The 288,358-nt window shown below is 40.9% G+C and overlaps 6 protein-coding genes and 1 long non-coding RNA gene across 30 annotated transcripts in view; 4 read left to right on the top strand and 3 right to left on the bottom strand.

Annotated features, from left to right (window-relative positions):
- BAHCC1 (BAH domain and coiled-coil containing 1) overlaps window positions 1-88,240 on the top strand; it is a 129,837-nt gene extending 41,597 nt beyond the window's left edge. For 8 of the 11 annotated variants that reach the window (XM_058166665.1, XM_058166664.1, XM_058166662.1 and 5 more), the window contains 26 exons: window positions 39,031-39,210; window positions 43,049-43,171; window positions 43,585-45,267; window positions 46,541-46,646; window positions 47,180-47,388; window positions 49,014-49,172; window positions 49,313-49,533; window positions 50,963-51,278; window positions 52,667-53,350; window positions 58,102-58,301; window positions 60,244-60,380; window positions 60,685-60,810; window positions 71,848-71,962; window positions 72,593-72,857; window positions 74,123-74,314; window positions 74,823-75,130; window positions 75,398-75,499; window positions 76,008-76,140; window positions 76,521-76,635; window positions 77,628-77,703; window positions 79,515-79,623; window positions 79,762-79,881; window positions 80,797-80,970; window positions 83,191-84,272; window positions 85,803-86,039; window positions 87,366-88,240. In XM_058166665.1, the coding sequence (XP_058022648.1) occupies window positions 39,031-39,210; window positions 43,049-43,171; window positions 43,585-45,267; window positions 46,541-46,646; window positions 47,180-47,388; window positions 49,014-49,172; window positions 49,313-49,533; window positions 50,963-51,278; window positions 52,667-53,350; window positions 58,102-58,301; window positions 60,244-60,380; window positions 60,685-60,810; window positions 71,848-71,962; window positions 72,593-72,857; window positions 74,123-74,314; window positions 74,823-75,130; window positions 75,398-75,499; window positions 76,008-76,140; window positions 76,521-76,635; window positions 77,628-77,703; window positions 79,515-79,623; window positions 79,762-79,881; window positions 80,797-80,970; window positions 83,191-84,272; window positions 85,803-86,039; window positions 87,366-87,572 (7,379 nt within the window). In that variant the 3' untranslated portion in view covers window positions 87,573-88,240. Of the gene's footprint in view, window positions 1-13,902; window positions 13,922-39,030; window positions 39,211-43,048; window positions 43,172-43,584; window positions 45,268-46,540; window positions 46,647-47,179; window positions 47,389-49,013; window positions 49,173-49,312; window positions 49,534-50,962; window positions 51,279-52,666; window positions 53,351-58,101; window positions 58,302-60,243; window positions 60,381-60,684; window positions 60,811-71,847; window positions 71,963-72,592; window positions 72,858-74,122; window positions 74,315-74,822; window positions 75,131-75,397; window positions 75,500-76,007; window positions 76,141-76,520; window positions 76,636-77,627; window positions 77,704-79,514; window positions 79,624-79,761; window positions 79,882-80,796; window positions 80,971-83,190; window positions 84,273-85,802; window positions 86,040-87,365 lie in introns of those variants that run through there. The other 3 variants (XM_058166669.1, XM_058166659.1, XM_058166668.1) reach the window with 3 other exon arrangements.
- A 19,631-nt stretch (window positions 88,241-107,871) lies between these two features.
- SLC38A10 (solute carrier family 38 member 10) lies at window positions 107,872-202,853 on the top strand. 9 transcript variants are annotated; one of them, XM_058166216.1, is made up of 16 exons: window positions 107,872-108,204; window positions 119,454-119,571; window positions 126,212-126,257; window positions 131,121-131,214; window positions 133,368-133,511; window positions 135,875-135,999; window positions 141,407-141,509; window positions 143,712-143,894; window positions 144,996-145,107; window positions 146,910-147,016; window positions 178,081-178,231; window positions 194,148-194,315; window positions 194,524-194,817; window positions 195,858-195,959; window positions 198,772-198,948; window positions 199,461-202,853. In XM_058166216.1, exons 1-16 carry the CDS (start codon window positions 108,100-108,102, stop codon window positions 200,558-200,560), a joined length of 3,129 nt encoding a protein of 1,042 aa, XP_058022199.1. In that variant the 5' UTR covers window positions 107,872-108,099; the 3' UTR covers window positions 200,561-202,853. The 9 variants fall into 9 exon arrangements, with proteins under 9 accessions (XP_058022199.1, XP_058022198.1, XP_058022200.1 ...); XM_058166215.1 differs by having other exon boundaries at window positions 194,524-194,940; XM_058166217.1 differs by lacking the exon at window positions 107,872-108,204 and adding an exon at window positions 108,210-108,342 and having other exon boundaries at window positions 194,524-194,940.
- A 116-nt stretch (window positions 202,854-202,969) lies between these two features.
- NDUFAF8 (NADH:ubiquinone oxidoreductase complex assembly factor 8) lies at window positions 202,970-209,983 on the bottom strand. Its single transcript, XM_058166229.1, has 3 exons — window positions 209,720-209,983; window positions 206,415-206,525; window positions 202,970-204,495 (listed from the first exon to the last, which is right to left on the bottom strand). The coding sequence occupies exons 1-3, from the start codon at window positions 209,798-209,800 to the stop codon at window positions 204,472-204,474; spliced, it is 216 nt and encodes a 71-aa protein (XP_058022212.1). The 5' UTR covers window positions 209,801-209,983; the 3' UTR covers window positions 202,970-204,471.
- A 114-nt stretch (window positions 209,984-210,097) lies between these two features.
- TEPSIN (TEPSIN adaptor related protein complex 4 accessory protein) lies at window positions 210,098-223,607 on the top strand. Of its 3 annotated transcripts, none has more exons than XM_058166224.1 (13): window positions 210,098-210,238; window positions 211,465-211,537; window positions 211,898-211,989; window positions 212,129-212,222; window positions 213,353-213,420; window positions 213,534-213,612; window positions 215,190-215,255; window positions 216,074-216,277; window positions 217,648-217,819; window positions 218,525-218,638; window positions 219,838-219,916; window positions 220,986-221,120; window positions 222,626-223,607. In XM_058166224.1, the coding sequence occupies exons 1-13, from the start codon at window positions 210,194-210,196 to the stop codon at window positions 223,154-223,156; spliced, it is 1,752 nt and encodes a 583-aa protein (XP_058022207.1). In that variant the 5' UTR covers window positions 210,098-210,193; the 3' UTR covers window positions 223,157-223,607. The 3 variants fall into 3 exon arrangements, with proteins under 3 accessions (XP_058022207.1, XP_058022208.1, XP_058022209.1); XM_058166225.1 differs by lacking the exon at window positions 210,098-210,238 and adding an exon at window positions 210,302-210,369; XM_058166226.1 differs by lacking the exons at window positions 210,098-210,238; window positions 212,129-212,222 and having other exon boundaries at window positions 211,468-211,537.
- An 8,920-nt stretch (window positions 223,608-232,527) lies between these two features.
- CEP131 (centrosomal protein 131) lies at window positions 232,528-265,761 on the top strand. Of its 4 annotated transcripts, none has more exons than XM_058170053.1 (27): window positions 232,528-232,896; window positions 235,364-235,560; window positions 242,153-242,247; window positions 242,562-242,676; window positions 243,676-243,779; window positions 245,017-245,130; window positions 245,547-245,708; window positions 246,188-246,305; window positions 246,514-246,639; window positions 246,798-246,966; window positions 247,435-247,535; window positions 247,778-247,972; window positions 248,392-248,583; window positions 248,972-249,109; window positions 249,442-249,567; window positions 249,896-250,012; window positions 250,692-250,721; window positions 253,822-253,924; window positions 254,495-254,696; window positions 255,490-255,597; window positions 256,104-256,221; window positions 257,445-257,519; window positions 259,465-259,607; window positions 260,573-260,750; window positions 261,133-261,329; window positions 262,182-262,242; window positions 265,415-265,761. In XM_058170053.1, exons 2-27 carry the CDS (start codon window positions 235,381-235,383, stop codon window positions 265,487-265,489), a joined length of 3,342 nt encoding a protein of 1,113 aa, XP_058026036.1. In that variant the 5' UTR covers window positions 232,528-232,896; window positions 235,364-235,380; the 3' UTR covers window positions 265,490-265,761. The 4 variants fall into 4 exon arrangements, with proteins under 4 accessions (XP_058026036.1, XP_058026035.1, XP_058026038.1 ...); XM_058170052.1 differs by having other exon boundaries at window positions 242,559-242,676; XM_058170055.1 differs by lacking the exon at window positions 250,692-250,721 and having other exon boundaries at window positions 232,529-232,896.
- Window positions 265,762-272,726: 6,965 nt separating this feature from the next.
- On the bottom strand, window positions 272,727-284,641 carry PVALEF (parvalbumin like EF-hand containing). Its single transcript, XM_058172633.1, has 5 exons — window positions 284,454-284,641; window positions 277,983-278,092; window positions 277,130-277,265; window positions 274,687-274,802; window positions 272,727-273,023 (listed from the first exon to the last, which is right to left on the bottom strand). Exons 2-5 carry the CDS (start codon window positions 278,086-278,088, stop codon window positions 272,977-272,979), a joined length of 405 nt encoding a protein of 134 aa, XP_058028616.1. The 5' UTR covers window positions 278,089-278,092; window positions 284,454-284,641; the 3' UTR covers window positions 272,727-272,976.
- A 200-nt stretch (window positions 284,642-284,841) lies between these two features.
- The window catches only part of LOC131191993 (uncharacterized), a 22,926-nt gene continuing 19,409 nt past the window's right edge, over window positions 284,842-288,358 (bottom strand). Inside the window, exons 2-3 of the long non-coding RNA XR_009153621.1 lie at window positions 286,761-286,977; window positions 284,842-284,973 (exon numbers count right to left, since the gene is read on the bottom strand). This is a non-coding gene — a long non-coding RNA (uncharacterized LOC131191993). The remainder of the gene's footprint in view (window positions 284,974-286,760; window positions 286,978-288,358) is intronic.

Genomic DNA, 288,358 nt, shown 5'->3' with positions numbered 1-288,358 from the left:
GTTTTTCAATAGAAAAAACAACTATGGTTAGATTATGTAGCACTTTATAGCCCTTATTAAAAAACATTACGTTAGATTGGGTGGCTCCTGTTTTCAACTCTTTAAAGGAGCTGTGTCTTAAAGGGGGTGTGCATAAGCGCACCAGCGTGCCTACCGTCCCTGTCCTACTGTTCCCAATTATATGTAATCATTCTATGTGTTTATGGCTATGTTTTGCCAATTTATATCCTTTTTTTGTGCCAAAAATTTTTCATGTGTTCATGTCTGTGTTTACTCTGTTACTTGTTTTCCTGTATTTGTTGACAATAAATAAATAAACCTGAGATCATGTGGCTGCCCTTCATAAATGATTTGTGATCCTAAGAAAAGACATAGCAGCTTTAAAGAGTTTGTGCCTCCATATGCTCCAAATAATATTTTGGAATCAAATCTGAAGTATTGCAGAGTTCTAACATCTTTCCTATAATTTAGGAAAATTCATATAATTGAATTATAGAGCAGATTATTTCTCTATACCCAAATATTGTAAGATTTTGAAAATAACGCTAGATAACATCATTGCGTGATGGCCAAGCTACTTAATCTTCTTATGGACACCACTCAAGATTACAGCTTCACCTCTCAGCCGGAGCACTAGTCATCCATTTAGCTGAAACAGGAACATGATTCATCACAAAATAGACTTAGTCTGATGACAGTCCCGCATATTAATTCATTGATGGTAGTCTTGCTTCTCGGATTGTTTAAGTTGAAGGTTCTCATGTTGGAAGCCTATACCAATTTTAAATTGTACATACCATATTGATTTTATAGGCAGATCTTTTGACTTACTGAACTGAAACAGGTTTTAAAAACTCCAAAAATATGTATGAAGTGATAGAGTCGTGTGTGTGTCTGTGTGTACTATCCAACTTCCTTTGTTGTTTCATGTTATCATGAGCATTGAGAAGGTACAGCATTTGGGGGGGGGGAAACAATTATCTAATTTAGCTTATCGCTACACAAATTCTGTACAGAATAGTAATTTCTGCCCTATTGGAGTTTACAATGTACTTTAGGTTTTTAGCTCTTGCCATGGATTGGATACATCCTCTGCATTTTTTCTTTTTCTCTCCCGCTCCCTCATTCCCTCTCCTTCTCTGTCAAAAGGCGACAGATTGCAAGTGGCACTTATAACGTACAGTCTAGGTTGTGATTACCCATTGGATAACATTTTAATTGTGCTTCTGGCATTCTGTCAAGCAAATTTGAACTGCATTTCAATATTACAGCATTTATTTAGAGCCATAACAATATGGATTAAACTTAAATTATAATACAGGGAGAATTCTGTTGAATTTATTTCCTATTTGCTGGATGTTTAAAAAAGGAGGTCCTAACAGGAAACAGAACAAAAACAAAGCAAACAAAAAAAAATCCCTTATTTAGCCCTGCATAAAAGACACTTGGGATTGAAGTGGAGGAATAAGTTTCATTTCTTTTTTTTAAAAAAAATGGGGGTAGAACTTCTGATAATGAAGGCGAAAGAAGATCAAAAATAAAATTTTAAAATCCATATAACTTTCCTGGGCTGTATTGTGGAAATGCACAAGGCAATACAAGTCACTAGCCATGTTACACAGTGGCTGTTTTCAGTTTACAAAGGCATTAAACCTCGGTTCACAGAGTGAATTTTGCATCTAAGCAAAGCAAACAGTTTTGAATATCTTTAGTAAACACAGAAACATGCACAGAAAAATAACATTTCAGCAAGAATAAGCCCGAAGCAATGCCTATAATGGTCACAGCTATAAAATACGTTATTGCAGGTTAAACGTTATTGGGCCTATAGCCATTTTCCTCTACTTTACACATCTCTTCGCACCACTTGGGCATCCTCCCCCATTTTCTTGAAAAAGACTGAGGGACTTTCCAGCATAATTTGGCAGCAGCCTTGGGGGAGAAGAGAGCAAGGGGAAGTCCAGCTTATAGCAAGCAGAAATCTTGCTTAATATTGAGTGTAGTTCCTGATTTCAGCAACATTGAGGGGAAAACGCAATGTTGGTATCTTGCAGCAGTGGTAGGGAAAGTTCAGAATAGTTAATTAGATCTCCAGTTACTGCATATTTGAAAGGAAATATCATGAGACGTTACCCAAGCTGGTGTTTTGTCTTTGGCTGCCTTCGCCTGAGAGTTTAGGAGTGGCACCAGGAGAACGTGTCTGCATTTCCTTCTGTTCCAAAGGTTCTCTGGGAGTTTATTTTCAGAAGAGAGGTATTGGCTGAGCCCTGTGCTCCTTGCTGGCTAGCAGCCAGTTAGACCCATGTAATTATAGTGAAAATCAAAATAATCCTCGGAGGTCTAAATCTATCTAGACAACCAAATGTCTAATAGAAACTATTCCCTCCTGAAGTTGATATAGCTCTCTTTAGAGATGAGAACTGGCAAGGGAAGGGACTGTAGTCATGCCATGTATTATCTGAAGAAGGAACTAGAACCTGACTGGGAGTAGGAGCAGGCCAAAGGTCTCAGCAATGGGTCACCAACATGATAAAGATTCCACATGGTCCTTACTTGTAGCAGGCCATTAATTAAAGAAGCTGCTAAGCAAGTCCCTCTCTGAGGATGCATCCATGGGGATAAGAGTCCTTGCAGGAAAGATCTTGAGAGCAGCTTGGAACTGATCCCTCTTTTGCAGCTGAAGTGCTAGGCCAAGTGGCCAACTGGAAAAATAACAGCATTGGAAGATATCTTTGAGGTCTTCTAGTACAACCTCCTCCTCAAATGGGAGACCCTATACCCATGATGGCAAACCTATGGCACATGTGCCCGAAGTGGCACACAGAGCCATGTCACCTTGCACATGCGGCGTCGGCTATTCCTCTTCTGGTTTCTGGCGTGCATGCGCACTCGAATCAGCTGGCCTTTTTGCATGTGGCAGTGCTGGAAACTAGAAGAACTGGTCTTCCGTTTTCCTGCGGGACCATGAACGCTGGCCAGTTGAATGTTGCGTGCACATGCGCACCAGAAACCCAGAAGAGTAGCTGGCTCAAACCGGAAGTTCTGTAGTTGAAACTGGAAGTTCATTTTCGGGCGGGCGCATTTTTGGACCATCCACGTGATACATGTTAAGGAAGAGGAGAAGGTGGAACACTTGTTTTTCTTCAGCTGATGAAAGGTTGGAGAAAGAGATCTGGAGGGTTGAGGAACATGGAGGGAATCTGGGAGAATGAACTGAGGAATTGGAGAGGATTGAGGATACCTGTAGGCCAAGTCACAGTGGGATTGAACAAACCAGACAAGTTATAGATAAGGCTGGAAAAGCTACAAAGCAGCTAGAGGAAAGACCAAAGGGGAGCTAGAAGGAGCAGGCAATTGGAGAAGCTAATGAGCAGCATCTGGGGAGCAGTCTGTGGATGGGGGTGGATAGACAAAGGGGGTTATGTTTACATAGTGGTTGAATGGGGTGCACTGTCCTGTGACCAAGAAGATGGGAGTAGTTAATGTGTCTGGGAGAGATAACGTGTTTTGGAATAATTCAAGAAATGAAGAAAGGATGGGTAAGTAGTTTGTGTGGGATTTTAGAGCAGTTATTTTTTTCTGTTTCAAGGAAATATTTGGGATAATGTTAACATATGTTACTAAAAAGGAATTGGTTTGTCATTCTGCAACCTTAGTGGTTTCCTGATGGGCTACATTTATATTAGTCTTTCAAATTTTGTCATGAAGTTTCTGTTTGAATACATGATTGTAAATTATGCCAGCCAGTTCGTGAGTTTCCCCCTTCTATGGTAGCCATTTTCGCCCCTAAACTTTTCCCCAAATCTTGTAGCACTCTTAAGCTACAACAGGTCGGACAATCCCATCCTATTCCACGTTTGAGTCTTATGCTTGGCATTTTGAAAAATGTTCCCAGTCTTGGCCAATATGGGAAGAGGTTACAGCTCTGATCAGATGTACCTATATTGCCTACCAAAGGTCCCTGTTTCAACCTGTCACTTCCATTTTAAAGGATCAGGTGTCAGAGAATGGGTACAATCTCTGCTTGAAAAGAACACTAGCCAGAACAGATAGGACTGGGCAGGGTAGCAAAATATGTTTCAACCAAATGTAAGACAATCATTTGTACAGGTAGCCCTTGACTTATAGCCAGTGACTGTTTGAAGTTACAGTAGCACTGAAAAAAATGGCTGATGACTGTTCCTCGCATTTACGACCGTTGCAGCATCTGGTCATATGATCAAAATTCGGGTGCTTGATAACTGGCATGTAATTATGGCAGCTACAGTATTCTGGGGTCATGTGATCACCATTTCCCAGCTGGTTTCTGACAAGCAAGCCAATGGGGGGAAGCTTGACTTGCTTAACGAATGTGATTCACTTAGCAAGTGCAGTGATTGGCTGAACAACAGCGGCAAAAAAAAAAGATTCTAAAATCAGGCACAACTCACTGAACAACTGCTTTTATTTAGCAACAGAATTTCTGGTTCCAACTGTAATCCTAAACCAAGGATAACCTGGTTATAGATTTGTGTGTTATAATCATTTTAATAATCCTACGTTACATTCCAGCATCATGTCGCATTTTAATCTAGTGTGATAAAAACTTTTTACAGGATGTTGTATAGATAGGCCCCTCACAAATGGAAAAGATACTTTCACTAGCAGCATCTCATTTTCACAATACACTCCCTGGAAAGATTTTGTGGCACCACCATCATGAAGTTTTTTTTTTTCAATTAGGGCGTTTGTGTTTTCAGTCTGGGGGGAAAAAAGGCTTTCTGTGCTATTTAAAGTTCTCTAAGACAATAGATTTCACTTTGATTTTCTTCTGCAAGTTGTTTTAAAACAGGATATCATATGCTTGGATATTTTGTGAAAAAAACTTTGGCTATTGATAGTACAGAAATGTAGTAAATAAATATTGGTAACCACAATTTTGATGAGGTATTGCAACATCATGACATCTCAGTTAGAACCCATGATCTTTCCATAGAACTCAAATAGTCACGCAATTAACCAATAATGAGGTTTAGCAATATAGATAATTTCATGCCTCTGAATATATTTTGATTAAGATCTTGGAAAATGGCTTAGAACAAGTTTGGATTTTTCTTGGGAATATATTCTCTCTTTTTTTTAATAAACGCAAGCAGCTGCCTCAGTTACATTGTTGTATATCTACTTGAGCAAACATAGACAAATGGGAAATAATGTGGGTTTTTCCTCATCTAAGACCCTTTCAACTTGGCGCCCTTTTAGGTACATTGGAATCAGTCCTCCATCTCCAAGCAACATATGACCTTGTTGGATGCAGCAGGAGGACACCTGGTGAGAGGAAGTCTGATCTGATACTTGCCTTTCCTAACCAAGTCTCCTCCAGATGTACTGAGACTGCAAGCCCAACACATTTAGGAAGCTGACAGTTAGCCATTTTTTTAAAGGCTTCCTTTTCTTTTGAATTTTTTACACATAGATTTCAAAGTGTTTGAAGATACAATTAACAGAAGATAATCAAGAATTCAGAGTAGCAGACTTGACTTACAACCACAATTGGGCTCAGAATTTCAGTCACTAATTGATACAGTTGTTAAACAATAGCATTTAGGTTACACCACTCCCTGGTTGGTTTACAGAGTCAGCGTATTGGCCCCAACAATCTGGGTCCTCATTTTACTGACCTTGGAAGAATGGAAGGCTGAGTCAACCTTGAGCTGGTCAAACTCGAACTCCAGGCTGTGGGCAGAGTTAGCCTGCAATACTGCATTCTAAACACTGTGCCAGTAGTTAAGCAAGTCATCACATGACTGGACCTGATTTTATGAGAATGTTTATCATGATCATTATGCAAATCCAGGTTCCCTAATTGATTTCGCTTCTTGGAAGCCAGCTGGGAAGGCCACAAATATGACCATGTGACTGCAAGACGCTATAACTGTCAGAAATGCTAGCTGGTTGCCAAGCACCTGAATTGCAATCACGTGATTGGAGTTGTAGTGGTACGATGGTCATAGCTTTGGGGACAGGTCACAAGATATTTTTTTCCCCAAGGCTGTTGTAACCTGGAATCATTAAAGGAATGGTTGTAAATCGAGGATTACTTTTAATCTCACACCCTTTGCTGTTCCACACTAACAGGTGATGATATGTTATGAACACATGTGAGGACAACCATTTTTAGTTACAGCATTTTCAAATTTGAACTGTGGTAAGTGCTGCATAAGGATGACGGTTAAACGTGAACAGAAGAACAGATAAATACATAAATAAACTTTGCAGTGAAATAAATCTATATATGAATTAGAGCTGCAAGAAGAGCTGTTGTGTCTTGCCCGCTCTCACAGCAGCCGGGGCCTTCTTATCTGCTCCCGAACACAGAGGAATGTATGCCTCCCGGCCCCAGTCCTGGCTCCATGCCCAGACAAGCTGAAGAGGAGGGGGCACCTCCCGGTCCCAGCCCTGGCTCCATGCCCAAGCAGGCTGCAGAGGAGGGAGCACCCCCCAGCCCCAGCCCTGGCTCCATGCCCAGGCAAACGGAGCAGCTAGACCCCTCCCCCTCCTCCACAGCATGTGAGCCTGAGGAAAGTTTATTTCCAACAGCTGCTGATTGGAGTGACCCTCGCATCAGAAGACTGGATAGGCGGAGGCAACAGAAGGAAGGGAGGGGCAGGCCTTAATGAGTGCTGAGTCATGGAGCCACACCCCATGGCCTATATAAAGGATCTGCTTTCTGGCAGTCTCTGAGTCAGGCAAAGTCGAACTTATCTTGCTGAAGTCACTTTCTGGTTTCCTGCCTGCTCTGAGGACTTTGCTAGGACTTTGGGCAGAGCTGCAGAGGCAAGCCTGATTCGGATTTCCCTGACCCGGCCGTCAGCGGAGGAGTGGGACACGACAAGAGCTATTTCACTTTGTCCCCCTTGTTGTCAATCTTTTTATTAGCCAGCACAACAGTATTTGGTTTTACCACTGGATTGAAATTAATCATTTTTAAGTCATGTAATGGATTATATATCCTAGGAAATTTATCTTCTCCCTCCCTCAGGCCTAGGAGAGATTTTCCTTGTTTGGATGCTCAAGGTTTCCCCACCCCTCCCCAGTCATTGGAAGACAGACCCTCATGGCAGGGCAGCCACACCCAACTCTCCTTGGCCGTTCTTCCTTCCACCATCAGGCATCCCAGTCTCCCAGCCCATCTTCTCTTGTCAAGGGTCACCCTCTCATTCTTCCTCTCTGGAAAGTCCGGTACCACCATGAGCTTGGAAAAAGATAGGTTGTTGATTGACATGGGAGCCTCAACTGATTGACCAAGACCTTCTGTTGTGGAGACCTCTTGAGTCAAGCCAAGGCAAGCTGCCATGTCTTTTCTATTCTGGACTACCTGTATAACTAGGTGACCTCTATACCTGGGCTGCATCCTCAGTGCCTATGAAGTACAATACTTGCAAGCTGCAAGAAACTTGATTTGGTTTTGAGTTTGAGAGACCAGCTCTATGACAAGAAGCAATTATTTACAAACCATATGTTAAATCTACCATTAAAATTTTTACAAAGATGTACCGGAAATTAGAAAGGAACGTGACACGTACCTGCGTGAGACCAAATCCCCCATATAGACAAGGAGATTTGTTCAACATGCCTCTTTTCACAGCTCCTAGAGGCACTTAAGTTATATCTTGTGATGGATTGCCTGTGAACGTGCTTTGGAAGTCTGCCAACTAAAAAAGGAAAAGAAACCAAGTATTGGTTTACTCAGATGAATAAGTAAACAATCAATTCATGAGTTATGATTTGCCCTAGTCCCTATTATACGTACCTTTGTTCACACGCCCAAATTTGCTCTTGTAGAAAGTAGGAATACTTTCTGGTGTACAGTGTTCATTATTTCTGAATACTGATGGCCAGCCAGAAGAAAACCAGTTTCCCTTTGTATATCAAAGCTTATTTTATCTTACTGGGTTGGGTGGTGTTGAATTAAAATTTTTGAAAGAGATTTTATTCGCTTCCTCCACATTTGTGTTTTTCTCTTTTTCTAATTTGATCCCCGGAATCTATTGTAAAAGTATTTATTAGATTGCAGTTTACTTTCTAGTTGCCAGCTGTTTTTGCTATCTCATTCTCTCTTGCATTGATATCCTGGCTCCATGTTTGTTCCTCTCTTGGTCTCCCTTCCCCCTATTTCTTCTAAAAAAAATTTTTATTATTATTATCACTGTAATCATTGTTGTCATTATTATTTTGCTATAAATTAGGAAGCATAATCAATATTTGTAGAGGCCAAGTGAGATTTCTTCTATTTGCATAAAGTGATGAAGTGGATGTTTCTCTGATATTTCAGCGTGTCAAAGGGCTTTATGAGACAGGATGATTGATTAAGCAAGACAGGGTAAGATTACATTAGTAAAGGCGTTGCTTAAAAGGAAATTCTTTAGAAGATCCTATGAATTGGGGGAGGTATGGAGGGGAAGGCGGGGAGAGTTCCTAGCCTGTCTTGCAATGCGAGTTGGGTGCTAATTTGTAACTGTTGGATTTTCCATTCCTATTACTGCACCTGCTAAACTGTTTGCAAAGGGAGCTGGCAGATTGCTGGTGTCGCTGCAGGCCATTTCACACTTTTAGGGCCAAAACTTTAGAGAGATTTTCTCAATAAAATATAGTGTTATCCTCTGAGAAAGCTGTGGAAATGAACTGCTTTCCCTAACATTGGTACTGTTCCCACCCCCTTCCCCACCCCCACCCCAGTAATTATGGTTTTCTTTTAAAAAAAAAAATATTCCAAAATAATCTACCAAGTGATACATCTCTAGTAGTTTTAACAAGTCAATTGAGCTACTGGCATTTTCATTCATTTCCGTTTTTTCTCCTCTCTCTCTTTTTTTTCTCTAGTCTAGGTTTCCACGCATGCTTTCAATAACAAAACAGCCGTTGGGACTTTCATAGTATGTGGATTGGAAAGACAGTACTAGTAGTCTTTGACTTACAACCATTCTTTTAGTGACCGTTCGAAGTTACAACGGCACTGAAAAAAAGAACGACTTACGACTGCTTTTCACGTGACCATTGCAGCTTTCCCATGATCACATGATCAAAATTCAGACATTTGTACCACTGGCATGAAGTTATGATGGTTGCGGTGTCCCCAGGGTCAAGGGATCACCTTTTGTGACCTTCTGACAAACAAACTAAATAGGAAAAGCCGGATTCACTTACTAACTGTGTTACTAACTTAACAAGTGCAATGATTCGCTTAACCACTGTACCAAGAAAGGTTGCAGTTGTCCTGCTTAGCAACAGAAATTTTGGGCTCAATTGTTGTAAGTCAAGGACTATCTGTACTTCCAACATAGATGTAGAGATTGACTCAACATAGCGCAGTATTAGGCTTTACACTTGTTAGTTCCATCCTTGTGGCCTCCATTCCTTCTGTTGCATTCCTATCACTTGGTTCCCCAAGTTTGCACTTATTGAAGAGTTATCTTGTATAGCCAGAAGGATGTCTGTCCTATTTCAAGGGACATCTATTGTAGTTTAAAACTATCTGAAAGGCACATGAGGATTTAGCGAAGTAAAACTTTTGATTGGTAAGATTTGGATTCCAATCCATGAAGCTATGGATTGACCTGTTTCTAAGTCAGCCTCAGTTTTTCTCTCTGTAAAATTGAAACAGGAATATCTCTGATGCAAGCTAATTATATGGATGGCTGGATTTAGGAATTAAATTTGTAATTTCAAACATGTGGTGCGGGTGTTTAGATAAAAATACAGTACTTTGCTTTGTAACACAGAAACAGTTGCGTTCACAGAGTTAACCTTTTCAACAAAGCTCACAACCAAAGTATATTTAATGTGATTTTACAGATGGGAAATTGAGTCCCAGGGAATAGGAATCATATGTCAAATTCATTTTTAAAAGCACATGTCTTCTGCAACTTTATAAAGCAAATACTTTGATATACTTGTCACCATATATATGATTTGGGGAAATTTTTTGTATCCATTTGGGATAGGTTGACCCTTTCTGACTAGAAACGTATTTTTCCCTTCTCAGTCATGGGATGATTCAGCAGACTAATTATAACATTAAAAAGTATCACAATCCATACAGACTTTTAGTCTTAAGGGATAAAGAAACGTATAGCAGAAGGATGGTCTAAAGCAGAAATGAGGTCTCGGAGTCCCATAGTAATCTCATAATGCAGGTTGTTCGTGTGAGCCAGTGCTATTGATTATTTCAGCTCCCCAAATTCTGAAATAATAATTTTAAAATATTTATTTATGATGCATAAGGCCACCAGGCAGTAGACCAGGGGTGGGTAACTATGGCAACTTTATAACCTGTGGACTTCAACTCCCAGAATTCCTGAGCCAGCATGGCTCCACAGGTCGTAAAGTTGCCATAGTCACCACCCTTGCTTCAGAGAGTAAACGGCAGTAAAATCTGAGTATAGAAATAGTTTATCAGAGAGAAAAAAAGCATAGAAGAGAACAACCCAAAACCAATCTCTCCTATTTGCTTTCTCTAAAGAGCCCTCTGCTCATTCTAACCCAAGGCTTGGGGAAAAGCCAGCTTTCCAAGCCTTGCTGGAAGGAGAACAGAATAAGGGAAGTATGCATCTCTAGGGAGGAATACTTTTCCAGAGGGAAAGCAGATAAAAAGTCACACTTTGGGGGGTGGTCACCCTAAAAGGGCTGCTAAGTGACTAGCTGTAGATGCAGCAAAAAAGGGGGAAATGTTCCATCGTTTTTATCTTCATAATGAAGTCCCTAATATGAGGTTTTATACCAATTTTGTTGCCATCAAAAGAGTAAAAGAATTGAAATGAAAACGAGCTGCTCACGTAACAAGAAGAACTGAGATGGCAGGTAGACTAAGGCAGTCATAGAATGGATTCCACTGGATAAAAAGCATCCACAAAAGAGATTTTAATACAAGATGGAGTGATCCACCAGCAAATATTGCGGGCCCAACTGGCCAAGAAAAGCTCAAGACCATACTGGTAGGAAACATGCAGAAAAGGCCTTCATGATGCAGTGGATAGGCAATGGCTAGGATGATGATGATGATGATGATGATGATGATGATGATGATACCACCACCACAAACTTTTACATCAATATTTATTTTCCGCCTAAAAGGCTCTATACCAGGGGTATCAAACTCGATTTCATTGAGGGCCGCATCAGGGTTGTGTTTGATCTTAGGGGGCCAGGATGGAGGAGCCAGGGTGGCTGTGGCCAGCTCGATGTGACGCCTGTCGGGGGCGCCTATGGTGGCCCGAGCGCTCTGCCAGTGAAAACAGGCTCACAAGCTCTGTTTTCGGCTGCCATGGCCTCCTGCAACCCTCTGCCAGTGAAAACAGAGCTCGGAGGGGGCATGCAGAGCCCTCGTGAACTCTGTTTTTGGCTGGGACAGCCTCCTGCAACTGTCTACCAAGTGAAAACGGAGCTCCATTTTCACTGGCAGAGGCACCACAGGCCAGGCCTTTGCTGTTTCCAGGGCGACCCCACGGGCCAGATCTAAGTACCCTGCGGGCCAGATCTGGCTCCTGGGCCTTGAGCTTGACACCCCTGCTCTAGACATTTATTTTGTCATTTCATCACCCAAAGCAAGTTGGAGAAACAAGGCAGCTTCTGGGATCAAAGGAGAGAGATTGCATAGGACCAATCACAGCCTTGTTACCTGCCCATTCTCGGTGGAGATTAAGGGCTCAGTCAGACTGCACACCCACATTCTCAGGAAGAAACTGCAAGCTTCCTCTGGAATCCAATACCTGTCTCCACTTACTGATCATGTCACACTTGCCTGAGATTTTAACCAGATCTAATGTGTGACCTTTAGTATGTGTTGGACCCCAAATTACTTGGATCAAGATTTTCACAGTGGCCATGAATTCACACATAATTTGAATGGAAAAAGGAATTCAAATCTGTGGTTTCTGTGTTATTTTCAGAGTCTCCAAAACTTTCTGGGAGCCAAACCTGATATTTTATCATGAATGCATTAGGCATAGCTCCTGTTTTGTTTTCACTTACTGCAACAACAGCATGTTATGTCTTCTTCTGTAATACTGCCTATCAATGGATCTTTTTAATTCATTTCCTTCATTCTGATCAGTTTCTTTGTTAAACAGATCAAACAAATATAGGTTGCATTCATGAGAGCAAAAGTCTCCCTTCCAATGTTACTTACCCTATAAAGTTAATGTATAGAGTCTATACAGAATGGTATATGTCATTACCTGGCTAACTGGTGGCTAGTTAAGAAACTTGGGCACGGTTTTGCTAAGAAACATCAAGAACTCTTGGCTTGTAAATAGGCCTAGATTTGTAGACCAATCCTGAAAAAAAACTTTTTAAGAGAATATTACTTCCAATATATTCAGCTACCAAGAGTCCTACATTGCTTTGCAAGATACCAAATTAAGTGACATGGACCTAGATGTCCAAAGAAAGAGAACTCACCTTTCTTGGAATAAGATTCTAGTGATCTAGATAGATGCAAATTTAGTTCGCCTTTTCTTGGTTCTAAGTAAGTTTGGGGTTTTTTAATTGCTGAGCTATATATTGGCTACCACAATAAAGTTGCCTTCAGAATGTACCTATGCCAATTATGGTTCCTGCTTTTGGCACCGGTTGACATTAACCTTGCTGACTGCATCTCTGATGCCGAGCATTGTAAAATTTAGCAAACTGTAATGAATAATAGAGAGATACCATTATTGTTTCACCATCTCAGTCCGTAATGATTACTACCAATGCAACTATAACAGACTGCCAAGTTCATTGCCAATCCCTTTGGATTTGGGATGTGTGGGTGTATTACTGAGTTGGTTGTTCACATCAATGAGCTTTTGCTTCTAGGTATATTTAAGGCACTTTGGGCATTCAAGAATTTCCTACTATATTGAATATACTATCAGAAAATATTATGCTTAGAGGGTAAGCCAATAATCATGATAGTGTGAGATCGACTCCTTTGTTAAATCAGAGGAAGTATTTTTGGAATTGGTGTGCTGTGTGGACAACTCCTTTGGTGGTAAATCAATTTGCTGGGAAAGGCAATCTGCTGGAAACTACTCTTTTTAAATGGTCAATAATCACGGGTTTGCTAATGAATTCACTATTGTAATACAACCAGTTCAAAATACTATTGTAAGATACCACAAAATCTGTCATAGTAATACACATTTCTGTGCATCCTTTGATAGTAGAAAATATTGCCTTTTCCAAAACAGGTAAATCACTTATTTCTGGCAGCTGTTCCTTGACATCTGGAATAAATCTGCTTATATACATGAATGTATATTTGAAAAAGATAGCAACCACATTATTTTTATTTATTAAATTTATTTTCCCCCATTTTGCTAGAAGGCCATAAGATAACATGACCACAGCATGTGGAGGTTGCTTGAGCTTTGTCAAACAATTCCATGAGTGGTTCATATCTTTTGTAAATGAAGTGTTCTGGTTATGAATGCCTTCATGGCCAGCAATAGCTGATTGAGCAGCAAGTACTGCAGCAAAAATGGCTCTGGGTTCAAGCCAAGGGATGTGTTCCTCTTCTGTTAGGCATGCCTGCTCCTTCATATTTCCATTTCGTCCTCCTGACCAAGATGCGATGAAGCTCCAGAAGGACGATATGAATGGCATTCTGGTAACATACCTTGCCAAAAATATTTTCCTTATTTCTTTTATACAAAGCAAATCTCCTTTAGTGGTTCTGAACTTCTTGTTCTCTGTACTAAGGTTTGGATCCCTCATCCAGACCTCCTCTGGAGAGCCACGGTATTACCTTGAAGAAACTATGTGGCAGCAATTAGAAAAACATGTTTCAGGTCTGGCAAAAGAAGAAAACATTAGAAGGAAACTCAAACTATCTCTGACTTAACTCCTGGGAGTATAGGAGGAAGAGAAAAGAAAACATACTCAGTCTTTCAAGATAAAGGTAAAGGTTTTCCTCTGTCCAGTTGTATCCAAATCAAAGGGGTGGTGCTCATTTCCATTTCTTAATCAAGGGAGCCAGCTTTGTCCAAAGACGTTTCTGTGGTCATGTGGCCAGCATGACTATATGCCAAAGGTTTGGTTTCAATATGGGCAAATAAGTGCTAGATGGAAAGAAGATCAAAAAATTGGTATAATGCAAAGGGAGGAAAATTTAATAAAGCAAATTAGAAATCAGACCCAGGAGCATATAAAGAGATTGTATAATGTGTTGCTTGAAATAGATTCGGAAAAGGATTTGGTAAAGGATTGTATGATAAAATGGGCACAGAATATTCAGGAACCAATAATGTTGGAAACATGGGAGAAAATCTGGGTTAGAAATGTTAAGTTTACACAAGCACAGAATTTAAGGGAAAATTTTTATAAGATGTTTTATAGATGGCACTTAGATCCCAAAAAATTATCATGTATGTATCCTAATATCCAAGCGAAATGTTGGAGGTGTGATTGTGATGATGCTACATATTTTCATATTTGGTGGACTTGCAAGAAAATTAAGGTCTTTTGGATAAGAATTTGGTGGATTATTCAAAATGTACTGAAGAAGAAGATAAAGTTCCTGCCACAATTTTTCCTTTTGGGAATTATAACGGATTGTACAGGGATTGAGACTAAATTGATTTTGAACTTAATAACAGCAGCAAGACTGTTGATTGGACAATACTGGAAGAAAGAAGAGATACCTACAATAGAAGAATGGATATTGAAAGTTATTAATTTGGCTGAGATGGCTAAAATCTCACCGTGTTAAAAGACAATACAGGAAAGATATTTAATTGAATGGAAAAATGGATTGATTATCTACAAAACAGATATCAGATTAAGAAATATCAGATTGCCTTTGAATAATTAGAAAGTTATTTTATGTAATGGGGAGGGGGTTGGGAGACGAAAAGCTTTGGATGTGGTTATTTGGATTGGAAGGGAAAATTTTATTCTATGTTTGGTTTATGTATAACTTTACCTTGTGATTGACCCGGGAAGCCGGGGGGGGTGGGGGAGGGAGGGGGGTGTTTTGTTTTGTTTTGTTTTTGTTTTTGGGAGGGAGGGGGAAAAAAGGGGGAAAAATGTTTTTGTTTTTTTAAAACTCTTTCAATAAAAAAAAAAAAAGACTATATGCCAAAGGTACCACAATGCCTTCTTACCTAAGTGGTACCTATTTATCTACTTGCATTTGCATGCTTTCAAACGGCTAGGTGGGCGTGAGCTGAGGCTAGTAACGGGAGCTCGCCCCGTCGCATGGTGCTTGGATCTCAAACCCGGGCTGTCAGCTTTCCAATTGATAACTCAGCGTCTTTAACTGCTGAGCCACTGCGCCCCCGCTTTCAGGATAACCTCTATCAATGTAAGTTCAGTTCCAGTTATTCTCTTTCCTGACCTTGCCTGTCTTGAAGGCTGATACTTGCAGACTTTAAAATTCCTGTGTGGATGATTCACTCCTAGACCATCTCCATCTTCAATACTGTAGACAATGCTTTGTTGCAGAAGGGGAAACTTTCTATGAGAAAGACATTTGCAACCAAATGGTGTTGCTTCCTCACTTTTGCTGAATGGGAGTATTTTGATTTTATAATTTTCAATACTTACTGCATTCATTTTTTTCTCTCTCATGATGCTTACTTCATAACGTTGCCACAATAAGTTTTTTTCCTAGAGAGGAATCTTACATTTTGACTCATTGCTGAAGCGTTTTATGAAAGGTTTGTTCCACCTGTACCCACTTCTCTCCACTCCTAGTCTGACCTGAAATGTATTGTTGGATTTATCAATGCTTATCTCTCAACATTTTGAATCTAATGGCCACTTATCTTAACTACTTGCTCTCTTGAAAGACGTCCTTCTTCTTTGCAGTGACTTCATCTCAATAGAAAAATTCATTATAGCTCACTCTGAACCTCCTTACTTTGCTTTCTATAAGGGTAGATTGGTATTATGGACAGGCATCTCTTTTCTTCCCAAAGAACATTTCATATTTTAGTCTTACTTGGAATATTCTTCTTTATGTTTTCTTCTTTGACACCACAATATCCCTCAAATACTCACTGCATATTCTATATGTCTAGTGGAAGGTGGCTTTCAGTTTGAGGCAATAGGCTATGTCCCCGTATATTTAGAAACTACAGTACATAAAGGATTGGCCCAGTTTATAGCTTCTCTCCAGGTGGGTCCTGGCTGCTATTCATTTTTGTTATGACTTGGTGAAGGACTTGCTCCCTATCCCATTAAGGTGCATTCTATTATAAGTCAGTTGTCTTCTGATGCTTTCAAAGTTCCGGAGCTGCATTTGTTTATTTCTTTCTTTAACAATACTTACAATCTGCCCTAATTCTGAAGGACTCTGGGCAGAGTTCAGTAAAAACAAAAAGCAAACAAGCAGATAAAAAAAGAAAAAGAAAAACAGCATAAGAATAAAACCTAAGGCAGATGCTATCCTTGAGCTCTCCCTTGCTCAAGCCAAGTCACAGCCATTTGCATGGTTAAAATGCCTGGAGGTTGGACAGACAGCTGGATCTGTCTCTCTCTTAGCTGTTCCTGGAAGGCTGTAGTTGCTATTTTGTGCCTTCTGATGTCTCGTAGAGGTGGCAGATGTTCTGGTCTGCCCTTCATTGAAATTTAATCTCCCGGGCCTCTTAAGATGCCCATGTCTTGGCCTTTTGAACATCTTGCTGCTCACAATGAATTCGTGCTCTGGTCTCCTCAATTTTGCCAGTGTTTGGGATTCTGGTCCCTTTGCAAGCATGTGGGCTAACTTTCTGTCGCATCTGACTCCTTGGTGGAGTTCAGTTTATGTCCTTTGTGGTGCTCGGTCTCTACTATCCCTTGCCACATATAGTCCTGCCCAGCTGTTGCCACTCTGCTGAATTATTCCAATCTTTCTTCTTGCTATTTTCTGTCTTCTTATCCCGATGCTATCACATTTTGCATGGTAACTGGGCTCTTTTAAATAGCTAACTCTCTCAGAATTGTAAGGAGACAGGGAAAAGAGGGATGGGGCATCCCAGTTGCTGTGCATCCTTCTAGGAGAAAAGGATAGAGCAGAGCAGAGCACAGTAGAGTAGAGTAACAGAGTTGGTTGGAAGGGACCTTGGAGATCTTCTAGTCCAACCCCCTACTCAGGCAGGAAACACTATACCATTTTAGACAAATGGTTATCCAATCTCTTCTTAAAAACTTCCAGTGTTGGAGCATTCACAGCTTCTGGAGGCAAGTTATTCCACTGATTTAATTGTTCTAACTGTCAGGTTAGGAGAAAGGTTTTTGTAAGTCTATTTAAAACAATAGGCTTACAAAAAACAACCTTTCTCCATTAAAAATTATAAAGTTGAAATTAAATTTCTCCTCATTAGAAAGCATGAAGAAGCAACCCGAACCCCAATGGCCTTGCACACCTTTTTTAAAAAATTTTTTAGAATTCTGTAATTTCCAAGAGGTTAAAATAGGCCTTGAGAGGTTGAACACCTCTGAAATCTAGAACAATTTGCGAAGAAGGCCCCTTAACTCTCTTTCCAACCTAAAAAGAAAAACTCAGAAAATTCTTGCTTTGGCCCCTTTGTACAGGTAGTCCTCGGCTTACAACAGTTCATTTAGTGACCAATTGAAGTTATAGGCACTGAAAAAAGTGACTTACAACTGTTTTTCAAACTTACACCCTTTGCAGCATTCCCAAGGTTACATCATCAAAATTCAGATGCTTGGTAACTGACTTTATTTATGACAGTTGCAGTGTCCAGGGATCATGTGATCCCCTTTTGCGACCTTCTGACAAGCAAAGTCAATGGGGAAGCCAGATTCACTTAACAACAGTAATACCAATTTTAACAATTGTAGTGATTCACTTAATTGTGCCAAGAAAGGTCATAAAATGGGGCAAAATTCACTTAACAAATGTCCCTCACTTAGCAACAGAAATTTTGGACTCAATTGTGGTTGTAAATCAAGGACTACCTATGTTGTCACCTGTCTACACTGAGCCTCCATCCTCAAAAGCCTTCCCATTCGTGCTGCAGAGGCAGGTTTCAGAGTAAAAAAAAACTGATCAGGCTCGCACACTTTGTTAAACCTTGTTGTGAGCTTTGCTACTCACTTTTGCCTGTGCAAGGCCACAGTTAACAGTATTGCAAAGTTGAAGAATAGTTGTGATATATAGATTAAAAATAATGATTAAATGTAAAGTAGTATATTTATTTCATGCTCAAACTAACCTCAATGAAATAATTCATTTTATTTGGGGCGATGGGCCGCAAGGGATGTTGCACAAATTCGTTTGCTATTTTAAAGTGCTGCGCTACTGCAAAGTTTGAGAAACCCTGGTGTCAGCTGCCCCAAGTCAGAAAGTGGCTTACCCAGAAAACTTCATGAAGAAGCTAGGATCTGAAACTATCTCTTTCCCAAGCCCTAAAAATGATCTAGATTCCTGCAAATGTGTTTTATTTTCCAGGAAACCTTTCAGAGCCTTGGCATCTGCTACCACAGCCTAACATTAAATGATGAGATTTTTTCCCCCCAGAGCTCACCCTGTTCTAAGCAATTCCAGAAGACGCCATCCATTTGATTAAAGAAGTGTTGCGTCTAAAACAAAACCTCTGCACCCAAAGCAACAAACTTTTACCCAAATAGCAACTTCCTGTATAAGGCAGCGAGTATCTTATTGCTGGCTTCAGTCTTGCATCCATTATGAAATTAGGGAGAGTTTTTAAGACAGACTCTAGCCAAGTGCTCAAGTGTTCTACAGGGGCTCCCTTGGCCCACTTCATAGTGAGTTTGCATAATGTTCTTTCTGCCTTTTGGCCTCCTTGGTCACCTCTTCCCCACTGTTACATTACCCATGCAGTTCCCCTGCACACAATTACTCACCAAGGGAACATTTTGCTTAAGAGGGAGGAACCTGCTTTAGGGATTGCTAGACTGTTCAGAACTAGTTTTCTGGCTGTCTCAACAAGAAAATGAATGGCTGGAAATTTGGGAAAAGCTGGAACCACAGTCTGGTGGACATTACCCTAGAGGTGTGATTTTATGTAGATATTGATACTCCATTTTGCAATTTCCTGAGGAAAAAATCCTTATTTACCTGTTTAAAGAAACAGGAAGTTGAGAGGAAGGAGGAGGAGAAGGGGAAGGAGAAGGAGGAGAAGAAGAAGAAGAAGAAGAAGAAGAAGAAGAAGAAGAAGAAGAAAGAAGAAGAAGAAGAAGAAGAAGAAGAAGAAGAAGAAGAAGAAGAAGAAGAAGAAGAAGAAGAAGAAGAAGAAGAAGAAGGAAATGCAGTCACTCTGACCTGTCTTCTCCAGTGTGGGGGTGTCCAGTTAATGATAGACCCAATGGGCAGAATTTATCCAGCTGTTGTTGTAGGTAGAAATTCAACCCTTAACTGTTTTTACCACATTTGCATTTCCATACTATCTGCTACGATTTTAAACTTCAGTTGTTGAAGAGAGAAGAACCCCTTCCCCCCCCCCCCCAGAGCTCACCCTGTTCTAAGCAATTCCAGAAGACCCAAATAGCAACTTCCTGAAAGGGAGGCAATCAGTATGCATGTATTCTGATTACCTTCGTGTCTCGCATAGTCATGTGAACTCTTGTGTTTGATATTTTAAGAAACTCTGAGCAATCCTGAACATACTTCCTTGAAAACAAACTCCTTTGTGTGTAATGTGGCAGAGGCTCAGGAAAGTGCCATCGGATTAGCAGCCTTATCTATCTTCTTAAATCAAATTCTAGCTTTGGCAATTGCTGCAAATACTGTAGCTAATGGGCTCTGTCTGGTGAAGTTGCGAAAAAACAAAGGAATTACTGGAGTTAGTCAGCAAGTGCCAAAGCTTTAAAGTTTGAGCTAAGTTTAAATTCCAAACTTTTAAAGTCTGAGTATCTTTTTCCTAAATTGTAAGGTTGGGGGGATGGCACATTTCAATAAACTGTGATTTGCTTAGTGAACAAAACCACTTCATCGCAAACAAGCAAATAAAATTTTCACCCGTATTATGAAGAGGGAGCCCCTTTTGTTTGTCATTCTCTTTATCTTGCTGACCAACTGTTTGTCATTTCAGTTCTTTTCTCTCCCCCCTCTCCTGTGCCCGCATTGCTGCCTTGAGCCTCTTGTTGAATAGTTTTCATATCCTTTGAAAAGGGGAACTCTAGAAGAAGAATTTTGATGGATCAGTGAATGTATTCGGATTGATTATATTATTCACATTGGGGAATTTGAATATTCGTATTGGGTAATTTTGAACTGACTTCAGAGCGCAAGTCATTCTGACCCAGAGCAGGAGTTGCCAAGACGGGTACTAGAAAAGCAGTGGTGTAAATCCTGATCCCAGTGCCAATCCAGAACCTTCCCTTTGCTAAAATTGGCTTGTGATGTTATTATAAGACCAGATACTCCTATGTTATGGAAGAAACTGATGGATTTGGCTCAGCCTGTCACACTTCTTTTGTATCCCTTAATGTGGCTGGGAGGAATTTTGAAATATACACATCAAAATTCCACACTAACCTGGATACAGTCTGAAAAGACCCAGTGAGAGTTTATATCCAATTACAATTAATTACCTGTAATTCGGGCCAGTTTGAGGCTATTTTTCTCTTAGGCTTGCCAGTGTCAGCTATTAAGCTGGGCATTGATTATAGACCTTGCTTAAGACATCCTCTCAGAGGAGATTCACAGGCTGGGGAGGGAGGAAACAGGAGTTCTGCATCTGACAAAAGCCCAAAGCCAGAGAAGAAAAGGTGGCATAATTGGACAGTTAGTGTTTATATTGTATTCAAGTATTTTCTCACAGTGCCTGGTATATAAAAACAGAAGGGTCTCATTGGAAAGCAATTGGGAGAGCAGGTTGGTGCCTGGGGAATCTTTATGGCTTGTTTGTTTTGGAAAGGTAGAAACTTCTCACATGCCTTTGAAGGCAGGAAATTGGCTGCACAATCCAACGCTGGGCACATAGCACAGCTGGCTGGTGATGTATCTGCAGAGAGTTTGGGCATCCTAATGCTGAGCTATGCCAAGGATACATAATGTAAGCTGGATGGCTTTTAACAAGACTCGTTTGCCAAGAGATGAAGCTTAGAACCATGCCCTACTTCTGAGGTAGTAGTTCCCAAGTCATGCTATTGTGGAAAATCAACCAGTTTGTTCCTGTCTGTTGTTCCTACCTGGTAGTAGGAGGTGTTTTTACTTCTTGTGTGAGCCCGCACCATATTACCATTAACGCTTACCAGTTGAAACTGGTAACTTTCCATAAAATACTGGTGATCCACTATTTTGTCCCTAGCCTTCATTTAGCAACAGTTGGTCTTCAATGAATTCATAGATTAATTTTCCAGTGCCTTGGGATCACTTATTTAATTATGCAGCTAATATAAGAACTTGACAGAGGGCATCAGTCCTTTGAGCCCAAAGTCAGGAATTCTTTATATGGAGCATAGAAAAGAGCAATTTAAATGTATATAAAGCAGATAATGCCTTGGTATTGCAAGTCTGGATAATCACACCCAAATGTGTGTCAGAACCTTGAATTAAAAATGCTAAAGTTGTGAGTTTTAAACACCATAATTAACTTTTTTTCCTTTTTCCTTTTTTGTTTGTATATTAAATGTTTAGGGCAAATGCTGTATTTATTTTTAGACAGTTTTCTGTGAAGGCAAAGTATTCCTCTTGGAGAAAAATGTTTTAAATTAATGCCTAAGTTCTCAAATCTCACAACCATCCATGAATCTCTCTTTCAAGAGAACTATTTCATGGGTTTGACTACTAACTAGCCTGAATTTTACTAGCTTTTCTCCACCATCATAATCGAAACTGTATGAAACAAATAAAAAACATTTGTCATGTGATCCTTTACGTGGTTTCTAGCAGTAAGTCATAGTTTAGTCCACCATGGTGTATTGAACTGAGCACAGTTGGCTGGGTTTACATAATATACTAAGCCATAAAGTATGGTTTATTAACCATGGAGGTTGGGTTCACAAACATAGCTTAACGTGATTGGTGAACCAAAGTCTAAAGCATTGTGCTGTTGATGGTATTCTAATTTTCCAGTGTATATATGCAAATTAAAGAAATACTCAGAGGTACTTTGATGCTGGTTGCCTTTAGAAAAGGAAAAGAATTATACTTCGTATATACTCAAAGCACTTAGGCACTAACCATTCTTAAGATACATTTTTCTGATATATAAAAGTTAATATTTGAAGCATGCAGTTGGCTTCAAACTAGCCTCTGTGCTTGCTTGGAAATACAGGGCTGTTTCTCAGGCCTCTTCCTTCCTTAAAATTTCCTCCAAAAAGAATAATTTAATAACTGTAACACTAGAGCCAAGTTCTGCCTTCATTACACCCACAAGCCCAGTGCTACATAGCCATTCCCTGACTCATTATGGCAGATCTTAGGGGCCAAAGAGTTTGCTCTGAAAGAGAGAAAAAGTAGTCCCCTTTCACGTAGGCCCTCATTAAGCAAGCCTGGAGACACACATGCACTAGTAATTCATTAAAGACCCCTGTGGCAAGTTATTCCTTATTCTGAGCCACCCTTCTCCAAAGAAGCAGGGAGAAAATACTTTCAGTGTACAAAAGGCTGTGGATCTTCTCTAATGATACATGGTCTGCATTTGATGGTTAGCTGTGAATGGGTCAGTTTGTCTGTCCCCTTCATTGTGTAAAATTGGAGCAATCCAATAGGAGATGAAAAAAATATCTACTCATTTCACAATAGCAAATACATCACAATTCTCGGCCTTCCTCTGAGAACTGTTGAAATATACTTACAATTTATATATTTACAAGAGGTGAGATGTATTTAGCCTTCAGGGTTCTGGCTTCTCATATGTAACTTGTTCAGTCTTCAGCTCTATACCTCTGTTGTTTAGCAACATTATTTAAATGTAGTCCCCCCCGTTTTATTGTTCATACTATATATAAATTCTATATTGGTATAATTTATAATTGGCTGCACGTCCATGGGTTCATGGACAGGCTTTTAGATGGAGTTTGCTCATTGTGAGGACACACACGAGATACGCAAGGACACATAATTTCTTTGAGGGAAAAATGTGCACTAAATATGATTGTGAGCCGCCTAGAGTTATCTCTGGGGAGATGGGTGGCATATAAATTTAAATACTTAAATGCATTAAATACCAAATGGTGAAGAGCCAGATAGGCCAGAGCCTAGCTCCCGAATTTTTTTTTCAAGAAAAAATTATGAAATAATTGTGTATTTGAAAAAGTAGAATATGTTTTTAATCTCTCAGCACAGAAGTCATGGGAAATGTTTCCATTGTTCACAGACTGTTAGAAATAAAATATTAAATTTAAGGGGCGGGAAAGATATTGATTAACTTAATATATTGAAATATATATTAGGAATCCATGGCAACTCCTCTTCTCTCTCAGTTGGTAGAAAATCCCAACCCAGAAATTCTGGTCAGGATTGCAACAGATTGACCATATGGCTAGGATAAGTTCTCAGTCTGAAGTTTGACCATTGAAGGACCTAGTTGGTTGTTTTTATTTCAGTCTAGTCAGTCTTGAATGGAGTAATAAGGTTTTGGAGGCAGTGGGAAAAGATGGTGAGGAAAAATCATTGGCATAAATAAGCTATCACTGAATGAACTCTGGGTGGACAAAAACAACAACAACAAGCAGCTGTCATGCAGCAGAAAACCAGCAACCTGAGACAAAATGGCCACATAGGCTAGTTATCAGTTGCTGGAAGGGAGAGGATGGACCAGGGGTAATAGCCAAATGGAGCTGGGGGCAACACTAGATTTAAAGTAAACATTTCAGATAATCTATTCTCAAGGACTCTGAAGCTTCAAAATATGGATAGAAGATGTATCTGCAATGTGCTGCGAGTCAGTGGATGACTACGATATCTATTCTTGGCCTTGAGAAGTGGTGGTAGCCTCGTCTGGGAACAAGCAGAAAGGGTGGATTTGCCATGAATCTCCAAATATAGGGTAAGAAGGAGTCTTCGCTATTGAACCCAGGAGTGAAGAATCTTTTTGAGCCTGTTCTAGATCTTGCATCTTTTCCCAGCAAAGCTGTGTAGGGCTAGGCTTATCTCTTAAGAATTTAGCTTCCTTCTCCAGCCACTAACACCAGATGAGGAGCTGCAAAGGTCTGCCCTCTTCTCCCAAGACTTGGGTTGGGTGAGATCTCTCTTACCCAGCTATGCCAATTACGCCTTGCAAAACTTCTGATCTGTATCCTGGACTATGCTACTATGGATTCCAACCACTTCTCTTTTCTTCCAATATTGGACCATGAATCCATCAATGGAATGGGAAAAGCCCAAGCAGCTTCGGGGATTGATTCTTATCAGTGGGATGCATAACAGTGGCCCCAAGGCTGGAGGCAATTATTAATTGCCCTTTTTGTCATCATGATTGCTGAAAATGTTTCTTGTTATTTTGTGATGGTGACAGATGAAAAGTAGAATGTAAAAATGAACAATTTGTCCCCTCTCCTTTACAGTATATTCATCTTGGCTCTGTTCACACATTGCAGTGACTTCTCTCCCCCCTCCCTGACCTGCATCGCACCCACACCTATCTTCTGAGGTTGTGGAATTCAGAGCATGCAGGGACACGCATGTTGCACCTGTCTGCAACCCTTTAAACAAAACATGGCTATTCCTGGGGTTGCATAACAGCTGCAGAGAGGCAGCCACAAGAGCTTAAGAAGTTACAGACAAGTGCCACACGAGCACCTCCTTTGCACTCCAAAGTCTCCTTTTGCCTTCATATCCAATATCTTCCTTCTTTTATTCAGTTTTGAGATTTCAGCTTCTTTTCAGGTCCCAGCTGGTTTGGAATGCAAACTTCATGGAGTTTTGCCAAATCTATCACATTGAACCTGCAGATCCACTGTGATGTCTCAAGCCAGTGTAAACGTTTTGAATCGTCCTTTAAGATTTGCTTAGCACTTTTGAATGTGAATGAAGCTATGGAACCTTTGTTGTTTGTAGCCATTCCATTTTGCATTTTGGTGAACAAATAAACAAATTGTTCCTCCTAGTGTTTAATTAGTTTAGAGACACATGAGTTGGGTATGTGTACATGGAAATACGAAATAACAGATGAAAACGTGTAATGTAAAATAGGAAGATTATAATAATAAAAGTCTTACAATTCCCCCCCCCTCCCTTTATAGCAATAGCACTTAGACTTATATACCACTTCACAGTGCTTTACAGCCCTCTCTAAGCAATTTACAGAGTCAGCATATTGCCCCCAACAATCTGGGTCCTCATTTTACCAACCTCGGAAGACTAAATCAACATTAAGCCTGGTGAGATTCGATCTGCCAAACTGCTGGCAGTCAGTGATCAGCAGAAGTAACCTGCAGTATTGCACTTTAACCACTGCGCCACTGCAGCTCTTTTATAGTATGTTCTTCCTGGTTTTGTTTACATATTGCAGTGTCTCTCTCCTCCACCCACTATCTCTCGGCCCAACCCATCTCACAGGGTTGTTGTGGGAAAAATAGGAGGAGAGAGTACTATGTATGTTGATTGCCTTGAGTTACTTATAAAGTTATAAAGGTGGGATGTCTGAAATCAGCAGTTGAGTTTAATAACTGTTTTGATCCATACAATATTGACAGAGCAGAATTTCTTGTTCCTTTTCTGCCCAAGTTGTTCTTTTGTCACTCAAAGGTTGGACCAATGAAAAGTGTACATCACCTATTTTGTATTTCCATTTCGTAATACTTATTGCCGCGTGTTGTCAAACTAGAGCTTTTCTAGGCTACCTAGGCAGGAACAGGATTAAATATTCTTGAAAAGAATCCAGAAATCATTCTGCTTCCTCCATACACAGTAACTCACTCCAGATACCGTGAGTCACAGATGTCTGAGCAGGAGACTGGTTTTCTACTACTTGTTTTTGTGCTCTAAATTAAAAAAAACCCCACAACAGATCATGGATAGGTTGGTGTCCAGAAAAATAAGCTGTGCAGCCTGATGGGTCTGGAGAACAATGGTAGAGATTGTTTACTGTGGTAACAGCAATCAAGGCCAGCTCTGTGGAGAATATGTGGCCTACGTTGCTTCAGCTGATGATCTTGGGACTGATTTAGTTGCCTTGGTAAAATGGAATAAATGGGGCCAACCTGGATTTAACCCCTTGTTCACTAATTGCAGTGGTGGTATCACTTCTGAAACCCCATTAGGGCTGCCAAATATGAGTTTCAAACTAAACAGGACCCTGGAACAACAATATCTGCAATTGTAAACATCCTGGAGTTTGGGTGTGTGTGTGTGTGTGTGTGTGTGTGTGTAAATGGGGTAAAGAATTATGGGGATGTAAAGGTAAAGGTTCCCTCGCACATACGTTGCTAGTCGTTGCTGACTCTAGGGGGTGGTGCTCATCTCCGTTTCAAAGCCGAAGAGCCAGCGCTGTCCGAAGACGTCTCCATGGTCATGTGACCAGCATGACTCAACGCCAAAGGCGCATAGAACGCTGTTACCTTCCCACCAAAGGTGGTCCCTATTTTTTCTACTTGCATTTTTACATGCTTTCGAAACTGCTAGGTTGGCAGAAGCTGGGACAAGTAACGGGAGCTCACCCTGTTACACGGCAGCACTAGGGATTCGAACCGCTGAGCTGCCGACCTTTTGATCGACAAGCTCAACATCCTAGCCCCTGAGCCCCCATCCCCTTAGATGGGGATGTAGTACCTTTAAAATAGCCTATGGCCAATTAAAGAGCTTTCTCTGAATATTGATGCAAATGAATCTCTGCCCTTTCACACACAATGGATAAGTTGTTTGATGAAAGGAGTGTTGAATCTCAGAATCAGGGCTTTGTAGTGTCACTTTGTCACCCAAAGCTACAGACGGTTTTTATACTCACCTACTTGGGGGGGAAATCATCTTTTAACATTTCCATATTTTCCACACCCGGGATGTACCAGCTCAAGAAGAAGGAGTTGTGTGGTTTTGGACTGGAAGAATACTTCAGCCTCATGTCTTGGGGGGGGGAAACAGAAAGTCCATCTTAACTTTGGGATTCACGGAAGGTTTTAAATGGAAAACAGCCAGAGAATAAAATCTAGGACTAGAAATAAGTCCGGCTAGTATCCCATCTGGAGCTGGTTGCTTTAGTTTAACTATAATTGACTAGAGGCTCTGCTGATTCACAATGGGAAATTGTTAGGTGTGGTTAGCCTAACGCATGCATTGCAAACCAGGGAAGCAGGCCAGACATAGGCCTTGGTTAGCTGGGTAACCAGGGCTTTTACAAACACAAAATGTATCTGGGAGCAAGCTCTCTTCCTTGACCTCTAGCTACAAAGTGTAGCTCGTTGTCTGAACCAGCTTCTGCTTGGGAGAGGGTGTTCTGTTCTTTTGCTTAGTTGAATTTGACAGATCACTACTTTTAAGAGAAACACTCCCTGTTAGTATTTAATCCACAAAGCTGCTCCCAGCTTGACCATTGGACAGATACTGGCACTTGGTTCTATTCGATTTACTGTACATCTCCCCACCCCCACCCCGTATTTGCAAACCTCCAGGGTGAAAAGACTTTCTACAATTTATGGTTAGTAAAACCTGTCTCTCCTACAACAGAAATCAATCTTGTATCTTTGTGAATTTAATTAAATCTTGGGTGGGGTATCTTTCTCTCATCGAAAGAAAGGAAAGTGCTTTTTTTGCTTCTGGTGTATATAGAAACTGTCTACATGCAGGTCAGACTCCGGGACTCACATTAAAATCTTTTCAGGTCCTTTTGAAAGAAAATTTGAATTTCCTCTCCCAAAGCTGAGCTAGGTTCCGTGTTTAGTGTTATTCAGGCACCTTTTTTGGCAGCACACCTTGTTCGCATCACGCAGCGTGAAATGCTCAGTGTTGCCTTGCCATGAAGAGTAGTAGTACAATTAAACCAAGTTGAAAAGGAGGAGGGTGGTAACCTTGGGAATCTGAGGCAGTGGTCATGCACCCTGCTAAGGAATCGCGAGATTTGTTTGTTTGTAATTTAGCAGCCATTGTGGTTTATTAAACATTAGTTTATAGCTTAGTGTAACTTTCTCCAGCTTGTTGCTCAGCTGCAATTCCCTGATTTCCTCAGCCAAATTGAGAAAGGCTGGCTTAGTGCAATGTGACTTATTCAACTCTTCGTGACTTAATGCTGAGGGTGAACCCATCTTGAAAGTTGGTTTTGGCTATATTATTGATGGCTGCACCTCTTGATGAATTTTTTGTTTTTCCTTTTGTTTTGCCATCTGCTTTGATTTTGAGTAAGTAACCTTTGTAATAACCACGGCTACTTCTTAGCTTGGGGATCTGTCTGCAATATCAGGATTCAAAAGTACAAAATATCAAGTAAAAAAATAAAGCATGCCATTGATTTATGGGACCTAGTGAAAGTTTTGCTACACAGTAGTCCTTGTTTAGCAGCTGTCGTACAGTAATAGTTCTCAGTTAAAACCAATCCTACAAACTTTGTGGATCTGTAAAGCAAAGGAAAGCTGAAGTAACAGTATAAGCACAGTTTATCTTAGTGAACGCTTCACTTATCACCCAAGTTGCTGTACCTAATTGTGGTTGCTAAATGAGGAATACCTGTAAACATACATTTGTCAAATTATAATCATAATAGTTGTAACTATAGAGGTCAAGCTACATACTACTTTAATAAGATACCCATTGTCATTTTCCCCTCAAAATTATGTACAGTACATTGGATTTTATCCATATTGTGCAGTGTAGGGAGATATTAATTTTCCTCTTACAATTGCAGCCCCAGCAATTTAGTATGTCAAAAAGTGGTCTGTTCAATGCAAACTGCATTGTTCAATGCAAACTGCACGCACACATCTTAAATTGGGATTACAACATATTCTGGAGCAAAACATTCCCTAAGGTTCTGTTACACTTACAAGGTTGGTGGGGAGGGGAAATAGGCAAAAATTGTGACTTTCCAATCGGTGCTAAGCAATTCCCAGGAGAACCAGCAATGTGGGATAAGGCTGGGAGTTTTAACAGTATGAGGGTTCTTCATCCTTGCTTTGAAATAATGTGTAGTTTGACCCTAGAATTGGAGTTGGGTTTTTGCAAACCAGCTGGAGCCCTTCTACTTCTCAGCTTGGACACTGAATACTGTGCATCAAAGAGGAGAAAAATGCACCAAGGTGGACAGAATGTTGCACACAATTGCACCTCCTTCTATGAGGCTATTGGTTTAAATATTCTGCTGTCCTTGAGACAGCTGCTGCAGCCTCTATGCACTGACATTATGGAAGAGATTATAGTAATTCTTGCCCGGTGGGAAAAGAAGGAAATAGATATTTCTTCTTTTTTAAGGTGGAAATTCCCGTTTTCTGCTACTCGTTGAAGGAACAGGAAAACAGTGCAACTCACTTTTTCCACAGGCTCTGCTGTATGGCATTGCTCCCAGTCCTAATGGTTTGCTTGCTAAGAATTTGGGGGCTTGGTTTGCTACTATGAGGATTTCATTAGGCCAAGATTATTAATTTTCCTGCCTTCCAAAGACCAGAGATGAGTGAAACCTCCTGTAGAGAGGAACCCGCAGAGATCTGTTTCCCGGAACCCACAAGAGAGTTTTGAAGCAATGGGAAGCCATGGGAAATGGTTGCTCTCTCAGCCTTTCTTGTATAGTTAAAGGCATGTTTCTTTCGTAGACATCCTTCTCTCTGCCTGTGTTATCCACAGCTTGTAATAAATCCATTACATAAAGCACAGTGAATTTAGTAGGACTAAACCTAAACTCTACAGTATGTGATACAGGCAAACTTTACAGGCAAAGATTGCAATGTATAATGTCCTCATTGTTAACCGACTGGTGCTTCTCTTCTTAAAGTACTGAATCCCAGAACAGTTTGGAATGCAAACAATTAGCAATTCACACTCGATGTAGAAAAAAATGGGACATTTGTACTTGAGACTCAGTAAGCTACCCGAACCAGATATTTTCTCTCTTTTGAAACTTTGAAATGTATATATATATTAATGGAGAGGGTTCTCCATTCACACCATCACCACTTATACATGGTGGTACCATTAGGAGCATAGAATCTCCAGTAGAGGCTTTACATGTGCCTCTTTACGTGTCCTCCTTCATAGATCTTTCTTAGCGATGAATGGATTCAAGGCATCGTCTTCATTTATAGTACTTTTGTGTTCTGGTGTTGCTGCTTCTCTTATCAGCCTCACCCTTCCTATTCCCCCTCTTGAGACAGTGGAGTTTTGAAAACTTGGAGTTTCAAATACAAAAAATAATGCAAAGGGTTCTTCTGCATGGCCCACTAACCACCCACGAGAGACAAGTTCTCTATAGTTTTCTTTGTAACATTTCAGAAGTGGTTTGCCATTGTCGCCTTCCTTAGGACTGAGAGAAAGTGACTGGTATAAAGTCCCCCAGCTGGTTTTGTACCTAAGGCATGACTAGAACTCCCAGTCTCTTGGTTTCTATTGATGCCTTAACCCAGTGGTTCTCAACCTGTGGGTCGCGACCCCGTTGGGGATCGAATGACGATTTGCCAGAGGTCGCCTAAAACCATCGGAAATATGGGAAGTATACTTGTGAGTCGAAGAATCGCGCTCCAATGGTTGACTCCACAAGCCAGCTGCAGGCTCTTCAAATCACTAGCCAAATTCGGCTTCAGGTGTGATGAATTAAAAAAGAGAGAAATCTTTGCTCTGATGTCTCCCTCTCAAGCCAGCTGCAATCACTCCCAATCGCTAGCCTAATCTGGCTTCAGGCGCGATAAACTTAATAGGGGAGGAGTCTCCGCTTTAATGCCCCCATCCTCAAGGCAATCACAAGCAGTTCAGATCGCTAGCCAATATGGCTTCAGGCACAATAAATTCAAAACAAAAATAATTTTATGGTTGGGGTCGCCACATCGTGGGGAATTGTATTAAAGGGGTCGCAGCACTATAAAGGTTGAGAACCACTGCCTTAACCACTACACCAAGATAGCTCTCATCTGCTGCAGATTACTGTTACTAAAGGGAGTTGTTTTTTACTCTACTACTACATATAATATGGATAGGACTGGGACTAAGTTAATAATAATAATAATAATAATAATTTAATTTGTATACCGCCCTTCTCCCGGAGGACTCAGGGCGGTGAACAGGCAGATAAAATAAAGACAATACATTCAATAAAAACAATATTATAAAAAACTTATTCCAATAGCCTAAATTTAAAATACAATACAAAATATAAAATAAACCCCAATAAAATCCATATTTAAAACCCTATTAAGCCAGTCCTGCTCGAAAGAATAGATATGTTTTAAGCTCGCGGCGAAAAGTCCGGAGGTCTGGAAGTTGTCGAAGTCCTGGGGGAAGCTCATTCCAGAGGGTAGGTGCCCCCACAGAGAAGGCTCTCCCCCTGCGGGTCGCCAGCCTGCATTGCCTGGCTGACGGCACCCTGAGGAGGCCCTCTCTATGAGAGCGTACCGGTCGGTGGGAGGCATGTGGTAACAGAAGGCGGTCCCAAAGATATCCCGGTCCTATGCCATGGAGCGCTTTAAAGGTGGTAACCAACACCTTGAAGTGCCCTCGGAAAACCACAGGTAGCCAGTGCAGCCTGCGCAGGATCGGTGTTATATACATTAAGTTGTAATGGCGCAGTGGTTAGAATGCAGTATTGCATGCTAACTCTGCATTCCATTGCCAGGAGTTTGATCCTGACCAGCTCAAGATTGACTCAGCCTTCCATCCTTCTGAGATCAGTAAAATCAAATCCCAGATTGTTAGGGACAACATGCTGACCCTGGTAACCACTTAGAAAAGGCTCTAAAACACTATAAAGTGGTATATAAATCTAAGTGCTATTGCTATTGCTAGGACTATTATTCTGCTTCATTACTAAGGCCCAACTTGGATCCTAAGAGTGGTCAGCATTTTTTATGCCAACAGACTTTCCCGCTCAAACTGAATTGTTGTTATGAATACTCAAACGTATCAGGGGGATGGAGTTACCCAAATCTGGATTTCAGTTTATGAGTGTGAGAGGCTCAGCCCTAAGAAGGATGCAGTTTGAGAAGGGAGTGGGAAGTTGGCTAGGGGCTGATCAGCTGCAGAGTCAGGGGAGCAGGAGCTGCCAGCATTTTGTGACTCACAGGCTGGGAAACGCTGGCAAGCGTGAGAGAGACGAGCTACGGGGCTCTGTTCTCAGGGAGATGCAAGCCAAAAGGCTGCACTTGGGCTTCTCAAATAGACTTGGTCTGGAAACGGCAACTGTTCCCCTCCTTCCTATTTATCCCGTCTCCTTGGCAGATTAGCGTGAAAGGGCAACTGTTCTGCCCCAAGATGGCATCAGGATTTGTGAGGCCTAATGCAAGGGGAAGGATTATTTTCAGCAACACAGCCTGGCCTGCAAGTATTATCAGTATGCCACACAGCTGGAAGAGGTGAGGGGGGGGGGGAGGAGAACAGCACAGAAAGAGTAACTGCTGCAGCTGTCTGAAGCAGCACCGGCCAGTTAGAGAAAAACCTGTGGGCTGTGTGGAATGTTGTGTGGTCCGAGACTGGGGAGCCGAGTGGGTGGGCAAGCTCTGATTGCATGACAGCCAATTACCTGATTGGACATTACGACTGCAAACCGAGCTGATTTCTGAAGAGGAGGATGCAAAAAATATTCTCTGTATCCAGAGGATGGGGGAAGGCTTTTGATCTGCTGTTTGTTACATCATTACTCTAGATGTCAGGTAGACTGTAAGGAAAGAAGATTTCGACTCTGCTGACCTTGAACCTGCAATCTGGCTGTAGTTCCATAAACTGGCATTTTTCCCTAAATCATATATAAAAGCATGTCTCCCTCTGTATATGTTTTCTGGTGTTGGCCTTCAGGTGGAATAAGTCTGGTGCTGTGGATTTTAATTTATAGCATTTTTTTTTTAGCTATGTTCCTACGCTAGATGTTCAACTTGGAATAGCTGTCCTTTGTTCACTCCTGTTTTACAGGGTGTCTTCCTGAAGTTATAATCAAATCAAATCTGTTCTTCCATCTCTGGAAACTGCAGAAACCAACTTTTGTTTGGAAAAAAACCCACAAAGCTATAATATATCCACAGATAAAAACTTCCTTAGTGATATTTCTCTATCGTTTTAAGAGCCAGGGTTTTGACAGTACACTAAGATATCCCTATCCCCTGTATGACATACTTTCATTATTACATTTCTACGGACGGCATTTTATCTGCTTGACTTTCTAAAATATATTTTTGGTTTTGAGAGTTTGATTTTTTTTAATTCATATCTGTACCAAAGAAAGTCGGAAGTCAATCTATTTTCCTTTTTGCACCTCTTCCCCCTCTCTTGATCTTTCTTTATTTTTCAAATCTTTTTTTCTTGTCTGTTTATATTTTGACCTTGTGTTTTTGAAAATCAATAGTTTTTATATAACTTTATTGATTTTTCTAAAAAAAAAATACAAAGTTAAAAGATAAACAGATAGACATAGAAAATTAGAAAAAGACTCAGGAAACAATAAAAATGCAGAGAAGGAAATAGAAGAGAAAAAAAAGAGAAGGAATGACTTCTGACTTTCTTTGATACAGCTACAAATATAAGAATACATCAGACTTACTGCAAAGTTAATGTATGTCTGCATTATTTCAAATAAACCTAGGTAATGCTAATCATTTCTCCATGAAGATCTAGTCAACCTTCTGGGCACCCACCAGAATCGTGTCATTAGTATAACACTGGTCATGGATGTTTCTGTATCCAGTTTTAAAACTGCTCATTTTCATCCCATCCTATGATCCTTAATATGTCTCACACACATAAGCTTCATAAATAAGGGGAGAGCATAGAGCCTTGAATCACCTCTTTGCCAACCTGGAACAGGTTGTTTCGTGACTTTCTATGGATTTCTCACCTGTGTATAGTTTGCATACAAGGACAACGAGGAGCTCGGAGTTTCCCTGAAATATTACACAGCTTCTCATGATGACACAATCAAAGGCTTTTCTATAAAACAACGAGGCACATGTTGACTTCTTTTTGGTATTCTTTGGTTTTTCTCAGTTGCCGATCGTGCATTAGCAGCGATGTCTTGTGTTCCTAAGCTTTTTCCAAAGCCAGCTGAAACATCTGGCATCTCCCTTTCCATGGAGGACTCTCTAATCTCTGTTGGATGATCCCAAGTATTATTTTGTTAGTGTGTGAAATTAAGGACATTGTAACCTAGTTTGCTATCCAGCTCCCTTTCCTTTCTTTAGTAATGGTATGGAGATTGACCTCTTCCAGACAGTTGGCCATTTCATGGTTTGTCAAATTTGCTGCCATAGTTTGCTTAGAACTTTACTGATTCTTCTTGTAGCTTACCATATTTCTATAGGTATTCTGTTAATTCCTGTAGCCTTCTGACTCAGGAAAGACTAGTTAAAGGGCCGATTTAACTTTATCTTCTACCGTAGTACTCGAGCTACTTGTAAGTAGAGAACATCTTCTAAGTATCATGGATATTGACATCTCTGCTGTATGGAATTTCAATGTATTCCTTTCATCTTCGTTTCATCTTCTTGGAATTAGTTACTATATGTCCTGGCATCTTTTAGCATGCCAATAGGAGGCTGAAACCTCCTTCTGAGTTCAGAGGAATCCTGGAAGATCTTCCTTCTTTTTTCCATGTCTGTTTCCCTCTTTAGTGTTTTTTCAGATGTTGTTGTAATACTGCTTTTTGTCTTTCCTAATAGCTTTCTGAAATTTTTCATTGAGTTCCTTCCCTTTGGCTTCCTTGCTGCCCAATATAAATGCCTGTTTGCTTTAGTTGGGCAGCTGGGATGACCTTCATGCCTTGGGTGACCTTCTTGGGAGCACATACACTCCCAGAATTCAATACTCATCCTATCCAGCAGCACATAAATCCCGGCCATGATGAAACACCACAGCAGGACTTGGTGGAGAGGGATGGATGTGTTTCAGTAAAGAATGTGTATAGTATGTACGAAATAAATAGGGAAAGAGGTAGTCCTCAACTTAGAGTCATCTAACCATTGGCCCTCGGAAGGGATGATTTATAGCTTGTAAAGCATTTCTGACCATTGCAAAATGTTACACTCTCCCTTTCTTCAGTCATAAGACTATACTGGATGCTTGGCTACCAGCTCACATTTACGATTAATTACAGCATCCTGCAGTTGCATGACCATTGCTTTGTGATGTTTGGTTTTTTTTTACTAGTTTCAAAACAACAACAACAACAACAACCACCCATTTATAGGAATGGATTCAGACTTACAATCACAGGATTCATTTAATGACCTTTATAAAAACCATCATAAAATCTGGTCCAGTCATGTGGGTGCCTCAACTTAAGACTTTCATGACTTACAACTGAAATTCACTCCTAGCTGTGGCTGTAAATCGAAGACCATCTGTGTATAAAACAAAGGAGAGAGAAAGAGAGTCTATTTTCCAAGATTAGCTTGAAGAGGGAAGATACTACTACATGTGTTGTCTGCTAGGAAGGGAAATTTAAAACCTTCTTCTTTTTTCTCTCTTGCATACTCATGTACATCTTCTGCCTTCCAACAAGTTGAATAAGATGTGCCCACTAATCTTAAGGAATCGTTGCCATGCTTAAGCCATATTCTTAAATGGAATGCAGCACAAAATTCCACATAATGCCACTTGGAAGAAACAAATTCATAAATTTTCAAAGATTGGGAGGTTGTGTTTGGCACTTAAAAGACTGGTTCCTTTCCTGTACCATTAAAACTCTACTCATTAATTATTTCATTATTTTGGCCCAATTTTGCAAGGGCATGGTGGGGGAAGTTCTGAGGTTTGTTTTGCCCTAGACCACCCAGTAGCTAATAGCTGAGGTGGGATTGGAACCAGCATGTACTGCAGGTGCAGTTACGTTGCTTTTGTTTGCGCAGTACTGTGCAGGGGTTTGCAAGGAAGCCACACCCGTTATCTCAGTGGCTATTGGACCACTTGAGAAATAAGAGCCTATGTATAGACAACATATCTGGAAGAAACTGCACTCTCTGTATGTATGTGAGAGAGAGAATACTACGTTTCAAGGGGGCAAACTAGATTTGGGAATGTATGGCGGATTGAATTTCATGGGATGGGATATAGAGGGGTCAACTGTGTCCTAGACCTAGAGCAATTCTTCCTCTAAGCCAGGGAAGCAGATGTACAAGTCATGATATATTCTCTGCAGCCATTGGGTTGACCTGGACAAACCTGTGCCGGGGAGGGAGGGACGTTTGGAGACAGCAAACCTTGGCTGGTGAGGGTGGCAGTTAATAGGTTTTTGTTTTTTTTTGAGGTTACCTATTTTGACTCAACCAAAATATAATTGTTATATAAAACAGGGGTCTCCAACCTTGGCAACTTTAAGACTTGTGGACTTCAACTCCTAGAGTTCCTCACCCAGCAGAGCTGGCTGAGCAATACTGGGAGTTGAAGTCCACAAGTCTTAAAGTTGCCAAGGTTGGAGACCCCTGGTATAAAGTATACATTAAAAAAATTATTTATAAAAAAGCAAGCTAAACAGGAATAACAGTTTAATATTGTGTTTTAATCAATTTCATCTCTGATTCATTAATTGGAAATGGAAAACTTTTTAAAAAATCACAGATTACTGATCTACTGCAATGCTGGCTTCAGCCTAGCTCCCAAAGGGCAAAGCCCCCCTCCTTTGTTTCCCCTTTTCTTTTCCCATTGCTGGCTCAATCCGTCTTTGGGCCTGGAAGTTTGCAAAAGCTCTGCAGATTTCCGCAGACCTGGGGGAGAAGCTTCTTCTCTTCACTATCCCCTGCCTTTTTTTCCTCTCTCTCTCTCTCTCTCTTCTTTTTTCCTCTCTCTCTTCATACGTGGAGCCCTCCAGATTTGACTTGACCACTTCATAGCAGTGGTGAAATCCAATTTGTTTTACTACCGGTTCTGTGGGCGTGGCTTGGTGGGTGTGGCAGGGGAAAGATACTGCAAAATCCCCATTCCCACCCCGCTCTGGGGCCGGCCAGGAGGTGGTATTTTTGCTGGTTCTCCGAACAGCTCAAAATTTCTGCTACTGGTTCTCCAGAACCTGCTGGATTTCACCCCTGCTTCATAGTGTCCAGAAAGGGACTTTCCTAGCTAATGCCTAAGTTCCCATCTCCATCCCAGCTGCGGGGAGTGTCCTTGGCCATGCTGTGTAAACCACATCCCCATACTCATCACTGAGGCATCCCAGTGGGATTAGCTAGGGAGCGTGGGCTGGCTTAAAGTGAGAACTTCCTGCTTCTTAGTTGGATGCTTTATGAAACACTCACCCACGTCAAATACCTAGGGATCATGACTAAAAATCCAGGCCCATTACCCATAGATGGTATAGGGCTTTTTTAGCAGCCTCTATAAGATCCCTCACATAATCACAAGGGGTAGTGTTTCACACACACACACACACACACACACACACACACACACACACACCTTTTTAGCAGGGTCACACATTTTTAACAACGTTGTGACAAATAGAAATTTGAGGGTACTCCCATCATGCAAAAAAAAAACAACCACTGCTTGTGCTGTTGCTGAAGTCATAGAAACCATATCAAAATTAAGACATACCCATTCACACTTAATGCATATTTTGGTATTTGTGTGTCTGGACAGTTTTTAACCTACTAGGCACATTAGAAGTGATGAAAACATAGAAGAATTGGGGAAGGTTTTCCCTCCAACAGTTGTTATATTGTACATGGCAGATATTACAGGTATTAATTGATACTGGAGACCCAGATGACATCTGTAAATTATGGATATTTCTTAGTTTGTGTTTGTTCTGATAATCACAAACTGAACTAAAAACCTTTCATAGTCAGTCTACTTGCATGGGTAAAGTAATACAGGTGTATATCACATCACCTGCACTCTTCCACGAACTGCATTCACTTCCCCAATCTCACATGAATTCAGTGTTCCCACATTATGTTACTTCCAGAAGAATAAATGTCTTTGCACAGCAATAGTGTTGCAATCTTCACTGTCTTTCAGAACTAATTGTCAGGTGTCTCATTAATATGTCAAAAAGATAGCTTTTATTGTGGAAGTGGGTTAGGATACGTAAGTAATTGAAACAATAACTATGGAATCAGGCAAGGAAGACCCTTTGTCTGTAAGTGAAGAGTTTCAGTGATTCAAAATATTGAAGGATGGGACCCTCTCCCACCCCTCCTTTTTTCCGAGGCATGTACGTGAAGTTGAATTTGTTAGCGTAGCTTTTGCGTTTTTTTGCATTTAAGTTTATGCTGCACTTGTAATTTTTGAATATATCCTGTGGAGAACATGGTTCCCTCTAACTCATTTTCCCATGATTATTATTTTTTTTTCTTCATTCTGGAACGGTAGTGGAAGAACTCAATCTGCTTGTGCATGGGTTGTTCTCATTAGCTCGCCCTCCAGGACTCATGCATTCGTGTTGAAATGCCTGGTGTTGAGTTGAAGTGTGATTGCTGACAAGGTTGCAGGCGGATATTCCAAAGGGTTCTTTACTCCTTACTCACATTTTAGTCTCAGTGGGCTTACATATGTACAATCGCTTGTTTTCTGATAAGTATGTATGTAAAGACAGCTATTGGTAGCAAATGACACTTCTATCCTTTGCTTTAACGGATGTAGCATACTTGGAAGACTTAGCCAGCTTGAGACTCTGAGAGGTCTTCAGTGGGCACTAACATTAATGCCAGCTCTTTCCCCAAAGCCAACAGCAACTGGATAATATGTGCCCATCAGAGCTGCCAGATTGAGTGGCAAACTGTTTATGCTTCTAGAGACTCTGTGTCAGGGCATGTGGGAGGGCTATACATCTGCTGAGCGTATTTTCCCCCTCCTGCAAACCCAGTGCCTGAAACGAACAGAATTTTTGATCGATTGAAATCAGCTACTTCTAAGCAAAAGTATCAATGATGCTATTATTATTATTATTATTATTGCTCAGAGATGAATGTTCATATATTTGGTTTGCAAAATAATGTAGGGTTTTAAAAATCAGAATTGAGCATGTGCAATTACGGGGAGGTTGCTGAGCATCATCTGTCCATCTATACGCTGACATGGTCTTTCCTTCTTTGTGCACCCAGCAGGAAGTGGGTTGATGGGAAACTCACCTGCCTCATCCTTTATGGGCAGCTTCCTAAGCAGCAGTTTGGGCTCAGCAGCACCTCCGCATCCTACGGGACCGACATCATCCCCCTCTGAACCTGCCTTCCATGGCCCCCACTCCGGCACCTCTCAGATTTGGTTCTCACATTCACATGAAGGTAAGGAGAGTTGGTGGAGACACTTGGGTGAAGTGGCATCATTTCTAAATAAGGATGTTTCTTAGAAGTGTCCTTTAGTAGACAGATGGGTAGAGTATGGAAGTGCAAGATCTTAAGATGCCTGATACTGCAGACACATTCACGTCACTGGGACAGTCTAAAAATTGTCAAATCAACTGAAATTTTTCAATATTCTGTACAGGTAGAATAATGGAAGACATATAGCCCTGATCTGCAGTGGCAGAGGAGATCTCATTAATTTGCCCTTATAAGCATAGCTCCCCATTGTTCTACAGCTTTCTTAGAAAAAAAGATTGTGCAGACAAGAGAATTCAGGTGTAAGAAATTCTCAGTTGCTTGGCGTTCTGGCTGTTGTTAGATAGCAAGAAGATACAATGGGACGAGAGGAGGCTGTGGATTGAAGTAGAAATAAAGGCAACTTGACAAATGCACACCCTGAGGCATTTTGATATGGTAGATGGGAAGGAGACCCTCTGATTTTTGGAGTCCCTTTTTCCATCCCCAATCCCCTGACCACGTCATGCAGGAAACAGCTCCATTTAACTTCACACAGCCTAGAGTTAGAGCTGTTTTTTTTCCTGATTTATGCTGGTAGCACACTGCAGAGAGGGAGGGTGGGTTGATTGGCAAGGGAATCCAGGGAATTACCTGCAGTTTCTCTTTTCTGTTGAGGCACATTTCTTTTCCTTTTCTGTTTTAGCTTCAGGAACCCTGAAAGTATTTCAAAAAGCTCTCTCTTCTCTCTCCTGTTTCTTAGAGGACCCTTGGGCCAAGTGTTTGGACTTGGAGAATGAATGTGCAGCAGGTCTGGTCTATGCAATAGATAGATGGATGCCTTGTCCCCATTCCCACGCTGTTGCTACCCCTCACTTTCCCCTTGGACCTTCCTGTGGTTGTTCTGGGCCTGAACCTCCCTTTCCACAGCTCAGCCAATGTTCTTCAGGCTGTCCCCAAATCCAGTTACTCTGTCACATCACTCGCTGCCTTTCAGTGGAACTTAATTCTCCGTATGCTTTAGCCGTGTCCCTCAACCCTAAGACCGGCTGCCTCGCTCCCTCCCCACTCTCATCCTTTGGACTCCCAAGCCACTGCTCTTCGTGATCACCCCAGTCCCACTCCAACATGTCCCCATCTCACCGTTCCCGCTGTGCTGAGCTGGTGGCCACACAACCATTTTTAGTTTTCTTAATGCACTTGTGCTTTCTCTCCCCGCTGCAGTGGCGGCCTCTTGTCGTGCCCTTCCCCCAACGTTTTTCCCTTCTTGCAAGATGCAGAAAGTTAAAGTGTGAGCGGCAAGGTGCTGCTGGCACTGTGCCCTGGCAGCCAGCCCGACTGCTAGCTTGAACGGCTGCCAGCTAGCTTCCGGCATGTCGGGTCTGTTGGGGGCGGGGTGCAGGCAATGCTGTCAGCGTGATGCTGACGGGCAGCCGGTCTAATGTGGGTGGAGCAGTAAAGCTGCTAGCTGTGGGGAGCAGCCTGCTTGTTGGGGAGATTAGTCCGGCAGGCCAGGTGCAGGGAAGGTTGCCTTCCATCCTGCTGTGAAGGAACCATTGAAAAAGCGGATTCCACAGTTTGGGAAGAATTTCTAGGAAGGAAGGACTTGGCTTGATGCTCCTGTCCTCATGGCCGTTGTTTGGCCTTTAGCCTGGGAAGCTCTGAGTCATGAGGGGGGATGGAGGGGGGGAGAGGAAGAGCTGTTCCTCTGGGTTCAGCTACAGTATAATAGCTCTGAGAGGATGAGGATCATGCTCACTTTCTGATCGCTCATCTGTGCAATACACCTTTTTTTGTGTTGAGGATGTATGTGAACGTACATGCATTATGCAAGCATGCACACCTGGGCATGTTTAGTATATGTTCATTTTTTTTTGTACATGCTTCATACTATGAGGAAGATGAGGTGACGTCTTTTTAATATAGTTCAATGTCTTTAAAAAGTAATACTATTTTCCAGGCTCTCTCAATAATGTAGTGTTCTCTAAAGGAATGAAACAAACAAACAAACAACAGTTTTCCTGGGGAATTGAATATTATTAATATTTCTGTTAATATTTTACTAATCTCAATCAACCTTTCTTTCTTTCTTTCTTTTTTTTAAGCCAGTCCTATCATTTGGTATCTTTTGTATCTAAATGTTCAGCAAGAGGTAATTTCATTTTTTGAACTGATACAACAGCAACCCTTTCCCTATCCTTTTGGTTGCAGGGGTTCTGGTTGTTGTTGTTGTTTGCTTGTTCCTTTTTAAAATGAGCCTTGCTGTGCTGGTCTTTACCGTACCAGGCAAATCAGTCAGTCCCCTCCTTTTGCAAACTGGTGGATGAAGCTGACTTGCCCCTTTTGCTGAAGCAACCACCTGAACTTGCTCAGGAAGTCTCTGGAAGGGCTGAGCAGTCTCAGTCCCTTTACACACAATACACATAACGCTGGGGTAACACTCCAAGAGTGCAGTTGCAGCTCGCTGCCTTTTTGACTTTTTTGAATTCCCCCTCCCCCGGACAGCCCTGATCAAAAGTCTATTTTTTGAGACTGCAGTGGGCAAATTTAATAATCGCACTTAGCATTAGCAATATCACTTAGGCTTATATACCACTTCACAGTGCTTTATAGCCCTCTCTAAGCAGTTTACAGAGTCAGCATATTGCCCCCAACGATCTGGGTTCTCATTTTACTGATCTTGGAAGGATGGAAGGTTGAATCAACCTTGAGCTGGACAGAATTGAACTGCTGAACTGCAGGCAGCTGGCAGGCTGCAGAGGTCGCCTGCTGTACTACATTCTGACCACTGGGCCACCACAGCTCTGTATAATACCCATCTTAGCGGGTTTTTTAAAAACTTTTCCTTGTATTTCTCCAAGTAAAAACTTTACTGACAACATTTGACTTAGAACCAGAACTAGATTGTAGGAAGCCAAGAAGATGGACTCTAGTAAGGGCAGTGGTGTCAGTGGTTATGTAGATTTACTGTTTCTGCTAGAGTGCCCAGGCATAGAATACGATTATATGATCCAGATTCTTTCCACTTAATACTTTAAGCAAAGAGCTACATTTCCAGGCTATGTCAGGAACTCAGAGCAGCAATTGCAACAGCTAGATTAGGATCTTCAGTCCTTCTATCACCCCTTGTTTTTTGCTTGTGGTGCTCTTCTCCCTCATTTGCATACCCTTGCTAATAAGGCTGTTCTCACTTCAATCCTTACCAAAGCATTAAAAGGTTATTTAAGAATGTGATATTTTCAAGAACAGCAAATTGATGCAAATATATGCCTAAGCACAATATTATTTTGTCTGCAGAATTTTAGTCACCTGGGTGCAGAATTTTGATATATTTAGGCTTAACAGCCCCCAGCCCCATTAGCCTATGTTATTTTCTCTCACAATTTTCTACAGAATCCAGGAGCTGATATTCAAGAGCTGCTTCCTCATTTTTACAAAGAAGCCAGAGATCAATAACCATCAAGGGTTTCTTATGATCGGAGGAATAGTGTGTTTTGTTCCCTCCATTTGTAGCTGTTGTTCCAGGCGTCTTCTTTTACCAGATGTGCTTTGTGGGATCCTTCTGCTAAACTAGCACTAGAGAGTTTTCTTGGTTCAGTACCAACACTTTTAGCTGTGGTTCATCCCATAGCCGGCGACTGCTCGAAACCTAGCAGTGATTAATATAGCCAAAGTAATAATCTGACAAAGGACTTTGAATTTACCCCAGCAATCCTTTTTCAACCTATGCATAGAGACAGATCAGACTAAGGCCCAGTGACTTGGCTTTGTGACTGTTGTGTTGTGACATGGGCCTGTCATTCCTTAATGCCTCTTGTTTTAGCTCCAGGTTACCCGAGGTTCTCTGGGAGCTTAGCATCCACTTTCCTTCCCATGAGCCACTTGGATCACCATGGAAACAACAATGTCCTGTATGGCCAGCATCGTTTCTATGAAAGCCAGAAAGGCAAGTATTGGTTTGACTATGTGGTATTTCTGACTCTGCCTCAAGGGACAGGAGAACCATGGTGTAATTGTTATCTTACCAAGGACACAGTTTTAGTGGGCAGCTGCAAAGAGAAGAAAGTAGAGATAATGAGGCAAAATCTGACTTTTCTAGAACTGAAGTGTATCTGATAGCCAGCTTCAACTCCACTGAGTCTTGCAGGTAGGGCACCAGACATTTCACTAAATCAGCTGCTGCTTTGTAAGCGTGCCTGTGCAAACTAGGGAGCTTTTATTTCCAGCATTACTTGGTGCCACAAGGCATGGGCAATTAGAGCTGCTAGGCTATTCTTAGGATTGTGATGTTGCACGTTGTGATCTAGGCCACATTGTTGTCTGGGAGACTTCTCTTAATCGCTTCTCCTCTTTCTGTAGACAATTTCTATCTGCGCAACCTTCCAGCTCAACCTACACTGCTTTCAACCAATCACAATTTCCCCAGCATTGCCCGGGCAGCACCTGGACATCCGATTGGTTCCTGCAGCCGGGACCGGGAGGCTGGGCATGGGCAGAAGTGCCACAAAGACTATGAGCGCTGTGCAGTGTCGAAGGATAAAGGCGCCAAGGGTGAAAGCAAGGAGCGAGTGGCTGAAGAGGAGGCCAAGGAGCGGCACAAGCTGGTGATGCCTATGACACCGGAAATCAACTGCAAGGAAGGGACTCTTCAGCGGGGCTCTTGTGACAACCGGCCCAAACATCTGCCCTCATGCCTGCTGAGCTCCAAGGTACTGAATGGTGACTCAGGCAAAGCTGTCCTCCCCAGTTGTGGCGGAGGCCTTCTACCACGCCATGCTGTTTCCCAGAGCCGTTGTGCCAAGGACCTTGGCCACCATGAGCCTCCTCAGTCCTACAGCGAGTGCCTGGAGCGAAGACAAATGTTGCACCACTCGGTCTCCTACACTGTCCCATCCAGTCTGCCCCCTGGGCCCCCTGCCCTGAGCACGACAACGGGCAGCTTCCCCTGCCTGCAGCTTCATTCCAGCCCAGATGGGATGTGTCCTCTGCAGGACAAGGCCAGCCGGGAGCTACGGATTAGCGGAGCCACTTTTGTGCCTTCGGTAGGCCACCTGACTGACAAAAGCCGCTCCTTTCAGGTCCCTTCAGAGCCCTGTGAGGGCAAAGAGCGCCCCCACGAGGTGGGCCCAGAGCATCCCCCTACCTATGGCCACCATCATTTCTCTCACTTCAAAGCTGAGGGCAAAGTGGAGCGGAGGCTGGAATGGCCCCAGAATCCCAACACCCGACTGAAAGGGCTGGAGTACCTGAATAGCACTGGTTCCGACAGCCATTTTGGCAGCTTGCCCCACCAACCTAAGGGTGGCCATTTTGAGATGATACCACCTCAAGACTGTGCTCGACCTAACTCCCGAGAGACGCTGTGCAAACTCAGCCAGTCCTGCTGCACTTTAGACAAGGCCCCCAAGGAGCCGCCAGTTTCCAGCACCCAGAAAGTGGCTCGCATCCGCCACCAGCAGCATTTGCAGACCGAGATGGAACAGGCAGGCGCTCATGCAGAATCCAAGCGCAAATCCATGGAGCTCAGCTCTCTGGGCTACAGTGGGCCCCATTTGCCACCGTGGCCAGTTCAGGGCCAGGGCCCTCCTTTGTCCATGGCAGAGGAGAGAAAAGGCTCTTACTTGGACCCTTTTAGCAGCAGCCTCCAGCAGGCTGCACTCATGACCCAGGGTTCTGTGCTCACGCAGGATATGCAGACCCCTCCTGACGAAGTGTCAGCCATGAAAAACTTGCTTAAATACAGCAACCAAGCACTTATTGTGGGCCAGAAGGCTCCTTACGTGGGGCTAGGCAGCCTCAAGGGCAGCTGTGCCCATCAGGATGGGGGCAAACATTTGGGGACCAAAGGACAGCAGGATCTGGAACGTTCAGACTGTGCCCGGAGCAGAGACCATGACCTCAGCCACGGAGATGGTGAGGTGCGTCAGCCTCCAGTGGGCATTGCTGTGGCTGTGGCTCGTCAAAAGGACACATTAAGTCGGCCAGAGCCAGCCTATGGATCTAGCTCCAGTCGGCAGAGCCGGACTGCCATGGGCCTCAAAGGTAACAAACGTTAGGGAATAAAATAATAGGCAGTTGATGTTTTACAAACTATGTGATTTGGGGGGGGGAGGGGAATACACACATAAATTGTGCTTCCTTTCATAATTCTATCTCTGATCTCTGCTACAGGAGATACAAGCATTGGCCTAAGCATGCCTTTTCCTCTTTTCCCCCACCAACATAAGTACCATTAGTGCTTCTGTGGTTTGTATGATTGAAGAGGGATCTTCTCTTCTGCCTTGTACATTAAAGGGCCCGGGGGTGGGGGGTGGAGATGGGTGTTAGTCTTGGGAGATTGTGAAGTGGGGAATAGGAGATTTATGAGGCAGGAGACTAGGCAGTGGCGTGGCCGTCTTGATTCAAGAAGCCCCTTTTGTATGAACATATGAAATGGGCTTCAGCCCGAAGCCAAATATTAAATACATTCATCACCTTCCCTATCATTCATGGCCTTCCACTTTGGAAATTAAACCCTCCAGCCCTTGAATTGAGCTAAAGGCTTTTAAGAAAGTTAGATCCTGGACTCTGTATCTTCACTCCTGTGGAAATCCCATCTAGATGCAGAATGGACATGAGTGTGAAAGGGACGTCCTGGGATCTATTTTCAAGAGCATCTTTCCCTTCTTTTTTCCTGGGTTTTGTTGTCAGCTCTGCTAGGTAAACCAGACCAGGAAGACTAGAACTACATTTATTGAGGTAGGTTGCAGTAACAGAATCTTGGAAGAGGGATGGAGCTGTACCTCCCCTTTTTATACGCCAGTGAGTGAGAGGGGTGTCTGTGCCTGAGCCACTTCCGAATATTTTTTCTTCTTCTTAGAGCTCAAAACATGTTTTAGCCCCTTTGCCTTGGTAACTGTTCTTGCGTATATATCCATCAATGTCATCATAGTCTTTACTGTCTTGACTCTCTACTTGCTCATGTCACCAGGACAGAGGTGGGTTTCAGCAGGTTCTGACCAGTTCTGGAGAACTGGTAGTGGAAATTTTGAGTAGTTCAGAGAACCAGTAGTAAAAATTCTGACTAGCCCTGCCCCCATCTATTCTCTGCCTCCCGAGTCCCAGATGATCAGGAGGAAATGGAGATTTTGCAGTATCCTTCCCCTGCCACACCCACCAAGCCACGCCTACCAAGCCACACCCACAGAACTGGTAGTTAAAAAAAAATTGAAACCCACCACTGCACCAGGAGTATGGGAGACCCTCCACTCACATCCCTGGACTTCAATATCAGAAGCTGATATCCATGTCTGCTCTCCCATTCTGTTTTTCACAGCTGGCACAGCGAGGCCAATGCATGTCATCGATCTGGATGCTGAGGAAGAACGGAACCGGCTGTGTGAGGAGCGTTTGGGACTTGCGGGGAGAGACCTCCTGCTTCAGTAAGGGCCTTCTTAGCCTAACTAACGGAGAAGGGAAGGGATTAAACACCGTCTTGGTAGTGGTTAGTAATAATTTGTAATTAGACTGGGTGTGCCGGTGGAGGGAACTTAGCCAAGATTACTTGCATCCCAGGAAAAAATGCTATGACTGACATCTTTCAATTAGCATTAAAATTGTCTAATGATGGATCTTTCCTTGTGAAAGCCAGTTTGTTGTTGCCATTGTCATTGTTGTTATTTTGGAATCCAAGCCATTTCCCAAGGTTAAGCTTATAAGATAATTTATACATTACTGGATGATGATCTATACCAGGGGTGTCAAACTGGTGGCCCGTGGGCCGGGTGCGTCATGCACAGGCCATGCCCACCCCAGCTCCGCAAAGGGAAAAAAACGTCACGATATGTCATGTGATGGCAACATGATGCTGTGAGTTTGACACCTGTGGTCTATACTGTCATTCTTTGGCCAGGACAAGGGATCTCTTTATCCCAGCAGACCTGCATTTTTCTTATCTGTACTTCTAATTTGTCAGGGATAACAAAGATCTTGTGGAATTCGCCCGAATCCACCCATCAAGCAGTTGTCCTGGAGACCTCACCCCTCATCTGATGATTGCAGGCGGTTCCTCATTGCAGTCCAGCCAACTGGGAGGTGATCCAGCAGCCCATACCCATCCTGCTCATGCACATTGGTTGCCTCGGACACGTAGCCCTTCGCTTTGGATGGGTGGACACTCCTATGGTCAGTCAAGTAAACAGTATATATCTAAAACAGAAATTTTATCTGGATTTCATGGCTTCATGAACTTGCTCTTTTATTTCTGACCTATCAGGGAAACACGCCTGAGCTACCACTTTTAATCCAGCCTCCCACAGAATTCAGTCCAAAAAAACTGAAGGTTCTTAGTACCTCTTTTTGCTTCAAAAACCTGTCTTGTATCCCATTCTTTACATTTTCCAACCTCTTTCCATTACTCCTTTCTGCAGAGATGAACAAATCTTTAGGTGGCCAAGAAGTGATATTTTATAGTGGGCAGAATGCAGAGAGAAAGTCTTACATATGGGAAGGGCTGGAATTTTTGAATATTTTCCAATTTTATGAGGGTAGGAGGCATTTTTATTGTTATACCTATATAGCTTAGATCTTACACTAAGTTTCCATGTGTCTTGCGCCGAGAAAATCCATGCCACTGATTTTGATCAAATCACTCATCCAAAATTTAATGAAGTGTTGGAACCATAAAGAAGCTTTGAGGCTGCCTTTTCCCCATGCTCTGCTGGAATAGGTGATGATAAGAGATCTAAACTGACTTTAACTTATAAACATAGGTACTATTGTGGTCAAGAGCTAGTGGAGTCAAGGGCAACTTTGCTTATACTGACTTAATTGCACTATTCCAGATGCTACAGGAAGCCTACATGGAAATTAATCTGCAATGATGTTTGAATCATACTATATCCAATCCTGTCAGTATTCAGCAAGAAACTGAATAGACATAAATGATTTCCTATATAGAATTGTATAACCTACAGAGAAACTCCAGAATGAGCCTCTGGATTCTTGTATTCATTTCTGTTCAGTGATTTAACTCACAATGGTAAAATAGTTAAGGGGTTAAACTAGGAGTGAGTGGGGAGGCTCTGATTCTAGTTCACTCTCAGCTTTGGAAGCTTATTGGGTGTCTTATGGCCTTCACTTCTTCACTGCACAACCTCACAGGATAGATAATTGTGAAGAAAAATAGGAGAAATGATTGCTGTATATGACCTTCTTGAGGGGAAGGAAGGAAAAGAAAGATGGAAGGAAGGAAGGAAGGAAGGAAGGAAGGAAGGAAGGAAGGAAGGAAGGAAGGAAGGAAGAAAGAAAGAAAGAAAGAAAGAAAGAAAGAAAGAAAGAAAGAAAGAAAGAAAGAAAGAAAGAAAGAAAGAAAGACACAGTCTCCTGCCAAGATCTCAGCTAACTGCCAGGGAGAGACAGGTGGAAGTAGCAAAGCTGTTCTCAATTTTTAATATAGACCCCACCATCATCACCATTTATTGCTTGATACCTTTTTTCCTATTTTGGTGAGTACTCAAAAACAACTAACATCCTTGTCAAAATAAAAAACAGAATATAAAAAGTTAAAAATACATATGGAAACTGATTTTAAGATCTATTAACAGTATGTTATCTATGTTGTTACACGGGATGAATCCACACCCAACCTATGATAGATGAAAAGTTAAATGAGAATTGTGAGCAAGCAAAAAAGGTGTCCCCGTAAGACTCCTTTCCCTGGAAAAGATGGGGTTGCTGTGCAGATGGGTGAAATACACTGGGCTTTATTTCACGTCAACAAAAATGTTTTCTCTCCTAATTTATTCCAGGCATCGGGCACCCTGCTTTGCATCAGAACCTGCCACCTGGTTTTCCCCCTTCTATGCCCAGTGCCATGCAACCCGTCTTCCCTCTATCACAAGAGCCACCTGCTCAGCTAGTTATCCTGCCCTCTGAGCCGCCAGCCCATGGAGCCCCCCACACCCTTGGTAAGTGGAAGCCAGAGAGGATTAGTTGTGGCATATTCCCAGGGTTGTAGATAATGGTCCTTCTCCTGTAAGAAAAGAAGCAAAGGGTGTGGCTCCTGGCTTTGTTTACTCCTCTGATTATCTCTCCTGTTTCTCTGCAGCTGAGGTGATGGATCAGGCATCTATCTGGCCACCCATGTATCCTAGCCGGGGGCCTGGTTCTCACCTGCAGCACACAGGACAACTCCCTGTCTACTCCCGTACTCAGTTCCTGCGTCAGCAAGAACTCTATGCCTTGCAGCAGCAGCAGCAGCAGCAGCAGCAGCAACAGCAACAGCGTGCAGCACAGGCATTGGAAGTGCAGCGGCACACTCACAGCCAGGTAGGCATGCGAAAAAGATGGCATTACTACTGATGTCGCCTCCTGGTAACTCTTACTGGAAAGCTGGAAAAACAGCAAAGAGCATCTGCATAATCAGGGTGTAGGAATTAGACTGACAATCCTTCCTTAAGATATCCAAAACCTGGCTTTTTACCCAGGACATTGTCAGCTAAGAAGTTGAGAGCCTATTTAAGGGCATTGTGGATATTGATACAGTTGTGCTGCCCCAGCTGTAATACATTTTGGATTTTATTGATATTTGTATTGCTGATTTTTGTTGTTTGCTGCCCGGAGCTATTAATAATAAATAGGCAAACTGTGATCAAATCTTGTTCTTTGTAAAATAATCCAGACACCATAAAGCTCCTTTAATAGAGATAGTTCCATGCGGTCCAGATCCCAGGATGATGCAGACGCACATAGATTTATTGCAGGAAGGTGATTGTTTAAAGTAATTTAGCCATTTACAAAACGCCTATGTGCAACAGAAGATGAATACATGGAGAAATTATGTTCTAACCAATTGATGGAAAAACCCATCTAAACTCCAAACAGTAGTGCTTGGCCAGATCCCGAATGAGGAAGTAATTTCCTGAGTTCACCTCAAGGGAAGTGATATCAGCTAGAGATTTATACTAATCTTCCTGTTGCTCCTAGTTGCGAGATTGCGACAATGATGGAATCCAACATCATATGGGGAAGAAGAACTTGCTTCCTGATTCCAAAGTCTCTCTTTCAAGGCCTTGCGTACAAAATAACGTATGCTATGTTGTGTTGACCCTTTGGATCCAATTTTATGTTTGGTTCATTCAGTTTCCAAAAAGATATCCTTGAAAAATTATGGGAGTATGTTAATTAGAGAGCTGGTTAATTAAAATTGCCAGGTTCAGAGAACAGGGCTTCTTCTCTCTATGTAGGTGTTTGAGTGGCAGCGATTTAAACACTTTGGAGGAGAAAGTTCCCTACTTAATTGAATTTGCATAATTTTTTGTTGCAGAACCTGAATGCTTTTAAGGCAGAATTCTACTTATTTACTGCATAAGCCCGGTCCCTGTTCCTGCATCCACACTCCAAGGCAGAAGAGTAGAAAACATAAGCTAGCCATCCTCTGCAATGTATCTGATTCCCTGTTGAGCTCATTGAAATTGTTCTTCCTGTTTTTGCTCTGGAGGGATACAATCTCCAGAAGACCACCGAGTCAGCCTAAGCATAGGGTTGCACATTTGGCTATGATACCAGCTGTGGTGTTGTGTAAGGGTACACAGTGTCAATCTTTAATTTATAGGTTGTTGGAACCACATGGAAGTCTTAAGACATGCACGCTAATAGTACCGACTATGGAGCTTATTGCTGCCTGTGTCATTATTTATGTGGGATTGATGTACTTATTGACTATCCATCTCTTTCTCTTCCCTCACCTACTTAATAGCGGAAGCTAGAAGAGCCCCCACCGGAGCTGGAGTTGCCAGGTCCTGAAAAGCCACTCAAACCATCTCACAAAGCAGTTGCCTTAAACGCTCCCCCAAAGGGCCTGTCCCCGGCGGCTGCCTGCTCAGTCAAGCTCTCATCATGCTGCCATCCACCCAAATGCCCTGGTCCCTGCACTTTACCTGTCTGCCCGGCTGTGGTGCCACGCTCCCCTGCTGTAAGTCCGGTGCCCTCCCAGAATTCTACGGGTCCTGAAGCTGTGGATAAGCAGCCTGAAGGGCGGCCAGCCCAGGACTATCCTAAATCACTGGAACCAGGTAAAGATTCATTCATGGCAGGCTGAGAACTGGGATGAGAAATGGCCTCTTTTTTTCTTGGCTTTGTTGTCTATTGGGTTATTTTAATCTGGGCTGTATGTTGAAAGGTTTAGCTCTTTGTATGCTTTTTTACACATTGGTACGTCACCCAAAGTCCATCGGATGTGGGTGGCCAATAAATTAATCATAATCATAATCATAATAAACATCTGGAGCACCATGGAACGCCATTGGCATTGACAAAATCGTCCGCAGTCAATTGCAAAAGGCAGCTCTCCTTGGAACAGCTTACTTCCTGAGGCAATACCTTTGATATTATTAAATGACAACATCTAGACTGTGCAACCAACAGAAGTACAAGGCCACACTGCTTGGATCTGCACATATACTATGCCAATACATTATGACATCCTAGATTCTTGGGAAGAAGTTGATGCATATGAAGACCAACACCATCTAAAGAACTTGCAGCTGTGTGATTTCATGTCGCTCTGTATATAACGATAATAAAAAGGATCCAGCAAACATTTGGTATAGTTCTGTAATCCAACAGTTTAAATTCAATTAAGAGCACAGTGAAGAAAGGATGACTTGCTAGTAAGGATTCTGGAAAGTACAAAGGATGGCTCACTGATCAATAATTTTTTATAGCACTGTCTTGTTTCAGGTTGTTAAAATAGGACAAATACAAAGTCTTGTGGTTATAGACAAGCTTGACAAACGTAGCGAAAACAGGAAGCTTTTTGGGGTTGGACAGTTATGTTAAAAGTCTTCAAACCTAAAGATGGAATCTTTCAAAGGTAGTTGGAACCAAAGTACACTTCACCTACTAACAATTACTAGCAAAGGAACAAGGATTTTTACACGTGGAAGATTGCTCTTCCATGTAGCTTTCCTGCTACTGTTGAGTGTAAGGAAGCAGCAGTGTGTTTAAATTCCCCCATAGCTGATCATGAGCAGCAGCAGTGGGGATGACTGTAAGATGGAGTATGGATACATAGGCTGCCTATATTGTATGTATTGTAAGCTCAGAAATCGAAGGGACTTACGTAGTGTTTCCATTGTCCACAATCAGGACCTCAGAATCTTTTCATCCTTGATGTTGGATTTTCCTTCCTCAAACTGAATCTCCCTCAATCTCAGCATTTCATTTCATTTCATTTTTTTTTCTTTTTGAGACAATTCTGCAGAATATATCATGTGAATTTGAGCAATTTAGTACAAATAGAATTTTTCATATAGTCGGTAGAGAAAAATGAATAATGTCAAGTGATACTGCTGATTGTGGCACCTGTATTGTGAGACTATTAATATTTGCTGTGGATTTGGAGAGATAGTCAGCTAGTCCCCTACCGTGCTTTACTCTGGGACTCTTCTTCTCTTTGTAGATCTCCCTCCTGGTTATACCTATCCTGTGGCTGGTCTGGGCTATGCATCACCATTTCCCCGGGACCCAGCTGATCCTGACACTATGCAAACTGTTTCTACAGCAGCTGAGCCTGAACAGTCACGCACCTTTCCACCAGAGCAGGAGCCACGCTGCGAGGCAGAAGCTAGCCCACCCAGTGCGACTGGGGACTCTGAAGTGGAACCAACCCACCTTCACCCTCCGCATCTACTTGTCCATCCCCAGAGACCAAGCTCCCCTGAAACGATTAAGGATACCCCAAATTGCTCCCTGCTGGTCAGGGATAGCTCAGATGACTTGGATTCTACCCAAAAAGAACATCAGGAGGAGCCTAGCTCAGATGCTGCCACGCCAGGACCTTCCCCTGGAGTGATGACTACAGAAGAGAGTCCTGTTGTAACATTGGAAGTTGACTGTCAGGAAGCTGAGAGTAATGCTGTCTTACCTGATGATCCATCAACACAGACTGATGTACAGGTAGCACCATATGGCCTGGATGCCCTTATTGCTGCCAGCATCAACTTGGGTGAACTCCCAGACCTGGCATCCCCATCTTCTGCAGCTTCCCTTCCCTTGCCCTCTCCGTCCAGCTCAGGGATTCCTGGCATTGCCCTGCTCAGTGAGCTGGCTGAACTGGAACTCTGTCAGCGGCACTGTGATTCAGGTAAGGAAACAACAGATCATCCTGTCCTGATTCCTTCCCTCCACCTCAGAGCAGGGAGGTGGGGAAAAAATCAGCATTCGCTTCTTTCTTGGCAACTATTTTTATTGGTATCTGAAAATTGCTGGCTTCTTCAGCTCATAAGGGCAATAGGCAAAGGCAGAGCCAAATATCAAATGTCAACAACAGAATGAGAAGCTCCCTTTTCCCATACCCTAATCCTGCCTCCTGACTAGCCAGCAGGGAATTGGTAAAGGAATACTGTATGAAGGTATGACAATGAACTGGAAGCTGAACATTTGCTCATGATGTGAAGATTGTCTAGGGACCAGGACTAGAATCTTTTCCCAGACCTTGGGAAAAAAAAGATGTCCATGCTTGTCCTCTTGGGAGGTATAATAGATGTTTGTGCACACATGCTAAGGCCTATTCCCTTATTTCCTTCCATTAGCTTTTCAATGTTTCATGGAACAGCTGCTAATCAAATGTCAGATTCCCAAGCATGATGTAAGTTCTCCCTTCCCATCAGGTATCACTCAAATAGTCCCATCCAGAGTTGTACAGTAGGAGGGGGATCCCAATGGACACCTAGTCCTTTTTGTAAAATAATAATTTTATTAAATATTACAATTGGAAAAGCAAACCAATACAAACAAAATGTAAAAAGTAAAAAGAATAAAAAAATAGAAAAGAAAGAAAAATATTAGAAAAATAAAAATATAGTAAAGACAATAAATAGGTTAAATGATTTTCCTCTTCATCACAAATATAAACAATTTTAGTAATTTATTACCTCTTGAAATACAGCAAACAATCTCTTCTTCCCATATCACATCTCTTTTCTGCAAATAAATCCTTTAAGGCCTTGTTCAATCTTGGTCATATCTATGACATCTATTTTAACTTTGATCAAGTGAACCAACTTTATATTCCTTCCTTTTACTTTTATCAATCCCTTCAAATAATATCTTATGATTTGATTTATTTTCATTTCTTCTTTATCTGTTCTCATAAAATCTTTCAAAACTTTAATAGGTCTCTTTTATAAATACAATATACTGTAGTAAAGTATCCAGGTTATTCTTCTGGCTTATTATTTGTATACCTTTTAATTATTAAGACATTAGCCAATTCTATTTGAATATACAGTGTAGTATCTTTTTCCATACCCTTTCTGTAGCATGGCATTTCAAAATCCACTTTCAAATCAGTCCCAGTCTTGCCAGTTAAACATGTTCTCATGGATCTATAATAGCCGACATTCCAAGGATTAATTTCTGAGTCCATTGTTCAAAAATATCCTTAAATATGTCCAATATTAAATATTTTGCTGCATTCTCTATTAGTGAGTCAAATTTGTTATTCTCCTTTAATTATAATAAAGTAGTAATAAATAGTTCCTTCTGATTCCTTCTAGTACTCAACCATCATATTTTTTAATAATTAAAAATAACAGCATTTTCCCACAGGAAGGATTTTTATAAACAATTTCAAAATCTTATTTCAAATTTGAACCCTTAGTCCATTGGTAACTTTCCAAAGTCAGCATTCTAATCATATATTTGATGTTTGCTCAAAAATATTTTTTAAATCCTTAAATTTATATTAAGGATTGAAGGAAACTCTCCCTGTGATAGAATTTTGAATATATATTTTTTCAATTCAAAAGTTCGTAATAATTGAAAAACAATTAAGAAATATTTCCAAAAGACATCAGGCGTGGAAAACATTATGTCCATATAGGCTACATTATAGTTTTGAACTTGGTTGAAATCCCTAGACTCCCAGCTGCTTGATTCACAAGTTAACCACAAAAACTTGATCCACTGTAGACCTGAAATCTACTCATAAAATGCAGGTGTTCGGAGTACATGTGGGCAATTTCACTATCACTCCTTTCTCCAGAGACACTTTGTCAGCCAGAGTTCTGCTATTTGGCTGCCAGTCTCCGCTCCAATGCCGTTCTCATTCCTTCAGGGTTGTCAGTTCACCATGAGTTCTCACTGGAAGTCTCCAAAAGGTTACCTAGCCCAATCCATCATTGAGGAAGTATCTCTTCTACTACAGCTATAGCTCTTAGGATCCCTTCATTAGATATCTGATTATCGCAGATCGCTCTTGGGTACAGAACTGGTTAGAAAGGAATCCTCTCTTCTTTCTCTTTTAGAAAAATAGACCAAACACTGTGTCTTATCTATCCTAATCATGACCAGGTCCCAGATTGGTTAGGAGATAAAGTGAATTATTCAGACATGAGCTAAGCTATTCCTCTTCAATGCCTTCTACTTCTTTCCTCAGATGAACTGTATTCTTCCTTAGAACCCTGCATGCTGATACACTATTATCCCACTCTGACTTTTGAGCACAGCTGGGTTTTCTAGAGCCGAGGTGGCACAGTGGTTAGAGTGCAGTACTGCAGGCTACTTCTGCTGACTGCCGGCTGCCTGCAATTTGGCACTTTGAATCTCACCAGGCTCAAGGTTGACTCAGCCTTCCATCCTTCCGAGGTGGGTAAAATGAGGCCTCAGATTGTTGGGGGCAATTTGCTGACCCTATAATACCGCTTAGAGAGGGTTGTAAAAGCACTGTGAAGCGGTATATAAATCCAAGCGCTATTGATGTTGCTACATAATGTCTGGTATTATGAATGATTGAAAGCTGTGAATTGCTGCATGTAAACAAAAATGGTACATAATCTCATGTAGGTAGGTCATTGTTTTAGAGTAGACATACCATGTTACAGCAGTCCGGACTCTTTGAAATGAATACAACTTTGAAAGTCTCACAAATCAATAGAGGGAATGTGCACCTTTCAAAATGTTCACCAGCCAGGAGAGAAGTGTCAGGCTACTTAAGCCAAACACTAGGGAATATAGTAAATTCCCACTCAGAGGCAGAATTTGGAGGCTTGCCCAACAACCAGATGAAATCAGGGAAGGTATTAGAATTGTTGCACTTGCTTGGGCCTTGCTGATGATCACTATGCCTCTTAATTTTGAAAGCTTAGAAAGCAAGAGCCTTGGACTTCATTACTGCATACCGCATGTAGAAAGCAATAGGGTTGTGTGGGGGGACGACTTTCCCTGTTGGATTTGGAATTGCAAATTAATTTGGGATGGGGCTTGCTTATTATAAGCATCCTAGACTGGCCTATTACTGTGAGGCCTTGCCTGTTTGGAAAGCTGGGGAACAGATAATTTGACTGGTCTGTTACCAGATTTATTTTGATGTCTCCTGTTTTCAGAACGCCCTAGTTCTTGAGAAGTATCTCACATTCACTGCTTTTGAATAATAATGGCCTCTTTGCGAAAGCTAATAATAATCACAACCATCCAATATCATTTGAGTAGTGAAAGTCCTTCTTTCTTGTCCCTACACCTTTCTGCTGCTGTTTCAAACCTCCCACTTCCTGCCTCCCCAATGGCGAGGTTTACACCAACCCACATATGCAGATGGTTATCATCCCCTGTGGCTAAGCGACGTCTGTGCTTTTCATCTGTACACCAACGGTTATTGCTCACACACCAAAACCGTTCTTGCCCACAGTGGAACGGAAACCGCATACAAGGGCTCCCCTATGTGCCTTCTCATACGTGTGCACAGGCACTTTCACAAGCAGATGCACTTGTATACAAAGAGCAACAGCCCATGAGGGAGAGGTGTATGAATGCATGAGTCTTTAAGGAGATACACCCACACATGCATAGTACAAGATTTTTTTTAAAATGTCCATGGTTACCCTTTTTCCACTTGTATATCTTCATGCAGAGGCTGGCCCTTTCAGCTCTCCCTATTTGAGCAACTGTTTCCCTCCTTCCTGAACACATCTTCTACTTCCGAGGCTATTTCCAATAGGCCCCTTTTTCCTTAAATTCTGGCAATGATAACTTCTGCTTGCTGTCCCAAATGGGCTTCTCGGGCCTCCTGCTTGGGCAGGTGATATCCTAACAACTTTCCCTCTGTGTGAAAGGACTTCAGATGTATTCCGCAAAGAAATACGAACAGGGACCTGGTGGTTTTAAGCTACGGTCTGGGTGAGCTTTCTGCTTTTCTAAATGACCGTAAGCTTGCAAGCCAACTTTTTCTACATCCTGGCTCTCTTTCAGCCCTTCGTAACAGAGTGGGAAAAGCAGCATGGTTTGTCTGGGAAGAGGAAAGACAGGGTCTTGTCAAGAGATGGGGTAGATTGTGAAATGCCACCAAATATGCTTAGAAGCCCAAGACACATACCTTCATCCAGTCACTAGGGGTGGCATATGAATTCAGAGATGTTACAAGATGAAGTATTTATCCTGCAGCTGAAATATTTTAAGTGTCCTCTTTACAATGGGGCCTTTTTGTTTGCAACCCTCCTCAGTTTTCCCTCTGCTATTTCTGCCTTTTTCCTTTCTACAAATGAAGGCAAATATATGTGTCCCAGGATAATGTTGCAGGATCCAATCTGGGTCGGTCACTGGGACCAGAGGTCTCGTCTTCTGAGCTTTTGGACTTGTGCTGGAGCCCATCTTTGGCCTCTGCTACGATTTGCTAAGCAGCAAAAGGGGCCATAACTAACTAACACCATATGATAGATAGAGGAGGCAGGTAGGAGCACACCAAGAAGGCAAATTTAGTCTGGAAGCTCTGAATATGACGGCTCCTTTGATGTGACAAGATTGAGAGCCCTAGATGGGAAATGTAAGCTCATAACTTATTAATAACCTGTTCTATGAATGAGAATTGATTGTCTCCGATTGTATCTTTGTTTTCCACAGTGCTGGATGAAGACTTGGCAGCCTTCAATTTGCAAAGTCTAGCCACCCTTGCTGCTGCCTGGGCTCTTGTGGAAGCCACTGGCTTTGAGAGCAGCCCACCTGATCTTCTCAGTCTGGCAGATGCTGCACCGTGTGTGAATCTGCGCCCTCGCACGCGGGTCTCCCGACGGAAATACATCTGGACCCCTAAAACCAAGCCTGTAAGTTTCTTGTGTTCAAAATGAATGACAGAGCTGATGGATTCAAAGGTTACCTGACAGCATTCCATTTTTGTAACCTGACATAGTTTTGTGGTCCATTTCTGGGCCACATGGTCTGTGCTGCCACAGACCACAAAAATATTCACCTATCTCATTTGAAGAAGGATCTCAACTTTCACAGGTAATAACAGAGACTTCTGTGGTAAAAATGACATCATTCATTATGATGTCACAGTACAAATCCTTCCCCCTTTAGGCATTCATTATAGTCACCTGCGAGAGGTGGAGCTTGTGTGACACTGCAGTGCATGTTTAATCATTCTAACAAAAACGTGGCTTGCTCTGGATACCTCTGCATGAGATAACAGAATCGGGCAAGACTGCTGTACAGGTAGTCTTCAACTTACAACAGTTCATTTAGTGACCGTTCAAAGTTACAATGGCACTGAATAAAGTGACTTATGACTGTTTTTCACACTTACAACCATTGCAGCATCCCTGTAGTCACCTGGTCAAAATTCAGATGCTTGGCAACTGACTCATATTAAGGACAGTTGCAGTGTCCCGGATTCATGTGATCATCTTTTGTGACTTTCTAACAAGCAAAATCAATGGGGAAGCCAGATTCATTTAACAGTCTTGTTACTAACATAACAGCTGCAGTGATTCACTTAACAACTGTGGCAAGCAAGGTAAAAAAAAAAAAGGGCAAACTCGGTTAACGAATGTCTCAGTTAACAATAGAAATTTTGGACTCAATTGTGGTCATAAGTCAAGGACTACATGTATTCTACAAGCAAAATTGTGTAGAAGATTTTGAAATGTTTGAGTGCATTTTTTATTCCCACTTTTGTTCATTTGTTTGTTTGATTAGGGGACAATTATTACGGCTTGCCTTAAACAACTTCGCCGGATAGCTTTTGCTGTATCAGCCTCTCCAATTTTAGTAATCATATTTATAAGAAAGGTTGGCTGGGTAGAGTGTATGGAGGCTAGAATGTTAGGCTTCTGATTGGGTACAGAATCAGATAGTCCTTGAGTTACGATGGTAATTGAGCTCTAAATTATGATCATAAATTGTTACAGTTGTAACTTGAGGCATCATGTGAGTGGACCTGACTTTTTTGACATTTTTTGACTGCAGTTGTTAGGTGAACACCGCAGTTATTAACCAAATCAGTTTCCCCGATGGGAGTTTTTTTGCCAGAAACCAGAAGCATACACTAGAAGCTGGTTAAAAAAAAGTCGCAAAAAATGGTGCAGACTGTAGTAAAAGTAAGTGAATTGCCAAGCGCCCAAAATGTGATTGTGTGACTACGGGTGGTGGGGTTATAGTTTGCGCCCATCGTAACTTTGAAAACAGGTCATAAGTAGTTTTTGATGGCCCATCATAAAGCGTCCAGGTTATAAGTCGAGGACCACTTGCAGTCTGAGAACTGAATACAGTTCAGCAGTATTGTGTGGACTAAAGGTGCTTCATCTGCTTGAGTTTCTAAATAACAAGAATGCCCCTTAAGAGAATGGGAAATCTCTATAAAGATCTCTGTATGTTCAGTGTGTGGCAGCAAGGAGATAAATCATTATCAAAGTTAATCAACTGTAGGAAGAAAAAGAGGAAGCATTCTTGTCATAATTTTGTTTTGAATTCCAGAAATCCTCTCAAATTAATTTGTCTTAATTACATTTCTTAGCCATTGAAGATGTTGGGTGGCCAAAATGGCTCCCACTTGAACAGGAGTGAAGATCCCAAGAGTAGTCCCTTAAAGGTCATCCTGCAAGTACATAAGTAGAACCAACTGGCCTTCTAAATGTGTTCAGTTCAAGAGTGCAAATAAGTCTCGGGGCATATAAACTACTAGGAGTAAAAGCATGAATAAAACATATGATGCACCCTGTCATGCTTTCCTCTGTGGCTAAGGTGGCCTTTTCTCTCTCCCTGAAGGTTTGCCCTCTCAAAGCAGCTATTGAGAATTTGGACACACAGGAAGTGGAGATGCGCATGCGCCTAGCAGAACTGCAGCGACGCTACAAAGAGAAACAGCGGGAATTGGCCAAACTGCAGAGGCGGCATGACCATGAGTGAGTGTCTGGTTTCCTCAGTTTTCACTACAGGTTTCTGTAAGCACCTGACCCACTTGCCAGAAGGCAGGTGTGTAAAGCAAAACAGCACCAGGAATAACGTCAGTAATAAGGGGGTGAAATAGCTTTGAATCTACAGGTTGATCTGTTTACTGTAACATCTGAAGGCCAAATGATCCCCTTGATCAGAGGCCTTCCCTGTCCTAAACTAGACTAGTGCCCACATCCAAAGAGACCCTCAGTATATGGGAGCAGGGCCATTCCTGCCCTTTTGTTCTGTGTTTAATATGGTTATTACCTGTAGGCGAGAGGAGAGTTCCCGGAGTCCAGCTCGACGGGGACCGGGGAGACCTAGGAAACGCAAGCACTCCAGCACACTCAGTTCATTGCGACAGGGTTCGATGGGCAAGAGTGACAGCAGGAAGGTCAAGTGAGTGATCTAGCATGACTTATTGTGCTTGGGGTTGGGGAAAGCACTCTAAATGTGTACAACATTGCCTTCTGTTTGAAAGCTTGAGGGACCCAGTGGAGGCTCTTAAGAAGGGTCTGTCCGTGTGGCTGTTATAATGAATGGAAGTGCTGCTGTGTGCATTTCTGCAAGGATAGATGGGACTATCAGGCCATTAGCAGGATGGGAGAAAGGTGGAACTTTTCCCTGCAGCAAATGCTATCTTCATCATTACCTCCTCCCCCTTCATCCTAATACCATGGGATTCCTCCCACCCACCCACCCCCCAAAAAAATCTGGAATTATTAGCTGGAAAGAGGGGCATCAACGATAAAGGGGCCGTGATATGAAAGGTTTTAGCTACCCGTCTCTATCCTTCATTTTCCTTTTAGAAATTTCCCCTCTATCCATTTTACAGGTGTTATGCTCTGTGTATATTTTACCAGGCTGGATAGTATGAATGAGACAAAGTGTTAGTCTGTTTGCATTTGTGTCTGTCTGTCACTGGGGATCTGTAATTAGATTTTGGGGAAGCATATATGTGTAAAGAGAAATTTCACATAATGAAGCCTTTCTCTCCTTTTCTTTCTTTCTTTCTTTCTTTCTTTCTTTCTTTCTTTCTTTCTTTCTTTCTTTCTTTCTTTCTTTCTTTCTCAGCCTTTTTTTACATCAAACAGCTGTATAGTGTCAGTGTTTCTTTATTCTGCTTTCTTGTATTTGTATACTATAAAAAGCGGACTCTTCCTCCCAGATCTCTCTGTTTGTAGTGTAATAATTACAGACCACACTGGGAAGAGGCATGAGAAAAAGCGGTGTTGATGTTCAGCGAATATGTTGTGATCAAAGCGTTGCTTGTTGTTTTTTGGCTGTCTCTGTTGCCTTCACCCTAGAGGTGACCCGCACTTTAGTGCTCAGCACGGCCAAGGCCTTACCCATCCTAGTGGTCATTGAGATCTGGAAGAATAAGAGGGCTGAAGAGATGCCCGGTCCTCTGTGCTCCCCTGCCTCCCGTCTATCTTGCCTCCTGCACTGCTCTGGGGGAAGAATTGCCCCTCTTTGAAAAGGAAGGCAGTGTTGCATAAAAGCCTCTTTATCTGTGCTGTATAAAGTCATTGGTCACGCTGCAGTGGTGTTCATTGCTGCTGGCGCTTTATGATTATCCATTAGCCGCCCGGCACAGTCATTCCCGCACTCACGGGCCCTGTATAATTGTCCTTCTCTGCTACAAATTGCCTCTCCCGGCAGGCCCATTTGCATAAATCCTCCAAGCTAGTCCAAACATGATTGGAGCACGCGTGTGTGCGCTGCATCAATCCTGATGATTTGGTAATAATAGTTAAATCTGTACTAAATGGTTCCTTCAATTAAGACAGGAGAAAAAAATTAATCTCTAGGTTTTATGTCACAAAACATTAGCAAATGTAGTGAAGGTTACAGGGGGAAAAAAAGCAGTTAGTGTTGGCTTTGGGTTGCAACATGGCTCCACCATATGGCTCATGGAAACCTTCCAGGACTCACTAGAGAACTTGCTTGCCTTCTCCCATTCGTCTCCACCCCGGTCCTTTATGTAGATTTATCCTGGGGGGTGGGGGGGGGGTAAGAGAATCCCCGTTCTCGCTCCAAACCTTGAAAAGCTGCGCGGATTCACGCAAAATTAAATATAAACGGAAATCCATCCTTAGCTTATTGGGAAGACGATCCCAGCTTTGGTTCCCCTAAGCTTCACTTCCTTTACATTTTAACCCCACTTTCGTACGAGTCCAAAAATCATCCCACCCGGATGGATTTGCCAGCAAATCTTTAAAAGCTGAAAGAGGGGATTCTGCGATTCCAGGACAGCATTCCAAGCGCTGTGTAGCATAGCGGCACTAAAGTGCCGTTATCTAGGATGGGAGCCAACACAAAAATATGCTGGTTGTAAGAAGTGCTGACCACATTTGGACCCAATTCTGCCTCAGCAATGAAGGGGAAATAGGGGGTTGCGTCCAGATGAGGGATACGAGGTGTGATTATGTGGAATGTAGCTAGTACTCGTTTAACAGCTACCTCGCTTAGTGACCATTTGCAGTTACGATGGTCATGAAGAACTAACTTTACGACCTTTAGGCCCTTCATAGGTCTGTAAAACAAAAGAAAGCTGAAGTAAAATGGTAACAATGTGATGTTTCACTTGACAACCGAGTTGCCGGCCGCCATTGCAGTTGCTGAACAAGGACTACCTCAATGTCCATTAATGCCAGTTATTGGTTGTAGAGACCTGTAATGTCTCCTGATGTCTGTTCTCTGATCTCATGGGTGGGATTGACACCAAATAATCCGTTATTTCCTGCAACTTTCCCCCACTTTCATCATATCTATCCATATTTGTCCTTTTGTTCATGGTGAGAAAAGCCGTGTTGGAGAAGAAAGCCCTATCCCTATTTCTGTCTTCCATAAAATGCCATCGGTGGGAGTTCTATCGAGTGGGGGTAAGAAGGACAGGAAGTGGAACTTCTCCTCCTATCATCCCTATCTTGGCAGGTGACAAAGTGGCTATTCCCAGTGCTTGGGATAACAGCTCTGCTTTCCCTGTTGCCTTCAAAGGTATCGCTGCACACATGTTTAAAATGTGCCCCTCCCCTCCCATTCACCACTGTAGTACTGAAGTAGCAGAGAGGAGCTGCTGAATCATAGAACAGAACATCCATGGGCTACAGCCAGTAACCCCTCTGGAGAACTTGGACCTGCAGTGTTGAAGCTACAAAAGGATCGCTTTAACCAGTGTCATGGTAGAGCACTGGAAACATCGAAGCAATGTCTGTCTAACAAACTTCCAAAAGGCCACTGGACATTTGGTTAAAACACGACTCTCCACACTTTTGGGACTGTGGCATCAAAGCTATGCGGCAGGGCAGGGCAGGCATAAGAGGAAGTGATTCTGCAGGAGATATCTCTGTGGTAAAGCAGACTTTCCATGGTGGGAGCATGTCTTTGGCACCAGGAGGCAGGGCAACGGGATTAAGTGAAAAGTAATTAGGGAGAACAGTTTCTTTGCTGTGATTTCGTCTCGCAAAGTTTGGAGAACTGAATACAGAATAATAGAGTTGGAAGGGACTTTGGAGGCCTTCTAGTCCAACCCCCCTGCCCAAGGAGGAGACTCTACTACTATTCCAGACAAATGGCTGTCCGATCTCTTCTTACAGTAACTGATAGTAGACAACTCACTTCCTCCTCTTTTCTCTTGTGTGAGGATAAGTGAATCTTTCTCATGCCAGGAGAATTGGCACCCAGAAAACACCTGCATTCCCTCCTTCTCTTCCTGCTTTGCCTGCCTGCCATCTGTGAGCTGGCAAGGGAAATGGAGAGATTGCTGTTTGACAGTAGGAAGAGTCCTAACAGTTCACAGCATGCTGACCGCTTGGTATGATTTGCAGTGGCAGAAGTGGAAAAAGTAAGTTTGGAAGGAGAGCAGAAAGAGGAGAAAAAACTGTCTTTGGGCTGGGCTGGGAAGGATTGAGAAGAAGGCACATGCACATAAAAAAGAGGAGACTTCAATTCCAGTCCCATTTTAGGTTGTGTGACTTTAGGCCAGTCAATCTTTCTCAGCCCAACTCATCTCATGGAGTGGTTGTTGTAGACCAGAGGAGAAGGAATGAGTATTAGGCATGTTCGCCACCTTGAGTTTTTTATAAAAGTAAAAAAGGTGGGATTAAAAAACCCTCTTAAATCTAAAATTATAAATCTACATAAAATTATAAATCCACCAGTATTTTTGCATCTGGGAAAATGGGATATGTAGATGAGCCTTAAAGTTGAACTCCTGTCTGGGAAGTACAGTCCAATTCCTCTGACAGGCATAGGTTCTGTGGGTGTGGCTTGGTGGGCATGGCAGGGGAAGGATACTGCAAAATTCCCATTCCCACCCCACTCCTGAGGTGGCATTTGCCAGTTCTCTGAATTACTCAAAATTTCTGCTACCAGTTCTCTGAACTATTCAAAATTTCCGCTACAGGTTCTCCAAAACCTTCTGGATTTAACCCCCGGATTACAGGTTGTATGTACACTGCTGTGGTCTCCAGTCAAATTTTCTGAAAATTTTAAAAATAGGCTAAAATATGATTGGTCAATAATAATAAAAAAGAGAAAAATCACACATTCTAATATGGCCAATAGCTTCTTCGCCAGCTTTTCTGACAAATTATTTTCTGTACCTGATCTTAGTTTGCTACAATTCCTAGAAGTATTTTCAGTATGTTATTTCTAATTTCCCCTCTGCTCCAAATTTCTAAGCTTTGTAATTATGGATTATTTTGCATGCATTAATTGCAAGTGAGATTATGCCTGTCTGAGGTATCACCTCCTCTGTTCTTTTCAAACGCCTCTTAGCTTTAAGCATTTGATGCTTTTTTTGATGTTCCAAAATAGGTTTGGGACAAAAGATGCCATTCCAGAAGGCAATAAAGCAAGTGCACATTCATGCAGCCATTTCTCTGAATGCTCACATGTGGGCACTTGTCAAGCTGACCCTTCATCAGAGATCACAGAAAAAGTCCTTAATTATATAACTCCCAGAAAACAATTGGCATACGCATACCACTTTGAGACTTAAATCTTCACCTGAGTGGTAATCCTCTCCGCTTCCTGTTTTGCTCTTTTACATTTGCACATTTGTATGTCTGCCCTGTAAACCTGCCCGAGCAAACAGCTATGGCATAGGATTCCTTGATAAAGTGCCAAGGCAGGGCTCCTAGCCATCATGGCATCCCTACCCTGTGTCAGGTGGAGGCTTTTGGCCTCACTGAAGCAACACATGTTTCCAGAGCAGCTGCAAGCCCGGTCCCTTGGCTTCCTTCCTATCGAGAACATTCCTGTTTCTTGAACTTCCCACGCTAGGCAATGATATCTGCCAAGCTTGCCTCTCTCCAGCCACTCCCCAGAACAGAGCTGTGGCCTTGAGCCATGGTAATTCCCTACTTTAGAGTAAGCTGAAGTGCAAAGGCTGGGGGTTTGGCATTATGAGTAGCCTGGACTTGCTTGCTGTTCCTAAGCAACCCATTTTTCTTTCCCATCCATGGCCCTTGGGTGCTCTGTTCCTTCCCTTTCCCTCTGCTTAACCAGGGAATTCCCTCCTTCCTTTCCTCCTACAGCTGCCAAATTGGAATTTGGCACCAGCTCTCGGGTCAAGACTAGGCCAAAAGGTTAAGGGTACAGGGTGAGGACCCAAGAGAGGAGACTGAATAGAGGCTGCTTTGGGAAGATGGGGCTTGTACAGCTTCAAATCCTGGGCTGCATTCTCAGGATGGAGCAAACAAGAGTCTTCTCCCTAGGAGGCTGGGTGCTAGAGTGGAACAATTAGGGTTGAGGAGGATTGGAAATCAGAATGGGCAACCAGCCAGCCATGGCAGCTGGGACAAAGCCTTCAGAGTGCTAATTCACTTCCTATTTACTCTGCCAGGAGGACACCTATGAGAGCAGTGCCAAAGTAATGTGAAGTCAGTCATTCAGTAGATGTCAGAAGGTGACTCAGCCTACATAAGTCCCAAATTAGTTCCTTGTAATTGTTGTCATTGGGAGTAGCTACCTCATTTTGCTTCCCCTTTCTATCTGGACTGATTGCAACTTAGTACAATCAGTTGTTGCCAGGGGTTTTTTTTTCCTCCCCCTTTCTCTCAGTATCAAGCCCACATATCCCTTCATCTGCCTTTCAGTGTTCCAGATGGGATTAATCTTACTCCCATCTCATCCCACCAAGCCAGTCTGATCCGGCTACACAATGACCCTGAAGAAAGAGAAAGAGTTTGGAACTGGAATCATAGGCAGGTACTAGTAATGAGAATGTTGGACCTTTTCACATATGAGGAGCCTATGCGGCAGCTGCCAACAAGAACACAACTTTGAGTATGCTGTGATTCAGTAAAAGCACAGACAGGCAAAATCTTACTTTTTGTATCTTGAGTTTTCACATACACAAACAACTTTCTGGTACTTAAAGTTGCAAAGATAGACTTGAAATCATGTGAGTCCTTGAAACAGGATTTGCAGTGATTATAGGACCTGGATTTCAGGATGCTATATGCACTCTTCTCTATGACCAGCAAAAGCAGAAAACTAATGTAAAGTAACAATATCCCTGAATAAATTATACAACACACGATCACACGAACATCGTCAATTTGCATGATTTACAATCTTTGGATTCTGTGGTGCAGAATTTTTCATTTCATTAATGCACAGTGCTCCAAACCAGATTCAAGATCTTGTCTATCTCGGTATACATAGGCATGGAATATATATGCTGAGAAACCATTGGTTTTCTGACTTTCTACTCATATCACATGTGATATCTGCAAACGAAGTTCACTATAAACCTAAGAAAAAAGATGTGGCTTTCAGTAGTCAAGATAAGATAACTTACTGTTTCTCACAGCGATAATTCTCTTTGCTTTGCTGAAACTGTCTATCCTGTCATTCTTCCCTTCAGCGTCCTACTCTGCTCCTTATTTTTTCCAGAATTCTCTACAATTCTTTCCCATCACATTTTCTGTAGGGGAAAAAAATGGATACTATTCAGAAAAAGAGAAGGAAGTAAATAGCACAATGAGTATCATTTGCTTATTCATCAATTTATGGGTTTCGGTGCTATGGAATTAGGGGAAATTTTAAATCCACAACACTAGACTGCATATCTAAAGCAGCACCCATATTCCAATGCTTCTTTTACAATCTCGGTTCCTCTAAGCGCTAATAACCATTCATGTCTGAACCTAAAACCCACCCTCTCCAACCACTTTGGTGGAAATTCATCTTCCCTGTCCCCCCCCCTCCCAAATACAGCAATACTTCTGCTGTTGTGACTTGAGAGGTCTGAGCAAACGCTGCCCTGCAGTTCCTGTGGCAATTTCTTTGCACGTAAAATGCGACCCAGCCCAGCTGAAAGAGGTGATTGTCCCAAAGCCCCTTCTGTAGCTAGTAAAGTAATGAGTTGCAGCAAAAGCAGCAGCCAGAAAGTTGCTGGAAGGCATGAGAAGTCTAGGAATGTCTCCTCCCTCTCGTAGAACAGCCACGGGACATGTGGGAGGGATACACAATAATTATGCCATATTCTCCTCCTCCCCCACAGAGAAATATGTAAAGGAGGGTTTGTTTAATGCTCCGTGATCTGTTTAGCCTCTTCTAAGCAAGAGAATTCACCCCTGTGTGCCTGTCCCCCTAGAAACATCTTCTCCGTGTGAGTCTGCATATGCCTCTATAAAGAGGACATGCTTTCGATTCCTTCTCAAAAGATAGTTTCATCTACCGGTCACTCTGGTAAGGGGTCTACATTGCAGAGCAGTGGTCCGATTTAGCTTTGAGTCTCCATATGCCACAGGAACATCCTGAAAATCCATTTGTACATCGGAAAGGGTTGGGATAGAGCAACGTGCAACGCTCTCCGCTTCTTATGGTGTTTTGTTTTGTTTTTAAATGCCCTCTCTAATTTTTATGTCCAATTTTCTGAAAAACAAATGGGCAGGCTGCCTCATGTGGGGTCTTTTATCAAGCAAGGAGTAAATGTGAGCCTGTGCATCCGTGTTTAGTAACCCTGCCTATTCTTATACGTGTGGGGAGAAATTTGTTCTCCTTTTTTTTTTCACGGCTATCACAAATCCATCTTCATCCAAGCTGCTTCCTGAGGAAGCAGTAAAATTCAATAGAAGCCAGATGTTTTGGCAGCGCATTCCTGCTGTGCCCTCTTGCTCCTGAGAGATGGGAGGAAAAGGGTCGAGTTCTGTGTTTGAAAGTCAGAAGAAGTAAGAACCGTTGTGAATACCAAGCCTTAAGACAGGGGCATCAAGGGAAAGGCACCAGGCCATAAAAAGTTACACCTGCCAATCCATTCCCTTCATATACTGATCTACATGCAACCTTAAGGGAATATTGTTGCAGTAAGCTGTGTTCCCATTGTTTACAACAAAGAAACTCAGTTCCTGAGGATCAAGACCAGAGTTTTGCCCTATTGTTAACAGAGTTAAGCAACTATCACAGGCCGCAAATATTGGTGGGCCTCCAGCCGCTTCCTCTAAGCTCTCTGGAGCAGAACACATTTTATCACCTGACTTGAACTTCTAAATTGACCTGGAACTTCAGGTGTGATGGAAAATACCAGTTTAGTATGTACCAGTCCAGTCCGTCTGGGCCGTTGGAATGTGTCTGGCTTATCCTGTTAACTTTTGCCTCAGGCAATAACTTCTCTCAGGCTGGCTCTTATCAGGCAACTTCCAAGTTTCATCTTACAGTACATGTTGTGCAAGGTGAATACATGTTAACATAATTTGGGCTGGTCATGTAAACTTGTTAAAGCCAAATGTGTCCTTCTGACCAAAAATATATGGGCTGTTGATGTATATGAAAGATTTAAGGATAAGTGAGAAGCAGCTAGAGGATGCATCCAGAAAGTAAGTGGGAGGTGAGCAGGATGCCTAGATGGGCAGTGTGGCCAGAAATAGTATTACCTACAAAAGTGATTTTTAGGTAGCATATTTCTTCTGACAGTTTAACTAAAGCAGAGATGGGGAACTATGGCCCCTTTATGACTTGTGGATTTCAACTTTGGCTGGCTCAAGAATTCTGAGAATTGAAATCCACAAGTCATAGAGGGGCCATAGTTCCCCACCTGCAGAACGTCATCATCACTGGAAAACTGAATGTAGGGCGCCATCCATGGTAAACTTCCTCCAAAATGTTGTCCTATGCAGTGTTCTGGTCTAAAGAGAGAAAGTCTTGATTCAGGTCTAGGATATCCAGGAGCCGTTGGGCCCAAGCTACATCTCAGTTACCAAGAGGAGGGAAATATTAGGCCACCTTATAGCTCATATAGTATTTGGTAATATTTATGGAAATATTTTCCATTTTTCTGTAACAATATACTTTGATTCCAAATCTTGTGAGTGTCTAGCGCTCACCAAAAGCTTAGTATCTAGTGTACATGCAGACGTAGAGTATAGCGGGAATATATTTCTTGAGCTTTTTATACCTTGCATTTTCACAACAAAAAATTACAATCATATAGAGTGACAATGCAAAGGAGATGTAAACAATTATTACAAAGGGTATTTGTGACTATACAATTACACTTTACAATGAAGAATAGTGAAGCAGATCCATTATCCAATTCTTAAATAAAATGGAGTAGTATGCTTTCATACTAACAATAGCCATAACTTCCTTCCTTCATGTTATTAATTGTTTCATTTCTTCTAAAATATAACATCTTTCTTTGCTGAACTTTTAGAAACTACCCAGGTTTCTAATTTGCTTCAAATACCCGACTTCGGAAATAAATTAATGCACATGTTTAATTGCTCCTGTCTCCGTTCTTACAATTAGGCCTGGAAAGTGCCATCACTTCCTCTTTCTTCATACAGAACCTACAATACTCCTCCCTGTGAGTTAAGCCAGTAAATGAAGAATGGAGGAGTCAAACATGGCAACATTTTCCAAGGCCTAACTGTAAATGGAAAAAAGGGCAAGTCAAACAGATACATTTACTTATTTCTGAAGAAGAGGCATTATTTGATCCATCTGTAAAGTCCATCAGAGTAGAAAGAGAGAATGGATTAGTTACAAAATAAAGTCATGATTTATAGCATGTAGAAAGTGTTTATGCCAACCGTACTGTTATACTGAAAACATATCATACCACCTTCGGGATTCGTATTTTGTAGTCTGGATCTGCTTTATTGTTCTTCACTGTATGAACATTAGACTTTGGATGTTGACAGTCAGGGAGGTTGGTGTTTCTTTATGTGAAGTGATATCTCAGGAATGATCAGTCTATGCATAGACAAGGCGAAATATATCTACTTGGAGGTAAAAGATCACCATAATAATAATCATGGATACTGATCTCCACAACAATGAGACTTGGGTCCAGAATATGTGTGAGTAAATATCTAATGTATACCCATAACATATCTATCAGATTGCCATGGTTGGCTGTAAATAGTGATGTAGCAGCCTAAAATATACAAGTTTAAATAAAATGGAGTAGTATGCTTTCATACTAACAATAGCCATAACTTCCTTCCTTCATGTTATTAATTGTTTCATTTCTTCTAAAATATAACATCTTTCTTTGCTGAACTTTTAGAAACTACCCAGGTTTCTAATTTGCTTCAAATACCCGACTTCGGAAATAAATTAATGCACATGTTTAATTGCTCCTGTCTCCGTTCTTACAATTAGGCCTGGAAAGTGCCATCACTTCCTCTTTCTTCATACAGAACCTACAATACTCCTCCCTGTGAGTTAAGCCAGTAAATGAAGAATGGAGGAGTCAAACATGGCAACATTTTCCAAGGCCTAACTGTAAATGGAAAAAAGGGCAAGTCAAACAGATACATTTACTTATTTCTGAAGAAGAGGCATTATTTGATCCATCTGTAAAGTCCATCAGAGTAGAAAGAGAGAATGGATTAGTTACAAAATAAAGTCATGATTTATAGCATGTAGAAAGTGTTTATGCCAACCGTACTGTTATACTGAAAACATATCATACCACCTTTCGGGGATTCGTATTTTGTAGTCTGGATCTGCTTTATTGTTCTTCACTGTATGAACATTAGACTTTGGATGTTGACAGTCAGGGAGGTTGGTGTTTCTTTATGTGAAGTGATATCTCAGGAATGATCAGTCTATGCATAGACAAGGCGAAATATATCTACTTGGAGGTAAAAGATCACCATAATAATAATCATGGATACTGATCTCCACAACAATGAGACTTGGGTCCAGAATATGTGTGAGTAAATATCTAATGTATACCCATAACATATCTATCAGATTGCCATGGTTGGCTGTAAATAGTGATGTAGCAGCCTAAAATATACAAGTTTAAATAAATGGAACTAAAAGAGGTTAGGTCTTTTTACAGGTATGCTGTATGTTTGTTGGGGGCTGTTTCTATCAAAAAATGCTTAGATCCTTGGCCTGTATGCTTCTCAATGGCTCATCTAAAATGAATTTTCTTTCTCCAACTTGTGTACTCTTTTCCATTCGCAGGTCTGTGAAAACCACCTTGTCTCTACTGTGTACAGAGTTGAGGGCCGAAGGGGAGCCCAAGAAGAAAAAACGGAAAATATCAGAAACAACTTACAGTGGCATCAAAAGTTCCCAGGTGAGTATACCTTAATATCTTTATATTTCTGTCTACATTCCATTTGGAGAAGAAATAACTTGTTGCCTTTAGAAAACCAAGATAGCCATATTCTTTCCATGGTTTTAAAACCAATGTGATATTCACATCAGCTATGAGGATTTAGGACCCTAAGATGAACCAAGCTGGATAGGCAGATGCTCTTTTTGGTAGATGTGAGAGGAATATTCACATCTTTTATATCTTACATTTTATGGCACACCTCTCCCCTGCTGTTTAGTAGGATGAGTTATGTTTATTTACCTTGCTTCAGAATTTGCATGGCTCAACTATTAAATACAAGTATAAAAACTATTAAATACAAGTATAAAAATAACACTTGATATAAAGGTAAAATCCATTTTATCTATTAATTAGCCATTTCTACTTTTGTGTTTTTTACATTAGGTGTCCATTTTTATCTATTAGTTATAGATAGTATCCAGTATCCTCACCATTAGTGGTCAGAGTCAGATAAGATTTTTCAATCCTTTCCAAGTTCCCGATTCAAATATAGATTTCCCTCCAGAGCAAGTGGGAAACAACAGGCAATAAGTATTACTGTGTCTTTTCTACCATCTTTACGTTTGCTTTTTTTTTTTTTTTTTGCAGGAGAAGGTTCGTTGCAAGAAGAGCAGTTCGCAAAGCAAGTTGGCTTCCACAGTAGTGCACAAGGCCTCTCATCTCAAGCAGAAAGTCAAAAGCAAAGTCTTGCCTACAAGCATTGGTCCCTTCCGGCGGAAAGAGCCTATCCCTTGCACCCGTATCCAGAAGAAACTTTCTCGGACCAAGAGCTCCAAAGCAGCATCTCCCAAATACCCACAGCAGGATCTCATTCCCTTGGAGGCCAAGCCTAGCCCAGGAAATGCTGAAGCAGGTACAGATTCAGACTGAAGGTCTATGGAGATTCTCAAATCATCCAGGTCATGGTTGACTCAAAGGCAACTGGACTTCCTTGTTTTTTTCCTTGAAAACATTTCGCTTCCCATCCAATAAAAAGAAGCTTCTGGGGTAAAAAGCGAACGAAAAAAACCCCCAAGAAAGTCCAGCTGCCTTTTGGAAAAGTACCTTTGGGACATTCAGATTGAAGGGAAGGATCATTTGGCACCTGGGAAGGAAAGATGATAATGGGAGACAAGAGAATGCTATTCACAACCCTGCAGTTGTGAGCATGTTCTGTCTATTGCTGCTAAAAGAGGACTTGGGCCTTGGGACAAGTGATGTTTACCTGCATAGCAAAAAGGGGATTAGTGTCCAATGGATATTTTCTGAGCTCTAGGCCAGTTAACAGGCCTCCCAGGTATTCATCTCTCCACCGTGCCACTGAGGAAGTGCAAGTACAATTAGCTTCTCCCAGGCCCATTCCCAGGCGAATCCACCCTTCTACAAAGCTCTTATCTTTAGCTCTGGTGAGGAGCTTGCCACATAGTATATTTCCTGCTGGCAAGCAGAGGAAGCTCTGAAAATTAAAAATAGCTGCACATGATGTCCTCTAGTGGGGCCAATGTCCGCTCTCATTTGACTGCAGGCTTATGGCTTCCCCTGAAGCTCCTGGGGCATCTTATCAGGAAAGCAATGCTGAGACAGAAATCCTGCTTCCACTCCCCAAAGCCGAAAGAACAAAGGCTCATTGTCAAAGGGGCAAGAATCAGGATATAGAAGCCAGGATTGGAAGGCGGGGGTGGTGTTGGTGTTATAGGCCTTATTGGGAGGCTGACGTTGAAAGAGGGAATAGCTCGGCCAAAACATATTCAGAGTTCTTGGATTGTTGGCTGGATTTTTTTAATAATCTTTACTCTGCTATTTTTACTCATCATACCAGTACAACTTTACCAAACCCTTACACACCAGGCCTTGCAGCAATAACCAAAGCCAGTGAGTCCTAAGTGGGGCATTGATATGAGGGTCACACTACCAGCAGAGATTGATTTGAAACGCCTCAATCCTTTTGGTATCTCTGTGTTAAGATATTAACCTTAGAAACAATGCAGTGATGGCCTTGGTTTTACTTTGATGGTCGAAATAAGTGGTCTATGATGTTGGAATGATGAAGCAAAGTATCAGAATCCTCTTCTCATATTGAAGTGGCCCCCTTTTTCCCCTCTTGCCTCAATTTGTCTTGACTCTCCTCCTCATTTACAGATGACAATCACCACAGAGACTATGAAAGTGACGATGGTGGTGGCGGCGGGGATGATAACTTGACGAGTGACAACAGCTCCCCCATGCATGTAACGGTGAACCCTCCTGTAATTGGCCCTTCTCCTTCCTCCGTGGTGAAAATGGAGGCAAATCAGAAAGCAAAGAAGAAAAAGGAGAGGCAAGGCTTGCTAGGTATTGAAATGAATTGAAATGAAGCTCTTTTTGGTGAATTGCTGAATCTATCCAAGTTGATGAAAGGGGAAGGCCAATGAAGCTTCATGAACGTCATGAAGAAATGGCTGAAATTATATCCAGCCCTTCCACTTACTATCATATAATTTTGTTTGATTTACACTTGAGGGTGGATGTAAGATGGCAGTGAAAGGTCTTCCTGGAACCAACTGTTTCTAAGTTACACTGCATCTTCCCTTTCAGTTAAAGGGGCATTTGGGCCAGATTCTGCTATTACATGCTGAGCCACAATTCGTTAAAAAAAAAAAAGATAGCATTGGCTAGTCTCACAAATTGCTAATTGAGAAAACTCTACTCAAAATCGGCCTAATAACGTTACACTTGCCGAAGTGCAGTCTGTGTAAGCGAAATGAAGCACTGGCTTATCCACTGAGGCATTTTTTTCTGTTCTGCTTTGCCTATTTATTTATTTATTTTTTTCATTCCTATAATTTCTGGATCTACCTAGGGCCCTGTCGAATCCCCAGTCCTGAAGGCCAAGTGAAAATAAAGAGGCGGCCAGTGAAACCAGGCTTAGGAAGGTTGGAAAAGGTGCCGGTATGCCGAGCGGTTTCTTGTGAGAATTCTAGCAAGAAAAAGCTAAAGAGTAAGGCCAAGGAATTTCACTGTGGACCTGGAACATCAAGCGCCGCTGAGGGGCTGTTCTCTAGCAGCCAGGCCCGCTCATTTGCAAATCGTGATGATGCAGGAAAACTCAGCAGTGAACGCCTCAAGAAAGCCACACGCAAGAGCAAAGTCCTGCAATCGGCCCTCAGAGTAAGCTGGGGCAGAAAAAGGGGCTGGATATGGTCCTCAGTGAAGGAAGGATTGTGATGATCTGTTTTGGGAGTCCAGGGGTACGCGGGATAGCAGCAGTCCTTTCTCAGCACAACTGTCTTTTGGCTGAATTTAACTGATACCATAAAGGGCCACTAAGAAAGAGGAAAGAGTCTTTTTTGCAGTTGTAACATACATTGTAGTATGGTAAATATTTGTCCGCTGCATGTTGTATTTGATTATTTTATACTTATTTTCTTTGGGCAGAGAAAAAATGGAGCACTGACCCTCTCTCCTCGCAATGCCAAGGCCATCCTCAGCAAGGGCAAGAAGCTATCTAAGGTTAAGAACAAGGTGGTCAGCAAGCAGGTAGGAAATGTGAAACACCTGCTGTAATGCAGGTCTTGGATAGGTCAGATACAACTGACCTTTTATTACCCAGAATAAAAGAGGCAAGCAGATGGTCTCTCTTCCTCAGGACATTTTTTGGCACCATTGTGTATTGGCACTGCTGCAAACTTTTTTTTTTTAATTGAAAAATAGTATTAAGATAGTTTGTGAAAATTTAGCAATTTCATCCCTGAAATCTCAAGATTTCAATTCTCTGGGTTTACTGTGTTGTGTATGGGTGTGTAAAATAATAGCCCACTTATAGAAGTTTTCAGATTAGAATATGCATGTGGATGGGGCCCTGCAGAGTCTATGTGAAAGTGTCGCTGGCATAGCATGCTGCCCCTTTTATTCCAGGCGAAGCCCTTCAGTCAAAGGCCAGAATGAATTGAGGCTAGAAGAAACTTGTTTAATCCATTCCTGGCCTAGCCAGTTTAAGAGGCCTGCCTTTGTAAAACAAGGAAATATATTTTGCTTTGCTGTGCAGTGCAAAGGCCGGGCAGTCAGTCGGCTGATGGAGAGTTTTGCCATTGAGGACCATTTTGAGTTTGATGACAATAGCAGCTTCTCTGAAGAGGAGGAGATGCCCCCCACTGGTACAGAAGAAGATATGACCTCTGGTAAGTCTTCACACACACCAAGACCAAAGAGTACCCTTGGGTGAAGCAATTAACAAGGCCTAGTATAGTCCAGGTGAAAGAACTACTGTTAGCCATTTAATTTAGTAGTCAAGAACAAAAATAAACAAGGATAATGATGAGAAGAAGCATTGGAGATGGAATATGGTGGGATTGTACAGCTCCTAAAGTGAACTCTGAAGGCAAGACAAGGGTAGCTCAGAAAATTGAAGTGGAGTCATGCAGATCAAAGCTGGATGGTGCAGTGTGGTCCATACTCCAGGCTTGAATTCTTCAAGGTTTGATCTCTGCCTGAAATTTCCAAATATGAACAAATGAGGAAGAGAATTAACGTGGATTCATGCTTTGTCTTATGGTTGCAGCCCAGTCTTGTACCATCCTCAAAGAAGATCTTCAGGATGGATTGCGTGTGCTTATCCCCAAAGAAGACAGTCTACTCTATGCCGGCAATGTGAAGAGTCTGCAGCCACCTGACATGTAAGGACCTGATTCCTAAGCATAAATATGGACAAAGGATACGGTAGCGAGATTTTTCAAGATCAATAGGTTCCATTGCTGTTGATACTCTATAATGCATCCATTATTGTAGGCATTTCCTTTTTTTTGCATTCCAGGACCTTCCCTTCTATCCCTTATTATCCCACATCACTATAATGCTTATAGACAATTGCAGTAACTTATTACAAGAAACCCAGGTACTTGCTTCTTACAATAATTAACCCAAAGGCACCTACTGCAATATTAATCATTCTGGTTCCTCATCTGCAAATAAGAGTTAATGGGTAATCTCTACCCTATCCTCTCCCAAATCAAATCCTGGGTCTTCTTCCTCCTCTTTCCATTAATCAGAATGAAAAATACATTTGTTCAAGATCCCATCTGGTTCCAAGGAGTGAGTCTGGAAAGACTTACATCCTGATTCCTCTCCCTTATGAGTTTCTTATATGATCTTGGGCAAACTATTGCTCTTCTTCATAAAAAAAGAAAGTCTAGTATGCATGGAAATCAAAGCATTTTGCTGGCTCTAAAGTATGATTCATGGGAAGTATTCCAACACAATTCAGGGGGCGGGGGCTATCTGTAAGTAAATCTTCTTGAATTCTGTGAAACTTAGGGCAAAGAGCATGAGTAAATATATATGAAATTGTGTGTTAGCACTATTTAGTGCTCTTAGTCATAGAGTCAGGAAATAGGAGTTACAATTCAGCACATCTGGAGAGTAGAGTGGTGTAACATTTCTTTTTTCTTAAATTTTAAACACTGATATACTAACACTCTTACTGATCTGGGAACGACACAGTCAGAACCATGGACTTCCATTGTACTGTGCTAGTTCAGAAGGGAGGACTCTTGCCAACCAAGAATTGAGCTTCTTGTAAAATAACTTGTCAAAATTAACCAACCTAGCTTCTCCTCTGTCCCTTCAGATCATCATCTGTGTAAATGCTTGTCACTTATTTGTTCCACAGCTACAGCATTGTCATTGAGGGAGAGCGAGGGAATAGGCAGAGAATCTATTCCCAAGAGCAGCTGTTGCAGGAGGCGGTAAGTCTCAGGAGATCAGAGCCTGTGATTAATCAGGCTGGCTGTGGGCAAGGGCAGGGGGAGAGAAGCTGGACTCTCAAGAATAATACCTATAGGATTACCTGAGGGATAGGGAGCAGAAAGTGTGGTTTTCTTTTGCAAATGTGCATGGATTTGCTACACCAGATATTTCTAGTAAGCTTGCTCATTTAATGACCCTATTTGGGACCAGAATTTCCTGGACTAGAAGAAGAGGTCATTAAGTGAAACATCATGCGGCTACACTGCTTAGTAGCAGTAATACTTAATATGATTGTTAGGCAAGGACTTCACACTTATGCCTTGCATGAAGTGCCAGCTTTATCCTCTGCCTTCTCCCTGGCTTGGCTCAGAGAGTTCCCTTTGGCAGACAAGGCTCCACCACCCTGCTGTGGCTGCCCTCCAACTCCCCACCTGCCTATCTACCCCCTCATCTCTGCTCTTTTGGCCATCCTCCAGCACTGCCACTTACCCCTGCAGCCCTCATCTGATTTCGGTGAAGGCTTCTGCTGGCCTTTTGCAATGCTTCGCACAGGCATCAGAGAGGTCAGCAGCTGCCTCAGCTGATTGTATCTCCTCAAAAGATATAGAAGATGGTGAAAGTAGATTGGGGGCAGCAGGGAGTATCGGTAAGCAGTGGGGTGCACGGTGACCAAAAGGGCAGAAAGGTGGAGAGATAGGTGAGATGAGAGGAGTTGAAGGATAACTAACATTTGTTCAGTGCAATGTAACTTCAAACAGTGACTAAATGAATCATTAAGTGATTCATGAGTCATTAAGTGAAGACTACCTGTAATAAGAGAATTTGGAATGGTTATGCCTTCTGATAATAGGAATTTAGGTACGTTGAAAAAAAACTTGAGAAGAATACAGCTATATGATGTACATGTAGATGAATCAAGTTGGTCTAATTGACCTGTCTTCTAGAACTGCTGATCCTCCACAACTGGTGCGAGCAATCAAGGGGGTTATGTGATTTGTAGTCACATCCAGGGTCTTAAATCTGTGGAGATTCTTAATCATCCAGGTCATGGTTGTTTGAAAGGTGCTTTTCCAAAAGGCAACTGGACTTTATGGTTGTTGTTTTTTCCTTTGAAAACGTTTTGTTTCTCAGAACTGAAGAAACTTCATGGATGAGAAGCAAAACATTTTCAAAGGAAAAAAACCACAAGAAAATCCAGTTGCCTTTTGGAAAAGCACTTTGGGACATCCAGAGTTTCTGAGGGACAGGATATTTATGCACACTTCTGTGTATTCATTTGTGAATCAAATTGTGCATATAAGTATAGAGAGAGATGCAGGCCTCTCATTTCCCAGATGCATCCTTTGAGAAGACAATCTTGTACTCAGATATAGTCAAATGCGAAGAAGTTCCTGCACAGAGCACATCCACCCATTCCACAAAATAAAACATAAAAATCAAGACCACAAATTTGGTGGTAAATACTATTAATTAATATTTATCCCAATGAAATATCTGAAAAACATAGAGTTTGAAGAACAAGAAGCCTCCTAGCTAGAAAAATAGGATGCTCTCAATGATATCTTGGGAAAAGTGAAAGTAGTTGTTTGGTGATCATGAGAGAAGAGCAGATGCCAAAGGAAAGAACAAAATCTCTGCAATTTTCATTGGTTGAGCTAAAGCTGAATTGTCACCATAACTGCATGATGAAATAAAATAAGCTTGATAAACTTATTTGATAATTTGATAATGGTACTTGATAATCTCTTCAGTGTCTTAAGAACATGGTGATCTACTCTATATGCCAATCATGCCCTTCGTTTTTCTCCAGGTTCTAGATGTACAGCCACAGTCAAGTCGCAGCCTTCCACCTGGCACACGGGTCTGTGCTTATTGGAGCCAGAAGTCTCGCTGCCTTTACCCAGGCAATGTCATTCGAGGTGAGCAAACTGGTAAATAAGGATCTCATAATGGGGAATAACTCTCAGTATGCTGTAGGCAACCAAATCAGTGGGTCAGAACTTCTTCTGTGCCTACAGTGAAACTGGCCTGAAAGGTAACACGGCTTCTACCCACAGGATCTTCAAGTGATGAAGAGGAAGATGCAGAATCAGTGTTGGTAGAATTTGATGATGGAGACACTGGCCACATTGCATTGTCTAACATCCGCATGTTGCCACCAGACTTCAAAATCCAGTGTAAGTGTGCTAGAATGGATTGCTAGAATTATAGTTATCATGCTTTGATAGCCCTCATGAACCCATCTACCAGTGAGTCCATTTGATACTATTTTGCTGGGAGCCTTCAAAAATTAACTGAAATATAGCTGAGTTTTCTAAGAGCCATTCTTTGGGCACAAAATGTATCTGACTTTCTGTGCAGTGGGGTGGGAAGGATCTTGCTTATCTCAGGTCCGGAAATCTCCTGTGGATGTCAGCAAAGTACAGGTAATCCTTGACTTACAACCACTATTGGGACCGCAAAGTTTATTATTAAGCAGTCTGGATGTTCAGTGAGCCATCGTGTTAGGTAAGGCATCGTATTACCCCACCCGATTTTATGACCTTTTTTGCTACATCATATGACCATGACTTATGACCTCCCCAGCTGGTTTCCCCATTGACTTCACATATCAAAAACCAGGTGGGAAGATAGCAAAAGGTGATAGCGTGACTCCAGGACAATGCAATCATTATGAATATGAACCAGCTGCCAGGTAGCCAGTTCGCAAACATATAATTGCATGGATGCTGCAGTGGTCATAAGCACAATAAGTAATCATAACTCATCTTTTAAAGTGTCACAATAACTTCAAACAGTCACTACATGAACGGTTGTAAGTCAAGGAGTACCTGTAGACGGCTTGTGACAGTTTCAAGAGCAATATTGGTATTTATCTGGTGCAGCAGAAGAACTCAAATAGCAGCTTAATAACTGACAAATACAGTTATTATGGCACTAATCTTTTGTGGCCTCACAGAATATTTCGTAGTAATCTAGGCTAGAGAGAGAAGCAAAGTAGAAGTCAAAGGGAAGTAAAATCTTAACTGAGATGAGACAATGATCTTGCATCTGAATCTGCCTGTGACGCTTCTACCTTTATCCTTCTATAGGCACAGAGCCTTCTCCTGCATTATTAGTCTCCACCTCCTGCCGTCGTAACAAAAGGTCTTCCACTGATGTTCCCCATTCCAGTGAATCGGCACCAAGCCTTTGTGCTGAGGGATGTGAAGTCTCCGAGTCAACCAAAAGCACAAGTAAGAAGATGGTCAGCAAAGAAAAGACTGGTAAGTCAGTTTCTTTTGCATTTCTTTCAAGGGTTTTATTATCCAACCTTATCCTGCCAGAAGCCCGTGAACTTAAATTCTGTTTAGAATATGATTTGCTCAAAATGATACTGAGAATCGTGGCTGATCAGAGACTGAATTTTATATTCATTTTAAATTTGGATACTGTCTATTAAATGTCTATATTCAGTTTCCGGCCTACAGAGATGACAAAAAATACATCTCTGATTCAGAATAAACCCTTAAAATAAATCCTCATTCATTTAAAAAGAAGGGAAGTGAAAAATATAATGTAAAAACTAATTGCCAGGCATACTTCAACATTCCATTACCTATTCATGTGTATAAAACTATATTGATTAAAACAAACCAAAAAGACAGGACTACAGCCCTAAAGGTACAGTATTATTAAATAAACAGAATAGAACAGGGGTATCAAACATTGAGGGCCGCATCAGGGTTGTGTTTGACCTCAGGGGGGTGGGGGGGCGTGGCCAGGGTAACATCACTCCTATCAGGGATGCCTGTAGTGGCCCAAGGGCTCTGCTAGCGAAAACGGGCTCCCGAGCTCCATGTTCAGCTGCTATGGCCTTCTGTAACCCTCTGCCAGTGGAAATGGAGCTCAGGAGCGGCCCTCCCAAGTGCAGCCCTCCCAAGCTCCGTTTTCACTGGCAGAGGGTTGCAGGAGGCCATGGCAGCCAAAAACGGAGCTCGGGAGTACGTTTTCACTGACAAAATCAACACAGGCCCGTCCTTCGCTGTTTCCAGGGCGGCCCCATGGGCCAGATCTAAGTACCCCATGGGCTGGATCTGGCCCTCGGGCCTTGAGTTTGACACCCCTGGAATAGAACATTAGCAAAAAGATAATTTTTAAATAGTGAAATAGAAAACTCACAATAAGCTGAGGTATTATAAAATATGCACATGCAGTGGATCTCAAGTTTAAGGTTCTATTCAGTATGCCACAAGAACTTGATGGAAAAATGTCTAAAGAAAATGCAGGCAAGGAAGTTAAAGCTATAATTACAGAAGGTATAGATCAGGGGTGTCAAACTCGATTTCATTGAGGGCCGCATCAGGGTTGTGTTTAACCTTGGGGGCTGAGTGGGCCTGGCCAGGGTGGGCGTGGCCAGCTCGACTTCAGTCCTGTCAGGGACACCTGTGGCGGCCCGTGGTGCTCCTGGCAACGAAAACGGAGCTCGGGTGGCTGCGACGGCCTCCTGCAACCCTCTGCAGGCGAAAATGGAGCCGTTTTCGCTGGCAGAGGGTTGCAGGAGGCCGTCGCAGCCACCCGAGCACCATTTTCGCTGTCAGGAGCACCGAGGGCCAGTCCTTCGCTGTTTCTAGTGTAGCCCCACAGCCAGATCTAAGCACCCTCAGGCCAGATTTTGCCTCTGGGCCTTGAGTTTGACACCCCTGGTCTAGATTACATTTAAGGGAGAAATAATCAATTACAAGGAAGACAGTATTCATGCAAGTCCCTGTAAAACTGTTCACTAGCATCTCTCTGTTTTTCAAATTACAACAGCCTTGAACCAATGTCTTTTGATAACTGTTCACAATCATTCCGTTTCCCTCTGATAATGGCTACTTCAGCTACTTTTCTATACGTTTTCACTGATTTCAGCTTGGATTCAGGGATTGTGTACTGGATTTGATAACATACCAGTGTATGAGTCAGACTTGACTAATTGCTCAGATCATTAAACGAAAGTGAATGTCAGGCCTGGAACCCTAAAGTCTAGTAGGCCTGACAGTGAAATCCATTTAAAGTGAAGGTAATACATCCTATGTTGGCCACTTAAGATATTCTAGAGAGTTGGAATAATCTGTAGTAAAATGTAGAATTCTTGGTTTAAATAGTTACTTTAGTACCTAGGTGTCTCTCTCTCTCTCTCTCTCTCACACACACACACACACATATGCACGCATGCTCTCTCGCTCGCGCTCTCTCTCTCTCTCTCTCTCTCTCTCTCTCTCTCTCCAGAAATGTAACATCTTTTGTTTCAAAATGGAATTTGAAAGGTCAGGGACATCAAGGGCTTGACCTGGGCAAATAGGAAAGAGTTAGGATCACACCTAAGAACTTCTGGGCTCCCCCTCTAGTTCCAAACCACAAGACATGAAGGAAGCTGTTTAGGAAAGGCCATATACAGATTTGAACCATAGCACAGGAACAGCTGCCACCAGTACTTTTCTAACTTTGTCCTTTCCCTGCAGGTAAACCTGACATGCTGCATTCAAGTTCAAAAGCCCAGCCTGGAGACCACTTCTTGAGTCGTCGTAGCAACTCTCTGCTAAGTTGGACGACTGTGACCCAGAACAAGCGCAAGACATCCAGCAAGGGCACAGCCATGCGGCAAAACCTCTTCCAGCTCAATGGGGGCAGCAAAAAGCTGCGGGCCAAAGAGGTGCTCTTCCCTGTGCACAGTGTTGCTGCCCCCATATTCGGTAATGGCTTTGGCTCGGACTCTTTCAGCCGCATTGCCAACTCTTACTCTGCTTTTGGAAGCTCTGGCCTGATCCTGCCCTGTGCTCAGAAGCTTTTGCGTGCCAAGAAAGTTGAGCGGTTGGACACTGAGCTGGGCAAGGCTGGGCGCAGGAAAGTTGGTGGCGAGTATCTGGTCAAGCTGGATCATGAGGGGGTGACGTCCCCCAAAAACAAAAACTGCAAAGCCTTACTGATGAGCGACAAGGACTTTGGGTCCCTGTCTGGCCATGGCTACGTCCACCCAGCCTTGGGGATCAAAGAGAAGAAGAGCACGCTGCCTATGGGGCTGGCATTGCGCAAATACACTGGTCAAACTGAGTACGGGCTACACTGTGACAGTGATTGCCACAGTTCTTATTCAGACATGGACGAAGATGAGGTCGATGATCTGGCAGGCAGCGTCCCCTCCCGCTTTCTGACACGGCTTTCAGTCTCCTCCTCGTCTTCTGGATCGTCCACCTCTTCCAGTTCTGGCTCTGGCTCCACTTCTAGCCTCTGCTCATCTGACAACGAGGACTCTTCCTATAGCTCTGACGATGAGGACTCTACGCTTCTTGTGCAGACCTGTCTCACGCACCCAGTTCCAGCCTTGCTGGCTCAGTCTGAAGCCCTGCGCTCAAAGAGCAGCACCTTGCAGAGGTGTTTTGGCGCTGGGGCCAAGAGCAAGCTCAGACGCAAAGAAACTCTGAGCTTCTCTAAAGCCAAAGAGTTCTCCCGCCGGCAACGGCTGCCCTCGGTGGAAAACCGGCCAAAGATCTCTGCTTTTCTGCCAGCACGCCAGCTCTGGAAATGGTCTGGGAACCCCACTCAGGTATGGAAAACATCAGGATTCTACGTGGCGAGTCTGGACTACGTAATAATGCAAGCCGACAGAAATTGGCTTGAATTTGCTTTGTCTGCTAGGGAAAGTGATACTGTTGAAAGTAGTTCTGGAAGGTTTTTTTAGCCTGAATTCTTGGGACAGAGCTAAAAGGAAATGCTTGGAAGGAAGTAATTCATGCATTTGGTTATTGATCCCAATCACTCGGTGATTTTTGAAAGGAGGAGAGGCTAAACTTGGGAAACTTCCTCCCAGCTTCAGACTATCTTCCTGTTGCTGATCAGAAAGGAAAGACTAATTTCCCTTTCTCTAGTTGTTGACAAAAGAACTGTGAATTCCTGTTTTCACATTGTTGTAAGGCTAACTAATTTGGTTGAAATGCTAATACCGCACTTTGCCGCGGTCTTCAGCATACTTGTTCAGAAGTTTAGTTCCTACTAAAAAAGGGCAAACTTACTTATTCTATAAATATTTGGGCTGTTCATTATGCTGAACTCATATGCAAAAAGGCATAGTACTTATATCCACATGCCTTTAAAGCAGCTGCATAATTCCCCAGAATTGCTCAGCATCCAAGATACCCATGTGTATCTGCGTGCAGCTGTTTTGTACCTCTTTTGAGCAGAAAACAAACCAAGAAGTTCTTCCTTCAGCTATAATCTCCAGTTTAATGGAAACCTTTATGGAGTTGGAGAAAACATCTTCAGACCACAATTTTATGGCTTGTCCTGAAGCCTTTAAAAAGGAAATCATAGTTAATTGGCACTTCCAGGGCTTGTCTGTTCACTCACTGTGTGCAAAAAAGGAATATATATATAACTATGTGCAGGAGAGCAAAGGATGTTCCTATTTTGACATATTTAACCAAGCAGGGATTGTTCTAACAAGATTTGTGGGTTAGCAGCTGATAATCAGTAGCCTTCTCTGTTTTAAATAGGAGATTTCTAATACTGGCCACATTCTGCAAAACTGCTACCAGTTCAGGATGGTAAAGGGTTTTTATTTCCTCCAACTAACAGCCTGCCCTGAATCATTTTTCTCCAGAGTGGAGGCTGTTCGTTGCAGCTGTACCTGGCTGGGGCAGATGCAGTGGGCTCTCCTTCTGGCTTTTTCGGACAGCTGAAGCATGGCCATTCCCTGTGAGGTGCCAGACACGCTCTAGGAGGCTTATTCCTGGGCTGCACTCCATGTCAGTAAATTCCCTTAGGACAGCAGTACAGGATGTATAAGGCATTTGCCAACCCCATTTGTGTTTCCTTGGTTATCCTCTCTCGGGCCTCCTCGAGCAAAAGCATTGGGGGGGGGGGTCTCCTGGTAGCAGAGCCTGGTTTTGCTGTAGTTAAGCTCAATTGCTGTCTGGAGGCTACTCTTTGGAGGGCTTTGTTTCCATGGCAACCCACAGACTCCCTCGAGGATCTCTTCCAAAGGCCTCACGGCCAAGAGGCAGGGGGCATCCCGGGTGGGGTGTCACGCGGGCCACTGCTTACCCTGCTTCTGCATGCTCTGTCCCCTGTCCTACAGCGCCGTGGCATGAAGGGGAAAGCACGGAAGTTGTTCTACAAAGCAATTGTACGGGGCAAGGAGACTCTGCGCATTGGCGACTGTGCGGTTTTCCTGTCAGCTGGCCGACCCCATCTGCCCTACATTGGCCGCATTGAAAGCATGTGGGAATCCTGGGGCAGCAACATGGTGGTCAAAGTAAAATGGTTCTACCATCCCGAGGAGACGAAGCTGGGCAAGCGACATAGTGATGGCAAGGTGAGGGAAGAAACCTTCCAATGGAGCAGAGGGGTGGCAAACAGGAATGTCCTCCTGGTGCCGGATCTAAAGGCATAATGAGCTGGAGCAGAACAAAACTCAGGACCTCCAGAGAGATCACTGGACGATTGGCAGTAATTAGTTTGCGGAATTAGTAATTTGCCTCAGCCACAATTCTCCTCCCCCCACCCCACTTCTTTACTTTGGGGTTTGCTTGGTTGATTGTGTAAAAAACAAGTAGCTCTTGTAAGCCTAGCCCTGCCTAGGTTACAGGAGTGCAAAAAAGAGCTCTATAGAAGGCATCTCTTAAGGGAGAATGAACCTGTCATCTCTTCCTCAGTAGCAGCACGTCTAAGTTTACTGTACTCAGCCTTTAGTTGTGTATCTCTGAGAGTAACTCACTTTAAATTCAGATGGAAGGAAGTATATGGAGCTAGTACTTCAGGATTTATTGCCTTTCCCTTTGTTCCTTGCATTACCGTTTTTTTCACATACCGCAACATTACAGTTTTACAAGGGAAAAGCCAAAGCCAGCAAACATCAGCAATCTCTGATAAGATTGGTAAACTCCCCCAGCTCCACACATGCACATCAATATACACACCAAAATCAATTGGTTTTTCAGGCTTACTTGGTCAGTGCTTTCAACAAGGACGCAACCAAGAAAAGATTTGGGAACCATTTTCATATCGCTCTGCAAATTCTCTTATAAGGGAAATTTGCAGTGTTTGGAATTTTATAACAGAAAACAAATTTGAGGAGGAAATGAGCCGAGAATATGATTGTGCTTGGAGTAGAAACAAGGGAGAAAGAGAAGTTTTCCTCTATCATAATACTAAAACCTAAAATTACCCTACAAAATAAAAATAGGGTAGGTTCAGCCCCCAGCCACCCCATCCCGTCTGATAGTCCTGCAATATCTGATCCTTATTCCTTACAGAGCACATGGGCAAATGATAAAAATTACTGCTATAAGATAGTGTGACAGACACCGTTTGAGGTAAAAAACCAAATAATGGAGACTATTGGTGTCTACCAGCCATGCTAGTTTGGCAGTATGGAGACGGCAGTTTTGAAGGAACAAGAGCCTGAGAAGAGTTTTGCTTTCGTGCTCTATAGCCAAATACCAGTAGGTACCTAATTGACCACTGTGAGAATAGAATGGTGGACCTAACAGACCTTATCCAACAAGTCTGTTATTCTATTTGTGTAGAGAATTTCCACCCTGCTGGTTAATTGCTGTCTTTGCAGAGGATTTTTGTTCCTTAAAAGTGGAAGCCAAGTTATCCCTTTAGTCCTTCATACCTCTTTCTGACCTTTCTGCAGAACGCGCTGTACCAGTCATGCCATGAAGATGAGAATGATGTCCAGACCATCTCTCACAAGTGCCAGGTGATTGAACGTGAACACTACGAGCAGCTGACCCGGAGCAAGAAATACCAGGATCGGCAAGATCTCTACTACCTGGCGGGAAGTTATGACCCTACTACAGGACGGCTTGTGACTGCAGACGGTGTGCCTGTCCTGTGCTGAAACTGTGGGACACAACCACTGCTCTAGGGCCAGAAAATGGCTAGAGGGGAGGGCAGAAAGGCCAAGGGACAGTGGAAGGGGCCAGTCTCCTTATACGACTGGCAGTTGCATGCAAGGCCCGGAAATATGCAAGGTGCCCGGCTTTGCCATGCCGGGGTTGCAGGCTGATCCCGGCTCCCCACACGGTTCTGTACAGAGTTGAATCCAAGCCATACTTTCCCTAGTACCTCTGACTGTTTGCCGCAGGCCAAACACAAATCAGGTTACCGCTCTATTTATTTTATGTGTAAATAATGTATTTCTGATGGGAAGTTTTATGGAAAAGGAACAAACCAGACAAAAAGGCAGGTTTGGGGAGGGTGGGAGGGAGGGGAGGGTCGATGGGTTTGTGTTCAATGCACTGTTTTCCCTCCAGCTTAGCTGGGGGTGTGGACGCCAGGCAAGTGTGTAAATATAGAAGGGGGCACTTGAACAATGTGGCAGTGGAGTCTCCTCCTCACAGGACTGTGTACTATAGACTTGCCTCACTCTTTCTCTCCTACCATTTTTTATTATTATTATTGTTATTATTAATTATTGTTATTCTAATGATAAATATTCTGACAATGTCTGCGGATGTTAATATGCTCCTGTTAAAGAGAAGATTATATATATTATTATAAAATCAGGATCTTGCATTCTGGTCTCCGTCTGGGGATGGGAAATAGATTCAGCTTGATTTATGGCCATAGTTCTGTGATGCAGATCACGCTATGCTTGCAGAAAAATCTCAGTTCAATCCATAGCATCTCTGACTTTGACTGGAGGATGATTCTGACTGAAAACCTGGAAAGCCACTACCGTAAGTCAGCAAGGATGAGTTAGATGGACTAATGGTCTCTGACTCCGTACAAGCAAACTTCCTGTCTTCTGTGGACAGAAACCACCTGACCTGTCACATAAAATAACAATTTAATTAAAATAATCTTTTCTGCTGGGGTGTCTGAATGGGAAATAGACATTCTCACAAATATCAACTAGTGTGAGCAACTCTATATTTATTACAATGGGAGTTTTGCATGAGTTTTTCCCCCCATTAGAATGCGGTTATTACGCATTGGTTTACTAGACAGTGTCTCCCTGTGGGAGCAGAATTACATGAAACCAATATATATGCCATCCTACATTATGAGGCTGAGTGCAAATGCATTTACTTGTGACAACTGGTTTTCTCTCACTCCAGGCAAATCATCTGTTCAAAGTTTGTTCAGAATTAAGCTTGCCTGAATACAAGTTGTGGCACCCGTAACCGAATGTCTGATGTAGTCAGTGTCCTGCATTTGGATGACACCTCTAAACAATCATGGATCAGTAGTTTCAGTGGGAGGAGGCAGTAGCTGTGAACGCTTAGGTTTATGCCAAGCAAGCTATATGATAAAGATGAGCAGTATGATTCTCCAGATGTTGAACTCCAACTCCCATCATCTTAGCTGGCAAGGTGAGTTATAAAGATTGATGGGAGTTCTGTGTTCCAATACTATCCAGGAGGCCACACACTGTCCATTCTTATAATAAAGCATAATGTTCAGGTCATAAGATAGCACACAAAAATTCATTACCTATGAGCATTTCTTGCGGCATATTGGATTAGTTAATTTGATGAATGCGTAACTCATAATGCTATTTGCAGGTGGGGCTTTAAATATTACCACTAAATCCAAATCAAATTATTCTGTTTCTCTACAAATATGTAACTCATCCCTAAACATAGATCTATGAGAAACTGCAACCTGAACTATCACTTTTGAACAGCAAGTGAAATGTACTAGCAAACTAACAAAACAAATGTATTAGAGCAGGGGTCCTCAACCCCTGGACTGTGGCTCACTATCAGGTCATGGCCTATTTGCAACCGGGTTGCATGAGTGGTGGGCCAGCGCATACAAGGGTGTGCAGCTCGACTTGCGCAACTCAGGCTGTGTGTACATGTGTGTGCAGACCAGCTTGCCACTTGCGCAAGTTGAGTAATGCATGTGTACAGACCAGCCTGCTGCTTGCACAGCCCATTCCCCCACCCCCCTCCTCACCAGGCCACAAAGATTGGAGACCGCTGTACTAGAGTAAGTTTTCTTCATGTTCAACTTTATCCTTTATCCCCTAGAAGAGTTGTGTTTTTTTTTTAAGAGCAGAGAGAAAATAGTTATCTCCAATCCATTTCTGGATTATCCTAGCTACATGAGAAGCTTCACTGTTTAATAATTAAGTTATTCAGACCACTTGTTCAATCTTTCTGGAGGAGTTTATTCTCTCCCATCAAATTTACATTTAATCAAAGCAAAAATCTACTCATCCCACCCTTTTCTCAAAAGATTTACTTGTTGAAATTTTGCACAGCAGTTAAAATGCACTATTAAGGAATCCTCTTCTGTCCACTATAGTGTAGATGCTTTTATAATCTCATTTATGCCCCTGCCCTCCTTTTTCATTCCTTAGGAATGAATTTTTATTTGATACAACTCTCGGTAACTGCTCATCAGTTGATGCTGGGGATTGCACAGCTAAGATGTCCATTGGTGAAGTAGCCATTTTAGCTCTCCCTGAAATACAAATGTGTACCAGAGCCTCCTCCTATCTCCCAAGGACACTTCCACATACCATCACATTGTCTCAGCTGCAATTCAATAAACAACAGATTCTTATGAATCATGCTTTCAGGGAAAAAATGATCTGCATTCGTGACACATCAGGATCTTCCTGAAACAGAATCATACAAGGATTGAATGAAAATGCCTCCCTCTTCATGATTTTAGTTTAGGGCTATTTTAATAAGGAACAGGAAAATAACTTTTGAAATGAGCTCTTTTGCTACGTGTATTTACTTCTCTACATAATCACCCGTGTTCACTACACGCTTCTTCCAAAACGTGCAAGCTTCTTAAAGCCATCATGAAAAAACCTGCTCTTATCACATCCCGACGTTCCTTTTCACCTCTTCCACTTTGAAATAAGAATTCACCGGTTTTTAGAACAAAAAGGAACTTTTGCTGCAACCTGAGTCACTCGAGGCAACTGTGAAATTGGATATCGTTGTCCTAACCCATCTGCTATATACAGTCCAGATTTGGCATCATGAATTATTTTTTATATATCATTAAAAACTCTTGTGTCTGTAATCTTTAATTGGGCAAAATGGTACATCGTAGGACAAAACGTTTTCAATCACGCTACCTCAGATAGGGTAACTTAAAGAATGTATTCAAAAGCTATGACCTATGGCTCCTGTGGATTGAAATTTGACAAATTTTATATAGTAATTTGTAACATAATTATAAAGAATTTTATCACATAAGGTAAAAAAAACACTGCCTGTGGTCAACTCCTGATGTTTGACTGTGCTATAGAGTTCAACATGGGCTACTTTCAGGGCAAATACATCTTTGAATATCTCCCTGAATTTTAAAGAACTTTTCAAGTACATTATTGCTAAAGCCATAGAGGAACCTGGTAACAAAATACCTCAGATATAATGGCCCAATGGGGGTCATGAGTTGTCTAGTATTTTTCCAAAACTGAATAACTATGGAACATTTGTTTGATTCAAATAGAGATATGAGAAAATACTGTCTGGACTTGGTTGACAAGACAATGCAGAATTCTTTTGTGAGAGTTTTAAGTAACAATACCTTTTATATTTCTGACAACTCCACAGTTAGCAGAAAAGCAATAGCCAACTTTCCTTTAGTATTGCCTTATATCATGAGATGGATAGTTTCATGTTAAAACAAAAGCACTGCCTAAGTGTGGTGAGGGAGGTGGGAGGATGACAATCTTGGCTGTCACTGCAGGATGGCGAACAGTTAAACTAAGACGAAGCAACCATCTACAAGAGCCATTTTGTCTTTTAAGTAGCCAGCAAACCTAAGATCTTCTACCTCTTGTATATAGTGGGAGAGTGAGGTTTCCTGGCCTAGACTGAGGACACCACTTGGTTAGCGAAATGACTTGCGAGAAAGTGAAAAACAAACTCTTCAGGGCACTTTTATAACCAGCCAACACAGCAACCCTTTAAGAAAACTGGTGGTGAAAATATAGAAGTCTAGAGCATGTTGCTAGGTAGGAGGAGAGAAGCAGACTACACGTTGAAGGGAGCAACTTGGCTCATGGTACAAGCCAATCTTCAGCTTCCTCAGGAAAAGTGCCTTTTCCTAATGGTGCACACTTTTTTTTTTTCTTCAATTAAGACTCACAAGTCTTGGGGGAAATCGCCCAGGCAGCTACAAGTAGGGATTAAAGGAACTTCTGCAAATTTAAAGAACAGCAAGTTTCTTGTTTGGGCCACTGTATCAACAACTGAAATCGTTAGATAGGTGACAACAGGAGACTTGTGGAATAAAGAAGGGAAATAGGGCCAAGGGTGAAAGGAAGAGAGATTTTCCAGGGGCACGAAGTCTTTGGCGTTTTGCCAAAACATTCTTCACACATCTGTCGCTGCTTCCAGCCCCAAACTGGTTGGGAAAAAGAAGCTGACTTTATTTCAACTTTGGGGCATCACACTTTAAGGAGGATACAGAGAAACTGCAACAAGACATGCTAAGATGGAGCTACTTTGCCTGAGGGATCTGGCAGATGCTTCGCTAAGGAAAAGAAGAGTAAATCTCCAGCAAGTTTTAAGAAAAGGGTAACATGTTGAGAAGAAGGAAGCAAAACCTAGAATGAGTTTTGAATGTGCAAAGCAAGGAGAAAAGCCCAAAGGGGAATTCTGACCAGGCCCTCCCTGTATGCAAAACATGGAAACCTGGAATTTCGTCAAACCTTGTTCCAGCCTTACCTGGGCAATTCTGTAGTGGACAGAAAATCTCCAGTGAGTTTTGAGAAACGATTAAACTATTTTTGTCTAATAATCCTAACTGTATGCCTACCACAGTAGTATCACTATTTATTTTATTCACAAAGTCGGTCATAAAATTTATCGTTTTAGGAGATGGTATCAGAAATTTAGAGAACTAATTCAGAGTGATGTACACACTTAGCAAGTGAATTGAATTAAGTCTACGAAGACGGCCTTCCATTTTGTTACAGAAGTACAGGTAGTCCTTCACTTACAACCATTCTTTTAGCGACCATTTGAAGTTACAACGGCACTGAAAAAAGTGGCTTATGACCGTTTTTCACATGACTGTTGTAGCGTTCCCATAGTCACATAATCAGAATTCAGATGCTTGGCATCTGACTCATATTTATGGTAGTTGAAGTGTCCCAGGGTCATGCGATTGACTTTTGCGACCTGACAAGCAAAGTCAATGGCCAGATTCAATTAACAACCATGTTACTAACTTAACAATTGCAGTGATTCACTTAACAACTGTAGCAGGAAAGGTTGTAAAATGGGACAAAACAAATGTCTTGCTTAGCAACATAAATTTTGGGCTCATAAGTGAAGGAGTACCTGTACGGATGAACTTCCTAAGCTGCAACATAGTGATGTTGTGCATAGGATTTCGGGTCTGCTTTCTCTTTTGGGGGGGAACGGGGGAGTAATATATGGGAAAAGTTACTGGAAAAGCCTATTACCATATCCCTTACTCCAGAGTGCAGCCTATGGAAGGGGTCCAAACCCTTTGGAGGAGAGACCAAAATAAATACAAAGAATAAAAAGGAAGCTGTGACAATAACAGGAATGTCACCCTTCCATTCTCCCAAAGACAATTAATGCCTTCCTTTGAAGCTCTTGTTCTAGTTATTCATGTGCAAGGATTTAATTCCTTCTTCATCCTGATCTTTTGTTCACTCATTACTCTGGAAGTGCACAGAAACCGCAGTATGTTTATCTTAGCCACTAGCATTGAAGCACTTAGAAAGCCGGAAAAAATAACTGTGGAGAAAGAAGAGACCTCAGTTGCTCTTGGGGGAGCAGCTTCAAAGAGAGTTGCTAAGAGGATGCAAGAACCATTTAATGATTGGTTAGCATTGTTTTCCTGTCTGACAACTGAGGGGGAAAAAACTACTGGACCTAAATAAATTATATATTTATTTGAATCATTTCTTAGAACTCTCCCTTTAGCACGAAATCCCAGGACAATCATAGTATATACAATATTTTAAACACCAATAAAATTCAAAATCATGTTTTATATTAATGCAAAAGGGCCAATTCTTAATCAAGGGACTGACAGAAAAACTTCACCTTCACCTAATGGTAAAAGCTATCTGATGCAGATACAATCTAATCTCCAGGAGAAATATATTGCAGATCCCACAGCAGGCATGCCATTATTCAGAGGGTGCCATATGAGTCCAGAAGTTCTGTTTGATTACCTTATCAGCAAAAGTGACTCCCAGGAGATTTCAATGCATGAGCAGAATAATATTCGGTCTTAACTTTTTATATATATCAAAGCTAACAGTGTGGATAAGATTCAGTGACAAGCAGATTAGATTCACACAAAAGAATTGTGTCATGATTTGCATAGTCATAGTTTACTAAATAAACCAGAGGTGTCAAACTCACGTCGTCACGGCAGGTCACATGACGTATTGGGACTCTTTCCCTATTCACTAAACCGGGTGTGGGTGTGGCCAGCACGTGAAGTATCTGGCCCACGCACCAGGGGTTTGACAGCCCTGAAATAAACCAAGATTGGCTGGATTTACACACACATTAAATGTTAAACCGGTTTATAAATTGCAGTGGTTAGCTTTGTACAACCTCCTAAACCAAAGTTGAATATCAACTGCTTGATGGCTCAACATGAAATGTGAATCCAGTCACTGCCTGCTAATATGGTCTTTACTTTAGGGATCATTGCCACGAGATCTTTCACTATAAGCCAGCAGCCAAAATCATCAAATTGTGTACGAGCTAGTTTCCAAACTTTCTTCAATAGCAGCACTTGTGCAGTACCATAACAGAGCATGTTTACTGTAAACAACTGCAACTGGAAGGAGGCATGGCAATACTTCAGCAACAGTGTTAACCTCCCATCAATCAGGAAGGAATACTTCCAAGTGATGGGCTTACCCTACTGCTCTGCCCAGAGGTAGCAGTCCTTCCTGGACTCAACAGTCCACTCTATTTCCATATCTCCAGGCAATTTAATTTTATTGCTTTTCATTCAAATTACTCTTCATCCAGGTTTTAAACAACTGCAGGTAATACTTGACTTACAACAGTTCACTTAGTGACTAAAGTTACAACAGCACTGGAAAAAGTGACCTATGACCGTTTTTCATACTTATGACCATCACAGCATCCCCATGGTCATGTGATTTACGTTCAGATGCTTGGCAGGTGGTTCATATTTATGACAGTCACAGTGTCCCGAGGTCATGTGATCCCCTTTTGGGACCTTCTGACAAGCAAAGTCAATGGGGAAGCCAGATTCACATAACAACTACGTTACAAATTTAACAACTGCAGTGATTCACTTAACAAATGTGGCAAGGAAAGTCATAAAGTGGGGCAAAATTCACACAACAAATTTCTCACTTGGCAACATAAATTTTGGGTTCAACTGTGGTCATGCGTGTGTATATGAGTGTAAATATGAATATAATTTTATAATTATTGTTTCATCTCAAATTTCCTGTTCTGACTCATTGGTTTCATACAAAATAATCTTTTTGGAAGTAATCCTGAAGTGAGGAATGGTGACAATGCAAAACGTTACCTTTATCTTCCAATCTTTATTTATTTATTTATTTTATTTATTTATTTACATTTATACCCCGCCCTTCTCCGAAGACTCAGGGCGGCTTACAGTGTATAAGGCAATAGTCTCATTCTATTTGTATATTTTTACAAAGTCAACTTATTGCCCCCCCAACAATCTGGGTCCTCATTTTACCTACCTTATAAAGGATGGAAGGCTGAGTCAACCTTGGGCCGGGCTCGAACCTGCAGTAATTGCAGGCTACTGTGTTCTTAATAACAGGCTTCTAACAGCCTGAGCTATCACGGCCAATCTACAGAGCCATTCCAGAAGTAAAAATGAAACAGGTCATGCTTGATACATTGTTCATAACATTTAGCATTAAAATAAATCCCTAAATGGGGCCAAAGCTGTTTCAGATCAAAACCAGGCCTGAAGTCAGATAGCAATGAGACTCAGTCAACTTGGTGTCCTCTGGATTTAATGGGCTTCAGTTCTATTTGTGCTTGATGTCTGCACATTTCTGCTTTGTAGAATAGGAAAAGAAAACATACTGGGTGAAATTCTTGTCTATATCATAGCACAGAGGTTTAATTTTTTCCAGATCCAAAGTTGCACTTTACCTTTGAGTGGCATGCGGATAGCTGTACAACAAAAGCAGTAGACCAAACAAAATGTAAATTTGATTTAAATTTTCATGTACAGTAACTAAATATATTAAACACAGTTAATATAGCTGTTTTCCAATCATGAATTTTAATCATGAAATTAACTATTTCTCCATTCTGTCACATTAAAAATTTGGCAGTACCATTCGGAGGTGTCAGGTTCCTTGCCTTGAACTTGACAGAAGTTTCCCAGTTATTCATCACCGTACTAGATAAAAATCTTCCTTGTGCAGTAGGATGAAGCCACCTAAAATAGTTGACTGCCCTCTGTCAACACAAAACAAATACTATAAGGTAACATTTGTGTTTTTGCTTTCTCCATCTGAGCACAGGCAGAACGTCACATCCAATAGTTGAAACAGGGCCTGCCAAAAACATGGTATGAATTGTGAGTTTTTGTCAGAAATTAGGTGATGGGCAGATTAGGGCTCTAGAAAATTTGTTGAACTGACAAGTTGTTTCAGTAGCGGAAAGGAGACCTTGACTGGAAGTCAAATAGGCCATTTTAGAGAAGATGTACTTGAGAGATGGTACTTCAGTTACAGAATCCAGAAAAATAAGTACCATGAGGAGGTACTTATTATTGGAGGAGGAGGACGAGAGAATGCAACAAACTAATAATTTAGCCACAGGTCTGACAAGATGAAATGCCATTCAAGGCACTTGATCTAATAGAAGGCCAGCAAAAGTCATCAAAAAAAGCTGCACTCTTTTAAATAACCCCAAATGACCAGATAGCTACCTTGCTCAGGAATTCTGGGAGTTGAAGTCCACAGGTCGTAAAGGTGCCATAGTTCCCCTCCCCCATGCTAGTTTTAAACCTCTTCCCTCAAGATATATATAGCTGACAATTCTGGTTAAGCTTCCCCTTTTCATTGATAAAGAGAGAGACAAATGGCAAAGTTCCTGAAGGTCATCCATATTCACCTGCATGTAAATGTCCTTCCTTTATAGATCATGGATTCAGTATCCTTCCCAGCAATGGGAGTCTTAGAAAGCTTCAGGTTTTCTGCATGTTCAATGGAGGCTGAAAGAGGGTGATGAGGCATCATCCCACTAGTTCTGAATGTTTGGAATATAACAGTCATAAAAGTCAAAGTGAAAAAAACAAAATGCTTGACTAAGCTTTGGAGAAACCTATAGATGTTCTAGATTTATCTATTTCAGCTGAGGTTGTTTCTTTCAGGAAATGGTGCCAGGCTTCCTCTGAGGCAAAAATACATAACCCCAATTTCATTCAGCCAGTAGGAGATCTTAAGGTGTGGGGAGGGGGAGAATCACATAACCAAAACGGTTGTCTTCAAATCATGAAGCAGATTATAAAAGCACAAATCTAGGTAACAGAGGTAACACGGATTTCTTTTTGACACCTGGTTCTTGTCTGCATTCTTGTTTTCCCTTATCTTTCTGCTCCCACTGCCTGAGCATTTTTCATGTGGACGTCCCTTCTTCCACGTCAGTTGCTCTCATTTCTATGCAAGTCTTCTACTACTTCACCTGAGGTCATGCGTCTTACTGTCACTTGTGCCTGAAATTGCCTACAGAACATCTATATAATGTTACCTTTTAATATATTTTAAATGGTTCTTTCAAATTTTCTTTTTTTTTACATAACCCCACCATCTCCACTGCTTTACTATAACTGTCTCTCTCTCATTCTGAAATAAACATATTCTGTTTTCCTGTGTACCTCTACTTTTTCTTTTCTCTTTTCTTCCCACTATTCCTGGTCAGATTTTAAGGAGTCCTCTTCTCAGAGCAGAAAAATATTTTCTGTTTTATAAAATGCCATATGGTGGGTAATAAAGAGGAAGAAAAAGTTTGGCATAGTGTTTACGGCACCAGGCCAGAAACTGGAAGACTAGTTCTAGTCCTGCCTCAAGCACAAAGCCCACTAGGTGATGTTGGGCCACTCACTCACTCTCAGCCCTAGGAAAAAGGCAATGGAAAACTATGTCAGCGTTCCAGAAAACCCCAACTCCAATTAAAAACTCCGAGACAGGCATCTTCTCAAAGTTCCCATTTATTAGAGTAGGCATACTGGCACATCAGGGAAAACCTGAATGTGAGAATTCTGGGTTTTTCCCCAGAAAATCATAATCCCAAATCCAGCCCCTGCACCCTTCAGTCCATCACATGGCCCAATCACCATCTGTCCCAACTTGAGCCACCACTTCAACCATTACTTCTCCAGATGCAGGAACCCCATGATCTTGACCGAAAAGAAGAATGCTATTATGTCTAACTATAATCCCTCTACTAAATCCCCCCTCCTACTTTCCCAAGTGCAAGAAGGTGGCAGCGTGGAAGCTCCCGGTGTTAATATGGCTTCCAAAGCTTACAAACTTTCTAAAAACTTGCCAAGAAGGTTGCAGGAATTAGTCCAGGCAATTGCCAGAAGTAAACACTGATTTGAATGTGCAAAAACCAATAATAATAATAATAAAACTGTAGGACTATGAAGAGCTGGGGATTTTGTTTTTTTAAATAATTGATGAGGGAAAATTGGGCTCTCTTTCTTGCCACTGAGATTTGCAAAGCAACTGCAGCACCGCCCTCTAGAATTCCTGAAAATCCAGATCATGTCATATCCCACTTGTAACCTTTCTTTTCTTTTTTAATATGGCTTTGTTTATCTTTTTTCTTACTACCAGCACTCTTGGGAAAAAAAGAGGAGAAGAGAAGGAATGCCTTGCACAATGTCTTTGGGCTGGTAGACTTTCCCTGGAAACACCATTTATGTTTCAGTGGACAAAAAGGAAAAGTGTGAGCTGGCTACTTTGTATGAAGTCACTGCAATGTTTCAACAACACAAGAGACAAAGCACAGAGAACACAAGCTAACGCTACAGAAATAAAAAGAAACCAAGAAAAACTCTGGGATGCCAAGGTGGCTTGAGGGAAAGACTCTGTGGGAGTTTTAAGAGATTTAAGCAGAACATGGATGGGTGGATTTTCAGCCTGGTGGGATTAAAATCACAGTGGGCAACTCTGGTCCCAGAAGCTATATGCAGTGGCATATCCCATTTTCTCTGCCCTTAGATTGTTTTGCTAAAACTTGGTTGCATGACAATTTACACTGGAGTAGAAAGTAAGGGGTCATATAGGTACATTCTGCTTTCATCAGACTTAAGGCACTAAGTACCATCAAATTCCCCCAGAACAAATTTTAAAAATTAATATTTTTCCCTGCACTGTTGACAACAGAAACCTTTTTCCAAAAAGCACAGTGCATAGGATTACCACAAAATATTGGGTTTCTATGGATTATAGAAATAGAAAGAATACTGATACATAGACAAACACTTCTCCAAAGGGACATTTTTCCCAACACTGCTGTCACCTTCCGTCTGTGCAGTGTCATTTTGGTCAAGATGGCGGCACCTTGCTTGGCTGTGGCTGCTTCAGCTCTCAAAAGTTTTGGAAATGAAAATCCCATCTGGATTGAGTGATTCTATAAGAATTGTGGCAAGAAAGCAGAATTGTAATACTGAACTGTTATAATATATATATGCGTGTGTATACTCTCAGTGTATGTGTATGCATTTTCTTTTGAGCGGGGCATCAGAATTTCATTTTTAATGTGTCCCAATCTCTTCACAGAAAAAAAAAATCATAGTGAAGGTTTTATTCTCTCTCTTTCTCTTTTTCTCTCTCTCCCCCGCCCTCCCTCTCATTTTGTCATCTGCAGCTTGAATGATGGAAACAAAAGGAATTATTCAATAATGTTTTAAAAAATCATTTAGTGGCACCACTTTCAGAATACTGATTTTTCCCTGCTCTAAATGGGCAGGGAAAAATCAAGAAATCTGCTGATTTTGAGATGCAAGAATTTAAGTGGCACCTGGAGGGAATTAGGCAGAAATTGCCTACCTCCTTGCCGGCCTGCAAAGGACAAAGTCTGGTGGCTAGCCAGTGCAATTGCAGCAAATTATACAAACAGCATGGAGTTTGTTCCAGTGGGAGTTTGTTCCAATGGGAAGGTGCACTTGGTTCAAACAGAGGTAATCTGACATCGTATGTGGATGTGTGTTTATGCACGCACGGACGCACAAACTGTTCATCAAGATCTTGCTTATGGCCAAGGGGATAGAAACAAGCAGAGAAATTGGTTATCAGAGTCCTGACAAACACAATAACTTTTGTCTAGCATAAACAAAACATTTCTATGCATTTTGTAGCCCAACCGTATTTAGATTTCAAAAATAGCAAGCTCACCCACCCAAATTGCTAAATTGGGATCAACACATTTGCATGTGCTAATTTTTATACATTGAGAAATAATTGCTATAATTTTAATATAAATGCAATTCATTTCATCATATAAAGTATCCTTTATCAAAAAATTTAATTCCTCAAATAACGTATTGATTAGGATAAGTTCTATGTTGAACTAAAATAAATTTTTTGAGAGAATATAATATTTAGGGACTAAAAGATTTTTGCAGTAATAGGAAACCCTTCCATAAGGTCAGGTTGAGCAACAAATAGATGATAGGTTACTCTAGCTCAGGGCTGTCAAACTGGCGGGCTATGGGCCAGATGCATCATGCACAGGTCATGACCACCCCAGCTCCGCAAATGGGAAAACACCGCAAAACATCATGTGACGGCAGTGTGATGACACTCATGTTCTAGCTCTTTTGCTATCAACTCAAATCGTTTTTTGGCCAATAGAAATATTACAGCTTCAGCAACATGGACTATACAGTACAGAAGAGATTGGACAACCTTTTGTCTGAAATGGTATAGAGCTTCCTACTTATAGATGTTAGGAAATCTTATTGGCATATATCAACTTATTGCCATACATGAGCATACAGAAGCCTCACAGAAATGTTTAATCCATGAAAATAAGGAAAATGTATTACGGAAAATAACAAACATGCTATTCTCCACTGTTACTTCCCAGATACTGATTTTTCTAAGTACAAAAAAGCCCTGGAGATTTTGTTAAAAATTCCATCTGTGAAAAAGTAGAGGAGCAGGTTCTTTCCAGCATATTTACCAGATGAGTCTTTATACACCTCCTTTGGATACAGGTGCATTTTAAGTACTCAGTAAAAACACCTTGGCCAGAACTTTAATTTTCTAATTGTGCCTCTTTTATTCCTGACAATTCGCAAAGTAAACTTCATGGATATTTTTTATAATAATTTGATTAAATATTACTATTAGAAAAGATAAAAGCTAACACAAACTAAAAGAAAAAAGAAAAGGGATAAAAAGAAAAAAAAGACATAGCGCGGAAAGGAAAATAAAAATAAATAAATAAAATATAGTAAGAAAAAGAAAATATAAAGAAATGACTTCCTCTTCATCACTATGAACAATTTTAGTAACTTATCTCTTAAAATACAACAAATAATCTCTACTTCCTGTATCTCATCTCTTATCTACAAATTAATATATTCTCATCATTAAGTCAGCAAAAATCCATTATAGGTTACCAGATAACATATTTACTTTAATATTGCTCAAATAAACCAACCTTATATTCCTTCCTCTTACTTTTGACAATCTTGATCTTTAATCTCTTCAGATGCCTTAGAACTGGTGTTTTTTTTTTAATTCTGTCCCTAAAAACTCCCTCCAAATTTTAACAGTTCTCTTTTATAAAACCAATATAAGAAAAGCATCAAGGTCAATCTTTTGGTTTGCCATTTGAATATACCGTTATTTATGGAGACATCAGCTGGTTTCATTTGTATATTCAGTGTGGCATGTAATATTTTCTTTAAACCTTCTTCATCAAGTATTAAAGAAAATTCATCCAGTGCTATCAAGCTTGTTGATCCAAAGGTTCTTAATAATTGAAAAGAAGCAATTTCTGAAAATGATTTAAAAATGAGTCTTGACAAATCTTTTGTTCATAAAGGATATATTATAGTTATGTCCATTTCCCAGCTGCTCAGCTTCCAAGTCATCACAAAAAACTTCAGTTTCTGCAGTTTAATCATGAGGAAAAGCTGTCCTGGGTACAAATGGCCAATTTCACGAGTTCTCCTTTTTCAAAGAGGATTCACCAGCCAAGTTCATCTGACTACTGATCCCTACCACAATATTGCTACTAGTGCTACTACTTCAGGAATGTCTACTTCACCATGAATCCTTGTCAGAAGCTGGAATAAACAATTTGGTCAGGTCAATAAAAATGCTGATTTATGCTACTCTAGTATTCTGCAATTGGACTGCTGCATGGATCCAATGCCAGCTCTAATGCCAGAAAGGACATCTGCATGATTGATTCTCAAACTGTAAATACAGTGTAGTGGTCCGCTACATAGGACTATTTATCTCAATCCAGTCATTAAATGCACCAGAACAGGAAGACTATGGTTGTAGTCCAAAACATCATTTTGCTTATTCCTGGTATTGATAATAAAGAACTAAATGAACTTACGTCAGCACTGCCATACCCTACAGAAGTATAGAATTTAACACACAGTGTTGAATACATTATCCTGAAAATATGCTTTTAGAAACAATTTGACAATTCTTAAGACTATGGAGATAGGCATTTCCTAATATGCATAATGGTACCCATTGCAGAAGTCACATTTTCTAGACGCAGAATAGGTATAGGTCTGTCCATCTGACAAAGTCTTTATGTATACTCCATACCCCAAAGTCATGGATGCTGGTCAGATCCTTTAGCACAGATGACCCACGGGCCAGATACATCACACACAGGCCATGCCCACCCCGGCTCCACCAAGGCAAAAAACATGATATGTCACAATCCGGCCCATGATGCAACTGAATTTAACACCTGTGCTTTAGCATCATTTGTCATGCTAAGCAGTATAATAGTAATGAAACAGTGTTAAAAATTATATTTATGTAGGTACTTACCAAGCACATCTAAATTATATTAAAGTAACCAAAATATCTTTACAATCCCCAAGGCATGTCACAACTTTTGAGTACCTCTAATATTTGAAAATTGAAAGTTGAAAAATTTCACACACCCTAATTTTAGTATAAGGGCAAAATAGAAATGTCCTCTTGTCAGATCCCTCAAACTGAACCGAGCTTTCTGGAATTATATGTATTTTTATCATTTAAAACTCCAGGTTTAATCCTAACTATCAGTCCTGGGACAGTTTCCACAGAATTTCATTTTAGCATATAATCTAATTGAGAAATCCCAGGCTACAGCCCATCTGTGATTTTATAGGGCTGCTGGCAGTAAATTAGATCCATCCCCCTCTATCGGATGTGTTGTCATTTTTATGACTTTGGGGGCTACATAAAAGGCGAATGGGGAAAACAGGAGCAAGGGAAAGTCAGGCAAGCAGTCAAAGGACTAACCCATGGTGCCAAACTCCTTTCCCCCCTTTTGAATGTTTAAAAATTCTGGTTAGTTTACAAAAATCACGCTCAGTATCAGTCCTTGGCTGGAACACAAATCTTGTTGAAGTGTAGAACAAGAGGCAACTTCAAACAGCTGTTGGCTTGTGTCAGAAACGATAAAGTGAAATAACAGGGTGGGGTTCCTAAGTCACAGGCTACAGCAGAGAAGCAGAATGTTTAGATTATAGAAAATTGTATACACACATGCATACAGCACAGATTGTGCATGCTTACAGACAGATTCTAATAAAAATCAGGTTAGAGTTCTTTGTTCTTGTTCAGATTCCCCCCACCCCCCCTTATACAAAATGCTTGTGATGACACCGTTCACTTCGGTAAAGGAAGCAATTTGGCAAGTAGAACCACACTTGCTGTTGAAGAAAGCTGAGAAACGGTTGGAGATTGAATAACTCTGTAGATACATTGCAATCGTTGGGGAAAGATCTTCAGCCTGAGATATTTATGTAGCGTTGGACAATTAGTCAGTCTTCTTATCCATTGCTCACTGAGAATTCAGTGAATAAAATAACACTGCCTGTTTTAATCACAGGGGCGTAGATGTGGCCTACAATGCGGGGCCAATCTGGCATGAGCAAAGTCAATACAGCTTAACCATGCTGTCATTGTAAAATTAGTTAAACTACCAATAAAAGAGATGAAGAAACAAATACACATATACACTATAATGGTGATGGAAAAGCACCTGGCCTGGATAGCAAGGTGAAATTGTTTAAGATAGAACTTCTTGATGCAATATTCAAAAAAGAATTAACCCTTTGTGAAATCGTATAAGATTTTTTTCTCCAAGTCTGGAAAATAATTCTTAGTGTTAGTTGTATTTGTCTTTCTCTTTAAACCCTTATCTTCACAGGTAATTTTGAAAGCAGAAGAGGAAGCAAAAGAGGAAGTAAGTTTGCAAGAAGCCTGCATTGCTTATCTATACAATTCATGGGAACAATAACGCAGCATAGATGATTGCTGTTTTTTGCTTAGCAATATCAGGAAGATTTGGTCTTAGTTATAAATTTTTCCCACCTGCTGTTCCAGCATTCAGTCATTGGATCATGCTTACTCTTGTGACATGTAGCAACACAATGCAATATCTATTGGTGTAAATAGTAGCAGAATCAGCTTGGGGAATAAGACCATTTCTATCTAATCCAAGTTATCCTGGATAATTTAGTAGCTAAATATAAAATCCTGATAGCCCTTCTTCAAATTAGTCTGCACAGGATGTAATCTTTCTAGAAGTTATTCTATACAAGTCAAATGAAAATGAGTTTTGCTCTGTGCATTTATAGAGCAAAATATATCACTTAGCATGAATTATCACTGGTGAGTAGGTAAATAGGCATATCATAGAGAAGAGTTCAATCTAGCTTTCTCCCTGATTGCTTGTTTGCTAAATGCAGGGTCTCCCTGTGGGGAGTTCAAACCCCCCATAAGTGAGCATTCAAGTATGCAACCTCCCACCTGCCACCTGAAGTGGCGCACTGCAATAAAAGTGTTTCTATCTGATTGATGATTGTATAAACTTAATTAGTCCATAGATTCCTGCATACTGTGCAATAGGTATTGGGGAGCTTCAAGGATGAAAGATTTCTCCAAATGTGAAAGTTTGCCATCGTCATGTAAACAGCTTTGGGGCTAGCTCAATGTTTGTGGGGCATGTATTAATTCCCCTCTCCTCACTGCTAATTAATTCCACAACCTTGAGCTCAGATCCCTAGAGTAATCCACACATGCTCCATTGTCCTTTCAATTTCTTAAAGGAACTTTGTCCAATTTTGTATGCGTCTCAAAAGTCCATCTGGTAAACCTTAATAAGTGACAGTTCGGATGGAAAAAAGTATTTGTGCTGTACCAAAACTTACATCTATAGCATCAGGTAGTGATCAGATGATCATAATTCCTACAGCCAAGACATAGTCTTCTTCCTTCCTGGGTATACTTTAGCACTTCCTGTCTATATCCCTTGTCATGTGCTATAGGTAATCCTAGACTTGCAATTATAATTGAACTTGGGAGGGGGGGGATTCTTAGGTTGTAAATTGTGCCAGTGGATCACACGACCACACCCAATTTTAAAACCTTTTTTGCAGCAGTCATTAAGCAAATGCCATGGCTCTTAAGTGAACCCATTGTACCCAATGGGTATGTTTTGCCAGAGGCTGGAAACAAACTCTGGTTTATGGCAAAAAACATTGTAAATTGCATTTATGTGACTGGGAGGTACTGCAAATGACCATAAATGTGGGCCTGTTGCCTAGTGCCCAAAATGTGATCTGTATGTCATAGTTATCTTTTTTTGCTCCAGAAAATGATTGCTATTAAACCTATCATAATAGCATTCCTGTGATGTTCCACTCAAAGGCCGAACTACGGACATCATGGATATTCAGAGTTGTACAGTGAGAGCCCCTGTGGTGTACTAGTTAGCATGACAAAGCGAAATAGCAAAATCCAATTCAAATATCTACGTGAATATTCGCTGTGTAATGTTGTGCCAGTCACACTTTTTTCAGCCTACCCTGCTCATGTTATTCTAAGAATGTAAATGGGGAAATATGGAGGCTGCTCTGTACTTCCTGAAGGAATGGAGTACAGGTAGTCCTCGACCATTCATGTAGTGACTGTTCGAAATTACGATGACACTGAAAAAGTGACTTATGACGATTTTTCACATTTGTGATTATTGCAGCATCTCCATGGTCACATGATCAAATTTTGGATGCTTGGCAAATGGTTCATATTTATGACGGGTGCAGTATCCTGGAGTCATCTGATCACCTTTTGCAACCTTTCGACAAGCAAAATCAACCCGATTCATTTAACAAGCATGTTACCAACTTAACTGCAGTGATTCACTTAACAACTGTGGCAAGAAAGGTCATAAAATGGGGCAAAACTCACTTAACAACTTTCTCACTTAGCAATCATGTGACCATGGAGATGCTGCAACCGTTGTAAGTGTGAAAAATGGTCACTTTTCTCAGTGCTGTAATTTTGAATAGTCACTAAGCTGTTGTAAGTCAAGGACTACCAGTATATGGAATATAAATTTATATCATACATAGATCCTAGATGATTGGACAATTTACTGAACTCTTATCCAGATTTTCATATTTTGGGGTTTGATTATTATTTTTCTTCTAACCAGCCTTGGGAAAGAAGGTACCTAAGACAAAATAAGAAATGGAGCTACCCATTTTTTTTTCAAAATGATTTTTTTGTAGTGGAATTTCTTCTCTATCACTGCATATGTTTTAGTCAGCTGCTACCAAGCTGTGCTTCCAAGACACACTTAACCATGTCAAGTAAAGATTTAGAAGCTGCTTTTGCACAGCATGCCAACTTTGGGCAAGATTAACCTTGTTTAAGCTATTTTTGTGGCTTTGTTTTCTTATATAAATCCAACCCAATTGGTCACCTTTATAATTCCCTTTACCATGTGAAGCAATGGGCTAATTCAGTACCCAGGTTAAGCAGGTTCTGCAAATGCAGCTGAAAGATACCCACATGGGTATTCTGTCTCCTTCCATGTTCAGCCTTGAGATTCACTTTCACAGTTAATGGTGTCTTCATCAGGTGCAGGAACCAAGAAAGAAAAAGTGCTGGAGCATGGCAACCAGGCAACAGTGCTCTCCTACTACCATACAGGTAGTCCTCCACTTACAACAGTTCTTTTATTAACTGTTTGAGGTTATAACAGCACTGGAAAAAGTGAGTTATGACCGTTTTTCACACGTATGACCGTTGCAGTGTTTCCGTGGTCACGTGATTAAAATTCAGATGCTCGGCAACCGACTCATATTTATGACTGTTGCAGTGTCCCGGAGTCATGTAATCACCTTTTTTGCAACCTTCTGAGAAGCAAAGTCAATGGGGGAAGCCAGACTCGCTTAAGAACCGTGTCGCTAACTTAACAACAGCAGTGGTTCACTTAACAACTGTGGTAAGAAAATTCGTAAAGCATTTGTTTAAGTGAAAAATTCACTTAAACAAATGCTTCACTTAGCAACGGAAATCTTGGACTCAGTTGTGACCGTTAAGTCGAGGACTAGCTTGTATAACTTTTGTTCAAGCCTTTAGTGCAGGGGTCTCCAACGTTGCCAACCTTAAGACTTGTGGACTTCAACTCCCAGAATTCTGCGAGTTGCAGTCCACAAGTCTTTAAGTTGCCAAGATTGGAGACCCCTGCTTTAGTGGCTGCTGGGTGCGCCTTTCCTTGCTGCTTCTCTGTCACCAGATGGGTCCTGCCGCATTCATCTCCCATAGTTTTACGTGACCGTCTGATGTAGAAATTCACCGCGCCTCGAGACTAGGCGCCGTTATTCAAACCAAATTCGAGAGACCTTCCTGCCACCTACGTGGAACCCTTCGCCATCGCCTTGCTCTTCCCCGGCGACCCACGTTTTCCCGACCATTGCAATTGCAGCAGCAGCAGCAAAGGAAAGCGCCCCTCCCTCTCCGCCGCGGCCTAGTAGGCGGCGACTGCCGGCGTCACAAGGAGTTGCTATGGCAACTTCGCTCCTCCTTCCCCCCCTCCCCCTCGGCTTCAGTCCTCCGGGGGCAAGTCCAACGCTTGCTCCAGCCGTGCCGCTCTAGGCAAGGCCCCCCTCTGTGGTTTTGCATCCCGGAAGCGCCAACAGAGCAGGGAAAGGAGGAAGCGCGTGCGACGTGTGCGGTTGGAGCCGGCTTGCAGGAGAAGAGTTTGTTTTGGTGGGAGGCTGGTGCTGGAAGCGGGTCACTGACCCCGGCCGTAGCCTAGCGCTCCGTGCGGGCGTGGAGAGCCGTCCTTGCCCTCCCTCTTCCCAGGCTCCCTTCCCCGTTTCACCTGCCCGCTCTCCCTCGCGTCCCTTTTTATTCCTCGGCGATGGCTTCCTCGGCGCCTTCGGGTTCCAACTGGGGCCTGATCATGAACATCGTGAACAGCATCGTCGGGGTTAGCGTGCTGACGATGCCCTTCTGCTTCCGACAGGTCAGTCTGGATTTCGGCGCGCGGGTCCCTTCCCTGGTTGAAGTGTTAATGGCGGGGATGACATCTCACCTCCTGCGTGTCCGGGCTTCCCCTCGAGCCACCTGACCCGGTCCTGGCTCCGTCGGTCTGCGTGGCAAGGTAGACCTTTCAGGAACTGCCCTCCTTCCCGTTCCTGAGCATCTTTTGTGTTGGAAAAGTTGCTCCTGGTATATTCAGTTAGTGGATGGACCATGGGGAGCCCAGGGGAAGAGAATTAAAACTACTCTTTTTAATTTCGTGCATTAATTTTGTTGTCGGTTTAAAGATGGGGTTTGCTCTTTTCTTTGTATCTTTTCTTTTATGTACACTGAGAGCATATGCACCAAGACAAATTCCTTGTGTGTCCAATCACACTTGGCCAATAAAATTCTATTCTATTCTATTCTATTCTATTCTCTTGCCCGTTTAAAACTGGTCCTTATGGTCACCTTTTGCCCTTTCTCCCCCACTTTTATGCTAAGCTTTATGCCCTTTTATTACTTATTTATTTATTTATTTTTATTTGCCGGATTTTTAAATGAATCCCGTTCTAACCACTATCCATTCTAAAGAGCCAGTTTAGTCTAGTGGTTAAGGCACCAAGCTAGAAACCCTGAGGCAGAAAGCCAGCTGGTTGACCTTGGGTCAGCCTTTACCTCTCAGTCCTAGGAAAGAAGCAATGGCAAAACACTGCAGAAATTCTTGCCAAGAAAACTGCAGGGACAAAACCAGGCACTAAGCCAGGTACTAACTAAGTCAGAGGGACATATTTCTCCATGTGTGTCAGATGTTCTGCATATTTGCATGGTAGAGTTCTTTTTTTAAAAAAAATTTATTCAAAAAGTTTTACAAACATTTTTACCCATGCTTCCACCCTCCAATCCTCCTCCTGTCCCCTCCCTCACCCAACCCCCCCCCCCCGACTTCCCAGAGCAAAATACAGGATATGTCACCTAGCAGTCATAAACTAGAATAAGCAAACAATCCATAAACTTCCATCCTTCCCCTAGTACCTTAACTCCCCTTATCTATTCAAAAAAAAGAAAAGAAAAGAAAAGAGAACAAACTATTACAATTACATTCTATCCATTCTTAGCTTTTCAGTCCTTCTTCTCCATTCCAATATTCTTTCGTAGACAGTCTTAAGTACACTAAAGTTTCTGCTTTCTCTTTCAAGTTCATTAATTTTAGTATCCAATCTTCAACAGTATATAATATTCCATCTTCCAATATTTCAATAACGAAAGTCCAATTGTTGATATTAAAATTAAAATCAATTTACTCCCTATTATTCTTTGAAGTAATATCTTGTATAGTCCACCAGATTTATAGATCCATCATACATAATAATAAGTAATGTCTTTTTTATCCAATCCTTAATACTCCGTTTCTTATTCTATTATTATCATTACCTTATTTTTTATCCAAATGAATTTAGATTTTAACAATCTACATATAATCAGCTAGCATTACTACAATCACTCCAACATTTAGAATATAAATTCAAACAATACCATTTACATTTAATCCCACTTCTTCCCCATATATCCACACTATAAATTACCAAATAATTTATAGCCATTTTCATACATTCCTTAAGTCCATTTCTTGTTCTGTTTTTATCAAAACTCCCCCAAATCAAATAATTCAGTTGTTGACAATTCAACCATATATAAACAAATAGCATCCCTATAGTCACATCTCCAACATTTAAATTATAAATTCAAACAAGATACAAATAAATTTTACAAATTCCAAATAACTATTCTTACAAACATATATAAGTTAACAAAAGTTAATGATAATTTAACCTTTCCCATAAAGAGAAACTTTGTTCACTTGAAATTGTTGCTTCTTTACTCCTTGTTCTCTACATTTAATAACCACTTGACTCAATCTTTTCTCCTTTACATCCCCTACTTTTTCCAATGTTTCTTCTGCATCAGTTTTAATCCCAACTATTTGATGTGGACTTCCAGCCTTTAATACATTACTATAAAAATATCTTGCTTTAGATACTATATTAAGACAATATCTTCTTCCTGTATGATTTACTGTTAAACCAGCTGGAACATCCCATCTAAACCATATCTGATGATTTCTAAGCTCATCCACCAAAAAAGCAAAATCCTTTCTACTTTTAACATTTTAATAGGTATTTCTTTCAAAATTAATATCTCTTGTCCTAATATTTGGATTTTATTTTTATAAGATGCTTGTAAAATTTCATTCCTCATCCTCCTAGTTGTAAAATAAATCACAATATCTCTTGGTAATTTCTGTCTGGCAACCTTAGAATTAACATGATATATTTTTTCAATTTGAATTACAACATCTTCTGGTTGCTCTCCAGTCACCTGTGCAAAAACCACTGCAGAAATTTCTTTTAAATTCTCTTGCTTATTTTCTTTAAGTCCTCTAACACTCAGAGCAAACTCCATTGATTTAAATTGCAACACCACCAATTCATCGTCTACCTTCTCCACCTTTTTCGGAACTTCCTCTATTTTATTTTCCAAATTCAAATTAACTTGATTGATTTCTTCTACTCTTTCATCCAACTGAATCACACATTCACACAGTCATTTAAATGCTGCCAACACATCATTTCTTATATCCTCATTTTGATCTTTAATTTCCAGGATTTCCTCTTGAATCTGCTTAAATTTTTGATCTATAACCGAAAATTGTGACTCCAAGACTTCCTTTAAAAGTCCCTTTAAAAGTTTTTTCATATCTTCCTGTAACTTATGTATTTGAAATGACGAGGCTCCTCCGTCCTTAACATTAAACTTTGTATCTTTAAGATCCATTTCTCAGTTTAATTTTATACTTTGCAACAATTTCAGTAAGTCTGTAATCTTTTCAAAAAAACAAAAGAGAATATCTTATTTCACTCCTTATAAAATCTTCATGTAAGTGTAAATTCCAACAAGTTTAAACGGAACTAAGAGCGCTAGCCTTGTTAATGAGAACTTCCTTAACTTTCGCTTTCACGCCTTTTTAGATAGAAACGCCATTTTCTTATTCTTCTTAAGTACTCTTCTCAGGTACTATTTAAAAACGGAGTTAAGGTCTGATACTTACATTTATCCACCTTCCTGACATTGCTCTGTCTGCATTGCCGTTTATCAATTTAAATTATCATATTGATCGCAGAGATGGTCGCGGTGATTTGGTCTGCTGAAAAGCAGGCTTGTCCTGGATCTGGAGCTCTCGGGCTTAAACAGGGAGCTCTCACCCTCAAGCCCCTAGAATCACTCCTGGGGCTTTCCGTGAAGCTCTACCTCCGCCCGTACACTCACCTTTCCCTCTTCTCCTGAGGGAAAGGTTTCCGAGCCGTCAGACAGCTGATTTGCGTTGTCTAGACGGCTCTAACGTGATCACGGGGCTGGCAGTCTAAAAAGACCATCTCCATCACCCATGGAGCCAATCGGAAGTCTCATGGTAGAATTCTTTATTGGCCAAGTATGATTGACAAACAAGGAATTTGCCTAAGGTGTACATGCTCTCAGTGTACATAAGGAGAATAAAATATATCCATCAAGACTAAAAAGACACAACACTTAGTGATAGTCAAAATTACTAATGAGCTATCAAATCATACTAGGAAACAAATAAAAACAATATAATTGAAAGATACAAGCAACATGGTTATAGTAATAAGTGGGAAGAGATAGATACTAGTAAGGAAGAGAAGAATAATAGTAATACAGTCTTAGTAAATTATTTGACAGTGTTGTGGGAATTAGTTGTTAAGCAGAGTGATGGCATTTGGGAAAAAACTGCCCTTGTGTCTAGTTGTTTTGGTGTGCAGTGCCCTATTGAGTCTTTTATGTCCAGGATGTGAGGGGTCTGTAGATATTTTCACAGCCCTCTTTTTGACTCATGCAATATACAGATCCTCAATGGAAGGCAGGTTAGTAGCAATTGTTTTTTTTCTGCAGTTCTAATTATCCATTGAAGTATATAGTATTTTGTATATTGAAACTGACATTATTGCACTTCCTTTTCTCTTGGTCAGGGATTAATTCTTTTTTTTTTTGGTGGAAAAAAATATTTTAAGCCATTTCCAAACTGCTTACTGTGTTATCTTGCATTAATGATTATTATATAAAATATATAGGTTGAATATTCACCTTAGGAGCAGTAGCATGGCTCGCTTGTTACCTTGCTCAAGGTTTGTGTTTCGTCTTTTTATTCTTATTTTGTATTCTTTTTAAATCGAGTTATATTTTCTGTTCTTAGAACATCTATCCTGCATTATTGATATAAAAGAGGATAGCATGTAAAAGTAAGGGTTCTCTTGCTACATGAATTCCAAGATTTGTTAATTCTTTAATGCTCTCTTATATTTTCCGGTCATGTTTGTTATAACCTGGTGCTTCTGTTCATCTGTGTGACTTGCCTGACGGGCACAAAAAAGCTTTATGTTTTATAAATTGAAAAATGACAAAGTATTTTTGTTCATCATTAAAAGTAATCTTATATGAAAGTCATATAAATCTTGTTACTTTTTTTCTATTTTTTCTTCCCCCTCGCCATTGCCATATATTACTTTTCTGGATGTTGAGAGGCTTTTACGTTGTGGAATCCAATGTAATCAGATTTTAGAAACGTATACCCCAGGTTGTTTCATATTAAGAAATTACCTGTATGTCTAAGCTCCAGATACATTTCTTAGGAGCCAATTTGGTGTGGTGGTTAAGGCATCAGGCTAGAAACCAGGAGACTGTGAATTATAGTCCCACCTTACTCTACTTCCACTTTAGGCCCCAAACCAGCTGGGTCACTTTGTGCCAGTCACACTCTCTGTAGTCCTAGGAAGAAGGCAGTGGCAAATCCCTTCTGAAATCTTGCCAAGAAAACTGCAGGGATGTTTCCAGGAAGATGTCAGGATTGACTTAAAGGCACACACAAAAGATAAAGTTTGCATTACGTGGCTTTAGAGAACAAAGAGTCCTGGAATATGTTTTTTTCAGTAATTAAGAAAAATGTATACTCCTTTTTTCCTCAATATGGGACTATATTATACGTGCATCACATACAGCAGCATGGCTGGCTGGAAAATTCTTGGAGTTGAAGTCCACATACCTGAAAGTGGCTAAGGTTGAGAAATACTGACATACACAGAAGCGAAGTTGCCTGTCTAATGAATAAGTGACATACATATTATAGTAAATGAATATGCAGCTTCCTCTAATTGTCTTCCTTAATTCGGCACTCTCCAAATGTGTTGGAATTTAATTCTGAAATTCCCAGCCATTGCAACCATTAGATAAAATGTTGGAGATAATAGAAGCTATAGCCCAATACATTTCAAGAGTGTCATTTTATCATTGCTCCCCTAGGAGATAAACTTACAAAGGGCTCTAGTGGCTTCTATAAAAGATTTATTTAGTCCAGAATGCCACTTTCCATTGTGCTAGCCAAATGCCAATGAATAGTCTGTAAATAGGACATGAGGTCAATATCTACACCAATGCTGCATTCTTCAATTACTATTCCATAGCATGTCATCTGAAGTTCCCAATTCTGCCACATTTTTCAATGCAAGGTTTCTCAACATATTGTGCATTACATTACATATCATATAAATGAAGATAATAGGAAAACTCAGAATAGTTCACTGTATATCTGTTGATATAACTGACAAATCGCACTCAATGTATAGTCCTAAATGGAACTACATCTACATGAAGGGAAGTAAGCGGTGGGGTACCCCAAAGTTCCAGTTTATGCCTAGTATTCTTCAACATCTTCATAAATGATTTAGATGAGTGAATAGAAGGGGAAATAATCAAATTTGCAGGCGATACTAAACTGGCAGGAGTAGCCAACACCCCAGAAAATAGGCTCAAGATCCAGATGGAACTCTATAGACTTGAACACTGAGTCCTGTCTAACAAAATGAAATTTAATGTAGAAAAAAGTACGGGTTTACACTTAGGCAAGAAAAAAAAATACTTTTATAGATTAGGTGAAACCTGGCTCAATAGCAGTAACTGTGGGAAGGATCTTGGAGCCCTGGTGGACAATCACTTAAATATGAACTATGAATATGCCTCAGCAGCCAAAAAAGCCAATGTAGTCCTAGCTGCATTAACAGAGGGATAGAATCAAGATCACGTGAAGTATTAGTACCACTTTATAAAGCCTTAGTAAGACCAAACTTAGAATACTGCATCCAGTTTTGGTTACCATATTATAAAAAAAGATGTAGAGACTCTAGCAAGGTGTACAAAGGAGCAACAAAGAGGATTAAGGGGCTAGAGATTAAAACATATGAAGAATGGTTGCAGGAATTGGGTTTGTCTAATCTAGTGAAAAGAAGGACTGGTGATATAATAGCAGTATTCCAATATTTGAGGGACTACCACAAAGAAGAGGAAGTCAACCTATTTTCCGAAGTACCAGAAGGCAAGACAAGAAACAATGGATGGAAACTAACCAAGGAGAGAAGCAACCTAGAACTAAAGAGAAATTTCTTAACAGTGAGAACAATTAACCACTGGAATGGCTTGCCTTCAGAAATTGTGGGTGCTCCATCACTTTAAGAAGAGTCTAGACAGCCAGTTGTCTGTAATGGTATAGGGCAGTGGTAGTCAACCTGGTCCCTACCGCCTACTAGTGGGCATTCCAGCTTTCATGATGGGCGGTAGGGGTTTTGTCCGATATTGAAGCATTTTCCTTTTTTAAAATTTAATTGACTTTTTAAAAATTTTCATAGCATTATTTAAAAACATTTTCATTAGGTTTTCATAAAATTCCCTGTGACAGTTTACATTTCTGAAAATATACTATTTGTATCGCTCGTGCATAAGTTTAGTTCACGTTATGTAAGTGAAACTAAATGGCGCTATAGTGTGACCGCAAACAAAAGAACCTCGTCCAAGAATAGCTCATGCATCTGCCCCCGAACCGGTGGGCGGTTAGAAAATTTTACTACTAACAGAGATATAAAAGTGGGCGGTAGGTATAAAAAGGTTGACTACCCCTGGTATAAGGTCTCCTGCTTCAGCTGGGGGTTGGATTAGAAGAGTTCTGAGAGCCCTTTGTTATTCTGTAAAGATTCTGAATTATTCTGAGCTTTTTTTTTTTTTTTTTTAAATATTTTCCAATCTAGCCTAAAACCTTTGGGATTTTCTATCCAAACTCCATCAGGTCCAACCTTGCTTCACTTTTCAAAAACAGCTGGGATCAGGTAGATGCTACTTAGATAGTTAATAATTACTACAATATAGATAACTACTATCTAGTTAATAATTCCTACAAAATGTCAGCTTGTTCTGAAATGTACATTCAGGTTATTCTCTTGGCAAGATTAATGAAAGTTTGCCATTCCCTTCTTCTGGGATCTTATTTGCCTTCTCAGTCTAGTCTTAATTACTAACCAAGTCTGCTTAGTTTTTTCAGGCTCATCCAAGGTCTGGTTCATGATTTGTGTTTATTACACAAAACTGAAAAGAGAGAAAAGAAGGTCCTTGTCACATCACACATATCAGTAATGCAAGAATGTTTATGTCAGACCCCAGTAACAGTTTTGTGAATTTCAATTTAAATAAGTTATTCACGCTATCTGCAGCTTTTGCATTTTATCTCCTAACCTTACTATTTGCACCTATCAACTAATGTATGTATGTATATGATTGACCCATACTCCTCATTCTGATGTTATCATTTTCATTCAGCTTAATATTCCTTGTGTATAATGGTGGTCTATTAAAATTTCATGCCACAAATGTCTTTATTGTTTTTAGTCCTGATAATTACGTAGTCTTACAACACAGGCTTCAAGAAAGTAAGAAGCTAAACTTGTTGAGTACATTTTTTAAGCTGCTAAGAAAATAAATAAGCTGACATTGCTTCTTCTTCTTCTTCTTTTTTTTACAAAAAAATTAAAAGATTGGAAAACAATTGTTGGAAATAGTTAAAATTGTTATTATCAGAAGATTTCAACCAATCAAGATGTTAGCTGTTGGTTAGTTCCATCTTTTTCCCAACAGATGGCATTAACATGAAGCAAAGCAAAACACTTGAGTCATTTAAGTAGGTCTGGTAACAGATGGCACCATGATGTAGTTATATTTTTCACATGTAGTTCTACATCAAGGTATTTCTTGATGGAATAGATGATTAGTCAAAAATGAACATAATTCTTTGATCAAATTCATACATCAAAAAGCCTGCTCTTGTCATCTTTAACTTTGGGTTAATTTAGATATATTTGTTTGTTTGTATCCTTCCTTTATTATTTTTACAAAAGACTCAAGGCAACAAACATATCCAACACACCTTCCTCCTTCTGTTTTCCCCACAACAACAATTCTGTGAGGTGGATTGGGCTGAGAGAGAGGGACTGGCCCAGCTGGTTTTCATGGGTAAGGTAGCCCTAGAACTTAGCGTCCCCTGCTTTCTGGCCTAGTACTTTAACCACCAAACTAAACTATGATAAACTAAGATATAAGATATAATACTGCCTGGTTCCTAGCTATTTGTTGAATATGGAATATATCCTGCAAACAAGTCTTAGCTTAGACCATATTTCCTTGTAAGATACCTATCCTTTAAGCATCCATTGATTTAGAATAGAATAGAATAGAATAGAATAGAATAGAATAGAATAGAATAGAATAGAATAGAATAGAATAGAATAGAATTTTTTATTAGCCAAGTGTGATTGGACACACAAGGAATTTGTCTTGGTGCATATGCTCTCAGTGTACATAAAAGAAAAGTTACGTTCATCAAGAATCATAAGGTACAACACTTAATGATAGTCATAGGGTACAAATAAGCAATCAAGAAAACATATCAATATAAATCGGAAGGATACAAGCAACAAAGTTACAGTCATACAGTCATAAGTGGAAGGAGATGGGTGATGGGAACATGGTTATAGTAATAAGTGGGAAGAGATAAATACTAGTAAGGAAGAGAAGAATAATAGTAATACGGTCTTAGTAAATTATTTGACAAGTGTTGTAGGAATTAGTTGTTAAGCAGAGTGATGGCGTTCGGGGAAAAACTGTTCTTGTGTCTAGTTGTTCTGGTGTGCAGTGCTCTATAGCGTCGTTTTAAGGGTAGGAATTGAAGCAAATTTATGTCCGGGATTTGAGGGGCCTGTAAATATTTTCACAGCCCTCTTTTTGACTCGTGCAGTATACAGGTCCTCAATGGAAGCCAGGTTGGTAGCAATTGTTTTTTTTGCAGTTCTAATTATTCTCTGAAGTCTGTGCCTGTCTTGTTGGGTTGCAGAACCAAACCAGACAGTTTTGGAGATGCAGGTGACAGACTCAATAATTCCTCTGTCGAACTGGATCAGAAGCTCCTTGGGCAGTTTGAGCTTTCGGAGTTGGTGCAGAAAGAACATTCTTTGTTGTGCTTTTTTGATGACGTTTTTGATGTTAGTTATCCATTTTAGATCTTGCAATATGGTAGAACTTAGAAATTTGAAGGTCTGTACTGTTGATACTGTGTTGTCTAGTATTGTGAGAGGTGGAAGTATGGAAGGGTTTTATGCATTCCTTATAGGGAAATGCAATCTTGCATATAATTTCAGAGCATGCTCTTACGTTTAACAGGGCTTGTTCTGCAACTACAAATGTAAACATGAAAATTAGATAATCCCAGGAAAGTGGGGATGTTGAAAGAGTTATTGTGTAAGATAGCAGGGATGTTGGAAGGGGTTTTATACCTATTGAAGTTGTAGAAGATTTCTACGTGGCACTGCCTTGTTTGGCATCAACTCTTCTTTGTCTGTCTGTCTGCTTATAATTCTGATATTGCTGCTGCAGCAAAGAGCCCCTCATGTCTCTGTTTTAGGCCGTGGAGATCTGATAATTAAACAAGAATCCCATCCAGTGTATGGGACATTCACGGGCATAGTTGATTTTCCTGTGTTGGACTTAACAGGAGGTGGACTGCTGTTAGTAATTAAGTGCTTGCGGTTGTAAAAATGCTTACCACCAAGTGATATGTGGTTATGCACATGAACATCTGGTCACAGATGCTTTCCTAATGCATGGCAACACTTGTTACCAGCTGCTGATAATAGATGCTGTGGTCTTTGCTTGCGTGGATGGTATGGTGGAAGATCATGGTAATAGAATGCTAATTCCCTTACAACTTCTGCCCAGTAAGATTGCATGAATGTAGCCTTTCTATGAGCAGGTCCTATTTTGCTATATCTGGAAATGGCTGTGATAATCTTCATTTTGTGTGTGTGTGTGCGCTCCGGGGGTGGGGGGTGGGGGAATGTGCCAGGGAAGTTTCTTTAAGGAACATTCGGAAGACTTTGGTTGTTTCAATACTGGAGTTACTAACTGATGTCAATAAACCTTCCCTTGAAGAAAAAGGCTTTTACAGCTCTTTGGATTTAAAGGGTCCTTAGAATAGGTCATTGGTTTGTTATGCATACAGTTGCCAGAAGCTTCAAAAGCTGCAACTCCTTTGATTAAAACAGAACAAATAGCAGCTGTGATTAAAATGTAGCACCACTTGTTCCTGTCCAGTGTCATGCATTGTTTTCATAAATGTTCAGCCATTCAGGTTCTCTCCCCCTCTTTCCCCCAAACTCCTTCCACTTCCTCTGCAAATGTGTCCAGAGAGCAAACCGGCACAATGCTTTCAGGACAGGTAGCTAACAGGGTAATTTATGTTTATGCTGTAAGTGGATAGAACAGCCAGTTTTACTTGTGCAGAGGAGTTCAAACCCCTGGATCAACAGCATGCTAACTTGTTTAACATGAATCTGGTAGTAGCTAAAGACAGATCACTGTTCTGGAATAGGCCCAAAACCTGTCACAACAGCAGGGCAGGAAGGTTTTTCTCTTCCATAAATTGCTTTGGCTTCTCTTTCCAAGCAAGGAGGTATTGCAACTGAACCATTTAGTAAATAGGTGGCTGCTCTATGTCTTTGCCATAAACTCGTGTGTGAGAGAGAGAGGGGAGGGGGGAAGGAAAGGAAAGAGAAAGAAATGGAGAGGAAGGAAGGAAGGAAGGAAGGAAGAAAAAGGAAGGAAGGAAGAGCATATGTTCCATTTTGACTGGTTATTGCTCAGAAGCAAGGGAATCTCCTTTAAAGGGCCAGTGTGTGATTGCAAATAAAAACATGGCAGCGTCTAGGTGACATGGAATGGCAGTAGGAATACATAAAAGAAGAACTGTTTTTGGGGTGGAGATGATGATTATTTGTTTAGTATTTACACGATTTCCCCTTCCTATTGTAGTGTGGCATCTTTCTGGGAGCCCTGCTGCTTTTTTTCTGCTCCTGGATGACTCATCAATCCTGTATGTTCCTAGTGAAATCAGCCAATCTCAGCAAACGCAGGACCTATCCTGGACTAGGTGAGCATGCTCAACTTGACGGTGGTTTCATCCCAGTCTTTTCTTCCTGTTTCCTAATTTACAACTTCATATTAGTATGGCTGGATTATTCCCAGTATATAAAATGTGTTCCTTCCCTACCCCAGCGAATATTTCTCTTCTCCTTTATATAGCAAGCATTCTTAGCATACAGATTTAATTCTTCAGAGATGATATAGAATGCTTCAGTTCAATGGATTAAAAAGAAGGGAAGGGTCCAAAGAGAGGTTCTTCATGTCTGCTATATAGTGTTGGTCTCTGCTCAAACCCACTCACTTCCCCTGTCCAGCATGTTGTTGAGGATGTTGGGTTCTGCCAGTAGAGACCCTAGTATGCTCTTCTTGGAGTGTATGCTTATGGCAGCTTAAGGGGGAGGTTAAGGGAAACAATGTTCCAAGTTTCAAGCAGCCAAGAACACTGAAACATCTGCAAGATTCATGTGTGTGGTTTTTTGGCAAGGACCAGCGGTCCTCTTCCTCTTTAGTTCGCTGTTGTGTCTTGGCACCAGGATCACCATCTATTTTTGACCTCTCCTCTGATTCCCAAAGATTGAGGGATGGAACGGCGGAGCAGAGCAGATACGTGGCCAGGCCTTGAGGATTCAAACATTTCTGCTTGGTATGCATTCTCTTTGCTGGAAAACAGGTCACAAGCAGGGCTGGGATATTCTCTCTCGAACTTTCTTTTAGGCGGCTGCTGCAGAAGGGCGAATGCCTTTACCCATTTAAAGTTTGCTCATTGCAGAGGTGGAGTTTGTCCCTGGGGGGTGGCAGAGGTGAAAGATTCTCATGACAGGATATGCTGTTTTCTGGCCTCCCACAGCTGTAACCCCCATCATGTGTTTCCTGAGGTGCCTCTTGGGGAGTCAGAGTAGGGAATTAGCTGGTTTCTCTGCTGAAAAGAGGATTTAAAGCAGTGTGCAGTCTCCTTAGTGACTGCTGAAAGACGGCTACCCCCAGTTCCTCCGTTGCCCGAGGCTACCTCATTTAGCTGCACAGTGTAAGCATTGCAAAATATGTCCATTGGCAGCAAGGAAAAAACAACAACACCCCAAAAAGACCTGTGGCCTTGAAGGTTAAATCTTAACGGCAAAATATATGCTTAATTATAACTCTTTTCTCTTGAGGGAGAGGAAGAGGGGGATCAAATGTAGCTCTTCCTCCTTAACACCAGATGCCCATAATCATTGATTTCCCTTTCTGTGTCACAATAAGTCTTTATACGCTTCCCCTTTTGACTGAATACATTAAGTCCTGTTTACCTTGGGTTGTCTGCCAGGAATAAGAGGTTCCCTTCACTTTCTAAAACTAAGCAGCTTAGAAACACAGAAGGGTCAGTAAATGCTTCCAAACTTTCTGGCACATAAACATTGGTGCGGAAAGAAATAGCTTCCCCCCCCCCTTTTTTTTTTTTGCCTGCCTTTGCCCTGGGAGAGATGCCATCAGCCAAAGTGGGGAGAATGCCTGGGAAAAAGGCATCCTTAGCCCAAGGGAAGGCTTTACTGCTAGAGTCATCCTGATGCATCAAGGTTGAGCAACTACACACAGCAGCCTTTGTCATTGCCTTTCTTCTACACCGGTCCAGCTGCAAGCGATCCTGGCAGAACCTAAGCTGATTCTGTGGGAGGCTTTGGCAGCTTTGAAGGATGCATGAATGGTTTACAAATTAACTTAATTTAAGCTACGTCTTCCGGAAGAACATTCAAAGCTTTGGCTACAAGAGCCAAAGCAGCCAAGAAACAATAGGAATAAACAAAACACCTCTAAACATTATTTGGAAGGGGGTGGAAGGGTGAAGGAACATTTGTTATGAGTCCAACAAATCAGTAGTGTTTGTCTGTTAGAAACTAAGAACGGTGTGTTTTATATTTATTTTTAAACCATTATGGAGCTATGAAAGGATAATTTAAAATAACTTATCCTTTAACATTGCCTGTGTATTTTCTAGGCATAGATGTGGAACTAATACCCAAAGTGTCCAACCTCAATTTATCTTTGTGACTCCAAGTTCTGCAGTATATGTGAACACCAGGACGTCCTTACTCTAAAATTATGTTGGTCTATGAGCATAACAAAGATTTGATTGATACTCTAGAACAGTTCTTGCAGATATAGAAATAACCTTGTACACCATCAAAATTCTGAAGATAGAGAACACCATTTGCTTAACGATTCCTCATATACTGCCAAGTTCAAAGACAAGTCCATGTCAAGAAATGGGGCTCGCTGTGCTGCAGTTCTAGTTGTTCTTAAGGGTAGAGCAAAGCTGGAATCTAGTGTCTTGAACAAAGTTAAAAGGGTGAAGTCATTTTATTTAAACCCAGATTTGGAGCTTGCTTTAAATTTTTCTCATTTTGGCTACTTGGTTTGAATTTAAACAGACTGGTTAGTACCTCAGTGGAAAAAGATAGAGCAGTGATGGCGAACCTTTTAGACACCGAGTGCCCAAATTGCCCGCGTGCCCATGGCCAAACTGAAAGGTGCAGCCATGCCTGCTGATATGCGCACATCTACAGCAGAGACCCAAAGACCAGCTAGCCGGTGGGAGATGGGGCATCCCAACACTGGCAGCACAGCAAGAGGTAAGATCTTTTTCTTTCGTGAGCTTCTGTTTTTATTTATTTATTTATTTATTTATTTATTTATTTATTTATTTATTTATTTATTTAATCACATTTTTATACCGCCCTATCTCCCAAGGGACTTTGTCGTTTGCAGAGAAACAGAAGCTCACGAAAGAAACGCCACGGAGATCTGACCTGGGGTAATGGCACGCATGCTAGCAGAGAGGGCTCTGCGTGCCACCTCTGGCATGCATGCCATAGGTTCACCATCATGGAGATAGGGGGATTGCTTTGGGTACACTGCCTTAAAGGTGCATGAAGTAAAACAGACAGAGTATAAATATGTATAATATCTAACACATACATAGTGATACAGCTAGTCCTCAGCTTACAACCGTTCATTTAGTGATTGTTTGAAGTTATAACAGCATTGAAAAAAGTTGACCTGACTATTTTTCACACAACTGTTGTAGCATCCCCATGGTTACATGATCAGAATTTGGATGCTCGGCAACTGGCACGTCTTTATGACATTTGCAGTGTCCCGGGGGTCATGAGGTCACACTTTGCAATCTTCTAACAAGCACAGTCGATGGGGGGGTCAGATTCACTTAACAGCCATTGCTACCTTAATAACTGCAACGATTCACTCAGCAGTTGAGGCAAGGAAGTTCATAAAATGGGGCAAAACTCATTAACACCTGTCTTGCTTAGGCAATGGAAATGTTGGGCTCATTTGTGAAGACTATAATGAATATATTTTACTTTGATTGGAAGTATTTTAGATTATATGTTATAAATAGGTGTTGGGAGATTTGGAAGGTCTTTTATTTACATATTTAACTTGGGGTGGGCAGCTAACTAGCAGTTTCAGCAGTTAAAACGTTAAAACTATTATTTACCTGGAACCAATATTAACCATGACTATAGAATTCAGTATGATTGAAATTGTTAAAAAGCAATAAAGACGTATGAGGGAATAAAGTTACATTTGGGATAGAATAGATAAACATACTTAGTGTATGAGATGAAAGCTTAATATTTTCCTCCCCAGTATATCTGATAAACTTAAACTTTGGGTGTGAACTTGGTTGAAATCCATCTTCACCTAGTTATGAAGTTTCTTTGGGTACTTTGGGTCAGTCCCCCTTTTTTTAGCCTAGTATACCATATAAGATTGTTGCTCCGGAGATATAATGAGAGGGACCCTCATATATCCTAACTTGAACTTTCAGAGGAAAGGTGTGATATAAATGCAAAAAAATGTTGTGTCCACAGCTGTATAAACTAAAGGGCAGCCTCTTCCAACTTGGCACCTTTTAAGAGGGTTGGACTATAGTCCTTACAAACCACCGGTAACCAGAATGTGTTGCTATGGTTACAGTGGCTAGGAATAGTTTGAGTGGTAGCCCAATATGCAGGGGTGTCAAACTGGTGGCCCGCAGGCCAGATGCGTCATGCACAGGCCACGTCCACCCCGGCTCCACAAATGAGAAAAAGATCACGTGACAGCAGCGTAACATGGCGACTTTGACACCCAAAGGATATCATCCCTAGTGTTGGATCTTGATTGTAACCAATAGGAATAACTTGATGCCCTAGAACAGGGGCTGGAAACTATGACCCTTTTATGACTTGTGGACTTCAACTCCCAGAATTCTGAGCTGGCTAGAACATTAGTCCCCTTAGTCATTTCCAGTTTCTCACAGAAGCCTTCTATCCATCCCTTTTCCAGTTAATTTTACTCCAGAAACACTAAATTCGCTTCTGAAAGGTTGCTATTTCTCATGCTATTGCCTTGTCAGTTGGTTTTCTTCTGACACTGACACGATGCCCAATGAAAGTCCAAAATGACGATGATCTTGAGCACACACAAATGAATGAATTTGGTTTATTAACTTGTATTTACAGCTGGGTTTATTTCTAAGGATTTGGTCAAGTAGGTTCTTCCTTTTCTAATGACAAAAGCAGGCATTTATTCCTAAACATCAGTGGGAGGCTATATGGTCTGGCTTACATGTTTAAATAACTGCTCACAAGCAGCTTTTTTTTTTCCATGTGAACAATAGAATGCCAGAGAACATTCTTCTAGACAATCCCAGTGGCTACTTCCACGAAGAATAAAACCCAGATTTCTCATTTCCAGCACACCCATTTAACTCAAGTAGCTACTGTGATCTTCTGGAAAGACCTCCCATGAAGTTATACTGAGCATGCAAATTGACCACCCATGCAAGCAACAATTTCCATAATCAGATAATGTATGAACTACCTCTGAGTATGTGACTTATTCAAAACTGTTAGTATTACTCTCCAAATTTCCTAATCGCCTTTCTAAAGCTTCTCTACATTGAATATTAAACGAATGACTCTCTCTGTCGGTTTTTTTTTTCCTTTTTTGGAGAGAGACAGGGCGACAGGGAGATTTGGGCAAACTTCTTTTCCTGCCAGGATTTGGTTACTTTGGCTCTTTTTACTTTCTTCCATGAAAGCACGTGAAGATAAGATTCTCAGATCAACAAAGTTGCTAATCCCTTCTGGATTGTATGTTTAGACTTTTATAAAGCCAGAGAAAGAAAAAATCTAAAACATTTGCAATATGAGCCCCCACCCCAATAATCTGTGGAAACAAATCATTAAAATTTATCTTAAGGCTTCACTTACAAGTTTGCTCTTGGGACTAATTTTTCTCTGCCTATTCTATATTGGAGCCAGGGAAGCAAGTCTGCTTTGTACTTAAATGTATACGTCCACAAACATTTTTAAAGCAAACAAGAGCATAGGAAACTGATATGCACAAGTACTTTCCTTGGAAAGCCTGTCGTTGAGACATTTGTAGAATTGGAACAGGATAGCAGATGAAAAGTGAAAGCATAACCAAGCATCTAGGTCTGTGATGGCCAGCCAATTTGCCACCCTCTGCTAAACTGGGCTTGCATCAAAATTCTCTTTTGAAATAAATTTGAATGACTTTTCTGTCCTCCCTCCCTTTCCCCCTCAGATTTACTGAAGATGAGCCATCAAGGACATTTTCATCAATGGGCCTGCCTTTGTTGTATTCTGTTTTTTTACTTGTTTTAATTGAAAACCAGTGATTCTTTTTCAATTGAGAAATTGATTTCTAAGAAGATATTATCCTTGGCCTTTACGTTGTGAAGGGAGGTGCTTTCTCTTGCCTTCATCCTTCTTCTGTTACATTCCTGCACTAGGTTTTTTTTTTTTAAATAAAACCCAACAACACAGATTTCCCCAAGGGAATAAGTACATTCTGCAAAGTGAGGTTGAAAGCCAGCTGCCCTCTGTAAACATTTCACATGAATGTGGCATTAGTAATGGTTCCAGTTAAAAAGGTTCTCTCTCAGAATTGGAGGTGGTAATTTTCCTCTTACCCTCATAGTCAAATGGCTTTTGAAAACGCAAGCTGAGCTTTCCAGAGCAGCAGCGATTTCAAGGATGCTGATTGTTTTGTGTGGCAAGCAGCGATCAGTGTATGAAGTGAAAGAAAAAAAAAATTCTATCGGTTAAATCCCTTTGGTGTGGTGATGAATCACGGATACGGACAGGGTGGTTGAGCTTTTTGGGCACCCATCTTGGTCCTCCCCTCAGCAGCACAAAGTGATTCAACTGCAGTGGGGTAGGAAGGAATAAAATCAGGAACCCCACTGAAATTTTGCACTGCAGTAACTTTTAGCCACACAATCTCTTAAGGCTCGCATATTTTCAGTGCTGCCTTTCTTCTTTTAATGGTTACCATGTGTAAGTCCTACTTAGTGCTGTTGGGTTGGGGAGGGAGGGGGGGGGGAAGGAGGGAAGAAGAACCTTTTTTGAATCTTTCTTCCAAATTTGTTTTCATGTGGCTTCTGATTTGTGAATGGTATGTCAAGGAAGGGGAGGGGGAGCCCCAACGTGGTGGTGGGATGGAACCAAACTAGCAAACCCTGCCTTCTGAGTTGCCTCTGGTGAGTGATATTCGTTTTATACATGCCACGTTTTGAACACATGTTTGAATAACAATTGCGATAATGTGTTTTCCCCTCCTCACTTTTTCTTTCCTTCTAGCCTTCCACGCCTATGGAAAATCTGGTAAAATGCTTGTGGAAACCAGGTATTTTATTATTTTTTTGTCCCTTTTTGCTGTTCAAGATTCAAGTATTTTGAATTTTTGTTAAATGTTTAATATGCAAGTTGTTTTTACCCCTGATGTTTTGTCTATAGTTTCATGTTCTTTTTCTACTTAATCTCTCCTTTTGTGAATTTAGCATATTTATGCAGCTAGGGGTAAGCATGTTAGGGAAGACATGTAATGTATATCCCCAAGTCCAATTTTAAAAGCTCTTCCTAGGACTTTAGATTTTCTAGCCCTCAGCGCTCAATTGCCAGGAAAGCTGGGAGAGAAGCATACTTAAAGGTTCAGGCAAAACATTATAGTACAGGACTTCTGATTGGCAGAAGATATTTACGCCCAAGAATGAATTGCCTGCATTATAGATACGTCGGCCCTCCATCTTCTACATATCCAGTTAGTCATTTCAACCGTGACAACATAGTACATGTACAGTTGTTCCCTTGAAATCTTGTGGCAGTTCCCTACAATTGTTAAAGATGTTTTTAATCTTTTATTTCCACCTTTTTCTCACAAATTTGATTAAGGTTATTGGCATAAAGAGCTGTATTTTCAGCCTTCGTATTTTCATGCTGAAGAGGGTATTCCACTTGAAAAGCTCAGGATGCATAAACATCTTTGCTGCCCATCCAAGTCTATAAATCATGTTGTGAACTGGTTTTCCACATGGGGAAAACAGTTGAGTGGTCCCACTTCAGTCGGAGGAGAGAGCTGTGAATAATTCAGTAGTGTCTTTTTATCTTGTTTGTGGTTATTTCCATCTCTGTAGAACACGAATAACACTGGTCCACATTAATGGGTTTGTTGACAATAATATGGCATGTTGCTCCTGCCATCATTTGAAGACCCCCTACTTCTTCTAATGATAATTTTTCATTTGTAAAGGGAAATGTCCCTAACAGGATCTTAACATTAGTTCACGACAAGCTTGAATTTTAAAAGAGCAGCTTAGAATTTCCCCATGTATTATGCTTCTCAAAATAAGAAGAGGCATTTTACTTGGAGGGCAGTTTGATATGAATGGCGTCACAGGGTTGCTTTTTATGATTGAGATCCTCAATCTGTGATCCATCATGAGATGCCTGGTCATGTGATCCTGAATTGCTTCTTTATCACCCAGCTTTGAACTGTTTCGAGAGATGCCTAAAAATATTCTCAAGACTTCATTGCCATTACTCTCTCATGTTAGCAATTGCTATAATTGCCACTGGGGTCCTTACAGTCAGAAAAGAGAGGGGAAGTGATCCGTGCTTTTGTGACAGGGAAAGGTGCAGGAGCTCACGGAATGATGTCCTAATTAAACTGCTGTCTGACTTTCTGCAAATTGTGAGGCCTATTCCACTCTTCACTGAGCAAGTATTGGCTTCTGTCTTGGACCTTCACCCCACTCCTGATTCGGCGCTCGATGGAATTCCCTAGACTATTCTAAATACGTTTTTCACTCACATACATGCATATGCGCATGAACATCCTCCCTTGTACATACAGATGTCCTTTATTGAAAATAAATAAATGAGTAATATGTTTCTCCCAAAATAAAACTTCCATCTTATATCTGGAAAAGCATACATTGCTGTTATGCAGCAATCTCCTTGCTGACTGGGTGCTGGGTATTGTCTCTTCTATTAAAGTCTGATTCAGTGAATGCCTTGCATTTCCTTTTTGGCCCTCTCCATAGTGTCAGACTCATAGACAGACTGAAACTTTTGAATAAAACAGTTTCATTGCATAAAAACCGTTGTATATATCGTGATATCTGTAAGGGGAAGAGAGGGAGGGAGGGAGGGAGGGAGGGAGGGAGGGAGGAAAGGAAGGAAGGAAGGAAGGAAGGAAGGAAGGAAGGAAGGAAGGAAGGAAGGAAGGAAGGAAGGAAGGAAGGAAGGAAGGAAGGAAGGAAGGAAGGAAAGGTTTCCAAAGCTACTCAATTTGGTTATTACTCTGGAAGTGTATAATATAGCCCAAAGAAGTGCAAGCAGAAATAGAAAGATAAAACAAACATACATTAAAAATAGCATTACTTTGGTGGCCAGGGAAATTTTTAAAAAATGTTTCTCTGTGCCAAAGGTGCTTTTTCAAGAGGCAACTGGACTTTCTGGTTTTTCATTGAAGACGTTTTGCTTCTCATGCAAGAAGTTTCTTCAGCTCTTCTTGGATGAGAAGCGAAATGTCTTCAAAGAAAAACCAGAAAGTTCAGTTGCCACTTGAAAAAACATCTTTAGGACAACCATGTTTATCTGTACCTTTTAGACATGTTTATCTGTACCTTTTCTGTTTTATATGGATGTAACAATCTATCCCCATATCTGCAGAGAAGTGAAATAGATTTAGGCTCCCTCATTAAAATGTACCACATGAGAATGAAATTAAGAAGTGCTTCTTTCCAGGCTTACAAAGAAGAAGAGGAAGACAGGGCAGTAGATGTTATGCTGGGCCACCTAGCCTGTGCAGGAAGGCTTGGGTAGCCTGTGAGGATTCCGGAGGGTAATAATAAATATTAGGATCATAAATATATGCAAGCCCGTTTAGTCATTATTGACTGCTGGCAATATTCCACCGCCCATCTCCTTCCACTTATGACTATATGACTGTAACTTTGTTGCTTGTATCCTTACAATTTATATTGATATTGATTGTTTCCTGATTGCTTATGTGTACCCTATAATTATCATTAAGTGTTATACCTTATGATTCTTGATGAACGTATCTTTTCTTTTATGTACACTGAGAGCATATCCACCAAGACAAATTCCGTGTGTGTCCAATCACACTTGGTCAATAAAAAATTCTATTCTATTCTATTCTATTCTATTCTATTCTATTCTATTCTATTCTATTCTATTCTATTCTACTCTACTCTACTCTACTCTACTCTACTCTACTCTACTCTACTCTGTTCTATTCTAGAGGCATGGCAAGCCATGGCATCAATATGTTACTATTAACATCCAGCAGCTATTAGTAAATATACTGTGTTTCTCCTAAAACCGACCTACCCCAAAAGAAGTGCAAGCAGAAATAGAAAGATAAAACAAACATACATTAAAAATAGCATTACTTTGGTGGCCAGGGAAATTTTTAAAAAATGTTTCTCTGTGCCAAAGGTGCTTTTTCAAGAGGCAACTGGACTTTCTGGTTTTTCATTGAAGACGTTTTGCTTCTCATGCAAGAAGTTTCTTCAGCTCTTCTTGGATGAGAAGCGAAATGTCTTCAAAGAAAAACCAGAAAGTTCAGTTGCCACTTGAAAAAACATCTTTAGGACAACCATGTTTATCTGTACCTTTTAGACATGTTTATCTGTACCTTTTCTGTTTTATATGGATGTAACAATCTATCCCCATATCTGCAGAGAAGTGAAATAGATTTAGGCTCCCTCATTAAAATGTACCACATGAGAATGAAATTAAGAAGTGCTTCTTTCCAGGCTTACAAAGAAGAAGAGGAAGACAGGGCAGTAGATGTTATGCTGGGCCACCTAGCCTGTGCAGGAAGGCTTGGGTAGCCTGTGAGGATTCCGGAGGGTAATAATAAATATTAGGATCATAAATATATGCAAGCCCGTTTAGTCATTATTGACTGCTGGCAATATTCCACCGCCCATCTCCTTCCACTTATGACTATATGACTGTAACTTTGTTGCTTGTATCCTTACAATTTATATTGATATTGATTGTTTCCTGATTGCTTATGTGTACCCTATAATTATCATTAAGTGTTATACCTTATGATTCTTGATGAACGTATCTTTTCTTTTATGTACACTGAGAGCATATCCACCAAGACAAATTCCGTGTGTGTCCAATCACACTTGGTCAATAAAAAATTCTATTCTATTCTATTCTATTCTATTCTATTCTATTCTATTCTATTCTATTCTATTCTATTCTACTCTACTCTACTCTACTCTACTCTACTCTACTCTACTCTACTCTGTTCTATTCTAGAGGCATGGCAAGCCATGGCATCAATATGTTACTATTAACATCCAGCAGCTATTAGTAAATATACTGTGTTTCTCCTAAAACACGACCTACCCCAAAAAGAAGGCCCAGCACTGTTTTGTGCTCATGAGTTAAAATTAAGCCCTCCCCCAAAATTTGGCCCTATTTAAGCATATGCATGGCCAGGCTTGCCAGAGTGGACGGTGGCAGGCTTTTTTGGTGGATGGCTACCAGTACCTGGAGTGACCATTATAGGTAGCAAAGGTGCATGGGTCGCATTGCTTGCTCTTTTTGGCTGCTAAAGAAGTGGCCTGGTGGCTAGGCGAAGCACGTTGGGCGAGTGGGTTGCTCTTTTCGGCCGTGAAAGAAGCAGCCTGGTGGCCAGGTGAGGTGCATGGGGGAAAATTAAAACACCCCTCGAAAAGAAGGCCTGGCCGTTTTTTTAGGGGTCAAAAGAAAATAAGACCTGGTCATATTTCGAAGAAACACAGTAATTTTCCTGTAGTCCTGTCATGTCTCTGTGGCTAGTTGCTTCCCTTGAGAAACATTTTCTGTAGATCCTGTGATACTGAAAGCTTGTGTGGTTCACATGAGTGTATGGTTTCCAGTATATTTCTCTCCACATGTTTGCAAGAGCCCGCATGAAGAACAGTATCTTTGTATGGGGGGCGGGGTGGGGGAGAGAATTACCCTTCAGCAAACCTAATTAATACTACTTCTGAAACTGTCCTGTTTACAAGACAGTGAAAAGACTGTTGTCATTTAGGGCATTGGCAGTAAAGATGGCTATATTCAGAGAATTTCTGAACATAGATCCTACTTGAACTCAGCACTTAGCACACAGGTACATGATAACAAGTTTTCTTTTGCATTTTTCTAGAATGACCACTCCATTTTCTTTTCACAGTATGATTGGACTGATGCTGGGGACCTGCATAGCTTTCTATGTTGTTATTGGAGACTTAGGATCAAATTTCTTTGCTCGAACACTTGGACTCCAGGTAAACTTCCTTTTTTAATATCAATATCAATTTAAAAAAATCAATATCAATAGAAAATCAGTGCCTCTTTTATATCTATACATAGAATAACATAGGACATGGAATCTTGATTTCACTGCTAGCCCTGAAGATATTACCTAGTTGGGTAATGAAATATCTGCAAGAAAACAATTAATCTCAGGGAGTATCAGGGACTCCACTCTGTCCAACCCTGCGCTACAAATATTCTCTATTATTGATAACATAGGACATATTTGAAAGCTTGTCTGAATGGTGGTGTGGTAATATATACAAGCAGCCTGCCATTTTCAAAATTAATAGCCATTATACAAACTGCAGAGCAGCCTACCCCACAAAAACCTGATTTAAGGCAAACTAAGTGCATTTACACTTAACAGCATTCCGTGCGCCTTTGGCGTTTAGTCACATGACCACGGAGACGTCTTTGGACAGCGCTGGCTCTTCAGCTTTGAAACAGAGATGAGCACCACCCCCTAGAGTCGGGAACGACTAGCACGTATGTGCGAGGGGAACCTTTACCTTTACCTTTAGGTGCATTTAGTGATAAAGATTCATTCGTAAGGTGTCTGTCTGTCTGTCTGTCTCTCTCTCTCTCTCTTTCACATACACATCCTCCCTCCCTCCCTCCCTCCCTCCCTCCCTCCCTTCTTTCCAAAATGTTTGTATTTCCTATTCATCAAGGTGGGAGTGAAGGTAGACTAGGATCATGTGTATAAATCATACTGACTTACAGTATGTTAGCAATGACTTCAAATGTTTAACAATGGCAGTATTAATGTAACTGTCCCTTGCACATTAAATTATGCTGGCAAATTAAGAATTCCCAGAAGTTCAAGATGCTTTTTTTTGTAGCAGAAATAAGATTATTCAGACATGGTATTTAAAACTAATTTCAAATTTCAGTATTATAGTTGTTGAATAAAAACAAAATAGCTTCTGCAAAACAGAAATTTGCTTAACTCTATTTCTCATAATTTGTCAGCAAGATTATCTCTGCTTTTAGTTTATATTGCTGCTGCGTTTATATGTCTGCTTTCACCTACCAACCGTTCCCAATTATGGAAGCATCTCACACCTGTCTTAAGTTTTATCATGTTTTTAACTTGATGTAGATGTGAGACGAGGCAAGGCAGAACTGGACCTATTACTACAGGCTGAAGCAGTCAATGGGGAACTTCCAGTTTGAGATGCTAAAGTTTGTAGTATCAAATACTCTGGGGACGGAATTGGGTAAATGAATAGGATTTTGTAGATTTATACCTTAGGATCTATCAGCTCACTTGTTAATCTCAAACTGCCAAGTTGGAATATACAGCATGATAGTGAATAACCTGGCAAGCCAGGTCAAGAAAGTGCAGCGTTGATAGCATATCTGCTTGTTTGCCTTTTTCCATGCAGGAGCAGTTTAATTCCCAATGGATAAATAGGAACCAAAGAAGTCCCCATAGGAGCAAAGACAAGCCAGGAAAGCTACAATGGACATTCAGTAGCATTCAGGCATGGTTTTTATCTGCTTCGGCCTGATGTAGTTAAGCTCTGATTAAGGACCTAAGCAGCTAAAAAAAAAATGCATCATAAGCAAAGCCAAATTAGGTATTAAATATTTTGAGGCATTTCCAAGCTTCCTGTATAATAAATATAAAAAGCTGCTGGTTAATTTTCTGGGTCAGAATTTCCAAGACTCCCATCGTTTCCCTTTTTTGCAGCGAAGTTAGTTTTCGTTTTATTTGCTGGAAGTACATAAAAGATATTCAAATAATGTTGTGTTTGGATTACCATTTAAAGCAGGCAGCGAGCCTTTGCCGTAAAATGGTTTTGATAAGTACTTCATAGAGCAACAGTGGCACCCAGTGTCTGTGTGGTCTCATCACAGACGCTCTGTGAGAAGCAGCTTTCTTGACGTTCCAGGTTTTTTTTCCCCTCCCTTTTTATTTGTTTTCAGAGTGAGTCTTAACCTCGGTCTACAGCAGAGTGGATGGGTTTAGAATATAAATTTTGAATATGCTTTCTTCCTGGGTGTGCTCCCTGTCTAACTCTCCCTTTCTTGATGTGTGGTAGTCAAAGTGCAACACATGTGAATGGCATCTGATTGAAGAAGGCTGATGTAACAGTTCCTCATGTTCATCTTTCAGGTGAGCGGCGTATTCCGGATCCTCATGCTTTTTTTCATCTCCCTCTGCATTGTGCTCCCGCTGAGTCTCCAGAGAAACATGATGGCTTCCATACAGTCCTTCAGTGCAATGGCTCTGATTTTCTATACGGTGTTTATGTTTGTGGTCAGTATTAATGATGGGAAGCTTTTGTTTTCTTCAATCTTGGTGGTTAATTCCTTTGAGGGAAACCACAATGTGTATTTAAATTCCAGGGTACCCAAACTCTTCACGTGGGTGGGCTCTCCGAAGACCTTTAACAGAAGGCTTGGTCTGCTTGTTGGCAACAACACATACTTTTAGGGTTTAGTTTGAAAAACTTTCTCGATTATTGGCGCTACCTAGTAAGGGAAGACCACTACCAGTAACAGGGATGCTGTTTGCTCTTCTGTGCAGACCACAGGCCCAGGAATGTGTCTCCCATATGCTGCTCAAAGTTATGCATTCTTCCAGGGAGATTCTGCCATGTCCTCATCTTCCAGCGAGTCAGCATTTTTATAGTAGTGTATACAATAGGATCTTAAGCCACACAGATTGTCAGAGGAACTCCTTAATGCCTCCTTCACTTTCTGTTCCATAGAGTTTAATCAAATGCTTCCTTCAAAGCTTTCTCATTGAGGATTTGCCAGAGAGGCCACTAACAAATTCCCTTGCAGTAAGACTCCTTCCTCAGTTTCTTTTAACTTCTCTCCTCTAATGTTGTTCCTACCCTGTTTTCCCCAAAATAAGACATCCCCTGATAATAAGCCCACACAGGCTATTGAGTGCATCGCAGTGAGGCCAAGCACTTATTTCAGGGTTCAAAAAATATAAGACAGGGTCTTAGTTTCGGGGAAACACGGTAGGTATTTCCTTGCTTTATCTTGTCTCTCCGGCCATTTTCATCTTTGTTTGGGATACCATTTATTTATTTATGAACATTTTAAATGACCTCAGGCTTAAAGACTTAAAAGACTTTAAAAGGCTTAAAAGACTCTTAAATGGTGGGCAAAAAGTGACAGCTGAGCCTCAGTACTAGAATAAACACATACAGTAGACTATAATCGTACCAAAGTTGCATTTGATTATATGAAATGATTATATAGATAGACATATGGCACCCATTGTTTTCATCAATTAGAACTCAGGGGCTTCTTTAGAAATGTCCTGAAGGCTGTCAAAGTGGCTCATTGTTCACAGGAGGGGAACTTGACCAGGGAATGCCAGTTTTGGGTCTCCTTCTTCCCCATACTTGCTGATAGGTGGAGACCTTTGACAGGTGTTCCCTGAGCCACAAAATAGCCATCTTCATGGTTCCCTGTTGTAAATATTTGTGCAGCTGATACATCAGCCAAGCTGGTACAAGATATAGAGCCATATTTTCTTAAACTACAGTTTAGAAGCAGAAGCATCCTAAATAAGCTACAGTGATACCAAAATAATGACCCAGGTATCATGATATTGGCTTCCAACTGATAACTTATGCAGGTATGTTAGTCACATTATTTGTGCCATGACACGTATATTGTCATTTCCATTACTACCAATATCACCCACCATGTAATGATCTCGGATTATCTCAATAGTAGGCCAAATAAAAAAATGGTGCCTTCTAACAAGGCTCATAACAAAACACATTTTTTTTGTTCTGTACAAACTATGTGTTTTCTCAGTTGCTCAGTTGGGTATTAAAGAGTTATATAATTCCCTCCCCCCCCCAAACTCCCCCCCCCCAAAGTATATTGGTTCCTCCCACCAGGCAGCTTATTGTAAGATGGGGATGGGAGGCCAGGGAAGAAAGAAAGATAAGGAAAGGAGGGAGGGAGAGACCAATATAGAAAAACAATTTTCTTCTATACAACAGTTGCATTTGGAGTTAGCAGTTCAAATTAGGGCATATACTCTAACAATCTTGCCAGAAAGTAGCAGATTTAAAAGAGAGGAGGAGGCGGTGGTGTCTAGAGGAAGAGCAATGTGCAGTACAGTTCCTTCATTGCAAAAACTGGTGCTGGGGGCTTAGAACACATAGTGTATTTGGGAGGCTGTTGGCTGCTAAAGTTGGGAGAGCTCATTATTACGAAAAGCTAGAATACAGAAAGCCCCCTGAAAAAGGGTAGTTGGTTAGGAGATGGAAATGTATAAAGATGTTGAAAGGACTTATTGCTAGAAATGGAAGGGATTGAATGCCAATGAAGGGATTTGCATATTTTATCAAGCATCCAGTTGAGAACATTAAGTTGGAGGGCAAGCAATTCTTGCACCACCCCTTCCTTGTGATGCAGGTTGCTGTAATTTACTCAGAACCCAGAAACCCCAGATTTCCCATACATCTCGTGTACTGGGGATGCAGACCCAGGAAATGTGGCCTGGTGAAATCTCTGCCTGTGAGCTTCTACTGCCCCTTTGCTATTTCCCAGTTGCTGATAAAGCTGAGGCAACCTGGGTTGTCGGTTGGTATGGTGTCTCTATTGTTTAGATTGTAACCTCTCTTTTCTTTTCCTTGGCTGCAGATCGTGCTCTCTGCTTTCAAACATGGCCTCTTTGACTGGCAGTGGCTGCAGCGGGTCAGTTATGCACGCTGGGAGGGCATTTTTCGCTGCATTCCTATCTTTGGCATGTCTTTTGCCTGTCAGTCGTAAGTATCAGCAGTCCTGGCTGCTTGGAGATTGTGGGGTTGGAATGAGTTTTGTTAAGGGCAAAGGGTCAGGATGGCCTGTATGGGATAGATACCATCTGGTCCCCTTGTCTTGATTTTAATCAAAATATTTTACAGCCCACTGAGGTATAGCATCTGACTGGGTTGTGACCCTTTTGTTACCTAGCTGGGAGAGGGAGTTATATTTCACTCATTGTACTTAAAAAGCTTCTTGTTCATAGGAGGCAAATACATCTCTGGTGTAATTTTCCATTGGCTTTAATATCTGGGACTTGGGACAGTATTGAGCCCTGTTCTTGAGATGTAAGAAGAACTTAAGCAGAGAGAGTTACTACCATAGTGGGCTTCCAATGTTGGCTTAAAATGATTTTTGTGAACATCTTTGTTAAGCAACATAAATGTTTTCACAGAGAATATTTAAGGAAAAGGTAACCGTTCTTAAGCCCAATTTGACCTTCTGGACTATAAAGTCCCATCTACCCTTATAGACGCAGGGCAGGGATTGACTCCAGGCTTCCTTTCTGTGCCTTGCACAATGCAAAGCCTATTCCAGAATTGGGCTCAAGTCTTTCAGTTCTCATTTAACACATATGCACACCCCATTCACAAACACACAATTTTTAAAACTTCCCCGTTTTAGATGGAAGGGGTAGAAATTTCTTTTAATTTCTTGCTGGCATCTTTCCATTAAGATATCCCAACATTAGAAATGATAATTATTATTATTTTTTGCACCTTATGCTGTCCCCTGTTCTGTTCTTCACCATACCCTCCTTCCATTTTCTGATTCCGCCATTCTTTCTTTTCCCCCAATCCCTCAGAGTTTGTCAATAAAAAAGAAACAATGGAAATCCATGCTGCATGCTGGCATAGTTTATTTTGGATGAAGAACTTAAAAGATTTTTTTTTTTGGGTAAAAAAAACATGCTTGCCCTTAGTTGTCATACTCGTTCTTGTGGCAGATGTAAGCTTTCATCCATAGATAATTCCCATTTCCATTCTAGTAGCAATACTTCTACCACCCTTTCATTTGTGGCTGGACTGAAAAGTGGCCCAGTGAAACCATAGAAGTGTGTGTGTGTTCAGCTGAGGACCCAAAATGGACCGTTAGCATTAGCTTTGATACAGCTGGGCTCGCCTTCTCCCCCTCTGCCCACTCCCCCAATTATGCGTCTCAGATTTAATGTGCTTCACTCACTTTTAAGTGTCTCTGCTATAATTGGTGACAGAAGGGTTGATTCATTCTTTTATAGCTACCTAGTTACCACAGCGGGGGTTTATAAAATCCAAATTTGTCCTTTTTCTTGTGGTGGCCGTTCAGCAACCAACCTTCATTTGGTGGGAGTTGGAAACACAGCAAAATTATATGTTCCGGACTAGTATATTCACATATCTCTCTAAATATAGATTACTACACCACTGGTGTGGCAAGCCAAACTGAAAGTTAAATCCTATCAATTTTCCCAAGGGCAAGAATAACACACGTTTCTTGGCTTGTGTGACGTCACGTGCGGATGGATCCCAGGGTTGCCAGGCTTGTAATAACTGACCTTTCAGTTGATTTACCCCCAAACTTTTAAGAAGTGTTAGATAGAAGGAAAAAAAAGTAACATGCATTATTGATTGGCCACTTTCTATGGCTTCTGAATGCACAAGTATGCTTTGCTTGTAGAGTTGGCTGTCTCTGGCAATAAGGTTTGTTGTCATTGCCAAATTCAAAGAGAAATGCCTCTGCGCCCCCCCCTCCCCGCCCCTTGTGTGTGCAGCATATGGTTTAACAGACTGCACATGAGGCTGGAAGCCAGGAAGCCTAGAAATATAACATTAGCTCTGTTGCAGCCTTCCTGTACGACCTCAGGATAGCGTCCCTGTCGTTAACTCTTTTGTAATATGAGCTATATTGGTGTAAGCTTTGAATCCGACATTTCAGCCAGCGGTATAGATGTGAACCAACTGGAATGACGGGCACCGTTCCTAGTTTGGTGTCGTTGCTAATGCAATATATTCATATTGAAGAATTAAAGAGACATTGAAGAAATGGGAATGAAGACTCACTTTTACATTGGCCACCCACATTTGTGACCGTTTGGCCCAATTTCTCCGTTAATCAAGGATCTTTAAAACCGCAGTAGAAGTGCATTTCAATTTGCTTTCTAAATCTATTTTTTCTTTCATTACATATATGTTCTTTTACTTACATACAGTAAATGTAGAAATTGAGAGAGAAAGAAATAGATAGAGATACAGAGCGATAGCATAGTATATGTGATGTAGACATTAAAAAAATGGAAAGAAGAAAATTTGGTAGAGAAATTTTTTGCCATATGCATCATTCGGTGGGGGGGGGGAGAGCAGTTTTTATTAAGATTTGCAAAAAATCAATTCCTCATATCTTCTTTCATAGCATAGTAGCTACGCTCAGAGTCATTGACTGGTGAGCAGCCCTAGATATTGTAGTACATAAATACATGTACTTCTCTCAGGGAATTACAAGGGACACATTCCCCTTTACAATTGAATTGTGATGCTGGAGGAGTAAGTCTATGTCAGATGAAGCAAGATGCTACCAAACCCTGATTAAATATTCTGACTGTTTTTGTCCTGAGACTTCTGCATTTTGCCAAATTAGGTCTTTTCTCTGAGCAGCATTCTCTCCTGCCCAGAAAAATTTTAAAAACCCTGCAATTTTACCTTTTCAAAGTTCCACAAGCAATGAATGTTTATGTTTAACGAAATGGAAACGTGGTCACACATACACACAAAAAATAACTCCACCCCCCCCTTCACCAAGAACTATTTTGGGCTCTGAAGCTGCTTGCTTGTGCTGTTTTTCTCCTTGTCCTCATCTTAGAAATCGAGAGATACATGTGAAGGCATTTGGACTAAATACTCTTCTTCAGTTCACCCTGAGGGCAGCCTTCTGTGATTACAAGTGTGGTGAAGAATCCCTGGAGCATAAGGAAATGTTTATCAGACAAAGGTTGCTGCTCCCAGATACCTTGATCTTGACCTGGCCTTCCGGGTGGACATCTCAGCTTAAAAATAAAATCTGTGCACAGCAAGTACACTGCTTGTTATGCATCTTGGAGTCTTGATTGGCAGAGAAGGTTTGACTTGCACATCTGATGGGTTTGAGAATCTCTTTTACTTCTGTGTCTGGAAAGCCAAAATATCTTGGGGCTTGTTTATACAAAGCAGGGGTGGTGAGGGACTTCTGATCTTCTGTCTCTTTGAACTACCATCTTTTTAAAAACCCAAGAGTTTCCTTGTTAGATCACACCAAAAGCTCTTCTAATCCAGCCGCCTGTCTCCCAACAGTATCCAGGCAAATGCCATGGGGAAGTTCACAAGGAGAATATGGTGGCAGCAATAATTTTATGATTTGTTCTTTGGGGTTAGGCAATCAGAAGTCTTTTGCCAGTGTTTTTAGGAAACCTTTATTTTCATCTTTTATTGCATCCACAGAATTTCACAGAATACTTTCATAGTACTTGTCCAGCCTTAGAATGAATGAACATGTAGGATCAAGGAGAGTCACGAACATTCATGTTTTATTTTTTCAAAAAGAAGTGAGGTAGACACTAAAGAGCTAAAGAAGAGGGGCACGTTCTCCCAGTTCCCCATTCTCTGAAATGGTTTTCCTTATTAAAAATCAATTCTGCATCCATCATAATGGTGGGGATGGTTTTAATCAAGAAAATGCAGGAATTAAAAATCAACCTCCTAATCAGGGGACAATGCTTGCTATTAATATTTTTAAAATGCAAGATATCTGATTTGGTTCATAGGTTTAAAAAGGGAATTTTCCATTAACACGTGCAAAGCTGGCTGGCTACAGGCTATGTTTCAGGATTAGTATGTAGTTTGTTCTATAATTCTGGACTTGTCGCAGAAAGATACAAGGTTTTGTCCTTTTTATTTTTCCTGAAGCCCTAGTAGGATTGTTAAGAGCAACCCAGATGGATTGATTTTATTTATAGACACTCCCCTTTTATTTACAAATAATTCAAGGTGGCCTCTTGGACCCAAATCGTAGGGGGAAATATGCTGACTCTGTAAACTGCTTAGAGAGGGCTGTAAAGCACTGTAAAGCGGTATATAAGTCTAAGTGCTATTGCTATTGGAGCCCATATCTAAACATACCTTCCTCTTTCTATTTTCTTCTCAACAACAAACCTGTGAGGTGAGCTGGGCTAAGAGAGAGAGTGACCAGCCCAAGGTCATCTAACTTTGCCTTTTGTGGCTAAGGTGGGGCTTGAACGCACGGTCTCCCACTTTTTAGTCTAGTATCTTAACCACTAGCCCAAACTGGCTCAAGGTTCATACTCCCTTTTATAGGGGAATGCTTAGAAAGAGAGGTCTATCAGTTGGATTTTAAATTATATCCCCCACCACCTAATTCATAATTCTGATCTAGGGTAGTTTTAAAGATGGGAATAAGAGTGGTTTGCGTTTCATAGGCTCCCATTTCCACTCCCACATCTAAAATCCTCTAAAAAAAAAACCTGGAACATATTTATTTGTGGGGGAGGGATTTGATGTTGTTTTATGAGTCGGTCTGGGAGTAGTTTGCTTCTGGGAAACTTCCCCTCCCATTGCTATCCTTAACCTTCCCACAAAGCCAAAAATGGCCAAAACAATTTTAGCCACACCCCTTCCAGGGATGATACTTAGACATTACTGGATATATTTTTTGTTTCGTTTTTTGTTTTGTTTTTGCTGCCCCCGACCATTCAAACCTTGCCAGCCTCCGAATTATATCTATGCAACCTCCAGCTGCTGTAGTAAATTATATACCTGATGTTGGAAACAAGCTTATATAAGCGCCCAAACCCCGTGTAATTGGCTCCTTCAGTTTTCTGGGAGCTTGGGCTCAAGCATTAATGCTGAAATATGACAGGCACAGTGTTTAGTTTTGGTTGTTTAACTTTTCTCTTTGACAATCCGATGCTTTCGCTCCTTCCCTGCTTCTTATTCTGTAAACACCGTATTGCTTTAATTATCAACCTAGGATGCTTCAAGAGCAATAATCTCCAGAGTGCTGTCTGGAGCTTTGCCACTGTTGTTTGACTCAAACAAGTGGTCATTCCGGTTGCAACTTCAGGTTTTTTTCCCTCTTCCTTCCTTCCTTCTTTTTTCAAAATGTGAAATATTTACATTGTACACGTGGCACAGTGGCACAGAGGAGGAGAGCGGGTGTATATGTGTAACACTTAAAACTTGGGAATGTTTAAAATCTCCTGGCATCAGCAATATAAACCACTGTAGCCTGACAGGAATCTTATGGGAAGACCTGGGATTACCTTTATGGTGGCAACTGCATGCTGGATTGAATGTTTCTCTTCCTGACAACATGTTCTAACCAATGTTTGACTGTGTCTTGCAGCCAAGTGTTTCCAACTTACGATAGTCTGGATGAGCCGTCAGTTAAAATCATGAGCTCCATTTTTGCCGCCTCACTAAAGGTGGTCACTGCCTTTTATGTTATGGTGAGAATTTTTATTTATTTGTTTTTTAAATCTTTCCTGCCCTGTCCCTTTATATTAAAAAAAGCAAAACCATTAAAAAATAGTCTTCTGGGGAGAAAAAAAGTCCGTAAGGAATTAACTGTGAGGAACTGTAAACTATTCTGCCAATTCAGGATTTGCAAACCATAAATTCCATTAAGCAGGACTAGAACATGGTATGTGTGATTAGTGTGCATATATGGTGTTTAAATTTCCCTACATCTTAACTAAGCAATTATTTTGATAAGATGGATTAGCAAATGCTGCCAGAACTGTCTGTAGAAAACAAAAATACTGGAAGGGATCACAACAGGGTCTGCTTCAGCAACAAAGCGTCTATGTCTTGCCCTTAGTTGAAGTACTTGTCTCTGACAGAGTCAAAAAAGGAAATTGTAAAAAGCCCTTCCTTCCTTCCTCCCCTCCCCTCCCCTTCCCTTCCCTTAGTAACTGAGGGTAGCAAACATAATTAATATTCCTTTGCTCCAATTTTGTCCACAACTAACAACCTTCTGAGGTGGGTTGGACAGGGAGTGAGTGACTGGCTCAAAGCCACCCAGCTGGCTTTTACACCGAAGATGGTACTAGAACTCACAGTCTCCTGGTTTCTAGGCCAGCACCCGAACCATTACACCAAACTCACAGTGTATTGCATCTAAGTCAAAAGTGTGCACTGTTTGATTTTTCAGTAATGTGTCGAAAGTTTCACCCCCAAAAGTTAATATTAAAAATCTTAAAATGCAATTTATGTGATCATTCCATCTGAAGTTTAATAAGTTACCCCGCTTGATACATTCAGCAATGACATTTGAAGGGATTATAGGAGCTGCATTCTAAGTTTGTGCCTGTCTGGGCAATGTTTGGCAGTTATTATGGTACATTTCGCAGTTGTAGCAATGTCTCAGTACCATTGAGCTATTCATACTTGGGGGCAGGAGAGAAACAATAAGCTTTGCTTGTAACTCCCAGTGCTACATTGTGAAATGAATGACATTATTTTCTGATAAAATAAGCAGAAAACCAGAAAAAAAATATACTGTCCACATTGCATTATGAAACCCAGTTAAATATATAGTTCATCCTGACCAGGCATGATCAGTTCATGTTGCTGGGTACATTACCATACCTGCCTTTTTTTAAAGGGTGAACTTTGGAGTTCAGGTTGCTATTTTACCTTCTGTGATAGAACTAGATTGAAGAAAACTTGACAAATCCTTCGTTTTCTCTGTTTCCATCCTGATAATGTGTGATGTTGTCATAAAAATACATTTAAGATGATGGAATAAAATAAAATTTTTACTTTTGGGAAAGCATTGCTGGACATTGTCATAGCCAAGTGCTCAGAATGACTTAATAGAGCCCTCATTTTCTTATCTTATTGGAACTTTGTTTTACTCATAAACCTGTTACATGATTTACATACATACATACATACATACATACATACATACATACATCTGTTCCTTTACATCTGTAAAACATCTCCTGGAATTTGGAAATGTACAGGGAAACCCACTATAGATAATGTGATATTCCTGACAGTTTTCTTAAGAGACAGATTTGAATGAGTGATAAGCTTTCCATTCAGAGGTAAAGGAGGAATAAGAAGTATATAATTAATTAAACAATTAGAGAAAAATATAGCTCTCTCTTGGACTAGGGAACAGGCCCAAGGATTGCCTAAATTTGTTTTCTTTCCAAAAAAATAAATGTATATATCCCAGGGGTGAAATCTAAAAATTTTCCCTACCAGTTCTGTGGGCGTGGCTTTAATTGGTGGGTGTGGCTTGGTGGTCAGGTGACTGAATGGGCATGGTCAATAATAATACATAATAAAAATAATAAAGTATACAAAACTTGGAAGGCACTGGTCTACCTTCTTTAAAAATAGAGACCCCGTCTACCAATTGCCTTTTACTGAGAGGCCCCGGTCTACCTTCTTTAAAAACAGACCCCGGTCTACCAATTGCCTTTTACTGAGAGGCCCCGGTCTACCTTCTTTAAAAATAGAGGCACCGGTCTACTAGCTGCCTACAGCGCTGATCAGCTGTAGTGCGGCCCTTTGAAGTGCCGTGGCAGTCATTTAAGGCCGTTTGCAGCTATATCACCGCCGAGCACTTCAGGGACAGAGAAGAGAACACCCCTGATATATCCTCTGAAACTAATTTCTACTTTTTGTTTGAACAGGTGGGGTTCTTTGGCTATGTGAGTTACATTGAAGCCATTGAAGGCAATGTACTTATAAACTTCCCTTCCAACGTAGTGACGGAGATGATACGTGTGGGGTTCATGATGTCTGTTGCAGTTGGATTTCCAATGATGATTCTGCCATGCCGGCAGGCTTTGAATACGCTTCTTTTTGAGCAGCAGGTAAGCTGATATAAACTAAACTGAAGAATTTTGTGCTCATGCTGTCCTCTCCTTCACTCTTCATATATTATTTAAAAGAAATAAATGGAATTTCCCCACTTTTTAGGTTTGGAGATAGCATTCGATTTGGTGTCGTTTTCATTTGATTTCCTGTGGTTGCTTTATTATTTAAAAAAATGGTTAAGAAAACAATTATCAGTATTTGCTCTTGCATGGAATCAAGTTTTGCTGAAGTGGGGGAAGCAAAAACTTCGTTTGAATGCCTGGAAAAAGAATAGGAAGTAATGTTTAGGTTGATTAGGCCTTCCTGTGCATGAGTCTTATGCCTGTAAAACAGCAGCCATTGATTGCTAGGTATGAAGTAGAATTTAACCTAAAACTTCATAATATCCCAAGAAATTTTAAAAAAAAACAACTTCAGACCAGTGATCAATTGTTGCGACCATGCCCTAGGCATGGTAATTATCTTCTTTCTTTTGTCTTACCATTTTGTTCCTCCAAATGTAACCATTTTCCTAAGAAGCTCAGTCTCTGGTCAATGATTGACTCTTGTGCCATTCAAATGCAGTGTGGTAATCCATTTTTACCATGGACATTATCACTGTGTAGCTCATCAAGTACAATAATTTTGGCCTGCTGAAGCTATGATGAATCTTGTCCACTACTATTCAGTACAGATTCGTGATATAGCTGACATTGCTTTGAAGTATAATTGCCTTAACATTCGCTCTACTATTGTGAAACCTAATTTATTTTGCAGCACATAAAAAGTTTTAAAGACAATTTTAAACAGTTATGAGAGTTACAATTAACAAGAAAAAGACAAATGGAAAATATGCTTTTCATTAGTTATACTGGCCTGTTATCTTCCATACTGGATGATTTTTCAGAAGTCATTAAATCATGCTAGTTGGATTATTTTACAGTTTTAAGTCAAAAGTTTCTGTGAATAATTTCCGAATAGTAATAAAATGGTTGGTCAAGATAATGCATTGGGAAGAGATTCTAATTTACAGGGTCTCCAAAGAGATTCCAGAGAATTTGCAGGTGTGTGGGGATCTGTTCATGTGCTTGTTTTATTAAACTTTTCTTTTTAAACAGCAAAAAGATGGAACATTTGCCGCAGGAGGTTATATGCCACCTCTCCGATTTAAAGCTCTGACACTGGCAATTGTGTTTGGGACCATGGTTGGTGGCATCATGATCCCAAATGGTAAGGGAATTTTTGGACTCTTAATCCCTAGTTTTTAAAAGCTGATGTGTATTTATGTGGTTGCTGTATATGAGCATATATTAGAATAAGCCCAAAATATGTCTGCAATCAACTTTCATTAAAGGTACAGACTTGTACCTACAGTGAATACATTTAGAATGATCATACTTATACCACATAATATATTAAGTATTTTCTGTTTATTTTCAAACTTTCTTTTGCTTCTTGTTCCCAGTAATTTGTATGATCTTGTATATGTTGTCTTGAATTTTAGTATCTCTGGACAAAAATATTCCTGGTTACACCTTCCCTTTCTGAGATGCTTGTAAATATCTTAATATGTATATGTATATGGTGCTAATGGCTAATCTATTTAGAACTTGTGAACTTCAACTCCCAGAGTTCCTCAGCCACCTTTCCTGGCTGAGGGACTCTGGGAGTTGAAGTCCACAAGTTTTAAAGGGACCAAGGTTGGAGATCCCTGATTTAGAAAGACAAGATACATTATCTTTTTAGGAGTTCTATACAATACAGGTAGTCCTTGACTTACATCCAATTGCTTAACGACCACTTGAAATTACAATGGGCACCAACAAGGTGTTATATATATAACATATATGTTATATGCTTTACAGTCTATATAACACTCCTGACCATTGTAAAATATTGTATCTCCATCCCCACAGTCATGTGACTGCATTTTGAAGGCTTTATGATTGTTGCATCCCCTAATCATGTGACTCTAATTTGCAATGGTTCATACTTATGACTGTGGCATTTGCTTAATGACCACTGCAGAAATGTCAAAAAAATCAAGTCCGTTCATGTGGGTGCCTCAACTGATGACTGTAACAATTTACGGTTCTAACTGGGGTTGTAAGGTTGTAAGTCATGGATTACCTACAGTCAGGGGTAGGGATATTGGTATTTTTCATTAAGGAACTGGTTCAAGTAGAGAAGTGAATATATTACAGTATACTGTGTTAATGGTATTGTTTTAGGTATAACACTGAATAACTTTTCTAGAGGATACCAGTGCCAGAGCTATGGAAAGAAAAGGGGGAAAACATGGAAAAATATGGGTTTTTTTGCTTGCTTTCAGTCACGAGATTCTGCCACGTTAGAACTCCAGAGTAAGATCCCTTCCAATTGTTTTGTGCCTTCCAAATGATTTTAATTTCAGTTCCCATCAATCCTAGCCAGTATGGAAGGACTTAAGGAATTTGAAATAATCTGAGGGTATCACTTTGCTTATTCTTATCCTATATTTGTACAAGAATGAATTTCTGGATCCATACTAGAACTAGAGTACCCATAATCCCATATCTGAGGGAGTTAGGTGGTTTAGACATAGGAAATATAAATATTTTTTAAAAAATAAAATAGTTTCAGTATCCTCTTAAGCATTCTTTGTTATCAAACAGAAGTATTGTGACAAGTGTATGCTTTTCACTCTATTTTAATGCATACTTAAGGATGAAGTAGTATCCTACTCTATTTATGGTAAGTATGGAGCTAAAGACATTAGTTCATCACATTATGAACTAATTATGTACTGATGTGCTTATTGTATCACAGTCAGTAACGTAGACTACAGCCTCTGCTTCACCAATAGGCCCAGAGCAGAAAGCAGAAAAAGTTGGTTCTTCACAGTCTAGACCAAGAGTGGCCAAAGGGATCTAATTCGTATTATGTGACTTTGAGCATACGCCTCTAGTTTTCCCCTGGATCATTTCAATGGGTTTATTCATATGGCGTTAACTGGAACTTCTAATAATTTTTCTCTTCCTCTTGTCTGCTAGTGGAGACCATCTTGGGCCTAACAGGTGCAACGATGGGGAGTCTCATCTGTTTTATCTGCCCAGCTCTTATTTACAAGAAAACCCACAAGAATGCCCTTTGCTCACAGGTCAGTGCCAATTGTAATGAACTCTTACTCCATCTCCTGCTTACAGTAGAGTTTGGGCACCATGTTAATTTTTCTGACGCCAAGGAACCCAATCAACTCTCTTGTTCCAGATGGATGGCAGACATGGAAGGCAGGGCAAGGGTTCTAACTCGAACACATCATTATCAAGAATTCAGGGTTTGTAGCAGTATACCTGCGTCTTCTAACCTTAGAATGCCCCTCCTTTTACGTCTGGCAAACTGCAATGCATTAATAGCTGATTCCTGACGCTCCATCGGCCTGCTCCTTGCCATTGTTGTCCCCAACATGGAGACTGCAGGCAACATTTTAAATGCTTAACTAGTCTGCTTCTTTGGGACTGGGGCTGAAGCAAATACATTTTGTCACTGTGGGCCTTGCTCACGGGTTTTTTTGGTTGCATCCCCTAATCATGTGACTCTAATTTGCAATGGTTCATACTTATGACTGTGGCATTTGCTTAATGACCACTGCAGAAATGTCAAAAAAATCAAGTCCGTTCATGTGGGTGCCTCAACTGATGACTGTAACAATTTACGGTTCTAACTGGGGTTGTAAGGTTGTAAGTCATGGATTACCTACAGTCAGGGGTAGGGATATTGGTATTTTTCATTAAGGAATTGGTTCAAGTAGAGAAGTGAATATATTACAGTATACTGTGTTAATGGTATTGTTTTAGGTATAACACTGAATAACTTTTCTAGAGGATACCAGTGCCAGAGCTATGGAAAGAAAAGGGGGAAAAATATGGGTTTTTTTGCTTGCTTTCAGTCACGAGATTCTTCCACGTTAGAACTCCAGAGTAAGATCCCTTCCAATTGTTTTGTGCCTTCCAAATGATTTTAATTTCAGTTCCCATCAACCCTAGCCAGAGGCCCAGCAGGCCCGACAGAAGTCCAAGGATAAGCCGAGGAAAACGCCAGGCTCCAAGGGAGAAAAGTCCGCCAAGTCCCATCCAGCACTGGCCACCGCCGCTGCCATCGCCGCCGATACCCGGAAGCCAAGCGCGGTCGCCGTGGTCATCACCCCAGCCAGAGGCCCAGCAGGCCCGACAGAAGTCCAAGGATAAGCCGAGGAGCGCCGCTTCCTCATTGCCACTAGGTAGGTCCTAGAATAGGTCCTAACTAGTGTCCGATCAGCCAGCGACTGGACCTCCAGGTGCTCTCTAGGCGTCTTCTCCGGCGTTTCATCTCCTCAGCCCTCGGAGAACCAAGGGGCCGGACGAGATCTACGCCGGGTCAGAGGCCGCAAAGCGCGACACGGTCCAGGGCCCCGCCGCGCCCGCTCCCAGGCCACGACCAGTTCCTCAGTCGTGCCAGATCCTCAGGAATGGCCCAAGCTCCGCCTGGAACCTCTCAGGGTCCATCAGGCGCCTGGGACGGAACCACCGATAGGTTCCGCCTCCGCGGTGGTGAATGGCGGTTCGAAGTCTAGGCGAAGGAGAAATGATCCGACCATGACATTGGTTCTGTTACTAAATCGTCTAATACCAGATCATTTAACCACTGTCCAGAGATATAAATCAGATCCAGCATGCCTCCCCATGTGCGAGGGGCCATCATTTACTCGAATCAGGTCCAAGGCCGTCATGGAAGTTTGAACTCCCGAGCTGCCGTCGATGACAAGCCAACTGATGGCAAGTTGAAATCCCCATGACTATAAGTCTGGGGTCTCAACCGCCACAGCAGCCAGTACCTCCAACAGCCAGCGCGGCTGCAGCTGACTGAATCGGTGCGGCATCCACAGCCACTCCGTCTTGGAGGATTAAGCTTGAGCCTGTTTCTCCCCATCCAGACCCGTACAGCTTCCAAACACCGGGACAGCACTTGACAACTTCATTGGGGTGGTCCGGGGTGGAAAAGTACAGCTGGGTGTCGTCAGCGTACCAATATTCTTCCGTAAACAGTCTTTTAAGTACAGTGTTCCATCTTTCAATATTTCAATGGCAAAAGTCCAACTATTAATATTAAATTTAGAGTCAATTATTCTTCAAAATAATATCTTGTATAGTCCACCAGATTTGTAGTTTTGATAGATGTTTGTTGTCTTTGATTGCTCTGTGTGTGTGTGGTGTTGTTGTTAACTTGCAAACCATCCTGAGTATCTTTAAAATGGCTAGTGTGTCTTTACCTGTCTGCATAGAATGGCTATGGCTATGGATGTTTGTGAATATGCATTTAGATCCGTTTGCAAATCACTCCTCAATTGAAGATGCTTTCCTTTTAACTCACACAGATCATTATCAAGAATTCAGGGTTTGTAGCAGTATACCTGCGTCTTCTAACCTTAGAATGCCCCTCCTTTTATGTCTGGCAAACTGCAATGCATTAATAGCTGATTCCTGACGCTCCATCGGCCTGCTCCTTGCCATTGTTGTCCCCAACATGGAGACTGCAGGCAACATTTTAAATGCTTAACTAGTCTGCTTCTTTGGGACTGGAGCTGAAGCAAATACATTTTGGCACTGTGGGCCTTGCTCACGGGTTTTTTTGGTTGCATCCCCAAAATAACAAGTGCAAAAAAGGAGCACGCATATTACACACACGCACACGCTCATTGTTATAGAAATAGATTTCCCATTGTAGAAACTGTTTGAAAAACACACCCAAAGTGTCCTTGTTTTTTTCAAAGATAGGACTGGTTCCACTTCCTGATTTACTACAGCCACTAATTTTTAAGTGAAGCTGAAATTAAGGTTTTTGCTACTCCTTCTGACCATAGTGTAGCGAGCTGACATTTTCAGGGAAGTTCAACCTTTCTCTGAGAAGAAGTGGGTGATAATGTTTTTTCTGCTCCTTACTCACTGTGTGTTTTCTCCTTGAAACATTCTCCTTGAAACATAGACTCGTAGACTCATAGACTCGTCTCCTTGAAACATTCTCCTTGAAACATAGACTCGTAGCATCTTTTTTGATGGCATGCAGCTTTTTAAAAGGAAAGGGATTAGGAGTTTTCAGGCTTGTTGTGTTAAGTCTTTGCTGTTATTTTGTGAAGCTAGCCCAAGCGATGTTAGGCACAGCAGACTGGCATCACAAGACCAATGAAACAGCCATCCCTATTTTAGGATGAAACCTCATGATGCCTCGTTCTTCTCTACTCTTGACACTTGTAAACAGTTGCAGCATGTGGGGCAGGCAGTAGAACAAAGGCAGCAATGTAAAATTTGATTTTAGTTGGATACTGTTGTATTCCAGTCCTGCCCCTCCCCCACAATGCTTTTGGGCACTATTTCATTGCCTCCTGTATCATTCAAGCCCAGTTCACTTTCAAGTTAGTTTTGATAGATGTTTTTTTTTAATTCAAAAAGTTTTACAAACATTTTTACCCATACTTCCCCTCCCCCCCCAACCCCCCCCCACTCCCCCCACCCCCACCCCCCAAGCTTCCCAGAGCAAAATACAGGATATAACACCTAACAAGCATAAACTAAAATAAGCAAACAATCCATAAATTTCCATCCCTCCCCTAGTACCTTAACTCCCCTCATCCTAAAGAAAAAAAAATATTCTATCCATTCATAAAATATTTTCAGTCCCTCTTTTCCATTCCAATATTCTTCCGTAAACAGTCTTTTAAGTACAGTGTTCCATCTTTCAATATTTCAATGGCAAAAGTCCAACTATTAATATTAAATTTAGAGTCAATTATTCTTCAAAATAATATCTTGTATAGTCCACCAGATTTGTAGTTTTGATAGATGTTTGTTGTCTTTGATTGCTCTGTGTGTGTGTGTGTGTGTGTGTGTGTGTGTGTGTGTGTGTGGTGTTGTTGTTGTTAACTTGCAAACCATCCTGAGTATCTTTAAAATGGCTAGTGTGTCTTTTACCTGTCTGCATAGAATGGCTATGGCTATGGATGTTTGTGAATATGCATTTAGATCCGTTTGCAAATCACTCCTCAATTGAAGATGCTTTCCTTTTAACTCACACAGATCATTATCAAGATTGGCTCAGTTGCCACTTATGCTGCAGTGATGTAACTGAATGATCTGTTGATTTACTTGTGCTGAGTGAGGGTATAAGTGTCATAGTTCAAGGTGCAGCTTTGAAAAGCTGAATCAAACACGTACTCCTCCCAATTATTCTGGAACGGAATCATCCCCATGAGGAGGAGGGGGAAACGAATCTCCAGATGTTTTTGTTGGTTAGGTATCTAATGCCACCAACCACAGTTAATTGTTGCAGACAGCTGGTCAGTCAATAGTTGGCAGTGAGCCAGAGCCCCCGGAAGGCAGCTTGGATTAAACAATGTGGGTAGTTCCCTTATAAGCTTTGAATGCTGGAAAGTTGATTCAATAATTGAGCAACTGGGGGAAGTGCTAAGAATTATGCCAGACTTGTGAAAGTGCTGATGACTTGGGAATCTTTCTCCTTCCTGTGGTTCCATTTGTAAGACTATATATTCTCTTGGTATGGTCGGGTAGACGGAAGAGACCATCTTCCATACAGTAGATGGAAGAGACCATCATTTGAAAGTCTGTAAATGGTTTTTCTGATGCAGAAAGCTTGTCTGTGCTCTCTCTTAAACGACTTCTCAAACAAGAGACAAGTCCCTGAATATTCTACATTTAACATATAAGAGGAAAAAAACCAAGAAACTCTTGACTAGCTTAATAGATCTTTTATTGGCTAATGTGTCATTTATGAAAAAGATGCTCAAAAAGATAATGGGCTTGTTTGACTACCGTATTGCACTTTATAGGGAGCTACTCTTGAGGAATGTCCAGAAACTCTACTTTTTGCAAAATGTGAGGTTTTGGGTTTCTAACAGGTACATGATATCTTGACTCTAACATGCTAATGTTGAAATATATGCAGTAATTATCAGTAGTTTTCCAAGGTGGTATTTGGTTTTGAGGAACTGTCTTGATATGAATTACCCAGTTTTAGTTTTAGTTATCAAGGTAGTCCTCCAGTTACAGCCACAGTTGTGCCTGGAGTCGTGGTCGTTGAATGAAATGATTATTCAGCAAGGTGCTACATGACCTCAGTGGTGAGATGCTATGTGATTCAACGACCACAATTCTAACTCTCTCAGTTGTGGTCTTTAGGCGACTGCTTGGGGCATTAAATGGACAATTGGAGCGAGGGCCTGAGCTTCCCACCACATCTGGGAGGCCTGCCTGGCCCAGTGGTGGGATTTAGTTGGTTCAGGCCAGTTTGATCGAACCGGCAGTTAAATTGGTGGCTGGCCTCACCCCGCCCAGCCCCTTCCTGGAGTCCCCATTTTGGCTCCCAGATAAGTGCAGGGAGGCCTACTAGACCCAAAACAGGGTGTTGTGGGGTGGCGCGTTCCCCCCCCGCCTGTTTTTGCTCCCGGGGGGTGCAGGAGGCCGAGTGCTGCCTGTCACACCCCCTGGCCACACCCACCCAGCCGGTCATTAGGGCAGAGAACTGGTTGTTAAATTATTTGAATCCCACCACTGGCCTGGCCCCTCTCTTTGCGCTATTGGGGAGAATGCTGGAAGAAATCCCCTGGTGCGCTCGAGTGACAGACCTCAAATCTGGCTAAAACATTAGCAAATGCCTCCATTCTGAGCCTTTCAGAACGCTGGTATTTACTAGCATTTCTCAGCTTGGGGAATGGACTTTATTAGGTGAGGAAGAGACTCTGTATAGCTTCCTCATCAGGTATGCGACTGTGCAATGAACTTGAAACCAGGAGTTTAGATCCCAACTAAGAGGTAATATATACCTATTCAAGAGTTATCCACTTTAAAGGAATTTCTGCATAACAATTTGAAGAAAGGGGGGGGAGTTTGGGTCCTTTACATCTGTGCCAACATTTTTATATCCCTATAGGGTCCTGAACAGTGTAAGCATCAGGGATCTCTACCCATTGCTTCTTATTTCATCTCTTGAATGGCCTTCAGAAGGCATGCTATTTCATGAAGTCGGATTTGAGAGGCACGTACCCTTTGATCAAGACTGAAAGAGAGACACAAATATTTAACACCATTCGGGAACAGACATGACAAATTTAAATACACAGTAATACTTTTGGCTTGGCTAATTATAGGGTAGTCTTCTCCATTAAATATTTCCTGATGTTTTTGGAAAAAAATATATATGTTGTGGTTTACTGGCTGATATACTGATCTTTTCAAAAGATCTATCTTTACATGAAAGATGTCTTAGAACAATTCCATGAACACAGACATTTTATTTGGTTGGAAAAATGTGCATTCAATCTTCTCCAGTTGGACTATTTAGGGTATGGGAACCTACAAAAACACAGTTTATAACCAAGAACCTAGAAATGTGAAGGACGCCATGCATTTTCAAAGCTTTGTGCATGTGTATAAAAAAGTCATCCCTAACTTTGCAAGTTTTACAAGATTGCTGTCTCAACTCTTAAACAAAGAACAGTAATTTAGATTGTCTACTCAAGAGCAAGCAGCATTTCAATAATTGCAAATCCTTTTCACAGCCATTGCTCAAACATCTAGACCCCTTCTGCCCCCTTGTGGTGGAAACAGATCTTTCAGATTTTGCCTTAAGAGCCGATTCTTTTCCATACAGTGAAAAAGGCATGGGGGGGGGGGAGAAATCTGCTATGTACAGATAATCCTCAATTAACAACTGTTTAGTGACTGTTCATTGAAAAAAGTGACTTATGACTGTTTTTCACATTTACGACCATTGTAGCATCCCCATGGTCACGCGATCAAAATTCAGATGCTTGATGACTGATTCATATTCACAACTGTTGCAGTTTCCTGGGATCATGGGATCCCTTTTTGCCCTCTTCTGACAAACAAAGTCAATGGGGAAGCCAGATTCACTTAACAACCATGTTACTAACTGAACAACTGCACTGATTCACTTAACAACTGTGGTAAGAAAAGTCGTAAAAGGAGGCAAAATTCAATAAATGTCTCACTTAGCAACATAAATTTTAGGCTTCAATGTGGTCGTAGTTGAGCACTACCTGTACATTCCATTCCAGGTTTGCTTCTCCCAAACTGAATGGAATTGTGACATTTTCAGCAACGAGTTGCTTGTAACAAAAGTTACGTTCCAGTGATGGAGACTTCTCCCAGACTGAGCAATTCACCCAGTACAGGTAATCCTTGACTTATGACCACAATTGAGCCCATAATTTTAAGCGATACGTTTGTTTTGCACCATTTTATGGTCTTCCTTGCCACAGTTGTTAAGTGAATCACTGCAATTGTTAAGTTAGTAACATGGTTGTTGTGTGGATCTGACTTCTCCATTGACGTTTGCTTGGCAGAAGGTTGCAAATGGTGATCACATGATTGCAGCAATCATAAATATGAGTCAGTTGACAAGGATCTGAATTTTGATCACATGACTGTGGGAACATTGCAACAGTCACAAATGTGAAAACTGTCATGTCACTTTTTTTTAGTAGTAGTAGTAGTAGTAGTAGTAGTAGTAATAATAATAATAATAATAATAATAATAATAATAATATTTTTATTTATAGACCGCCCTTCTCCCGAAGGACTCAGGGCGGTGTACAGCCACAAGTAAAATACAGAAAGAAAACAACAATACAAAACTAAAAACACCCTTAAAAAACCTATTTAATTTGGCTACTTATAGATAAAAAATAATCCCACTAAAATTTACTAAAAAATTTTAAAACCCATAAATCAATTTAATAATATAAAATTTAAGCGAGTCCAGCAAGACGAAATAAGTAGGTTTTGAGTTCGCGGCGGAAGGTCCTAAGGTCAGGTATTTGTCTGAGTCCAGGGGGAAGCTCGTTCCATAGGGTAGGAGCCCCCACAGAGAAGGCCCTCCCCCTGGGGGCCGCCAGCCGACATTGCTTGGCTGACGGCACCCTGAGGAGCCCCTCTCTGTGAGAGCGCACCGGTCGTTGGGAGATAGACGTTGGCAGTAGACGGTCCCGTAGGTATCCCGGTCCTAAGCCATGGAGCGCTTTAAAGGTAGTAACTAACACCTTGAAGCACACCCGGAAGACAACAGGTAGCCAGTGCAGACTGCGCAGGATAGGTGTTACATGGGAGCTCCGAACGGCTCCCTCAATAACCCGCGCAGCCGCATTCTGGACTAGCTGGAGTCTCCGGGTGCTCTTCAAGCATGTAGAGAGCATTGCAATAGTCCAGACGAGAGGTAACGAGAGCATGAGTGACTGTGCATAGGGCATCCCGGTCCAGGAAGGGGCGCAACTGGCGGATCAGGCGAACCTGAAAGAAAGCTCTCCTGGAGACGGCTGTCAAATGGTCTTCGAAAGACAGCCGCCCATCCAGGAGCACACCCAAGTTGCGCACCCTCTACATTGGGGCCAATGACTCGCCCCTAACAGACAGCCGCGGCTGCAGCTGACTGTACCGGGGTGCCGGCATCCACAGCCACTCCGTCTTGGAGGGATTAAGTTTGAGCCTATTCCTCCCCATCCAGACCCGTACGGCCTCCAGACACCGGGACAATACTTCGACAGCTTCGTTGGGGTGGCCTGGGGTGGAAAAGTACAGCTGCGTGTCGTCAGCGTACAGTTGGTATCTCACCCCAAAACCACTGATGATCTCACCCAGTGGCTTCATGTAGATGTTGAACAGGAGAGGCGAGAGAATCGATCCCTGCGGCACCCCACACATGAGCGCCTCGGGGTCGATCTCTGCCCCCCTGTCAACACCGTCTGCGTCCGGTCAGAGAGGTAGGAGGAGAACCACCGATAAACGGTGCCTCCCACTCCCAACCCCTCTAACCGGCGCAGCAAGATACCATGGTCGATGGTATCAAAAGCCGCTGAGAGGTCTAATAGGACCAGGGCAGAGGAGTAACCCTTATCCCTGGCCCTCCAGAGATCATCCACCAACGCGACCAAAGCCATCTCCGTACTGTATCCGGGCCGGAAGCCGGACTGGAACGGGTCTAGATAGATGGTTAGTACTGTTGTAACTTTGAACAATCACTAAACAAACTGTTGTAAGTTGAAGACTACCTGTACAGCAGTCTTGCCCGAGGATTACCTGTATGGCAGGGGTGAAATGCTACTGGTTCGGCCAAACCGGTAGCAGCGGCAGTGGGTGGGTTGGAGAACTGGTAGAGGCGACAGCACAAGGCTACGCCTGGATGCCATTACTTCCTGGTTTTAACCAGGAAGTAAACTGTTTTTTAACCTCTGCGCATGCGTAGAAGGGTTTGCGCTTGCACAGAGGGTCCAAGCATGCATGTGATGTGTGCGTAAGCACGAGTGGAGCACGCGCATGTGATGTACACATGCAAACAGAGCATGCATGTGCGCGCAGCGCATGCACTTCAGAACCAGTAGGGAAGGTAAGTAGATTTCACCCCTGGTGTACGGATGCACACAGATCACCATGAAATGTTACAACTGTGCCATGACAACAGAACCGCCAGACATGATGTAGGGGTCACTTAAAATTTTGCATTGGGCAGAGGAGAGCTATTTTGGCTGAAGGTGAGAGTGTATTGTTTCGTCTTGTCATATTTGTTGCTGGTCCAAGATATTCCTGGAAAGCTGTTTTGCTTCAGTTCTCCTTCACCAGCTGCACCATGGGATTTTATTACTGATTTTTTTAGGGTTAAATAACAATTTTTGTGGTGGTGGATTTGTTTATTGAGATTGCTCATTTAGTTCTTTGTAAGGTCCTTTCATCGGCTCAACTGTGCAACTTTGTCTAGAGCACACTTGTAGGTACAGGATCTCAGTTGGTCATGTGAGCTCAGACCACGGTCCTCAATTGACAGTCAGATTTTGGAAAGCGCCTCCCTGGTTACCCAACAGATTTGTTGTGCCTCGCCCGCCCCCCTCTCCGCAGCCAGGCCCCTCCCATCTCCTGCTATTTCAGCCAGAGACTGATAGTGAAGACGAATGGCCTGGCATGCCCCCAGCCCTGGCCCCATGCCCGGACAGACTGAGCAAACAAACCTCCCTCCTATAGCATGTGAGCATGATGGGCATGAAGCCAGCCACGAGCTAGAATTGCCGGCAGCTGGGCAGGAAGACGAAGGGTGGACAGATCCCCGCTTCCGGAGAATGGAGAGGTGATGTCAGCAAAAGGAAGGGAGGGGCAGGCCTGCATAAGTGCTGAGTCATGGAGTCACCCCCCATGGCCTATATAAAGGATCTGCTTTCTGGCATTCCTTGAGTCAGGCAAAGTCTAATCTGGTTGCTGAAGTCACACCTTGGATTCCTGCCTGCCCTGAGAACTCTGACAGGAATTTGGCAAAGTTGCAGAGGCTTCATGGCCACGCTTGATACAGGCTTCCCAGATCTGGCCGTCAGAGGAGGAGTGGGACACAACAAGATTATTCCAGTGGCTTTTAGTTTGCAAATGCCTGCTTCTATAGAAGTCCATCCATTCTTTCATTGGCCACTACTTGTACTAGAGCAGGGGTGTCAAACTCAAGGTCCGGGGGCCAGATCCGGCCCATGGGGTGCTTAGATCTGGCCTGCAGGGTCGCCCTAGAAACAGCGAAGGATCGCTCGTGGTGCCTCTGCCAGCCAAAACAGAGCTCTTGAGTGCCATGGGAGGCCCTCCCAAGCTCTGTTCTCACTGACAGAGCGCTCGGGTCATCACAGGTGCCCCCGACATGAATGATGTTGAGCTGGCCATGCCCCCCCTGCCCCCCTCCTGAGGTCAAACACAACCTTGATGTGGCCCTCAATGAAATCTAGTTTGACATGTCTGTACTAGAGGATCTTCCCGCCTCTGGCATTCTAAAACTGTTCCTCTCCCCACCCACTCCATCCCTGCATTTTGGGAAGATGGGGACGAGATCGAGTAGAATGCATTCTAGATACAAGAGGAGGAGGAAAAGTGAAATATCTTGATTCACTTGGAAAGGCTACCCTGAATCAGAAAGGTTGTGGGAAACCACAACATACGTCGTTGCCTAAAGCCCTATGCTTCACTTTCACCAAAGTGGTACTTATTTTATCTACCTACTTGCATTTTCAAATGGCTAGGTTGGCAGGAACTGGGGCAAGGATGGGAGCTCACCCTACTGCTTAGCTCTCAGATCTCAAACTTGGGCTGCCGGCTTTCCAGACAACAAGCCTTAACCACTGAGTCACGGCCCAGGACTGTAACAGCACTCTATGTGATGCTGGCCACATGACTGCAGAAATGTCTTCGGACAGCGCTGGCTCAATAGCCTTGAAACGGAGTGGAGCACCTCTCCTTAGAGTCAGCAATGACTAGTAGAGTAAAATCCACAGGGACTCTCTTACCTTTTTTTTATATATATTTATTGTACTTCTCAAGTCAGTTTTCTGTCAGAACCTGGAGTTTCTTCTCTGGATCCTCTGAACCAATTTGCTTCTCATGGGCATGAAGACATTTGGGACAGCTGTCATTCTGCCTTCAATGACGGGGAAATGATTTGCTACATTTTTTACTCATATTATCTTTGAAGAGATTCCTCAAGAATCCCTTCTCATATTCTTGAAGTTGACATAATTTTTTTTCCCTGCAAACAGTCTATCCTGACAGATTACAGGTAGTCCTCAACTTAGAACCATTCATTTAGTGGCCATTTAAAGTTACAGTGGCACTGAAATACACGCACACACACACGTGTCACATGACTCTTGCAACCTCCCATTGGTCATGTCATCAAATTTCTGATGCTCGGCAACTGGCATGTATTTATGCACTGTCCTGGGGTCAAGTGATCACCACCTGGCTTCCCCCAATGACTTTGCTTAGTTGCTGACAACTAAGGGGGAAGTCAGATTCACTTATTGAATGAATGCACTTAACAACTGCAGTGATTCATGTAACAACTGTGGCAAGAAAGGTCGTTAAATGGGCTAAAACTCAGTTTAACAACTGTCTTGCTCAGCAACGGAAAATTTGGGCTTGATGGTTGTTAAGTCGAAAAGTGCCTGTACTCATTGTGTTTCATTGTTGAACCTGGAATGGAAGACCTGCCTTGTTCATTTCTGTTCCATAGGTGAACTTGTGAACCTTCTGGAATACTTAATAGTTGTTATTCTAGTTTTATTGTGTACAAATCTCTTTGCAGCTGACCACACCTGCACATCTGTCACTTGCATACCTGTGAGGCTTCCATGCACTTTAGTTTTTTCCCCTTTCAGCATGTGTTAGCTTAGTTCATTGCGGAAGACGATCATTTTTGTTTCAAGCTAGATTGACTTTTCCCTTCAAAGAAAATAGATGCTCGTTTCTCATGGGCGGGAGGGTGGGTGTATTCATGTGGTTGCAGGAATTCTTGCCTGTTTAACATTTTCTTAATGGCAGGGTTTTGCATTCAGAAGAGGCCAGCACCCATAAAGGTTGCACATTCTTGGCTCTATATGGGCAAAGTGTGGGTGACGGTCTAGACCAGGGGTCTCCAACCTTGGCAGCTTTAAGACTTGTGGACTTCAACTCCCAGAACTCTGGGAGTTGAAGTCCACAAGTCTTAAAGTTGCCAAGTTTGGAGACCCCTGGTCTAGACGAAACAACTCAGTCAGGTCTGAAAAATGTTCTGCCGGGATATTGGTTAGGGTCCATCCTGCGTAGGGATGAGCGCACCTGCTTCCAATCCTAAAGCTGGAGCAGTTGCTTCAACATCATTTGTATAATACATGGTTCTCAAAATGCTTTTTGCAGTCAGCCACTATTGACAGATTATTATTTTTTTACTACCTTTCAGTTGGTTTCTAATTTCTTAATCTTCGAAGCCTTTTTCTTCCATTTTCTTCCCTTTTCATGCTTTGCCCCAGCACACATTCAGGACTGCTGATTTAGTCCAAAACTTCAAGGACAATTCCTATCTTCCCGAGCCCAAATGCCTGGTATACAGGTAGTCCTCAACTTACGACCACAATTGAGCTCAAAGTTTTTATTGCTAAGTGAGTGTTGCCCCATTTTATAGGGCCGCGGTGTGGCTCAGGCTGTAAGAAGACTGTTATTAAAACACAGCTGCCTGCAATTACTGCAGGTTCAAGCCCCACCAGGTCCAAGGTTGACTCAGCCTTCCATCCTTTATAAGGTAGGTAAAATGAGGACCCAGATTGTTGGGGAGGGCAATAAGTTGACTTTGTAAATATACCAATAGAATGAGACTATTGCCCTATACACTGTAAGCCGCCCTGAGTCTTTGGAGAAGGGCGGGATATAAATGTAAACAAAAAAAACCAAACCCAATTGTTAAGTGAATCACTGCAGTTGTGAACTGAGTAACAGGGCTGATAAGTGATCCTGGCTTCCCCCTTGACTTTGCTTATCAGAAGCTCCGAAAAGGTGATCACATGACCCTGGGACACTGCAACTGTCATAAATATGAGCCAGTTGCCCAGTTCTAAATTTTGATCACGTGACCATGGGGATGCTGCAGTGGTTGTAAACATGAAAAAAGGTCGAAAGTCATTTTTTTCAGTATTGTAACTTCGAATGGTCACTAAACAAATGGTTGTAAGTCAAGTACTACCTGTACACCTCTGTCTAGAAATGTATCTGCTTTGGTTCATCATGATTTTGTGACAATTTCTCCTCTATAAGACGTGGGTGACAGAGGTATAGATAAAGTTACTTTTTCTTTTCTTTTTTTTCTACTTAAATGTTTTCGCTGCCCTCTTGTTAATTATTTTGACGGCATTATTATGGGAAGCTCAAAAAACAGTTTTTTAAAATAAAAAATCCCAATGAAATCACTCTTGCTTACTGTATACAGATGCCTTGTCATCTCCCTTGTATTTAATGGAGTGTCCCTTGTAAATGGAAAAGGAAGTTTTTAAAAATACTATACTTTTAAAAAAAAATACTTTGGAGAGGGATTATTATATCACACTTTTTCCAAAAGGGGAAAACAAAGCCTAGCTTGAAAACAGTTCTAAAACATCATAGCAGTGGTATCCTTTTCAGATAAATAATATGCTAAGGAGTTTTGTGATGGTAATATGTCTCTATGCTGATTGGCGTAGTTGTTTGATTTGTCAGAAGAATTTCTGATCAGTTAGCAGGGCCTTTGATGATTATTGAATGGACTGTTTTGATCTCAGGATTTGGTTTGCTGTTGGTTGAACTGCTATTAAACTGCACAAGGATCGTGGGCAGTACAAGGTCCTAAGCAAGACAAACCACAGAGGAAAATAAGCTATGCAGAGAAGATTGAAATTGATTCAGAAACTAAATTAAATACTAAGAGGGAGGGAAAAGATATCAAGAGTGGAGAAATGGAGAGAGAAAATGGCAGTTTCATGGCAGAGTTCAGCAGCATGTGAACTAGGTTAACATTAGGTTAATGTTCCTATTTCTCTCGCTGGAAAGCTCTAGTCGTTTTAAATAGACTTAGTTAGATTTCTGACCAAGGCCAAGAAAATAGCAAAAGCATTCTGAAAAGCAAATGGTGGAAATCTTGATCATAGCAAAGATCTCTGGGTTTCCAGCTTTAAATACATCAAAACAAAGCTAAGTATAGGGACTCTATTGATTTGCACATGCTGGCTTTGCAATTAATTGGACTGAGACATGGAACAAGCCAAATCAGATTAATTTTTGACAAGAGGACAACATATATACGCATGGAGGAGAATGGCATAGGCTGCCAGAATTGTAGTTTTTGTTTTGCTGCAGTTGTTCCCTCTGCCTAAAAAGGTGCTTTTTGAACAGAGAAATAACTTACCTCACCCATAATTGGGATGGCAAACGCAAATATAAAGTAAAATTCTAGCTCTTAATATACAATTCCCTTCTGCATATTCATAATGCCTCTTTAAATGGTCCCTAATAAAGCTTGCATCCTATAGTGGTGTGCGTTTGCTTGTTTTTACTTCTTTGTACTTTAGGTAGAAAATGCAATTTAAACGCCAGTCCAAATAGGAAAGCTAATTTTATTTGGCATCTCCAGTGTATCGGTTTTATTAACCAGGAAGCCCACTCTCCCAAAGTATAAAATCCCAAATGCCTAGCTTTAATTCCTGATATAATTAAAAGCTTAAACTCAACAGTCTAGCATCCTAATTCATTTCAGTTTTTGAAATTTCTTTTAAAATAAGGAAGTATGATCACTCTGATAGTGCGCATAGTTTGCATAATTGGAGAACTCTCAGGGTTTATGTGTGGCACTCAGGTTAAAAGCTTTAAGGAGTGCGTAATGGAAAAGTCCTCTGACTTGAGACCTGTGCAGATCCCCTGCCAGTACAAAAATGATTCTAGATCCATTAGAGCAAGATTCTGATTCCTGTGTTTTAAAAGTGGACAGCCTAATTAATCCATAATAGCGATCTGGGCAGATCTGTAACTCCTAGTCTCCCATATTATATTCTTTTGTCTTATTTTATTTTTTATAATTGTCATCTTTCCAAACCAGAACCAGAATGGTATACTGAACGAGCAATAAAAGCAATCTTAAACAAGGTTAGATAAATCATAAACCAAAACAATCAGAATACAGCAATTAAAATAAAATTAATTTGGAAAGGTAGCATGCTCCTGGAGCTGTTCTTACTTGCAAACGCATGTACAAACCGGCAATTAAAACAATATTTTAAATTTGCTTTGGATTAAATCTGTACTTTGCTTTCCCTCGAAGAAACTCTGGAACATGTAGATTTATGTTAACCTTGGAAAGTAGAGTTACTTGTAGTGATTAATATAAAGCCGGTTACAATAGAATTTATAATAGACCTGCTCATCTAAGAATATATCTGCTCCTATCCTGATCAGCTCCTATCCTAACAGCTGATGCTGTTTTATTCTCAGATAGCATAAGGAAATTCTTTTCTGAACTGAGATACTTCGGCAGGCTTAAAAAAAAAAAATATCAGTCCAGACTACAAGCTGCTATGGCCATTAGACAATTCCCCTGCTGTTGTGTGCCCTCTTTACTTTCCATGCCAGGAAGAACAATTGTCAAGATTTTTTTTTCTTTTTTTCCTCTTTGGCGTGCAAATGCACACATACATATGTCTGTGTTTGTAATATGTATACGAGCTTGAATTTATATATACAGTTAAACCATCAAAACACACATACCAGGAAGCATGCAACCAAGTTTAAAGTAAAAAAAATTCCTTTCTTGTATTTTTCGAGCTTTTACTCATGGGAGCTGCGGATGAAATGTTTCTACTTCAAGTAACTAGAGAATTAATAAAATAGTGCCCAACTGTATTTACTAAAATAGTAATAAAACGAAGGCCCAGAGGAAAAGTAAGTAACTCAAGGAAAGAAAAATGATATTTTTAAAAGTTCTGCTGGGTTTCGAATTGACAACATTCTGCCCGTGAAGCCCAGTCTTATAGGGGTACTGCTCAGTTAATCACAGTAATTGGGACCAGAATTTCCATCACTAAGCAACACAGCTATAAATTGTGATATCATGTGAACACATTCTTAGCGATAGAAATTCTGACACTTCTGTTTGCTGTTGTGTAAGCGAAATAAATAGATTTGGAACACTGATTTGAAACAATGCAAGGTGGTAGAGAAAAAGCTGAAAACAGAAGAATAAAACAAATTCAGTGCTGCTGGTATTGTTACAAATTCTTAAGGCATAAGTGTGGAGAAAATAAGCTTAAGGACAGGAAAAGGAAATATAATCAAACCTTTGACTTCCGGGGAAGAAATAATGAAGACAATGGATCCAATGCAGCAAAATGATACAAGCCAGCAAGTAGACCAGCTTTTTATAATTTCCCTCTGAACAAGGAGACGACTTCAGATCGCCCACAGGTGCTACAGACAGCTGCTCCTTGTGCGGAGACAGCAAGATAGTGGTCTCTGGTGGGTTTGGAGCTCTGAAGATGTGGGATCCGGCATCTTGTTCAAAATATGGTTGCACTTTCAAAAGGATACCAAGTTTGCATAGTTCCTTTTTTAATCATTTTCAATTTGTTAAATGTCTTTCAGCTTTTAGGAACCTAAGGATCCTAATACAGTATTAGGACCAACTTGTTTTACAGTGGGTGAGTTTTCTTCAATCATTAGTGAAAGACATTTTAATTACAATTTTAAGTACTGTAATTTTTTGTTTCAGAATTTTTTAAAACAAAAAGATGCTTAAAAGTTGGTTTTAGAAAGTTATAAATAGAGTAAAGATCCAGAATTGAAATTATTTATAAAGACTCCTTCCCCTGGGAAAATGCACTTGTTTTGAATGTGTTTTTTTTTAAAAAAAGATAACGTAAAGAAAAAATTTAAAAATAGTACACTTGAGGAAATTAGAATGAATGATAAAGATTATAATTAAAAGAGAACTCATCTGAATTGAATGAAGCATAATATTTTAACATTGGATATATTAAAGGATATTATTGAACAATGGATCCATAAGTTAATTTTATTTGTGTCTGCCTCTGTAAATAGACTGTGTTTAAAAGATGTTATGGAACAACTTCTATCTGACAACATCAAGACTGATTTGAAAGTGGATTTTTAAATAACAAACTAAAAAAATGGCATGGAGAAAGATATAACATGATATGCAAAAGAAACCAGTTGATATCTTAATAATTAAAAAGGATGTACAAATAAAAAACTTTAAAAAATGACCTGGATAATTCTCCTATTTGGATTTATAAAACAGATATATTAAAGTTTTTAAGAATTTCGTGAAAAGGGACAAATAATAAATGAAAAAATATCAAATTCTAGGACATTATTTGAAGGGGCTAATGAGTCAGATACAGGTAGTCCTTGAGTTATGACCACAATTGAGCCCAAAAATTCTGTTGCTTGGGGAGGTAGTTGTTAAGTGAATGTTGTCCCATTTTATGATCTTTCTTGCCACAGTTGTTAAGTGAATTACTGCAGTTGTTAAGTTGGTAACACGGTTATTAAATGAATCTGGTTTTCCCATTGACTGCTTGTCAGAAGATTGCGAAAGGTGATCACATGACCCCAGGATACTGTAACCATTATAAATATGACTCAGTTGCCATAGGGATGCTACAATAGTCGTAAGTGTAAAAAACAGTCATAAGTCACTTTTTTCAGTGCCATTGTAACTTTGAACCATCACTAAATCAACAGTTGTAAGTCAAGGACTACCTGTACTTAGCAGAAAAGAAAGGAATATAAAGTTGGTTTAATTGATCATAGTTAAAATCAGTGGTGGGATTCAGCCAGTTCGCACCATTTTGGGAGAACCAGTTGTTAACTTTCTGAGCAGTTTGCCAAACTGGTTGTTGGAAGAAATCATTAGGGCAGAGAACCGGTTGTTAAATTACTTGAATCCCACCACTGGTTAAAATATACATGTTTTTATATTAATGGACTTTTATTGACATCCATACTGGAAGGAGGAGGCTTCATTAATTTATTTGGAGAGCTGGGATATGGGAAGAGATAATTGATTGTATTTTAAGAGAAGATGATAAGATACTAATATTGTTTATACATCAATGAATAGGAAAGTCACTTTATATATTTCTTTTCTTTTTCTTTACTGTATTTTTATCTTTTTTCTATTTCTCATTCTATTTTTTCTTCTGCACCTTCTATTTTTTCTTTTTATTCTTTTATATTTTAGTTTGTATTAATTTCACATTACAGTTGTACTCTTTAATAAAATTACTATTTCTAAAAAGATGTTCATTTAGAAAGCTGTCAGGTAACCCCTGATTTGGCTTTAGTCATTGGGGGTCTTGTTAAATGCATGGAATTAATCCAAAAATAGTCCAATTTGACTCAAAATGTGACCAAAATCCACATATTTGTAGTTTTTATCCTACTATCCTAAATTGGCACATGTTAGTGATCTTGCAAATGGAATTATTGAATGAACTGTGCTTCCTTGAAAAGCCTTCTTGACTCACCAAGTATAAAGAATTCCAGGTCTCTGGCAGATATTCTCTCAAATATTGAAAACTATCCAGCTCATCCTAGTTTACCATTTGTGTAAAGAAGTACAAATTTTTTATTTCCTAAAGAAAAAAATAGTATAGTATTGCTTTTCCTTAAGGCATTTTGGTGCCTAGGGAGCCAAATGCAAATACTCTCTTTTTCTCTTCGTATTATTCTTTGTTGCTAAAGGTTTTTTTAAACATTCAAAAACTGGACAAAATCTGAATTTTGTTTTTTAAAAAATAACCACATAATAAGGAACATTTCTTCACCTCCCACCCACCCCCAAAAAACCCACAGAAATTATATATAAGCAATATTTTATTTTTTTTGTTACCAGGTGGCTTAGATTCTGTCTTCATTTATACCCCATTTAGAAGGTATAGAATTTGGAACCAGCGTGAAATAGTCAAGATGAATGCTGAGGACACACATTGCAGATATAGGAAATCTGTCAAAATATTAGTGGTTCTTACACATCTCTGTTATGGTGAAATTGGTTGATTTTTTCCAATATCAATCATGCTTTATAAAATGGCCAAATTATTTGTTCACACGTTCAATTCAATTTGCCGTTCCCCCTCTTCTTCACTTTCAGTCCTGTGTGGTAGTTCAAATGCTTGAACTTTTCATTCTGTATGTTTAGGTCTGAGAATTGTTTTTCATAAGCAAATGTTGCTAATAATTCCTGTCTCAGAGTGGCTTTCACTTAACCCTTGGATAGGGACCAGCTAATTTTAAAATGCAGAATACTCAGTGTAATGCCCTCCAGATCTTTCTTCAAATGAAATCTGTGCGAAATTGCTTGTTGAAAAAATTTCTGTGACATGTCTAGAAGTGATTGCCAGCTGGTTTTGTACTAGGCTGGCCTCTGTAACACTTTTTGTGACTTCGTGCTGTTCTTCCCTAGCTTATGCAGTTTCTTACAAGTCTAGCAATATTTTCTTTGTTACAGTTGCTTGTAATACTAGAAATTGACAGTGTTTTCTCTTTAGAAAGCCGCCCAAAACACTTGATTGTGAATATTAGACAGTGAATAGCAATAGCACTTAGACTTATATAACTACAGCTCTTTCTAAGGAGTTTACAGAGACAGCATATTGCCCTTAACAATCTGGATCCTCATTTTACCAACCTCAGAAGGATGGAAGGCTGAGTTAACCTTGAGCCTGGTAAGATTTGAACTGCCAAATTGCAAGCAGCCGGCAGTCAGCAGAAATAGCCTGCAGTACTGCATTCTAACCACTGTGCCACTGCGCCACCGCAGAATATTGGACAGTATGTGGGTTTAGTTTGTAATGAGAACCCATGAGTGAAATAGAGAACATAAAATAATGTATTGTTCTCTGCAAACTGTACTTCAGATAAGATTGGGTGGTAGTTAAGGTGTTGAACTAAGATTGGGGTGATACAGTTTATGTGCACACTGATTCATAGAAATAAGTTTTGAGTCTGTCCTTTCTTCAACCAAGCTACTTCCCAAGATTATTGTTGTGGGTATAAAGTTGGAGGCAGAAGGAGAACATTGCCTTGAGCCTCTAGAGAAAAAATGGATACAAATCTAAAAAATAGATAATAGTAATTAATTAATGATATCTGGATGCTTTACAAAATCAGTTGCTATACAAACATTAAAAAATACACACTGACTGGTATATGATCCACACAATAAATGTGAAGCAGTAGCAGCAGGCATCAAAAAGTAGATTTCTCCTGTCAAGATTCTACTTGGATCCATGAAGGAAATCTCTAAGGGGAACAAATCTTCATGGGCTCCTTTTCATGAGTAAGTGAAAAAGATGATTGTTCAGAGACAGATCTAGAAGAGAAGGATCTTGACTGCTGCCATTGTCTTGCGCTGATCATCAGTTCTGTTTCTTAGCACCTCTTGCAAATAACATTTTTTCCAAATCCCAAAATGATGTTTTTTGATTGGAGTACCATTACCCTGCTTGATCTGATAACTCTTCGAAGAGGGAGAGGACAAAATATAGAAAATTCATTATGCCTTAATTGACCCCTTTTTCTTCATTCTCCTCTGACTACTTTGTTATCTTCTGGCTAGCATTATCGGCAATTGTTCTTTTTTTAAAAAACAAAACAAAACACGTGTTCTCAGTTTTCCCTGCACCTGTAATAGTGGTGTGGTTGACATGCAGACCAGGTTCCATGTCAAACCCTTGCAGTGACAAATACAGTGATTAACTAGGTAAAAATAATGCATCAGAGTTTAATTAAATCTCCTTCACTGTCAGCCAACAAGCCATCCACTTGTCTTTCTCTCTCCTTCAGTACGTTTTTTCATTTGGAGCTTGGCAGCTCTGCTGTTCAAGCGAGGCTAAAATTCTTGATACCCATATTGTTTATCAGTTATGATTGTGTATCTGCTTAGTTGATCAGCCCAACCCACATCTCATAAATTACAGAAACTTCAAGGGATAGCTTAAATCAAAGTGTTCTCTGTATGTGTGTTCACCGCAAGCAGTAAGGCTGTGTAATAATAACAAGGGTGTCTGGATTCTACATCTAAGAAGCATCAAATTCATTCTATTTCTGCAGCTTAATTTTGCAATCTGTTTTGCAAATACTGTTCCCTTGTTTTCAAGCCCTTGGTAAACATGACAACTGGAAACTTCCTGTTGTTTGATGGTACGATTAGAGGTTTTCAGACCTTCCACAAGCCACATGAGATGTTGTGCAAATTGGCCAGGTGGGATGGAGTCCAATGTGGACTACACTAGCCCCCTTCCCCTCACTTGCCTTTCCATCCCTGAAATTAAGAAACCAGCTTGATTCTTCCTCTTAGTTGAAATAGGATCTATAACTAAATTCATTTGAATTAAATTTTGGTTGTAAGTTTGGCCACCTTTATTTTGGACTCATGCCCCTCCTGGTTGGGTAAAGTCTGCCAGGAATGGCTTGTGACTGGGTTCAAGTGATGATTAATGCCTGTTTTTCAGGAAGCGGTGGTACTACCTGCCTTGGAATAGTGGTGGTTCCCCCCACCTTCTTAGACCCAGCTGGATTAAATAATTTTTGTCAAGTCTCCAATCTTCCAGTTTTGGGGAAGGTTATTGAGAGGGTGGTTGGCATGCAACCCTAACTCTGGATGAAGTGGATTTTCTGGACCCTTTTCAGTCTGCATTCAGAGCAGGGTTTACCACCAAGATGACATTGGTTGCGTTTGCTGATGATCTTTGGAGGACTAGAACGGGGGCGATGCAACTATCCTGGCTCTACTGAATCTCTCAATGGCTTTTGAGACCATCAAATCCTTCTGAACCAGCTTCATGAGTGGGAAGTGTGGGGCACTATTTTGCGGTCATTACCCTCCTTTCTCCATGGCTGGGTTCAATTGGTGTTGGAGCAGGAGGGATTGTCAATCCCTGCAATGTGGAGTGCCTCAGGGCTTGAGTCTATCGCCTTTTCTCTTTAACATCTACGTGAAACTGCTCAGTGAGTTCATCCAGACAGGGCAGAACACTACTACATAAAAGCTTCTCTTTTGGAAAACAAAAAACTAACCTCCCTATCTTCTTTTCTTGTCAGTCACCTCTTTCAGACCTAATCAGTACTTGTGTAATGTGAACCATATTTGCTTTTTGTAAACCTGTTTCCCCAACTTGGAGGTGTCTTTTGAAGGGCTCTTCACCAGCTCTTGTTTTAAGCATCCCAAATAATTTGCAAAGATAGATGTCTCACTTCTCTTCCTTAATTCCAGATTATTTAAAAAGGTTTGGTCTGGATAAGATTTTTTAGGATAGCTCAGTTTTTTCCTAAAACCATTGCAAGAAATATTCTTCTGTCCTACTCAGTTTTATGTTAACAAGGTAGTTATGAACCACAAGAAAACATTTTCAAGAAGTTTAATTCTTCAGGATCAAGTAAACAATATCTGCCATATCTCTCCTCTTAGTTTCACGTTTGCTGATGCACTCAAAGAATTCTAAGTAATTTAATTTAAACCTTAAACTTTGCCAAAGCCATGCTGCTGTTTTGCTGGCAAAATGTGCTTCCAATACAATATTTGTTCACATTGTATTTGACAATATTTTCCACCAAAATAGTTGGAACAGATTTTAAACTGTAATTTATTGGATTTACCTGGACCCTCATTTTATAAAAATCTTACATTGGTCCCCTTTTTAATTTGCAGGATTATATGAACATTTGTACATTTTTAGAGTGTCAGATTAGTTGTTGCACGTTTGAATTTTTAAATGTTCTGTTTGATGTTTGTTGTCTGGACCTGACAAGTTTGTTTTATTTCCAATTTGTTAATAAGTTCTAGAGCTTTGCCTCTTTCCATCTATTAGCCTCAATTCCTCTGGGTTCCTGCCTAAAATGGTCACTTATCAATAGACATGTCTTCATATGGTAAAAATACATATTTTGTCATCCAATATTTATTTAATGGTTCCATAAATATCTTAATCTTATTGAATGCTTTTTCATTGATTGGTGTCATCAATCTTACGGTACATAGGCACATTGGTTGTGATTGTGGCATTGTGGTAAAAATATGCCAAAACTGATGGATGATGACTGTAATCTAATTTGCAGTTTTCATATGTGTCCTGTGAAAACCTGATATCTGTGGACCTACTTAGTGATGGCCATAGCATATGGAAGATTGCAGTTTGTAATACAAAAGGAGTGAATGATGAAGAGTCTAAAACTGATGATTGAAATGTAAAGGAAGGAAACCCAGAGAAAAGAGCAGGATGTGTAATATATCTGAATGGAGATTGTCTGATTTTGTGTGGGGAATTGATGAATAAATGCAGGGGAGTGAATGGATGGGTTTCATAATGAATGAAAGGGTGAGATGGGCTGAAAAGCATACTAGAAAGTATGACTCAATGTCATGTAGGTTATCATGGTTACATATGGAAATGGGAATCAACAGGGTGGTGAAAGTTACATGTTACACTTCATTGAATATTGATAATGGAAAGAACAAAAACGTGTTTGGGCAAAAATGTGCATTATTCTGAATGAATTCAATTTAGAGAAAAAAATTAGGTGACATGAATGGATGGGTGGGAACGAGACGAGGATTAAAAAAAAGAGTTACCGAGCCATTCTGATACTCAAGAATGAAAGAGAATGATAATTGTTTAATGAGTTCTTGCTTAGAAAAATCTCTGCTTCAAATATGTGGTAAGTCTGTTCATAAATACACCTGGCAAAAGAATAAATGTACATCCAGATTCATTACTGGTATGTTTAGGGTGGGGGAGAGAATGAAAAAAGTAAAAGAAATCAGACGGAAATTAAAATGATTAGAAAGAAAGTACAAGTCCTGTATGAAAAAGATTACATAATAAATTAAACTTTGAACATAATTAATGAAAAACAGTGATAAAGAAAGAAGACAAGTAAGCTGCTTGGAACAGTATGAAAAGAGTCATGTTACAAGGTGTGTGAGAATATGTAGAGTTATGCTATTGAAAATTTTTAAAACATGCTTTGTAAAGTGATGAAGTGAAAGAGGCTGTATATGAGAAAGAAATGCACTAAGAGAGAATGATAAAAGGTGTGTCTAATATCCACAGAGAGATAGTTGCAAAGAATCTTGTTAAAGAGAAAGATACAATTAAGGCTAAAAGAAGTGGAGAGAATGCAGAGCAATTTTGATGGAAATTCAAATATTGTCTTAGAAGTAGATGAAAAGGCCCAAAGAAGCCTGTAGCAGAGTAAGTGAAATTAAAAATAAAAACTATGACATGATGTGGGATGAAACTGAAGTGAGGGAATGCTGGAAGGAACATATTAGAAATCTGTACAAATGATAGCAATATGTCAAAAATGGAATTGAAATGCTATAATTAGAGCCGCTTCTAAGACTAAGCAACCTAGACAGTCACCTAGAGCACTAAATTTTAGGAGGTGCCAAAACTGAAAACACTTCTGAAGTATACAATATGAATGTAAAATCTGATGATCTTTCCTCGTTGCTTTTTCTTTCCACGCTTTTAAAAAACACCCACAGTCAGTTTAGTGATAATGAAATAGTATACTAACCAAGACGTTCAAGTCACAAAAAAGAAATTATTACTGTATAGCTATGGACCTCAGGAAACTGAAAATATTATCAAAGCAAAACAATGGTCTAATAGGAAGGTACTGAGTGAACAAGTTGCACGACTGTCAACTTATCACAGTTATATCTGGAGAAGCGGAAATGGCACACTTGGTGCAGTAGCACACCTGCTTGAGGATTAAATACTGTATAATCATAAAGGCTGCCAGAATATGACTTTGCTTAGAGGTCCAAGATGTCTAGACCCAATCCTGCTAGGTTGCTATAATATCCAAGTAAAAATTGATGGAATATATTGTAGCTGCTGTGTGAGGATGTTGAAAAATGGCATGTGTAAATGGAGGAATATTAAAATACGAGTGTAGTTTGCCTATAGAGTGGCTATGTGACTTGTGACCTGGAAAGATGCTTGGCAAAATCCTAGCTGGAATGATACAGGAGGTGATAATGAGCAATGTGTGAGAAATGCTTTGTGTCTGTTTTTTCCCCAAACTGCACTGAGAAAAGTATGAATGTGACAAAGACATTTGGGGGATTATTGCTTAATTTAGAGTAAATATGTAATGAAGTGAACAGGCTTGAATTATGGGATGTTTTCTGTGAATATGGAGCTGAAAATTAATTGCAAAAATGTAGTAAATGGATGATGGATATGAAGAATTAGTTAATAGCTGAGCACTGAGCAAAGGAGTAAGACAAGAATGTCTGATGTCCCTTTGGTTGTTTAATGTATTTTTTGGAGAAAATGTGTTAAGTAATACTTGAAGTTAGCATGTGGGAACTGAATGTATGTACAGGTAGTCCTCACTTAGCACTAGTCTTGTTTACCAACCGTTCGTAGTTATGACAGTGACGAAAAAGTAAATTTACAACTAATCCTTACATTGATGACCTTTGCAGATCTGTAAAACAGGAAAGCTGAATTAAAATAATAAGCACGGTCACTGCTTCACTTAATAGCTGAGTTGCCTCTCCCATTTGTGGTCACTAAACTAGGACTATCTATATACTTTTGTATGAAGACATTGCTAGGTTGCTGCCTGAGAACTTGAAGGTTTTCAGTAAATATTAGATTGTGTAATTCAATGAAGTATATGGATCTGAAAATGAATGTATTAAAACAGTGACCTAGATGCATTGAGCAAAGAAAATTGAGTGATTGCAAGTTATGCACAAATGGTGAAGAACTAGAGTACTTTGTTAGAAAATTTACAAAGCTAGATAAATGGATGAAAAATTGTTACAGTGGGTAAATGCAGGTAGAAAGGTAATGGGTAATCTGCAAGAAATCAGTGTTGAAAGAAGTAACAATGGCTATGTATAAGAGTGTGCTTCTCCTCACTTTGTCATATTCAATAAGTTGAATACGTTTTAAGTACTATAACAGATCAGCCATCCTCCATTTTGTAACAGGTAACCCCGTCTTTTTCTTGTACAGTGTCTAGATCAAACTTTAAACTGCCAGAATGAAGCCATCTTCTTGGCTTTGTCATTGGCCAAAAATAAGTCATTATCAGTACCTGTTTCTGGTAGTAGCCGACATACCAGCAGATGGGCCGAATTTTGTGTCTCCACATTCACACAGTGTGTTGTCAACTGCTAAGAGCTTCCACTTGAGCATATTGGTTTTACACTTAAGCATTCCAGTGCCTATTCAGGATTCTCCAAATAATATAAGAGAGGTCAGATCCTTCAGCCATATCGTCCTTTAATGTTATTCCTTGCTCAATGATCTCCTTCCTCCATCTTTTAATTCGATTTTCATTCCTATCTATCTAGCTCCATTCATATCTAAGGGTTGTCTTTGTAAACCAGGGACTGTCTGTCTATACGTATCTAATATTGGCCTTATTGTTATAAATATGTTTCTTTAAAATCTTTGTTTACATCTCATATTGTTTCTTGTCAATATGGAAGTTTGGATTCCTTTTCGGTCTTCTCTTTTGGGTAGAATTTCCATTTTCTCAAAAATCTAACTAGATGTTGCTATATCTGTACTCATGTGTACGAGGCCTAGACTCAAAAGAGAATCACAAATTTTGTAAAACCTTTAGGGCAGATTAAATGATTTTGTTTAATAAATTATTAGAACACAGTAGCCTGCAATTACTGCAGGTTCAAGCCCGGCCCAAGGTTGACTCAGCCTTCCATCCTTTATAAGGTAGGTAAAATGAGGACCCAGATTGTTGGGGGGGCAATAAGTTGACTTTGTAAAAAATATACAAATAGAATGAGACTATTGCCTTATACACTGTAAGCCGCCCTGAGTCTTCGGAGAAGGGTGGGATATAAATGTAAATGTAAACAAAAAACAAAATAGCTGACAGCAGTGAATGGCAAAAAGACAGTTAGTTCTGCAAATGTTTTTCCCCCCTACTAACAAATGGATAATATTGGGTTTTAGAATTCCACATGCTTCATATATGATACAGATGTGCTTTGGATTGTGTATGAATGTTGCTCATTAAAGCATGTGAGAGCCTGAAAAAGCTTCTACTACCAGTTATATTGACCTGTATTAATTTTTTTTTTGTTTACATTTATACCCCGCCCTTCTCCAAAGACTCAGGGCGGCTTACAATGTATAAGGCAATAGTCTCATTCTATTTGTATATTTTTTTTACAAAGTCAACTTATTGCCCCCCCAACAATCTGGGTCCTCATTTTACCTACCTTATAAAGGGTGGAAGGCTGAGTCAACCTTGGGCCGGGCTCGAACCTGCAGTAATTGCAGGCTCTGTGTTCTTATTAATTGTCTTATTAAGGTAGTGGAAGCCTGAAAAAGTATATAGTATATAGATGCTGTGCTTGCTTAGAGTCCAAAGCATGTTTTCATAATTGTTTTAATATCATACAATATATATTCCTTACAATGCAGCTCAGTACAATCCAGGACTAGCTTGTTGAGTTCTTTCAGTACAATCTAACTGAGTTTCAACCCTGTTGATATTAAAGCACTTACCCTATTTAATTGTTACTGGATTATGCAGTTAGCGTGTTGAGCTAACTGCATAATTTAATTTAGACTAGGTGTTTTTGGCTGGTGTTGATGAATCCTCTAGTTGTGATACAATTGATTGGGTTGCCTTAATGTCACAAAAATGTTGCAGGACGGGGGGAAAATGGTCTCCAGCAGCTGCTGGCTGAATTACGTAGGTTACAGTAAATGATAAGGGAGATAGGAGGGAAATTGTTGATAGAAGTAATAGAACTTTAAGAAATGAAAAGAAGGAAGGAAAAAAAGGTAGAAAACAAACCAATTGGGGATAGGAGAAAATAGTTTTGAGGGGAAAAAATGAGGATAAGGAAGAAAGATCAAAGAAAATATAGGGAAGAAGAGCTGGAGATAAAAGAGGAACAATGCATATTGTCAAGAGCTGTAAGGCTGAAGAAGTCTAAAGATAAGAACCGTATACAATAGATGCCAGTTGTTCCCCATAAACAAGCCTCTACCGTATCTCAAAGCCCCTTTGTTTCCTCTCCCCTCTCCCAATTTTGCTTTCTGCTTTCCTTTGTATTTGGCATCAAAGAATTGATGCAGGCCATGTTTAGTAGAGCAATATCGCAAAATGTTTGGAAGAATGTTAACACGTAGGTTTTCATGCACACACATATACACACACACACACAAAAACATGTTTCCTTGATTTGTACGATTGCTTGGAGAAGTTTCTTTTTAACTACCGTGTTTCTCCAAAAAGACGACTCACCTTGAAAAGAAGCCCTGTCATGTTTTGAGCGCATGCGATCAAATTAAGCCCCACCCACTAAGACCACGCCCACCCTGGGGTGCAGGGGGTGGAGTGAGGCACACAGGTAAAAAATAAGCTTGGGTGGGTGGAGCTGCCCTACTTACCAGGCCTCTGCCACTCCGACACCTGCTTTGCCTTCTTCTGCAGCTGCTTCTTCTGCGGTTGCTTGCAGCCATTCGCATACATCGCCCTGGCCTCTGTTTCGCTTTCAGATGCCTGCTGGAAGGCATCTACAGCTGATAACAAAGCTCTGGATTGATCCGGAGCTCTGTTATCTGCTGCAGATGCCTTCCGGCAGGCATCTGAAGGTGAAGCAGAGGCCAGGGCAATCCATACAAGTGGCGGCAAGCGGCTGCAAAAGAAGTGGACCAGCAGCAGGCTCCTGCTGGGCGGGGCTGTCAGTGCCACCATCGCAAGGTGAGCCAACAATTAGAACTCTCCAAAAAGAAGTCCTAGCCATTTTTTCGGGGGTCAATAGAAAATAAGAATCGGCGGGCTTCCGGTATGGCTCTGCTTCGTTGAGAAGCAGCTTTGATTAGGCTGCTAACTCCCTAGTCTGTAGAGCTGTCAGGACATCGTAATTCTGGTCCGACAGCTTGGAAATCTCTTCCCTCGGGCAAAGAGGGAGAGATGAGCATTCAGGCTGAAGTTGAGACACCCAAATATAGCCACAGAAAAAGCTTCTGAGGCTTGCGGGGAGCTGTTCTTCCATAGCCTGAAAAGCTCCAGATTGGGGGAGGCATCTGCCTTTTATGGCAGACAAAACGTAGCGTCCAATTTCCACGGCAGGAATTGATTTATGATGGATTGTAACATGGACGGAGCAGAAACTGGAGTTCTAGCACTTGTTTGTAAGAAGACTGCAAGCCCTTGAGGATATATTTGTTGCAAAGATAGGAGAGAAGAAAGCAAATGGCGGTTTTGTGGAATGTGTGTACTGGAAACGAAAGTTAAAGAAATGCTTACTAACAGCTAGTGTCGAACTAGAAGATATATAGGAAGATACTGACTAAATGGAAGAAACGAGAATTTTATGATTTATATTTTTTCTTCTTCTTTGGGATTATAGTGATTTAGAAGAAAAGTTTTTTGAATTTTTCTTTTTTAATTTTTTTCTTTTTTTCTTTTTTTGGTCCGTTATTAGGTTATATTTTTAAAAAATGGCTTTTAAGCAAATGGTACCAAAAGTCATTAAAAACTTTGAAATTTCTTCAGTTCAGATTCAAAAATTAAAAGAAGAAATCAAAAAGGAATTAAGAAATTCTTTACAGGAGTTTTTGGAGAGTCATTTTTTAGAAATAGATCAAAAATTTGATGAAATAGAGAAAGAGATGTTGGATTTTAAGGAAGTGGTGGAAGCTGGATTGTAATTTAAGAAATGGACTTATGAAATTTGAAGGAATATACAGGTGGGTGAAAAAAATTGAATTTTAGAAGATGGACTAATTTTTAAAATGGACTGTAAGAAGAACGGACATTAAATGTTATGGCAATTGAAGAAATATATAAGTGATGAAAATTTGAGTTCGAGAAGATGGACTGTAATTTGAGAAATGAACTTATGAAATTTGAAGGAATATACAAGTGGGGGAAAAAATTGAATTTGAGAAGATGGATTAATTTTAAAAATTGACTGTAAGAAGAAGTAATATGTGAAGTTGGTATTGCTTCTTTTCTTTTTTTCTTTTTATTATTCTTTCCTATCTCTTTATTTTTATTGTGAAGGGGATCTAAAGTTTTAAATTTTTAAAGGTGGGAGGTTATATATATTTTGTATACTTTAGCTTGTGATTGTTGGTTATAATACCCGGTATTTGCTCTGGGAAGTCTGGGGGCGGGGGAAGGGGGGAAATGATACATGGATTGATTATTAATGTACAGTAATTTTTGAAGATATGAAATTAAAATTTAAAATGATATTGGGGATGCTCGACTGCCATTTCAGAAAGAAAAGGAGAGAGGAGTAGAAGGAGGGAAGAAAGTAGGTAGGAAAGAGTAGAGAAGGAGGAGGGGAATAAGAAGGTTAGATAGGGTGGAAGAAGGGAGGAGTGGAGAAGGAGGAGAGGAAGTAGTAAAGTGAAGGAGATGAAGGATGTGAAAGTAGTAGAGGGTAGAGAGGGAGGTTGTGAAGAAAGGAAGTGGCAATCGGGCAGGCCTGAATCAGTAATAAATAAAAATTAATGATTAATCATGGATAGTAATTTGTACATAAATATGATGTTGGAAAATGGAAATAAAAAAATTATTCATAAAAAAAAAGAAAATAAGAATCAGCCTTCTTTTTGGAGAAACACGGTATATAATATTTACTATTCAACAAAGTGGAGAATTGTTGCCTCTTCAAAATTCTAAAAAAAAATAATAGTAACACTATTTGGCAATAGTAATCAGGGAAGGGTCTGAGGCCCCCAAAAGAGATTTGTGGATTGTGTGGGGCCTAGGAGCTAAGAATTGTCCAACCCTGCATTCATGATTCTGAATTTTTGTTGCACAGATCATACTATGGATTGGTTTGGGAGTGTTAATTATCAGCACCTACACAACTTTATCAGCAACTCAAGAGACTCCAGTAAAAGTGGAAGCTGTGGAACCAGACAACGTGCCTAGAGAAATAAATAAGGAGCAGGACTCTGCTAAAATTTCAGGTATGTGACATGTTCTTGGAAAACGGTGCTGCAAAATGCTGCATAAATTCCATTAAATATAGTTGCACTCCAATCCATTCATAAGATCACAGTGCTGAAACAGTAGAAATCGTATTTTTAGGGAAGATAATGTAATGACTATAATATCTTGTTTTCCTCACAATTGTTTTTAAAATTAACAAGGTGGGTCATTCTTTTTCTTAGGAGGCAAATTTTTAGTAGGGGAGTTAATATACATGATACCACCTCAAGTCTTTAAATGGTTAAATATCTGTTGTAATATGCCCCTAATCTTTCCTTTCCTTTTTCTGTTTTTCAAAACCCAAGAGCAAATGTGTAGTCATAGTAACTGAACCTTGATCTTGTCTGTTATATAACAGTGCAATAAGTATATTTTAAAATAAATAAGGTATATAAAAGATGATTCTCTTCCTCCCTGCAGACAGTTACAAACAATTACATTGACTAGACAGCTTCTCTGGTATTTCATTTTTTAAAAAACATCTTTTTCCCATCCCTCATCAATAATCAAATTATAAAAACCTATCACTCAGTCCTAATCAGCAAAAGTCTACTAAAAGCTACCAGAAATATTAATACATATACTGTATTTTAATCTTAATTTTAAAAATCCATTTGTAATCCAAACTCATCACTTTCTTTAAGAAATAAAGCAAAAGAATTCTCATCCCGCTTGTAAACAGATTCTTAAAACTGTTTCATACAGTTCTGGTCAAAAAGAAATCCCATTAGTAGTTAGCAGAAACCACAACATACATATTTTAACTCTGACGACATACATTCATTTCATAGACCACCTGTTTACTTTTTAAAAGCTTTAATCCTGACATGTCAAATGTCCATAAGTTGACTTCTTATCATTTTCTCTTTGTCTGAACAAAATGAACAATTTCCTTGGTTTCACTCATACTTTTTTAAAATCCTAGCTAAGGCGGCTTTCCAAACCACTCTTTTAATTATTAGTTGTATGTCCCCTTTAATTTTTAAGAAATCAACCCGTTTCATCTCTAAATCTATTTTGCCATCTTTTTCCACATTATTTTTCTACTCTGACATTTTAAAACTATTTTCAGATCCACAGCAACTTTTTCCGTATAGCTTTTTTCATATAGTCTTTTTTATCCAATGAAATATATTGTTTGTCTGTATCCTTTGCAGTATTATTAAAAAAAATTAAGTAATTTTTGAGTACATCATTCCCAAACAGTCTTAATTTCTTTTATAGTAAAATAGTATTGCTAGATTGTATTAATGGGTCTCTTCCCCTTTAAATGAAATTGTTTGCAGCTTCCTAAAGTAGCAAAGAGGAATTAGGCAAACCCTGTGTCTCTATGGTGTCTCTATGGTTCTATACCATAGCTTACAGAGGATGATTCCTCTCCCCCCACCCCAAAGCATCCAGAGTTCTCAAACCGGTTGGAGATTGCAATTTTGCAGGGAGAGGGCAAGGATGACTTATGGGTCATCCTTGTCCTCTCCTTAATCTGAAGTGGAATTCCAAGGAGCTGATCTATTCTTTGGCTTCTATTTCCACCATGTTTGTTGGCTCTGCAAACAGAGGGTAGTGATCATATTGTCATTGCTGTTCCCAGAAGGCCTTTTCTTTTTTTTTCTTTCCTTTTTTTTCTTTTCTTTTTCTTTTTATATTTTTCTTACTTTATATTAGGCTTTTATCTTTGTATTTCTTTTTCTTTTTTTTCTCTTTCCATTTTTTTTCTTTTCTTTTACTTTTTACATTTTTCTTACTTTGTATTAGGCTTTTATCTTTGTATTTGTAAACTTTCATAAATTTATTGTTAAAAAAGGGTAAAGGTTTAGCTTTATTTAAATAAACAGATATACAAACCCCTCCACAAATATATATATATAGTGATTTTCAATATTTTGGTCAAAAGTGGCAAATAATCTATCAAAACCAGCATTTGGCTTATACACCTGACAGTTTGATGTTTTCAGGTTGATAAAAGAATATAGAATGCACATTGTCAGTAATGTGCAAGAAAAGTGTGCAAATAATAGTTATTCTAGATCATGCCCTATTTATAGTATGGCCTCAGATCTGAACTTTTTATTCTTTTTTTTTTTTTTGATTAAGAAAGCTTGCTGTGTTGGAAAACAGCCAATCATAGTTTTTCCTTTGGAGAAGGAACTATGTAATTGTTCTGCTGCCATTTTTATACACTGATATGCATTTTAGTCCCAAAAGCTTGTTCATCAGCCGTATTTCTGGGCCATCACCAGCTAACCCTTAAAAGAAGCATTTGTCAGCTTTGAAAACAAACAGTCCAGTAAAACTGAAAAAAATATTGAATCTCTCTTGCATTGCTAATGCCACGCATACGTGTTTATCAGGCCAACAAAAACATAGGAGCTCACGTGAGTCACCGTAGATTTTGTACTATTTAATTGATAATTCAGGCTGATGGATACATTCATTCAGTTGTTGTTTAGATTAGCAGGGTGAATCAGAGCTTGGTGAAAAATACTCATGGGGTTAGACATAGGCTACAAATTAAGAAACAGGATGCCTTTGAGCATATGCTCAGTTAGGCAGTTTGTGATGTTAGAAAAACCAAGCCTCAAAGTTCTTTCCTCTCCTGGTTTTCCCCCAAACATTCTTTCATGATATTGAAATTACAAGGAGGAGACACTGTGTTAATGGAGAAAGCGGCCATATAAAACTATTATTCCAGCTTGTATAAAGAGAGTGACATCTCTCGAGGAAAATAAATGCATATTTATTTTGTTTCTTGTTAAAGAAACAAAATTTCCTAAGGATTACAGAGGAACAGAGAGCCAGGTTATGAATGGAAAAGGACATTTTCCATATTTTTCTTTTCCATATTATTCCATATAATTCTTTCCTCTCCTGGGTTTCTCTCCCAAACATTCTCTTTCAGTTGTGTAACTTTCAGTGGAAAATATTTTTGAACTGTTCCTATTCTTAGTTGTTTGAGTGTTGGGAACCTTTCCCAATCTACTGCAAATCATCTGGAGATCTATAAATGCTAGTCTTCCAAATGCTAGTCTAGGAAGAAGAACCAGTGAAACAGAATAGGATTATTATTGCATTTCTCCCCTTTTTTCTAACTTTTCTGGAATTCTATTTAAGTAGATCTTAGAGTGATTCCTAGTGATGCCAGGGTTTAGCAGAATGAACTGCTGCAACAGGTGGGAAATAGCCAAACATGTGTCTCTCTATGCTTTTACTGAGGCAATCTGACAGCCACAGAAGATAACATTTAAGGAATCTTCGGTGAATCTTGGAGATCATAAGAGACACACGAGGGGAGAACATTGCTTTAAGTCCAGAATAGTTTAGAGAACTGCAGAGTATTGTTTTAATGTATTTTGGCAACCTGTCCCTATTAGAAGGTAGATACATTAACCATATTCCAAAGCACAGGTGTTGAGGTATTCAAGGCATGAAAGGTTTTCTGATTGGAAAGATTGTAGCCTTTTTGCAAATGGCGGTCAAAGGGCCGTATCCTAGCCATGGAAAGCACAGCTCTATTTAAGCCATGCATAAGAAAGTGCAATCCATTGAAGCCCTCAGCTAGGTATGAACGAAAAATGTTCCCAAAGGCCGTGAGCAAATCCATTCTTGAGGCAGCGTTAGAAGATCTCCTTGCTATGGTGTCAGAGCCTGCCATCTTTCTTTCATACCTTATATGGTTATCTTTTAAGGGATGCTTCTGTGCTAAATGCACCATCTTCCCTCTCTCTGCTGGGAGCAATTTTGCAAAAAGAACCTGCTTTCCAGGGAGCTGCATTCTGTCATTCAAACCACGTATGGGGCTTCTGGGTTACTTGGCTGTCACCAGTACCTCCTCTTTCAGCCCACATCTGTTTCTCATTTCTTGCACGAGCCTCTTGCGGAAACACATGGCTTTCCTCTTTAGGCAGCGTGCAGAGGGACCCTTTTCCCAGCTTGTTTATGAATTTGTCCCAGTCCCCCCCACCTCAAAACCACCAGCAAGTTTAATTCGTGTTTGGCTTGTTAAGGCCGTCTTCATTGCTACAATGTGCATTTTGGATTTCTGCCTTTACCATACACCCCCTTGCCCATCAGTAGATGCTAGGATGCTTGTGGGGTTTTTTTTTGGGGGGGGGGTTGGAACAGTGGCTTTTGAGGATATAGAGCCCCGAATTGTACAGACTTTCATTAAACTCTGCCCCATGGGTTTGGAGATTATGGATATTAGAATGCTGCCCTTTTATGTGAACACATATTGACAGGAAATTTTGAATCATGCTTTTATTAACAACTCCCAAATGCCCATTACACACACACCCATCTGTATCGATAGGTGTTTACTGTCAGCCACTGCTTGTGAAGGTATAAAAACTCCTTCCAGAACAAGGTTGCTATTACAGGGCATGCGGATGTTAAGAGGTTGCTAAACTGCTTTTGAAAGCACATGAAGGCAATTATCCATTTTTTTTTTAAAAAAAAATCTAATTAAGCAATTTCTTTTTTGCTTTTGAAAGATACCACCCCCTCCCCAGCCCAGAGGGTCCCCCTGGGTAGATTATGTTTTTTTAATATTTTGCAGTTCCCTGTTTTAAAATCGTTGCTCAGAGCCTTCTTTCTGTTCCATTCCTCAATGGTTTTTCCATATCAAAGGTCTCATAACGCCGTTTCTCTACCTTCTTCCCAGCTAGTCCAGAAATGAAGACAATTTGGTCCCCGTGATGCACCGTTGCCATCTTTTTTTTTAAAATATCTATCCATTCAGATTTACCATTTTTTGCCTCTGATGAGATGTGGCTGCGTCTTGGTGTCTGGTGTGTGCTGTCAGTCTGTTCCACTTACGGTCATCATGTGCAAACGCCCACCGTTCTGACATCTGTGTTACAGGCAAGGGATTTGGGGGAAAAAGCACAGGGAGGCCTTGCGAGCTTCAAAGGTTACACCTGTAATAGGCGTTTTGGATGCACTTACTTTGTCATTCCTGTCTCGCTCTGCCTTCTCCTCCTCTCCTCCACCCTCCCCCCCCCCAGCTTGTTGGCTATGCAGAGAAGAAGCTGGAGCTCTTTGTGAAATGGATTACCCCCCATTCCTCCCTTAGCTTCTAATAACTGCTGGAACAGCTTGGCTTGTTGGAGCACTCCCTGGTGCTTTGGGAGAACAATCTTTTAATAGCTCCTATGACACAGAAAAAGGAGCTATTGCCCTGCTGTCATTTTTTGTTCAGTTTTACAGTCTGCATGTCAGGAGAAAACAGTGAACTAGTTTCCCCGATGCCATTCAGTCACCTTGTAAAAGTGTTAATAGTTACCATTTACAGATGTTCTTCGTGAAAGTATGTGCTCTCCCTCCCTCCCTCTCTCCCTCCCTCTCTCTCATTGGGCAAGCCTTTGCAGATTTATTTCCTCCCCCCCCCCACTTTTTTTTGTTGTTGTTGTCTGTTCTTGGGTTTGGGCCCAGACTATATACCTGCACAGAATCAAGGATTTGGGTCAGCTAAATGTCCTATGTGACGTGATGACTTTTCTGCATACATTAGGGAAGGATTGGGAACATATTTTTTTCCTTTTTAAAACGCCTGCCACGTGACTATCTCCTTCCAGAGTTGAGATAGGATCTGAGTAGCGGGTTTTTTCCCCCGAACTTGTTCCCATTTGGAATGACAGAAGTAACAGATGATGTGGTACCTATGGATTTTCTTAGTTCTTATGGATTTCTCTTGTCGGTGGCGAGAGATTTGTGTTGGTGATCATGTCAAGACCATCTTTTTTAGATACTGTGAGATATATTAATTCAGAAGCCTGGGGTAACATCAGATGAATTAATTCCTTCTCTCTACCAATAATTATGCCATTATCTTCATGTCCTTAGCTATAACTCTGTATTTATTGTCTAATAGCACAAGTGATTACCAGTTGGCATTGTGCATGCTGCTGAAATTTTACTTTAATTGTTTCTTTACTGAATGTCAACAGCCTCATATTTGTCCATTACCACAAGAAAAGATTTTGCTACTTTAAAATAATCCATTTTTTTTAAATTGTTGGATTTTCTTCTTTCATGATCTTCAGAAGCATGGCAAGAGTAATGAAACAGTGTGTACAATAGGTTGGCCTAGAACAGGGGTGTCAAACTCGATTTCATTGAGGGCTGCATCAGGGTTGTATTGATCTTGGAGGGCTGGGGAGGGGGGGTGGGCGTGGCTGGGGTGGCCATGACCATGGTGGGCGTTTGATACAGGCTCAAGATGGATTTTTTCCCCTTCTCTTCTTTCTTTCCACAGTTCTTTACTATAACCTTTTTCCTATCTCTTCTACCAGATATTACTGGCAAATGTTTATTACTTATTCTTCATACTCCACCTAATTTTTTATTTCTAAATTTATACCCCATTGTTTAATAGTAAATTGCTTTTCCAGGCAGAAAAGCTATTTATACCATTGTAGTTTTATTATTCAAGTACATAATATAATAAAAATACAATAGCATAAATAACATGATAATACAAGATCTAATAGCAGAGGTAAATTTCCAGGATAGTAAATAGAAATGGCTGTCAATTATAGATTGTTGATTGTAGATTAAATGGATCTACAGCAGGGGTGAAATGCTCCTGGTTTGGACCTAATCGCGGGTGGTTCGGAGAACCGGTAGCAAAAATCCGTCCCACCCCCCATGCCCAGCTGAGCTGCATGATCATCAGAAGTTTTTTTTTTTCTTTTAAAAGCATCTTTTCTTCAGCTGAAAAAATGCTTTTTTTTTTTTTTAATTTATATCCCGCCCTTCTCCGAAGACTCAGGGCGGCTTATATTGTGTTAAGCAATAGTCTTCATCCATTTGTATATTATATACAAAGTCAACTTTAATTGCCCCCAACAATCTGGGTCCTCATTTTACCTACCTTATAAAGGATGGAAGGCTGAGTCAACCTTGGGCCTGGTGGGACTTGAACTTGCAGTAATTGCAAGCAGCTGTGTTAATAACAGACTGCTTAGTCTGTTGAGCCACCAGAGGCTCAAAACTTTTTTGAGTAAAAAGTTTTTTTACTTTTAAAAGTAAAAAAACCAAAACCTCTGATGATTGCGCGGCTCAGGGAGGAAGTCCGTTTTTCCTCCCAGCAGTCTTCCCTAACGCCTGCTAGCCAAACCAAAAAATGGGGGGGGGTCCGTTTTTCCTCCCAGCAGGAGGAAAAGCCTGCTGGGATGAAAAATGGGATGTGGGGGGGTTTCGTTTTTGAGAGAGAGAGAAAGAAAGGAGGGAGGGAGGCAGGGAAGGAAGGAGTACAAACTTGGCACTAGATGCAGCTTCAGATGATTATCCAGGGCTAGATGGGACCTGGAGGTCATCTAGTCCAACCCTGCTCCAGCAGGACATTGTTAGTGAGTTTCTGTCTTTTGATCCCCTAGTCACATGGTTACATAGCCACACACCCCACCAAGCCACGCCCACAGAACCAGTAGCAAAAAAATTTAGATTTCACCCCTGATCTACAGTATATAAAATCTGGCATTAAACTGTAGTATTAGCATAGGATGTTGCTTGTTCTCTATCCAGATCAGGCACTTACTTGAGGCCACGTAATTGTAATCTAGTCCAATCCAGTCCTCCTACAGCACTCTGCTGGGTGAAAATGGGCCGTGCGAAGGCTCCGCATGGCCCATTTTCCGCTGGCAGAGTGCTGCAGGAGGCCAGGGAGGCCAAAAACGGGCCACGTGGGGGCCGCACACAGCCCCCCTGCAGGACATTTTGGCCAGCAGAAGTACCGTGGGCTGGTCCTTTGATATTTCCAGGCCAGCCCCATGGGCCAGATTTAAGCACCCCACGGGCCGGATCCAGCCTACGGGCCTTGATTTTGACCCCCCTAATCTAGAACAATGTTTCCCAACTTGATGCCATCCAAATATATCAAGTTACATATCCTATAATTGATATTGAGCTTTCCTTAATTTATGAATTGGGAGATAATGGCTGTAAAGAGTCCACCAAATTCAAAAGAAAGCAGCTTGGGGAAAGCTGAAGGAATGTATGTCTAATGTCTTCAATTTTAACTCTAAAAATTACCACCAGACCAAGAGTGGCAACAGATTGCAGAAAATACATGTATGCATATGCACACCTAGAGCAAACAATAAACTTCATCGGTGTTTTCGACAGCATCTTTTCTCAATAAACAAGCATCAAAAATGGTGCTACTTCTTTCCCTTTGCTACTTAAAAATAAGCATATGTATGCTTTCCAATTAACAATGGCTGTGTATCCCTTTTTATTTTCCTCAAAGTTTGAAAAGAGTAAAAGCTTATATTAAGAAGAAACATATTGTTTCTCTCCTTTCATAGAAACCAGAGCATTGATAATGTCAGAGAAGAGGCGATGTTGGTTGATATTGTGGGATAGGTATCTTTATCTCTGGCACATATGCTGTAGTTTTGCTTCATTCATTCATTCAATTTCTATAGGCGCCCCTCTCAGTCAATGACTCTGGGTGGCTTATAATTCAAAAATATAATACAATTAAAAATACCAAAAACATTTTAAAACAGTAAAAACATGTTTTATAGGGAATTGATTGTGAGAAAGGAGCGGGCCTATAGTTTTTCTTCCTCCTCGTCTTACCTTGTCCTTAACATCTTTTCCAGTGCAAACTGATAAATCGCTGCTTGTACTAGCCAGCCTGATTTACCTTGCTTTATAACAAAAGATAATTTCTGGGGCCAACACAGTTGCGTTGTTTTTTGCTTAGTTGTTTCTTTAAATTATGTATTTGGTGAAAAGTCTTTCCACTCAATGTTCCATTTACATTCTCCAGCTCAGGGGTCTCCAACCTTGGCAACTTTAAGACTTGTGGACTTCAACTCCCAGAGTTCCTCAACCAGCAAAGCTTTGCTGGCTGAGGAACTCTGGGAGTTGAAGTCCACAAGTCTTAAAGTTGCCAAGGTTGGAGACCCCTGCTCCAGCTTACAGTTAGTCCTCAACTTACAGCCATGTGACCATTACAATGGCACTGAAAAAAAGTGACTTATGACAGTTTATCACACTTAAGACTGTTGCAATATCCCGTGATCAAAGGTCACGTGATCAAAATCCGGACATTTGGCAACTGGCTTGTACTTATGACGGTTGCAGTGTCCCAGGGTCATGTGATCAATCCCCTTTTGCGACCTACTGATACGCAAAGTCCCTTGGGAAGCCAGAATCCCTTCGCAACCGTGTTACTAACTTAACAATGGCAGGGGATTCATTTAACAACCGTGGCAAGAAATGGGGCAATATTATATTTTTCTCGCAGAGAGCTCTTTTACATGGGATAGTCCAAAATAAAATCAGCTGCCATTGTGGCTTTGGAGGCCTCAAAGAGCATCCAAAGATTTTTCTCCCGCAGATCTGAATCGATTGCAATGCAACTGGGCCAGGTAGCGCAATCCTCATCTTCCCGGGAGCAGAGGTGCTCCCCTTGTCAAATTTCTTGGAGAGAGGATTGGAAAAGCTTTTAGGGTTGCTCACTCATGATGAGATTTTATTGCAGCCCAGAGGGACGGGGTTGGTGGGCCATTAAAATAAAAGTGGATGCTTCAAAAAACCCTGTGGGAAAAGTCCTTCCCTCACCCAGCCCTAATGCAGTCAGAGGAGTAGCTTGGGTTGGCTCAGTGTGTGAGCTATTATTCAGCCACCGGTCCTTGGGTGCACTCCCAATATTTGGGGTTTTTCATCTCTTTGCCCTCCCTCCTCCCTCTTTCTGCCTAACTCTTCCTGAGCCCCGAGATCTTTTTTTTTCCCCTGCTGTTTTTGTAAGCTAAGAAGCTTTTACAGCCTCTTCGCCTTTTTTCCTGTCAAGCCCAGCACCCCTCATAAAACATTAAGAGGCACAACATTACTGTAACATTATCCAAAGGGACCACAAGGGCGACTCTACAGTTTCAGTGATTATTACACATCCTGGGCAAAATGTTTCTCTCCAAACCACATATAGCCCCTTATAGATTTCCGAGCAGCATGAGAGGCCGTTAATTCACGCCCTGATGATGAACTTAATTTTGCTTCCTGCTGAGAAAATGACGGCTTTGAGGCAACTTTGTCTTATTACAGAGTGGAGACTTTTTTTTTTAATCTCTTTTTTTCCCCTTTTGTTTTGCTCTGAGTGTCTGCACTGCATACATTTGTGTGTGTGTGTGTGTGTGCGCGCGCGCGTTTGTGTGTGTGTTATATATGCAAAGCCAGAGGTTTAGATACAAGCTTACTAGTTATGTTCCACACTGTTGAACACAACTGGAGCATTAATAAATTAATGCCAAAACCCCTCCACCTTATCAGAGGGGAATAGAAAGCTGAAATAAACAAGGAATGTGCTGTATCTATTCTGCTTTTCCCAGCGTAGCTGCCGTTTAGCCAAATGACCTGGAGAAAATCAGCTTGTGACAGACCAACATTCTAGGCCAGGTGAAAGGATCACGGTTCAGGTGATAAAGTTAAATTCCTGGTAGAAGCTGCCAGGGTTATTTCAGAAGCTGCTGAAATAACGATTAATCCAGGGCTTGCCACTAAGTCCTGAATTTAAAAGGGGAAACATACATGTAACATGTGTTCCCTTTTAAATCTGCAACTCGCTGACTGTGCCTGAAAGCTGGTCCAGGTCATTTGGCTTCACAGCAGTCATGCTGTGAAAAACAGGAAAGATAGTGTCCATTCCCTGTTTCTTTCGCCTTTCTATTCCCCTCTGATAAGGTGGGAGTCTCTGGCATTAATTCGTTAAATGCTTCAACCCTGGGTTTTTCCAGTGTGGAATGCAACTAGCAAGCTTGTATCTAAACTTCTGGCTTTGCAGCTGTATTTTTCCCCGAGTTATTGGTAATCAGGGTTTTGGGGAGAGACAGTGTCCTTGTAAATCTGCACAACTACAAATTTTGACACGTATTACACCAAATCCGCTATTTTTGTTTAAAGTAATTTCCTTTAGACAGAGTGGGGATGAAGAAAACTTGGAGGTTTGTATGCAATGCATTTTAATGGCTCAAAACTGCTTCACTCTGGGGTTTGTTTGTTTTTTCTCTATATGGCCCATCGAAGGTAAAGCATATGCCACTGTGATCGAGAACTGCATGCTAAGAGTTATGAAACAACAGTATTCCCAGAAACACCCAAATATACATGTATGGTTTGAAAAGTAGGGTTTTCAAGGTAGGGTTTCAATTGGCCATTCGTAAAGGCCATGCTAGTTTGATTTTCTGGGAACTGTAGACCCAGTGGTATGCTGGAGCCACAGCTCATATAGGCTTGCAAGAGCTGATTGTTAAATTTTCTGGAATTCTGTGAGCCACTTGAGAGCAGAGCTGAGTCACAATGGAGCCTGCTGATTAGCTGTTCAGTGGCTAGTAGCGCAAACACTGTGGCGGCAATGGATCTGGAGAGCCAGTTGCTAAACATTTACCAGCACACCACTTATCTAGACCCAGTGTATATTTGGAAAGTACCAACTTGGGAAAGATTGATGTACGTGGTTTCCTCCCCCCACCTCCCAATCCCATGTGTGGTTTAGCCTTCTTAGTCTGGGTTGGACTTCTCGGGTCAGAGAGCAACTTTTCAATCTTATGCTAAGCAGTGCCAGTCTTATTGCCCATTAATATTTGTCTCCATCCTTTTTTTCTTTTCTTTCTATTCCCCAAGTCCAGATGCGGGCAACTTTTTTTTAGCTGGGTGCTGCCATTGGGGCATATGATGATTGCCTCACCGAAGCGAATGAAATTTGAGGATGTTTTTAGTTTCTGTTTAGGGTTTGGGAAGGTTTATGGAAATAGGTGTGACAGGTATTCCCGGTGACTTAATGCGTTTGCTTTTCACAGCAAATTGTAAAAGAGGTAGACGTTGCCCTGTTGAAAATTACCACTTTGTTGCTGATGTTGCCGAGTTCTGGGAACTGCAAAAATATTTCATAAGTGACTCAAGGGCTGTAGGGTGCCCACTCCTATATGGTCCCTAAACGGTATGGATAGAACTCAGCAGCCTGTCTAGCAAGGATAATGGAAACACAGTGATTTCATATTTGAAACAAAATGTATCATATCCTCATGTTGTCACATAAAAGCTCCCCGGTTTAAGGACATTAAGCAGAGCCCTACAGGATTCTGTCCACATTTTCTCTGAAGAATCTCGAGCTTAAAGCGGGAAGGGATCTGACTCGCAGCACTTGGTATTCTGGTGAGTGGATGTGTGAGACAAGTGCTCTGACTTGCTTTCCTGAATCTTGCAGTAGGTAAAGAGTGGCCTTGCCTTGAGAAATCAGATTTGACATATATTTAGCATCGGATCCAGCATTCAGAAGCCACTGTGCTTTTGGGGAAAGTTTCCCAAATAATCTGGGCAACGAGCCATACCAGGCCTTAAGCCTACATTGTCTTACTTCTGGTTGTCAATTTATCTAAATCAGGAATGGGCAATTAATTTTCTCAAGGCACCCCATGAGAAACTGGGACTGTTGTGGAAGGCCGAACCAACAGGGCTTGTCAAGGTGCATAGGCATGCACACACATGCACGGTATATATTTATGTATGTATAGCATGTGCATTTGTGTGTTTGTGTATGTGTCTGGGTACATATACACTTTCTCTTGAGAGCAGGCAATAGAATTTCATTTTTAATGTGGGCCAGTTATCTTATCGTACATACATAAATTGAGAGAAAAAAGTAGTCACTTTCAAAATAAAAACAATCCAAATCAGCCAAACAGGGACAGCCAAAGGGCCGAATATATCCAGGGTCTGTAAAATGCCCACTTCTAGTCTTGATTATAAAGGTAAAGCCTTCCTATGTCCAGTCATGTGTAGGGAGCGGTGCTGATCTCCATTTCTTAGCCGAGGGAGCTAGCGTTTTCCAAAGATATTTTCCATAATCATGTGGCCAGCATGACTATATGCCGAGGCACATGGAACACTGTTACCTTTCCACCAAAGTGGTACCCATTTATCTACTTGCATTTGCATGCTTTCGAACCGCCATGTCAGCAGGAGCTTGGCCAAATAGTGGGAGTTCATCCTGTTGTACAATGTTTGGGTCCCGAACCTGGGCTGTCAGCTTTCCAGCAGACAAGCTCAGCATTTTTAACCGCTGAGCCATTGCACTCCCTCTGATCTACAATATATGACTGTGTCGGCGAACATATGGCACGCATGCCGGAAGTGGCACACAAAACCATCCCATGAAAAATGTGCGGTCTCGCTGGCTCCTATTCCACATTACTGTGATCACATGTGCGCCAGTTATCTGGCCATCGCATACGTGGGAGCAGCAGAACAGGGAAGAGCGGTGTGCTATCACGCATGCGCAGGCCGGCACCCAAATTTCCGGGTTGATGTCGCGTGCATGTGCGATGGCCAGCTGTTTGTCGGGCGTGCATCCATGCTGGTATCCGGGTGTTTGGGTGCCGGCTCGTGCAAGCACGATGGACTGCTGCTCTTCCGGGTATCGGTGCTCCCGCACACGCGAAGGCCAGCAGGGCCGCACATACCTCACAGGATGGTTTCGCGTGCCACTTCCGGCACGCAGGCCGGCACACGGTGATGTCAAAGATTCGCCATCACTGTTAAAAGCCATTGAAATCACAACATCCCCAACATATTCTGGGACCCAGGGACAACTAGTCACACTAATTTCAGCAGGAGACTTTGGGGAATTGTAGCTGCAGACTTTGTTTTGTATTTGCTTCCTCTTGCATTTCTGGAAATACTGGTTACCTTTCTTATATCGTGGCTGCCAGACATTCATACTGTCTAAATCAGTCAGTCAGTCAGTTTCTATTAACTTGCAAGTATCAAAAAAGTCTCTGAAGTCATTTTAATTGTGCCCTGTGCTGGTGCTTTGTTAATCTGCCAGGTTCCAAAGGACTGTGGGTTCTAGTTTAGTTGTGGTCCCTGACAATGTTCAAACAGTTTTAGAAACCCAAAGGTTGCTAATCATATGTAACCTAGGTAATGTTTTCTTTTACCCTTCCTCTTTCCCTGATAGGTTCCTTTGAACAAAAAAAGGGGCTATAGTTTGAGATTGCTCATTCATTTGCTCCTCGTTGCCTGTTGGTCTCTAGCTAATCTGAGCCTCTGATGACTAAACCAGCCTTCCCTAATCTGGATTCTCTCCAGAAGTATGGATTTCAAAATTTTCCAGCCAGGGAAGCCATTGTTGAAAATTCTGGGACTTGAAATCCAGACACATAGCAAGAGCCCCAGGTTAGAGAAGGCTAGGCTCCCCTCCCCCCAAAATGGAGTAACTGTGTTCTTTTAGACTAAGTTGTGAACAAGAAAGTGAGTGAGAGAGGAATGAGGAGGATGCAGCTTGAATGGAGAACATCTTTCCCCAGGGCTCTGTGGAACATGGAGCCAGCTTGGCTTGGAAGTAGGACGTTGGCTGTAATTCTTCAGCTGCTTTGCTTTCTCTTGCATTTGGTCTCCCTGACAATGCTGAGGCAGCTGCGTGAAGCCAAGCCCTCCTGTCTTCTCTTCCTCCCCCCCCCCATTCTGTTCCTGGCACCCGTGGGCTACCTTGTGTACCTGCTGAAGACCATCTGCCCCACTTGGAAGGTGTGTGGGTGGAGGCAAAGTTAATGTTAGTTGAAAATGAAAATGGGACAGGGTGGAGAAAGGTGTTCACGTAAGTGTGAGAACGACTATTTCAGACTTCAACTCTGCAGGAAATGCTTGGCGTGACTTCAGCTGCCAGAAGTGAGGGAACAGTCTGAACTGCCCTGCTTTTTTTCCTTTCCTTTTTTTCTTTTGTAAAGCTAACTCCTCAGGTCCTTTTGCAGTGTAGGCCCCTGATCATGGGAGATTGACTCTTTTTGTTCTCGTTTACTCACTCTTTTTTAAAAATGACTTTTAAGATGAACGGATGGGGGAGAGGTCGCATGTATTCTTAACCGTTTAGTCAGTAAAGCAGCTGGAGGTGAGAAGGCTCTGCCCCATCCACCTGCAGAATTTCAAAGCCCAGGAGTAGGACTGTCACTCTTCCTCCTTGCTGCAGGCTGCTTTCCTGCAGAGAGCAGTGTCAGGCTTTTAAACTGGAGGCATAATTGAGAAACCCTGAAGCCTCATCTGTGACACCCTGCCTCCTGTTAATTCTGGTTTTAGCAGAGAGCTCTGCCTGTATCTGCAAGCAGGGAGGGATGCTGGCAATTCCTACAGCAAGAGGCCTGAATAAACAGGCCCCAGACAGCCTTCAGCTGCCTCCTTTCTTCACTCTGCCTTTCTTTCTTGGTTTTCTCCCTTCTGGGGATTTCTCTTTGCTCTCTACCTCTTTCGCTTCTATTATAAACCAACTCCTTAGTATGTTTCTTCTAGGTTTGCTAATTCCAGCAGGTAACTTCCCTTGGCCATGCCTAGCATCTTCACACACTGCTTGTCATGCATAGCATGTAAATGAGCAAGAGCAATGCTGCCATCTAGTGTCCACTCATCCCAAACAGCAGCATTTTGTTTCTTCTAACAATCCAGCACAATTATTTTTGCGTGTGTGTGTGTGTGTGTGTGTGTGTGTGTATAAAAAGGACAGCTGTGATTACTGTTCCTAACTTCTCTCTTCTACTATAAAATGGAATGGGGGTTGTGTTTGAGAGAGAGAGAGAGAGAGAATTTGATTAGTGTCACTTCTTACACCTAAAGAGTCTCTTGCGTTTGCACTCGCGCTCATATTTCTCCTTTTCCTTGTGGAAGAAAATGGCAGTACGGTGGTGTATAGATGGGGAAGATGGCACGGGGTAAAAGGGAAGGTTGCCTCTTCCCATGCATAACTGATACCATCAAAGTAACAATCTGCTTTCCACAGCAGTTGCACTTTATTAAAAATTGAACACAACAGGAGATACAGCCACGAGAGAGAATGGGGAGCTTGTTTGTATGCCACATGGGGAATCTGTTTTCTTAATCATTTCTAACCGTGCTTTTCAGATCAAGATCCTCCAGTTCTAGAAGTGGCTGATAACCGTGACAGACCCAAATTGGTGAATGAGAAAGAAGAGGTGGAACAGCCACAGATCAAAGTTCCCATGGATATGCCTAAGAGAGAAGACAAAGAGAAGCCAAAGGAGGAGGTACAACTGGACCGGCCTGATCAAGGTAGCGTAGAATTAGAACTGGAAAGAGGCTAGAAATATTGAATTCAGAGAAGCAACAGCTCCACAACTTGTTCTAACTTTTGGTTCCCATTTATTTGGTCAGAGAACACTGTAGACACCACTTTATAAACATGTGTGAATTGTACTTCACCAAATGTGTTGCTTTCTATGCTGTTCTTGATTGAGAGTCTGTGTTTCTTTTCATACAGGCATTGCACAACCTGTGGGAGAAGCCCATCGCCATGAGCCACCAGTACCACGTGATGGGGTAGCAGTGGATGAGGGTCAGGACCGGGAAGAATCTGAACAGAATCGGCCACCAGCAGACAAGGATGTCCTGGTAGAGAAGAATGCTGTGGTGGAGAAGGAAGAAATTAAAAATGTTCCTAAACAAGCCGATGAAGAGAATGGTCAGAAAAAGCTGGAAGACCATCCCATAAAAGACCCCAAGCCAGCGCCAGAGGGGGTTGCACACAAGGATGATCAGTCTCCTCACAGAGATGGTGAGCTAGAAAAGCAGGATGAGAAGAGAGACAAGGCCGTGGGTGGGAAGAACGGTGCCAATTTGCAAGTAGTTGAACGTGGCAAAGAAAGAATAAAATCCATGGAGAAGGAAAATGAAGCACGTATGTACTTTTCTCTGCTTCTTTTGGTTCCAGGGAAGTTTAATGTATTATTTGGTCTTCTGAGATTTTGCATTTATACACTTGACATAAATTATTACAGAAATTGATTTGTGCCATAGAACGCCTGGAAGAACTGCAGAAACAATTAAAGCCACACCCAGCCTGAACTGCTAAAGTCTTGAGCTGGGCTTTTCAGGAATTTTTCAAAATTCCTACTCTCTCAACCTGCCCTGTTCACAGCTGTTTCTTTGCCATAAGGCTTCTATCTTTTTATTTACAATGTCCACCTTGTGCCAGTGTTTTCTCTCACACAGTCACATCCTAGCTGTTACTGAAAGAAAGAAGTCTTGCAATAAAAAAAGTGGATTTTATATCCCAAGAAAAATAATTATGAATTGCTTCGATTGCACTTAAAAAAAAACCTTATGTGTAAGAGGAAATTCTTATACCGATGAATTCCCAAGTTTCTGCTTGCCCTGATCTAAAATCATAATTTTTCTTTGTGTGGGGATGCCACTGAAGAGTCATTTGGGAAAGGGGGTGCACTGAATTATTGGCCATGGTAGATCCTGTGGCTTGGCTCTTGTGCAGTTCTTCACTTCTTTGCGAAGCATCAGGTGCTACACCATTCTGATCATTGGGGAGTCAGAGCCAGATCTTGACAGGTGCCTCATTGCATAAGTGTCCCATTGCATAGCTCTCCAGGGCTAGGGCTTGCATTTTAATAGGCTTAGGCAGTTAGCAGTGGTTTCTTGCCAACAGGCTATAATGCTGTTAAATATTTTTTTTATGACTTTTTCTTCGGCAATCAAGTTGGATAGAAACTGCAAAGAGAATGGGGCGGGGGGCAGGGGCAGAGAACATCTGTCATTTTCTTTGCTCCATCCAGGAAATACCTGTGTGTTTCTTCTTTTCAGATGATAAAAAAGAGGTAGTTTCTTCAGAGAAGTTTGGTCCAGCCCAGACTGAGCCGAGAGAGGTTCGTAATGCAGAAGAGAAGTCCGAGAGCAAGATCGAGGGTAAGCATTGTCCTTCCTCCACAGAGCAGATGTGTATACATATGCACGTGTGCACACACACACATACACGCACACACTGAGGTTACCATCTGCTTCCCTGGCAGCCTTTGGTGTGTGGGTGTTATGCCTAGGCCAAATTCTTTAATCGTACTGTGAAGGAGAAACTAGATAAAAGCTAAACTGCAAGGCCAGGCAATCTTGTCTTGAGATAATCCCAGAACATGTAATCTGAGGCTACAAGCACCAGAGCAATGCAGTCCTTGTCATTTTGGTGAAGGGCAAATAAGCAGCTCTCGTAAAGCCATTTGCTTGTAACGGAACCCCATTCCATTTAAAACAACAGCTAAGTGAAGAAAGAGCCTTCTCAACCAGGGCCCCCAGTTCCTCCAAATAGACATGATTATATTGGGGGTGCATCTGATTAGGCAGTTTTAATAAAACAGAGCAGCCTCACCTCTCTCTTCTTTTTTTATTTCTTTTCCCCCAACTCTTCAAAAGTCTCCCGATTAGGAGAGCTGTTGGGCTTCAGACGCTCTTCCCATTTCAGTCAAAACACAGTGCCTGCCAGTCTGACAACTTAAAGCATAACCTCAAAGCAGGTGCCTGTTAGACATCCTCAAATTCTTGTTTTATATACTGTATGACTGTGAAGGCCATAGCAGTAGATTTCCTAAAAATAGTTTTGGTCTTGCCAGTTCTCTTGTGTTTTGAACATTCCTATATACATTTTGTTCAGCAATCCTCCAGGCATATAAAAATGATTTTGTCCCCTTGCCAGTCAAAATCTCCTGATTTCCCTAGACTGTTTGCCATTGGGGTTAATGCTAAGACAAACTGATTATTACCTTATATCCCTTTTCTCTAATCTGTACCCCTACTGGCAATTAACTTTACATTAATTTCTTCCCCATTGTCTTGATAACATTTCATGTTTATAAGCAAGAGATCGCCAGGTTGCTGATATATAACCGGTTGTTCCAAAATACATTTTCTTGTTCTGGAAAAGAATAATTCTTTCTGAACTGCCTTGTGGGGCCTGAAACTGTTCTGAACTAAGTAATGCCTATGATGTTCAATGGAGCACTTGTATTCTAAAGTAAGCATTTCCATTTAGTTTAGTGTAGGTAACAACCAGGACTCTTCCAGTGGGTTTTAAGAACTCTTGGGTGCATTATATCTTATGTATGGAGTATGTATGCTAAGAATAAAATGGTTGTGAACTCTGAGGAGAAAAGAAAGATTAAAAAAGAAGCAGATGTCCCTGTAGTAAAGAGAAAAAGCTGCATTTAAAAGATGTGAAAACTTGATGAAAGCAAGAGGGCAGATTTCCCCCAAATTGATTTCCAGATATGCTGAAGTTATAGTTCCTAGAATTCCTAGCCTTTTTGTGTTTTTCGTTGCCTTCAAGATACCACCTATTTCCTGTTTACAATGCAGTCTTTTCAGCAGTCCCAAGGTCCCACACCTGTTTCCACTCTGACTCAGGTGACTCAGGATACAGATGAACCCCCAAATGGCCTCAAGGAGTCTCAGAGCGCTAACAACCAATCCTTAGAGTGCTAAGAATACAAATCCTTCCATTCCCCACCACTTAAAACCAAAGAAGTTTCTTGGATGAGAAGCAAAAAAATTTCAAAGGGGGGGAGGGGAAACAAGAAAGTCCATTCCATTTGTCTTTTTTGGGGGTGGGGGGGAAGCACCTTTGGGACAAACGTGACCTGGATGATTGAGTATCTCCATAGACATTTTGCCTTCAAGAGTTTTGATTTGTGCCACACATGGAAAACTCCATGTAGGTTTCTTGGCAACTTTTTGGGAAGTGGTTTGCCTTCTTCTTCCTAAGGCTGTGAGAGAGACTGGCCCAAAGTCATTCAGCTGGTTTTGTGTCTAAGGCAGGATTCACACTCTTCTGGCTTCCAGGATGATTCTCACCTTTCATCATGGTTAGTGAGAATTTTGGGAGCTGCGATCCTAACTCGTGGAGGACACCAATTTGAGGGAAAGCTGCTCTAGAAAGCTGCTTAGGATATCTATATACATTCTCACTTGCTTCCTATGAAACAGTAGTGACCACATTATCTAAGAACATAAAATTGCTCTAAATAATATCCAAGTAAAACAGGAAATATTCCTAGACTGTTTGGGAGGGCAGGACTGCCCCTTTTAAGTCTACTTCTTTCCCTATAGTTGCTTTGCTTATTTAATAAATCAGAACAGATAGTAAAAGGTAAAATTATAAAATAACAAAAAGGAAAAAAAATGATGCCATACTGCAATAATGAAATGTAGGGATGCCCATGCCTCTATAGATGTGGGTGTCTGTATAACCATATGTGAACGTCTTACTTAAAGGCGTATTTCTTTCTAAGTCCAATTCTTTTGACTGTGTGACTGTGAGAATCCTTTTGTTTTTAAATTTGCACTTTGCCGGTTTTTACTTTGCATCATGCCAGGAGGTATAGTTTGCTGTGATTATTACTTGATTTCACTTTGGGACAAGAGTTCCTTTTCTGCTTATTTGCATAGTATGTTGTTGATCTTCATGGCATAGATGCAAAACGATTCAGGAATGCCATAATAATTATCCTTTCCGGCAAAGTCTTTCTAGAAAGTGATTGGAAAATCAGACTTTCTTGAGGCCCGTGCTTAAGTAAGAACATGTTACCTCTAGATGAAAGAAGCACAGAGTATATAAGCAAATATGGCACAGACCATAATAGGCAAGGGGGGCCTTCCTGATTTTCTCCTTGAAGATGTACAGTAGACCACATGGATAGAGTCCGTCTAGCCTCAGTTTCTTCCTCCCCTCCAGGAGATGAGGAGAAGCAGCTAGACCATGCCGTCCTGTTGCAAGTGATAAAGGAACAGCAGGTTCAGCAAAAGCAACTCTTAGATCAGCAGGCAAAATTGTTAGCAGTGATTGAGGAACAACACAAAGAGATCCACCAACAAAGGCAAGAGGATGGAGGTGAAGAAAAGCCAAAGCAAGGTAACACACACATACCCATACACAAGTATTGTAGAAAGTTGCTCGTGGAGCTGTTATAAAATCTGCTCAGAGAAATGTCCCTTCTTCAGTGCCCTCTCCAAGCAATAGGTTAAAAACTATCTTAATTATGGAAGCTTAAGTAAGCAGCCTGCTTCATGATCTGAACATGCTAGCATATATAGTATATACTTGCTAGGAGTTGGGGAGTTAGTGAAGTAGAAGGAAAATGATATTAGAGTTTGATGAAATCTCCATGCATCCCAGCACTTGTTTCAAAACTATAGGAAGACTATAAACTATAAAACAGAAGGTACTGCTTAAGACACATGCTTACATGCTTATTTATAATTTCACAATTAATGCAGTAATTTTGGTAGTCAGATGTAGTGGGGAGGGTACTCAGTGACTCTCCAGGGGCCTCTGGGTAAACTATTTTGTTGGTAATAAGCATTTTCTAGTTTGCTAAATTGCGTATACAGTAACTGAGAGCTCTCCACTTCTCTTTGCAATAGAAATCCAGCTGGAACATGGCCTAGCTTTGACCAAGAGTAAAGAGAGAGATCACCTTGACAACAAAATTGAAAATGCTCCAAAGAATATACCAAGCGATAACCTGGGTCATCCTTTGCATCTGCCTGAGAATCAGCCCCAAGATCCTGATGAAATTAAAAGACAGCAGGACACTGGTCCAGGAGATTTAAAGCCTATACAAAACAAATTACCTGAAATTCCTCCTAAAAATCTTATGGCTCAAATAAACAATGATGAGAAAATCGTACACCACCAAGCTAATGCAAACCCCAAAGAGGAGTTAGAGCCAGTCAGGAGTGATTCACAGATAGCTAGGCCTGATGGACCACACCAGGAAAAGCAAGGCAAGGCTGAAGATTTGAAAGGGCAGGTGATTCAGGTGGCAGACAATGTTGAGAAAAGAAAGGAGGCTATGAAAAGGGCTGAAAGCCAAAGAGAGATACCAGAGGTAGCCAACATCCATGGTGCTGAGGGAAAGATTCCTCACAGAGCTGCTGACAGCGAGTCCCTTGCCAAGGAGGTCAAAAAAGATTTCCATGATCCAGACATTCCACTTAAACCAAAGATTGCTAATAACATACCAGAGAAATTAGAGGCCCAGGAAACTGTGAAAGGTAGGGAAAAACAGAGCTTACCTTTGGACCAGGTTGACAGATTACAGGGCCAGGGGGTCAAGAGTAAAGAGAGGACGGCCACTGGAACCCATCATCCACAGCTGAATAATGCCAACAATGAAGGGCATGATTCAAAGAGAGAGCAAAGGATCCCAGAGAGCTTGCAAGAAGCTGACAGCGACCATATCTTACAGGCAGACATAGTTAGGCCTGAGTCCAGGGATTATGAAAAGGCCAAACCCAACAGAGACCTCAAGCTACAAGCAGACCTGGACCTCCGCCGCAAAAGGCGAGATCTGGAAGAAGAGGTGGGAGGTGTAATATTTGGACTTAACCCCGTCCCAGATGTGAAAGTCAATGATCTCCGTAGTGCATTAGACACTAGGTTCAATCAGGCAGCAGAAGGTGCCCAGCAAGCCCTTCACAGCCGACAGATTAAACAGATACCAGAAGAAGAAGAGGCATGAAAGTCTCCGCACTCTGAGGAAATGTAGGAATCCACCAGCTGCTTAAAACTGTCTGTTACGCGGCTAACTGCCATTGGTATATAACCGTTGGCAGCCCAGGTCAACTGGCTCGATCTGAACTGAGCCCCAGTGACTGAGCATTGTTCGCTCTGGAGGAAAGAGGAATTTCCATGCTGCCAGCCAATTTCATTCTTCGAAATGGTCTCTCCTCACGCTGCTGGTAGCTTGTGTGCAAAAGCCAAGTTAATCTATCTTCTGGGTTCTGAAAACGCTTTACGCTCACCATCTTTCCAAAGAAGCATGTACATTTTTGTCCCTGCTCAGATACTTTTGTTTAATTTCTGTGTCTAGGATTAGTCTGTTGACTTATCTGTTATTTTATCTCGTTGAAAAATCCCTTAATCGGGTATGTGGATGTTACCCTCCCTTAAATTGTTTGGATTTTTGTGTTCTGCCATTTGTTAAATGGGTTGATTTGGCTTTTGGAAATGGTTGCAAGAAGATGAAAGAAGTTCTGTAAATGTCTGAAAAGGGAGCATCTCTTCAAAGATAAATCTTTAATATGGACTTGATTGGTAACAAGTGCATTTTTACGGTGACTTACAAACTGCTCTGATCTTCTTCAACCGGGTCCAGTATTAGCAATAATAAAAGTAACCTTTTTTTTTTTTTGGTTATCAAAATATAGGTCTGTTTTAAAAAAAACCATACCTGTCTTAAGTGCATTAGGGAACCATACTGTGCATAAAAGCCTTGCAAAATGCTTGTTTAGATGAAATTATTTCAAGGGGACACTATCAGAGTAGGCCATCTACCTCTTTCCTCCATTTTATGAGCACATATAGGGTAACTTAAAGCTTGTCCAGTTTTTTGGGAGACTCTAGTATGTGAAATCTGTTAGTCCTGTCTTAAGAGTTGGCAAGCTTCAACATTTGAACACAATTGATTTGTTCTAGGTGTCCTTAACCATCCCAAGGATTGTTAACAAATGATACAGCAAATTTAAGCTCTTGACATTTGATTGTCACTAATATCCAAAGGTATTTGGAATTTGGCTATAAACACTTAACTATCAAAGTCAGTTATCAGTTTATGTTCCTAGAACAAGAAGGGGAAAAAAATAAAGCAGATGTTGCTTCTGGAGTGTAGCTTGGCCTACAATGTGAAATTGAGATTGGGGAGGGCAATGCCATTGTATCTTTCCTGCCAAGTGTATTTGCTATATTTACATTCAGGGAGACAGAAATGTGGCTGGTACCACTTGACTATTGCAAGGGGCATTTTTCCTTGTTACATTTTCCTCAGGCATCTCATCGGTCCTGTTTGACCATCATATTAAACTGTGATTTTAGATGATTGTAATAAGCTACAAAGGGCCTTCAGTTTACCTATAACCCCCTCCCAAGCCTCCACCACCAAAGGCCACATGGTGTTTGGAAGCTTGAGCTTCTGTTTGGTCAGTTAGTTTTAGAAAAAAATTATGGTCTTTGTGTATCAAGCTATGGTTAGCGTTGTCATGGCTCAACAGAAACTAGAAATTTCAAACTCCTTGCAAGCTATATTTGAGAGCAATATATGTGTGGTAGATTCATTATCACTGTACTAAACCGGGAATAGCCAAGCTGATTGTTTTAGTCATTTTGGACTACAAAACCCATACACTTAATCAGCATGACCAGTGATTACAGGTGTTATAGTCCAAAAAAACTTGCAAGACATCAGCTTGTTTATTGCTGAGTTTAATTGTGGCTGAGAGCAACATTTCCTAACCCAAAATCCCCAGATGTTTTGCTATTCTCTGACTTGGCTGGAAATCTTGGAATTAAAGAGGGGGTGGGGTTAGTTGGGGAAAGACAGATTTAGTATGATATTCCACACAACCATTGAACAGTGCTGCCCAAAGCACAATTACAGTAGTTTGTGGTTGGATCACTGTTACTTCAATATGTAAATAAGATTATTTTTTTTTGTAAATATCAGCCAAATTGCTTTAATGCGAAGGGCTGTGAACGCCCTGTCATGCTTTCTGTGGCCACAGTGTGACCGTCTGTTATAATCGAAGGACCAAAGATACTTCTGGCATTCCTCCATAGAACGACTCAAGTTTTTAAAACAATCCATCTCCTAGCAATTACAAAGAAAGACACAAGACTGAAGGCGGCAGCCCTGGATTTCATCTGGAATTCCTCACTTGCTGCCACAGCAAACGTCCAATTTGCAGTGTTGTACAATGACTAGTCCCAGGGTTTATGGCTAACCTGCACAAATCAATAAAAAAAAAATCCTGAAGCATTTTACCGGAGCCTCTATTTTTTTCTTATTGAAAATAGCTGTTTACGCAACACAGGACACCAAGACTGTTTAGTTGCAGACAGTATAGACAGTTGAGGAAATATCTGTTGATCTTGATGCATTTTCTAGCTTTTACACTCTGGTTTCATTTTGGATGCCATCAACAAAACTAGCTCACTACTAGCTTCAAGTAATATTATTAATCACCCTCATGAAAACTACTGTACTTGTTCCCAGCCAGAGTACAATCCAATTATTTTCTGAGACATGGTCATAATGAACTGACAGATTTGTAAAAGATACTGATATATGATATTTAATAGTTTCATAAACTTTTTTCCCACAAGGGCAGTGTTTCCACACACCCCCACCCTTTCCCCCCCAGATCAACTAATGTTGGTACATTGGTTGCGACAGGAATTGACCAATGAACCAGCTTGTTGCCTGAGCCTGACATTATGGGCCAAGAGTGACTGACCCAAGATCAGCCAGCTGGCTTTCATGCGTAGGGCGTGAAATTCACAATTTAGAATTTAAAATGCACAATTTAGAATTCACAATTTCCAGATTTCTAGCCTGGGGCCTTAATAACTAGACCAAACTGCTTCCATTTAATATTTCCACAAACAATACAAAGATAAACATTTGTGTTTTGTGACCAAAGTTACATTTTAGAAATCCATCTAGTTGATATTTGTCTCTAGATCTGAGCAGAGTCCGACAAATCCCTTAGGAGTTTTAGAAAAGTCTGGAACCTTAACATGGAGGCCTAACGTTCCTAGTCAACCAAGAGGAACAGCTTTGTCCCAATCTTCATATTATTACTAGTCAGATTTTGAGCTGTTCTGTGGAACCTTGGCACATATACGCAAACACATTTTGGTCCTTAGGCAATTTCACTGATTAGATTTTTTTCCCCAAAGCTTTAGTGAGGAAATTCATATTCCAAAGGGAAATCAAATATTCAAAGTTGCAAATATCAGGATTTTTTATATACCATAACTGGATATTTTTGGGTAAATGACCAATGACTGTTAGAGAGTTGGCCACTTTGGGCTTTCTTTGCCCCAGATTTTCAGGAGCTGGAATTAACAATATAAAGTAGCTTAAGCAAGATCTACAGGAGTATCTTATTTTATTCCTGTAAATAAGAAGGGAATTAGTAAATCCTCAGGGCAAAATTGGTATAAGTAGCTAATTTAACAGACATTCCACTGATAGGAAAAGGCCGCTGGTATATTAATGTCATATTTTACCAAAGGGAACCTGACATATTTGCTAATAGAAATTCTAACATTACAAAAATCTGAATTAAATGGTATTTATATATTTTCTGGCTTTATAATTCTCAGCCTTGAACTTTGCCTCTTGCCACTCTGAAAAATTATACTGCTCATCCCATGTTTAAATTAAAACCCCCACACACTGAATTTTACATTTTAAAAAAGTTTTCCAGAATGTGCTTATAGTACACACATGCATAAATTGAAAAGCCATTAGCTCTTGGCACATTGGGAAATATTCCATTTCTGGACCTCAATATAACGACAGATGGAAAGTTCTTTATTCTTCTGTGCTGAAAATAACTATAAATCCCAGATTTGCCATCAGTATCCATTTCAAGTCTTTACATTCTTTTTTGCCTGCAAAGAAAGATCAATTTTGTTAGAATAAATATTAAGAATTATGTAAATATATTCCTATCAATATATCCTGTAGCATAAGGCCAATGAGATTTTGAAACGGATCAGTTGTCTGCTATCATTCTTATAATACTTTAATATGTAATGCAAATATGGTACAGGTAGTTCTTGACTTACAACCATTCATTTAATGATCATTTGAAGTTATAATGGCATTGAAAAAAAGTGACATGATCAGTTTTTACACTTAGAATCATTCCAGCATCCCCCTAGTCATGCAATCAAAATTGGAGCGCTTGGCAACTGGCATGTATTTACGACAGTTGCAGTGTCCCAGGGTCACGTAACCTTCCCAGCTGGCTTCCGACAAGCAAAGTCAATGGCGGAAAATCAGATTCACTTAACAACTGCAGTGATTTGCTTAACAATCATGGCAAAAAAAAGTGAAACGGCACAACTCACTGAAAAACTGCCATGCTTAGCAATGGTGGTTGTAAGTCACAGACTACCTGTATATCTAAATACATAGATTCTCCTAACTTCCATATTAAGAGGGATAAGCTTGTCCCAAAGAAAATCACAGAGAGTTTTTTTTATCTCTGGTAGTTTCTTTCAGAAATTTTTTTGGTCAAACTAAGATATAACTAAATGAACACAATCCCACGATAGCACCAGTAAGTTTCAGATAAGTTCACATGTTTCTGTTGGGTAATGTGGTTTTCTAGCAACAGGACTGATTAGCAGACCCCTGAATTTCAAATACAGGTAGTCAGGGGTAGTCTTACCAACCCCTGAATTTCAAATACAGGTAGTCCTCAACTTACAACCATTCACTTTTTATTATTTGCATTTATATCCCGCCCTTCTCCGAAGACTCAGGGCGGCTTACACTATGTCAAGCAATAGTCTTCATCCATTTGTATATTATATACAAAGTCAACTTTTTATTGCCCCCAACAATCTGGGTCCTCATTTTACCTACCTTATAAAGGATGGAAGGTTGAGTCAACCTTGGGCCTGGTGGGGCTTGAACCTGCAGTAATTGCAAGCAGCTGCTGTTAATAACAGACTGTCTTAGCAGTCTGAGCCACCAGAGGCCCTTAGTGACTGTTTGAAGTTACAACAGAAAAAAAAGTGACTTTTGACTGTTTTTCACCTTTAAGACCATTGCAGCATCCCCATAGTGATGTGATCAAAATCTGGATGCTTAGCAACTGACATGTATTTATGATGGTCGCAGTCTCCCGGGGTCATGTGATCCCCTTTTGCGACCTTCTGACAAGCAAAGTCAAGGGGGAAGCCAGCTTCACTTTATAACCACGTAACTAGCTTAACATCTGCAGTGATTCACTTAAATGTGGCAAGGAAGGTCATTAAATGGGTCAGTTATGGTTGTAACCCAAGGACTATCTAGGTCATTAAATGGGTCAGTTATGGTTGTAACCCAAGGACTATCTGTATAAACAGATGCCTTCTTACAAGTCTGAAGTTTTTGGACACTCTGAAAGACGCTACATCCTAAAAGCTGTAAAAATGTACAACAGACAAGAAAGAACAATTCAGTGTGGTAATCCTAAAAGAAAAGTTCTGGCAGCTGCTGATGCCATTTACTACTGAACTTCCTTTCAATTTGTAGGTGCTATAAATTCTTTGCAGTAAGTGAACTTTTATTTTAATAAGGGGGAGGGGGAAATGGAGAGAACTTTAACGTCCTATGCCTGTAAACTAAGATTGTTTCCATGATTTCTTGATCAGCTTTCTACATTTCCAGCTACCAAAAATAGAAAAGAGGACAACAGTACATTTTTATTGTGTATTTACTTTATATACCTCTTTATTTATAACATGTTTTGCTCCAAACCGGATCCCAAATGAAAAGTTAACCATGTGAAATGAAAAACAAAATGCAAACAACTCACAGCCTCTGTGAAGCAATCCATCAACATTGCAAATTCCTTGGCACACACATCCTTTTTCAAGTTTCCATGTTCAGTAGTATTGGAAGCAACACATTTGCCATAAACTGAGGCCTGCAAATATCAGCTCTAATTAGATGCAGACTGTAAAAGCACATTAAAACTCTGGTAAACCCTAAGCAAGTTTTATCTTTGTAGGCCTTTACTGCAGTAATAATCCAGATGCTTAAGAATACAAAGATATAACCAGAGACCTATATTCTTTAATAAGTCACTAGGAGTTATAAGTAAGTACATGTTTAATAAATATTATCTCAATTTTAGGCTATATGGAATTTTATTTTACTGTTACTTTTCACATGTCCTGGTTTTGGAGGTTTTTGTTTGTAGCTTAAAATATTTTTTTATTAATAACAAAAGTTTAATAGTCCCCAGGCACAGTGCTTATGAGATACCATGGACATAATAATGTACTATTCTGGTCTGGGTATGTACCGTATATACTCGAATATAAGCCGATCAGAGTATAAGCCGAGGTCCCCAATTTTACCCCAAAAAACTGGGGTAAACTGGGGACTCGAGTATAAGCCGAGGGAGGGAAATGAGGCAGCTACCGGTCAGGGAAAGCCTCCCTCCCTCAGCCGAGAAGGCTGGCGGCTCCCCCGCCCCGCCCTCTCACTGCACCGGCAGGGCTTCCCCGCGCTAATGCAAAAGCCCGCCAAGTTTGCACCATCCGGTATAATGTGAAAAAAAGAAGAAAAAAAAAAACTCGAGTATAAGCCGTATATACTCGAGTATAAGCCGAGGGGACGTTTTTCAGCACAAAAAACGTGCTGAAAAACTCGGCTTATACTCGAGTATATACGGGTATTTGGTTTTTCCAATTTGTTCCACTTTGGCTTTTAAGCCACCTAGAGATTTCTAATCTGCCAAATTTTACTCAAAGGAATAGGATTAATTCATACTGTTCTGTTTTATTCAGACCTTGCAAGACAATTCACCCTGATAGGAGGATCTTTTCCCCAGCACAGCAAAGGCAAACTGTGCAGTGCTCTCCCTTTAAAAAAAGGGAATACATACAAATACATGCCTGCATGCACCAGTTCAGAAAGGGACAGGATCCTGAACAGACAGCAGTCACACCTTAAAGGACTAACACACACACACACTCTCTCTCTCTCTTTCTGACATTTATTTTATTTACTTCCTTACTTTTGGGAATTATTATGTGGTTGCTTTTCATGACTTTAGGCAGTTCACAATCCATAAAAACACTGATAAAACAAAAATACCCTTCCCTTCAGGTTCCAGACCAAACAGCCTCCCAATTCAACCCCATCTTGGTCCAATTGTCAGAGCAACAATAAGCGCTTCATGACCTTCTGGAAGGCTAAAAGGGTAGGAATCTCTCATATAGGCAGCTATGTAGTGGCCACTGAGGTGTACCTTTGAGGGCCCATCAACTGACAACATTTAAGGGAGGGAATCTAGATTTTTTATTTATTTATTTACATTTATATCCCGCCCTTCTCCGAAGACTCAGGGTGGCTTACATTGTGTAAGATTGGGTGGGTGGGTCTGTCCGTCCGTCCGCCCATCCATTCATCCATCCATCCATCCTAGTAGGATGGGCAGAGAGAGGCAGTTCTTCCAATAATCCATCTTTGGGCCATATACAGTGTATTAAAGATGATGATAACCAGCACTTTAAAGTGCATCCAGAAAGTAACTGGGAGCTACTGCAGCTCACGCAACCACAGTGTTAATCAGGTGCAGGGCATCCTAAACTGTGTGCCCCTGCATTCTGAACCAGTTGCAGCTTCCAAATGGTCTTCAAGTGCAGCCCCATATAAAATGTGTTGCAGTAATCCAAATGGGAAGTGACTAAGGTATGAATGGGTGCAATTGGTGCTCAAAATTTGTGTAAAGTCCTCCCTTCCAGCACAGCTGTCACCTGCTCTTCCAGGAGGGCCCCTAAATGTTACCCCATCCAGAGTCAGAAATGTCAACTCTCTAGTCCAGTGGGGGCAGGGGGGAGGAACACAAAGACCCACAACCCTTCTGTCTTGCTACGGTTGAATTGCAGTCAGCTCCTCCCCATCCAAGACCTTATAGCTTCTAGGGCACTGAGCCACCCTTTGAACAGCCTCACTTCCCTAACATGGAAGAGACGTAGAATTGAGTAGGAACAGCATATCGATGATCCCAAGACCCATGCAGCTTAGTTCTGTAAGTCAATGTTTTTCGAACTTGTCAATAAATGTTTTCTTTTATTAGTTAAACTTGTCAAGTTTTAAGATGTGTAGGCTTCAACTCCCACAATTCCCAGACATTATGGGAAATTCTGGGGCTCCATAGCTGGAGAATTCTGGGAGCTGAAGTTCACACGTCTCAAAAGTTGACAAGTTTGAAAAACATCGGGATGTTAAATAGGTGATTGACACTACCTAAAACTCTTTACTCCCTTCCCACCAGGAGCGCAACCCATCTAGCTTCCCTTTCCTATATTATTATTGTTGCTGTTGTTATTACTGATCATTGCACAGTCAGCCAGATATTCAGACTGGGTTTGGCATTTTTTGTTTACCTATCGAGTCCTTACCAAGGATCTGGGATAGGCAGATTTGGATGTTTGATGCTGTTACAGGATGGAAACTATTATTGTATTATTATTATTAAACTTTTATTCTTTAAACATGAAACTCAATCAACTGAACATTTAAAAATGTATCTCAAATATCACTGGCGCTGATGGTTGATACGGGTTGCTGCCAGCATCCTAGGTATCAACCAAATAGCTTCTTAAGATGTACTATGTATTATTATTATTATTATTATTATTATTATTATTATGTTTATTAAACATGCAACTCAGTCAACTGAACGTTCAAAAATATATCACAAATACCATTGACTGGTGCTAATGGTTGATACGGGTTGCTGCCAGCATCCTAGGTATCAACCAAGTACCTTAAGTTGTACGATGTTCCAAGTAGTGTAGTTTTTTGCAGTTCCGCTGGTGTTATTTTTATTTTTAATATTAATATTAATATTGTTAATAATAATAATAAATGCTATTTATTATTATTTAATATTTAATATTTTTATTTATTTATTATATTTAATAAATGCTGACTGTGTGTCTGTAAGGGGCATGCATAAGAGCACCAACGTGCCTACCGTTCCTGTCCTAATGTTCCCTGTGATTGTATCCAATTTCTTATAGTTATTACATACTTATGCTTATATATACTGATTGAGGCGACTGGGATGCTGCCCCTGCAATCTGCCCCTTCCGGACCCCCTACCTGCTCCCCACAACTCGCCAGCAGCTCAGGGAAGCGCTGCACCCTCGCTCGGACGCGTTCCCAGACTGCTCGACTGGACATAATCGGAAGAGTAAAAGCCAGCCTCCCTAGTTATCGGCTGGGAGCGGACATAACCAGGCTCGAAGCAGCTTCCCTGAAGCAGCGCTCTCTTAACCGCCGTCGGCCTCAAGCCGGGCCTTAAACACGACCCCGCTTTCCGACTGGGGAAACGGCTCCACGCTCCCTCTCCCCTGATTGGGTCCCGTTCTGCGCCAGGCGCTTCCAATTGGACGAGAAATGGAAAACCGCGGGTCTTGGCTCTCGCCGTTCGCTGGCGGCGTCCGATGACGACAGAGACAGCTGTTTACCGAAGCACGTGATTGGCTGGATCGGGACAGGGTCGTCGTTCGATTGGCGTACCCAGCGTCCCAGGAGGCGGGGTGTTGAAGCGTATGGCTGAACCCGGAAGTCACCATGGCGGCTGTCCCTTTGCGAGATCGGTTGAGTTTCTTGACTCGGGTTAGCGTGGATAATACGATACTTGCTTAGGGACGGGGCCTGTGGAGTTTTAGAGTAGTAATTTCCTCTAAAATCTCTGCAGTAGGGTGAAGGTCAAGGAGCCAGATGAAGCTATGATTTTTCTCCTAGAGGTGTATTAGATGCTTCAGTTCTTTTGATAGCTCGATACTTTAGCAGTATAAGGCAGAGAAGAAAATTAATATAGATTATGGACTATTTTATTGGTGCAAAGTGTAGACGTAGAGCTTGTATGTTGCATGCTGCGCCATTGAAAAGGCTTGCAGAATCATTCTTTCCATGGAGGCTTGTTTCTTTGTTTTCAATAATTATCAGGCCTTGGTTTATTTGTAAAGCATTAAAACATGCGATATATTTACTAACACTGAAGTAATGCAGTCTATAAAGGGCTATGAAACCAGCAGCATATGTGCATTGGGATAAAAAATGAAGATGCCAATTGTTTTCATCCCAGCATCAATACTTTACTTTTACAGTTGCTATGCTGTATGTCAGTGATACATGGATAGTGGCTTACACTTACACTAGCAGTGTGATGCTACCTGAGAATTTAATTGAAATAAACGTTTTTGAAGAAGATTGTTGAAGCTGGATAAATTATACTAGCCAGATAGTAAATCCAGCAAGGCACAAGCCACAAGTGATGATATTAAAGTTCCACTTAGCAGTGCAAACATAGGATGACACTTACTTGTAAAAAGAAGTGTTACCAGCTGTATCAAAAATAACCAGTGATAACTTGAAGAGATGTCAGCTAGTATGCAGGGAAGTCACACTGTAATGTATTGTATTAGGTTAAGTTTGCTTGAAATGAAATAATCATTTAAGCATTTGGAAGCAAAGAAGATCATTTTTTTTCTGTCTGCATTTAGAGATTTTTTGGGGTTTTTTTGCCCTTTTTGGGCAGAGAAAATACAGGCTTCATTCTTTTCTTATACTAACTAAAATTTGTAAAAGATATTTGTAAATATTGTAAAACATAAAATACTTTTTTCTACTATCAGGGTGTGCCACATTCTACTACAAAGAATGAAGTCTGATAGTAATGCTTCTTTATTTGTGAAAGGATACTATTAGGCTACCTGTATTTTCTCATTGCTATGTCTCTCTCTTGTTTCTATTGCCTCATAGTGCCATTGATTGTTGATACTAACAATTATATATTAGGAAAAAGTGACTTTTTTGTATATGTGTGTTCTTTTCTTCAGCTACCCACTTTAATCAAAGGCACCTCAGATGATGAAGTTCCATGCCCAGGTTATCTGCTTGAAGAGATTGCCAGTATCCTTTGATCTTTAGAACAGTTGGATTATCTGTATGTGATCTATCCATGAAATAATTTTAATTATGCATTACTCACTTTTGTTAATAGCAAAAATGTGTGGCTATAACAGAGCCTAATACATCTAATGTTCTGGAATTTTGCAACAGATTGGGAGACCAGCAGCTACATTTTTTCAGTTGCATTCCCCCATCTCCTTAATTCCAAACCTATATACCGAAAACCCATTGTATTAAAAAAAAATCTTATTCTAGCAATACAAGAAATGTAGGACTTGGAAGGCAGACTGGCACAAAAGTTTGAGTGATGCTTGTCTAGCAATCTCTTTATTTTGCTAACTCTTTAACATAAACTTCCAGAGATCTCCCATGAATCAACAGGAAGCAGTCACTGTCTTCTTGAATACCTCCTCAATCGTCTTCAGAGCAACTCATGTCATATCAAGCTAAAGGTAAAAAAAGTGGCTTGAAAGAATGTGGCCAAAACTAGAGTTGCTCTTTGGAGTAGGCATCCTTAACTTTGAAACAAAAGCAAAGATTTATACTTTTAAATCTATTTTCACAATCCCAACTTAGCTTCTGCATTCTTAGGTGCTTAAGATCCTGCTCTATATGTGTACCCATGGCTCGTCACCTTTCCTTCTGCAGCTTAAGAGGAATTCTTCGTTCATTCAGGAAGCCATAGGTAGGTCAGAGATTCCAACAAGAATAACTGTCTTCCTAATAATAGTTATATAATGTTCGTTCAGCACCTATGTGATCTCTTTTACACAAACTGATAAAAACAGCAGCAGGGTTAATGTTATTGTCATACATTACAACTGAAAGAATTGATACTGAGAAAAGATAGGTTTGCCTAAGACTAGTTAGTAAGTTTGGGTAAGAAAATGCCTCTTGATTCACAGCTCAAATATAACTATTAGTTATATAATCATCTGGGAAAAGGTCCCACTGATCTCCTAGGTTCGGCATACATGAAAAAATGCCCCTTGACACTACACTAGAAGCAAATGGGAGAAAATAATTTTCCCTTCTCCAGATCTTGTCATCAGTAGTCCATGAGGAGAACAGAGCTGTCATTGTACTATCCGTTCTAAAATATCTTTCCCTGCCAAGAAGACTGCTCCAATAAAATAAACATTTTAATTATTTTAATTTGTCAGATAAGTTGAAGGTGTTGCTCCTAGTGGATGACTTTGACTATAGATATCTCTCTTGCTCACTTTATTTTCTATGGCATAGGGAAGAGGGAGGTGGAGATGGATTGGCAACTGTTTCTGGGTATTGTAGTTCCCGCGCACATTTGCATGCATCAAACCTCATTTATTATTCTGAATCAACATGAAAGTCACAAGTGATCTTTATTATATAACTCTTTGTGATTGTGATACTTAGGAGCCATGGTGGCGCAGTGGTTAGAATGCAGTATTGCAGGCTAACTCTACCCACGACCAGAAGTTTGATCCTAATTGGCTCACGATTGACTCAACCTTCCATTCGTCAGTAAAATAAGAACCCAGATTATTGGGGGGCAATATGCTGACATTGTAAACTGCTTAGAGAGTGCTGTAAAGCATTATGAAGTGGTAGATAAGCCCAACTGCTATTGCTATTACTTTCTCTGTTGGGGGCATGTTTTGTACTAGGATTGTTGGTATGGAACTTGTTGTATAGGATAGTTTTCATTGCTGCAAAAGAGACTCAGCTGCTTTAGCTGGTGCTGTTTTTAGGAGTCTGTAAGGAGTGAAACCTATACAAAGCATGCATGGATTCTGCTCTCTTGCTGCCTCACCATCTCTCTCCTCTACCTTATAGGGTTCACAGGGCCTCCTGATCCTCTTCATGGCAACAGTTTGTATCAGAAGGTGCGGATGACTGCGCAGGTGAGTGACAAGACCCAGTCATGAGATCTCAATACTCTCAAAGCCTACTGTGTAGATGGACTTTCTGTATGACCATTCATCACATTGCCCTTTTCTTGCCTCTCTCCTTGTAGGACCTGGCAGGCACTTTATTTTCAGATGTTCTGTTGCCTCAATGTGTTACTCAGACACCTAAAGAGCTGCCTTCATCAGGTAAATCAATACTGCCAAGATAAGATCGTAATGCCTGTGTAGATCCCCTGTATTACCTTTTTCAGTTCAAAAAAATATGTAATTTTATTTTCCCTTTTCTCATGTTGCCTCCTTTCCTTCCATGCTAAGGTGAGCATGACTTTCTGACCCTCAGTAACAGAGGGAAGAGAATACTATCTTTGAGAATGAACCTGTCCAATTACTTCTGGTTTGGGGGTGTTGAACCAGGGGTGAAATGCTCCCGGTTCGGACCGGATTGCGCGATCCGGTAGCGATGAGGGCCGGTAGTTCGGAGAACCGGTAGCAAAAATCCCTGGCTCCCCCCCACTGCCCACGCCTCGCTGTTCTTCTTCTCTGTCCCTGAAGCGCTCGGTGGTGATATAGCTGCAAACGGCCTTAAATGACTGCCGCGGCACTTCAAAGGGCCGCACTACAGCTGATCAGCGCTGTAGTATTTTTAAAGAAGGTAGACCGGGGCCTGTCAGTAAAAGGCAATTGGTAGACCGGGGCCTGTCAGTAAAAGGCAATTGGTAGACCGGGGCCTCTATTTTTAAAGAAAGTAGACTGGTGCCTCCCAAGTTTTGTATACTTTATTATTTTTATTATTTATTATTATTGACCATGGCCATTCAGTCACCTGACCACCAAGTCACACCACCAATTCAGTCACCTGACCACCAAAGCCACACCCACAGAACCGGTAGGGAAAATTTTTAGATTTCACCCCTGTGTTGAACCATCTATTTTGCCTTTTTCAAATATTCCAGAATAAAGCCTCGCATTAGAGCTATAGCAGAATTATAATTCTAGGCCAAATTATTGTGGCCAAGTGAGAATAATTTCACTTTGAAGGGCACTTATAGCAAATCTTCAACTGAATTGAAAGAACAGAGTTGAGAGCAAGAATGGATATGCTCCTTCCATTTCGATTTCCATGCGGCCTTTGTTATTAGGATGATGGACGTAAAGTTTATTCTGCTTCTGTGCCTCTCTTTAGCCAAGAAGTAAGTCAGTTGCTACAACCTCACCCTGACACTGGAAGAACTCGGCCTCATGGTTTCAGGCAATTTGTCTTCAGATCCAATAATCTGCTTCCAGCAATTCATTTGCATATGTACAATCTGAGAGGAAGCAGTTCCTGTTCAGTATTTTCTGAGAGGAAGCAGTTCTCAAAATATCTGAGCCTTCTTATCAGTTTGTGACCATTTCTTTATTTGAATGAATAGAATGTAAATTGTTTGGGGTAGTGGTTAAGGTGCTGGCCTAGAAACCAGGAGACTGTGAGTTCTAGTCCTGCCTTAGGCAGGAAAGGTAGCTGGATGACTTTGAGCCATTTTCTCTCTCTAAGCCCAACTTACCTTACAAGGTTGTTGTGGGGGAAATAGAAGGAGGAAGGAATATTAGATATGTTTGCTGCCTTATTTATAAAATAATGATGGTAGAATAAAAATAATTGCTGATAAAGTTATTTTAATATGATGCTGAGAAAGTGGAGAAAAGCATGTGAGCTGCCTGCAGCAGCACCGTGCTGGATTCAGACTCCTTTTGTGAAGTTCTTTTCATGTCTCTCTTCCTAGGTATGGGAAACAGGTCTAGCCCCCATGGCTCCCTCGAAGGCTTTGGTTTTGAAAAGAACAGCTCTGGTAAGCGTTGGGTTCAAGAGCTGAAGGGACATGATTTCTACGATACCCCCACCTCTTTGGGCAAGAACCTTCTGCCTGCCTCCTAGTCATCTGCTTCTTCTACCTTGCTTCCAGAACTTTGCTATTTATCATATTCAGAACCTTTCCTCTCCTGGTTCCTAGCAGTATCCAGCAGTATTGCTTGGGCTCAAAGCCAGTCTGAGCACTAAAGCAAGTTGAGCTGTTCAAAAGAAATCAGTTGAAGGAATTGCCAGAGAAGAGATCCCGTGGCTTCACCTGATAATTTTGTAGTTGGGAAGGATAAATTTGTTTTGTTATGAAGCACAGAAATTTCAGCCGTCAACATATGCCAATGGAGATAGAGCGTTATAGATACATAACTGAGCGTATGCACCAAGACAAATTCCTTGTGTGTCCAATCACACACTAAAAAAATTCCTATTCTGTTCTGTTCTGTTCTGTTCTGTTCTGTTCTGTTCTATTTCTACATAGAACATAATGTCAAGTCTATAGATGGGAACGCCTGGGGAAAAAAGCTGAAAAAATTGGGGGGGAAACAGGGTTTTTTCCATTTTTTCCCCAAAGCTGAAGAAATTTTTTTCTGTTTTTTTGTCCAGGCTTTCTCATCTCTAGTCAAGGCCCTTATTTTGGACTCTGTGGCTTAGCCCATCTGTTTTCTGAACAAATTGATATAAATTCATGCCCATTAGAAGTTTTTTTTTTTTGGTCCGGCATTTTTCTCCCCCATAGTTACTTCCCTAATGTAACACAACAAACCTTGAATTTGTATAAACGGTTTCCTTTTATTGCTTTTTCAGTATCCCCTGGCAAAAGTCTGCTGGCTACCATCCAGAAGGCAGCTGAGGTGGTTGCCAATGTGGTGCTTCCTGGTCAGGAACTCCCATGTCCCCCTCAGAGGGAGATGGCAGACAATGTCTACGAGCCAGTGGTGGCACCTTCCTCTGGCAAAAGCCCCGCCTTACTCACTAAACCACCAGTAACCCTAGCCAAGAAGATGCGAGGTAGGAGACATCTTCCATTCAGCAGATGTTAAACCTTGTTGTACAGTGCTGTTTTTGAGAAAAAGAAAAGGTATACAGGTAGTCCTTGACATACTGCCGCAATTGAGCCCCAGATTTCCATTGCTAAGCGAGACAGTTGTTAAGTGAGTTTTGCCCCATTGTACGACCTTTCTTGCCACGGTTATTAAGTAAATCTGGCTTCCTCATTTGCTTATCAGAAGGTCGCAAAAGGTGATCACATGAATGAATACGAACCAGTTGCCAAGCGTCTGAATTTTGACCATGTGACCATGGAGATTACTGCAACGGTCCTAAGTGTGAAAAATGGTCGTAGGGTTTTTTTCCCCAGTGCCATTGTAACTTTGAACAGTCACTAAACGAACTGTTGTAAGTCAAGGACTACCTGTAGATAATTTCCGTAAGTGCAGCGAGAGGGGGGCATATCATGGTCCATATACGTTCCTTATCTAAGTGCTCCTTGGCGAACCCCTAGGTCAGGGGTCTCCAAAAGCTGGCTGAGGAATTCTGGGAGTTGAAGTCCACAAGTCTTAAAGTTGCCAAGTTTGGATACCCCTGCCCTAAGTCAACATCCACACATTTTCCAGTGCTTAAAGGTACAGTACTTTTAAACTAATTTCTCTGTATTTTGTTTGGGAGTTGAGGGTGATTTCAGCTGTTTTGGATTTTTTTAATGCCATAACTATAGTCATAGGTTGCCTTGGACACAGGGGTTTTTCTGGCTGGCCCTGCCCGCTTTCTGAGTAACACCTCGCTATCCTTTGGTGGCCTTTTTGCTCCTGAAGGACAGGAAATGTTGCTGAACGTATTTCCTAAACTGAAACCAACCTTGAGGCACCAGCTAAGGTTGCTTGACTCCTTGTAGATTTTGAGGCATAGCAAAACAGGTAGTCCTTGACTTACGATCACAATTGAGCTGCAAATTTCTGTTATTAAATGAGACATCTGTTAAGTGAGTTTTGTGCCCCATTTTACAACCTTTCTTGCCACAGTCGTTAAGTGAATCACTGCAGCTGGTAAGTTAGTAACCCGATTGTTCAGTGAATTGACTTTGCTTGTCAGAAGGTCGTAAAAGATGACCATGTGACCTTGGGGGCACAGAAACAGTCATAAATATGTACCAGTTGCCAGCCATCTGAATTTTGATCACATAATCATAGGGATGCCGCAAAGATGGTAACTACAAATAACGGTCGTGAGTCGCATTTTTCAGTGCCATTGTGACTTTGCAGTCACTAAACGAACTGTTGTTCGTGACAGACTGTCTGCAGTGATGAACGAATGTCTTTCTTGGCTTTGGAAGAAGGTCCTATCAGTCCTATCACCCGGTTCCTTTGCAAATTCTCTCGCAGTGAACCATCAACCTGGGCAAGCAGGAGGTGGGTGGGAGGACCTGGACATGGGGCTCAGCTCCCAGAATTCCTTGCAAGAGAATAGTGACCCGAGCAGAACTTCAGAATCCAGCAGCAAAGCAAGCAGTGATAATCACTCCAGCGCCTTGGAGCCAGGCAGTGCTGCTGACAGGTAAGAGAAGAAGCTGGGGGAGCTAATGGCTGGACCTAAGCCAAGGGGAAGATAGCAGAGAGAAAGATGATTTTTTGGGAGAGAGATATGATTTTTTGATTTGGACTGGGGAAGAATCTGGTATAGGTCTTCTCTTGACTTTTTTTTTTGTTTTATTTTATTTTGTCATAACAGTATACACAAACATCGTCATAAATAAAAACAACACATCATGAAAGGAAAATATATATATATATAAGTAAAAGTATGCAACAGCTATGTTAATTCGATATAATGACGGGAACAATAGGACAGGAACGGTAGGCACTTTTGTGCTCTTATGCACGCCCCTTATAGTCCTCTTAGGAATGGGGTGAGGTCAATAGTAGACAGTTTTTGGTTGAAGATTTTGGGATTTTGAGTAGAGACTATAGAGTCAGGTAATGAGTTCCAAGCGTTAACAACTCTGTTACAGAAGTCATACTTTCTGCAATTTGCTGGAGAACTTTGGGCTAGTCATTATCTCTCAGTCCAGTACTCACCCGGGTGGTGGTGACAAAATGAAGGGAGACACCCCATCCCCCTCCTTGAGAGGAAAAGCATGTTATGCAATTAATAAATACATGTTCACAATGCGGAGGTCAGTTGGAAGGTGGGATCTCTTGTGAGGCAGAGGAAGGGAAGGAAAAGAAGTCTCAACGTTAATTTCTCCCCAATTGTTTTTAGGATGGAAGCTGAAAATCTGAACGATTGTCTTCAAGAAATGAGTCTAGTCACTGGATTAACCAGGGGCTCCAAAGTCTTCCTGACTCGTGAGGAAACCCAGCACTTCATCAAAGAGTAAGAACCCCACATGCTCTCCATGTCCCAAAATAGGGCTCATCCCTGTTCATTCCCACTTTTTCTGCACTCCTGGATAGCGTATGGTATCCATATACTTACCCTTATCTTTCAACGACTTTGTATCACGTTTTGTAAATTGTTGCAACTTAGTCCTTGTTTTCAAGGGCTAAGGCTGAAACAGAAAATCCCAATGGAGCCTGTCCTCTGTTTATTAGAAGTACAAATAGTCCTCAACTTACAACCACCATTGAGCCCAAAATTTACATTGCAAAAGTGAGAAATTTGTTAAGTGAGTTTTGCCCCATTTTACATTTTTCCTTGCCATATATGTTAAGTGAATCACTGCAGTTGTTAATTTAGTAACACGATTGTTAAGTGAATCTGGTTTCCCCATTGACTTTGCTTGTCAGAAGGGTGCATAAGGTGATCCCATGACCCTGGGACACTGCAACCGTCATAAAAGTGAGTCAGTTGTCAAGCATCTGAATGTAAATCACATGACCAGGGGGATAATGCAACTGTCATAAGTGTGAAAAATGGTCATAAGCCACAGGGGCCTCTGTGGCTCAGACTGGTAAGACAGTCTGTTATTAACAGCAGCTGCTTGCAATTACTGCAGGTTCAAGCCCCACTAGGCCCAAGGTTGACTCAGCCTTCCATCCTTTATAAGGTAGGTAAAATGAGGACCCAGATTGTTGGGGGCAATAAGTGGACTTTGTATATAATATACAAATGGATGAAGACTATTGCTTAACACAATGTAAGCCGCCCTGAGTCTTCGGAGAAGGGCGGGATATAAATGCAAATAAATAAATTTAAAAAGTCATTTTTTTCAGTGCCATTGTTAAGTTTCAATGGTCACTGAGCGAACTCTTGTAAGTCGAGGTCTACCTGTACAACAAATGAGTAACTTGCCATCTTGACACTTCATAAGGATATTCCACCTCACTTTGTCCTGCCTGATTTTCATATGAAGAGGACGAGAGATGCTTCAACTGAATAGAGCGCATCTCCTTCTGAAAGATCTCTGCTGGCTGCGTAAAACAGTCACAAACATTCCCCTTTTGCATAGGGTTGCTTGGGGATCTCCAGAGATCTGAGAGAAAAGGGCTGGCCTTCTTCCTTGCCCCACCCCACAAAATTGTTTCTTTTTCTTCTCTCCCTTGTTGGGCTCCATGCTATATCCCACTCCACAGGTGCGGACTGCTGAACTGTGAGGTCGTCTTGGCTTTGCTTAACCAAACTCTGAAGGACCCCAGTGAGTGCATCTGTATGGTGAGGAAACTCCTAGGAAACTATCTACTTCAGCAGGTTGCATGAAATCTTATCTTCAGTTTGTCTGTTAAGCATCGTTTTCTGAAACTGCAGCCATAGAACTCCGTTTTTTGCAGCTGTCTCCTTTAGGGCTAACAGCAAGGGTAGGCTTTCTTTCTTATCAGTTTTATCAGTATACTCATACTAGTGTAATGTGGAACAACAGCTGCCTGGGCTTATTCATTTTTAGGGCAACGCATTAAGCAAAGACTCAGGCTTGTGTTCCTCATAGCAAGCCTTTTTATACCATCACAACAGGTGGCAGCATCTGTCTGTCTTTAGCTGATCACTGAAAAGTTAAGCAATTAAGCTGATCTCAAAATTCAGTACTTGACTGGTGCAATGCTAAGGCTTGCAGGCTAGACGGAAGTAAAAAATGAATAAATCTCAGAAGTCAGCAGTGACCCCTCCCTTCTTTCTGCCATTGTGGCTATGTACTTGTCGTGTCCCACTCCTCCGCTGACGGCCGGGTCAGGGAAATCCGAATCAGGCGTGCCTCTGCAGCTTTGCCAAAGTCCTAGCAAAGTTCTCAAGGCTGGCAGGAGACCAGAAAGTGATTTCAGCAAGATATGGTAGACTTTGCCTGACTCAGAGAATGCCAGAAAGCAGATGCTTTATATAGGCCATGGGGTGTGGCTCCATGACTCAGCACTTATCCCGGCCTGCCCCTCCCTTCCTTCTGTTGACGCCGCTTATCAATTCTCCTGAAGCGAGGGTCACTCCAGTCTGCAGCTGTTGGTAATTGACCTTCCTCAGGCTCACATGCTGTGGGGGAGGGGGAGGGGTCTAGTTGCTCCGTTTGCCTGGGCATGGAGCCAGAGCTGGGGGCTGGAGATATTTCCTCCTCTTCAGCCTGTCTGGGCATGGAGCCAGGGTTGGGGCCGGGAGGCATGCTAGGACATTCCTCAGCATTCGGAAGCAGATAAGAAGGCCCCAGCTGCGGGGAAAGCGGACGAGGCACAACAGTACTTTTGGAACATACCAGCCATTTAACTCCCTAATCATGTGTCTTTTTTTCTTCCTTGCACAGAGGGCAATGTGTGCCATCTCTTCCCTTATGTGTTCTGACTTGCTCTCCCAGGATCATATCTTTGCTGTAACCCAGAAACACTTGCAGGAACTTAGCGAAGGGAACCCAGGATGTGTAGCCAACAAAGCAACAAAGGTAAATCCTGTTTTTAAAATGTCCACTTTCTAGAACACCGGGCTGTATGCCCCTTGTACTTTGGCATTATATGGCATTTCTGCATTCTAAATAGGTCTTTGTGGGTTGCCATATAGCAGGGGTGTCAAACTCAAGGCTCGCAGGCCGGATTCGGCCCACGGGTTGCTTAGATCTGGCCCACAAGGCCGCCCTGGAAGCAGCAAAGGACTGGCCCGCGATGCCTCTGCCAGCGAAAACGGAGCTTGGGAGGGCTGCTGGCAGAGTACTCGGGCCACACATGTACTCCTGACACAAGTGACGTCTTAGCTGGCTACGTCCACCCTGGCCAGGCCCACCCGGCCCCCTAGGTCAAAAACAAGCCCTCAATGAAATCAAGTTTGACATCCCTGGCATATAGTGTGTGGTTGCATATGTGCACCTTTTTTTTGATTCTGCAGCTTTTCAGTGGGTAAGGAACTGAATAAAAAGCCAGTTTGGTCCAAGTATACTGGACCATCTGCAGAAAAACCTGAGTTCTAGTCTTGCTTTAGACGCAGAAGCCAGCACGATAGCCTTAGGCCAGACACATTCTCTTAGCTCTAGGAAGAAGGTAAGGGCAAACCACTTTGGAAAATGTTGCCAAAAACAGCAAGGATTCACTCATCTAGCCACCAGAAATCTCAAGATTGACTTGAAGGCAAGGAAACAAAAAAACCTGAGTATCTTCTATCTCTATTCATATTTAATATACTCAAGGAGACTTTGCTTTGGAGGGGCAAGCATCCTAAAGATAGTTTTGCTCTTATAGGTAATGCACATTAGCTTTAACAGAAGCAATAGCGTTCACTACAAATGATGCTCTTGAGTTTCAGACACACCCATACACACAAGGCTAAGGCATCATAGACAGTGCTTGCCTCCCAATTAGTAAAATGGGAACACCTACTGCTGTTGCTTTGTTGCAACTAAACAGGGATGGATTTCATAGTCCCTGGATGGGAGTCTACTGATACATGCACTTTCCAAGCTCGATGCTCAAACTGAAAATAAAATAATGTAGATCATGCTGTCCTAAAGGAAATCAGCCCTGCCGGTTGTTTGGAAGGACGGATTCTGAGGCTCAAATATTTTGGCCACCTAATGACAAGCGAGGACTCCTCGAAAAAGGTCCTGATTTGGGGAAAAGACTGAAGGCAAAAGGAGGAGAGAATAAATAGTGAAGGATGAGATGATTAGAAAGTGTCATCAATGCAATGAACGTGAATTTGGGCAAACTCCAGGAGACAGGAGAGGACAGGGGAGTTTGGCGTGCTATGGGCCGTGGGGTTACGATATCAGACATGACTTAGCAACTGAACGACGACAAAAGTCTATGCCGAGTGAAAATAAATCCAGTGTGGGAAAGTTTCTCTGTAAGTTCCTTGAATGTGGTTGCTTTCTTAAGCGTTGGGTGGAAACTCTTCTTACTACCATTGCCCTTGTTCTTGTCAAGTTCTTTGTTTTTCTCTTCTATCCCACTTAAACAGATATTGCGTCAGTTCGAAGCCCTCTGCCAAAGCCATTCCATTTCCAAGAATCCACCACCGGTTGCTGCCTCCTCTTTGTCTGCCAAGACCACCTTGGAGCATGCCGATGACCTGCTGACAAATACCGTGCCCTTCTCAGAAGATTCCTTCCTGAAGCCCATTAACCTGTCCTTGCAGCCCTCCCAAGCCCCTAAGCTCATCACGAGTATCATGTTCCAACCAGCAGGGCAGATGCCAGAGTCTCTGTCCTGTGGCCAATTGGATATCTTGCCACCTGATCTCACCCAGCAGAGGGCAGAAGGCAGACTGCCAGACTCTGACCCCCAAGAAGAAAGGCCCCCAAGGGGTGATCCAGATGGCACCGTTTCTTTATTTGCTGGCATGGAACTAATTGCACCTTCAAGCATGGCACTAGCAGCATCTGGGCAGGGTTGTATTTCTCCAGTGCCACAGACATCATCTCTCTCTGGGAATACTAGGGATAGTGAGGACAACCAGCAACTCTCTGCTTTTCCCTTCCTTCATGTATAGCGATCCCTTGATGCAATTTTAGTTGTGGGGAACATGAGCAACAAACCAACTATCTTTCTAGCTCTTTTCATCCTGGAATAGAGTGGGGAGAGAAGTCTTCTTGTAGGATAAGCAATTGGTCTAGTTAGGGGCTGCTGTACAGTACAGTAGTTTTTCCGATCTTACCAGGAATTTTATCATTTTTATTCTTGACAGATCAGGAGGGGGAAAGGCTGGTTTCTTGCCATTCTATTCTGAAAAAGGTTAAGGTTGATATGTCCCACTAATTTATATTCTTACTGAACCATCCGTGAGAAGGAGAGAGAAGACTTGAATCCTTGCTGCTGTCTCTTAAGTGGGTTATTTTTATTGAGTGGAGAATAAAGACAATCATATGTTCTCGTGATGAACAATATAATTGGTCCTTATGAAAAATGTTACTCTCTTTCATTACTAAAATTGAGTTCCATTATTTCTTCTTGCAGATTATGTTATTCAGGCCCCTCTTATCTCACTTCTTTCCCCTGACAGAGGCAGCTCCTCACTTGAGGTGTTAAGGCTGTCAAAATTCTTAAAACTGAAAAAAATTAAAATGAATTGGAAATGAACTGGAGGAGTTTGCCTACTCCCTACCATTTTCTGTTCCTTGTTCATCTCACCACATGCCGCTAAAGTATGAAATAAAGCAAAACTGGGACAAAATACCGAGAGAAGCCCCATTTTCCTTCTGTGGGATTTTGTGGCAGTTCCAGCCACTAAACAAGGGGACAACATTTGTCAATGCTGTCATCCTTAGGCAATATAGCTAACTGAGGACAGTTAGTTAATTCCTTCCAACCTGCACTCTATTAGCTAGCGTTAGAGCATTCACACAACATGCTAAAACCTCTTGCCTAAGTCAAGTGTCAAAGGCCATTGTTTGAAATTCTGCATGTAACAAATGGAGAAGAAAGTCTAGAACTGTGATGGCAAACCTATGACACGTATGCCAGAGGTGGCACGTAGAACCCCCATGACCTGGGGCGATGGCGTACGTGCGCCATCGCCCCAGGTCAGATCTCTGTGGTGTTTCTTTTGTGAGCTTCTGTTTCCCTGGAAACAATGAAACAGAAGCTCACGAAAGAAAAAGAACTTGCCTCTTGCCACACTGTTGGTGTTGGGATGCCCTACCTCCTGCCAGCTGACCGGTCTTCAGGTCTGTGCTGCACATGCATGTCTATGCATGCTCTGTCGCGCACCTTTCAGTTTGGGCATGCGTGCACGCGCAGTTTGGGCACTCGGTGTTTAAAAGGTTCACCATCACTGGTCTAGAAGAATAAAGGTTACTGACTGTGCTAGTGACCTCTGCTGCCTGTTCTGGGAAGGAAAGCTAATTATGGTCCACATAAAACCACTGTGGCTCTTAAGCATCCTCACAAGTTGCCTAGTTGGGTGGCTTTGTGAACTTTGTGATCCTACTGCTACTTGAAACACAGGTAGCCCTGCTTTGCACCCAGCCTTCCCTTGTCTCTAACCATTCCCCCTGCAAACAGGAAGACTTGAATAAAGTTGTTGTCAGAAGCTTAGGTGGAGTTTTCAACACTCAGATCAACAGAAAATTATAAATGGTATTATGTGGGTCAATATCCAGATTTTATTTTACCTGGTAGCCCACAGACTCTTCTAAAACTTTGACCAGAAGAAGTAAAATCTCTTGATTGGGCAGGAATTCCAAACACAGGACTCATCATAATAATAATAATAATAATAATAATAATATTTTAATTTGTATACCGCCCTTCTCCCGAAGGACTCAGGGCGGTGAACAGGCAGATAAAATATAAATACACACAATAATTTAAAACAACCCTTAAAAAACTGATTTAAATGCCCAAAACGTTAAAAACATACTCCCCTATAAAATAACACAATTTTAAAAACCCATCTAATAAAAATAAAAATCAGGCTAGTCCAGCCATATGAAATAAATAAGTTTTAAGTTCGCGGCGAAAGGTCTTAAGGTCAGGTAATTGTCGGAGTCCGAGGGGAAGTTCGTTCCACAGGGTCGGAGCTCCCACAGAGAAGGCCCTCCCCCTGGGGGCCGCCAGTCGACACTGTTTGGCTGACGGCACCCTGAGGAGTCCTCTCTGTGGGAGCGCATCGGACGATGGGAGATAGAAGCCGGCAGTAGACGGTCCCGTAGATAGCCCGGTCCTAAGCCATGGGCGCTTTAAAGGTGGTAACCAATACCTTGAAGCGCACCGAAAACAACAGGTAGCCAGTGCAGTCTGCGCAGGATAGGTGTTATGTGGGAGCTCCGTGTCGCTCCCTCAATAACCCGCGCAGCCGCATTCTGAACTAGCTGAAGTCTCCGGGTGCTCTTCAAGGGGAGCCCCAAGTAGAGAGCATTGCAGTAGTCCAGGCGAGGTAACAAGGGCATGAGTGACTGTGCATAAGGCATCCCGGTCCAGGAAGGGCGCAACTGGCGGATCAGGCGAACCTGATAAAATGCTCTCCTGGAGACGGTCGCCAAATGGTCTTCAAAGGACAACCGACCATCCAGGAGCACGCCCAAGTTGCGTACCTTCTCCATCGGGGCCAATGATTCACCCCCGACAGACAGCCGCATCTGCAGCTGACTGTACCGAGGTGCCGGCATCCACAGCCACTCCGTCTTGGGAGGATTAAGTTTGGGGCTGTTCCTCCCCAACCAGACCCGTCGGCTTCCAGACACCGGGACAACACTTGACAGCTTCACTGGGGTGGCCCGGGGTGGAAAAGTACAGCTGGGTGTCATCAGCGTACAGTTGGTATCTCACCCCAAAGCCACTGATGATCTCACCCAGCGGCTTCATATAGATGTTGAACAGGAGGGGTGAGAGAATCGACCCCTGAGGCACCCCACATGAGGCACCTTGGGTCGATCTCTGCCCCCTGTCAACACCGTCTCGTCCGATCAGAGAGGTAGGAGGAGAACCACCGATAAGCGGTGCCTCCACTCCCAACCCTCCAACCGGCGCAGCAGGATACCATGGTCGATGGTATCAAAAGCCGCTGAGAGGTCTAATAGGACCAGGGCAGAGGTAACCCCTATCCTGGCCCTCCAGAGATCATCCACCAGTGCGACCAAAGCTGTCTCCGTACTGTATCCGGGCGGAAGCGGACTGGAGCAGGTCTAGATAGACAGCTTCATCCAGGTACTGGGGTAGCTGACATGCCACCACACTCTCTACAACCTTCGCCGTGGCGAAGATTGGAGACTGGCCGGTAGTTCCTAAAACAGCTGGGTCAGGAAGGCTTCTTGAGGAGGGTCTCACCACAGCCTCTTTCAAGGCAGCGGAAAGACCCCTCCGCAGAGAAGCATTTGTAATCCCTGGAGCCAGCCTCGTGTCACCTCCTGAGTAGCCAGTACTAACCAGGAGGCACGGATCCAATAAACATGTGGTGGCGTTCAGCCTGCCCAGCAACCTGTCCATGTCCTCGGGAGTCACAGGATCAAAGTCATCCCAAACCACCTCAACAAGACGGTCCTCGGAACCCTCGCCTGGATCTACCCAATTTTGATCCAATCCGTCCCGAAGCTGAACGATTTTGTCGTATAGATAACCGTTAAACTCCTCGGCACGCCCTTGTAGGGGGTCCTCCCGCCCCTCCTGTTGGAGGGCGGCGGGTCACCGAAACAGGGCGGCGGGCGGTTATCTGCCGGCGCAATGAGGAGGAAGCGTGGGGCAACCGCAGCCCTCATTGCCACTAGGTAGGTCCTACTATAGGACCTAACTAGTGTCCGGTCAGCCTCAGAGCGGCTGGATCTCCAGGCACTCTCTAGGCGTCTTCTCCGGCGCTTCATCTCCCTCAGCTCCTCGGAAAACCAAGGAGCTGGTTGAGACTGCGTACCATGGTATCGATTGTCCCCCAAATAGCCCTCCAAAACTGTGGTTATCACATGACATGGCAAGACAGCATACAAGATTTAAAGGGCTACTGGTCATGCAAAAAATATATATATTTTAAATAAAAAGTCGGGTACTCTAAATAAATTGTGCTTTTTTCTCCTGAGGTCTTGCATTCATTTTTTATTTAAGGATTCTTATATTTAAAAATATATTGAGAATCTTGCCACAAATCTGATAGACAATACAAATTACATTGTATTTGTTTAATTGCAATATTTCTCAACCTTGACAGCTTGAAGATGTGTGGACTTCAACTCCAAAAGCTGGCTGATGAATTCTGGGTGTTGAAGTCCACATATCTTCAACTTGTCAAAGTTCAGAAACCTGGTCTAATAGCTGATAATTTGTTGGATTCAAATGAGTTAGTCAGTGCTGAGGGAATATTCCTGCATTTTCATGCATTGTGTATTTGTACATTATAGTATAGGACTGAGCTCAAGCCCTGAAATACGATTGTGCCCTACTAGTTACACAGTGCCTACACAGTAGAAATAGCCAACACTACTGAGACTGTTTCGTAGACAGTTTTCTATAGATCAGCACCCCTAATGGATGTGATGGATCACAGCTTCCATCACCAAGCACTTCTATGTTGAAGGTGATGATAATTGTAATCCCAATAATTTGAACAAGCACCAGAAGAATGGTAACTGTTAATGGTAAAATACTTACCGGTATATTCAGAATAGTTCATCTGGTTTTGTAGGACCCCAAGTCAAATATTTTTGTCTGGCCATTTCTAAACAGGACACAGTATAGCAAGAGAGAATGGCACAAGTAGTCCTTGATTTATGACTACAATTGAGCCCAAAATTTCCAATGCTAAGCAAGACAGCTGTTAAATGAGGTCTTCCTCATTTTATGACTTTTCTTGCCACCCTGCGGATTGTTAAGTTAGTAACATGGTTCTTAAGTGAATGTAGCTTCCTCCGTTGATTTTGATTGCCAGGCCACAAAAGGTGACCACATGGCCCCGGGACACAGCAACTCTCATAAATACCAATTTCCAAGCAACTGAATTTTGATCATGTAACCACAGGGATGCTGCAACAGTCATGTGAAAAATGGTCATGGTCACTTTTCAGGGCAGTTGTGACTTTGGTTATAAGTTAAGGACTATCTGTAATATGGTGGCTGGTTGGTATGTCTATGGTAAATGGATGCTCATGACTTTGAGGCAGCTAACCTTCATATAGAAAAATATGCCTGCTGTATCAAGGAATTAATTTCCCAGTAATTGTTATTAGTTATTTGAGTGGGTGAGGTGGGGGAGACTGGGTTTCTGAGAACAGTTTCTGTAACTGTGGTGTTGCCATGGAGTTTTGATGGCTGGGCAATCTGCCTAGTCACTTTTATTGTCTGAAATCAAGGACCTTGGACTTCAGTTCACACCAGAAATGAATTAGTCTTTATTTTTCAAAACAGTCTACACAGAGTCCAATAATCCTCTATTTGCTCCTTTAAATGGTTCCTGGACAAAACAAAGTTTTACGATTGAGTTCTGTTCAAAGCTGAAAAGCATTTCAGGACATAGTTATGTTTAGGATCTCTTTCTCTCTTTAGTGATTGAGTAACATGGTCAATCTGGCAATAAATCACATAAAATCAGCATTTTTGAGATTTGGGGCAGTAACACATCTGTACTTTGCCTAGCAATCTAATTTCAAGAATTGCCACATTACATGGGATGTTTATTTTGAGACAGAAGCAATTCAGTTTTTAGAAAATGCCTTTTAAAACTATCAAGCAAGCAAGTCTGAATCCAAGGAATCGCATTACGTTGAGGAAGATATGTTTCTTTTTATCTGCATGTTTTTAAAAAACATTCTTTTCCATCTATGAGGAAATTATATTTATTGTGCTTATACTATATATTATGGAATGTAATGATTCACAGCAGGACCAAGTCCTGTAAACTTATCTTCTTCCCACTGCAGCACCATGATAGGATGATGTTTTTCCTATTGACTGATGATGTGCAGATCAGAAAGGATAGCAAAGCTAAGAGATCCTTCAATTATTTTGCTCATCATCTGCTGCACTCACATCAGGAAGGGTGATTTAATACTTTAATTCCCCTTAAGGCTAATCAAGTATTCAAACTTTTTATTGTAGGAATTCGTATTGCCTACAATTGTAACTAAACATCCTATTTTTCAGATTGACTAGGATATATTAGGAGCATTTAAACTACCTTAATTATTATCAATATTGGAATATGCTTTATATAATCCTAAATACTAAATGCAGCACAGGTAATCCTTGAATTTACAACAGTTCATTTAGTGATTGTTCAAAGTTACAGCACTAAAAAAAGTGACTTATGAGAGTTTGCACACTTACGACTGTTGCAGCATCCTTATGGTCACATGATCAAAATTCAGACGCTTGGCAACTGGTTCATATTTATGACAGTTACAATGTGCTGGCATCTTGTTTTCTGTTTTTGCAACCTTCTGACAAGCAAAGTCAATGGGGAAGCCAGATTCACTTAATAACAGCGTTACTAACTTAACTGCAGTGATTCACTTAACAACTGTGGCAAGAAAGGTCGTAAAATGAGGCAAAACTCACTTAACAAATGTTTCACTTAGCAACAGAAATTTTGGGCTCAATTGTAGCTGTAATTCAAAGATTACCTGTAGTGCATCTTGAAGCCAACATGCCAAAGTATTAAGGCTCGGCCTTAATCTTAAAACTAGTGGACTAGGAGTCTGATCTCAGGTTTTAGAAACAAGTTTGATTCTACAGGCCATTGAAAAAGCCCCAGTTGATATGTGCTTGAGAGGTGTGTGTGTGTGTGTGTGTGTGTGTTCCTGTTGGTTATAGTGTGTGCCTCTGTCACAAGGGCAATTTTAATTGTCCTTATGCCTTTTGGCTTGTCTTTGTTGTGTAGATGGTGTCTGGGCAGCCTCTTTGTGGGTTTGAGGAAGTAGGTATGAATGAGTTCTTTGGCTAATTATTCTATTCTAATTCTAATTATTCTATTCTAATTATTAGTCCATGTAATTGGTTTTACTATTTATCAGTTGATTGAACAATCTTTGCAACCAATCTTTGTTATAATGTACCTATTTGATTGCAACATAATTTCAAGTCTTCGTGAATTATTTGTAGCAGTGGAAGAAAGAATCATCTATAATTACCAATTATTAAAATTCTTCCCAGATTTTTTTTTTCTACAAAAAGTAAAATTTCCTCCACTATTAGTATAGAAGGGTGTTTCCACACTTATAGACCCTGGTCTGTCTTTTAAATCCTTCCCTCTCCTTCTCTGGGATTTCCTTCTATTGCTATTTTCTTTTTTATTAATGGGCAGCTGATAAACCACTGGCACCTTCCCAAGGTTGGCCTTGATTGTGCCTCTTCTTCTCCCCCCCCCCACTTCCCCCAGACCCTTCAATCTCTGTGAAGAAAATTCCTTCTTTTATTGGTCTACTTTTTATAGCTATGGCTCTTCCAAACCCACACATCCCTCCTCCATCTGTTTCAAGGTTGCAGCTTTCATAAGCAATTTTGCAGTGCTGACACTGGGCCAAAAGGCTTCAATAGGAGGGGAGGAAAGTATTCCAGGTGCCTGCAATTTTCTCAGCAGCTTATTCTTCCACACCCTGTTGTGATTGGGTAATGGGTTCCTGTGTCTTTACCCAAAGATAAACCACTTTTATCCAATTTGGGGTAATGTACACAGGTTTGGGAAGCACTGCCTTAGACGTTAATATGGAATGACAAACATTATTGCATGTATTTAAAAGCATTTTTAAATTATGTTCCAAAAACAATAGCTACAAGAGAAACTATGGATTTACTAAAGGAAGATTGATCTTGAAAAGAGAGCTACCCCAATTAGTTTTGGATAACATGTTTTGTTTATGGGATAGCTTTTATAATCAAAATATGTTATCTTGCATCTCTTTATTTGCTTAAAATTGGGGTGAATTTATATTTCTCATAAGTAATATGTCGTGGTTATTTCTTTTTAGTACTTGGTGTCTTTTTTTCTTTTTGCTGTAATACTCATTTGGATTTTTACAACCCAGATCTGATAGCCAGATCTGACAGACTTCAGTAAAAAGTAAGCCAGCATAAATCTGATTAAAATTACAGAACATTTTATTTTTATGTACCTAAATCCTATCATTTTAGGTGGGTTGTTTGGTTTTTTTTTGCTCTGCAGTGTCACCATGTATTTTCGTATTTACAACTACTTCTTGTGACCCTTAGTACAATTGGTTGCTATTTTAGAACCTAGTTACAGGCAGCTTCATATTGGTGGCTAATGAACAAATGGTTACTGCAAACAAATGACACCTATTATTTCCAGCATGTGGTTGGTTGTATGGCTGTTGAGATAGTTTCTTTGTGGAGGATTTTTTTTTTTTTGCAATTCACAGTATAATATCAATTACTGATGCATATGCACTGCTGGGTAGAGAAAGAGAATAGCCTCGATACTGTATTTCCACAACGGTGACTGGGTAACATAAATCCCTAGAAAGAAATGGTTGAACTCAGGCTAGCCGAACAGCAGATAGTAGAACAGATAAAGCACCGAGCGTTGTCTCGTCTACCAAAACTGGGAAGAATAGTCTGAATCATATTTATGTTTCGTGGTTATGTGTACCTAACGCCAGTTTCTGTGGAATTTAGGCTACAATTCGCAGCTCTCGCGATTGCCTTCGAATAATAACTGGTTTCTTCCTTGCCCTTTTCAACACTTCGTTTGCAATTACGACTAAGCCCATTGCGAAATGAAACAAGCGGGGGAAGCAATGGATGTAGCAAAGCCGGTTTAGTTACTCGATTCGATTAGTAGGACCCAGCCGCGTAGTTTCGGTGCAACAACGCTCAAATACTAGGAGACAATCGGGGGATGAGGAAGAGGCGCCAGCATGCCTGCCGGGTGTTATCTCGCCCCATCCCCCCCCCCTCTCTACAGTACTTGGGGGGAGGGGAGTTTTGCTTTGAAGTGCCTTCGCACTAATATTTCTCCCCCAAAGGGTAAAGTAGCGAGGGGAGGGGAGCTGAGATGCAACACCACCGCGGAGGACCCACTGCTTAGCGCCGCCCACCCCATCCATAACCGGAGCTTCGAAACAAACGCTCGGCTTGGTCCCTGGTTTTTGTTTTTTTTTGCAAGCTAAAAGCGGCCCCAAAAAGGGGGGGGTGGTTCCGAGAGGGAGAAGAGGCGGGTCTTTAGGGGAGGCTCCTCCTCGGCACGCGCTTTCGGCTCCCACCGCTGCCCCCCTCCCTCCACTCCACTCCCACCATCTCCACCACTACCGTCCCTCCCTCTCCGCTTCTCCTTGCTCTGTCAACCTAGCTCCGGCAACTGAAGGACACGGAGATTAGCCGATGAGGAGGCCGCGTCTCCCAAAACCGGCCAATAGGAGCATCGAGGAGGGGCGGGAAGCTCGGCCAGAGTCAAGTGCGCGTGCGGATGGTTGCTAGCGGCGCTTCCCCCTCTAACCCCCCCCCCCCCGCCCTTCTCACTTTTGTTGTGGCTCGGAGGGAAGGAGGGAGCTGCGGTGTCGGCAACAGCGACGGGAAGCGCCCCCACCCTCCATCGACGCCTCCTCCCCGTTTTGGTTTTGGTGGGGCGGGGTGGGGGAGAGGAAGGAGGAATGACCTCCCCTTCCCCTTAGGCGCTAAGCCTCCTTGCTCGGGAAGGAGGGGAGCTGTCCCTTGTGGACGTGGGCACCGAGCTAAACGAGGAGCCCCTCTCCCTACTTCCACCGCCAAAGCCCAGGAAGAAAGATAAAGCAGCCCCTCCATCCCTTGAACCTCCCAAAAGGGTCCGCCGGGGAAGGAACCACGCGCCTGTCGCTGGTAAGTGTGTATGTGTGCCAGATGAAGGGTATAAAAGATTCCCCCACCCTTCCTAATTCCCTCTTATCTGCGATATGGAGGGGAAGCCTACCCGGTTCCCCCATTTGTGTTTGTGGGGGTGAGTGGGTTCCCCCACTTTTTTCCCTGGATGCTGCAGCCTCGTCTCCTTGTTTTTGCCGAAGCTTTTTGCAGAGCTTTCCTTGCAAGGCTTCGTTCTTTTAAAGGGGACCCAAGATGCTTTCTCCCCGCGATTAGACAAAGTCTCCTTAAAAAGAGGGAAGGGTCCTGCTTTACTTTTCCCATCTGTTCTCCCTGGCCTCCTTTCAGCAGTTTGAGAAATTCGGGAACTTTCAAAGCGTTGCTTCAAGCTGCTTTATTGTTGGTATCCCCAAAGACCATCTATCAAAGATTATTGCCTCCTGACCCAACGTTTGAAAGTTGGCTAAATTTATTTGTGCAGAACTTTACCAATCATACAGTACACCGTGCGTAAAGTGGACAATGATCATTTTTGTTTTTAAAATGCTATTAATGTTTTTCTGCAAAAGAACTGGAAATTAAGGCCACTTGATAGTCCTCATAATTACAATACTCAAGAATCTGTATTTAAGTATAGTATTGGCGTCCATACTAACTTTTTTTAAAAAAACATCACTATTATATGAATGCTTACAGTAATTTGTTAAATATGTATATTGGCAGGCTTGGGGAAAAATGCATGCTAATATTTTAAAAATCCAATGTCTTTTCTTTTTTGTTCAAGTTCTGTGCTTTTATTTTTCTGTCCAACAGGCGCAAATCATTTTGCCAAATTAATACATAAAAGTACATCCTTTCAATGCTTTGCTACATTAAATGTAGAAGTTTCCTTATTTAGCAACCAAGTTGGAAGCGATATGATCACTAAGTGAACACATAACTGAGAATGAGAAATTACTCTTGCTCCTGTATGCATTGTCAGGTGCATAAATTTGGTTATAAGTGTGTCCAAAAATCCTTAGGTTGCAAAAATCCATATGGCCATCATATGGTAGCAAATATTTTTTGCAGCCTAGATCTAGTAAACTTATAATACTTACTGATACGTGGTTTTCACACTTGATGTGATTGGGGTCACAGAACCAACCACAGGAATAATAAATGTCTCTGTAGATTGCAAATATTTCACTATGTATGGTGGCTGAATCTATGTTTATGTCTTTGTGGAATTTCAAGGATGATTCATTTTTTCTGGTAAATACAATATGTTTCTCAAAGCCAGATTTCAGTGTATGTTGCTCATGTGACCTGATAAGCTCACATAAAGATTGCCTTGTTTGAAAACACTTATCTCAAAAGTTATCAAAAGTTAAACACTTATCTCAAAAAAAAAAAGAATTAGAAACATGATATCTTTCAAAAATGTAAATATCCCCCAGAATAGCTGAAAAAACACTTAAGATTGTAACTGTAATATTTTTTCTATTGAGAGCATCATTCCCATAGGAAATCATTTTGAAGAAAGACATGGTGGGCAAGAATGAAGGAGGGGGGCAGAGCTGAAGTTAAATGTGTTTTTTTTTCTCCTGATATTTTTCTTTTAAACCCCTAAATGGGATAAATAGCTTCTCTCTAAAGTCTGAACAGATCGCTTGCAATAAATAAACAACAGTTTGGGATTAATGCATGAGAGCTGGTGTTCAGTACAAAAACTTGCATGAGTTTAAGTCTGATACTATAGTCACTCTTTTGAAAAGCAGTTTTGGCATAAAGGTGGTAAGTTCCCTTTAATTGTGTAGATTTTTCAGATAATTGGAACTGTCAGGCAGAAGGAATAGCTGCTGTAGTAGTACTGTACTTGTCTAATTTGTATTCTTAAGAATTCTGACTCAAGAAGTGGTTAGTCTCATTGAACAAGGATGATTTGCTTAGCATTAGATGAGTGAACTTCAGGGCAAAACTGGATGACCCTACATTCCAACGTTCAGATTTCATTTTGTGAGTTTTACTAAAACAAATAAACCTATTTCTGGTAACTATCTTCCTTTTTCACCTTTGTCCACTCAAAATTACATTGATGGAACTTTTTTGTTTGCAAAGAACTAGGTGCAAAACCCTTGCCTATTTCCCTTTTCAATTGGGAAAACAAAACATTTGTATTGCAACAAATGAATTGCCTCCGGCAACCAATGCAAAGTGCCCATGCTTTATTGAGTTTGACCTTTTAGATATTGGGATTGGTCTCCTCTGTGGGCTTAGCAAATGGTTAATATAATTCAAAGGATGAGAATTTGATGTTGCCACCCTGCTTTTTTTTTTCTTTTTTCTAACTCCCATTAGATCCAGCTAGTATGACCAGTGGCATGAGATTGTAGTAATTCCAAGGCATGAGGAAGTTCTTACTACAATGTGGAATAATGCATTTAAGCACCTGAAATAAGCAAGACATATGGGTCAATTTACTCGTTATTTTTCCTTTTATTTACAGAGCTGCTCTAATTCAAAATGAAGAGTGCCCGTGGCAGCAGTTCTTCCTTTCAGGGAAACAGTGTCAATGGTGTGGACCTCATTCTTACAGGGCTGCCTATGCAAGTGCTTCAGCGCCCCAGCAGTGCCTCCCCAGGCAAACACATTGCTCGTTCCATTTCTGTCATTACGGAAAACAAACCCAAGAGGAATATCCTGGTGAGTACTGATGTTGTAACAAGCACTATTCTTCTAAAGCTTATAATTTATATTCATTTCATTTCTAGGGAATAGATTTGATTAATCATCATCATCATCATAATATCAGAGTTGGAAGGGACCTTGGAGGTCTTCTAGTCCAACCCCCTGCCCAGGCAGGAAACCCTACACCATATCAGACAAATGGCTATCCAACATTTTTTTAAAAATTTCCAGTGTTGGAGCATTCACAACTTCTGCAGGCAAGTTGTTCCACTGATTAATTGTTCTAATTGTCAGGAAATTTCTCCTTAGTTCTAGGTTGCTTCTCTCCTTGATTAGTTTCCACCCATTGTTTCTTGTTCTACCCTCAGGTGCACTGGATGTTTAAATGTAATCTTTAACTTCTATTGATATACAAAGTAATACTGTGTCTTCAATTTGTCTGGATGAAGAGCTTTGCACCCTGTGATTCTTTTGGTCAGATGAGAGAGAGAGAGAGAAAAACCAGTGGTATAGCAGATAAGAGGTTGTATTAGCAGTGGAGAAACCCAGATTCTCTTCACTTTCAACCTCGGAGGCTGTAACTTTGGGGTGGGCCAGTCATTGTCCCAGCCCCACCTATCTTACTAGTAGTGTTTTTGTGGCGAAAAAGAAGGAAGCATTATGTACCTTGCCTTGGTTATCCCAAAAAGCAGCTTGGGGGCAACCATGACCTGGATGACTGAGAATTGCTACAGACTTTTAGCTATACAATTTGGGATGAACACCCTTTGAATGAGGTGTGGGAGTAGGAATGGATTTCCAGAGAAAAAATTGCAGAGTACAGGAACTAGGAGCACTACTCAGGTGACCCTGAAGACATAGATAAAATTCCAAGTGCTTCAATGACCTTCTAAAAGGATGCACATTACCAGCTCTGTGCAAGGAATATAAATCCTTCCATTCCCCACTATCCTGTCAGAGCTGAAGAAGTTTCTTGGATGAGAAGTGAAACATCTTCAAAAGAAAAAGACAGAGAAGTCCAGTTGCCTCCTGAAAAAGCACCTTTGGGACTAACTTGCTTTTTTTAACATTTGGAGCTACCAAATGAAAGGCAGGATCTACATCCAACAAAAAGAACAATAGTTGCCCTGACAAAATATTTCACATTGTCTAGAGACCTTAGTCTCTCTTACCTCTGCCACAAAAGGCAAAAGAAGCTTCTCTTAGAAATGCTGGAGAACGTGGAGAAAGCATTGCCTTCCAATCTTTGGTTAGTTTTCCCCAGCACTAATCAGAACCAGAAGATGCTTCCCTGCAGGGGTTTTGACCATGGGGAAGTTTCTGCTTTTTGCAAATTTTACAGGATGCTGAGGGAGATGTGTGAAGCAGAAGAAGGTGAAGTAGTGTTGTTCTTTTCTGTTAAGATGCAAGAAGGCCATGTTTCACAAAACACTTTGAAGATGGTGCTTTCCTCAGATCTTCCTTGAAATGAACATTCCTTCAGAGTCTGGCAAAGCTCCAAATGCTGGACAGTCTAATTTTCAAACATTTTCAATGGCAGAAACTTAATAGCTTAATAATCATTTATCTATCTTTATGTTATCCCTCCCTCCCTCCCCTCCTTCCTCAAGTGGCAAAGCACTATGGACAGAAAATTGGCAATAAAATGAAAAGAAAATGCAAAATTAATATTTCTAATGTAAAAAACAACCCTTGAATTTCAGTACCAAAGCAGGAGCAGATGGTAGAATGCATTTAAAATCCTTCTCTAACCCCACTTGTTTCCCATCTGTAACCCACTTTGAAAACATCAGTCTGGGAGAAAACTACAGAATCATAAGAGATCACAAGAGAATTTTACTACAGAATTGCAGTATCCCTCTATAATAAACATCCCTCTATAGAAAATGTTTCATTCATGTACTGTATGCCTTATAGCCAAAGGAAGTTGCAGTTACATATTTTTTTACATTTATTTTGTCACAACATTATATACAAGAACATATATTGAAAGGAAACAATGGGACAGGGACGATAGGCACTTTTGTGCACTTATGCATGCCCCTTATAGTCCTCTTAGGAATGGGGTGAGGTCAATGGTAGAGAGTTTTTGGTTAAAGTTTTTGGGAGTTGGAGAAGAGACCACAGAGTCAGGTAGTGTATTCCAAGCATTAACAACTCTGTTACAAAAGTCATATTTTCTGCAATCAAGATTGAAGTGGTTAACATTAAGTCTGAATCTGTTGTTTGCTCTTGTATTATTGCTATTGAAGCTGAAGTAGTCTTTAACAGGAAGGACATTGGAATAGATGATTCTGTGTGTTAAACACAGGTCTTGTCGGAGTCGGCGGAGTTCTAAGTTTTCTAATCCCAGGATTTCAAGTCTGGTGGAATAAGATATTTTGTTGTTTAGAGGAGCGGAGAACTCTTCTTGTAAAATATTTCTGGACTCGTTCAATTGTATTAATGTCAGAGACGTGGTATGGGTTCCAGACAGATGAGCTGTATTGAAGAATGCTCTGGTTTGAATGCTCTGGTTAGTATAGAGTTTTTGGAAAAGAAGCTACGCAGAATTAGGTTTACAACTCTTAGAGCCTTTTTTGCTATATAGTTGCAGTGGGCTTTGGCACTTAGATCATTTTGTTGGAAGAAATATCCATCTGGGTTCAGTTCCAAGTGGGGACAAAGACACTGGAAACATGGAGGCTGCTTGGAAAGATGGTTTAATGGTGGTCAGGATCACATGGCTTGAGATCCTGAACAGAAAAGGGCTGAGATCCTGTGTGCTCCCTGGTTTTATGCTTTTTCTGAGCTTTGAACTTTCTGGGGCACAGGAAGAGTATCCTGATTGGCTGTCAAGACTCCCAGGGGGTGGGAGTCTTAGCTAATGTTGTAGGTTGTCTCTCAAGCTTGCTTGAGCCTTGCCATGTGGTAAGATTCTGTTGCTAGATGGGTAGGGGCTAATCCTATCTTTGTCATGTAGACAATGGACTGGCTCAGGCCTTAATGGCCCATTGACAAAGGTGGGGGGGAGTGAGTTTCTGTCTCTGACCCACTGACAAAGGGGGGCGGGGAGGCAGGAAGCTGCTTTGCCTTTAAAACATGTTTCTCCATTTCTCATCCAGGGAAATATATTCTGCCTTTTTAAATATTTTCTAAAATATTTCATTCTTCTAGGAAGGGGGTGGGTGCTAAATTCCTACAATTTGATATGAAAACTCCAAGGTCCTTAACAGGGTAGGGGTCATCTGTAAGATAATGTCCATTAAACTTGTACTTCGTGTTTGGGTTCTTTTTTCCAATATGTAAGACTGAGCATTTGCTGGTTGAGATTTGGAGTTGCCAAATTTTAGACCAATCGGATACAAAATCAAGGTCTTTTTGAAGGGTAGTAGTATTGTTGGTGGTGTTAAATAGTTTGACATTGTCAGCAAAGAGAACACAATAACTTGAGATATGGTCATAGAGATCATATATGTATAGTATGAAGAGCGTTGGTCCAAGAACACTACCTTGGGAAACGCCACTTTTGACAGGGACAGGATTTGATAGAGCATTGCCAATTTTGACCACTTGTTGTCTGTTTGACAGGAAAGCATTATTTTGGATTATAACAATGTACTAACAAATTCAATCAATTAGACCTGTAAATTGGGTTGGGGGTAGAGCAGAACCCTAGGTGTAAATTATTAAAGTCATTTGATGGAATTGTGAGATACTAACACACAGGAAACGCATGAAAGAAATAAATGTGTTTGAGAAATAAGCCATCAGTGTTATAAAAGCAGTCTGTTGCTCTGCTCAACAATAGATAGGGATTATGCAGAGTTTATAGGGATGTGTGACATTCTATCAATTCTTTTTTTTTACTATATTAAAACCTTCCATTCATGCTAGAGAGTACAGAAAAAACTATGGGGCGCACTTCATGACCATCAGTGGGGAAATTTTCCAAAATTTCAAAACGGAAAGGATCAAACAGCTTTCAGAACAAGCTGTCATAATAGTCAAAGACAGAATGAAAAGGTTGTACAGCAAGAAGAAAGCATGACAGCTGAACATAGATTTCTAGAGACAAGCAAAAACCAAAAACCAAGGAAATTGACAAATAGAGTAAAATAAGAAGATAAAACATAGTTGTTTAAAAAAAATAAAGAAAATATGAGAAAATCTATAGCTAACATGGGAATATTGAATAGTTATTTCAGAAGGAGTCTTGTAGAGGCAAATTGGGTTAAATAAAGACAATACTGAAGGTGTTCAAATAGGATTACTGAATGATATATATAAATGTTTGTAAAGATGGAAAATATTAAAAAACCAAATAAAGTTGACATGAAGTACAGATTCTGAAAAAGAGAGAGAAAAAGAGAGACATTTAAATTGTTGACCTGGAGATGGTTACCAAGAGTACCATTGACTACAAAAACAATCTAATTAATCTTAAACAATCCCTTCTTCCCCAGCCTTGGCCAATATTGTGAATCTATATTGCCAGCCACTTGACCAAGCTGATGGGTCTGTTCTGAGGCAAGGCTTTTTGCCTCACTAAATCTACACAAAATATACAACTCTGTGGGAAATTTAAAAACATTTTTTTTGCTGCTTAAAACTTAAGGAATACATTCAAGACAAAAGAACACATTTAGTTATTAATTCAATCTAAAATACTGTAGATTATACCTAATTCCAGATGCATAAAAATAACACCACGTGAACATCCCCCAGGTAGATGTAACCCTGAATCAGATCATTATATTGAATGTTTTTGCCCATAAGCTTATTGGCAAATTTTTACTTTTTCTATTTATCAGTAAAAATGGATAAAACAACATTGCTAGTATGGCAGAACAAGATGCCATCCAAGGTCTCAAGAACAATATCATCAGCAAGCTGATAAGAGTCATGTTGAATAAACTGGATTATTTTAAGAAAAGTGAGAGACAGCCATCCAACGCTACCTTGTACTAACTTTTATCTTCGTATCCAAATGGCAGTATATTAGACAAAACAATGCGATTTGATGAAAAGTTACTGGGACACACAAGGCCATGTTTATGTAGAGGCACCCCAGGAGCCCAGACCAAATATTTTCTCTGTATCTGATACAGAACTCTTGGGCTGTTGTTTGTCAACATTACATGCTGGAATATCAGGTTACATGGAGGACTTCAATTTTATGCCAGGAACTTCCCAGCTTACATAAGAGACTGCAGCTTCCTAAAAAGATTGATTTCTATGGGCAATCTCCTTATTTTTATCTACCATGGATGTTGAGGCACTATATACCAACAGGGACTTCGTCATGCCAACATACCGTATTTTGCTTTCATACCCATTCATACCTATACACATAGCTCTACTATATGCCAACGTTTTTTTGGCTGATCTAGAATAATGCTTTCTCAACTTCTACCTCCTTTAACCTCTCCTTTCCTTGGGATGCATTGGTTATGTTTTCACTAACTAGGCCTTGGAAAAGAATAATCAAATTCCATTATGATTTCAACAGTTTTTAATCCCACCAACAACCTCAGCTTATCTGCTGAACAATTTCTGAATGTAATGGTCAAAGTACATAATGAGCACATGAACAGCACTTTATACCGAAAGCCTATAGACCATTATCAATGCCTACATGCTTCTACCTTCCATTAGAATTACACTAACAATCGTTCTCAACATGGATCATAAGGCCACTCCCCCCACAAAAGGTATCATAAAATATTTCTAGGAGCCAATAGTCTCTACACGATACAGTTTAGATTAATAAACATTAAACAAGTTTAAGTACCTTCTTTATAGCTAACAGGGACAATGAAAAGGGTCGCAGAGGTAAATGAAACCTAGAAGTGGGCCATGAGTAGAGAATCTGTTCCCCAACTGCTTGCACAGCAAAACATATTCTCAAGGGAATGGGAAACAATACAACTAGTATGACATTGGGCCTCAGAATAAGGGCAAAGTAATATTAGAGCATTTCAGCATTCTAGGACGCTCCATTACAAATCCCAGAGTAGCCATTTGAAGAACAAAGAAACTTTGCCAGTATAATTGTGCAAGAAATTGCTCTGAAGGCTTCAACAAACAATGGATGTTTAACACTTTACAATTGTTACAGTTGATAAAGTCCTTGTGTAATTTGCATCTGCATAATCAAATCTGTCTTTCCCTTCTTCCCTCCTTGCTCCTCATCCCATTTAAAATCCTATATCAGTGTAACCATACATTGTAGCTGATGAAATGTGCTGTAATTCACCAAACCTTTTAATTATTAGTCTGAAAGGTGCTCCTCCTGATATTCAAATATACAGTAAACTGTAAGATGTATAGTAGAAAAAATAATCAAATACAAGATGGCATTTTTCTCAATATAATGTGCATGTCTGAATATAATTTGGCTAAATGCAGTTGCATGGGTATAATTCTTTGTATAGTGCGTGTTTTAGTTTTTTTTTAAAGGACTGGTGACATGCAGTTCCTCCAAATGAATTCTTATCTGAAGACAATGCTGTTCTGTCCTTTGTCCTTAATGAGGCTAGAATGGTAGAAATGAGGCAGAATTAAGATAATTTTTGCCTTGATAAAATACCAGATGTATTTTGCTTTGTTATAACTTGTCTTTCAGGAAGATGCAGGGCTTGCCACCTCTAGAGCTATGAACAATTTACGAAGATCCAACAGTACAACGCAGGTTAATCAGCAAATGAATGATGCCATCATGTGAGTATTAAAACACTTCTTACTGAAAAATAAACTAGCCTAGGCCAGGGGTCTCCAATCTTGGCAACTTTAAGCCTGGGGGATTCTGGGAGTTGAAGTTGCCAAGGTTGGAGACCCCTGGCCTAGGAGGTGTCTTTTGTTCCTTTGAGTATTCTGGGAAAGCTGAGTATCTTTGTTTTGGGATACTTTAGACTGAACATAAAATATTGGAGTAGTTTATAGGAATAAATTACCTTTCAGAAAAGCTCAAAGCAATGCCATGTGTAGACTTCTGCAGGATTCCAAATTAATCTTGTCATTTTCCTTTTTAGCAGTGCAGATCACCATGATGACTTCCTCACGTTGTTCAATAGCAGCTCCACTGGAAGAAAAAAACTAGCAAGTCTAAGCAAAGATTCCCCAGAAAAGAAAACTACCTGGAACATCCTAGTAAGGGCTGAAGTGCATGCACATTCATTAGAAAAGCTTCCAAAGCCAGTCCCAAAACTTAGCTTTATGTTGTTAAGCCTGATAATTCCTCTGTAAATGCATTCAGGATTTGTCTAGATTTATTATGTCAAAAATCCATGTTGCAAAAAATAATCATATTCCCAAATCGTTAGCTCATCTGCTGTGTTAAAATTATATTTCCCTTAGGACAAGAACATTGCCATTTTACTGTTGGGAAAATACAAGATACCCCTATGTACTTATCACACATGCCACAGTAATGAGCAATGTATACAATATGCCTAAGTGACTATCGCATACAGCTGTTGAGTAAAGTTTGCGCTTCCCTCTGGGCAAGAATATACTTCTCTCCATAAAAAAATAAAATAAAAAGTGGTGGGAAAGCTGCACTCTACAAAAAGACTTCTGCCATCACTTCTTCATAGGCTTTCTGGAGCTAAGTGCTGGTGGAGCAGGAAGAGTCAAACCTGGGTTAGAAAATCCAGAAAAAAAAATATTATACCACAGATGAGCAGGCTTTTACCAAAGCTTTCCTCCTGACAAGAAAAATTTAAACTGTTTTTACATTTTCAGCATCTTATTATTCTTTGCTTTGTATCTGGTTTAGCTGTCATCAGCACTGCAATTCCCCAAAAGCTATATAGGGGCTATGGTGTGGGTGCTTTTGATTCCTGTCTCTGCTTTTGAAGTTCCTTTGACTCTGCTTTGATTTAGGCATATCTGATTCTCTCCAGAAACTTCCACACTCAGCACCAATCTGTTCATTTTGAAGCACACTTAATTGGATAAAAATACTAGCATCTATCTCCAAAGTTTTCAAATCTATTACATTTATTTCACTGGTTTGTAGTAAAAACTCTCGATAAGATTGAGCAATTTTTTGCTTGAGGAGGAATTAAGAGATCTTGCTAAAATATATGTAGTGAAGATCTGTGTACTGTTACTTCCATGTATACTTATTTTTGGTTATCTGGTCAGGATGAGCAGCCCAGGATATTTCCTGCCTCATCCAGCACTCCTGGAAGCATGAGGAAGAAAGAAATCTGTGTACCCCTTGCAGCTAATTTCACTGCCAATAATAGGTAAGAAATATGTGTAGGGCTTAATGTCTGGGCATTCAGCTAAAGTGCTTACATGAAGTTGCAGAAAAATTCCCATAGCTTTGATAGTAGCGAAGAGCCCAGGTGGCACAGTGGTTAGAGTGCAGTACTTCAGCTGACTGCTAGCTGCAGTTCAAATCTCACTGGCTCAAGGTTGACTCAGCCTTCCATCCTTCCGTGGTGGGTAAAATGAAGATCCAGATAGTTGGGAGCAATATGCTGACTCTGTAAACCGCGTAGAGAGGACTGTAAAGCACTATAAAGCAATATATTAAGTCTTATTGCTGTTGCTATTGCTATACTACCACTTTGATTTAATAGTTGAATATGGATGATACTTTGAGCCTAGTCTGAAACTGCCATATCTAAAGGTGAAGGAGGCACGTAGGCGCTTAAGCAAGGTGGAGAAAAGCCACAAAAGAAATCTTGTTTAAAAGATCCCTCCGGGGGGGGAAGTAGATAAGGAGGAACTGAGTCCTTAAGGAGACAAAAGGAAAAATGTCACTTGAGCCAAACAAAAGAAGTTGGGCCTGAGCACATGAGAAACCCCTCCCCAAATTTCACCATCAGCTACTAGATTTGTAAATTAACAAGAGAATAGCTGCCAGTCTTGTTGATCCACAAAGCAAGCAAGGATTTTGAGGGCTAAACAGCCTCCTTTAAGGTTGCCCATTCTTGGAGTTGTCTTTGGATCTAGACTTCCATCCCTACAGCCAGAACCTGGCAGAAAGACCTGAGTAAGTATAGAAGACTGTGTGTGTGTGTGGGGGTGTTATACATGTGAGAAAGAGCATATATAGATATATTGTAACTGAGTGTTTTGTTGAAAGTGATTTGAGTGTTTTTCTAGGGCTGTGAGTGTATGAATGAGTGGCCATAAATTGAACCTGGGAACACACGTAACAATATCAGATCCTGAACAGCAAACACTGCTAGAACCTTAAAAAAGGGTATATTATTGGCAGAATTGTGAATTCTGAAATTTGAGAACTTCCATCCTTGTTAAGTTCATTTTGGTTTTCATTATTTGAGAGAGACAGCATTTAGGTCAGCGTCTAGGGCAGTATCCTGAATGCAGCTGATTCCAAAAATCTGGCTATCTTACTGAACATGAGACAGTTATTTAATGGTGAGGCTCCAGAAGTCTGGACTGTGTTGATAATATATTGGAGAAATTATTCTGGAAGCATGCTGACACATTTTCCTTCTATTTTATGAGGAGTAACAAAGGTGCCATGGGCAACTGCGTCACCACTATGGTGCATAACAATTACTCCACTACGGACAAAGTATCTGTGCCAAAGAGCTCCAATCAAGCTACAACTTCGCTCAAGTAAGTCTTTTGTATATTCCTGTGACAGCTTTCCTTCAGTGGCGAGTTAGGAGGAGATGGGAGGGAAGGCTTGTTTTCAAGAAGAAAAGCATAAACAGACCACACTTCCAGATCTCCTGAACTATCTCATGCTTAGTTTAATAACAAAGTTGCACTTTTAGTCCTTTTTTTTAATGTTAATACAGTGTTTCATATCGGCAGTCACTGGACTAAATGTGAGCAAATAGAGAATGCCCAGCAACTGCTAGAGTATATGTTGTATATAGAAGTAGTTCTCAAGGACAGCAATCCCTGAGAAATCACAGTACAAGCTAATATGAAAAATGGGAAACATTCTTTAGTGTATCCTAAATTGAAGAGACTTGCAGCATTCCATAGGATCCCACTGAGCAGCATATTATTGTCTCTTTCCTTAGCAACATCATCAAAGCTACCTCTAATGAAGACACAGACAGCAGCAGTTACATGAAATCTCAGAAGAACTTTTCCAGCAGCAACATCCTGGCTTGGAACAATAACACCAGTAGTAGCAGTCCCCCAGCTAGGATACAAGAAGTGTCTGAGGAGGAGGCTGAGCGGTAAGCCTGAGAAAACTGACAGGAAGAAGTAATAAATTGTGCAGAAAAAAATCAGAGGAAGTGAAATGAGGGCATATAACTGGGTTACTAGTTAATTGCCATATCTGGTTTGGCAATTTCCAGTTAATAGCCTGGTTCTTTTACAGCAACCAGGTAAATTTTGGGCAGTAAAAGTTGCAACTCAGCCTCCCAGCGTTTTGAAGGATGACAGAAGCAATTTAGTTAGACTATGAATTACAGAAAGTTACTTGTAGTTACTAAATGGTATATTTTCATACTTTCCTAGAACAGTGTATTTTTGAACAGTGCTTCTGGATTTCTAAAAACAGGAGGGAGGAGTGTTTGAATATAGAAGCCCTGTGGTTAAGATCCGTTTTTCAGGGATGTTTTTCTGTGCCTTTCTTATCAGGAACTGTTTTGCTTGACAGTGGTAGTTGGAAAGCAATAGTCAACTTGCATGATTTTTCCTCCTGTTTTAGATTTGTTAACCAAGTCAATTCGGCTGCTGTGACAATCCAGCGCTGGTACCGGTGGCATTCTCAGAGGCACAAGGAAGGTGTAGCTCAGCTTGAGCGATTGTTAGCTTCCAAAAGAGAGGTTTGTCTTATGTATATATTGTATAAAAAACTTCTGAACATGCTGAAAGAATGTTTTGTTTCGAATGTTTGTTTTGCATAAGCTTTAAATGCATGAGATGTGGTTCTAGTTAGAGTTTAGGGAAGTTAGTTGGCTTTTTTTTTTTTTGGTCCTAGAGATAGGATTATGATCGTGTAGCTTTATAATGCTTGTGCTGTATGTTTTTAAGGAAAAGCAGCAGCAGCAGCAGCAGACAGATGAGGGCAACATCTTGGATTTGCAGCAGAGACGAGATGAGGAGAGGAAAAAAATACGAGAGGAGAAAGCTCGCCTTGCCCGAAGAGCAGCTATCCAGGTAGCCATTTGCTTGTTGATAGTGCTAGTCCTTGGCATTAGAAAACAGGATTGTCTTGTTTGATTTATTTGGGTTAAAAGTTAGGCCGCATATGTTTATTGGTGGACTACGAAGTGGGCCCTAACAGAACAGAAATGTGAGTTGGTGTTTTGTTTTAGGAGCTGCAACAAAAACGAACCCAAAAAGCTTTAGAGACACAGCGTTTGGTGGAGGAGGAGCTGGCAGTAATTAAAGAAGGCAAGAAAGCCAGAAGAAGGAAAAGTGAGAAAGCCAGCTCTTTGAAAAATAGCAGTCCTGCTAACAGCATCATCAAAGCCAACAATGCAGGTGAGAAATCATGGGAGGTCTTGGAACATTTGGCCTAGAGGTCTCCTGAACTGCATTTCTCTAAATTCAGCACACATAGAGAATCTGTTTCAATACAAAACATTTCTATAGCATTGAAACCCATGGCAACATGGGTATTATTTGATCGTACAAGGCAGTGAGGAGCAACAAATAACATGCTGGAAATAAGGAATAAGTTCAGAAAGTTCACAGAGGCAAATAATGATAGTGGAAAAATATGGCCAGCCGATGTATCCTCATAGACTTGTAGTGAAAAGCTGAACCGCTACACTTTAGAATTGCTTGGAAAACCCAGAAAAATTATTTCAAAAACCAACTTGGACTTGACATCTTAAAGTCTTATACTCCAGTTCTCGAAATGAAAAACATACTTGTTCACGTTTAACAAAAAGACCAATTCTGAATTCTTATTCTATCTGAAGCAAATGCTTTTTGTTGCTATTGCAGGGGCCAACTTCCACTTTGCGGGAATAGATTTAGAAGAAGCTTCTGCCATGCCATCTCTTTGTCGTTCAGCACAAAACAAAGGACTTGAAGAACAGCCACAGGTATTGCCTTTTTCTAATGTTCCTGAAAGTCTAAATACTTTTTTTCTTTTACTCTTCCCTCATGACTAGTATAGTTTCCAATTTCTGTACCTTTAAATGTTTTTATTGACTGGGAAGTATAAGGTCTTGCAAACCTTAGAGATGAGATGGATGAGCCCTCCCTATGTCAGTGAAATATACTGATAATGCCTATTTAGAATTCTTCACAAAATTTCATCACATGGATTTTCTCTGTTTCCCAGGATGGGAGTTCGGGAAAAATGCCCAGTGAAGATTTGGATGGTATGATGAGCACAGCCAGTAGGATGCATTCCAAAATAACCTTTCATGACCTACTAGACACCCTGAAGCTTTTGGAAGCGGATCCAGAATTTCTGCCACTGCTACCGTATCAAACAAAGGTTTTCAAGGATTACAAATATGCTTGGATAGATGGGGTAATTGAACTATGATACTATGATGTCTTTTCTCTGTAGATCCTTTTTTACAGCTTTGGATGAAATTGTACAGAATTTGTTTGGGCTGGCGTGAAAGTAGTTTTAGGGAAGAAATCCTGGAAATGAGAAGCACATACCAACCGTTGCTTTTTGCTTTATGTTACATACTCTGCTTAGAGCAAACTTTTGAGAGTTGTGAGCTGGAATATTTTTTATAAACTCAAGACATTCGTAATTGTTTTCCAAACATTTACAGTTAATCCCCCAAGAGAAAACTTATTAAAATATTATTTTTAATCAATGAGATCATATATCAATTCTCCTTCCCCCCCAAACTGTTGCAGGTTGAAATCCTTCTGTTTAGTACTGCTACAATAGTCTACATCTATTGAGCCCAATAATTTTTCCCTGCAATACAGGACTTGGACTCAATTTCTCTAACCACTGATAACGTAGAGAAGTTTGGAAAATTGAACTGCTCCCTGGGAGCCCCTGAAGAAGGAACATTATTGTCAGAAACAAAACTTCAGAATATAATGAGCTTTTTGGATGAGATGGAAAAATCTGAGCAGGAACGACCCAGGTCTGTTGCCTCAGCTTCACAGCAAGAGGTGAATATGGCACATTTAAATTTTATTGATGCGGGTGGATGGACTGCTGGGTGGGGGGAGAGGGCAGGGCAGATGGCTGTTTCAAGCAATGAGCATTTGCCTTCACTAATTGGAAACAAAAGTATTTGAGGTTAAAAGCTATTAAGTTGGTATTGGCATTATGGCTTCCAATAATCTATTCTTAAGATAGAGTTGAGAAGCTTCAGATACTTAGATCTGCCTCAGGAAATGAAGAACATAGTAAAATAGCTATTTTATGATGGATGCTTCTTATGACAAGCAAAGCTTTCAGTACTGGTATATTAATGCACACTTTAATTTCCATCCTTAAAGGATGGAAGTTGTACCTCAGCTTGACTAATCCTTTGCTGTTTACCGCACCTGCTAGGGATTATTGCCAGAAGAAGAACTCGCCCACTTGGATCAGGTCTCAGCAGTTGCCACAGAAGTCACCAGCTCTATCCAGAAGCTGAAGTTGGAAGTAGAAGAAAAGAAGAGAGCTGTTGCTTTTCTACAAAGAGCACTGGTGGGTGACCAGAACCTGATTCTTCTAGTTCTGTATATGCTACAGGAAGGAGGGCAGGAAAGTCTGTATTACACAACCCAATCTTTCGCTCTGTTGTGTGGAAGGTTGCATGAAATTAAAACCTCAACTGCCAAAGAGGCAGTGTCTGTCTTTATCTGCCTTTTCAGGTTTCAGCAGTGTTCTTGGTAATGAACAATCCATATCAGCAAATGATCTGTTTGGGAATCTCAATGGCTATATTTACATGTCCTTTCTTTTTGCTTGTTGACTGACCAGATAGCATAACTTTTAGGTTTCCTTAATTGCCCTGGTTTTGCTCTTTGTCCTGGTAGGCTCAACAGCAGGAGTTAACTGGGCAGCATGTTAAAGATGTACAGAAAGAGCTGACTCACCAACTGACTATGCAGAGGGAGCAGTATGAAGCTGCAATCCAACGGCACCTAGCCTTCATTGACCAGGTAATCTTTTCCTTTTCCTTTCCTTTCCTTTCCTTTCCTTTCTTTTCCATATAGGACTTGGGACTATCTTGCTTTCTTATCTTTCACCTTCTACCTAATATCACTTGTATTGCTGGCATAGCTCTTCAAAAATTTCCGTGGGCATCAGCTAGAGCAGTTAGCATTCTAAATGGAAATACTCTGTTGGGAGGGGGAAGTTTTGTATCCATTTCTACCTGAATAAGACGGCAGCTTGATTCCAGGTACCTTCTGCTAGCTAGCTAATGCGTCACATTAGTACAAACAGTGTTGTACTGTTAGTAATACTATCTTGCCTGAATCTCTACAGCTCATCGATGACAAAAGAGCTCTGAATCAGAAATGTGAAGCAGTGGTATCTGAATTGAAGCTTGTGGATCAGAAATATACAAAGAAAATTGCCCAGATGCAAGAGCAGCATGAGTTGGTGAGGAAATGACATTGATATAAGGGTTGGGGGAGCTACAGAGCAACTAGATAAAACATATAACTGGACTTAAGTTGGAGTGAATTTTGCATAATGCAAAGAAAGCAGTGTTTGATCCACTCTGGAGAACATCAACCAAGAGAACATTGGAAGCCACTTGAATGTTAGTAACATGAGAAGACCGAAATACAATCTTTTATATCATTATGGTTTTTCTTCTATCATCTCTCAATATTTCTCAACTTTGTTAACTTTGACATACTTGAAGAATTTCAACTCCCAGAAGTTCAAATCCATATGTCTTAAGGTTGCCAAGATTGAGACGGGTGGATGGACAGACAGACAGACAGACAACTTCAGCTAGGATTTGCTATAAATATTAATTTGGGCCAAGTAACCTAAACTAGCAGGTACTGAGAAGAGTGGTAGATTTTTTTTTAACATGACCCCAGTAAAATTAAAGGTATGTTAGGATTATTCCTGCCTTGAGAAGCACTTTGAACAGATGCAATATTCCCAAATGTTAGCTCTTTCCCTTGGTCAATTTGTTTGATCCCTGTGCTAAGAAGTAATCTACACTCTGCTTAAGCTGTATCCTTGCTTCTTCCCCTGCTCCAAATCTCTTATTTCACACTCCTTCTATTTCCCCATTTCTCTCATCTTTCCTCTTTCTGTTTAGGTCTGGCGCACTCTGGGCCCCCTCTGTGAGGTAAACTTTGTGCATGCTGTTAACTTCAGCTTTTGTCCTTTTTGCTGGTCTAGATCCTTTAAATGTGATTTTTTCATGAATTTCTTAGAGGGTGCTGTGCCTATATCTCTCTTGGGGTATAGGTATGGCAAACATTGCAATTTGGTGCAAAGTGCTTGCTATTCCTTGACTTTGATAATAATGCCCTCTTCAGCTTCCGTATCTAGTACCCAGCTGAACAGGCTCTGGTGTTTATGAAGCAAAGGCAGTATTTCCTAAATGCTTTTGCAATTCATTATTACCAACATGCACGTTGTTTTGATTGGTGTAGGAAAGTGGATAGATCCAGCGTCACATACCAGCCTGTTTTTAAATTTCGGTGTATAGATGTGGAGGTAGATTATAGATATTGATTGTTTTCATGGCATGGATCCAGTCACTTGAGAGACCAACCCCACTGGGATTGGCCCGTCCCATACATATATTTTATGACTGTAAGCTGCCCAGAGTTAACATACGGTAAGATAGGCAGCCAATAAATTTTATAAATAAATAATTTTGAAAGGCATTAAAGATGGCTTGTGAAAGGGATAAAATGATATAACTTTGCATTATAGAAAAGTACAAATACTAGTTCTGTGTGGCACTATATAACCTTTTGGAGTAAAATAGTAGCATTGTTCTTCAGATACAGCTAGTCAACTTTTCATTCAGCAACTGTTCAAAGTTATTGTGTTGTTGGATGAAGGGATTTACAATCTGTTCCCAAAGTTATGACCATTGGACTGCTCCTGTGGTCATGTGACCAAAATTTGAGTGTTTGGCAGCCCATCCATACTTACGGCTGTAGGGGTGCTGCAACTCATCTATCTTCTCCCATCTGTGCCCTTTTGGCCTCCAGCACTCCTATTGACTCTAGCTGATTTTTGCCATCTTCTTGCTCTTCACAGTTGCCCTGCTTTGGCTCTTCACGAGTCAACTGCTGGCCTCATGACGCTTTCTTCTCAAGATTGTGCATGCCAGTTTCCTTATGAGATTTTGGAGAAGTGTGGCCAACAGCTGCTTTGTGAAGGGCCAGGGCAGACACACCTCATCCGTATAGGGAACAAGAAGATAGCAAACATCACCTGGGATAGCCAGTGCAGGGCTGCAGGGTTCTCAGGGCTTCCTGGGGAGGCTAAGGTTTTGTGTTGTGCTGCTGAGGTGGCAGTGGTTTCCCGGGATGGCTTTGCGTCATAATGTTGAGGCTTCCCAGGATGCTGCAACTTTGCCCTGGCTCTTAGGACTTCCTGGAACACTGGCTTTGCGTCATGCTGTTTGGACTTCCTAGGGCATATAGCTGGGGCTTCACACTCTGTATGGCTCAGGAGCTTCTTACAGCCTCAGTGTGTACACTTCTGGAGGTGCTTGCCAGCCCATAAGGCATCATACAGGGCAGCCTAAAGGGCAGTGATGGTTTGGGGAGGAGGAGAGATAGGCAGGTTGGAGGAGTTGAAAGCACTTCCTTACCCTACCAAAGTTTGTGCTGGAAGCGACCAAGCCTTCGAATGGTTTGTACTGGGAAGGGGCTTCAGTTAACGACCAATGGAATGTGCTTTGTGACTGCCACCAAGGAGTGCCGGGACTGCAGTTGCTAAGCGATACGGTCATGTGGTTTTGCACTTTATGAATGCTTTGCTTAGCAACTGAAATTCAGGTTCCATTTGTGATAAACCAAGAACTACATTTATGGTTATTGCCGTAGTAATGTTAAGGGCAGAGGTATCTTGTCTGTTGAGAGACATTCTTAGTTTTGCCTGTTGTTTCACTTTCTTGTCTTCCAGTCTTCCGTCCTGAATGGCAATATTATCTTGTTAGTTGACCTGACCTAATAATTATTTACAAGGAAAATCTGTTTATTTCTTTATCAGTCTCAAAAAGAACTGATAAACTGATTGAAAAACACATAATTCCTTATGCATGCCCTTCCCTTTGCACACATGCCCTTCATTTAATGCTGCAGCAAGATATATATCATTCTTTTCCAAAACAGCTCCTGAGAAAACAATCAGCTGCACTGAATTTGGCACATTCCATCTCTTCAGAAATGTCCCATTTAACTTAGCTTTGGTTTTAAAATGATTAGTCTGCAAGATAATGGAGCTTCATTTTCCTATCTTGCTCCTAATCTGAATATTGATTTATCGTTAAGACTCTCTCCAGAGTGATACAGATCAGACTTGATCTTTTCCAGAGCTCCAAATAGATTGACCCTTACAAAATAAAAGGCTGGGCACAATCATTTGAGGCTGTTGTGGTTTGTTCAGTATTCTTTGCCTCCCAAATTTTAGGAATAAAAAGCTTAGATTCTCTTAATTTTCTTGGCCCAAACTATTGCAATGGAGAAAGGAGATTCACTAGAAGCTCTGTTGTTTAATCATTTTGGGTATGTAAATTTAGAGCTAAAACATTTTAGTTGTTATTCGGAATTCATATCTTGAAATTTGTCTTCTAAAATTGGAGCCGAAGAAAATACCATTTATGTGGCATTATTAAAAAATGATATTCTGAATTAGGTTTTTATTTTAAATATTTATTTAAAATGAATCAATCAATCAATCAAGGTTTTATTTATTATATGGATGTATAATATAAATAATTAAGTATATAAATTACATGCAGAGAGACATACACAAATAATATAAAGTACCATCCTTCCATCCTTCTGAGGTGGGTAAAATGAGGACCCAGACTGTTGGGGGCAATATGCTGATTCTGTAAACCGCTTAGAGAGGGCTGCAAAGCACTGTGAAGCGGTATATAATTCTAAGTGCTATTGCTATATAAACCACCTGTGTGTGTTGTGGGATATGTTTGGGTTAGGGTTCTATAGTGAATTATTTATAAGTAATGTCAACCAATGCTTTGCATGCCTTGAAATTCAATTTCAGAAAATTCCAGGAAGTTCAGTTGGCTATCTTACTGGATTCTTTTTATCCCTTGCAAACAATTCTCCTCTTCTAAAGCAATTCTCATGCATTGCAGATTTATTGAAGAATTGCTTTCTTTCATAGATACAAGATGGAATTTAATGAAAATCTGATATACATCTTGCTTTTTCCCCTTTTTAATTCACATGAAGGAAATAAAGAAGCTGAAACAACTGATGACTGCCACAGAAAAAATCCGCCGAGAGAAATGGATTGATGAAAAGACCAAGAAGATCAAAGAGATCACTGTTAAAGGTACTGTTGAGCTTTCGTTATTTGTTCAGGTTCTTGTCCTGATAGCAGACTTTTTAGTGGAACTGCCCCCAGGTAGAACTATTTCATGAGCATGTTATTTTTGCTTTGACCTTTTAGGTAGGATTGTAGGTCTGATTATTTTTCCCAGTTTCCTTTCTTTGCTTCGGCTCTGATACCTGAACTGTCAGGTATCAGGTTCATTATTAAAGGCAAATATGTTTTGAAATGGCAACATTTTTATAACTAGTTATGGCAAGGAACAATTTACTGTAGTTCTTTTTCATTAAATGTAGTGGGACATTTACATTATATGCTCTCTGGTGTATTTTACTAATGATAAAGATACAATTTCATTCCAATTAAGCTTGGCTCCCAAGTAATGTGATGACTATGTCAGGACTGTACAATGCTTTTAATAAATTTTAATAGCTCCCTTCACCTTTTGTCATCTTTTATTATTACAACAACTGAATCTGCAGGAAGGAGAGGCGGGTTTACAGAGTGGAAATTCTTGCTTTCACACCAACACTTGCAGTCTATAACCTCCCATTTTCCTTCTTCCCCATTCAGGCTTGGAGCCTGAAATCCAGAAGCTCATTGCTAAACACAAGCTAGAGATCAAAAAGCTGAAATCGCTGCATGAAGTAGAACTACTGCAGTCGGATGAGCGTGCAGCTCAGCGCTACATTCGACAGACAGAAGAACTGAAAGAGATGCTGGAGCATGAGAAGGAAGAGCAGGGGCAGCGAGAGAGAGAACTGGCAAGGCAGCGGTATGAAGGGAGGAGTAGGAAGTAGGAAGATGTCCAGCAGGAGAATGAGGATCTTGAAAAAGCTATTTCAGATGTGCAAAGAGGGAGAAAAAGGGGCAAAATTACCCAGCAAGCCGGGAGGGGGGTGGGGACAACGACAACAGGAGGAAAATACGTGTGTAATATTGTGTAATGGGAACACTGTGATGGCGTAGAAGAAAGTGAGGCACTGAATGTGTCTTCATACCTGATAACAAGATGACTTTGTGCGTTCGGTTAGAAAAGGTAGCAGTCCTGAGTGTACGTCATTGGTTTTCTAAGGGCAGAATGGAGAGAGAGGAGAGTTCATATGCCCACGGAGAGGCATCATAAAGCTGTGTGTGTTTTCTTGGTTTAGAAACAGGAATATAATGCAGTCTTGATTGCTAACTGCTGATGTCAGAGGGCTTAATCAAGTACCTAATACCGTACTGTGGGAGGAAAGTAATAGGCAAACAGTGCAGTTTGGATACCATTCTCTGAAAAATGTTTTTATGCGCTGGCTCATGCGTTTGTAACTGAGCCTTTTTGCCAGTTTATTCCATCCTGTCTATTGTAGGGCTTTTCCATTTTGCAACTTCCACATCCCTTATGATAAATTTGGTTTCTCCTCTTTGACGTCTTTGAGGTTTTTTTTAAATAATGATTTTGCAGTCCTCAAAGGTTCCCCTCCCACGTGAGGAAATCTTTGGCTTTATGCTTTCTATAATGTCGGGTCAAGGCAAGGATACTGAAATCTTGCTAAGACTTCCTTTGAAAGGCTCCCTCTGAACAGGTATGAGAAGCAGCTGGAGCAGGAGGAGCAGTCTCTACAGCAACAGCGGCGCCGACTCTACAATGAAGTGGCTGAGGAGAAGGAGAGGCTAAACCAACAGGCTGCCAGGTGAGAGAGAGCTTGTTGGGTTCAGAACTGGTGGGTATGCTGAGCAAGTAGGTATTGACCATTTGCATTGACAAGGCAGTGTTCAGGAAAAAAGAAATACAACATCTTGAAATCCCAAAGGTAAAAAGCACATATATTGTTCCCACATATATCTTCTTTAGTCCTGGGGCTTGGAGAATTTGCAGATGACCAATTCAGGTGGCAGTGATGCATGAACTTTATAGCCTGTTTCAAGAGTATTTTTTTTTCCCTCCACCTTGTATGCAGCATTTTTTCAGTCTAAAGGCTACAGTTATTCTAACATGCTTGGAGCTACACACCAAGTGGCTAATGCACAGGTTAAATTGAAATAATACTGTTAACTTGATTACTTCCAGTGTATGGGAAATATTTCAATTAATAACTTTAGAGTGTTGGTGGGAGCCGCATTAAGACTGTGGGAAATGTATGCACTGGTGCCTGAATTTCAACCGTCCTATTCTGTGGCATTCATCTCTGATTGCCAGGCAAAGAGCTCAACTGGAGGATTTGCGAAAGCAATTGGAAGAGAACAATTCGATTGTTACCAAGGCTTTAAAGGAAGAATATGAGAAAGGGAAGGAAGAACAGGAGCGACGGCATCAGGTCTGTGTTATTTCTAGACTTTCTACATAATTTTGCTGTCCTCTTCATTGCTAGCATTTGAGGTAAACTTACATTTGGGGTCACACAGCCTTTTTCAGCCTGAGCAGCCACATTGAAATATCTCTTGTCATACATATAAGAACATGTATGTTCTTAGATGAACTCTTGTGAGAACTTTGGAAAAAGTGTTATTTGAGCAGGCTGGGGGCCCTTTTTAAATATCTACATCATTACTTTTATTGCAAATCAGTGCAATGCTTGTTTATTTATGTGTACATATTTTTTTTGCTTTCTGCGTTCTTGCAAGGTTCTAGTTTGATCTCTGGTTTGTGTCATTTGTAGCTGATGATCTGAGTAGTTCTTTTTTCACAATATCCTGAGGTCTTGTTGGTTATGTAGGGCTGCTCTCTGAAGTAATGTGTTACTCGGAAAGGTTATGTAACCTGGGTTTATTCTCATTACTTCAGCACATATTAAATGGATAGAATAGAAGAGGGATGTGTAAGGCAAGCAAGATAGAACTAGATCATGTCAAGCTTTTTCGGAGGGTATGGGGGGAGGCTGAAAAAGATAATTCATATATCAGTGTAGGCCACAGGAAACTCTTTTCATAATCTGTGACTGAAATTTGAATCCAGATTAATTGTTTTGAGGTTTGGCTGTTTTGCTTTTCCCCCACAAACCTGCCCCAGCCCTTTTCTTCTTGAGGGAGGGAATTGCAGCTTGATGAGGCTACATATGGAGTGGCATATTACCTCATCAGTTTGACCATGTGGGTTTGAAGACTCTGGAACTAGAAAGGTGAAGCTGGAGATATAGCTGTAAGCCATTTGATTTTAGATCACTCGCTTCCTTTGGTTTATTCTCACTTATTCTTTCTAACCAGAACAATTTAGGAAACTTTAATCTCCCTGTCTCTGTCCCTCTCTCTCTCTCCCCTCCCCTCCCCACTCCCTCTCTTATCAGTGTCAGCCTTATCTAGTTTAAGAAGCAAGTATCTGCTCCCACGTAGCTACAGACCAAGGCTATTCTCAGATTCATGACTTTTGCAGAGTGAGCCCAATTCACTATGTGCCCCTTAGTGAGTAAATTGATAACATCCTCTTCAGACTTACAGCTTGGATTCCTTAGATCGGTCAGGCTTTGTGTACTGGAGATTGGAAAGAGACAGTAAAAATCTGGTCCCTTTCTTTTTTTATATGCTTTTTTCCTTCCCCCTCAAGGTAGAAATACAGACCTTGAAGATGCAACTGGATATGGAGAAGCAGGCCTGGGAGGCCTCTTACCTGAAAAAAGAGGTAATATTTGTAGCTTCCTTTCCTAAGCCTCGGTGGCGCAGTAGTTAGAGTGCAGTACTTCTGCTGACTGCCAGCTGACTGCAATTTGGCAGTTCAAATTTCACCAGGCTCAGGGTTGACTCAGCCTTCCATCCTTCCGAGGTGGGTAAAATGAGGACCCAAATTGTTGGGGGGGCAATATGCTGACTCTGTAAAACGCTTAGAGAGGGCTGTAAAAGCACTATAAAATGGTATATAAGTCTAAGTGCTATTGCTAAGCCACACACTCATCATCCATCAGTGGCTCAGGGGAACCTTCCTGGTGTTGACAAAATATTCCCAACGATATACATGCACACTTGTTAAATATTGATTTACAAATTGATCTCTCATTTGCAAGGACTTGTGAAACTTTTCATGATTGCTTATAGGAAATGTGAGCCCAAAGACAAAGCTTTGAAAAGTTAGCATGGTTCATTACAGAACTAAAACAAATTCAAAATATGTGTATCAGGGGACTTGGAATCATAAATCATACTGATTAGAAAACAGTTTAACAATATACAATAAACATGAAAAAGCCAGTACAGATAGTCCTTGAACTATGACCACAATTGAGCCCAACATTTCTGTTGCTAAGCAAGTTAAGTGGGTTTTGCTCCATTTTGCAATTTTTTTTACCACGGTTGTTAAGTGAATCACTGCAATTGTTAAGTTAGTAACATGGTTAAGTAAATCTGGCTTCCCCATTGATTTTGCTTGACAGAAAGTCACAAAAGGTGATCAAATGACCTTGGCACACTGCAACCATCATAAAAACATGCCCGTTGCCAAGCTTCCCAATTTTGATCATGGGGATGTTGCAACATACATAAGTGTGAAAAATGGTCATAAGTCAGTGTCATCATAACTTTGCATGGTCATTAAATGAATGGTTGTGAGTCAAGGACTACCTGTAATAAAGTAAGAGCCAAAGAAAATGCTATTTTCATCTGAGACAATGCTACAGTGCACCTGTACCATTTCTTTCAGTACTGTTTTTGGAAAGGAGAGAATTGTAACAAAAAAAGAAAGAAAGATAAGAATTGCAGATATTTGGGATGGAGGGGGAGGGGTGAAATAGGAAGAATAGGAGTGACCTAAAAGCAGATTTGGAAATAATTCCTAAGGAAAAATGATAAGGATAAATATTGAATGCAAGTTTTAAGAGGCCTTGCAGAGATTGGATTTGTGGCCCCACCCCAAAAAAACCTTTGAAAAGATACACAGAGAAGATGTTATTTGGTTTATTGAAGATTAATTGGAAGGAATAGGAGTTATTTTAAAAAAAAATGCACGCTCTCCACTCTGTGGAAGTTGGCTTAGCATTTTTGGAAAAAGGATGAAAAAGTGGAAGCAGAAAGAAGAGAAGGAAATTGCTTTTTCGTTTGGACTAGGGAAAGGAGAAAGAGCAAGAATATTTTAGATATTAACTTCATACAATGTATTCAACTTCAACCTGCAAGAGACAGGATACCTCAAAGATAATCCTAAACAAAGTGTTTTATTGAGGCAACCAGATGTGGCTACATCAGCAGGATGTGAATTGATTTAGTCTTTCTTTCAAATATAAGATCAGAAAAATAAAGCTGCACTGGCACAAATTGATGCTTACGCACAACAAAACAACCCATCTCTCCTTTTTGGCTTAAATAAGAAGGTTCGAGTCAGCATAAATATAACTTAACACTATTTCTATTTCTTTGCCCTTAAGCAATGTCTGCCATTTCAGAGGATTTTATAGGGGATTGTGGAAGCATTGAAGTATGGCAACATAACCCATCAAAGGTGCTGGCAGAAGCTTGGGGACATACTGGTACATCATTCTGCTTGATATCCAGTTGCACCTTTATCAAAGTAGAATGCCTTTCAACAGAAGACTGTTGTAACAAAAGGGTGTGGGGGGCTTCTTTTGTGTCCTCTTCAGGAGGCCTGGTTGCTAACTCGAGAACGGGAGCTAAGAGAAGAAGTCCGGAAAGAAAGGGACAAGGAGATTGAGCTAGTCATCCAGAAGCTAGAAGCTGACATGTCTTCTGCCAAGGATGAATGTGAGAGGATTGCAGAGAACAGGTAAGATGCAGGTAGAGGAAAGTCAGAGATGATGGCCAAAGAACCAAGCATTTTCAAGAGCCTCCGTGGTTGGAATGCAGTATTTATTGCAGGCTAATTGTGCTTTCCACTGTCAGCAGTTCGATCCTGACCGGCTCAAGGTTGATCCTACAATCCTTCCGAGTTCGGTAAAATGAAGACCCAGATTGTTGGGCGCAATAGGCTGACTCTGTAAACTTCTTAGAGAGGGCTGGAGAGCACCGTGAAGCAGTATATAAGTCTAAGTGCTATTGCTATTCTGAGAGTGACTATTCAGAATGGCATTTGGTAGAATTTGTAATAAAGCACTGTAATGAGGTTGTGCTTTGTAAAGTTCTTAACAGGAGGCTGATGGTGGTGATACACTTTTTGTACTTGAATCATGGCATGGATACGCGTGAACATCTTGAGCTCTTTGCCCTAAGACTATAAAGAAATTCATTGTGAGCAGTGGAAGTATGGTAGTATAAGACCAGATTGCTTTTGGAAGTGGCTCAGGCAGTCACCTCCCTCATTCATTGAAGTTTATGAAAGGAAAGCAAGAAGAGCACAATCAGAATTGCAGGATTCTGCTATCTCACTGAATAGTTTTAGCCTTCTGTGGAATTGCATTCTTGATCTGGTCTATCTTAATACGGCTGACATTTTCAGGATTTAAAAAGATGCAAATTGTGGCTGCAACCTCAAATAAAGCCTCTCATTTTCCATATCTAATTTTTTTCATGCCATGGTAAGTCCTATAAAGAGAAAGTTGTCTGAACTTATACTGCAGCCCAGATCTGATCCCAGTAGCTGAATAATTTGCCATCGTGCCATTGTATTCTTCGCAATTTGTAAATTCAGAAAAATGGTGCTAAAAACAATGCTGCACATAAAAAGAACTTGGACTCTATACCACTATTGCTCCAGAGAGCGATTAATCAAATAATATTCCTTTCTCTATTCAGAATAAAGAGAATGCGAGACAAATATGAATTAGAGCTGCGGGAATTGGAGCTGTCGGAACGAAAGTTTCAAGAACGCTGCAATGAGCTGAAGGGGCGTTTGCTGGAAGCAGAAAGTGAGACTGTTCGTCTCCAGGGTCTTCTACGCCAGAAGGAACAGGAAGTTGAGGACATCCGAAAGGTGAGCTGACAAAGGAAAGAGGGCTTCTAACTGTGTAGTTTTGTTCCGATGAACTCCTTTCCCCCCAGTATTCTTAACTTTTAGATAAAGCTTCAGAACCTGTGAATCCCATGATATACCTTTCTGGATAACTGGCATTGATCTAGCATTGGTCCATATTCTAAGGACAGAAAGAAATGCTAGAACTGAATGAAGAGAGCATGCATGCTAATTTTAAGCTTTCTCACAGCAATAATCAGCATTTTGGAGGTCGGTAAAATGAGGACCCAGATTGTTGGGGGCAATATGCTGACTTTGTAAATCTCTTAGAGGAGGATGGAAAGCACTGTGAAGTGGTATATAAGGCTAAGCGCTACTGCTTTTCATATGCTTACTGTAACAGGTGAAGGACCAATTAGCTCAGGAGCGCAGCAGCCTTTCTGAGGTTATTCGGCAAGAGTTTGCAGACCGACTGGTGACCACAGAAGAAGACAACAAACATCTCAAGATAGAAATGGCTGAACTTCGTGCCCGTCAGCGCTTGGAGCTGGACAGAGTGATGCGAGACAAAGAGGAGGAGCTGGAAGAGGTGCATAAAAGGTAACAACAGCTCTACTTATCTTCTGTACAGAAGCTTAGTTCTGACCCAAGATCCTAGTGGAGTCTAGCACTGGTCTATGCCACCTGAGTTACATTCCCATTCCTCCCAAGCAACATGCACAAAGCATAAATGATGGCATTGTGCATTTGGCAAGCTGTGTGCCACGATGCAGTTTTAACAAATGAAGCGTGTTTGTGTGTAAAGTAGAGAATGAAAGCTTCCCAGTTAATTTAAAATCAAATGTGTCTGTTTCCCTTACTTATTGAACTTTCAGTCAAAGCAAAGAATGAAGCTAACTGCTTAACTCCTATTTTACACACTTTGGGGTTTCATTGCTTCTCATGTGTGAATGAACCCTATTAAATTTATATAGGAGTGATTCATTCATAGACTTAGGAGGAATATGAAAGCTGTAGGGCTTGAATGGAGACCCTCTGGCCTGCAGGATCTGAAGTGAAGGCATTTCTTCTGAAAGCTTATTGTTATGTGTCCCAGATGGAACACTTCCAAGCACAATCCTATTTAAGCCTCCTTGTACTTTCTTCCCAAAGAAGAAAGACACAAAGCAGCCCAAACTTAAGAGAGCTGAATTGCAAGAGTCCTATCTGGAGTGTCTCCAGTCCTAGTTTTGACCAAAGATTCCAATCTTTATGCTGTTCTGAGGAGTATGACCAGCCAAAAAAAAAAAATCTGCTCAGGGATATAATAGACTGTTAGTTTTTTGCTTGTTCTTGTAAGCTACATGTAGTGCTTATGTAAGCAGAAAGGTGGCGTATACATTTAATGATTATGTTAATGAAGAAGTTGTTGCTCAGTTATCCTCATGTCATCTCATCTGACCTTCCATGTAGAGTGAAGACAGCAATTGTGAAGAAAGAGGAGGCTGTGAACAGCTTTCGAAAGCAGTATGAGGTGAGGTTCTGTAAGCCCTGCCAGTTCTTGTGAAGAATAATAATGGTTTTAAGGTAGGAGAATTCCAAAAAAACAAATGGAGAGTGTTCCATTAAGGAGAAAGAAGCTCGTGAAACTGGCTCATTACAGAAAGGCAGAAATTGGATGAATTGGGGTTTCTCTCTCCCCCCCTCCCACCCTTTCACTGTTTTGTTTTGATGGCCATACGGTGTTTTTCCCCCCTACCAAAGTTTATACCAATGTTTCATATTCCTGGTTCTGAATTTTAAGGTTCAGTCAGATTATAATCATATATTGCTGATACAAATATACTGAAAAACGTTCTGTTATGCTCTGCACTACATCCTAAAACATCTTGAGTCTCCAAAGACCTATTCAAGGGTCCTCTTTGTAGACTTTAGTTCAGCATTCAATACATCATTCCAGACACTCTTCTAACTAAGCTAAACCAGCTACAGGTACCGGAACAGACTTGTAAGTGGATCACAAGCTTCCTAACAAACAGGAAGCAGCAGGTGAAGCTAAGCAAGATCACATCAAATACCTGTACAATTAGCACAGGGGCCCCCCAAGGCTGTGTGCTCTCCCCACTTCTCTTCTCTCTGTATACCAATGACTGCATCTCCAATGATCCATCTGTTAAGCTACTGAAGTTCGCAGATGACACAACAGTGATTGGTCTCATTCGAGACAATGACGAATCCGCATATAGACGAGAGGTTGAACGACTAGCCTTGTGGTGCAACCAAAACAATCTGGAACTGAACACACTCAAAACCGTAGAAATGGTGGTAGACTTTAGGAGAAACCCTTCCATACTTCCACCTCTCACAATACTAGACAACACAGTATCAACAGTAGAAACCTTCAAATTTCTAGGTTCTATCATATCGCAAGATCTAAAATGGACAGCTAACATCAAACACATCATTAAAAAAGGACAGCAAAGAATGTTCTTTCTGCGCCAACTCAGTAAGCTCAAACTGCCCAAGGAGCTGCTGATTCAGTTCTACAGAGGAATTATTGAGTCTGTCATTTGCACCTCTATAACTGTCTGGTTCGGTTCTGCAACCCAACAAGAAAGACACAGACTTCAGAGGATAATTAGAACTGCAGAAAAAATAATTGCTACCAACCTGCCTTCCATTGAGGACCTGTATACTGCACGAATCAAGAAGAGGGCCATGAAAATATTTACAGATCCCTCACATCCTGGACATAAACTGTTTCAACTCCTACCCTCAAAACGATGCTATAGAGCACTGCACACCAGAACAACTAGACACAAGAACAGTTTTTTCCCGAAGGCCATCACTCTGCTAAACAAATAATTCCCTCAACACTGTCAAACTATTTACTAAATCTGCACTACTATTAATCTTCTCATCATTCTCATCACCAATCTCTTTCCACTTATGACTGTATGACTGTAACTTTGTTGCTGGTGATCCTTATGATTTATATTGATATATTGACCATCATTTGTATTGTAAATGTTGTACCTTGATGAAGGTATCTTTTATGTACACTGAGAGCGTATGCACCAAGACAAATTCCTTGTGTGTCCAATCACACTTGGCCAATAAAAATTTTATTCTATTCTATTCTATTCTATTCTATTCTATTCTATTCTATTCTATTCTATTCTATTCTATTCTTATGAGATTTGATTTGATTATTTTAATTTTACTATATTTTGTAAATCATAAGATTTACAAAATATAGTAAAATTAAAATAATCAAATCAAATCTCATGAGAGCATAACAGAAAGTTTTTCAGTATATTTGCATCAGCAATATGATTGCAGACAAGCCTGGTCACAAAAGGAACATTCCATGTCTGGAACCCATATCACATTTCAGACATCAATACAATTGAACGTGTCCAGAAATATTTTACAAGAAGAGTTCTCCGTTCCTCTGAATATAACAAAATACCTTATGCCACCAGACTTGAAATCTTGAAGTTTTTAGAAAACTTAGAACTCCACCGCCTTCGACAGGACCTATGTTTAACTCAAAGAATCATCTATTGCAATGTCCTTCCTGTTGAGGATTACTTCAGCTTCAATCACAACAATACAAGAACAAACAATAGATTTAAACTTAGTGTTAACCGCTTCAGTCTTGATTGCAGAAAATATGACTTCAGTAACAGAGTTATTAATGCTTGGTACACACTATCGGACTCTGTGGTATCTACTCAAAATCCCCAAAGCTTTAACCGAAAACTGTCTACTGTTGACCTCACCCCATTCCTAAGAGGTCTGTAAGGGGCGTGCATAAGAGCACAAATGTGCCTACCGTTCCTGTCCTACTGTTTCCTTTCATTATATCCAATTTATATAGTTATTACATACTTATACTCATATATATGCTTATATATTATATAGTTACTTCATGCTTATGCTTATATATACTGTTGTGACAAAATAAAATAAATTAAAAAAAGGGTTTAATCCCACAAAAATATAGTTTGAGATCATTGGAAGAAGGAATGCAAACTTAGATGTCTTTATTTGCCAAGAAGTGTAAATATCTGGGAAGAACACAGGCTACCTCAGTCTATTTTGTCACTAATAATTATTAAAAGTGTCAGTTTTGGAAAGGACACCTTAGAACAGGAGTGTCAAACTCCAGGCCCGTGGCCTGGATCCGGCCCGCAGGGTGCTTAGATTTGGCTCGCAAGGCCACCCTGGAAACAGCGAAAGACTGGCCCGCGGGGCCTCTGCCAGCAAAAATGGAGCTCAGGAGAGCCGGGCGCGGCCTCCGAGCTCCATTTTCATTAGCAGAGGGTTGCAGGTGGCCGTCGCAGTCGAAAACAGACCCCAGGAGAGCCACACATGGCCACCCTGAGATCTGTTTTCGCTGGCAGAGGGCTATAGGAGGCTGTCGCGGCCAAAAATGGAGCCCTGGAGGGCTGTGCAAAACCCCCCAAGCTCCATTTTTGCTGGCATGAGACCGTCACGGCCGAAAACTGATGTCAAGCTGGCCATGCCCCCCACCCCGTTTCCCGATGTGTCCTGATGCGTCCCTCAATGAAATAGAGTTTGACATCCCTGCCTTAGAAGGTCTTTGTTGCAACAACATCTTCTCTGAAGTGTAGGGCTCTTTAGATATAGTAGAGCTCTCAGAGTTATCACCCTTTAAGTGAGTTCTCTTCTCATTGCAGGCAGCCATGAAGAGGGCAGAGCATCTGGAATCCCTCTTGGAGCAGCAGCGTAAGCAGTTGCTAGCGACCAAGTAGCAACTGAACTAACCCTAACCAGTGGGGTTGAGCCAAATGATGGTGCAAAATAGCAAAAGAAAATTGCTTGTTGCAGTTCAAAAAATATGAAGTCAAAATGAACACTAATCTGTTTGTTGGTGGGGATAGGGGTAAGGTGTTTTTTTCCCCCCCTCTGATTATTTTTTTAACTTGTTCTGAGATCTGTCCTGAAGAAAATATCTGGAAAAAGATGATATTCCATTTCTTGACATTGTATTTTAAAAGTAAAATACAGCTAATTTGTAAATTGATTGTCTAGAACTGTGTTTTTCTCTTCCTTTGGTCAGAATATAATAGTAACTTTTTAATACTTCTTAATACTCATCTAATGTTTTTTATAATCTTCTCTATCTAACCATGAAAACCATAAATCAGAAGGCCATTTTTTTTTCATTTTTACACAAAGTCCCTATAAAAGACAATATCATCCTTATAATAGTAATTTAATCAACCAGACAAGTCAAGGACTACCAGTGTCTAGTTTTAGGGTTTGTGTGAAGAACAAATCACATTTTAGCTCGTTTGTGCAGGAATATTGAAAATTCAAAAGAGTTCACATATTGATATGTAAGATATCTCTAACCTTTGAAGTATAAGTTGTTTCTTTTTTGTTTACCTATATACTATGAGTATTCTTTTTGGATACAATATCAGTTTCTTTACGTGATGGTTTAAAACCATAACATACAAGTTTTTTGACACAGGTTCCAATTATGGACACTGATTTGGTATTATGAAAAATGTCAGGTGTGAGAAATCAGGAGCCAGGAAAGAGTTCAAAAGCAGTACGAGATTATTTCATGCAACCTATGCACAAGGGTAAAGGCAAATTGGCAACTGACTGCAAGGGGACTTAGGTCTCTTACAGAAGGGCATAGGGACTCCAAACTGATGGTGTGTTTGACCATGCCCTCCGGCTCAACCTTGTCATCTCGTACAAAAATAATTTAAATAAAATAGAAATACAGTAACATGAATGTTGTAGTATAGGGTATTCCAGTGATGCTATGATCTCCATAATTTACACATTATAAAGGAACGAGGGAATTAAATGAACATTCTATTTCATGTTTTGAACAGCTCACAAAAATAGAGGAGACTATTTTCTAGACACTATAAATATGCTAGGGAATATTACTCATCAAAGCATTAACTGAATGTCCTGCTTAGCAATTCCCTCTTCTGAGATTCCAGAAGGAGAAAACACAAGAGCTAGAAGCTGCTTCTTAAATGGAATTAAAATGAAATAGAAAGCTGAGATTTGCAAGACGTAAATTCGATTTCTATTTTTGGCTCACCAAATGGTGAATAAGATCTGAGGCAACGAAAAAATTGTTCTGGATAAAGGAACATGCAGAAAGAATACAAATAAGGTTTTGCAAATTTGTTCACCTCACTTTTGTCCTTTGGGAGGATTCCCAGTTCCTAACTAGTGAATATTTTATTCCTAAATTCTTCAGTCACTTAAATTCCATCATGTATTATTTCAGATTACTTTTAATTTAAGTCGCTAAGGAATTCTACAGAAGTAGTAACCATAGTGATTCATCTGAGGAGGAGGAGGAGGGTGGCTTACAAGGGTGATTGGCTTTGCCAGCTGTCTTGTACCAAGCCTCTCACAAATGGAAGATCAGAGTAACTTTGACGCTAACTTCCTCTTGAAGACAGGCCACGTACAAAAGGGCTTTTAACCTCAGTTTTGCTGGAGAACAGAGAACATTTTTAAATGTGCGCACAAAAAGGAAAATAATGGGAAAAGGAAATAAGACCCATTATGCAACCTACTTTTCATCTTCTGTGATATGCTTTAATTTGAACCGAAACTTTTAATTTAGATTCTACTCTGATTATCTTAATGGATTCACTCAACTGTACGATTCTGTGACTCTTCCTTTTCTAGTACTACTCAGTTCAGCAAAGCAGGAGTGAGGATACGCAGATAAGGTTCTGGAGGAAAAGGAAGATTTAGTCAGGAAAGGAAGTCTGATCAATACAACCCACCCCAAACAACTCCATGGACCTACAGTTGTACCTTCATCCCTAAACAACAACAAAAAATATGTTCTCAAAGCCCTCCTCAGTGGTCAATTCTACAAGGACCAAGTATAGAACATCTGATGAATTCTTCCATCTGCAACCTCAGAAACACTTTTTAAAGGCAGAGTTGTATTAAAACTACTGGCAAGGCAGCACAAAGCTCCTAAAACTGGATCAGTCAGACACAGCAGCAGCTTCCAATCCAACACCTAAAAGTTTCTGAGGTATTCTTAGGACAGCATTGCTGCCTCTTTTCACAGTATTTTCTCATTTGGGCTTCAAAAAAGCCTAGGCTGCTTCAGCTCTAGACAACAAAGCTTAATCTCCCCTCCCAAAATGGCTTGTGTTATATAATCAATTATAGAGAGTTTATCTTGGGTAGCAGCCCAGAACCTATAACTCTGATTAAGCTTGAGTTGGGATTCACATTATCCACTATAATCCTAGATCGAGTGTTGCTGAACAACAAATTCATCTCAAAATTTTGTTATTTATCATCCAGAGATCTGGTGAACTGCAATTTTCTGGCATTTAAATGCACGATGCAAAGCTACAGTATCTCATAGAACATTGGTTGGTTTTGGTAATTTTGAGGGTAGCAAATTTCCATGGCAACAAACTGTTCACATGACTTTGGAAAGCTAAAAAGAAGAGGCTGCTCCAGTAGCAATGTTGTAAGTATTTTTAGTATATCCCAAATACATGCTATTTCTCAAGCTGGAACAAACATCCCATAGTTTGAATGCAAATGGAATATTTCCTGGAGCCTCAGGAATTGCTGGAAAAGTGGCAAAAGGTGATGAGGGCCTTGTCCCCGATTTCTTTCTCCACTGTCCCATGGAGGATATTGGTTATCCTTCATCATGATCATCATGAATGGCCTTCTAATGTACTGGCTTACGTTGCCATCGTGGTCACTGCATTCTGGAAAATCTCCATGAGCCTTTAGCCCATGGGTGTCAAAATCGTGTCACGTGACTTTTGTGACGGTTGGGGTGGGCGTGGCCTGCACGTGACGCATCCGGCCCGGGGGGGCAGCCAGTTTGACACCCCTGCTTTAGCCACAAGGTGATCGGCTCAGTACATGGTTTACAAAGAGTCATTGCTATACAGGTAGTCCTCGGCTTACAGCCAGAATTGAGCCCAACATTTCTGTTGCTAAGACCTTTGTTAAAGTGAGTTATGACCCCGTTTTATGACCTTTCTTGCCACAGATGTTAAGCGGATCACTACAGTTGCTAAGTTAGTAATACGGTTGTTATCTGGCTTCCCCTGCTTGTCAGAAGGTTGCAAAAGGTGATCACATGACCCCAGGACACTGCAACCGTCATAAATATGAGTCAGTTGCCAAGCGTCTGAATTTTGATCACGTGACCACAGGGATGCTGCAATGGTTGTAAGTGTGAAAAACAGCCAGAAGTCACTTTTTTCAGTCCCATTGTAACTTCAAACAGTCAGCTAAATGAGCTGTTGTAATTCAAGGGCTTCCTGTACCTTATTAAGCATTTTCTGAAGAGGTCCAGTATACAATCAATGACCTTTCCAATATTTCTTTTGTGTTTGTGCTTGGAGTATTTCTAAGCCTGTTGTAGTGGCAGCAGGTGACGCTGTTCTGTGTATTGCAGAAGCTGGATTATTTCTTTGGCTGTGCCACTCATTTGGCTTTGCACATTCATGGCAGTTCTTGTATTTAATCATTCCCCCCCCTCCCCTTCTGTAGCAATTATACCTCTATCTCAGCTTGACAGGAGCCTCTACCTGAACTGACAACTGTCACGGTTCCAGAAAAACCTCTTCTGCATAAAAAAAACTCAGAAGCCATTGTCTTTCAGAGTTCTTTACTAGCATGACTTCAGCTGCTGCAGTTGCAGCTTGCAGCTCTCAAAACCACCATGAGATAACCTCCTTGAGCTTTTTCTTCTGAATAGGAAGCTCAAACTCTTCTAACAAATTAATGTGAGATGGGACACACTCTTTCCCCATCCTGTTCCCCTACAGAGGTGCTTTAACTCCATAATCCTCTGCTGCAAAGCACTTATAGGAAGGAATTGCAGGGTAATAATAGTTTGGGAAGACTAATGTATCCCCTGGTTGCAAATGGTGTTGGCTTGGCTCTATAATGTTAGGTTCTTCCCAGAAGTGGGTATCTCCTACAGTAGAAGTGTCAAATTCACGGCTCGTGGGCTGGATGTATCACACCCTGGCCATGCCCACCCCCAGTTTAGGGAAGGGGGGAAAAGTCACATCACGTGATGACGTGATGCCACAAGTTTGACACCCCTGTCCTATTGGGAAGTGAACTTAGCAATACTGTTGCAGCAGCGTTGTTGTAATAAAAGGCTGTGCTGAAAAGGGCTAAAAACCATCCTTTACTTTCAGTGAAAGACATGGTATCCTCTAAATACAGTAATTGGAATTTTGCCTCATTTAATTACCATTCAAAATGATGATGATGTTAAAAAAAAAGCTTTGTGACCATTCCTTGAATTTCTGACCATCGCAGTGTCCCACAATCATATGAACACCGTTCTGATGCTTCACCATTGGCTCACAAGAAGCAGAGTTAATAGAGAAGGCAGAAGTAAAATCCTAAACTGTGGTCATGTGATGCTTCACTTAGGGACCACAGCACTTAGCAATGGAGTTGTTGTTCCCAACTGTGGTTACTAAGCAAGGACTGCCTGTACTAGAAATTTGGAAATTGTAGCCCAACACTTCCAAAGCAATACCAAAGTGTAGAAAAGTGAACGCAAAGTTGTATTCAGCACTGGAAGCTTTTTAAGAATGCAAATTGCATCAGCTGCTGGATGCAATGAGAATGAAGCTGTTAGGACTGTCATTCTCATTGCATCCAGCAGCCATTGTTATCTTTTGGACTTCAAAATAAAAACCAAACTTCCCAGCCTAACCTACAAACTTGGTATTTCCTGGAGGTTTCCCATCCACATATTAACCTTGTTCAAACATGCTGAGTTTCCCAGCTTGAACTTGGTCAGATGATGTCATTTGAGGAGTTACAAAACCTGTGGAGCTCTCTAAAATTATCTAGACAGCAACAAGAGATTGGCACAGTGGAAAATAGTAATGTGTTCAGGTGGCTGCTACTCTTTTTTTTTTTATCGTTATCAGAAATATTTTGAATATTTTAGGATAGTTGCTTTATCAGGTATTCCCACAGTGGGAAGCAACTGAACTTTCTTGCCTTCTGAAATAGCACCTTTGGGACAACCATGATCTGGATGACTCAGAATCTCTACAGACTTTCTATGGTATGTATCTATTATATTTTTTATGTACTGTATTATCCTTTTACGCAAGAACAGAATCCTAATTCTTAACCAAATGGTTTAACGTCAAGGTGGCTTATTCTTAAAATGTTTTGATTTAAGTCAAGGGTAAAACTGCATAGGTTCAAAGGTTTTGTTCTTTTAAATGGGCAACTGGCTTTGTTGCCTGCTGCCCTCATATTGGACTATTGGTGCTGTGTCAAAGAATGGGGCTTGGGGGATAGATGTTCATTGTGTGCTTTCCCAAGGAAACCATTTATACAGGTTTCTAAAGCTACTCTTTAAATTCAGGAACTAAAAAAAGGGGGGAGGGGGGAAAACCTGTGTGCAGACTTGGAATTTTGGTCTCAATGTGTGGGTACTTAATAGAATAACAGAGCTGGAAGGGACCTTGGAGGTCTTCTACTCCAATCCTCTGCTCAAGCAGGAAACCCAATACCAGGGGTCTGCAAACTTGGCTCTTTTAAGACTTGTGGACTTCAACTCCCAGAGTTCCTCAGCCAGCAAAGCTGGGAGTTGAAGTCCACAAGTCTTAAAAGAGCCAAGTTTGTAGACCCCTGCCCTATACCATTTCAAACAAACGGTTGTCTAATCTCTTAAAAATCTCCAATGTGGGGGCACTCACAACTTCTGGTAGCAAATCGTACTTGCAAGGCTTCCACAATTGGCATGGCCAGTCAAAGAATTACAGCCACCAGGTTGCTGTCTTACCACTCCATCTTCTCATGGTCTTTTTTCCCCCTGTACAAAGGGCACCTATCCAAATGAAGCATTGGGGTACAGGCCCCCTCCTTGTTTTCTAACCATGCCTATGAAATGAATGTGGGCACAGAGACGTTTTTGGAAATGCAATTTATGCACTGGAGTTAAGTTTTCCTTGCCTCTTTGTAAGCTCCTCATTTTAAAAATAAAAGGTGAATATTTAAAAAATAAAAACGCCTGGCAGATTCCACGGGAGGGTGTTTTCAGGCAGATGGGCTTTTCCAAGTGACGTAGCAGTGACCAGAATCTAGAAGGACTGAGTTAGCCCATTGGGACAAACCCAGATGCAGAAAGCTTTCCTCCCGTATCACATTCCTCAAGAAATCTCTTTCTCTGAATGAGTGCCGTACATCGGAAAGATTCCTCCTCCCCCTGGATGCTAAATTCAATAGCAACTCTGGTATTCAGAGCTAATCCACGATGCCCCTTGTTGACACTTGGTTTGCAAAGGAAAACAAGAGTCACCATTTCAGGACTCTTTTGTGACAGAATAGATCTTCAGAGGGTTTCATGCACGCATCTATCTTCGCTTTCCCCTTACCTCTTTTCTTCACTGCGATCAAATGCATCGTCAAAGAAAGGTATGCTACAGCCAATGTGGTGAAAACATATGGCATTTACTTGCCTCAGGAGCATTTTGTTTACGTGGCATAAAACCTAAGCAAGCATTTCTAGTTCCGTATTGCAAGGCCAGCAAAGGATTTAGAGGCGAGGAAAACATGGCATTAGGAGGAGGTGGGGCTTCAGAACATGTTCATCCAGATGTCATTCAGTCCCATGTTCTCTGTAACCGGAACTGTCCCCACTGCATATTTTGCACACGGACTGGTCTCCACTTCCCCAAAAGGCAGAGCCAAGGAAAACAGGATTTAATCCTCAAGGCAAAGGGAGCAGTCAGGGCATAGATAAATTTAATGAATAAAGACTAGAGAGGGGGGCAGGTTGCAGCAAAGACTAGGGAAGGCTAGACCTTCTGTTCATCATTGTTCTAAAAAAAGCTGATCTCGTTCTGTTACCACAACTACATGTCTTCCACCGGGCAAGTATAGGCTAAGGAAATGATTCCCCTTCTCATGTAGCATAGCCAAGAAAGAACCTATTCAAAAGATCGGGCAGGGCATTTCATAACAAACTGCTTGCCCCAAAAGATGTCACAAAGAGAAATACAATGAATGCTTTGAATTGTTTCTGGAGCACTACAGAGGTCATTCAGCAAGCTGCAGATGTGCGCCCCCCTCCAAAAATCTTCCTGCCAAAAAAAAAATTGGTACTTCAAGGGGAAAAAAATGATCAGAGATAAAAGTACCAGCAGATCCCAACAACCATCCCAGCCCAGCACACAGTTTTGAGTAGAGAAGTAAGAGGTGGTTTTATTTTTCTCTATTTTTTCTTTGGAATCTTCTCCTTCGTGATCATATCAGAAAACTCTGTAATGCAATAAGATAATCAGAGTGAGTAGGTTTTGCATTAAAAAAAATTATATAAGGCAATAATTCCCCACTTTCTTCTACCCTACCCCAAATATAAGAACAAATCTGTTACGGTGTGGCACGTTTTATTTGCCCACCACTAGCATCAAAGCTAGAAGGGACGCGGTGGCTCAGGGGCTAGGATGTTGAGCTGGTCGATCGAAAGGTCGGCAGCTCGGCGGTTCGAATCCCTAGTGCTGCCATGTAATGGGGTGAGCTCCTGTTACTTGTCCCAGCTTCTGCCAACCTAGCAGTTTTGAAAGCACGTAAAAATGAAAGTAGAAAAAATAGGGACCACCTTTGGTGGGAAGGTAACAGTGTTCCGTGCGCCTTTGGCATTGAGTCATGCCGGCCACATGATCACGGAGACGTCTTTGGACAGCGCTGGCTCTTCGGCTTTGAAACGGAGATGAGCACCGCGCCCTAGAGTCAGCAACGACTAGCACGTATGTGCGAGGGGAACCTTTACCTTAGCACCAAAGCTGGCAGGGCAAGCTGCTTGTATAAACAGGAAGCAAAGTCCTCATTCACTTGCACTGATGATGTTACATAGTTGGGTAATTAAATGTCTACTAGCAAAGAATGAAGTTCAGAGAGCCCCAGGGACCCTACAATGCTTTATTTCTACAGAAAATGACTTCAGTTGTGGCAATTTTACCACAATCATTTGACACAGCTGTTTCAAAGGTTTTCAGCAAGTAAGTAGTGTGGTATAGTAGCCCTCAAACATCAGTCTGGGCTATACTTGTTTTGTAAGTAAAGAAGGACTAGCTTGTGTATGGTTCTTTTCAAACTCGTGTCACGTGACGTATGGTGACTTTTTTGCCTTTGCGGAGTTGGGGTGGGCATGGCCTGTGCATGATGCATCCAGGCTGCGGGCCGCCAGTTTGACACCCCTGTTTTAAGTCAATTGGATGGAAATGTGCCAAGAAATAAACAATTGGCTCTAATCTAAAAACGTAAAATATGCAGTAGCTTAGATCATTAAAAGTGGGTATTAATATAGCCATGCTTTTGGGAAGGTCTGCATTATGCTGTAGTTCCGAGCTCCATTTGTTTCATGGGAACTTAGAACATCTTTTTGGAGGTGTGTGAAAGCCTCTTTTCTTTCTTTCTGTAGCCGGTCACACCCTCCATTTTGATGTTGCTCTTTTCTGCCTACATCCTGCTCATTCCAGGATCCTTGCTTTTTAATTGAACCAACTTAGTTACAAGTTCTTCTGACTTTCTGGTTCTAATATTGCCCCCTGTCCTAGAGGTGGGCTTTGCATAACAGTGGCTACTCTGATACTTTATTATTTGCCTCTAAATAGCCACATTTTCCTTTAGAAGCTTGTCGCAGCAATTGAAGGCCAGAACGGTCTCAGAAAAGTTGGGCCCATCACATGGAGTCTATCTGAAAGTATAAATTATTCTTTGTAAATATGACGAAGCTGCATTTGTACTTATGCTGCGGGGAACAATCACACAGATAATGTTTAATTTAATTTTGAGCTAAATCAAATTTGGCTTTTGTTCTAGCCCTGCCTGCTTTCTGTGTGGCCTTCTGTCTAAGAAGAAAGAGTGTCTCTTCTCTCTGAAAAAGGTGTTACTTTTGTTCTTAAGCTCTGTTTCTCCCCACCTTGAAAATCAATCCTCCCATCGCCGTCTGCATCTGCTGCCTGGATCACAGCTTCTGCTTCTTCGTCTGACAAGGGGACAATTGGCATGTTACTGGGCACCGTGGCTAGGATGTACCTGTGGGTGAGAGAGGTGGAAATTGAGGCACAGCAAGGAGAGATACATTGGGCTTAGTGACTCCCCGTGCACAATCTTTGCCACCTCCTCCTCTCCTCTCTTCCTTCTTGCCCATTTTTACTGAGATTAGCCAGGAACAAAGCAGTTGCAAAAATAAATTTCTGACTTGGCTGGATAATCTAATTTCATTTCTCCCCCCCTCCCCCCAACCTGATGTCCTCTAAGGCAGGGATCTCCAACCTTGTCAACTTTAAGACTTGTGGATTTCAACTCCCAGAGTACCTCAGCCAGCTTTGCTGGCTGAGGAACTCTGGGAGTTGAAGTCCACAAGTCTTAAAGTTGACAAGGTTGGAGACCCCTGCTCTAAGGGTGGAATGATGACTCTTGCTGTCCCCAGCTATATGGGTTGGCAGGATGACAAGAACTATAATCACAAGGAACATGTTTTTGAGGGATGCTGTGGTGTCTTTCATAGGGATTTGCTATTCTCCCTGCCCTGGATTCCTGCTCACCTTATTTATCTTTTCCTCTTGGCCTCGGGAAAGGATTTAAGCAAAAATGGGAAAACTAAATGGTCCGCAAATGTGGATAGAGTGGGCTTTGGAAAATATATCAAGTCATATGAAATTAAGATTGTGATTATTATTTATTATTATTATTTATTTATTTATTTACATTTATATCCCGCCCTTTTCCGAAGACTCAGGGCGGCTTACAGTGTATAAGGCAATAGTCTCATTCTATTTGTATGTTTACAAAGTCAACTTATTGCCCCCCCAACAATCTGGGTCCTCATTTTAAGACAAAATTTGAACAGGCACGTGTAACGGGATTCAACACACACAGTGGACATGATGAGTTGGCAAAGGTTGCATCTGTTAACCTTTTCTCCGTAATTGTTACAGCCAGAATTCTGTTCCTATTTAGCAGATGGACTAAAAATATAACAGAATATAATGATGAGACACAAGGCACTTTCTTAGCGGAGAAGGCACGTTGGATCAAGTCCTATGTAAGGTAATCAGAGGCAACAGAAGACAAAATTTGAACAGGCACGTGTAACGGGATTCAACACACACAGTGGACATGATGAGTTGGCAAAGGTTGCATCTGTTAACCTTTTCTCCGTAATTGTTACAGCCAGAATTCTGTTCCATTTAATCGACTCTTAACGCAGGAGGTAGGAACAGTCTTGATAGGAAGTTCCAATTCTGCTTTTCAATCCACTTAATTCTGGGATAAGAAATATAAGAGAATCCACAGAAAACAGGATTGGCCATATTCATTACTTAATATAAGGATTAACTCTTATGCTAAATGCACTGTCATAGCTGTATAATCTCAGGCAAAGCTGTCAAGTTATGACTCAGACTAATTTTATGTAGCTATTGATGTGATTTCAAAAGTTCAGGGAGGGAGGGAGGGGGAGAGAGAGAGAGCGCTAATGGCCACTTTTGTTGCCAGACTGACTATTTCTAAACACTCATCTAGTAATAGGAGTCATTTAATTTGTAAACATGGCTTAATACATGTATTAAAAGATATGCAGAACTGTAGAGTTTTGAGATGCCCTAAGTATAATAGTTGGCTTGAGAAAAACCAATAGAAGACCTCAAAAAATCAATGCTTTGAAGGACATGTGCAAAATATATTACAATGGCTTCAAGGATCTCTAGAAAGCTCTAGAACGTCATCATGTGAAGAACCAGATTAGTTCTGGAAAAATGGCTTCAAGAATCCTTAAAAAACTTGGAAAAGATAAGTCCTGAAACATCAAAACAAAATGGCTTGAAACACCTGTAAAGAACCTTGAAGAGAATTAGTGCAGTGGCTCATGTGGTTAGGAGGCTAGTATGATTGGCAGGCTGGCATTCGAGACCTGGTTGCTGCTGCAGGATAGGGTGAGTTCCCGTCATTCGTCCAGCTCCTGCCAACCCAGCAGTTTGATAGCAGGTGACCATGAATAGATAGATCGATACCACATTGGTGGGTGGCTTAGCAGGGACATGAAAGGAGTCCCCAACTAGGTGTCCTCAAGGCATCGGTAATGACACTGGCTAATCCTTTCAACCCAGAAGTGCTTTGATGCTCCCAACATGATTGTAGTAGCTTCTAAAAACGGGTAAGTCCAGGAGTCGGCTGAATCCAGCTGAACCTAGGTCTTCAGAAATCAACAAATTTAGCTTGTGAAGTTAAAAGTGAAATAGTGAGGTGATGCCACTCCAACATTTTGTACCTCTCCGTCTGTAAATAAAGCAATCGGCCACATCTGCCCTTATTAACTTTCCCCCTATGTTTCACAGCAATAGACAGCAACTTTATCTTACTTGATTTCATTCCATTCAATGAAACCACTGTCATCCTTGTCAAGCAATTTGAAGGCTTTACGCAACTGAGTCTCCCTCTCGTCCGATGTCAGAAACTGCTGCATGTATTCAAGGAACTTGATGTAATTGAATGAAGCTGCAACAGAATGGATAATTTTTAATTGATGAATTACATTGTTAGCGTGTTATAAATATGGTCTGCAGAACATTTTTGACACTGTATGTGGAAGCTCTTTTATTTTTCATAATGTAGAACATAACTATGACTCACTTCACATCTCAGACTGACACCAGCCCAGATTTAACATTGAAAACCATATTACTAGTAGTCTGTGACCTTCAACCATTCATTTAAATGTCTATGGAGATTCTCTATTTCTATGGGATAACCATTCATTTAGATCGTTTGAATTTACAATGGCGCTTTAAAAAGTGACTCGTGATCTTTTTTCACACTGATGACTCTTGCAGCATCCCCATGGTCATGTGATCAAAACTCGGACACTTGGCAACTGGTATGTATTTATGACGGTTGCATGTCCTAGCATTCATGTGATCATTTTCTGATGAGCAAAGTCAAGGAGGAAGCCAGATTCACTTACCAACCGTGTTACTAACTCAGCAACTTTAGTGATTCACTTAACAAGTATGACAAGAAAGGTCATAAAAATGGGGCAAAACTCACTTAACAACTGTTTCGCTTAGAGACAGAAATTTTGGGCTCCGTTGTGGTCTTAGGTCAAGGACTATCTGCATATGCAAATGCAGGTTATCAACTAATCTGAATGTGATATCTGCTATTCTGTAGGAATCTACTGCAAATTCAACAATTTTAGTTTCTTTTGTTCCTTACCGTGGTGCCTCATTTCTGAGGGCAACATGTCAAGTTCTTTGTCCGTCAGGGATGCCCCCATGGCCAAGGCCATTTTTTTGAGTTGGCAAGCAAAATCATCTTCCATGCTGCTATTGATTGAAAAAAAAAGAATTTATGTGAGTGCTGAAAAATGTGGCAGTTTCTCTCTTGCACATCCGCAATGGTAGCCGGACACATCCTAACCAATTCTAAACAAGATTCTTTTAAAACAGTACAGCCAGTCCTCGATTTACAACAATTTGTTCAGTGACTGTTCAAAGTTATAACAGCAGTGGAAAAAAGTGACTTGTGATCATTTTTCACATTTATGACCAATGGCATCATCCCCATGATTACTTGATCAAAATTCAGACGCTTGGCAACTGGTTCATATTTATGATGATTGCAATGTCCCGAGGTCACGTGATCCTCTTTTGCGACCTTCTGACAAGTAAAATCAATAGGGAAGCCCGTTTCATTTAACTAACAACAATGTTACTAACTTAACAACTGCAATGATTCATTTAACAACTGTGGTAAGAAAGATCATAAAATGGGGCAAAGCAAATGTCTCACTTAACAAATTTTGGGGTCAATTGTGGTCGTAAGTTGAGGACCACCTGTACTTCCAAAAGATACTGTTCCAGTTCAGTTTTATTGGTAGCACCCCTCTAAAATAATCAGGTGATATTATTCATCCTAACAAGAGATATAGCAGTTTATAGAAATTTGAATAACTTTAGGGAGGAAAAATCTGTTGTGCAAAACTTCCAAAAACAATCCAATGAGAAATAAGTTTGCTCAGGAAAGGGTGGGGGGCACATAATACTGGTAGGAAATGACCAAAGCAAGAGTGAGAAAAATAAATTGGGCTGGAAAAAGGAGTAGCAGAGAAGAAGGCATGGCTGGTTGATTAGAACACTGGAGCACAACACATTTCAACATGTGTCACTACGATTATGTTCAGGAAACAACATAGCTGTGTCCTAATGTGATACTTTTCTCGGAAACCAAATGAGCTTGAATTATGGCATGATGATTTAATGAGCATCTCCAGTTTTGGACTTCATGCAAAATTCTGGTAAATCCTGAATGGAAAAGTTTCCAACCTTTTAATTTCAACCATCCTGATAAGAAGGAAGAGAATAATTCCATTTTGTAATGCTAATCCATAATTTAGCATTCCGAGTGAGGCTCCTGCCGCTACTATTGCCATGGTTTCTGTTGTTTTCATATTCTTATAAACATATCAAGATTTTTTTTGACAAAAAGTCACATATAATATCTTTTCGATTTAGCACTAGGGTTATAATATCCCAGAGGACAAAGTACTAGAACTACAGAGATTTGAGTATCTTGCTTTCAAGCATAATAAAGGAGCTGATATTCTGTTTTTTAGAGAAGGGGCATAATTTCTGTCACTGATTGTATTTATGAGGAATGCAGATGCTGCCCATGTTTGCTTGCCTCGAGTCAGGTTATATATTTAAAACCTTGTTCAGACCTGTTTGTGTCTTCATATGACAATTCCCTAGGTCAGCCTTCCCAACTTATCTTTTTGGCTTTGTGGCTGGCTGGGATTAACATTTATTTGTTATTTATTTATGGAATCCATGTTCATTTTCCCCCGTCAGTGGATGGTATCAAGGCAGCAAACAAATTCATTTTAAAAAGCAGGTATAGAAATGATAAAAATGTACCCTAAACCCCCACCCACCCCTGGCCTCCACTTCAACAACTAAAAATCTGTTTTTACACCAAAGTCCTGCCCAAATACAAATATTTTTGCTATAGAAATAGATTGCCTCCCTTGATGGGAAGTTCTGATAACTGGGAGTTACTACTGAGAAGGATTTTTCCAACCTGAAGTGACAGAATTATGGGATGAAATCAGGGGTGGGCTGCTGGGGGTTCGCAGGGGTTCGGGAGAACCTCTAGCTAAGATTCTGTGCAGTTCGGAGCACCCCCAAATCCCAGTCCTGGCTCGCCCCGCTCACCCTGCCCCTCCCCTCTCAGGGGTCCCCACGCAGCCTGTTTTGGATGCAGGTAAGTGCAGGGAGCACGTGGAGGCTTAGGGAGGGCAAAAAATTGGCCTACTGAAAGTTCTGGAAGGCTGGAAAAGGGCCTCTGGAGCCTGGGGTTCGAGGAAAGCCTCTGGAACCCGGGGAAGGCAAAAACGCCCCTCCATGGTGCAGGAGGCTGACTAAGTCACGCCCACCATGGCCACGCCCTCCCAGCAACTGGGCAGAGAATCCCTTGCTAAAATTTTTGAAGCCCACCCCTGGATGAGATTCTTCTGACGCTGTCGATGGCCAAGCAGAGATGTGGGGGTGGGGGTGAGACTATTTTCCAGATAAACTTTGAAAGAAAGCACAGCCTGGAAAATCTAGCACTAGGCCCTTCAGCTTTCATTCCCATTCACAACAGGAATTCCTACCAATTTCCACAGATAAAATCCATTAATCCAAAGTAGATTTCAGCCCTAAGTGAAGGGACAGTATTGGTTACTGTGATTATCTTCCATTTAATCCAAAAGAAAGAAGCTTTCGATTGCCTGCTAAAACCACAGGCAGATTTCAAATTCCAGTAAATCCTGTTGCACTGAGCTAGCTACTGATCTTGCCAATGACGCGGTCAGCAGTTTATTCTCCCTGGCTCCTTCCCCATCGCCAGCAGCCAAGTGTCTGATAGCCGAGGTGAACTTTGATGTGAGTCATGCTTTCTTCCCAGACTTTGCATCATATTCTTCAATTAATAACACAAATGGAAATCTCTACCCAACAGTTGGATGGCAAAGGGGCATGAATGAGCAAAGGGAAGATTGCTAATGATATGTATGGAAAAAGAGGTAAAAGACCAGGGGTGGGGTAGCCTAATCTGTGCGGTGGGACAGGGGATCTAGGAAGGCCATGTTTAAAAGGGATAGTCTCTCGCAACCAAAAATTATGAAAGAGGTATATCTAATATTGGAATATTTGGGCTCTTGTAGAGCAGAAAAATCAGGGCAGGGTGTCCTTGTTGCACTGATGATGTGAGTTTGGGTAATGAAATGTCTGCGAGAAAACAACCAAACTCGGAGAGCACCAAAGACCCCTCATTGAGTGCATATTGAGTGCACACTGAGAGCATATGCACCAAGACAAATTCCTTGTGTGTCCAATCACACTTGGCCAATAAAAAAATTCTGTTCTATTCTATTCTATTCTATTTCAACCCTGAGCTACAAATATTTTCCTTTGTCAGCAGGAAAAATCATTTACACATATCAATGAGGAAAGTCCCTTAATATTGCTAAAGTTCTCTTTCAAGTATTTTTATTTATTTAATCATATTTGTAAATGTAAAATGGTATCTTGCCACATCTCTGCCTTGTTCTTCGGAGGCCTGATGAAACTGCATGCAGATTCACAAGCTGTCAGTTAGCCATGCCATCCATCAATCACTCTTGGTTTCAATGCAAGGAATATCTGATAACCAAAGTGGTATGTATCTGAGAAAATTTCTAAAATTCTGTTCTTTCTTAAGTATGGGCAAGCTAAGGTTGGGTCTCCAGTCTTTTCTTCATTGATTAATTCAAGGAATAAATATTGTGATTTAGCAGTGCCTGCTTCCTCTTCCACAAAATAAACTACTCTGTAAGTAATTTGTATTTTCTGGCAGCCCTTATAAGTCATTCTTATTCTAGATTGCACAGACGTCATTTAAAAAGTCTTTTCAAATTCCTGTTTATGAATAATTGGAGAAGTTAACATTCTAAACACACTGGTATTTATTTCTCAGGCAAACCCAGCCATCCAATCTTCCTCCCAAACTTTTCTAAGCTGCGTTTTCAGCATAATATTACAAGTGGAAGATGGGGAGCAGAAGCCAGAAGAGCTGCGATCAGATTGTTATGACAGAAGAATCATCACCTATAGTTTGTTTGACTGAGGCCACCAAGATCATTCAGCTTTTGAAGAATACTGTGCAGGTTGCAAATGCAACTAGGAGTAATGGTTGATAGCAAACAAAAGGAATAATGGCTGGTTGCAAACATCTTTACGGGGCCCTAAAAAAGAGGTTGGAAAAGCAACAGACCAGAAAAAGCAGATCAGAAACAGGGCTGCATCCATTGTGGCTTGTCGGATGGAAAAAAATCAGAAAAACAGTGATTCAATCTGGCAATCCAAAGACATTGTGGTGAGAGGCTGCCAAGCTGGCGCAACCATGGCAGCTGTCCCCAGGCCGCTCCTTAAAGGGCACCGAGGTGTTCATAATGGCAATGAGATCAGTTGGTTTGTTTACAAGCGACCTTTACAGAGTAAACCTTCTACATGAGCTCTTTCGAGAGCCATTGGGGAAAAAGATTACCCAATGCTTGGTTGCCTGTCCCAGTTGTCCCCCCACACCCAGTGCTGTGCTTCAGGACGGCGAGATAATTGAAGATTGAGAACAAGCAGACCCTGAACAGGGTCATTTAATTATAATGTAGTGTGGGCCACCTGCAAGTATGACGTGAATTTAGGAATAGCAATAGCACTTAGGCTTATATACCACTCCATATTCTTTTACAGCCCTCTCTAAGGGGTTTACAGAGTCAGCACATTGCCCCCCAACAATCTGGGTCCTCATTTTACCGACCTTGGAAGGATGGAAGGCTGAGTCAACCTTGTGCCTCACCAGGATCTAACTCCAGGCTGTGGGCAGAGTTTGCCTGCAATACTGCACTTTAACTCCTGTGCCATCAGCCTAGCATCAACTCCTCCAAATCTGTAATTATAAAATGGGGATGGAGAAGACTGAAGCTCTGTCTCAAGTTTACTCTCTTATTTTAATGCCAAATAACATGAGCTGTGGCGTCTAATGCTCTTTGCTGGCAAGAATGTTGTTTGGTCCTGGAGCTCAATGTGCTCTGAAGAACGCTGGCCCTCCTCTCTACATTACATTGTGACCCTTCCATTTCTTCCTCTTAGGGAGTCTTATATTCACAAGGCAACAACTTGTGATGTGAGCCTGTTCTAGGATTACACTCAGTCTAAATAACTCAGGTTTCCCCATGGACCCCCTGATCTGCCTGCCAAGAGTTTATTTAGGAAAGCAATTCTCTCTCTGAATTTGGAAAAAACAGGCATTCTCAGAGGACGTGTTTGGCTTGGAAGGTAGGCTGTTCACTGCTCAGGAAAAAGGCAGAGGGAAACAGCCCAGGTGAAAGCATGATATGGGGATATGTGAGTTCTGCTATTTGGTCCAGTGTTTAAACAGAAGCCACCAGTCCTGGTCATCAAAATAAGACAACCTGCTGAAAAATATTGTTCCCTCGTGACATGATTATGTGTACGAGGCCAAGGCTCCGTTATATATTGTTAGTCATCGTATCTAATATGCATTTTTTCCCAGAATTCTACATTTTCCTATCCTTTGGAGGGTTTATTGGCTTTAGGGCCATCAGAAAACAAAACAAAACAGTTTTGCTTGGATCTAATGGCTTTCAGCAGACCCCCAACCCCACCACTTGGTTGGATTGTACTTTCCCTGTCTTTTTGCTTCATCAAACTTTTCCTTCATTATCATAAGCATTTTAGCTGTATTTTCTCCACACCCACATTTTTGCAAATCACTCTCTCCCAAAATTCTTTCCGAGGCAGCATTGACATTTATCTGCACAATAAATATAAAATAGTATTTTCCACCCCCTCGCCAGCCTTGATTTATTCTGCCTTAATTAAAAAACTGCACTTAGCAAGCTGTTGGCACAGGATCACCAGAAGTAGCAGCCAGAGCTGCAGTAAGCTAAAAGAAAAGACAGATCTGGAGTCTTGAACTCATGGGTATGTATAATCCAGCCTTCCCCCAACCTGGTTGCTTCAAGATGTGTTGGATTACAACTCCTATCATCCCAGAAAGCAGGGTTGGGGAAAGCTGGATTCAAAGAATAGGATATACAGTATATTCACCTGCTCAAAACTTTAAAATTAAAAATTCAATATGAATTAATCACTACGTTTTCATGCCATTCCTTCTAATGGCGATGTTATTATTAACCCATGAAATACAGCTTTCAGACAATGATTTTGGCTTTAAGTAATAGCTTGTTTTCTGTTCACTGTCTTTCCTAGGAAAGTAAACTTCTAGCTGTCCATAGCCTTGTCAGAATTGTTGCCACACAGTAAAGGAATGGATGTAAATATTACTGATTTAATTATATCCAAAATCACTGATTTCATCCCATCAAACATCTTTCTTTTTTGCTTCTGAAACATCACTAGGATGGCGCCCCCTAACCTGTTAATTAAGGACCATAAGTTTCTTCTAGAACTTAACTGACTGACTTAGTTCCCTGGTTTCAGGAGTCCCCTTCGTCAATAACCAGAACATTCCCTGATTACAACTTCAGTGCTTTGGGGAAAACTTAACTGCGCTGGTCTTCTCTTGATGACAACCCCATTCAGGTTGTGTCTTTTTTAGGCATTGCATATCCCAGCAGGTACTTACCTGCCCCAAATGTCCTCTGCTTGAAGCTGGCAAGATTCTTGTTGAAAACCTAAACCATGTCTCTGGCTTTTATATGGCCCCTTGCTCAGCTTTGCTATTTAAGGGAAGGTGCACCTGTCAGGAATACATCCTGTAATTCTCCTGAGCCCTTTCAAGACACCATTGGATCATCTTGGTGGGTTGTGGTGTTATCAGTTGTCACTGGCACTTGGATGCCCAGCATCGAATATCATCTTGGGCAGGGCAAACTCTTTAGCATGGACTCCATATGATACCCCCACCCCACCCCAAAAGCTCTTCTCTATTATGTGATGCGATGGAGCCTCTTCCCAAAAAATTGGAAGAGGATATATGTGTCACCCTTGTATTCATTTCCTTTTTTTTTAGTTTTCAGTGTTTTTTAAGGTGGGCCAATTTCACAATAAAAGAACAGACAAGAACAGTTGCAAATGTTTGTTTCAAATAGTGTTATTTTCCTGCAAGTGTGTTTCATCTTTATCTTCACTCATTCCCAAAGGGCCTGCAATAGAAAATACAATATCAGTTACACAAAAATAAAAACAAAGATTTGAATATGACCTATGCTAGAGTTGTCCTGTTCTTTATTTGGGGGGGAACTTTGGGATATTAAGCAGCTGCCATGATAGGCATGGAGCAGAATCTATTTAGCAGAAAGCAAAATTGTTGAGTTACTTCTCTCCCTTCCCTTATTTTTCTTTCTAAGAATACTTTGGGCGCTGAAATGGGCTGGGATATGCAGAATATTATTTATTAGATTTTTCATTCCTTCTTTATGACTAAATTAAGACAGTAAACCTGCATAACAACTCCATCCTCCTATTTCCCCACAACTACTGGTACTCTGTGAGGGGAGTTTGGCTAAGAGATTGTGACTGGCTCAAGGTTACCCAGCCAGGTTTCATGCCTAAAGCAGGACTAGAACTCACAGTCTCCGGGCCTCTAGGCCAGCACCTTCACCACTACACCAAATTGGCTCTCTGTGCTTAAGACTAAAGTTTTGCTCTGCACCATGTCAAATTTGTGTTTCTTTAATTTAAGAGATCAACAAACAGCCCTTCACTGTGATCTATTCACTATTTAACTCTTTTTCTGCCCCAGTTTCTCGTTTTCTTTCTGAAACCGATATCCATCCTGGCTTTAAAAATCTTCTATATTGCTGTTTGGTAATTTGCTTTTTACCTGATCAGTTTTGCCAAAGGACGGTTAAATATTAATTTTATTTAGGGAAATCTTCACTCAATTTTATATGTGAAATTTGAAAGAGTAAAATAATACCAAAGGCATGGTCTTAGATTTCAGCCAATGTTATCAAGACATTAGTGGACAATAACTTGTGAGATATAGAGGTGGGTGAGTTAAAATCAGTACGAGACTTCCTGTTCTTCATCATTCTCTGTTCCTGGAGCTTCCTTATCTACTGAATCAAATCTTTGAAGGTTGCTTATGTCTGCTTTCTACCTCCTTTAATATTTCATGTATTTTCCAAAAATCAGTTATGGTTGCGTTCATGCAATATACTTATATCAGATCAGTTGGAAATCTAATGGTTGCATTTATAAAACATGTTGAGTTTCGGTAGAGCTCACCTTGGTTTAGATTTATGTGTGTTAGGTCAGTTGTGTGAATCCAGCTCTTTAGTTAATATCGGTCAAAGTGTTGTGTGCATCTAGAGAGCAGATTTTTTCCTTGACCAGGTTAAATATGCCTGGATATTCCCTCATTGTCAGGATATTAAAAGGACACTTATTTCACCTCTTCACCTTCAGGCAAGTCACCTTGAATAACTAGGCATCATTTCTAAATCTATAAATTAGAGAGACCTGTTTCTTGCCTTATATTGCAGCCATGGGGGTTGAGATAATAATATAAGTAGGACATAAGTGTTACATAAGTGTAGGGTTTCTGGGGAAAAATATTCAGAACTGAAAATGTTGTATACATTTCAAAGATGAGTCAAGTGTCCCAATCTATTTCTGTTTAAGCTATTTCTTTTGCTAAGGCAAAACTTTGTATAAATTCTAAAGAAATCTCTGCTGCCAGGTGGCAAAAATATCTGCCAGAGTGTTCCTATATCTTTTCTGTGCATATTTAAAGCGACTTAAGGATAAACTTAAATGTATTATTTGAATTGGCACATAGGTGGCTTTTTCATGAGCCTGACAAAGCAAGGGATCCTTTCTTTAATCAATTACCCTTGATAAGGCACATCTCAGAATTTGATGTACAACAGCACAGTGGTTCTGCACCACTGAGCAGATGTTCCAGGACAGCAGATCCTAAACTCACCTCAGGGTGCAGCCCTGCAAATCAAGAGATGCCCTGCTGTTATCTCTGCAGTGATTCCCATTTGCCTGCAAAGTGCTATTCCAGCACACCAATTCAAGCAGCGTATCCTTTGCACGGGTGTGTTTTTCAGCACTTTCTTTAGGCTGGGTGAAATGACAGATGTTACATCTTCAGCATAATTAGAGCGTAGGATTGCTTCCTTGTCTTGATTTGTGTTCTAGGCATACAGCAGAAATAAAAAGAGTTCTGAGCACCAGAGCTGATTATGGGCTTCAGGTTCCTCCTCCTCCTCCTGAATAATAATTTTCTTCTTAACTGAATAGTACCTATTTTTTATCTTTTTATTTTTAATTAAGTAATAATAGAAGAAAAAAAAGACACAGAAAAATACATATACAGTATTATCAAGAAAAACTGCATAAAAGTGCTTCAAAAGATGAACCTCCCAAAGTATAACATATCATTATAACAGTTAACATATACAGTTTTCTATATATTTATCTAGTGCAAATATGATTGAAGTGCTATATATTTATTTCTAATACATTTATATAACTATAATTATTTTTGACCTGCTATATTTTGTAGAAATAAATCCCATATTTTATTACAGTGATCCCTACAAAGCCTACATCTATAGGCAATCCACTCATAGATGGCAAGTATGCTCAGATTTTCAGTCATTGAGTAAAAAGTCCCATACATTTATCTTTCCAATGTTGCAATATTAATCTTTTGCTCATAGTACTATTTTGCTCATAGACTCTAGAAAGAGCGCAGAGAAGACCAACAAAGATGATTGGGGGACTGGAGGCTAAAATATATGAAGAATGGTTGCAGGAACTGGGTATGTCTAGTTTAATAAAAAGAAGGACTAGGGGAGACATGATAGCTGTGTTCCAATATCTCAGGGGTTGCCACAAAGAAGAGGGAGTCAGGCTGTTCTCCAAAGCACCTGAGGGTAGAACAAGAAGCAATGGGTGGAAACTGATCAAGGAAAGAAGCAACTTAGAACTAAAGAGAAATTTCCTGACAGAACAATTAATAAGTGGAACGACTTGCCTGCAGAAGTTGTGAATGCTCCAACACTGGAAATTTTTAAGAAAATGTTGGATAACCATCTGTCTGAGATGGTGTAGGGTTTCCTGCCTGGGCAGGGGGTTGGACCAGAAGGCCTCCAAGGTCCCTTCCAACTCTGTTGTTATCATTATAGTAAGGGCATAGAGAATCCATTTATGTTGTCAATTTGTCAAATTCCATGTTCCACTGATCAATTGTTCTGTAAGGAAACTGTCAGGAAATTTCTCCTTAGTTCTAAGTTGCTTCTCTCCTTGATTAGTTTCCACCCATTGCTTCTTGTTCTACCCTCAGGTGCTCTGGAGAATAGTTTGACTCCCTCTTCTTTGTGGCAACCCCTGAGATATTGGAACAGTGCTATCATGTCACCCCTAGTTCTTCTTTTCATAAGACTAGACATATCCAATTCCAGCAACCGTTCTTTATATGTTTTATCCTTGAATCCCCTAATCATCTTTGTTGCTCTTCTCTGCATTCTTTCTAGTCTCAACACCTTTTTTACATCATGACAACCAAAATTG

This window comes from Ahaetulla prasina, chromosome 2 (assembly GCF_028640845.1).
Source record: "Ahaetulla prasina isolate Xishuangbanna chromosome 2, ASM2864084v1, whole genome shotgun sequence".
Lineage (NCBI taxonomy): Eukaryota > Metazoa > Chordata > Lepidosauria > Squamata > Colubridae > Ahaetulla > Ahaetulla prasina.
Note: the sequence above shows the minus strand (reverse complement) of the source record. Positions and strands in the feature narration are given on the sequence as shown.

Excerpts from the sequence above, each read along its gene's own strand:
- PVALEF (XM_058172633.1), bottom strand. The coding sequence starts at position 278,088 with ATGGAAGATGATTTTGCTTGCCAACTCAAAAAAATGGCCTTGGCCATG. Across the intron at positions 277,266-277,982 it reads CTCAGAAATGAGGCACCACG|CTTCATTCAATTACATCAAG; the intron begins GTAAGGAACAAA and ends ATTCTGTTGCAG. Across the intron at positions 274,803-277,129 it reads ATTGAATGGAATGAAATCAA|GTACATCCTAGCCACGGTGC; the intron begins GTAAGATAAAGT and ends TCTCACCCACAG.
- NDUFAF8 (XM_058166229.1), bottom strand. The coding sequence starts at position 209,800 with ATGTCCAGTCGAGCAGTCTGGGAACGCGTCCGAGCGAGGGTGCAGCGC. Across the intron at positions 206,526-209,719 it reads TGGCGAGTTGTGGGGAGCAG|GCCTCAGTTTATGGCAAATG; the intron begins GTAGGGGGTCCG and ends TGATATTTGCAG. Across the intron at positions 204,496-206,414 it reads TGGATTGCTTCACAGAGGCT|GCAAAAAAGAATGTAAAGAC; the intron begins GTGAGTTGTTTG and ends CTTTCTTTGCAG.
- SLC38A10 (XM_058166215.1), top strand. The coding sequence starts at position 108,100 with ATGGCTTCCTCGGCGCCTTCGGGTTCCAACTGGGGCCTGATCATGAAC. Across the intron at positions 145,108-146,909 it reads TGGCATCATGATCCCAAATG|TGGAGACCATCTTGGGCCTA; the intron begins GTAAGGGAATTT and ends CTTGTCTGCTAG. Across the intron at positions 198,949-199,460 it reads TGAAGAAAAGCCAAAGCAAG|AAATCCAGCTGGAACATGGC; the intron begins GTAACACACACA and ends TCTTTGCAATAG.
- TEPSIN (XM_058166224.1), top strand. The coding sequence starts at position 210,194 with ATGGCGGCTGTCCCTTTGCGAGATCGGTTGAGTTTCTTGACTCGG. Across the intron at positions 213,613-215,189 it reads TAAAGAGCTGCCTTCATCAG|GTATGGGAAACAGGTCTAGC; the intron begins GTAAATCAATAC and ends CTCTCTTCCTAG. Across the intron at positions 218,639-219,837 it reads ACCCAGCACTTCATCAAAGA|GTGCGGACTGCTGAACTGTG; the intron begins GTAAGAACCCCA and ends CCCACTCCACAG.
- CEP131 (XM_058170052.1), top strand. The coding sequence starts at position 235,381 with ATGAAGAGTGCCCGTGGCAGCAGTTCTTCCTTTCAGGGAAACAGTGTC. Across the intron at positions 242,248-242,558 it reads CAAATGAATGATGCCATCAT|CAGTGCAGATCACCATGATG; the intron begins GTGAGTATTAAA and ends TTTCCTTTTTAG. Across the intron at positions 247,973-248,391 it reads AATATGCTTGGATAGATGGG|GACTTGGACTCAATTTCTCT; the intron begins GTAATTGAACTA and ends CCTGCAATACAG.